Genomic DNA, 288358 nt, shown 5'->3' with positions numbered 1-288358 from the left:
GAGCTCCTGGAGAGGTTATAGCTGATGCACAATGTCCTGCTGCAGAAGCTAATCACAAGAACGTAAGAGATGGAAAATAGTCCTAGAAGCACAGTTATAAAACAAGAAAAAGCCTATACTGTGAACAGCCAGTATCTTTAAGTACCTGCACTGTTATAATAAACTAGAAGGGGCTGAAAAATGTCCCAAGATGTAGCAAAAATCTCTGATTAGAGAGAAAAATCAATGTAAAGATACAGTTCAAGCTTAAGTAATAGGTGCATGTAACCTTGAGTAATCTTAAGAGAAATGGCTTTGGTAGGTCTTTGCTTTGTTTTACAGGGCAATCCTCTGAAAAACAACCTGAAAAGAAGCAGCAAGACACAGTGATAGAATTGTTAGTTTCAGCAAAACAATGAATCCAGGAACCAGAATAGAATAACACTAAAGGAAGATGACATAGATGAGTATCGTAGGATACTCGTACCTGTTTGATAACTGAGCTTAACAGCTGTGTATGTGTTTCTAGAAGTTTACCTATATAACGCATGATCCTAAAGAAGGTGTAAACACATTCCTTTTACAGGAAAGGAGGAGAAGATGATGGTAAAAACCTATGCATAAATATAATAACAGCTTATTTAAAATAAGGTGTAAAGTTTGTCTATTTATTATAGAGAAGACCTGGAGAGACAGAGGAATGAAAAAAAGGTGACTGAGTATTTTGGAAGCTTCTTTGAAGGAAAATATTCCAGTTTTTGGACAAAGATAACTGCTAACAATCTATTGTTATCTATTACCTTTTAATAGGTAACACAGAAACCTCAGCATCCTATTGCACTCTTATAGATACTGATCTATGTACATTATGTGTGCACATATGTATTCATATTCATGAGCATCACTTCATGTATTTACGGAAGATGCTGCACAATGGTGGGAGAGATTGCTTGCTGGCAAACTCACACAAACCCTCCTATGGGCCTAACCGCAAGGCCTTCAATATCTCTGCTACCCTCTTCAACATGTCATTAGTAAGACTAACAAGGGATTGGTAAAACAATCAACAAATGAGTAAAATAGGTAAACAATCATAGAAAGGTTATTAATCATTAATGTTATGAACAACTGGATACCATCCAGTCATGAGCCTATTGTATGTTTAAAAAAATGTTCTCCTCAGAATAGTGCCCTTAACACTGCAGGGCTGCTACATGTGAAAATACATCCAATTATAAGGCTGTTTATACTAATTGTGCTAAGAATTGTCTAACTTTAGGTAGCTGCATGTAGCGTACCTCCTGCTGACTACAACACCCTGTGGGGAGACTGATGCATCTGCTCCAGAACCCCTGCAAGGGGAGAGCAGATGTTGCTACAGCATGGCCCTACCAGCGATAGGTCTGGCACTGCGCCTGAGCCATGACATGGGGACAACTGCTGTGCTCACAGGAGGTTTGAGACATTGCTGTATAATCATACATATTACACTCAATGACCTAGTGTGTCTGTCACGCAGTCCTTACATGGGCCCCTAATTTTCTAAACAGCATTCTGTGATCCAGAGGATATTTTGAAAATGAAATATAATCATTGATAAAAACTGAAAAGCAGCATGATGTTGTAGAAATACAAGTGCTACATCAGAGTCAACATATCATCCAGACCACAAGGCAAGTAGCTAATGTAACTACTGCCTGGTGGTGGGACATCTTTGATGGCTTTAGTTCCAATGCCACTGCTATTTTACACCTATTCTTGCACCCAGTACTTCTTCTACTTATCATTACCTCTGTATTAATACTTGTGGTAGCTGTTTGGTATATGAGAGTCTTTCTAATAGCCAAAAGTCTTACCAATGTAACCTGCAAATTACAGTTTATTTAGAATATATCAGCTATGTGTGGATTGAGCGTATTGATCCTAACCAGAAGGCTATTGTATGTTGAGGAGTTAGTGAGCTGCACAACAGTTGACCAAAGTAGGCATAGGTCCATGCTGTGCACTTCACTTGACCACTGGATGAACTTAGTCAACTGTGACAGCAAAACCTGTATGTCTCTCCCACCTGGCACCTGGCGATTACACCACCTGCATGTCTTCACTTATTGTGAAGTGAAGCAGCATGTTTTCATAGAACATCCTTTTGTTTGACAGTAGACATGAGGAATAGCGCTGTTTACTTCTAAGAACATCCTTTAAAAGCTCTGAAGACCATAATGCTGGCAAACCTCACCATGGGTGAGAACTGTGCAGTGTGTCCTGCCCTGACTAGAATACTGCCCGATGCTGTACAACTCAGGGTTCCCAGCATCTGGGGGGACATAAGGTTGTCTATGATATCTCCTTTTTCCTTCTCACGTTATCTCCAGTAAATGGAATTTTAATCAATATCTTACATAGTCTGAGTGCCTTTCTTACTGGGATTCCCTAACAAACTTGCACCAGTGCCTTATACATGCATAGTTTGCTTTCATGTTCTTGTCATCCTATCAGTTGTTGCCCACCCCATGTTGCCAAGAGGGAGCTGCGTGGATTCACACACAAATGAGGAAAGAGGCACTAGCATAGGAGAGGCACTTTTTGGCAAAGTTCCCTTTTAACCATTCAGGGTTTCTGTGGGGGCTCAGTGAACTTAGCACTGAAATGAGAGTTACAACCAGTTTGGGGGGGGGTTGTTTCTTTGTTTTTTAAAGTCATCTCTCTAGCAGACAAGTTCTTCAGAAACAGACAACAGTCAGGTTGGCTTACAACTTTCAGAGCCTCTCGAGCTTTCCCTTCCATTAGAGCAAGTGTCACTGGCTCACTTGCAGCATAAGCCCCTTTGCAAGTATTTTAATCAGGCATAAAGAATGCTTCATGTCTCCCTTCTCTGTGCTCTTTAATGCGTCATTATAACCTGAAGCAGTTCGAAAGACAAAACACTGATGATCAGTTCTCCCTGATGGATCGATTTGTGATCAGAACTCATTATCCTCTCTCAGTTACAGTGCAGATACTCAAGACAGGTTTGGTGTTCTCATTAGCTGTCCTTAAATCATTTATGCAGAAACTCACAGACGCAGCAACACTGCAGCCTGTCTTAGAGAGACAAGTGTTTTACTGAAAAAAAACTGGAGACCTCTGGTGCTCAGTTTCTCTAAACTCACACAGTCAGGTGATACAAGCCTCAATCAATCACTACCCTAAGGAAGATCTCCCAAGAAGGCTCTCCTCCAGCCTGTCTCTCTCTCTCTCTCTTTTTTTTTTTTAATCAGCTTTCATTTCTTACTAACTGAAGCATTGGCTTAATAAGAAAAGTTGATTTAGATATTTTGGCCTGCACAGCATCTACAGGTTACCCCCACATTTACAAAAATCTGAGGCCAGAAGTTGTCATGGTATTTCTATGATCCTGCAGTTGCACTGCTTTCTGTGGTTAGGCCTACAGTTATCAGGTCTGTATTTCTGACAGAAGTACTTACTCCTGTCTTTCGTCACTGCGGTTAGCAAATGTATTGCCTGTTACTCACAGAATACCCAATACAAGATATCTGAGTCACTGAAAGGCCTGAATTTATGAAAAATGCCTTATGCTAAACTTTTGGTCAGTTCAGATCTGGTCATTCCCACTTGTCTCTGTATATGACCATAGCACGCACAAAAGTGGATGGAAAGAAGAAGAAACTTTGAATTGTTCTGCAAGCCCCAGTGGTACTGATACGTGCTCTGTGCATCCCACCACTATACGCACAGACATCTGCTTCTCTCACATTAGTTTCACAGATCATGAGTTAGTTTGTGCTTCACGATGTAATTTTGAAAACTAAAGGGGGGGGGGGGGAACACCTTTTCCCTCTCCCAGTTTGACTTCTAAAAATGACAGTACCAGACCTACTGCACAGGAAGGTGCTTTTCCTATCCACAGTTATAAACTTAAAATTCTGCATTTAAAAGCCAGTTGTAACTTCCTATTTCACTACAAAGTCAGATGATTAAGCCTGAAAGTTACCAAAAAATTTTTGCAAAGCATAAGCGAAGCACAAAACAGCAACATGGAATTCAAGTAAGAAATACGGGAACGTACTTTAGAATATTTTATTCAATAAAAATATCAGACATTATCTGGCTCAAATCAGAAAAACAAAAAAAAACACAGCAGGCATGGCATATAAAAAAGTTTTATGGTTGCCATGCTGTAAGACCACTTGTCTGTAGCAAGCTATTTGTCTATAGCTTCAGAAACAAAATACAGCAGGATATAATCAGTTTTTGGGCAATACCCTCACCTATTATTATGGAAACAATGCTATCTTGTCTTACTTTCCTGAATGCATCATCATGCTGAAATTGCTTTTAGGCATAACTAAATTTGGTGCAACCCCACATCTTTTATATATGGCTTCATAAGCCATGGCAGGAGAGATTTAAGACACACCTGTATCAAGGATACAACAGGCCCGAGCACCCTCTCTTTTGTAACAAATAGGGAACACGGCCATAGCTTATCCAACTGTGGGAGCAGGGTCTGACAGTGTGACCTTGCCAGTATTTTCGGAGTGCTGGCTGCAAGCCCGTGCCCAGGTAGCAGACCCAGAGTAGTAACACTTACAGATAAGGTAAAGGGCCTACTTACCTAGCGTTGTGTCCAAGTTACACCCACACTTCAAAGGCAAGAAACAAGACTAGAGACAAGCATAGGTGACCCACTTCCTTGAACGACAATAAAACAATGCTTCCGTACACAGCATTACGTGATACCAGGCTGATCAATTCTGCACACTCAATTCTGAAGTTACGGTGCCCACACAACTGGTTGGTTTTGTTGCAGTTCTATATACAATCTAAAGATGGCATTGCCTATGAGTCTGTCATGGGTAGCTGCAGTGAGATGTTACACAAATCCATATGTGTTCAAGTTACTGTGACCGCCATGTAGTAGTTTGGAACTCCAAAGGAGGTCCCTGTTTTTCTTCCACAACCTTACAGATGTAACTTGCTGATAACATAACTCATGTTTTATTAGTACAATCTAGTAAGCTGCCATATATTCAGTGATCCTAGCACAAGTTGCTCTACAAAATAATGGTTCATTAAAGGGTATCATATACAATGCTTTGACAACTATTTGTTATTAATATCTATCAAATTATGGTGATATCACTGGCACTTTATAACTAAATTTGTTTGGTAACAACATTAGTCCAAGTAAAACACAGCTTGACAAAATGCAGATACTGCTAGAAGGAGACTATCCTCTTTTCAAGACCAATTCATCTACTTCAAAGATTATGAGAGAAATAAAAGAACACAAGTTTAAAGAAAACAATTGCAATCACCAACATAAAACAAGTTACTCAATTGAGTTATCAGCTTGCCAGAAAAAGTAATAAGAAAAATTTTGTAATAATGGAACGGAGATCAAATCACTCAGGTGAGAAGCACCAAGTTATAAGAACAGCTATAAAAAAGTTGGTTCTGTGACATGAGAAGAATTAGAGAATACCAACGAAATTACCTGACAGTAATTTTTAAGTTAATAAATATACCTTTTCACAAAACAACTAAATTGAGCTCAGTGCAACTGAGTAGGCAGACACCCAAAACAAAAAAGGTCCAAAAAGCAGCAAGACAGCTTCATGGAAGAATGGTCTCTTGCAAATGAATATATATATGTATATACACACGTATACATATTAATTAGGAAATCAGAGACCACTAGAATGGGAGTGCTTAGAAGACTGCTAAATCACACCACCTTCAATCTTCAAAATAAAACTTTACTAGACTCATTAATAATACACCTTGTCAAAGGTTAGTTCTTAATCATGAGCTCTACTTATCATAAGACATACAAAACTGTTATTCATTAACAGTTATATCCTAAAGTAACTGCGAGCACACAACACCACAAAGCTGATGTCACATGGCTGGCACCTAATGGCTATTGCGCTTGATGGTTCACAGTCTTTGAAGGTGAAGATGGCAAGCCTCAAGAGCTGTCCAGAAGCAAAGTGGATTATCTTTTCTTCCCCAGTTTTCCTGGCTATTCCTGGTGTTTTCATGTATCATGGCCCCCCTGTTCAAGAAGGCACAGACTCCTCCCTCCTTCAACAGCATGAGGTCCAGAGTGGTTTTCAATTGTAGTGTCACGAAGGCAGTCATATCTCCACGCTCATTTAGAAGAGTTAGGCTGTTCGCTGTGGTGTTAGCCAGTATTTCTACTTGATCAGTCAGTTGCGCTAATCGCTCCTGGGTTTTAGCTGACACAATTCCCCAGCCAAAATACCCCTCTAGTCTCCAGAGCAAGCACTCCCGAACCTTTTCTCTGTGTGATAGGTCCTGCCATAGAGTTGACCTTTTAACTCGTCCCCACTTTTGAGAGGAAGGGAGGCCTGGGTATTATGACTTAGGACAAAGCAATGGGATAGCTAATGAGCATTGTACCCCAACAAGCACAGCAGGGAGCAGGGTATATAGCATGCAATCCAAGCACGCCCTAACAACTCCCCTTGGGGCTGGCACAGTTGCCTTTTCGCATTCAGCTACAAAGGTCCTCTTCCCATCTGCAGGATAAAAATCATATCTAAAGAGTTTCTCAGTGAAATTAGGTGCTGAGTTGTTGGCACAAAGACAACCTTGCATTAGCGCGCACCATAAGGGGGGAAAGGTCATGAGCGGATGGAATGAGGCATTACAGGGCAATGGGAGTGCATACTTCCATCCAGGTTTTTTTGAGGGGGGTTGCGAGAGTGTTTGGGTCCTCTCCAAGCACGCTCCCATAACAATCCTCTTCCTCCCCACTGACATGATCTTGGGCAAAGGGAGAATTTAGTCTGTTTTCCCTCTCCTAGTGTCCGCCAAGTTCCATCCTGACAGTACATCAGACACTCATGTCCCTTGACTTTGGGGTGTACCACACACCATGGGGCAGGTTCTTCCAACCATTCCCATTTCAATGGGTGATCTTCCTGACTCCATTGGTCAAGAGCACAAGGGAGCCCCTATGGGAGGGTAGTGCATGGGATGGTGGTCTTCTGTCCCTGTGCAGTACCATGCGGGTACACTTCCTGGTCAGTGCAGGTTTTACCTTTTAGGCACGAAAGTATTGAGGGCCAGCTATAATTGTGCCACAGTGGGTCCCTGGCTTCCAAGCAGAAGACAAATGACCCTCCTTTAGCCCAGTTATTATTTAAGTCCTCCTCTAGATTTGGGAAGCAGAGGCAGATGGGCAGCAGGTTCCCCTCAGTCGATCCCAGGTTGTTTAAACAAGCTGTGATCGAGGAGGTATTAATAAGGTGGCCAAAGAGTTGTATTTATTTTAGGGTTACATTAGATTTGAACCCCTCATTTTCTGGGGGTGCTCCCATACCATCAGTAACAAGTACTAGGGTTATCACTCCTCCCACTACCCTTATCATTTGAAATGAATTCATTTTACACAGGATTCCCTCAGGATGAATTCCACATTTTTCAGGGTAGTACTTCCTCAGTTAGGGGTTAGCAATGTGGGAAAATAATAAGCAGTACTACCAGTTTCAGTCCTGGCAGTAAGATTCATAGTTTCAGGCCTCGCTCACTGATCCCGTGAAAATAAGAATAGTGTGTTGTGGTGGGGTAAGTCGAGATGGGTTACCCCTTAATGACTGGGATATATCCATCTTAAGCTAATATGGTGGTTTGCTCCCGTGCTGTCCAAGGCCTCCCAAGCAAGCAGGCCCCGAGGTTTAGTAAGTGTCATGGGTACAGTACCTATATGCAGGAGTTTGAACATGACAGGTTGTCCTGGTTGTAAGGCTATGGGGTACGCCTTGGGAGGTGATGGTTGTGAACCATAGGGTGCAGTGGGCATAAAGGCTTGTGTTACTGGGCTCCTGTAACGACCTTGCCTGTTATTCAAATGGCAGACTGTTTCCCATAACCGTTTTCCCTAATTTGATCGATGTACTTCCAACACACATTTGAACAGGCCATGAGCTCGCTCTATCAGATCATTGGCCTGTGGGTAATGAGGTGCATGGAGTGTGTCCATTGGATCCCGTGCTCCTTTGCCCCATTCTATAGTATTGTGGCAGTAAAATGACTACCGTTGTCACTTTGAATGTTCTCAGGCATTGGTAAGCTCGAGAACCATCCCAAAAGTCCCTTCACTGTGTTTTCCCCATTTGCAGAGGAGCTTGGGTATACCTCTAGTAAGCCAGAGATGACTTCTACTCTGGTTAGGATACATTTCCACCCCATGGCTGTAAGAGGTAGCGGCCCCATGTAATCAATTTGCCAGGTGGACCACAGGGACTTCCCTGTTTTCCAGGGCAGCACTGGTTGGAGAGCTGCACTTCCTTCTTTCAATCTTAATCTACATTGCGGACACTCTGTGATTATTTGTTCTGCTGGGGTCTCCCAAATGCCCAGGTACTACCATCTGGGAGTAACCATTGTCTGCCATTCAATACATCAAATCCCAAGACATCGTCCCCACTCTTGGTGACAGCCAACTGGCACAGGGTTGCTCACTTCTCATTGGGGAGGCATAGATAAGCTCTTGCTACCGGGCACACCTTGCTTTCACTGCTGCATCCGAGTAGTTGGATTTGGTGCCTCCCCACAGTGACTCCTGCCTTCTTTGCTGCCACTGGGCAGAGGGCAGACATCTGAGCCCCTTGTCAATAAGGAATTTGGTTGGGATTTGATGAGTCCCTAACGGAAGGTAGATGTGGGGTCCTTCCACAGGGTCCCACTGGAAGGCCTCTATTCTCCAGACAGGGAGGCCCAATACCCGTTCAGGACCCACTAGTTTTTTGCTTCTACAGCCTTTAGCTCCTCCCAGAGAAGGGGTTATTTGTGCACAGAGATGCAGCGGGAGTAGTGCCCTCCTGTTTCCTTTCACCTTTATCTAATCTTGTTTCCTGCCCTGCAGGAGACACATGCCAAAAGGCGACTATTAGATTAGCAATTGTCCCTGTCATCTGCCCGTGTAAAGCAGCTCTAGGCATACCTAACGGCAGCGCTGTGTGCCACAGCTGATTTCTTCTTTCCCTTTCTGCTTGTGGGGTGGACTTCCCTTCCCCCTGAACTGTGGTTCTGACCACTTTCCTTATCTGGCAAGGAGGGCTGGAATGGTAGCATGGGCTCATCCCATCCCATTTCCCATCCATGGGTGACCACTCAGTGTAAGAGGTCAGCCCACATGGGTATGGGGAGGGGTTGTTACTGCTGCTGAGGGTCCTGGATTGTCCTATTACACTGTCAGGTGTGCTCTATCTCCTCCCCACTGTCGAATTAAGTACGCCTTCAAGGTATGAGGCGATCCTCCTATCAATGGCTTTAAGTACGCCAAGTCCACTGGGTAGGATATAGGCAAGTGGCCTAACCGTCCCCACTACCCAATCACTTGTAGACAGGCGGCCTCATTTACTACCTCAGTCAATCCCATTAAGGTGTGGTTGGGGATCACTAACGGCTCCCCCCGCTCATGGGGATCAATTCCTCCTACCCAAAAGGCAGCCTGAGAAGTCAGAGAATGAAGGTGACCCCCTGACAGAGCAGGGTTGTCAGAAGGGCCTTCTGTGAGGAAAACTCCTAGCCCCCAGAATCCTTCTGCCTCTGTCCTGTCCAACACTATCCTATCTCCTCCCAGTTTGTTTATTCTTACTACTCACTCTGTCTCCATTTCTCCAGGTTTCCAATAGAATTTTTCCTGGAGACTTGCTAGCTGCAAGGGGTCAGACAGGGTGGTACAAGTAGCCTCCCGCTGGTTGCCTCCTTGGGGTTCCAGAGTGATGTCATGTTTTACTATGGGGGCTATCCTTTTTTATCAACAGATCATCTTCTGTATCTCCTTCCCCATTCTCTGCTGAGGGAGGGGGAGGGGAGAGGGGTTGATCATTATCTGGATCAAACCAGATGCCCCCATCCCAAGTTTCTGGGTTGGTGAGCACTCAGCGTATTCTGACAGGGTCAAAAGCTTTAGACTGCCTTGCTAGCATCACCTCAAACTTCTCTTCTACTGCCCTCCTTATATCTTGTTCAACCTTCAGTTGTTCTCTGGTGTGATTGTTTCCTATCTGCAGTAGCAGATATCGTTGGTTTGGGGCCTGCAGTTCATTTTGGAGGGTAGCTAGTTCTTTATCTCGCTGTTCCCTGTAAGCATAAGCTGCCTCCAAACAAGCCCCCAGCATTTTTAGAATTACACCTTTATTTCAGCCGTCCTCCTACCCCTAGCTAAGTCTAGTTGCCTTTCCAAGTCCCCCCAATCATACCAATGATTGCGAACCCATTCGGGTGAGAACTTGGGGGATTCCTCTGCTCTGTGCCTCCATAAGTAGGTTGCTATGAGGTCATTAGCCATCATCCTGCTGACTACACCAAACTGTCGCAGGGTCGGGGGGTGTTAACCCTGGGTTTATTGCAAAAAAGTTTATTGAAGATGACTATACAGTGTAGTCATAGCAAACGAATCTTATTGCACATTTGTTATTGCCTGAGCCTCAGTCTCTTACCACAGAATCACAGAATCACTGAGGTTGGAAGGGACCTCTGGAGATCATCTAGTCCAACCCCCCCTGCTCAAGCAGGGTCACCTAGAGCACATTGCACAGGATTGCATCCAGGCGCGTTTTGAATATCTCCAGAGAAGGAGACTCCACCACCTCTCTGGGCAACCTGTTCCAGTGCTCTGTCACCCTCACAGTGAAAAAGTTTTTCCTCATGTTAAGATGGAAGTGTCTGTGTTTCAGTTTGTGCCCATTGCCTCGCGTCCTGTCGCTCGGCACCACTGAAAAGAGTCTGGTCCCATCCTCTCGACACCCTCCCTTCAGATACTTGTACACGTTGATAAGATCTCCTCTCAGCCTTCTCTTCTCCAAGCTAAACAGGCCAAGCTCTCTCAGCCTTTCCTCATAAGAGAGATGCTCCAGTCCCCTAATCATCTTTGTGGCCCTTCGCTGGACTTGCTCCAGTAGTGCCACATCCCTCTTGTACTGGGGAGCCCAGAACTGGACGCAGTACTCCAGATGTGGCCTCACCAGGGCTGAGTAGAGGGGGAGAATCACCTCCCTCGACCTGCTGGCAACACTCTTCCTGATGCACCCCAGCATACCATTGGCCTTCTTGGCCACAAGGGCACATTGCTGCCTCATGGTCAACCTCGTGTCCACCAGCACTCCCAGGTCCTTCTTGGCAGAGCTGCTTTCCAGCAGGTCAACCCCCAACCTGTACTGGTGCATGGGGTTATTCCTCCCCAGTTGCAGGACCCTGCACTTCCCTTTGTTGAACTTCATGAGGTTCCTCTCTGCCCACCTCTCCAGCCTGTCCAGGTCTCTCTGAATGGCAGCACAGCCCTCTGGTGTATCAGCCACTCCTCCCAGTTTTGTATCATCAGCAAACTTGCTGAGGGTGCACTCTGTGCCTTCATCCAGGTCATTGATGAAGAAGTTGAACAAGACTGGACCCAGTACTGACCCCTGGGGGACACCGCTAGCTACAGGCCTCCAACTACACTCTGTGCCACTGATCACAACTCTCTGAGCTCTGCCATTCAGCCAGTTCTCAATCCACCTCACTGTCCACTCATCTAACCCACACTTCCTGAGCTTCCCTATGAGGATGCTATGGGAGACAGTGTCAAAAGCCTTGCTGAAGTCTAGGTAGACAACATCCACTGCTCTCCCCTCATCTACCCAGCCAGTCATTCCATCATAGAAGGCTATCAGATTGGTTAGGCATGATTTCCCCTTGGTGAAGCCATGCTGACTACTCCTGATCACCTTCTTTTCCTCCACATGCTTGGAGATGGCTTCCAGGATGAGCTGCTCCATCACCTTTCCAGGGATGCAGGTGAGGCTGACTGGCCTGTAGTTCCCTGGGTCCTCCTTCTTGCCCTTTTTGAAGACTGGGGTGACACTGGCTTTCTTCCAGTCCTCGGGCACCTCTCCTGTTCTCCATGACCTTTCAAAGATGATGGAGAGTGGCTTAGCAATAATGTCCGCCAGCTCCCTCAGCACTCGTGGGTGCATCCCATCAGGGCCCATGGATTTGTGGGTGTCAAGTTTGCTTAAATGATCTCTAACCCGATCCTCCTCCACCAAGGGAAAGTCTTCCTCTCTCCAGACTTTCTCTCTTGCCTCCAGGGTCTGGGGTTCCTGAGGGCTGGCCTGAGCAGTAAAGACTGAAGCAAAGAAGGCATTCAGTAACTCTGCCTTCTCTGCATCCTTCGTCACCAGGGCACCCACCCCATTCAGCAAAGGGCCCACATTTTCCCTAGTCTTCCTCTTGCTGCTGATGTATTTGAAGAAGCCCTTCTTGCTGTCCTTGACATCTCTCGCCAGATTTAATTCCAAACGGGCCTTAGCCTTCCTCGTTGCATCCCTGCATACTCTGACAACGTTCCTATATTCCTCCCAAGTGGCCTGTCCCCCTTTCCACTTTCTGTATACTTCCTTCTTCTGGTTGAGTTTTGCCAGGAGCTCCTTGCTCATCCATGCAGGTCTCCTGCCTCCTTTTCTTGACTTCCTACTCATAGGGATGCACCGCTCTTGAGCCTGGAGGAAGTGATGTTTGAATATTAACCAGCTCTCTTGAACACTCCTTCCTTCTAGGGCCCTAACCCATGGGATTCCTCCAAGTAGGTCCCTGAAGAGGCCAAAGTTTGCTCTCCTGAAGTCCAGGGTTGCGATCCTTCTTAGTGCCCTGCTGCCTCCTTGCAGGATCCTGAACTCCACCATCTCATGGTCACTGCAGCCAAGGCTGCCCCCAACCTTCACATCTTCAACCAGTCCTTCTTTGTTTGTTAGTACGAGGTCCAGCAGCACACCTCTCCTTGTTGGCTCCTCCACCACCTGTGTCAAGAAGTTGTCACCAATGCTCTGCAGGAACCTCCAGGACTGTTTGTGCCTAGCTGTGTTGTCTTTCCAGCAGATATCGGGGTGGTTGAAGTCCCCCATGGGAACCAGGGCCTGGGATCGTGAGGCTACTTCCAGCTGTCTGTAGAAGGCCTCATCGACTTCCTCATCCTGATCAGGTGGCCTGTAGTAAACACCCACAACAGTGTCACCTCTGTTAGCCTGCCCTTTGATCCTTACCCATAAGCTCTCGACTCGCTCTTCATCCACCCCTAGGCACAGCTCAATACATTCCAGTTGCTCTCTCACCTAAAGAGCAACTCCACCACCTCGCTTTCCTGGCCTGTCTTTCCTAAAAAGCACGTAGCCATCCATGACAGCACTCCAGTCATGCGAGCTATCCCACCATGTCTCTGTAATGGCAATGAGATCATGGCCCTGCGACCGCACACAGATCTCTAGTTCTTCCTGTTTGTTCCCCAAGCTGCGTGCATTGGTGTACAGGCATTTCAGGGAGGTGATCGAGCATGCAGGTTTCCCAAGAGGGGTAAAAGAGGGTCCTCCATAGCCACATCCCATGCACGCTTCCCTGGCTGCATTCACCTGCTGGAGGCATCCTGACTTGAGCAGTCTTTTGCCAACTACCCTGTCACTATAACTCTCCCCTTCCCCCATCATACCTAGTTTAAAGCCCTCCTTACCAGGTTGGCCAACCTGTTGGCAAAGACCCGCGTGCCCCGCCTCGTGAGGTGGATCCCATCTCTCGCCATCAGTTGTCGATCTTCAAACAGGGTCCCATGGTCATAGAAACCAAAACCCTGTTGCCAACACCAGCGGCGCAGCCAGTCGTTAACCTGGAAAGTCCGTCTCCTCCTCCTCTCATCCATCCCCCTCACTGGCAGGATTGAGGAGAAGATGACCTGGGCTCCCAGACCCTTGACCACCGTCCCCAGAGCTGTGAAATCCTGCTTGATGGTCTCCAGTTTGCCCTTGGTGTCATTGGCGCCCACATGAAAGAGCAGCAGTGGGTAATAGTCCGAAGCGTGGACAAGCCTTGGCAGTCTTTGCATGACATCTCTCACACGAGCCCCCGGCAGGCCACAAACCTCTCTAGACAAGAGGTCAGGTCGGCAGATAGATGCCTCCGTCCCCTGCAGCAGGGAGTCCCCCACAACAATCACCCGCCGCTTTTTCCGGGTGTTCCGGCAGGGCACAGGGTCTGTTGTCCCAGGTACTTCCCTGGCAGCCATGCCCATCTCCTCCTCATCCTGGAGGGCACTGAACCTGTTCTTCAGCTTCAGGTCTTCAGGAGGAGTAGGAGCCTTTCTCCTCCCACGAGCAGTGACCAGTTTCCAGCCTTCTTCTGTGATGTTATGATGTACCGTTTCACACGGCACAGAGCCCTCTGGCAACTCCACTGCTGCAGGGGGTTGGGACTCCTGGAGCTGTACAGTCTCCGAGAATACCCTATCTCCTGCTCTGCTTCTCGGAAGCTGCGCAGCCTACTGACCTCCTCCCGTAACTCCCTTACCTGATGACACAACTCGTCAACAGCAGCACACCTCCTGCAGGAGAGCTGGCTGCCAGCCCAGGCCTCCCGGAGAGGCCCCAAGCACTCCCTGCAGCCTGAGACCTGTAGAGCTGCATCTACTGTCAGAGGGTCGGTCTAGGTCCAAGCCTCTGACACAGCAACTCCAACAGCCGCTGGGGAACGCGCTGTGCGGCGTGTCACGACCATACTTGAGGAAGTGTACACCACAGGGAACAGAAACAAAGGTCCCTTCGCATGTCCCTTCGCGCGCCCTTCTGCGCGAACTGCTGCGTCTGTTCGCTGCCTCTGTTCGCTGCGCTCTGGGAGCTGCGCTCTAGGCCTGGCTCTTATATAGGCCTCTCCCTAGCACTGACTCACAGGGTGCTTGACCACCCAATCAAGGGCCACCGGGATCAAAGGCCCCAACCCCCTCTGGTCAGGGGCAACCCAGAGAGCTCGTTAGCAGCAGCCACTCCTAGCTGGAGCTTTTCCCACGAACTTTTCCCAGGAGAAGTCAAGGCCTCCTGCAGTTGTCCTTGCCTAGCTTCCCCTTTCCTGTTCACAGCGATCACCTTCTAGGTCCTCGGGGGTCCTCAGAAAGCCCACAACTTCCACAAGATCCTCAAGTTCTAGTCAGAGCCCAACCACTGCTGCGCAAACTGCTGCGTCTGTTCGCTGCCTCTGTTAGCTGCGCATCACAGTTCTCTGCTAGACTAATGGTGGTCCTTCCAAAACCAAGCTAGTTAGTTACAGACATGATACGTGACACCAGAGTAGCAATCACTTTCCAGCATTATCAAGCCATATCAATACAGTCCATGATGTTACAGCTTTCTGTGGTGAAGTCCTAGGACACTGGCGGTCATTCTAGATGCACAAAACAATAAAACTATTCCATGCTATGCTTCAAAGTTGCCTATATCCACTAGCATAAGGAAGAAAATACAGCATACATTATCTCCTCTCAGTCTCACTAGTGTTTCCATCATGCTGATACCCTTGCACCCCTGTTCCTTAAAGGTCTAACAGTATCTCTCTGAGCAGCTGCCTCACATGATAAACAATTCTGCCATTTTCAGCCTGAACTCCAACTGATCTGCAAATTCCAAACAGTCTAAAACCACAAAAATAACTAGTACTCTGCATATATAGCCTTTCAAGAACAAGCCATTCTTGTTGAAAAACATGTATCTCCAAGTAAGTTCTACTATCACTTTTTTTAAAACAGCAGAACTAGATTGGATGGTGGTACCTAAATATGGAAAACCTAAGAACAGTATGTGATTCAGTAATGTTGCCTAAGGCCATGAAGAGTGAAACAAGATAATGAGGCAAAAGATCACAGTAACTATTGATTCCTAAAAGGTAATAAAAAAATAAAAATAAAAGAATAAAAAAAAACAACCAGACACTTCCAAAGCCAGTTTGTTGTCACCAGCCACAAGTCAAGAGGATATTAGGACGTGCAGTGAAGACTCAGGAAATAATGTCCTTCATCCTACATGTTGCCATAGGAGGAAATTAACATAAAGGCGGCAGGAGGCCACAGACCTATGGTGCAGGAACTGTTGTGCCAAGACAGGATAGTAACTGAAATGCCAACCCAGAACAAATATTTACCATTTCTGTAGCAAGACTGGGAAGTAAACAAACTGTTGATTTAGGATAAACGTAGCTGCATTTACCATTTGGACAAAATGCCAAAAACATAACAGTTGAGAGCTGCATGACAAGGAAGGGAACATCAAGTAAACTGGTCACCCCGCAATCAGTTTCTGTGATTCACCAGGGAACACTGACAACCAGTCTGAATGGAGCAAGCACATATAGAAGATGGCAGGTCACAGAAAGTAAGGGGATAAAAAGCTCGCAAACTGTGAAGCGGGACCAGCAGTAGAGGATCAGCAACAAAGAGCCCACCATCTGAAAACTGACTGCTACGGAGGCAAACATCCTTCTCCAGACTACCTCAATACACAAGATGGGACATCTCTTGGACCCCCCATGCTGTGAGCATTGACTTAAGGGTCAAAGGAGGGGTACTGCAGACCTTAACTGATCCTTAACTTATTTATTCTGGGCATGCTTTTATAGTCCACCCTTGGCAAATGGCCTGAATAACTACACCTGGTAAGATAAGAATACCAGCGCACATAGCTTTGGGGAATACCCCTCAATGACCCAGGAGGAACAGCCACCAGTAGACCAACTGCTTTTCCTGAGCATTTAAGCTTCTGCCTTATCAGTGAACTTGGATGAAGTATACTATGCATTGGACCCTGATGTGAAGTTTGGTCAGCACAACCCCATACTTACCACTGTGACAGTCAACATAGATGTGACTCTACAGTTAAATACTATCTGTAGCCCCGTTACAGCTATGCCAGAGAAGCAATGCTCCCATGTACCTACTGGGGGAGGGCACATTTGAGACACATGTGCTGCAAGTGTGCAAGTTACTCTTGTTGTGTAAGTAGTGTTTGGTTTAGAACTATTGTTTTATTGATTTCAGTTAACAGGTGCTTGAATCAGGCAAGGGTTCATCTATTTCCCTGGCATAACCATACCCATGCTAATCAATCAGCTGTCACAGAACACCACGATGAAATTCAGTGTGCAGAAGGCATCAAAGGTATCATCAGCCATAAATTGATGCTTGAGTCCCAGTGCCATGGCTGCCCTGTGACAGGTTGATGGAGAATGCAGGTAGCAACAAGGCTGCTGCAGATGAGTCCAGCCTGACCTAAGCTTGCTCTGCTATGTTTTTAGCTGGCCAAATAAGATCTGTCTTGGACCTGGAAGTAATTGAACATGGCATCATACCCAAGGCTATATGCTTTGCTGACAGTGGTGGATATGTACCCTTTTAGATATGTATTTTGCATATGGAAATTTAAATTACAGTTTTATTCTGTGTTCCCACTCTTTCATAATTTTAATTCAAGTCAAACACTAAAGCTTAAAAACAAAAAATCAAAACCTCAGTGCAAAGTAAGAATCGGCATCTTTCTGGGTTTATGTACGTAAACTGTTAACCTGAATTACAGCTGAAGAAGACTGTCTCCGTGCACTATGTTTTCCTCAAATGACTTATTTTCTTGCAGGCAGGATGGACATACTCACTAACTGTCTAGCTTCTTCACTGCATATCCTCTGTCAGGAAAAATAACCTCTTCATTAAACACAGATTTATTTCTGGCTTTTATGCATAACATTTTTTCTATTTATAGTCTTCAAAGTACCTCCCTAGGAGCAATTTTTTTTTTTTTTTTTTTAATTGATTGAAGCCAGGCACATTAGAATTGTCAGTGGTGACAACTAATTCAGACTGTTCATCTATGGACAACAGTGATTCAAGGCCCAAAATCTGACAAAAACAAGAATGTGTGCCTTGGAAAGTGGAGATATGACCAGGGCCAAACGCATTATACCAGTTGCAAAGAGTGGGTGTTACGTGGCCTCTGCTAAAACAAGAAACAACAAAAGCTAACCAAATAAGACTGATAAAACTGCAAAATTAATACAATTTGTACAGTGTGATAAAGTATTGTTTGTAAGATATCAGTACAAAGCACAATGTCTTTCTTGACCATATAACAAACTAACAATTGAGCAAAGTTTTGATTTCCTAAGTATGAAGTCAGAGACAAGAAATGCATTACAAAGTCTTCGCATATCAAAAGTGAGTCACGCTTATATCAGCTTAATTAGGTTTCGACTACACTCTCACAGAAGCCAAAGCAATATACAATAAATCTTCAATTATGACTCAAGAAATAAAGGGAAATGAGGTTTCAAGGAAGTGCCCCAAAACTCTCTGCTTTCAATAACTACCACGTAATCCCCAAGGGTGACTAAGGGAACAATAATTCAAAAAGAATATAAGAAGGCATCATATTTGAAGGGTAACGTAAGTGATACTGAATCAAATGCTTAGCCTTGAAGTACAAGATATAGCTCAGAAAAATCATGATGCCTGCCTACATTTTGCAAGATTTGAAAGTCAGTTTTGTAAGTTTGCCCCAAATTAACTTTATCTGATGCTTGAAAGCAGCTTATTCTAGCAAAACTGATTACAAAGGCAAGATACTTCATATGACTGAAGACCAAGTTATTTACATTTACTACTTCCAAAGAAGCAAAGAGACATACAGAAAAAAATTTTGGACACATCCAAACTTGTCTGAAGTTGTAGGTCTCAAAGGCTGTAGTTTGTTTCCCGCCAGACCACAAGCACCTCCAAGAGGTGCTACTGTCAAATGCCATGAAAGGGAGAGAAATCAGACTGGATTTTCAGATTTGCTAGCAACGCATCTATTCAAAGTGGAGTCTGCAAGGACTTCAGCTATAGAAGTCCTGAGTGCTTACAGCTAAGTCAGATTTGTCTCAAGTTGGGAGCATGTACACAAACACACACAAAATGATCATCTATGATGAGTTTAGTTGCATCATTTTCTTACCATGCCATGGTAACTGTAGAGGAACCAGGAGAGAAACCTAATTCTCTGGGAAACATCCAGTTTTAGCCCTACAAACACCCATTCCACACCTCTTCTTCCTGGTTCAGTCGTTTGATATCTCACAATTTCTGAATAGAACAGGACATTCCCATTTCAAAGTGAAACTACAGAGAAGATTCAAAAGGCACAAAAAACTAACCTTATATGAAACACTACCAGGAAACAGAGATATACTCCCCCATCTTCAGAAAAACTGTCTAATCAAGGAGTTACTTAAGTGTCACATCTTTTATTTTCTAGAAAAATACAGACTGTATTTTGAGGTCAATCACAAATTCACAAACAAAAATTAATTTGAAGGCAAAACTGCTAACCCTGTGACAATAGCAAAAAATAAAATAAAATAAAATAATCACAAGGGAAAGATCATTAACACTTGGATGTCTGCTACTTGAGTAAGTAGAAGTTGCAGATGCTTTACCTGTCCTCTTCAGATCTCCACATAACCTCATTTTACAGATACAAAGCAATAAGTGACAGAAACTGTTCAAGTTCTTCAGCAGTTGCATTTATTTTGTCAGTGAAAGAAGAGTCCACACTTCTGTAAAGTTCTAAACCACATTCTATTACAATGGCTTGTAGAAACGCCCAGCCTAATCCAAACAGGATCTTCAAAATTAACAACCCATGGCCACCTATTTTTCCCACCACACTAAAGCAATTTATCCAAAGATCTATTAGCAAACATACACAGTAAGGATAACAAATACATATAGATAAAAAGCAAAGTATGAAAAAAAAAAAAAGTTCAGACTCAACTGATCCTCCCTAAATAACATTGCTGCAATGTTATTCCAGGAGGACATCACTTCTCAATTCTAAAACCTAGGTCATTATGACTTTAAAGTCCAACAAAATTAATGCTTCCTACATTTAAGCACACACCAGTCTGGATTTTTATTGTTCGCCAAGAATAAATATTCCTCCTCATCATGGCTCTTATTATAAACAGACGATCCTGCTGTACCTCTGGGCTGAGTCTTTGGCACAAGCCAGCCCACAGAACTGGAAGCAGGAGGAGCATCTCCATCTGTCATACAAACCAGGTAGACAGCAGGGTTTCCAGCTGAGATTTGTACCACAGCAGACCACAATGGCAAAAACTCACTGCTGAGCCACCCCTCCAATCTGACCTTGCTGGTGGCAAAGCTTAAGTGGTTACCTACCAGTGGGCACAGCTAGGCAGCAAGGAGGCAACATGGTCTGTGTGTCTGATTGCAACAGCAATCCCGTTTCATCTGTCCCGTTGCCCTTCCAGCAAGGCAGGATGCACCAGAGCTTTACAAAACCACTTCACCTTCCATAGGAGGAGTGCTAATTCAGTGCAGACAGTGCTCAGAAAACCTAAGAAAATCCAACATCTCAATTTGAAAAAAAAAAAGCTTTATAAGCCTCATCCTCCACTCAAAATATGTCCAAGCTGTTTGGATCAAAAATGACTTAGAAGTTACTTAACACAACAGACTAACCCTACAAGCATATGCAATAAAAAGAAAAAAAAAAACTTACTCTAGCATTAATCTGAGCAGAAGACTTCCAAGCTCCATATGCCTTGCCAAACCAAAAAAGAAAAATTACTAGAACAAAAAAGCTAATAGAAGGTGCATGCCTCAATATTTATGAATGGTAGCAGATTAAACAAATTCAATTTCCTTTTTTTGGGCATATTACTTCACACATGGCAGAAGCAGTCATCACAACTTCATAGAGCTGAAGGTACCTCACCCACTACTTGATCAAAAGAAAATGTATAAAGATTGGGTTCAAGACTTTTCCTTTGGCTCTGGCCCACCTTTCACATTCAGCAACTCTTCAGCTATTTTAGGATTGTTCTGCAAGTCAAAGCTCTTCTCTTTCATTCCATAGCTACAGCAGAAAGAAACTTTTTTCTGCTTTGACAGAAGATTTTTCTCTTTTGCTGACCATTCCCAGATTCACCTCAACACAGGATATTAACCCACTCTTTCATCTTACATGCAGTATAAAGGAAAGCAGTATAACTGAGATATTCATAATAGTTATAAAATATTCTCTTATTCAATATTAAAAGTTTTCTTTAATTGAACCAAAACTCTAAGTACCAAACAAATGTATTTCAACACCAGCCATCCTGACCTGAATTGTTTTCCACCTCTCTAGAACTGGGAACACGGTGTTCAGCAAAACATGAGCTCCCAAGAACTGAAGGACCAAAGTTTGGCTGCCGGACAATACAACTTTGCTCTCATTTCTACTGGCGGAATTCACAACAGCCATTCAGAGTTAACTGAAAACACTGAAACTGAATTCAGTATGCTTGGCATATAGCATGATAGAAAGATTACAGCAGCTTAGCAGGACTACAACTGTGATACAAGATGGTCTGAATAAACCAAGTTCCTCTGTCTAGCAGTATGTATGTGACTAAAGGAAAGTACATGCACCTTGAGAATTCTCATTTTCTTCTTTTTTTCATTGTATTTTAGACCTTACAAAAGCCCAGCACATAGGCGTTTTCTTGCCAGAAGAATTCTCAATAGTTATGTAGAAGGTAATTTGCTAGAAATTTCCTACATCTTCAAATTGATATGTTACAGTAACTTTAAGCATACGAAGACTAGTCACTTGTCTTTGCAAACTCCCATCCCACTATTTCCAACAGTGTATTCCTATCTCACCTTCTCCCATTGGCTTTGCTATCCCAAAGCCATCGGCTGCCTCAGATGTGCATTTCAAAAAGTTATTGGTAAGCTTGTTTTAGTTTTACTCTGGAGGACTTTGCACTAGATCAGGCTCCTCCTCCCAGGAGCCTCTTGTTTTCTGTTATCTCTTCCACTCACCAGGACTCGTAATCTGACTCTATTCAGTATTATCCAGCCATATTCTTGAGTCAGTTTATTAGCCCTTTTTTCAGAAATTTGAATGCTCTTCATGCTCATAGGTCTGCAGGGCCAGAATCTAGTACAGTAGGAAGAGTGCTCAGAACAAATAGGGCCTCTTTGGAACAGATGAAGAAATAGGATTGAGATTTTTCAGTTCAAGCAATCCATTAAAACAAAACCCATTAAAACCCTCCTCTTCAGAGCATCTCATTAGCCAAGCCCACCTTTCATGTGCCAAGATTTATTTTCCATACTCTTAGGGGGAAAGTAGACAATTGGGTAAAGAAATATGGTATTCATTATTTTTTGTATGAACCAGTTTGTTTCCTTTTCCCAAATAAAAACTGCTTTAAGAGCTTTATTAGTGATTAGCCTTCAACTCCCTATTCACTTAAGTCAAAAGAAAAGGAAAAAGACTTCCTGTTAAGAGACCCTAGTTTTTCAAGCTAATAGCTGCTTTGTTGTATAGCCCAAGGCCCAAGTTTCTCTGTTAAGCATTTTAACAGAAGAACAATATAATAACATTACTAGAATTTTAGCATTTTTTGTCTCAATTACTACAAGCTGATTTTCATCAGAGACTATTTCTAGAACATTTAAAAGGGCAAATCATGACTTTTGGAGAAGAGCTGCAGAGCTGATCTAAACATTTCTTGAACTGACAGAACACATTTGCTAGCCATGCTAGTAACTAAATGGCCAATATAAAACCTACTGGTCATCTCCTAACACTACTGCACTTCTTCCCTATAAGCTTTCTCGCTTCGGGAAAGGCTGAGAAAATTAAGTATTACTCTGGCTCAATGGGAAATAGAAGACCGATGGAGAGAGATAACTCAACCTGCAAGACTGTTTGCACTAAATATGCTCTTACCAGCAAAGTAGTGAACTTCCTAGAATATAATCAGTAACATGACACAGCAATAGCTAAATAAAGCAGTTGATTGACTAGGCAAACAACAGTGCATTTACAATGCAATAGATATCCTCTATAATGAGAATTTAACTTATCTTAAAGAACTTTCAGCTACAGCAATATACTTGTTTAAAAAGTTATCCATAGAAATGCAAACTGTTGAACCAAGGAGTCAGCATTTGACAGCCCTCAGCAAAACCATCCGATATGAGACTTAACCACTGGCACTCATCATTCTGTGATTATGTTTGACTCTTCCATATAATTTTTACTAGTAAAATGAGGTAAAACATTAAAACCTACACTGGAAGAAACTTATACTGTTGTCGCGGTCCGCGGGAGTAGCGGGAAAGAATCAGACGCAGTCACAGAATGCAGATTCAACTCCAACTTTATTCAGCAATTTGCCCATCTTATATATGTTTGTGCAGTCATGGCATGCAGGCACGCGGCGCCTTGGCCACTTTGATTGGTTAGCTGCTATGAAGCACGCGGCGTTCGCTATAATATGATTGGTGGCCCTTAAGGAGCTCAACATCCTGTTTCTACTTTCTGGTTCCTTCTTTTAAGCTTGCTCAAGCAGCCTTTTAACCGCAATCGTCCTTTAGTGACCTTCAAAGCCTCCTTGAGCAATCTTTATAATTCTTCATACAGATTATTATTCTGAAGCACTGCAAGAGCCCCAACACCTCCCCCTCTTTTTTCAAATAATAGATCAACCATTCTTTGCACCCGAGCTAGAATGCACTGCAATATGCATGGCCCACAAATCAATAGGAGCATACCTATGACACCTATGGTAATCAGCTGTTTCAGTCCCGCTGCCAGCCAGGGCCCGATCCCCAGCCCCCAAAGCCATCCGTCAATCCCAAGGCCATTCTCCTGCTTTAGTTCATGTAGCCCATTCTGAATATTTCTTATACGCTCATGGATTGATTGCGAATGGTCTGTGAGGTTTAGACAGCACATTCCTTCAAACTCTTCACACCCATGACTGTGAGCTAAGAGTAAGAAGTCTATGGCGGCCCTATTCTGTAGCACAGCGTGGTTTACGCTCAGCACATCATGGGACATATCATCTAACACTCGCGATGTGATATTTAACTCATTTTTGGTCCAACAGGCCAGTTGCTCCGCCAATTTCATCGCCTTAAGCCCAGCGGCTCCTGGCAGTAGCGTGGCAGTCACCAGCTGCCAGAAGTCTGACCAAAATACGGGGTCGCCAACCCCGCTACATGTTAGCTCATGCATGCTCCTTTTAGCCCGCCTTCTCCTAGCCCAGTTCTGCAGCTGGGTGATATTGGGGTGGAATAAGCTCAACCGCCCCAGATAGCATGGACCCCCTTTCAGGATGCGCGGTACTCCATTCCATGCTCTATCCCCACAAATCAAGAACACCCCAGGCGGCAGCGCCTTTGGTGTGGTGTGGTTTGTCGCATTGCAGTTTGTGTATAGCTGTGCGTGGACGCTGTTTTCGGTTATGGCAGATTTCAAAGTTGCCCATTCTGACGAGGGCAGATTGAGCTTGTCTGTTGGGGGGAGGAAGCTGACATACCCGCCAGTACCGTTTTCTGAGGTGTTGGCCGTCATACAGCCGAAGAGATCCAACTCCTCAGGGTCTGACACTAGGGTCTCATTCAGGGCCAGGATAATGCGACACTGCCACCCCCCATCCCGCTGCGCCTGCTCCAGTCCCGGCCCCAGGGTCTGATTGACAGCCGTGAAATTCAGGACCGTCTTATATCAACGAATGCCGCGAATTCCTCTGGCTTCCAGGCGGGGACGCCGATTAGGCATGTTCTAAAGGGGTCGCCCACCTTACCCATGGACAGGCAAAACGAGGTCTGGCTGGTCCTATTGGCAATCGTAAGCCACACATTCTCTCTCGGGTTGCCTTTTGGGCCGGTGCCGGTCGGTCTTCTCTGTGGGCAATTTCTTTTCCAATGGCCAGCCTGGCCGCAGGTATAGCAGTTTCTGGTCCCCCGGTCACCTCCTCCCTGCGTGGGAGCTTGCTTCAGGGCAACGGCCAATGCAGTAGCGTGGATTTTTGCCTTTTGTTTTTCCATTTCCATGGGCGCTCGGGAGCAGATTTCCACCATTTTAAGTAGCGAGGCCCCCGGTGCCAGTGTGGCGAGCAGTTTTTTACATGTCGAATTAGCATTCTGGGTGGCAATCTCCTTGACCATGATCGTCTTCATATCCGGAGGCACGCTCGGGGCCGCATCAACGGCCTCTTTGAGTTTGTCCACAAATTGCAGAAACGGTTGATCCTCCGCCTGTCTTATTGATAGGTAAGGTGGGTTGGCCTTCCCCACCTGAGGCAAGGCGGCTAGTGCCTCCAAAGCAGCATTCTTCGATTGTATTAGAATTCTGGGGTGTAGCGCTGCCTGACGACCGGGGTCCCTATAGGCTCCGCTGCCCATTAGCATGTCGAGGGATGCCGCACGCAACGGGTCATCTGCTGGAAGGTCCAGGTTTGATATTTGATGTTGCTCGAGCAGCTCTTGCCACTTGTTCAGGAAAACCAGCAGTGACGTTGGCCCCAATATCAGCTCGGCAAGGGCACGAATATCGCCTGGTACCAAATTCTGATACTTTACCAGGGCTCTCAATTGAGCTTGGACCTGGTGGTTGTTCACTCCGTACTGCATCACCAACTGCTGCAGCTTGGTTACCACGTGCCAATCCAGGGGTTCCCACCTCGACTGGCCTTGACCTGTGGTAATCACCGGGGCTGCAATAGGGAAAAACTGCATGTCCCCAACCATTTCGGCATTCTGAATTATCCCTCGCCACCTTTTTGCCATGTCAAACTCAGGGTCCCTAGGTGGCAGGGCCTTCTCCGGCGTTTTTGGCGTGCGGTCTATGATCTCCCGGTACTCTTTAAGGTGGGTTTCCCCTCCGCTTCCAAGTGCTGCTCCGCCTGCTCGAGTGACCGTATTCCATTGAGCACATTAGAGATCACCCAGGCCCTGGGGATAGCCTTTGGGTTCTTCCTGAAAGTATCATTGGGTGCATCGAAACACTGCCACTCGACTGCCTTCAGGCCGTCCACGATGGCCTGATGCGCCCTTTTATACGCGTCTTTTACATGGGCCGCCTTTGATCCTTTGTCCAACCTCCTCATTTCCTCCAGCAGTTCACCCAACTGCTTCGAGTACTCGGTTAAGTCAATCTGGTCTCCCTTTGGCAGCGGCACAGTGGCTGGATCCACTTCCATGGGCGGAGCAGATGGCTCAGGGGGGGCGGATTTGGGTCCGGCTGAAGCATCAGCAACGTCCCCCTCGGCGTAGGGCGGTAGGTCATCATACCTGGTTCCCCAGGCCTCCTGCTCTATTCTGGAGAGGGGTGCCGCGACCGGGGTCGTTTGCGTGTGGGACGGGGAAGGTTCATCTATCACCACCCACTCCCCCGAGGACGGCGCCTCAGAGGCGGGTACCGCGTGCTCTCTCTCCTCCTCCGCCTCCTCCTGTGCGTGCGCCCCCGACGCGGCTTCCTCATTCAATGCCCTTCGAATTGCCGTGACCGTCTGGGCTTCCCCATGCAGTTGTTCTATCATGAGCCGCACCTCTCGATATGTTTTTGCCAGATGCCTGGCCTCCTTTCCTCTGTTCTGGACAGACTCCCACAGTTCTCTTCCGACCTCCCTCCAGGCCTCTATGCTGAAAACCTGGCTGGATTCCTGCAGCAAGCCGCGCCGCCGGCTCCACCATAACAAGTCCACCAACGCTTGTCGCTCCACTTTCCGTTCCGTCTTTGCAGCTACTTGTAGTAGCTTTTCTATTGTTGCCCTTTCTACCGCTGATACAGCGTTCCCCATACCGCCTGCTGCCTCTCAAGGGCACCTGACTCACCGGTCAGAAGAGATGCGTAGCTACGACTTTTCCTTTTCTCCCGTCTTTCTTCGGACGGCCAGGCTCGTTTTCTTTCCCCAGGGGCGAGCCTGCCAGGCAGTCCCTACTCCCGTCACTCGGACTCTTAGCAAAGCTGGCTTCTCCTTCTCGGCATCACGTCGGGGTCACCAGATGTCGCGGTCCGCGGGAGTAGCAGGAAAGAATCAGATGCAGTCACAGAATGCAGATTCAGCTCCAACTTTATTCAGCAATTTGCCCATCTTATATATGTTTGTGCAGTCATGGCATGCAGGCACGCGGTGCCTTGGCCACTTTGATTGGTTAGCTGCTATGAAGCACGCGGCGTTCGCTATAATATGATTGGTGGCCCTTAAGGAGCTCAACATCCTGTTTCTACTTTCTGGTTCCTTCTTTTAAGCTTGCTCAAGCAGCCTTTTAACCGCAATCGTCCTTTAGTGACCTTCAAAGCCTCCTTGAGCAACCTTTATAATTCTTCATACAGATTATTATTCTGAAGCACTGCAAGAGCCCCAACATACTGTACCATAGCATTGATTGCTTTTCCATTATCCTAATTTATTCCTGGTATCTCAGGTGAACTTATACACATTACATACTAGTCTCCAGGAGATTTATCCCTACATAGATTTTGTTCTATTTCAAGATAAGGATGTGACTTTTTGCAACCAAAGCAAATGGCAATAAACTTAAAATAGAATAACATGTTTGCCAAGTTTGGTCTACCCGGCAAGCATGTTACAGAAAGAAGCTCTCTCTACTAACACTTATTCTTGTTTCAGGACAAAGTTATTCTGTCTTCAACTCTGATACCTCATTCATTTTTAGGAAATCCATACTTTCTCAGCCTTCAGAAACAGCCCCTTATTTTGAATACTAAACAGCAAGTGAAGGAAAATTTTCAGGTTCATCATTCAACATACTGTGAGGCCCTCAAATGTACTAGAATCATGCTTTTATTGAAAGAAATTAAGCTCAGTTTATATAAGTTTTAATAAGACTCAGACTAAAAATATAGAAAAATTAAGCTGCTGCTGCTGCTGCTACTACTACTACTATTAAAATGCACAGGAAATCACAACTATCAAGACAAGATCAAACTAAGCCAGTTTCAGTACAAGAGTGAAGTTTGGTTACCATTTTTAAGTGAATTTTAAGATGTCAGCATTTCTAATCAAGCAGTTTAAATGGCTTAAACAGACATTTCATATTACCATAAATATCATCTGATATCTGAACTGTAACTGGAGAACCAGTTATGAAGCTGCATACTTACAATTCAGTTCTTATGGCACAACTAACCGTTTATTCTGGCTATTTTAATCTCTTCCCTAAAAGCATTGTGAAATAGTCTAAAGGTATGGTTTGATGAGAGAAGGCCTACCCTATCCCATCCAAGCCATCTCATCTGCATGCTCCACCTATTTTTCTTTATGCTAGTCTGCTGTTACCTGACCATCTGTTGAGCTAATTTGGCTCACTAAACCAACAAAAAACCCACTTAGCATGGCAGGGCAATAGTTTACAAGGGAACAGTGACTCACTGGAGGTTCAGATAAGGCCCATTCGCACCTGCCCCCGTGCTAGCACTGGGAAGTCTGGACAAAGAAAAAGGAAGACTGGATTGACTTACTTCAGCAGCAAGCTCTTAGAACTGCTCAACTGTATTATCAAAACCAGACACTAAGAAAAACTCCACATAAGCAACAAATGATTAAGTCCTCGAGGATTTTAAAATATAAGTTATTTGTTGAATGTGACAATATTTAAGACTAGTTGAATACAGAGAAAGTTTCATTCTGGGTAGATGCTGAAAACCATCAGTTTCATTCTTAATTGTTTTTGTAACTGGACAGTGTCCCAAAGTTAAAAAAATTAAAAACACAATTAGATGCTTTGGGTAATAAGGATTTGTAAAGTTTTCAGATTTGGAAGGTTTTAAATTCAGAATATGTTTCACTTATGAACAGTGAAGCTGCACTAACACAACTATTCTCACTTATGAGTTTTATGGTACATTGAGAAAGAAACTAAATGCAGAGTACAGCATTTGTTTTGCTGCATCTTTTCTCTCTCTCATCAGTAAATGCTGCGATATCTCCTTCATGCTGTCAATATTATGCTCTGAGATATCAATCTCCCACCAAGTAATCAGTTGATTCTAAGATTCTAAACAGCAAGGATGTCTGGCCTCATCACCAGTCCTTGCAGCTTGCAAAGACATTGCCCCGGTCTTTGGACTGCAAGTGTGTCATCATCTTTTGAATCTCCAGCAAATTGGATCATTCTAGGCGAATATCCTCTCTACCTGTATCCACTTGGAGACTTCTTTTCAAGAAGATTTTTTTTCTCTACTACAAAGATACAGGATCACTAACACAGTCCGAAACCCAAGACCACACTAGTGACAAGCAACATATCAGTACTATGGTAGTAATGTGGTTTCAAATGATAAACATATCCAATATGCATGCACCAACAAGATAGCATTTACTCACGTTGGGTAGCTCACAATCCCTGTCTACTGCACCATTGTGTCTCCGCCTTTACCTCTGTGCCTCTCCCTGGAGCATGGCTGTGCTTCCTGCATATCTCCTTTGTTTTAGCAGAAGACAGAAAACAGAAGCAGACAATGCTCTGTTTCCTGGTGAGAAGAGGCAAGGAGGCAAAAGGGTTTCCTGGGACTGCATATAATGAGAATTGCTATGAAAGCAGTTCCTGCTTCACAAGGGAAGGGGGCTTGCATATGAAAGGTAAGAGGGCTTTCCCAAACCCACATCACCTTCACTTGCCCCATCCACTCTAAGAACAAAGCCTCAGAGATCAGTCTGGCTCCTAGTCAGATATAACTGGCTAGAACATAGAAAATTGTAATAGAGACATTAAGACTGGCGTGACTGGAGAATGAATGGGAATGTCTGGGTGGGGAAGCACCAGAACAAACAAATAGCAGCAGAAGGGCCACAGATTGGCATGTGCTGACAGCACCTTGATTAGCAGGTTATCAAGATCCCAGTACATCTAAATGCAGTTTCTCAGGACAGCCAGGTAAGAAGATAAAAGACAGTGAGTAAATCTTAATGACTGCCAGAGGTAGGACAGGATGGACAAACTAATCACTGTCAGCTCCCAAGGGCTCAAAAAGGCGCACACAGAACCAGCACACAGCTGTCAACCTAAGAGCAACCCAGAAGATGTAAGAAATTTAGCATTAGACAACTCAGTACAAGATCTTATTGAAGGGGAAGGAGATATTTATTTACAAGAAAAAAAAACCCTAAGTTGATTCTGCTCCTTTGCACTTGTACTTTCATAGATTTCATCCACTCACACTCTCAGACCCACGTACACACAAGCACCAAGATATGTGTGTCCCAGTAGTCTGACCAAGGTTATCTGCGTGAAACACAGGACAAGAAAAGCAGGGTAGCAAGTCCTTGTCATGTCCACAGATTCTGTCTATGCTATGGTCTCATCAGAGTGCAGGCCTTCTGGTCTGCATAAACATAAGCTGCACATTCCCCCATTTTACTGCTGGAAACAGTGTCCTGGAAATGGCGTTCCTTCATTATCAGTGCAGGCCATTCTTCTAACCCTTGAACTACTATTTCTTCTGCTGCTTTCTCACACATTTCCATTTATATTTCATTCATGTCAATCTTAACATTTCCGTTACAAATCTCTACGACATAATGAGGACTGAACAGCTGGGCACTTTGTTCTCCATGTCACCACCACGAATCCTGACCAGATCTCCTGGATGCATATATCTTAGTGCCTGAAAGCTGGACAGACCACTTGGATGTGCCTTAGTGCCTGTGAGTATGACAGCATGACTGAAAACGGTTTTAAGAAATGCTTTCTGGCCCTAGAAGGTCTCACTGAGCTTTGGAGAACAAGGAGTCAATGCAAGTAAAGAGTCCTCAGTTCTCAATCACAGTTACCTCAATCCCTTATCCAACAGGAGAAGATATTTTCCTAGGGAAAGATTCAGATAGCATTGCTCTCCACTACACCATAACAAAAGGCTGCGTGATCTTACCTAAGATTGTAGCCAGACCTTCATTTTGCAAGGAGTAGGTAGAAGTTTATGGTATTTTGCCCCTGCTCGCATGCTGCAATTGAACAGGTAACTTCAAGAGACACAATAAACCACAGGTTATTTATTAAATATTAATGATAATAAAAAAGGGGACAAGCAAAAGTGGAAATAGGCAACCAGGGAAAGGTGCTTATCCACTTTTAGTTTTGGGAGGGCTGCAGCTGTGGTATAAAAAGTATCATATCAGCTCTGTCCAGTCTTCTAACTGGTTATTTGCCACCCTGACTGAACAGCCTTATTGGCAGAGCACTCCACAAATGTTCCAGAAAAAGTTGGCTAAGTTAAACTAAAGTTCCTCAAATGCTTCATCTGGATTCAGGAGGGCATGGCATCTGTCCATAGACAAAACTGGGGGCACGTGCCTAAAATTGTATTGACAGTCTGGAAAAAAAAAATCACTGCAACAACCACCTAAAGAAAACTGCCGATTTACCAACAAAATACTGAAAATGTCAAACAAAGTTTACTGCAGCACAGAAAACAACAATTCTGCGATAAGCATACTGTTTAGGTTATTAAAAACAAACAACTTTGAAGATTAAGTCAGCACGCTTTTGCAAACACCATAGCGGAACATGACAGCATCTTGTTCATTAAGGTTGTCCAGCGTGGTGTTATGCCCAAGGACTCTCTGGATGTTCACTAACATAAGGGTGACTGTTAAAGAGCAAGGACTCCAGGTGTAGCATGACCACAAGTAATAAGCATTTTATACTTACTCTAGATTGCAGTCTCTCAGCTTAATTCACTATAGCCAGGCATCACATATTATGCTACATGCACTTCAGGTTCGCAACTGCCTTGCTGCCTCACAAGTTCCAACCCCTCGATGCCCTTCAGTCACAGAGGAATCAGGGTATGGGCATCCCTCTCACACTGGGTGGGGAGTCCTGTGGTCAGGCTGGCTATCCAGAGCGGGGTCCACCCCCGCACAAGGTGGCCTTGAGCTTTTAGAGCTTCCCTGCTGTTCTATCCTGGTAACAGTAGTTTAAACCAATCACAAGCCTAAGGGTCTTTCATCCAATCATGCCTCATTGTTTCCTAGCAGTTTTCCATTTTCCACTCCTTAACACTTTTGCTACATAGTTCTGCAGTGTGGTACCTCAGGCCATAAACACCCTCCACATGATTGCCAGCTGGTGGTGAACACCCCCACATGATTGCCAGCTGGTGGTGGACACACCAGCACATTCTGCTGTGATAGGCGCTGTGCTATCCTTGAGGTCCTTGCCTGCAGGCCCATGACATTAAGTCAAGGACCTTTTCAGTTCAAAGGGAATAAGAAGTAACAGGCAAAGCAATAAACAAAGCACACAGAGACACAAACCTGATAAGCAAGCCATAACAGAGACACTAACAAAAACCAAATACTCTTCAGCCACTAACTGATGGGCTGTTAAGAAACCACAAGCATAGTTTTGAAGAGGGTCAACCTGGACTTTGTAACTGATAAGAAGGGGAAACAAGATGAATGTGAGTATTGGGGGGGGTCACACCTATGGAACTATGCAAAACTTAAGGAATGCTATGGGAGGGATCAAAGGTGGAAAAAAGGGGGAGGAACAAGGGCAGGGGGAAATAGAGAGGAAGAAGGATAAAAGGGGCCAGTCACATGTAAGCAGGGCCTGGTCAGTACACTTGTCTAAGCCCCGCACCTGATCACCACAGCCTATCCTATCTTCCTATTAAATCCTTTCTTAAATATCTTTCTGCATAATTTCATTTTTTAGCCCATGTGTGAGTGCTACAAGGTCTAAGTGCCAGCAACTGGGGAAGGGGCCACAGGCCGCTGGGCTCATAGATCTATGTCAGTAACTGGTCTAAGGACCAGTAATTGGAGGGATAACAGTGTTTTTATATTTTTCCCTAGTTAATTTAACCCGATCTGCATAGGTGTGCATGTGTAATTTGCTAGCAAATTTCAAGCTGGACAAGCTAGCGAGTAGGAGGAAAACTTGCATCTGGGAAGGCTCAAAGCCCGAGACAGGCATGGGTAAGAGCACCCAGGGTCCAGGCATGGATATTAGGCAGGCTGAGCACCTATGCTAATATTAGACAGATCCATGAGTTTAGGGGTGTTGCAAGACAAGTGGGTCTCATCTGATTGCATGCATCTGTTTGCTAGTGAACATCAAGCTGGACTAGTCAGTGACTAGGAAGAGACCTGTGTACTGGGTAAGAGGGCCCAGGATCCAGATGGGGATATTAGAGAGACCGAGGACCCATGCTAATATTCAAGGGATCCATCAATGTGGATATGCTGGTGAATCTTGCAACTGAGGGGTTGTGTGTTTCATGTGAATTCTGGTAGTGTTGTATGTGGGCATTGTTAAAGGCAGTGCTCTGATTGTTTCTATCTATGTGGGTGGCTGTGTTAGTAGCATGTAAGCACGCATGCGTGGCTTTGGGATACATGCTCAGCCTCGTTACCAGCCAAACCTGCAAGTGGGAAAGCTGCAGTCACATCCATGTGCCTGGAACAGAGGCCTCCAGGTCTCAGGGCTGGACTCCAGCAGCCAGGAAAAGGGAATCCACACGTCCTTCACTGGAGGTGGCAACTTTCTAATATACCTTAATGCAATACTTCTATCTGGACAGGGATAAAGTGTGGATTATTTTATTTCCATTTTACTTAAGATCTGGATATCTCCATAACATTGTACTGCCATTTATTCAGAAGTAGTCAGTGAAGTCCCAGGCTCAGTCTTACACCCTGTTATTGTCTGACAGCTATTCTTAGTGAGGATGAAAGTCCAGAAGAGATGCTTAACCAAATTCAGCTGGTTTACTAACAACACAGACCAGTAGCAAAGTGAATGATCCAACTCTCTTGTACTTCTACAGCTCTTGTTTACACAAAGTATGCGCGTAAAATGATAACTGTAAATATAAAAAAAAATTGTCTTGGTCAAATTTCTCCAGCTTACATTGAATACAACATTTACAAGCCTATAGTGGATAACTTTCATGGGCACCTTGTATTCTACAGACCTTGGTGTATTATGCCACATTGAATTTTGTCATCAGTTTTGTCCTCACTCTTCCAACTGTTTTATCTACCTGCTACAAGAAACACTATTTTAGTACAACCTGAGGAATTAAAATTATATAACTCAATTTAAATACTTATTCAGAGGTAATACAAAAATGAAAAAAGTACTCCTTGACATTTGGTAATGGACCTGATCTGCAGTCCTAGTGCTATACAATTACACCTTGTAACACAGTCTCAAGAATCATGAGCCAGCAGAAATTATGGTCACAGCTCGAAGAAAGGCAGGAAAGAAGCCATTCTTCTCACCATAAATGAGATGATATAGATGAACACTATAGCACATATCAAGAATCAGAAGAACTCTATACAGAAAGATCTGAATTTGTCACAAGCAGCACCTAAATCAAGCTCAGAGAGACTACTCTGAAAAATAAAGTTAGTTTTCCTGTAAGTACCATGCACTTCTGAGATTTGGAAGGGCCATGCCTCATAATCAGTTTTGGAGCTCTAGTTCTCTGCTCATTAGTGAGACACCAAGACTACAGGAGGTGTCACTGTTCAGTAAGGGCTCAAAAGAAGTCTCCAACATTGTATTTGATTGCTTGATGGTATCAACTGAGCATTTATTGCTTATGCTGCGCAGTGGAAATATTACATTCAGCCTGGACTAACAGCTGCTAGCATGAGAAAAGCCTTTTCAATACAAACTCCCAGAGACGATTTTCAGGGAAAAAGCATTAGTGACGTGGATCATATTCACCATACAAATTAATATCTCCTAATATTCTATTCAGAAATCTACAGCTGAAATGTTTTGTAATACTAGCATCAGACGGTACTTCAAATGTGAATAATCTTGTCTCCGTAGCATAGTTCACATATGCTAACAGGTATTTATTTCAAGTCTATACATCTATAGCTCATGCTTTTTCTAGTTGTATTACTATGATGGAATATGACAGCTAATGATAAAGTAGATCGCAAAAGTGCTCTTTTCTGGATGGAATGACTTTTAGAAAATGCCTACATGCCCATGCTACAGCTGCAGATCTCTGCTTATAATCACACTTCATGGAAGCAACTATGAAATGCACTTCAAACTGAAGATGTTCCAACTGTCCTCCAAGTTTCAAGGTACAATGAAATGTCTTACACCTTCAGTAACAGTGGTTACTTCCTGCTAAGGTATTGCTTTCAAATCATTCCACACCTAATGACTACTAATTGGAGAACAGCTTGAAGTCTATGTATGGGATGCTGAAGTGCAAACTTTAAGAAGTTAATTGAATTTGTCATGCAGAACAATAGTAACCTTTCCAAAATGCATACTAGAAGAGTTCTTCTGGCATATTTGCATTTTATGGAGAACATTTATACAAACAATGGGGCATGTTACTAGCTTCAGAATTGCAGGAGTACTTAAAAAAAAAAAAAAGTATATCTGTGATAATGACTTTTTCTCTACTGATTTCTTAAGTTTGCTGTATACCATAATTTACATTAAGGAGACTCTTTGTTCTCCTTGAGGTGCCTCCAAATTTAAAGTCCTCACATTTTTGGTTGCCCTTTGCAGTTTCAAACTGTTGAGACCTTGTGACGTGTGTTTAAGAAGTAACACAAATAAAAGTCAGATAGATCCTGACAGTGCCTAGTGATCAAATGTATGAGAAGCAAAATTCCGTTCCCTGTCAGTAACAGGAAAGGACTGGAGTCATTTGAAAACCTGCAGCTGTAACAGTTCTAAGCTTAGCTCAGAAGCACTTTTTCCCCAAGTTGCAAATAGAGGTTGAGAAGCTTGCATTTCCCCCAGTCACCATTTTTTTTCCCCCTCAGATGCAGTGATGCAACTGCTTGCGGTGCTTCAGTGTGAACCAGACTATGGATATTAATATGGGTTTTTTGTTTGTTTTTTTTAAGATCACTTGCTTCAGCAATATTGTTAGAACATGTCCCTTCAGACAGCTGTGATAACATCACCTAGAAGAGGAGGAACTTGCTGGTCTTTGCTCCTAGAAGGGGTATGTCATTAAGCTAAAACTGCTACTTTAGGGAAGTATCTACAACCTGTAGCAACAGTATCATTAGACAGCCTCCTATGCCACTGATTGCTGATGATGCATCAGAAAGTCTCCAGGCAGATTTTGAAGTCCATTTTGCTGTCAAGGAACAGCCTCCTTTAACTGATGTCCAATATCAGCTCATGAAGGCAAAGTCAGTAGCAATCAGCTAACACTAACAACCATAATATATATTTTCACCATCTTTCCTTCTCATTTTTTTCTTCCTTGGGAGTTACCAGCAGGCTCTACAGTTTCACATTAACCCTCATAGTCAGGCTTAACAAAGCATGAGCTACTACAGGAATTAAGATAGCTAACTAATACCTTCTGGAATTGGACCTTCTCTCTTCATTGACTCTGCTCTTTCTATGCTGTTTTCTATCTTCTCTCCTCATCCCTTTTTTGACCCTTAAATTAGGGTGGGTGGGGGGGTTAATCTTCCTGTACCCACTTGTTTTTTTATTAGTCATCAACAAAGAGAAGGAAGGCTCAGCATCAAACCAGCAGGTCAATGATTGTGTTGATTATGACTAGGAGAGCCCAGGAACACTCTGTGACAAAGTCATACATCTCCAGTCCACTGATACATTGCTTGTGGCTGCAGCAAATGAAACAGTGCAAACTCAGCACATAGAGGGCTTATGAAATTACAGCCCTTGTTTGCAGGCTGCAGCCAAAAACCAACAGCCCCAAGTGGTGGCTCAGAAGACCTTAGTAAGCAGCTCAGTGGGTCCATTAATGGACAAAAGGCCTGGCAAGAAGGACTGCCTAGGGAGCACACATTCTCATCTGGCTCTGTCACCTCTGATAGAACAGAGGTGTGATGGTGACTGGCCTAACACAACAAGCCTTGCTATTACATTTTCATCACCCTTCCTCATGGAAAAGACAAAATAAGCTGGGAAATACAGCTTTGTATTGTATTTGCTTTTTAAAAACTGAGATATAAAGATAACCAAGTACCTGAACATACCTAGCTACAGAAACTATCTAAAGTACATAGCTATCTGGCAACTTTATAAGTGATATGGGTTCATGGGCTTTTGAGAGGTCAGTGTTTGAAGGACCCTCTCCTGCAGATAAGAAAGGAGTATTTCACTGATCTACAATTATTTTGGTTGAAGAGTGGTGGGAAGGAAGGAGTGAAAAAGCATTGATGCTTTAAGTATTAAATGGAACCCAAGTGAAAAAAAAAAAGTTCATCTAGAAAGTTGGCAGACCAATGAACTGAAGAAACAGTTTTAGCTATTATTAAGCAGAAAAGGAAAATAATGCATAATGTATTTCACATGAAGTGTGCTATAGTGTTTTTTCTAACAAAAACATCAGAGATAGTATACTAGCTTTTGAAAAAATACCTATAGGTTTGCTGTTCAAGCATGAATATGCCCATTAAAAACAGCTTCTACCCTTTAACTATGAAGTACCATCCAACTCATTTCAGTGAGCCACATGAATACAATGAATTAACAGTTTCTGATAAATAGCTTCAGAATCATCTTTGCACATTCTCTAGGGCTTCATTTTATTACTCAGAGAAAGCTTTAAACTGGGGCAACTATCATAAGGATTTTTGTGTGTGTGTGTGTGTGTGTGTGAATAGTAATATAAAAATGATCATCAAGACAGCTTTGCTTTCTCCTCCCGGAAAAAAAAAAACTATTTAAACATTCTGGGACACTGACTGGTCACTTTAAGAAAATCAGGTGATAAAAGCCCATCTAAAGAGCTTTTATTATTAATGACAAGATCCAGTCTTCCCACAGTTCTCAGATGCAAGGGCTAGAAAACACTTACCAGGAGTCATGATGAGCTGGTTTTGTTTTGTTTTAAATCATCCCAGGAGGCTAGTTAGGAGTGGGGAAAGGCCTGACATTACCACAGAGCTCTTCGAAAGAGTTGAGTCAACCTCACAAGGATTTCTAGGAAAAACAACCTCCAGCATTCCTATGGGCTTCTGAAACTCACATGATGCTGAGAACATCTATAGGCATTTTAGTTGATGCCTTTCGTTTTCACTGGTATCAAGAGCTTTCCAGTAACATGAGAAAGTTTATGAAGCCTTTTGGTTTCAGGGATGCTTGACTTTTTCATATTTCTATTATATGCTTTGCAAACAGAATAAATTAGATGATTCTTTCAGTTTCACTTGAGTGAGATTCCCACACTATCCAAAGCACAGATAGCAACGCATACTTCTTGGGGCCAGCAGGGGCAGGGGACACACATCTTTTGCTCTATAGACAGGTTTGTCACTTCAACAACACTACTCAGCTGCAGGTGTCCCTCTTCAACAAGGCAGAGTATCAGGTCGTTATGGCACAGCCCCGATGCCTACCTGAAAGGCTTAAGCAAAATCACAAGCAAGCAGAGGGCTGCATCAGGGAGCTAAACCCATGGGACTAGGAACATCTGGTTTCCCACACACAACCCACAGGCCAAAAGTTACAGCTTCAGATTTTTTTTTTTTTTTAAATGGGAGTATATCTTTCAGTCTTGTCTCCCAGGTGGAGCCCCAACCGCGATGAGGAAAGTCGCTAACATGAACCCCTGCTTAAGGTGACAGAGGGAAGGGGGGGGCCGGCTCGGGAGGCAAACGGTTTGGCAGCAAAGTCAGTCCGCAGATTTTATTGTGCCTGCTCAGCCAGCAGCAAGGCATTTAATTGTTTTTAATTGGTTCTGCGAGACAAGCGGTGAATTATTCCCCGGCCACCCGGCGTTACGGAGCCCGAACCAGCTCCGCTTGGACTACCGCGCAGCGCCGCACCAAGAACTCACCAGCTAGTCAAACTAGTTTTTTTTTTTTCTTTTTTCCTCCGCCAGCTCCGCACAACGAGCCCGCCGGGGGAAGGGGGCGGCCCCCACAACGCCCCCAGGAAGGCAGCGGCGCGGCGGCCCCGCACAGCGCCGCCCGCGGCTCCCCCCAGCCCCTCGTCCGCAGCGGCGCGGCGCGGCCCTCCCCTCCACACACCGCGGCTTTCGGGGGCGCCGGCCCGGCCTCGCCGCCCCCACCACGGGAGTGGGGGGGGGCGGCCGGGCCCCAGCGCGGCCCCCCCCCGGCCCGGGCGCCCCGCCACTTACCGGCGGGCCGGCAGCTCCGCCGCATCCCGTCCCCGCTCGGCGGCGCTGGGCGACGGCGGCCCCGCGCTCCCAGGGGTGCCCGCCCCCAGCCCGGCCCAGCGGCGACGCCCCCGGGGTTATCGCCCCCGCGGCGGGCGGTGCAGCCCCCCCTGCCCGCCCCCGCGCCGGTACCTCAGCCCGCAGAGGCGGGGCCGGCGGCCGTTGGCGCCCCCGGGCCGCGCGCGCCGCGAGGCGGAAGGACGCCGCGCGCGTCGGCACTGCCGCTACCGCCGGCGGCGGAGGGCAGCGGGGCGGCCGCCAAGCCCCGCCCCTGGGCGGAGCCCTCGCGCGACCGCCCCCGCCCCCACGGCGGGGCGCGGTGCGGCGCGGCCGGGGCGGGGCCGCCATCTTCTGCTGGCGGCGGGGCCCGCGGGGGCCGCGGACTCGCCGGAGCGGGTCGAGGGGGCCGCGGCGCTCGGGGGCCGTCCGGGAACGGCAGTTGGGGCCGCCGGGGCCGGCGCCCGTTCGCGCACCCAGACGTGAAAAGTGTTAGGAAGTTCGGGCGCCGAAGCCGCTCGACGGCTGCGATCTTTTGCCTCGGTATCTGGTTTCACCCCTTGTGAGCCTTCGGCGGGGTGGCTGAGTCACATGCCGTCCTTTTGTTTTCTCTATCTAGGTATTTGCTGGCTCCAGGCGAGTTCATTTACCTTCGCCTCATCTTATCTTACGGCTTCGTGTTCTTGCTATCTGGTTACTGAATGAAACCGTGCGTGGGTGCTGTGATCTAGGCGAACTGCTGACCCTGGCTAACAACACATGCCATTCCCGCTTCATTCAAAACAATCGCAGCATTTCTGTTGCAAATTTCTGCATGCAAGAGGAAAACCAAGGATCAGACCGATGCCAGGGGAAATGGGACTGTTTCACCAAGACAGGACAATAACCAGATTCCCAGCACAATACAAAGACATTTAGCGTTTCCTGTGGTGAGACAAAGACTAACCAAATTGCTAATTCAGCACATTTAGTTGATTGCTGATTTAACATCTGCAAGGCAGTAGGGTAAGCAACGTAACAACGGAGCAGTTAAGAAAGCTGTAGGATGATGGTCCAGTGACCAGTTATCTCAGATTATCTTTGGGCCAGTTATACAATAAGATTCACCAGGGTATGAGCAATTAGCCTAAGGGATATAAGGAAATACAAAGGGCCACCAAAACTAAAAGGGGTAAAAAAGCTACTTGGGTACTGTGAGGTTGGACCAGCGTTGAAGACCTCAGTGTCTGAAAATCAATTGCTACAGAGGCAAACATTCTTCTCCAGGCCACCCCAACATGCCAGGCAGGTTCTGTGAGCCTAAGATTTAATGTGAGAGGGGAAGAACAATGAGGAAAAAGTAATTAGAGGAGGGTTGTTTATTTGAGAGGAGTCTGGGCAGAGACGAGGAGGTGCAGGGGTGGTGAAAAGATAGGTTCATGAAAAGAGGAAATGGGGAATACCATATAAATCAAGTAAAGAACACAGAAGGGTGGGAGTTTCTGACAGTAGGGGTGTGGATGCCTACAGATGGTGGTGTTCAAAAATGGAGGTACCATGAAGTAAACACATCTAGTTCTTCGTTTCAGTTTCAGCTCTGTCCTGGGATCTCATGCTCAATCTCAGTCTGTGGCAATTTCTGTTCGAGCGTCTCAGCCCATCTAGATGTCCAGATTCCATTATAATTACTTTAGATTACTCTGATTTTCAGTGAATTGGAGTCTGAATAACCTTTCCAAGTCAGGTTAGTATCATTTTTAATCCCTGTATAGGTCATTTCCTTCCAACAGAAAACCTCCATCAGCAGCAGTGTTGTTCCCAGCATCTTGAAACACAATATCAATGACCTATTGCACAGATTTCCCATAATCCTCAGAGTAGTGGAGGCAGATGCACTCATTATTTCCATAGTCGTTATCAATGATAAGAGAAAAATCCATCTTTACCGAAAGAAACAGGGTTCCTCTTGTGAATGGAGATCCTGTCAAACTGTATCAATTTTTCCGTATTACCCAGGTCTGTGTCCGGGCCTGGGGGCACTGACAGCTCTCCCTGTTCCTGCCCACCCCCCAGGCCTCCCCTGCCCCCAGGCCCCATTTCAGCCCAGCCCTGGGCCATCAGTTGCTGCCCCACAACTTCGCAGCAGTGCCGGCTCCAGCCCCAGCATGGCCCTGCCCCTGCCCAGCCATGGGCCCTTCCAACCCTGACCCTGACCCCTGGGCCACTGCCTGGCCCAGCCTCAGCCCAGCCCTCTCTCTCTGGCGGTGCCTAATGCCTGGGGCCAGGGCTGCACCCAGCTGCCCCCGATGCCCTCCTCCCTCGTGGGGCAGTGGGATGGGCCCTGGCCATGAGGCCCGACCCTGTCACTACCAGGAGCCCCCCCAACACCAGCCTGACAGCCTCTTCCTGTTCTTCTCTTGTTTCTAACTTAAGCCATGTCCAGTCACCTACAAAGAAAGATTTTATTTCATCCTCCCTTTTATGACAGTACAGCCAGAAATGATGAAAGCAAGGCAAGCAACATGCATTTTTCAATGATATCCATAGGGTTGGAATGGATTACTGACTCTTCTGTGCTCTCTGTGGGATATAAAATGGCCAAGTATTCTTAGTAGTCCATACCCATTTCAACAAATAGTCCTTTCCATTTAGCCTGCAAATTGTGTTCTTTAGTCAACAACTTCAAATACAAAATGAAGTCCCCTGCCTCTCCGTACATACGTATTCAAAGGGGTACCTTTGCTTCTCTCATTCCTACTCTTTCAATCTCTTGCTTTATTTTCTCTTGTATCTCTGACCATTCCCGATGTGTCTCAGTTACCCAAGCTAGAATATCTCCCTCTGAAGTAGCTTCTTGGTGAAAGTAAGGGCATAATGAAGAGCATCTTCATTCCAGACAGGGCTTGGAAGGACTAAATGCCAGATGCCAGTCAACTGGAGCTTCTTAAAACTGTCAAGAACAAAGATGACTGGTCTTTTCAGTCCTTGTGGCTATTATTCACCATCTTTCATAATGCCTTTGTGACAGTTCTGTTCTCATGTACCACTTGTTCAGTCAGGATGACTGATTCAGCGCTTGCAACTTTTTTTTCATCCTCAGTCCTTGAAGCATAGTAATGGTCACTTCCCCCTTGAAGCAAGATCCTCTAGCCAAGTTAACAACTTCTGGAGTCATACATGCAAGGTATGTTCCCAGATATCATGTAACACATTATGACATATCTTTATTAATTCCTCTTTCTTTTTTCCCCTTTCCTGTTTTTTTCATCTCAATGTTTCCCTTGTGCACTGATATTTGCCATTACTGGTTGTGCTCAGGCTGGTAACTTCTTTAACAGCTATATCCACCATTATTCCATTCAGCTTCCTGATTGGGTTCCTCTGGTGAACATTTACATACCTAATCTATAAATGGTTCCCAGAGTGACTTATCCAGTTACAAATCTCTTTACGCCCATCCTTATTTAAAGTAATCTTCCCATCTCCTGACTTCTACTGCCTTTTGGCTCAATTAAATAACCAAAATCATATTCCCTACATGCAGGAATCTAAATCACAAGTCACCCAGCCTTTTACCATCTCAGGACCTCTAAGATCACTTGCAGTTCTGCATGCTGGGATGGTCTGCTTGGCGGTGTTCTTACAATTTTGTCCCCATGTGTTTTCAGGACTGCGCATCCCATGCACCATATTCCACTTACATGCTTTGAACTTCCAACATTGAACCAAATTTTGCTTGTGCTGAAATTGTGCATAAATGCTTCAAAACTTTCTACAATCTCACACATAGGGTATTTTTCAGCAGTGGTTGGGCATTCGTGTTTTGGTTCCTCATTACTAAGGGCATAGTTTTGTAATGTGAAGAGAATCAGAAACAGATTTAAACACATACCAGTAACATGCCATAATTAGATATTAAGAACAAGTGGTTGAAAAAAGTATTATATGCATATATTATTTCAAGCCGTTAAAGTATAAAATGAATTTTCAGGGACCCTAGAACAAGAAAGTTTGTATGATCTAGTCATTGACCCTAGAACAGGACCATATTGGAATGTGCTGAGACTATTAGGATGCTACATCCAGACAAAACTATCAGGATACTATGTCTTAAAGAATGTTAAACTACGTCAAAAAAAACATTAGCTATGCTATCAAGCAGTTGTATCTTGATAGATTTAACATTCATGGAGTCACAAATGTAAATGCTATGTGGAAACTATATCTTGATTGTGTAGCCTTGTAGCTCAGTGGAAATGGTGTTGCCATTGCTGGTAACAGGCCAGAGGCTTTGATTTAGTTTTGCAGTGCCTTGAGACAGGGATTTGTCAAGGCTAGCTTTGTTTGGGCTTGTCTTGGCCTGCCTGGGGCTTTGTCTTAGCTCGTTTAGCTGTAACAGCAGTTGCCTAACAATCAGGTGAATATTACCTAACTTGTTTTAACTTTTTTTAACTTTGTGCAACTGTGTACAGTAGTATATTATAGCAGTTTTGATGACTCCTCTGTAACTATAGTTAGTAACAACAAATAGTTATTCTGTGCAGAGTGAACTATCTATGACCCTAGAGTACTAACTTAGTGTAGAGGAGTACAAGCGTAGGATGATAGCAGAGGCCTTGAAAGCACAGGCACCTGGTGATACCGGAGGCCCAGGGTTATAAACATATTACTAGTGGTCAATTACTGGTCACTAAAGGAATGCAACCTTGGGAGGTGGGTGAAACTGGTTTTAAGGATAACAAAGAGAACAAAGAGCAAGTATCCGACATAATATAAAATATACCATGTATACTGAATTTAGTTATAGCAAGGAATTGTGAAGCAATAATGAAAGAGCACGATACAGCACGTTAGAAAACATATAAAAATAAACCCAAGCACAAACACTAGAGCAAAGAAGAAAAAACCCCCACCATCAACATCAAATCCTCCCAGTGGAGAATATGGCACACTGATGACTCACCGTAATTCTTCTTTTTGAGGAAAACTGTTAATCTTAGGAGCCAGAGAGGTGGTGGAAGAGTGAGCATAACACCAGACAAAAGGGGTAGATACTAGAAAGTTTATGCACAGCAATGTTAACTGTATAATTAGTGTAGCTTTTCTTGTAATAATTAGGTAAATAGGACTATTAATGTTAGTACCATTGTAACTGGACTAATAATAATGCTTTGATCAAACTGTTAAGTCTTTAATTACACTAACAATAAATTGCTTGTGCTGATAAAGTGTGTTTCTTCTGTCCACAAAAACTGCACATCTTGTAGCGCAATATTAAAGAAAAACAGGAACCATCTGTGATTGAGACATTGTATAAGGGGCAGGTAACTTGACCATGTATAGAATCTATTGAAGATGCCTGTAACTGATATCATAACTGGAAACATCTTTAGACTGTGTATGTAAGACTGAAACAAAACCCCCCAAAATGATGACTAGCTGTGCAGGCACCCTTGCCTCAGAATCAAGTATCTACACAGATCACTGATACATAGATCACTGATATTCTGCTGCACTACCTATTTCAGTTTCATCTTATTCTTAAAATGAAATATACCACTGATGGTTGTATTTGGTCTGATTACCTCTGCTTGAAGCTCATTGTAGTGTGGATGCAGCAGTGGGTGAAGAGATCAGGTTTTGTTTAAAATTTCAGAGATATTTGATGGTTCAGGCAATACAAGTCTTAAAAACTATTTCCTGCCAATGATCCTGATGATCTATACCTTAAAGGGGATTTTAGGACTCTGACAATACATACCTCAAATTTTCATTCTGTCCAAACAGCTGCCAAACATTCCCAAACACAGGCTGAATCATCTGATTCTAGTGCTGAGTGCTGGATTTGTAGGTGGGATCAGCTTGCCTTTTTGATGTTTTTTGTGACAAGACTTTTGCCAGTGCTGCTGACAGGTGGCTAAAAAGGATGTCCCAAATCTGGCATTTTTAGCCTTGAAGCCTGAAAAGTTGCCAGTTTTAATTGTCTTAGGGCCTCTTCCTGCTTTGGATCCCAATTCCACTCACTTTCCTTCTCTAGCAACTGTGTTAGTGTCACTGAAATCGCCTTTTGGTAACATTAGCAGATGTGCTATTTCTCTATATGTAAAAGTATGCTCGTGTAAGTTGCTGGTGCAATTCTCCCAATACCATCCCTAGCAACCACTTATAGGGGCTGGCATTTCAGACAAAGTTTTCAGTTTTCTTTTCTTTGTTTGACATTCCTGATGTTACAATTAAATTTCCAAGCATCTAACACTAGTCTGCACTAACTTGGCTTTACTTCAGATAATTTTGAATTTCCTCTGTTTGATCACTTCTAACACCCTCCTAGTTCTTGTTCATGTTTTTTGCTTTGAATCTCCTGTAACTAGAACATCATCTATACTTGAGCTATAAGCACAGCCAAAATAGCTCCAACTCTGTTAAAGCCTTATCGTAGCCTACTTGGCTAGCACAGGTCTGTGCCCTAGCACAGGCTCATGATAGATGCCCTCAACAGGCTCCAATGTGAAGCATAGTTTTAAACTTTTGTCTACTGATAGTTGCAATTGTAGAGAATATTTTGGTGATATATAGAATTTCTGTGTATGTCATTTGTAGTGGTCAGCTCGGAATACTATTGTACAGGAAGTTAGTGATTCACATAATGACTAATCCAGGTGTATGCTTCTGTATCATGAATACCATGACCTCTACTTAACCCTAACAGATGTGCATTTAATCACTGTCCATTTAATCAACGTCTATTTAATCATAAGCATATGTGTAGTGTATTGTTTTGTCCACTTGAAATATTACATTACTTTTATCACCAATTGTATGTACTTATCCCAGGAACTGCAGGTTTATTAATGTGATAAGGATATTAGGGTGTATAGGGACTCTTCAAAGTTAAGTCCACTCTTCAAAGCTAAATTTTGTGCGTGTTTGCTACAGGCCACCTGATCAGGAAGAAGAGGTGAATGAGGCCTTCTACAGACAGCTGGAAGTAACTTCACATTTGCAGGCCCTGGTCCTCATGGGGTACTTTAACCACCCCGCTATCTGCTGGAGGGGCAACACAGCAAGGCACAAGCAATCCAGGAGGTTCCTGGAGAGCATAAACCACAACTTCCTGATACGGGTGATGGAGGAGCCAACAAGGATAGGTGCTCTGCTGGACCTCATGCTTATGAACAAGGAGGGGCTGGTTGGAGACGTGAAGACTGGGGGCAACCTTGGCTGCAGTTGACCATGAGATGGTGGAGTTCAGGATCCTGAGAGGAAGGAGCGGGGCTAAAGCAGAATCACAACCCTAGACTTCAGGAGAGCAGACTTTGGCCTCTTCAGGGACCTACTTGGAAGAATCCTATGGGATAGGGCCCTAGAAGGAAGAAGGGTCCAAGAAAGCTGGTTGATATTCAAGGATCACTTCCTCCAAGCTCAAGAATTGTCCATCCCAATGAGCAAGAAGTCAAGCAAAGGAGGCAGGAGACCTGTATGGATTAACAAGGAGCTTCTGGCAAAACTCAAACATAAGAGGGAAGTATACAGAAGGGGGAAGCAGGGACAAGTAACCTGGGAGAATATAGGGACATTGTCTGAGTATGCAGGGATAGGGCTAGGAAGGCCAAGGCCCATTTGGAGTTTAATCTGGTGAGGGATGTCAAGGACAACAAGAAGGGCTTCTTTAAATACATCGGTAATAAAAGGAAGAGTAGGGGAAATGTGATCCCGCTACTGAATGTGGCAGGGGCCCTGGTGACAAAGGATACAGAAAAGGCGGAGATACTGAATGCCTTCTTTGTCTCAGTCTTTACTGGTAGGACCAGCCGTCAGAAATCCCAGGCCCTGGAGACCAGGGAGAACATCTGGAGAAAGGAAGACTTTCCCTTGGTGGAGGAGGAGGTCAGGGATCACTTAAGCAAACTGGACACCCACAGGTCCATGGGCCCTGATGGGATACACCATCAGTACTGAGGTACTGAGGGAGCTGGCTGTTGTCATTGCAAGGCCACTCTCCATCATCTTTGAAAGGTCATGGTGATTGGGAGAGGTGCTGGAGAACTGGAGGAAAGCAAATGTCACTCCAGTCTTCAAAAAGGGCAAGAAGGAGGATCCAGGGAACTACAGGCCAGTCAGCCCCACGTCAATCCCTGGAAAGGTGGTGGAGCAGCTAATCCTGGATACCATTTCCAAGTATATGAAGGATAAGAAGGTGATGAGGAGTAGTCAGCATGGATTCACAAGGGGAAATCATGCTTAACCAACCTGATAGCCTTCTGTGATGGGATGACTGGCTGGGTAGATGAGGGGAGAGCAGTGTATGTTGTCTACCTTGACTTCAGTAAGGCTTTTGATGCTGTCCCCTATAACATCCTCATAAGAAAGTTGATAAAGTACAGACTAGATGAGCAGACAGTGAGGTGGATTGAGAACTGACTGAATGGCAGAGCTCAAAGGGTTGTGATCAGCAGTGCAAAGGCTAGCTGGAGGCCTGTAGCTAGCAGTGTACATCAGGGGTTGATACTGGGTCCAATCCTGTTCAACTTTTCTATCACTGACCTGGATGAAGACACAGAGTGCACCCTCAGCAAGTTTGCTGAGGATGCAAAGCTGAGAGGAGTGGCAGATACACCAGAGGACTGTGTTGCCATTCAGAGAGACCTCGACAGGCTGGAGAGATGGGCAGAGAGGAACCTCATGAACTTCAACAAGGGGAAGTGCAGGGTTCTGCACCTAGGGAGGAATAACCCCCGGCACCAGTACAGGCTGGGGGTTGACCTGCTGGAAAGCAGCTCTGCAGAGAAGGACCTGAGGGTCCTGGTGGACACGAGGTTGACCATGTGCCCTTGTGGCCAAGAAGGCAAATGGAATCCTGAGTTGCATTAGGAAGAGCATTGCCAGCAGGTGGAGGGAGGTGATCCTCTCCCTCTACTCAGCCCTGGTGAGGCCACATCTGGAGTGCTGTGTCCAGTTCTGGGCTCCCCTGTACAAGAGAGACATGGCACTACTGGAGCAAGTCCAGTGGAGGGCTACAAAGATGATGAAGGGACTGGAGCATCTCTCATATGAGGAAAGGCTGAGAGAGCTGGGCCTGTTCAGCCTGGAGAAGAGAAAACTGAGGGGGGATCTGATCAATATGTGTGTGTAAGTGTGTGAAAGGAGAGTATAAAGGGGATAGTGCTAGACTCTTTTCAGTGGTGCCCAGCGATAGGACAAAAGGCAACAGGCACAAAACTGAAACACAAGAAGTTCCATCTGAACATGAGGAAAAACTTTTTTACTGTGAGGGTGACTGAGCACTGGAACAGGTTGCCCAGAGAGGCTGTGGAGTCTCCATCCTTGGAGATGTTCAAAATCCAACTGGACATGGTCCTGGGCAACCTGCTGTAGGTGACCCTTTTTGAGCAGGGGTGTTGGACTAGATGATCTCCGGAGGTCCCTTCCAACCTCAACCATTCTGTGATTCTGTGATTCTACAATCCAGACCTGATCGCTACCAGTGACTGAAGAATCTGCATTGTGAGCAAGGCTCTATAAGAGTGCAGGTGAACAGAGGGCTGGTGAATCTCAGCATAGATGGGATCTGTGCAGCATGCCATGCCCTGATCAGAGATCTGTCCAATGCTATATCTTCTCAGGGTTTCCAGCATCAGAAAGGACATAAGATTTTATAACTTGCTATCACTTTTTCTGGGATATTGATAAAATAATTATTTTTTATGAGAGTGTTTGTGTTTTTTTGGGGGATCCAGAAAGAACCAGCACTTCTTGGTGCAAAACAGCCATTAGCTTGTTAAAAGGAAACTGCTTTGATGTGAAAATCTTGATATGAAGCTAGGATGAGTTGATGTGAAAGTAGGATGGTATGGTCTTGCCAGATAAGACTAATTACGCAGTAGCCATGTGTGAGGAAGCAAAAGGGAGTTAATGCATAGAGGGCAAAGCATTAACATAAAAGAAGGTAATCCCTTAAGAGAGATAAGAAAGAGAAGAACCAATTGTCAAGAAACTACCCTTTCCTCTCAAGAGATCAGTGTCTGGCCAGTGACAGGATCAGGTTTTTAACCACAACTTGCAGACTTACCAGCTGCTTCTTACAATTCAGTTACCTTCTGTGCAATAGGAGTTAAATGCACTTGCAGGTCCATAATCTGATCTTGTGTTCCCTGGTTCAGTACCTGCAGCATGCAATTAATATGTTGTTGCACTTCTTATTTAACTGTTCTTTCTCTGAGAGTAATCACATGCTCTTTTCCTCTAACAGGACCTGTGCTTTTGGATGGTGTGCCATAGAATTTTTAAGCAAATGCTATTTGCTTGTTTTCACTTGTTTTCTGTAAAGTACTATATTTATCAAAACTTGTCTCAGTGTCAATCAAGGCTGTACTGTCTGGTCCCACTTTATCACTCCAAGGCCTAGGCCTCTGCTCTTGAATTATCTTCCAGATAAAGGATGGGTACTCCAGCACATAACTTCTATTTTCTTTTCTTTACTTTTAAATGTATTTATTATCAGCCAGTACCTACACAGCAACTGATCTGCCAGGACCTATCATTTTCCTTATCCAAATAAGCCACCCTTCAGACTGTGTTGCTACTAATATAACAAAATGAGAAAGGGTAGGTGATTTTTGTTTTAAACAATACCAATTTCACTCATACACATTCTCTTTTACTCTCATACTCCCCAAACACTAAGACTTGTCTAGCAGGTCTGGCCAGGATTAGTTGTGTATGTCCAGGAGGACAGGGGATACTAGCTATTGAGTGCTCCTCATGTCTCCTGGATTCCTCTTGATTGGGGGAAATGGGCTATTTTTTTTATGTGCCTTTCACACTTCAGAGTACTTTGGGAGTTGACAGTCATTGTGATCTTTTGTCTTTCCATCTTGTCCCACTTGTTCCTGAGTTAACTGCTGATTTACTCCTCTTTTTGTCTCCTTCTCTGGGCATATTATGGCTCCAGTCCTGTTCTTTATCTTCCCTCCATTCTCTTGCCTTCAGTTTGTCCTTAGGTTTCCTGGTCTACCCATTGATGTGCTAGGATCTTCATGACTTTCTGGTCTCTGTGCCATCAACACAGTTCATTCTTTTAACGCTTCTGTTTCTGTAGGTGCTCTCAGACATATATGTACATTTACATTCATACCAACCTTAATGCTTCTATTACAAATCACTACACCAATAGGTCCAACCACTATATCAAAACTGGCTTTTTTCTCTGTCTAAATTGACAATCATTCTAAGTGGTTCATATCTTTTTTCTTTTTCAATGAATGGATCCAACTGGTTTCCTTTTACAGTAAAGTGGTAATTGCAGAAAGCTTTCCATTAACTAACGCACCTCAGATTCTCTGCCAACTAAGGTAGCAGTTAATGGAACAAAAATCACTACCAGACCATATAGATGGGGAAAGTGATTGTTATTTAGCTTAAGAAATAAACTGACTCTGCTCACTCACATTCTCACCATCAAAAGTATCTGCACGTGTGTGTCCAAGTAGTCTGGCCAGGATTACTTGTGCGTGATATGTAGGGCAAGGGATGCTGAATCTTCTCTACACATCCCATGATCCTCTTCACTGGTGAAAGCAAACTGCTTTTGGATGTGCCTTATATACCCTTTAGGTGTTGATAGTTGCTGTGATCTTTTGTCATAGTGTTGCGTTTCACTGCTTGTGAGTCTTAGGCAATATTGCTGAGTCACATGCTGTCCTTTTGTTTTCCCTATCTAGGTATTTTCTGGTTCCCAGACAGTTCGTTTATCTTGCTGTCATCTTATCTCAAAGCTTCATTTTCTTGCTATCTGGCTATTGAATGAAACCATGCATAGATTGCACTGTGATTCAGGTGAACTGCTGACATGATGTTACTTGGTAACAACACAAGCCATTACTTTAGTCGTTGTTATACTGGTTCTTCTGATGTTTTCACATGCCCATGCACATTTTCATTCCCACTTCATTCAGAACAACCTGAGTATTTCTGTTGCAAATGTCTGCATAAGTTCCAAATAAAAGTATTGAGTTCAACTGCAGAATTAGGGTTTCAAGTTGCCTTCTTCTTGTATATAATCAATCACTAATATAATTTATACAGATAAATTGATAGCTTCGTTTGTCTGTTCCATGGTCAAACAAGTTCTAGCTGGAGTCACTGTAGGAAAGCCATTCCCATCTCTTACGTCGGACTGTTACAATTCTTTTGAATCCTTCTGTTGAGTACACAGACCACCACAAGGTCTCATATAACTAGATCATCCATTTATCAAAAAGCTTAACTGTAAGTGCATTAATAGTACACTATTATATGGCCAAAGAAAATCACTCACCAGTCTCTGAGTATGTAGTACTTGTCCCTGTCAGGATATGAGCATCCCCTTTTACCGAGGGGTTTGCATACCTGTAGTCCAGCTATTTCTTTGGTATGTCCTCTCCAATTACCCACTAGTGTGTTTGCTTTTTATAGAGGTAGATGAGGGTGGCTCAGTCCATAATATCTCTTGCTTCCGTGATGTCCACGTGGAAGGTTTGTGTAGTTTTATGCTGACTCTTTCAGCCGGTTGCCCAGAATATCCTTCCTCTTTGTTCAGGAATGCCAGGTTTCCTGTTTGTCTGTTTGTACCAGGTGGTGGAGGAAGCAAGAGTTTCTTGCCCTCGCTGACTCAACTGTCTGTACGGCAGACACATTTTTAACCTGAGGTGAGCGAATGGCCATGCTGACATTTCTCATCTATTATGCTTTCCAGTTATTCTGTATCTTTTTAATATGAATTCTTTCAGTCTAGGGTAATTTACACTCTCATAAAGCTTGCTAAAGCATATTCAAACATTCATGGATCTATCAACCTAGCATCATATAATGACATAATGGTTGAAGTTTATCAAATACCCTAAAAGCAGGCCTGCAGTTTTCTTGGCTCATGTCTCTGAAGAACATACATGTCACGCACAAATTTGCAGGAAACTTAAAAACTTACAAAAAGTTTCTAAACAAGAGTGAAAACAAGCTCTGGACTATCAATCATAACAGTCCAAGTCACCATTTGTTCAACTCCTTTCTTGGTTTTCCATAATTTTGACATGTAAGAGCCTCAGTTACATTATAGTCTGATGGAAATACTTTGTCCCAAAACTAGGCTGGTAATGCCTTGCCTATGGCTAGAGATAAATTGAGAGAGAATTTATAGATCTGCCCCTTTTCTGTGTACAAACCCTTTTTAACATACTTGATTCTTACCTAAATGCTGAACAGCATACTGCCTTATATTTGTCAGTCTGCACCCAAGTTTATCTGCAGGTTGATCTGTCAAGAGAACAGTCTGCAGTCTTCTGGAGTACCACAGCTCTCAGAAAGGGTGCCTTTGCTGCTTAGTCATCAATTTGAATAGCCTAAACTTGGCCAAGGCATGTTTAGAGGCTCTGCTTTTAGGATCTGTGGTAATTTAAATGTTGTTAAAATTTTCCTTAGGGTTTCTGTAATGGTTTTATTTGATTTCTCTATGTTCCCATTGCCTTAGGGATAATCTCGTGCCATGGAAGTGTTTTATACCCTGCAATTTACGTCAGATGTACTCATTCTTCCATGAAGCATGATTGAATTTTATGGTATTTAAAGTGCCTCCTCTGGAAATCAGGTTTTCTGTGAGATACAGGCAGAAGGCTGCACGCTAACCCTTTTCTAGGAGAGTCTCAGTCAAGTTGTTTAATGACACAATGTCCAAAAAGACAAGTAAATAATTATTTTTTCTTGCCATAGTTCCCAGGGACCCTGCATAATTGACGTGAATGTCATGGCAATGACCACGATTCTGGTGTTGAAAAAGAATCTATGTTCTGCTTTGGTTTATTACAGCTGTGGCTCACCTGACTAATCAAGCTTTGGGGCACTGAACTAGTTTCATTTTTCCTGAGAACAGATATTTATTGCTTGTCAGGGGGATTTTCAGGATTATCAGATTAAAACCTGCCTGCAGTACAGAATGCTGTATGACCTAACACAGCTAGCTTCCTGCTTTATATGGGCAGGACCATTGCTTCTGCAAATTTCCTGCACTTCTGTGGGGTTTTAAAACAATCGCTTATGTGCATACGTTAGCACATTTATGCACATATAGCACATTTATGATAAGTTCTTTCATATTGTTTGACTAATCTTATGATGTTTGTCACAGGCAAGTTTAACCACAAAGCGTCTACTTTAACCACATAAACGAAACGAATTACAACAGTTATAAACCATTTAGGCACAAAGCCCTGAGCAGATGAGCAAGTGGTGATGGGGGGGAAGGAAATGGCAGGATGTTTTATATCTTTCAACATGCAGAAGAGGTTTGCATGAGAGATGCCTTGTTCTGGAATCATAGGAATATGTGTTGGTCGTAGCCCAAAAGCAACCTCTGGACTGTAGAGCAACTCCTTTCTCTTCCAAACATGAGGTTATATGAAGTTATTTATCTCTTGCCTCAGGCACTAAGCAATATGGGATTTTCATGTTAACATAAATGTCTGTTTAGAAACACCATGAACACTTGCATATAATATCAACATAAAGACACAATTTATATGATTCTTTAACATTAGTTATCCATCAAATGGGGATTGATACCTCTACAGCTATACTAGAATTACACATGAAATTTCCAAGTATGGACTGGCATTTGCACATAACCCTCTTTCTGGCCATAGCTGAAGCAGTAAAAAGTGTTTTTTTGTCCTCTGTGGCTCACTAGAATACAATCTTTATGAGTACAAACCTAGATGATGCAGTCCACATCTAAGGCTTGATTAGACTGGGTGTCCAAGCTAAGAAGTTTCCTCTCCCAGCTCTTTGTCAACAACTGGAAATGACTGCTTCTGCAGACCTGCTGGATCATCTGTGCTTGTGATTACTGTCTAGCCCTTTTGAGTTAAAATGAGCCTCATTTTTTCAATCATTGGTACACTTTGTACTGGCTCCCCACTGAACACAGAGTTTGATTCAGGGTCATTGCCCTGACTTTCAAACTCCTAAACTGGATGGGCTTCCTGCTTTGCAACCATCTCCTCCCACACCAGCTGGATTTTGCTGTGAAAATGTGACCTTTCCCAAGTGCAATAGACAGAAGACTATAGAAGAGGAAATTTTCTCATGAATGTCACTAGGCAAATGTTTTTCCACTGAATAAAAGCCAAATTCAGGAACCTCTTGCTTCCACATTTTCCCAGGAAAGTCCCCTCATTTTCACAAATATATTGATTTCTTAACAGCAGCAAAAATCCTACACTCGCTCACATTTGAATATTATCATTCTTCTAATTTCCTAGACATTTCAGGAAAGTGTCTTTCTTGCAAGGCACATTTCTTTTGCAGCACAGTCCTGGCCCTTTGATGTGCATTTCAGCTGTCTCAGCTCTGTGCCAGAGGGGCCAGGCCTATAGAAGCTGCAGAAAATACTCCACCAGTGCAATAGATAGGCTCTGAGTCCTCCAAAGTCGATGGGATCTTGACATCTGACAGCGCCTCTAAGGACGAACATTTAAAAGTATGAAAGCTATTTTTCCCCCTTTCTCTAGAAAGTTGTCTTTAAAAAGTAGAGCAAAACAAGACACAAAAGCCTTGCTTTCATTTGAACATGCTAACATCTATTAGCAAAAACATTAAAATCTAGTGTGGGAAGTTGCTTTAATATAGAGGAACATACGCCAGCAAAGATTACATGCCCAACCTAAGTTAGCTATCTAGTGTCCCTCGGTTCCCAGTGGATCTGAAAGAGGAGGTGCAAGGGTGGGGATGGCACCACAGAGATGGGAGAGGGGATGAGGAATGAGAACCACCCCTATTCTAGCAGTTTATTTGCTTGTGAAACCACAGCCTGAGGGTAAAGTTGCAGGGTAGGATAGAGCTGAGACAGTCTAATGGCTCATCATCACTGACGTGCAGGTCTTGCTGGCTGTGTGGGTCTTCCTACTCTTTCACAGTAATACAGGATTGTCAATAGACCTGCACCAGGTAATGCATGCTTCAAAATGCAAGGGAACCTAAATACACCAGACTATTGCCATGCATTGGCTACATGGATCAGGCTATAGATAAGTATTTAAGCAGCAAATAAAGAACCGAGAGACTATGAAAATCCTGACAACACTATTCTGGAGACATACCTCATTGAAGGGGAAATGAACACACCTACAAAATCCTTGGATGGGAATATTTGTATTGATTATCTGCTGAAGAAAGGGAGAGCTCTGAGGATTCAGTGGGACAGCTCTGCGTCTGAGGTGGCATGTATTACTGAGCTCATTTTCTAGGACGCCAGAGATAGCCGTGGTGCTGGCTGTAATGTTTAAAGAGTGAATAGCTCTTCTTTTGCCGGAATGTGAGCAGCTCATTAAAGGCTATCTAACTCAATTCATCCTTTAATAAGTTATCTCAAAGCACAGAGTAAAAAAAAAAAAAAAAACAAGATACGGAGGCAAGGTCACACAGTGAAGTTATGATTCCCTTGTATCTCATGAGAACAAACTAATAAAATCCCAAAGTTTTTCTGGATACATATTATCACTGAAGATAGCTGGGGAGGCACTGCCATCAAAATATTACAAATCAGTATAGGAGTAGCAGGACATTTTGGCCATGCTGCAAAGAACATTTAACTGAGCTGGAAACAGGCTAACAATTTAAACATAGAATAACTAGTCAATTTTTCCATGCTAAACTCTGTTTATCCATCTATCCTTCCATTTAAAGCATTTGTTCACTGTAAACCAGTGTCACACATTCCCAGAATGCTTGGCACTTTAGTTAAAACGTGTACATATAAAGAGTATTCTCACAGTCCTTCACTATCTCACGTAACTAATAAGCAAATTTTCTAACAGTTATACAGTCATGTTCTCTACACCAAATGAAGAACCTCTCCCAAAGATGCACTGTATGTTCCTGTAGCAAAATAAGCATAAAAGGCAGATGAAGAGAACTTTCTTTCTCAAGTCAAACTTCTGAAACACAAAAAAAGCGGTGACATGTTTTAAGAGTAAAATCTATGGATTTAGAGAGGTTCATGCCCATAGATAAATAGTAACAACAAGTTAAGCCATCTGTGTAAGACCATAAAGACATTTAGGCAAGCCATCTCAAACCCCTAAAAATCCAACCAAAACACAAGTGGGTCTCTTTGTCTTTAGAACACGACTCGGTAGGCAGGATTTCTGCTCAACAGTATTTTGCTTGTACTTTCAGTTTAAGTCACCTGCGTCACAATTGCAACTGGAAGTCTTTTGTGGGCCATTAATTCCTTCAAGATCTTATCTTTTGTATGCATCGCTATACACATGCGCACACTCACACATACATAAACTTAACAGCATTCGTTGAAGAGTATATCATCAGTTTCCTAACATCACAGAAGGTGCTATTTAATCAAGATGACAACATCTACAATGGTTAATCAAACAAGATGTTACAAAGCTGTTTGCCTCTTATGGGATACTTCCTGGATTACTACGACAATGCAAAGCCACCAGTTGTAGACTCATTTGAAATGAGGCCTTACTACAATGACTTTTGGAAACAAAAGTTATATCGACTTTACATAACCCATAAAAAAGAGTTTGGAGGTTTCTTATATAAGGTTTTGTTCATACCTTTGGTTACTGGCCAAGTTCCCATACAAAGAATACAATTTTACTTCTAGAACTGCAGGGACATGAACCCAGGTCCCTCTAACCACAGAGCCTTCACTCTTCACTAAATGTAGCTTACCGCATGTTCATTTTGAAACTTGCTTTTAAAACATAGTCAGCAACAAACTGAACCTCCCAAAGTATTTAGAACTTCAGGAATGAATCAGACAGGGAAGTGGAAGAAGCTGCATTTCAATCCACACGGTAAGAGGAAAGTATTTTCAACTGAGGAGGAAACATTTCCAAGTAAACATCAGATTGGGGAGGGAAGAAGGAAGGAAATGAATTCCTCCCATCTAATTCCTCAGCCAAGAGGACTGACATCTTAGGGGTCACTTGAAGGGTAAAGAGACTTTCAGCTCCATTTTTTTGATTACAAAGAAACTCTCCCATGGCTGCTTGCTGAACTGAATGCATTGAGTTCACTAGTTTTACATTAGGAAAGAAACAGTGTAATACTAGTTTGGAAGTTTACAGCAAACAAAACTAAGACTGAATAGCTAAGGAGATTAATTCACACAGCACAAACAAAATATTATAGAAATGGTTGTTGTTGCCTGATGCAGATTACATGGCTGTTCTACTAGATTTGACGCTATTTAATTTTGAAATAGAAGAAGAATAGAAGACAGAGCCATTAGTTTCTGTTGAATGTTTAACCCTCTGCCTTTTCAACTCTGCTGAGGTGCCTAGTTGGTCCTCCTGACCTGTGTTTTTTGTTTCAGGCAGATCTTGCCTTTGCCTAGCAAGCAAGAACACTAGGTTTGCACACTCTGGAGTGAACGTACCCTGATGTCTCAACTCCTCTGTAAGAACAGGTTCAAGCCCTGCTGTTCTTCACAAAAAAAAAATGAGGAAGTCTTCACTGGAAGTCAGTGGACAGCTTCTTTCTCTGGAAAATGAGATGATAGTCTTTTTCTTTTTTTTCTTTTTTTTTCCCAGGTGCCACCATGAACATCATGGATGTTCATTGACATGGATATCAGCCCTCTGGAAACTTTTTGATCATTTGCAGAATCTTTCTGCTACTTAGGTTATCTGAATGATGTGCTCGAGTACCTCCAACCCCCATGTGCTTTAACCACTTTCTGAAACAGGCTACAACCCACAGGAAGGCACATGCCAGGCGCACCTCACCTGTGGTCTGCTGTGACTAGGTATTCCAAAGATATTCCTTCTCCTTTCTGGGAAGAAGACTCAGTTCAGAAAGTGGTCTCTGGAAATTCCCTAAAAATGCAGTTTCTCATCACATCTTACAGGGGGCAGATGTAAATGATTATAGCGAGACCCACCTCAGTGCAGCCTACTGCAAATGCTCTGACATCTCTGTACAAGAAGGCAGAAGATACTGGCAGATGTTTGGAGGCCATGTGGGAGGTGTGCCCCTGCTCTGAGAAGTGAAACTGCCTCAGGTACACATCTAGTGTGGCAGCCTCACAGACAAGCAGCCTACCTGTGAAACAGTTTAACGTACCCCTCCTCCAAGGAGGGATGCAATCACCATACAGGAATGGGCAGATGGACATAGCACCAGGGAGGCTAAGGTTCCTGGTACCAGCATGTTTTTGCACAAAGATCCCTACAGATGTCAAGGGACTGTCATAAAAGTGCCGAGTCTCCCTTTGCTACATGAGGTCTGAGGGGCCTTCCCGTGCAGAAGGCGGGTAAGGAGCATGTCTGAAGAGCTGTGATCACTTACCCAAACATTACTTCTTAAACCCAGCTAGCTGTGTCTCTGGGTCTGCTTGTGCCATGCAGTTAATCTTTTTCTTCAAGATGATGTGAGCTTACATCATGTCATAATTTGATCCCATCCAGGTACCTTCAAGTTTCAGGCTGCAAAACTACACAGTGAGCTGGCACTGTCATTGTTCAATCTTTCCCTTGTTCCTCCATTTTCCAGCTACCCATATCTTATCACCAGTTTTAAGGAGAAACAATCTGTATAGCTTCAATGAACTGTCTTAATACACCACAAAGGTACAGCAGCTGGCTACAATGTGGAACTTGTTTTTTTTAAAAAAAAAAGCAAAAGACTTTTAACAAAATTTTTTTGCGTTTTCATCAGCAAAACTCATTCTTGTTTAGTACTTCTGAAGGAAAAGGCTGGATGACCAGGCTGGAGAATGTCTGAATAAAAGCGATTGTAAAGGCCAGCAACAGGGTTCTGGAGGGTTTAGCATGGCCTGACCATAACAGTTTTGTTTGAAAAGCCAGACAGAAAGGCCATGTTCAAAGAGTGGGGAGGGAGAAGGAGTATTTGTATTTGCTGGACATTTGCAGCTGTCTTTGTAAGCTAGATAATAAACAGTGGGCTATAAGGTTGCCAGAAGCTGAGAGGGGAGTGCTATTCAGGAAAGAAAAAAAAAGCCAACAACAACATAGCAAATAGGGAGTGTCTTTTCAAGTTCATTTATTCTGTCATAAGCATAACATAATTGCCTGCAATCATCCTGCATTAAATAGTTTGTTAGGACTTTTTTCGAGACCTGTTTTTCACAGGCAGCCAGTAAAACACTGTTGGTTGCGTCCCCCAAGAATCCCTCACTTGCTGTTTACAGTCTTACTTCTTCCCTCAGCTTTTCCAGAAACAACAAAACAACGTAGGATGCGGCAGTAGCAAGAATCCTCAGGGGAAGCAGAAGTGTACAGGGAATTTGACAGCGAGTGATCTCCACGTGGAAGTCATCTGGCCAGGACGTGCCTCTCTACCACCCTGTTCCTGCCTGGGGACCAGCTGGATCTGTTTTCCAATGCAGAATAAATAAATATTCTCATATCATTAGTGCTTTCTCAACAGTAAATAAGTTGTACTTTTCTTGTTTTGTGCAATACTGTTCCCTTAAAACTCCATTGCATTATATATATGCACACACCTATGTACAAGTTTAATACAAAATTTTCTGCCGAGATCCTTCCCAACTAAAAAGCACTGGAGATAGCATTGCAGTAAACAATATACCCATCCAGGCAGATATGCACAAAAGCCCTTTACATTGTGTAGAAACTGAGAAAGTTATCAGCATCTTGGATAGAAACAGCATGCACAGAGACCACACATGAAGTGATCCAGTGCAACTGTTAACAAATGCATTCTGGCATCAGGGAAAACAACCCAAATTTCTGGTGAGCCTTTGAAGAGGCTCAGAGAGGAAACTTGGATGCTGACATTTTCCTTTGCCATAGGGACCTAAACTACAGATCTCTTTCCTTTCAGAAAGCAAAGTGGATGCATTTCTTGACACTGCAAGGACTTAGCATGAGCTCTAACCTCCTCATAGCTTTTCCCTTATTGCGAGCTGGTGGCATAATCTTGGAAAATATGGCCTTAGACTCCTTTAGGTTAAGGGAAAGAAGAGTACAGAGACTTCAATCTGTTAAAGTAGATGGTTAGTAATATTTCTTTTACTATTCTCAGATGCAAAGTGACTGCTACAAATAAGTATATTATCCTAGAATGGGAGGCTTATCAAAAAGGAATAAAATGGTAAACCCTTTTGAATAGGAACAAAAATCAGAGGTTTGTCTGTGATACTAAGGATGGAGCTGAATAAATTGTTTAGATATGGTCATTAGAGAAAAATAAGTTAACCCTGTAGTCTGTACTAACTTTTTTATGGACAGGTGATTACAAAGAGTGCCCCTGAAAGAACAGAAACTCCTTCACAAAAGTAGGTCAAATTGAAAGCAATTAACCTCAGGTCTTTTTTGCCTGAATGACTGATTGCATTTCAAAGTAAAGTGTTATTGAAAACCCCACCATTATTCAGAAAATTCTCACCAGGCACTTAACAGTCATAGCAAAGTCACATTCTCCACATTCCCTGCAATTTACCTCAATCAGTGGTTTTCTTTTTCTTCTGATTAGAACTGTTAAAGGTCAGATAGGCCAGAAAGGCTGAAGTTAGCTCACTTTTGCGTTTATGTTCCTCTTTATCTCTTCTCTCAAGACCTTTGTAAAATGTGAAGTGAGAAAAAAGTGTGGAAGGCTCACAAACATTTTTTTTAATCTTGCTTACTTTACTACAGAGAATAGCTCTAGATCTGGTGGAAAAACAAAGCACATCCTTGAGGATGTTTTCAACTGTAGATCGAACTTGATTCATTTGGGTGCTGCAGCACAATAGGCTCTAAGCTCTACGCAGGGTCTTTCCATCAAATGCACTCATCCTTTACCAAGGCAATTACTTTGGGCTCTGTATTGGGGTCAGTATAAGACCTTAAACAATATTGAATCCGGCCAGCTCATTGAAAATAAGCATGTTTTCATGCCCATTGCTTGGAAGTCCTTTCCACTCTTTCTTCCCCACAGTGAGTTACGTCAAGGCGCTCCTGAACCAGCTGATGACAAAGTCAAAAGTTACTGCAAAAGCAGCATAGGGAACATAGCTAACCTTAGTTCTTCATGCGCTTCTGAGTTTCCTTTTGAACTTCTGAGATCTCCATCCAGAGGCTCATGATGCTTTAGGTATAGTTTCCACAACTGTGTGTATGTGAGTACTTTTGGATCTGGTCATACACACAGTTTGGGCCAATTTCACTACATCATTTTCTACAAAAGAATATGTTAAACCACCTCAGACATATTTTATCAAGATATAATTAATCCTACAGAAGGGAAAAGGACCTGATAATTCCTAGAGACCCTTTACTGAAAAGATATGCAGCGAACACTCCCATCATTGCTAGCACTTGCACAGCTTGATGACTGAGAGTAGGAACTCCAGATATAGCTTCAACGTTGCTTGTGTAGGTGCAGTACGTGCAAAGGCCTGATCAGGAAAGGGTTGTGTCTTTCAGTTCCTCTTAAACGGATTTAGTCGAGTTAATACTTCCTCACTGCCTTTCACTCAAACATTTTAACCTGCTTTTTAAAGGACATCCATTTGAAATGCAGCTGTTATAGGTAAACGTGACGAATCGTAACGACCACTCTAACTGGGTTGCATTAATTCCAATTTAATAAAATAATTGAGCAAGTCACAAGTAAGCAAAACAGCGCTGAGCGGCCGGGGAGTCTCTGCTCCACCAACGGCGCGCAAAATTCCCCTGCTCACAGTCTCCTTATATGCGGCTCTAGTTCCGGGTATACGTGGCACTTCCTGTAACTTCTGCAGTTGCGCCGACTGTTGCTAGGGGGTCTTCTTCAGCCCTCTGGTGGTCGTGGGGATGAAGGCTGGAGTCTTCCTCGGCGTTGTGAGTGATGACCTTCAGGTCGTGTGCACACATTTCACAATACGGTTGTGCAATACCGCCATATTAGGTAATCTAAACTAACATTGCAGTTTCCCTAGCTCAGTGGAATCACCTCGGGTGGGGGACATGTTCTCATTACAGGATGTTGTAGTTTAGCCCGTACTTAGCGCCTAGTTTCATCGTAAAATCACTTCCCAAGTTGATGTAACAAATTAGCACATATCACACAGCTGTTTAAAAAAATAGTATTTACAGTCATTTCAAATACAATATTCCAGCAGTTTTTCTCTCCACACTGTCATGATTTCCTGTTATTACTGAAAATCCTTTTTCCTGGTGTATGTCCGTGTCTGATGAAAGTTACTCTTCAAGAAAGGGCTCAGGATCACACTGATTTGTCTCCGTCATTCTATCAATTAACTTTATACTCTAGCAAAAATTAAGGATCATGTTACAATGGCTCGTGTGATAAGAGGCAAGTGCAAGGTGGAGGAAACTTGCCACATAAACGGGTGCAATCTTTCCCTCTACTTCAAATAGAAGCAGACAAGGAGAACATGCTCTCAAAGTGTCCTACAGTCTGCAATGAGTCAGGATCCTGCAAAATAATATGCAGATATTAATGCTTCAAAAATGATACATGTAGCTTTAGTGCAAAGCACTTTCAAAACACAACATAAACTAATGCAAGGCCCTAGTTTCTACCAATCAGAGGGGGTTCATTGGTTTAATGCTGCAGCAGCTAATACAAAGATACAACCGAGGAAGCTCTAGAAAACAATCTTTTACTGTGTTGTCCTCACATAAGTTATGATATATTCTCACATGGGTATAATATATTGCACATACCATGAAGTTATCTGGATAGCTGCATTACTGGTGTAGATGACATGGTTATTGAAGAAAGAGGTTTGTTGCACTTAAAATCTTGTTATGTGCAAAAGGAAATACATCTTATATGTAAAGTCAAGAATATATTGTTAGTCTAATTAAATTATAACAGTCCAATCAAAATGCAAGTCATTATTAATATTAGTCTAGTTGCAATGATACTCATATTCATAGTCCAAATTTTCTAATTAATATAGAATAAGTCTCACTACGAATACCAATAAAGCTCTTACACAAAAGCTTCCTAGTATCGATCCCTTTTTTTCGGTGTTATGCTCACTTCCACTACCCCTCTGGCTCCTAATGTCACTAGCTTCAGCCTGGGAGCGGGTTATGGCAGATTGTCAGGCTCCCATGCCCTTCACTGCAAGGAGTATGATGTTGACAGTGGACAAGAGGTCTGACCAGAGGAGGAGGATTTTGAAGGTTTCTTCCTCCTCGAGTTCATTTGGCGCATTTTCTAACATGCACCTTGATCTTTCGCCTTGGTATGCAACTCCATGTTGGATGGATACTTGCTCCTTTGTCTTCTTTGTCCTCCCTAAAGCCGGTTTTGCTCAGCTCCCAAGTTTTCATTCCTTTAGCTATCAGTAGTTGGCCACCGGTGAATGGTTTATAGCTCCATTCTGTGTCCCCCCCCTTTCAAGACCTCTGTTATCATGCCGTGCCTGTACTCCTCTACTCTACAGGATTGCGCTAGGATCATAAATAGTTCATTCCATACAGAATAACTACTTGTTACTACTGTCTGTTAAAAAAAAAAAAAACAAACTGTGGTTATACTGCATGATCATACAAAGTTAAACAAAAATTAAACAAATTGGGCAATGGCCAACTGGTCATTAGAAAACTGTTGTTACAGCCAAAAAAGCTGAAAGAAATCTCCAAGCAAGCCATGACAAGACCTGAGACCTGCATGGCTACCTTAATACAAAGCCTGTCTCCTGTTGCTTGTGAAGGCAACTCCATATTTACTGGGCTACAAAGCTATAGATTCATGCATCAAATAACCTACAGTGACTTCCACTGACACAGAATCAGAATGACAGCAGCACAAACTATTATTTGTGATCAAGCTCACTTAATGAAGGAATATTTAATTAAAAGTTACACCAAGCACTGCTTCCCTCTAGCACCTAGTCTTCACCCTGTTCCAAAGACAAATGTTGCTAGTTCTAAAGGGCCTTTTTGATCCCTGCATCCTAAATAATCTTGAGCAATTGATAGCCAAAGAGATACTGTAGTTCCAAAAACTTATTTCACCATATGCACTTGTGAGAAATCCCTACAAAAACAATAGTAGAAGCTAGAAGCTTGTAGTAACAGTTGCTTTGAATGAAGTGCATTGCAAAGGGCTGTCAAATACTAAAAATAAAAAAAAAAAAAATCACAAAAAAAGTCAAGTCATTCTTTTCTCTGTTTCTTAAATAATCATGGGTGTCCTGCACCAGAGTTAGAGTAGCACTGTGCTCTCAGGAATCTCAGTGCTGTTGGGTCACTGGCCAGGAAATTCCAATACTGATCTTACTTCAGCAGGAACAACTGGAGGTTTGTTATACTGGCAAACACTTGGCCAGCTTCAAGATATTAACACATCTGTCCCAACAAGATATTAACCCTTTATGCCTCTGGCAAGAACACCACAAACTGTGTGGCCTTGACCAACACAAACTATGTGCTTTGCTCTTCTTTTATACGTTGATCAAACATTGTTTATTATCTTCCACCGAATTTTGGAGAATCTGTTACCTTGTACCAGCAATTCATACGGATCTGTGTTTTGACATTGCACCCTTATCATCCAGGCAAAGAGCGATCCTTCTGCCTAATATGCCTGCCTCCCATCTCACTTCATGACAGGACCATGCATGGTATAAGCTGTACCTGCACAGCTCCTGTGGGGTCCAAGACACACTGGCCTGTGTCCTGGCAGTGCCTTTCTGCATGCAGTAGATGTGCTGAACAATGCTCTTATGAGCTGATACTGTTCACAGAAGATTTCATTCAAAAGTGTGAATTAAAAATTTTTCAGCTATGAAGAAGGTCACATGAACTGACAGCCTTGCCTGACTTTAAAATCTCTGAGAGACCACTAATAGATCTCTAATACCTCTCCTCAAATGGGACCAAAAATGCTTCTGTTTGCTTTTGGAAAGCTTTAGAAGTAGGCTGAAACCAGTAGGCTAAACCAGATTAAGTGGTGCTGACTCACATTCTGTCTACATTAGCAGATAAGTCAATGCAATAGGAACAAACAATAAGGTGGTCTTGAGGCTCTTCACATCCTTGTTCTCTTTGGTTCAGGAGGTTTGCTTCAAATTTGCCACTACATAGGGTTCAAAACTTTTGAAAAGGAAACCTGAAAACAATCAAATATAAATATATACCAATAACATTGCTGTAAATAGATGTTAATAACAAATAGATTAAGAGTCATTTAAAAACATATATATATGTATATAGCTTTTACCATTGTTGTGTGTGTTTTACCATGTGTTGTGTTTTACCATATGGCTGTGTAATATGAATATCCAGGAACCCTGTGAAATCTGGGAACTCTAAACTAAGAATGTATACAAGACAAAGAATGTGGTAGGGTTATCTTGAACCACACCTGGAAAAACATCACACAGATGCCACATCCTGAAAGAATCTTAGTCTGCATCTGAAGTAAATAAACCGTGTTATCTTGATTAGCAAATACACATGCAGACTGTTAACTACCTTGACGGGTGGTCTACAGATAAACAGGATACAAGTTAAAGAGAAAAGCAGACACTGTGGGAAAATCAGCCATTCTCAGAGCAGAGATGAAATCACCCCTAGACTGCCTCTGTGAAACTCTAAAAACACCACTCAGTTTCCCGTCTCCTTCAGCACTGGGTATGCAGAAACTGATCCCTCCGGTATCCTGATCGGTACGGCTACATATGTAAGTATTGTCCTATTATCGTTGGAAGGGAAATGCATTACTAATATTTGGTTTCATGTTCTGCTGTTCGTGCTTGGTTGGGCTGGTTATGAAGTTCAGGTGCAACACTTCGCTTCCTGCACTGCAGATCCTCTCAAGGAAGCAGCACGGTGTCCTTCCATCTCATAGAGGTGAGGTTGACACATCAATGCCTATATATTGACCATGTAATTCTTACACGCAACATACTATCTCCTTTTTGTCCACCTTCTCTCACATTATGTTCATATTTGGTGTGATCCTTCCCCTTTTAGTTACACAACCATCAGTTTCTCTAACCCACAACTATTTTCCTGGGTCAGGGGTTGCAACTTTTAAACAAAAAGTGATATTTTGATGGGTATGATATGTATCCCTTTGTTACTTCCCCTCTGAGAACTGGTGACACTAGCCTTTATTTCCCTTTTATCATTCTGGATTTTCAGCACTTGTGCCCTTGATCTATAGAGACAAGTTCCCTCTTCTTGGTTATTCCAGACTGAGAAGCATGCACTAACCCATAGCAGAGTTCTGAATTTCTGCATAACCATTTTGGTTGTTTAGTATCACTCTTCCCATGTGTCACAGGCCTGCAAGCAAGAGTGGGCCTCTTGCGTAGCACAGCCTTTATTATAGCAGGATGCAGTGGTGTGCCCTACCAGTCAGCAATCACCTGGGGTGTCTGGTGCCTGAGGCACCACACTGCAGCATTGTGTGAAAGTATAGTGATAAGAGATGAGATGACACTGCAGAAACCCTCAACTCTGGTAGTACTGCCTGGGAATATAATGATAAGAAATAAAAGCAAAACAATCATAAGGGAACATCGGAGCCTGGTTGGGTAAAAAGACAGTCAGGCTTGCGCTTGGTTTAAACTGCTGCTTTTGTGGGGAACTATAAAAGATTAACACCACCCTACACAGTCGGGTGGACCCTGCTCCAGACAGCTGTACTGAACTCAGGACTTCCCACCCAATGAGGAGGGGATGCCTGCACCCCAATTCCTCCGTGACTGATAGGACACCAAGGGGTCTGAATTTCATAAGACAGCAACTTAACTGCGAACCTGAAGCATGCGTAGAATAATATTTAGTGCCTGGCTATAGCGAATTAGGCTGAGAGATTAATCTAAGAGTGAGTAATAAATGCTTATTTGCTTGGGGCTGTGTCTCACCTAGAGTCCTTGCTCTTTTACCATCCCTCTTAAGTTAGTGAACATTCAAAAGAAGCCTTGGAGCAGCACCACCTTGGTGCAACACCACAGACAGGATGGAAACACTACTCACTGTTGGCTCCAAAAGGTAACAAAAAGGCATATCCAAACCCTGCCCATGATCACCAACCTCAGAAGAACCCTGGAGAAATGAGGAGGATTTGACAGCTGGCATTGCTTGTCCTCCCTGTCATTGCAAGAGACCTTGGACCCAGCATCTGGACACATGCATCGTGGTGCCTGGCTGCTGGTCAGACGGCTCAGGCACCCCTGCCCTGGGGCATGACCGCTGGGCAGACTCCTTGGCCACCACTCATTCTGGTGCTTGTCACTGCGAGAGTGAAACCTGTTTTGTTTCAGTTTTTATTTTATATAAAGTCACCTTCCCCTCCTATAAGGTCTTGCAAGGATATTTGCTACCTTGTTCATACAGTTTTGCACAAGTATTTCCTACATAGTAAAGTCTTTTGAAGTCAACCCAATCTTTTTACTGTCTTCAACTTAATTGGCTTTGGAGGAGCCCTTTCCCATCCTGATGACACTACCATTATTCCTACAATGTTAGTTTTAGCATATTTCTTGTGTCATCATTGCACTTTCTCCAACATTATCTTAGTAGCACTCCAGCCTAAATGCAACTTTCATGTCTAATATTCAGGTAAAAACCTGAAATTAGGGAAGAAAGCAACATCCGTTATACCAGACAAAGGAGAAGCAAGAGCACAAATCCTATTTCCTTTTTTTGGAATGTACATCATCTTTAACATATTATACAAAACACACAAATGTTAGAGCAGCCATACCACTTTTCCATGACTTACCATGCTTCTCAAGTATTTGTAATGATTTAATCTCTGACAAGGCTGATTAACAGACACCGAATTGCTACTCTGACCTTTTCCTCCGACATCCCATTGTGAGATGATCTCGTATCAAAGACTATTTGTTTCCTTGGTATTCAAGATACCAATACATTGACTTTAAGCTTTTTTAGCCTTTTCTTAAGAGTTTGAAATGGGCAAGGAAAACATGCTACTCTGCTGCACCATATCAGTGTGCCACAGTGACATCGCAAATGTACCTGTGTTGGTTTCTCTTGAGGATCGAGAAGGAATAGAGGTATAGCAGTCTATAAAATGTCCATAATAGTTCTACCTTCACATATCTGTATTTCTGATATGCTCTTTTGACCACGCTTTATGCTAGCCCAGTGTTATATATCCTTAAATATTTTTGACTGTGTTGTCCTTTGCTGTATTTACGCTAAACTGCATGAAACAGCATGTTCTCAGAAAGCCTTTCTGTTCGTGTTTGTATGTATAATGGAAATAGGCTACTAATGGAACTGAACTGCTCTTGGGATTGCTCTACTTTCTTGACTCCTATCATAAAGGGTTGGGACCTGAACAGTGATTTGCAGTGCATGCCAAGAGAAGACAACTGCAGGCAAAAAAACCCACCTGAATATAAATCTTTATAGACAGGTCTGCAAGGCTAAGATAAAAGAAGAAGATATAAAAGTAGTTTTGGAGTGCAGAATAAGATCTGAGAAAAGTGTTTGCAGTCTGAAGCAGTATAATGGAAGTGTCTACATTTTGTCAGTAGTTGCAAGATGTCTATATACAACATCAGCTAAGCTTGTTCCAGTCAACGGCTTTTGTTACCATTCCATTCTCTTAATGGTGATACATGGCTGTTTGTTTCACTACGCATTATAACTTCAATCAATAACTAATATAATTAGAGCATTTTAGACAAGGGATCTCTTTCCTGGAGACCAACTCATACCTGAGATGACTTTGATCAAACTGCAAAACTTACTCTTTAGCCCCAGAGCAGTCAAAACACTTCTTTCTGTGTATGCAACATCTGGTTAAAAGTAAATAAGTCAGTAAATAAGTAAATTAAATGAGTAGTCTTCTATGAATTCATCTAATATGCTCTGTATCTTTCTTCATTTACCTGTTGATGAAGGTATAATCTTAATTAAAATATTTTTATATCAGTTGCTGTTAAATGCTCATTTTTCCAATACCTTAAACTCTCTTGGTTCCCAGGTCAACAGAGCTAAGAATGTGCCTTCTAGATTAAAAGCATGTCCAGACCAAACTGGAGGAAGAGACAGCAAGGGCTCTCAGAGAGCAAAACAATGAAGGAAGAATGTCAGGCCTCAATTTAAGCAAAAGGAGCACTCTCATGGGCACTTCAATTGTGGCTGCCAAGGCAAGATTTTCAAAATTCCTGTCACTGGTTCCAAAAGGGAGATTATGAACATGCTTGTCATGTGGGTTCCGTACACACACACACACCCCCGCCACCCGGACATGCTTGGCAGAGTGATGCCAATCTCTCATAATTTACTGGAGCAGAGGATAGATTAGTAGGTAGACTGGTTTAATCATCTGGGACTAGGTTTTATATAATCATTGGTTGTTAAGTTTTACTATTATTATTTTTTCCCCTGGGAAAACAATATATGTGTGAGAAACTGAATCCTGGAAAGATTTGAACCTTCTGTACACAAGAAATGATGAGATCAAGACTGTTACAAGAGCACGTGTTGGATCTGTGTATTCCATTAAAAGGCTAGATTTGAACACGATTCTTAGAATCCTGTTTTAGGGCAGTAAAAGAAGTAAGCTCTGTCAAATATGTGCTTGAGAGTTTTGCAGAGGGCTGTTAAGGAGAGGAATCTAAAAGATGTTTTATAGTGGCAAAGGTTTGGATACCTAAGACATTAGTTTACCTAGTCTATATTAAGCTATTAAAAACAGATCTGCTGGCAAGCACTACAAGACCAGCCCTCTTATTTTCACCTTGTCCACTTCACTGCAGCGACTGGGATGCTATCTTACATCCATATAAAGCAGAAGGCTCAAAGATACAAGTATATGAAGGGTTAACAGAAAAACAAAACAAACAAACAAACCAACCCCACAGTCATTCATGCTATGATAACAGTAAGCCCCAGCTACTCAGTGGTAAATGTTAGTACAGCTACCTAGAAAGCAGAATGGGTATGAAAAGCACTGATGTATTGCTTTAAACATAATTGTGAGTAGAGTGAAAAACAAACCAAAAACTGAGTCACACGTCTTATGTTTCTTTTCTTTTAAGAGAGTAACCATGGGGTAGAGCAATCTGGAAGGAAGAGGAGATTATTCTTAATTTCACAGTAGAATAAAGAAAATGTTCAAATTGTATTACTGCTAAAATTCCATCAGTTCTAATGTTTAATTGCAGTGACTATTTTTACTATAGTTTCCTTAATACTTTCACATATGAATGCTTGATAATACCCACTGAATACACTGGGGGGGGGTGGAGAGAAGGGCATTATTTCCTTGTCCCTTAAAATTTTCTTTTTCTTAGATGCTCAAAATAAATAAATAATAGTCTACATTTCCTTTTTATTCTCAGGATAGATGTTCTACGGGAAGGACAGCTCCATTTACATCTTAGATAACTAATATCACGACCTACCAGTTTTTACACAAAAAGGTCTGCTTGTTGACTGAACCAGAAGATCTGAAGTTGGAAGATAAAGGGGGTTGTGTCTCTTAGGTTCCTCAAATGACTGCGCTGCTGTGCTGCTACACCAGGAGCTGTATTGTATCATGGGACCAAAAGATGACTCTGAAAGACAGAGGCAAGGACGCTGTAAGACTTTGTCATATATGTATATATGTGTATGTATGTATATAGTGAAAATATAAGCTACTTCCTTCCTTTCTGTCTATAAAAGCAGAAGCGAGTACTGTAAGCATAAATCACCATAGTCCCAATACCATCACTGTGGAAGCCTGATACCCAGTAGATAATATCAACTAAAAAGCTCTGCAGGGAAAGCAGGTCAAGGCAGCAAGGAAGGAGAATGTTGTTCCGGCCCATTCACTTTAAAAGGCTGATGTTTAATATTTCTGCCTTGTCAGCAACGTCTTCACCCTGTGCCTGCTGGACCATCACCCTTGGTGCCTGGGTGACCTCCCTGGGTGGGACAGCTGTCCCCACTGCTCTGTGGCAGGAGAACCTGCTGCAGTACCACCGGGGCACTGCTCTGGGCATAGAAGCCACCTGAATGGAGCAGGTTTTGGGGACTCCTTGATCTCCCCAGGCCAAGGTTGAATTTGTATTTTTGTGTTGTTAACGTATAAGGAGACATCCACTAGCCAAGTCCAAAAGGAAACAGGGCAAGAAAAGGTATCCTGTAAGTTTATACTCACCCTTATGAGTTCTTGCTTTTGAATGATGAAAAGATGTATATCACATACAGCTATACATCCTATCAGTGGAACTGTCTGATTAAAAAATATGACATTATCATTTACCCTTGACTTCTATTTTGTACAGCAGGTGCCATCTGTTACCAGCGTTTACTCCTGATGCTTTACATGACTTGTCAGTTATTACTGTTTGATTGGTATAAGCACAAGGGATCAGATAATGAGGCCCAACCACTTCCTGAAATTCAGCATTTAAAGAGAAAGACTTATCCATTACACACCTAGCAAACCCTTTTGCACTAGCTACATTTTCATTCTGTTCCAACCAGTGATCTCAGTTCTGCTCAGACCTATGTTCCCCACATTTGAAGCAACTGGGAAATTGCACAGATTCCAGTGCATCATCGCAAACCTTACCCACCTTCTTAAAAATCTAATTTCAGATATTAGCAAACAAGCATGAGACAGGGAGAAAACAGACACCAAGAAGAACATAGACCTTGTCTACCTGTGCGTTCTGCAATGTTCTGTCGTAAACCATAAGTATAAAGATCTTGGGGCATGTGTTGTCAGCCAGTAGTATTAAACGAGAAAGAGGCAGGCATGTTCCTGGGGTCCTGCACTTAGAAATGGGGAGAGGGTACTGAAGAAAAGTCATTTTCTATTAATCTGTCTGTGCAGTTTTATTATTAGCTGTTTGAAGCTACACAGAAAAGCAGAAGAGAAGAGGGGTGCCAGTTGTACAACCTTTCTTTCTCACACAATGTTATCTGAATTATTAATTGAGCTCGCGAATTTTTACTTTGGAAGGAATTTTAATGGTTAAAACTTAGGACCAGATGACCTATCTTTGGAGTTGCCAAGAATGGGACAGGGGAGGAACTCCTAATCAGTGTTTGGCAATGATGTTCGTCCTTCAAGCTAGGAACATCTTGGAAATACGAATATATCTAGTCAGTCAGCAAAAACCCAGTAACTAGCTCTAACCTAAAGTGAACTACCCTCATTATAATACTAAAAATCACACCCACTAGGTTGAAGACCCCTAATTGTGGGGAGACCCTTTCCCACTGGGCATGTGTAAGTGAGAATTGCAGTGTAAGCAATATGCAAATAATTTAACAACTCATATAATAGGGGCGGAACAAGAGGCAGCTTCTGGTTGAGAAAAATTGTATAAATAGAATGACAAAGAAATACTTAGTGTGCTAGCTTTGTGGATTTACCACCTAGCACCCGACTTTGCGCAACATCAAAATAAAAACAGTATCTCAACTCTGTGTGTAGATTGACTTATCGCACACCAGGTAACGAATCCCCGATTTGGGACAACAACAGCAGAAACAGTGTGATCAAATGAAGTCCTTCTCAGACAGAGAAAGAGACTGAGCCCAGAAAAAAAAATCCATCCCTGATCTTACAGGGAATTCAGTACATAGGACACTAGCTCCCAGCCCTAAATTACTTCAGTTGCTCCTATAGTAAAGTTCAGACACAATCAATAAAACTCATAGATCTTCCTCACGCTGTCAGAGGCCAGCTGTTTGATTCAAGGTGACCCAGGAACTATGGAACATGACTGAAAAATGGCTCCCCACTTTTAAGCCATTTTTACTATATGTAATAACTGTTAAAAAGCAATTAAAAGACTTACAAGTAAGAGAGTAATTCAAAAACCCAATAAACTCTGCTCTGCAATTCAGTTATTATAGTTCCATCAATTAATCTTGCAAAACTTAATTCAGCAATGGAGAATAACTATTTTAATGGGTGAATGAAATGTATTTAACTTCACCTATTACTTTTATTGTGCTCATAATAAGTATCAGGTAAATCCACTTAAGTGAGAACTGGCCAGCAAGTCAGGTCCACTTTCTAAACTGTTAAACATATTTGAAGATTTCCCATTGCTGCAGGGTAAATTAGAGAATATTTGAGTGCACTATATTTGTTTTCTCATAATTTAAGACTAAATGCAATACTTTCTCTAAGTTTTAAACACAAAACAGTGTGTCTAAATAGGTAAAGTGGCCTTGTATGTGAGAAAACTAGGCAACAGGTAATATAGCAAAGTGTGAGAGAGTCTATGGATGTGTTCTGAGTCATAGACTAGACTCTTCTGAAAAGAGTTTTGCAAAAAATCTATTCTAAAGTAACCAAAATTGACCACAAAAACAAAATGGAAAAAGGTAAGCTACATTTAGTACTTAACTTTTTTTTTCTGCAAAAGAGGAAGACACTTGAAACAGATTCTTTTCATTCCAGTTTCACTACTGTATAACTATGTACTTACATGAAGTTGTGCCTGATTTAAGCTAAAATAAATTAGACTAATTCTTATAGATCTCATAAGTGTAAATTATTCTTGAAACGAGGACACCAGCAGGATTAGGAAGAGACTGGGAATTTGAATAAAAATATCCATATTTATGTTAAAGTAAACATTTGTAAGTGATGATAAACCTTTGAGCTCTGCTGAGAAACCATCAATTGTCAGAGAAAGATAGGGAAAATATTTCCATTCAGGGCAAATTATCTGTGAATTGTTGCAAAGAGATTTCTTCCAACCTTCCTCTGTAACAATGAAAACTGACCTGCTGTCAGAGACAAGATCTTGATTAGATGGACAATTGCTTTAGCCAGTTGCTAAACGGAATAAGTACTCTGGAAACTGAGAAAGGATTTCTTTTCTTTTGAAAAGCACTGAGATGACAAGGAACAGTTAACAGTTTAGAGAAAGACAGAAAGTTTAATCACCTTGATATGATAGCAACCTTAGAGGTTATGGTCATGTTTCAGGAATAATGGCAATATCTATTAGCGAGAAAAAGGTAACTGGGGATAACAACAGGTTACTAAATGCCAGGTCACTGAAAGAAGACCAGCAGCTTGAAGAGGTGCTATAGCATGGAGTGCTGTTATGCTTGTAAAGCTGTCAAGGAACAGCAGCTGAGGGCATGATTATGATGTTAAATTTAGATAGTTTAAGATGACAAAACTGATGAAACAAAAACCAAAACAGTAATTCAGTAAAATATTATTGCTATTTCAGTTGAGAGCTGTGTCGTCAAATTCAATACTGTCAAACGTATACTCAGATAGAACTGCATAGTAACTAAGGACTTCTTTACTTTGTATATTTGGTATTCTTACACATTCATAATCCAACAGTAAACTGTCAAATATTGGGAGATTTTTGCCATATCTTACATTTTTCTGAAGACTATGCTCAGAATTTTACCTCTTCATTAAAGAAAAATAAAATTTATACCAAATTCTCAAATTTACCTAAAACCACAACTGAAAAGTAATAAAACATCACTCCTGAGCATTTTAGTAGTATTAGAGCATCCTTTGCATTCCCAGTTGCTAAGCAATGTTAAGTAGATGAGGGAAAAGTCTTTTAAAGCATCAGTTTATGGAGCCAACAATACTTTTACCTCTGAAACCATAAAAGCCAAAATACGAACAGTGATCACTTGTCTCTTTCCAAGCCTTCCTAAGTTTGCATATGTCTCTTCCAGACCCTCAAGCTTCCCAGCGCTCGCAACATCCACAGTGGGACTAAATGCACATGTTTAAAGTCCAAAGAATCACATTCTCAGAGTGACTATTTCTGTACATGGCCTTAAAAGCAGATTGGACCACTATCTCAGATCTTATACATGTCTGAAGTGAGGTGAAATAAATCCTTTCCATGTATCTGGCAAACCTGGAATTTATGGCATCAAAGATTAACACAGGTTGGAAGTGTTACATTATATTGATTAGAATAGGCTATACTTGGTAAATGAAGCATGAAAATGTAATCACAGGTGGTGGGTAGAATAAATGAAACATGTATTCTAGCAGGAAGAATAGAATGTCAAGAAGTGTTTGGCAGAAGTAGCTTAGTTACTTCCAATCAACATAGTTGCTAAGAAATTCATAAATGTCAAGTAGGAAAAACAAATATCTAACTTAGCAACCATGTTGATTGTATTGAAATAGTATTATATAACCAAACACTATAAATATTAACCAAGTTAAACGGGGATTTGGGATTCTCAGCTTTGGACATTAGTCCCTGAGACCCCGGGGCCCTGAATAAAGCACCGCATATAACTGCTTTCGTAGTTATGTGTTTCTTTACGGGCAACAGAAGGGGTCTTAGAAGATCAGGTCAGAACCTCTCTTGTTTCCATTTACGTCCACATGGAAGTCCACAGAACGTAATCCAGAAGACTGCCAAGGAACTTCAGAGAAGTATTTTTAGAGCATGGGGAAGCTAGAGACAAGTAAAGGTGTGAAGTTAGAGAAGAGTGAAATGGCATTTGTCCATGATCTATTTTAAAATGCTCAGAAGATCAAGATGACCAACCTCAATTAATTTATTAATTCAAACGCTAAGCAGTTCTCAAGACAGATAACATCAGTCCAAGAGGAATGACCCAGCAGTTGTAGCTATCCAAGGAAGTCAATCGACATATTAGTACTACAATTAATATTGTGATTAAAGTGATTAATATCACTTTGGCATATTAATAGTTTATGGTCCCTTGTCCCTCAACTGATTTGTCACTCTGAATGTTAACCCAAAAGCCACACAATTCACAAGTCCTTTGTAATTTTATAATGGGAGCAAAGCACCATCAGTTCTTGTCACATGGCAGGGGGTGGGGGAGGGGAAAACACAACAGTCTCTGAGGACTTAGGGGTCCATGATCAGTCAAAAAGCATCTCTTCTCCAGAGCTCTGTCCTCAAGCATCTGGCATCTGTTATTTCTTTCCCTGAGATATATGCTACTCTGATGTCTTCTGTAGGATAAGATACATGGTTGTTGACCAGTATCTCCCAACTGCTTTTCCTACAGCAAACGTACTAATGAAATACTCCATAGAAATTGTTTCTGCCAGGTTTTTATTTTGCTTTAAAACAGAATATTCCAGAAACTCAAAGCTTAGAAATGTATTAAGTTACTTGTATTAAAGCCTGGCACAAAAATGTTACTTTTGTCTGGCATGAATATGCAAGATGATCCATCTTTTCCTGTCTTTATGGTAAGTTTTCTTCCTCAGCAAGAAAAGTATTACAAGCTTGCCAATTTCATAGAAACACAAATCAGCCAGAAGTAGGTTTGGTGCTTATACAATTTAATCGAAGTACACAACAGGAGGGGCTAACAGGATTTTGAAGAGGAGGACAAGGACATGATATTCACAGACAGGCTGGCAGTCTCATAGCATTAAGCTTAAGCTAAGCAGAAGAAATACTGCTATGGCAAAGCAGAGAGAACAGGGGAGTGGAGACACAAAAGCAATGACTCCTGATTGATGCTGTCCTCAGGGAAGCAGTGAAGTTACAGATCATGTTTCTCTCCTTCCCACCTGCATCCATCCATCTTGGTCAGCCAGCAGAACACTTGCCTGCAATAGCCCTGAAATCACTGGTAGACTCCAGTGTTTGATAAGAATTTGGTTTATTTTAATCAAGTAAACTTAAAAAAAAATTAAAGAACAGAACTTCATTTGCAAGAATTTTCAAACAGTATCACCTTTGACAGAGTTTTCCAAATGAGGCACAAAGAGCAGAACTAAGAAATGATTTGTTACAAAGTCTTTGGTTGCAAGGGAGTTACTTTATCAAAAGCAAGTTCTCAAATTTCTCTCTTCAACAATGCTCTTCCATGTTGCTTTATAATTATATTTCTTTGTAAGAGACTTGCATTGTTCCAGTTATTCTCCCCTTCCTTCACATATCCATATGCTTTGCATACCCTTCAGATTTTAATTCATTTGAGAGTCTTGGTACTATATAAGCTATCCAATCATCCTTGACTCCTTCTTGTGCAGCTCCTAGCAGCAACCTGGTATGTCCTTTTCCCAGGAGCTGTTTATCTTGTATATGGTCTGAGCAGCATTCTCCTGCTCATCTGTTTTGCAGGAGTTAAAGACTACCCAGAAGAATTACATATGCCTCCCAGAAGTTTTCATAACTGTTACCTCTTCTGCTCACCATTCACAAACACCTGAGCAGCAGGGCATCTCAGTCAGCCAAAATTAACCACTTCAAAAACCAACCACAAGCACTTACATATTGTGCCTACACTGGCAAAATTAGGAAGCTCCCACGGACATGTCTAAGGCACAAGACTTCAGTTGTTTATTATTCAGCACTGGGAGCATATGCTCACCTGTGGCCAAGCCACTTCCTACTAACAGGAGAAACAGCACATCATGGAGCTGGCCTCATACTGGTCTGGGGAATGCAACACGAAACCCCAAGATTCCCACCACAGCCTGGAGGAAAAGCTATACATGCCACCACAGCCTGAAGCCTTCACTGAACACCAGAAGTCTTTTAAAGCTCACAGAAATTCACCTTCACCTCCATGTCACCCCTTCTCACCTCTAGCATCCTATTTACACTGTTTTGTTTCAAATTTGCTCTCTTTTTACAACATGCACAAATAAGTTGTCATTCTCACTGTGTAATGAGAATAAATAAAAGTCTTAAAGCAATACAGCCTTATTTTTTCCCCCACACCTTATTATAATTCACGAGATTTGAGTGGTTGTATAGATCAACTCCCAGCAAAAGAGTTAAGATAAACCTGAAAATCTGCAATGCAGACCACTCATGAGGGGATAGATGTCCTCTTACATATCATAATTTCAGAGGATACCATCATTTGCTGAATACAAAACAATCAATTGGCAAGTGAATCAGCAGGTGCTCACGGTCATGGAAATCAAAGTCATATTACTTATTCATATCTAGACAAAGGAATTAAGCATTACTAGCTATTTTTGTGAGTAAAGCTAAGGTAGGCATTCAAGAAAGGCAAAACTTCATTTTCATGAGGAGGGTCTACAGCACATCAGAGATCAGAAAACACCTGTAAAATAACAAAAACCAGATGAACAGTTGGAAAATGTCTGTTAAAGAGGAGACAAAGGGGGCCATAAATGTTGATTGGATCATTATGAGAGATTAAGCAAAAGGCAACTTGTGTGGGGAATGTCTGCGCAACACAAAACTGCAGAAAGGAGGCAGGGCACAGCAAGTCCCCCTGCCAAGTAGCACAGGGAGAAAAAGGTGAAAATAAAGTGAGAGAAAAGAGCTACTTCAAGAGCCCCAACTTCACTTACTCTGAAAAGATTTTGCCACAGTGACACCCCTCACTGCAACAACATGGCTCATCAGCTCTGCTCAACAAAGCCTTCACTCACTCCTTTTTGTAGTCCTGCCCTAGACCCAACTCAGTGCCCACTTCTGGGCTGTGGTCTTGGTCTTGCCTTGCTGCCCTTCACCACACCAGTCTCATCTCCTTGGCTCCCTGAGCCACTCCAGCCCTAGCTTCATACCTGAACTCTATCTGCAGTCCAAGGTTAGGCAGCTCATCACCGAGAGGTGTCCTACTGTCTCCTATGTAATAGTTAAAGACTATAAAATTTTGGCCTAAAACCCTTCTGCACAGAGCTACTTTACCTAAGTAAACTTGTAGAGTAAGTATGGACTTTACTCATCATCTAATACCCATTGCTTAAAATTCACAATATACATACTTAGCAATACTACCAAATAACCACAACTTTCAAAACTGCAGGCTTCCACATCTACCTACAAAAGGCTTAAAATTCCACAGGAGCTTCAACCCTGGTGACATTATATTGAGTCTTCAAAGCAGATGTTATTTACTCACCAATGTGATGACACTTTTTGCCAGCATATTGAGTCTCACAAGCAGAATCCTCCAGCCACCCCATGCAGCAACCTCTCAAACTTCAAGTCCTTATCTTAAGGACTAAAGCCTCTAGCATATATCTCTGATACTTGCCAATTAGCAGCAAACTGCACCATTCCTGACTCTGAGCTTCTGGCTCTGGGTATCAAAGGGACTTCAAACTGGATCTTGCCAGTCCTATGCAAGACAGATCAAGTTTGCTAGCAAGCCTTGCTTTGCTGCTTTTGATCTTCCAGGAACCTCCTGTTGTCTATCAACACCTATCCATTTCCTAAAGGCTCGTTCCACTAACAATTTGCAGCTGCTCAGACTGTAGCTGAATAGCTTCTTTTCTGTGATGCAAGTAGCCATTAACCATGGTAATAGAGAGCAGGCACAATCCTGAGTAATGCAGTGATCAGTTATTCAGACCAATTTCCACATTAATCAAATAAAATCACACAGAACACACAGCCTGCCTTCAACACTGTTATGTTCCACCCCAAATTTCATATCATCACATTTTCCTTCTCCATATTTCCTCCCCGTAGGAACTAAAGAGGTGGCAGTATGCTCTTTGATAAAATTGTGCCTACTTTGTCTCCCCACATTATACCATTTCTGAAATTGCTGGAGAGAAATAGCAGGAAACAACATGTTTTTTAGTTCACTCACCACAGAATTCACTGTATCTCAGCATTGCTTGTGCCCTCCTAAGCAAATTGTACATCAATTTCAGTTGTGAAAGGGGGGCATACAGGCCATATTCCCCTTACCTGTCTGTTATCTGTGATTTGGACCTGCAATCAACCAAACCAGAAGACTGATGCATTAGGACCTTAAGATGATCCCTTGAAAGAATCAAAGCAGGATGTCAGGTCTGATTTCTTACTGGCACACATCAGTCTGCTTCCAAATGATGGTGGAGTCCACAGGTCAGCCAACATGAATTATACTGGCTAACAAACAGCACGAGATACTGTGGCCTGAGAGAAACACTGTGCTCGTTAGCATGGAAGAAGAGTCATATAGTTCATACAGCCTAATGAACCAGACAGCAGGAGGAGTTAATGACTGTTGGATGAAGAATCCTTCTGGTGTTAGAGATAAGGCACATGCGGCACCTCTTAACTGTTTGTAATGGGAATCAGGGTAAGCCAATCTAACAGAGCTCCCTCAGCAACAGATGCTCAAGAATTAATTGCTTGTTTATTTATGGTACATATTGCTGCCTTATTCTTAGTTTATGGAAATGTTCAGAAACTGAGATGATTTAGTTTTTTATGAAACATATTATTTAACTATTGTAAGCTATTAATACAGGGAAAAAAAACTAAACTCAATATGAGACCTTCAGAAGGGGAAGGTGATTTTATTTTAAACAAAAGTGATTTCACTCATACTCTCACAGATTTCATTCACTCATTCTCTCATATTTGCAAGCACCAAAGATGTGGGTGTCAAAGTGGCTTCACGAGGATCACCCATGTGTGACAGAGAAGAGACAGACAATGGCCACCAAATGCTCTTACTGTCTCTTGGGATCCTCTTGACTGACTATGGTGGATAAGTTTTGGTTGTTTTTTAGGACAGGTCTTGTAGGAGTCAGCAGTAATACTGGTGTGATCTTTTTCCTTGGAATCTTGCTTCCTTCCACGTGCTTAGATCTTCGACAAAGTTGCTGTCCTTTGTCTTTGTTTTGCCATTTTGTGTATCTTCAGGCCAATTGTCTAGGCTACATCTTCCTGTTAGTCTAACAGAAAGAAAAACGTCACATATAGTGTGCTGTAACCTTGTTGCCATCCCCATGCTGTCAGACTGCAGGTCTACTGTTGAAAAGTCATCTGTGCTGTGGTCATGTTGGAGTACAGGTCTTCTGGGCATGATAAAAACAGCACACTCCTCGGTGCTCCTCTACTGTTTCTTCTGGTGCTTTCACGTACATAAATTTCAAATTGCAATTCATTCATACTAATCTTAATATTTTTATTACAAATCTCTACATTAACAAGTCATAGCTATAAACCTTGTACGTATGTTTAGCTTGCATAAAGCAGATATAAAATGGAGTATCTACCAAAATCCATATGCCCTGTCATTATTTTAGTGATAAATATCTATTACTCTAGTGAACTAAACTCAAACAGGCATTTATTTTTGCAGTTAAATGTTAGTTCTGTATCATGGTATATTGCAATAAAGAAGCAAGTATTTTGGAAAGGATTTGACATTTTTAGATTGCCTTAGACTGCATATCACATGACATTTTCTGGACAAGAAGTGCAAAGGCTAATGGTCAGGCTAAGAAAATGTCTGAAATGTCTGAACCCCGCTGGGAGCTCCATATAAGCCAGAGTCAACAGAGGGCACTCTGAATCGATAAAAGGAGCTGGGAACCATGAGCCTGAGCTTTTGGTAAAAAGATCATTATATCTCAGTGCTACCATTGTAATAATGGTGAGAGAGTGGCCAGAGAACTGTAAACACTGTTTTTCTTTTTTTAAAGGGAAAAGGTTTTACTGGCATTCTCTTTCTTTGAAATCTCTTCATAGCTGAGTGGTACCTCTCTTGAAGCCTAAGTCATAAATATTGATTCAGCAGATGTAGTGTAATCAGAACAAATGTGATTTTATCTGGACCGGAGATGGTAGGGCAAAGAAGATATTAGAAGTGACAATGGATAGAATTATGAGACTGACACTTAGAGGTACTGAGAGTAGGTTCACAGTAAGTAATTAGGCATAGACTGACCTGTATCTATTTTATGTTATAAAAATAAAACTAAACTGCCTACTTCAACTCTTCCTTTAAGCACTGTCTTATAATGATATTTCTAAGGATAGTGAGGACTGCCTTACAGAATCATCAAGCCAACAGAGCCACAGCATGTGACATGCATTAACAAGAACTGTGATGAACTGTGCATGGGAAGCATTATAAATGTTATTTTCACAATGAAATTATGCAGTGTAGACCACCCTGCTTAACCTCAAAGCACACAACTGAACATGTTAACTGAACATGGTGCACCAATCTGAAGAACTCGGTGTGGTTTTATATGAGATAGTCAACGAAAAATCCAAACTTCTATGGGAAATTAGAAATTCCTTCACATATGCTACAGACTGAAAGACACTACCTAACAGAAGTGCTGTAATATGTAGCTAGTGAGCAATCACAACCTCTGTAGTACAACAAAACAGAAACAATTCTGAAGGTTTGAAGTTGAGTGTGACAAAGGAACACAATGCAATCTGCAGTGTAATAAAAGTCTGCCAGTTGTAAATAAATAATCAGTTGAAAATTACTTCGGAATATCCAGATGCATCTTATTTGCTACAAGGCTGTTCAGGCAGATGGGCTTATCTGTGTATCTTATTCTGAGACAGGAAAAGATTTCATCCTTACAGTGAAGTTATTCAAGGCACCCTGTGCATAATGCACTAGCTATGTCTGAAGCCTGTAGTTTCCCACACAGAGACGTCATTATATCAATCACTGTGAAGCTCTACAGCTGTGCTGGTGTGACTAGAGCACACCTCTCAACACACCACAGCTGCTTCACAGGTTCACAAGAGGGAACTGAAACTGAAGCTGTTTTAAGAATCCAGATCATTGCTGTAATCTTGCTGTCTTTCTCACCTTTACTGTCCTACTCTAAGTGCTGGATACCCTTGCCAGAGGTCTGCAGCGTAATGTAAAACATCTGCATTAGAAATCATTGCTGTTTGCTTTCTGCTTCTCCTCACTGTGGAAACACTGCAAGAAAGCAGGTGCCTGAGTGGGATGACAAAACCATGGGGATTTGTTGTGTGTTTCTAATTATTATTGGGAGCCAGAGACTCAGCTGCTGCCACCGCAGTTTTGAAGCTGTGCCATCTCTTAAAAAGATGGTCATAGGACAGGGAGAAAGGAATCATGGGCTATTTAGTAAGTGGCTCCTGCATAAAGATGGGAAGGCTTCCCAATAACTCCCCGAGTGCACGTTCAGTCCTTGCTACAGCAGCCACTCCGCAGTGCCCGACAAACAGCAGCACAAGTGACCGCGGGTACATGCACAACACCACGAGCAACTGGTCTGGGTGGTGAATTCCACCGTCATGTGAAAGTGAATTGTAGGTGAGAACAGATACAGACAGCTGCACGTGGATGTCAAAAATTTGTTTATCAAGTTAAAATTGAAACTCTGAAAGATGGCACACATCTGTTACTACATCTAAACATGTCTGAACTCAAACATGAAATTACTTTTAAATAATACTTTTGCAGGGAAGGCAGAGTCTCCCCTGCTGCTTCTTAGGTCTTTGGCAACCTGTAAAGTAGACAAGATAGTTGATATAGTAGCTTTGTACAGAATCATTTGTTTCGAGAAAGGAAAAGCAAACAGAATTTACAATTGTTTACTAAGGTACACATGACTCCTTGCTAGAGTTATCCAGAGAACATATTTTGGGAAACACCCTCTGGTATCTTCCTCATCACAGAGCATGTACTTTCAAAATCATCGAAAATAAAGTCCTCCCTGACAGAATCCCATCATCCCATATTCTTAAGAGAACCAAGTCATGATGCTGTGTCACTCAATGGAGAAAAACTGCTGTCGTAAAAGAGTTGAAATTATAAATTTTTTCTACTGATATTTATAATCATCTGTCAACCTCTTTTCTCACAATTCAGTGACCTCCTGGCTCCTTACGTACTAGCCACAGCTCTGAAGTGCAAGTGAAGTAAGATTTATGATTAGTCACTTCAACATAGGCCCATCTGGTGCTGTAACTGAAAGGGAATCAAATTCATTTAAGTAAACCATTTTGATCAACGTAACAGTAACGGTGGCATAATTAGATAGATATTAATAACAAGCAGTAGCAAAAGCATTACGTGCATATATTCTTTTAACGAACCATTGTTTTGTAGAACACATTTTTAATGGTTCTAGGACAGGAATGTGTGCACGACCTATTCAGTGACCCTAGAACAAGAATGTATACTATGCATGAGTAGAATGTGCTATGGCTGTCAGGAGGCCACATCTGGAAAACATTAGTTATGTTATCAGAAAACTGTATCTTGAAAGATATTGAAGAAAACCAGGAGCTGCCTGTTGGAAAATCAGCCAATTGCTGTACAAGAGTTGCATATCCTTCACATGCATGTAATTGTATACATATATAGGTTGTTACCTATTGAAGCAGAACCATCTTTAGACCGTTTGCAAGGCTGCAACAAAATTAACAAGCTGTGTGGGTGCCATTGTTTCAGAATCAGGTATGCAGAATCCATCACTGGTAATCTTTAATGCTACATTTGTAAGTTTATCTTATCATTACTAAAAAAAAACAAACCACAAATGCCTCTGTAGGATCTAGTATCCTGCTCTTTAGGCCTCATTGCAGTGTGGATTATGCAGCGTGGATGGCAACACTGGATTATGACACTTTGGGACTATTGTCTAGTTTCACAAAGCAAGTAAACGTTCTCTTATAGCTATAGTTCTGATCTCTTCAGTTTTACCTAAGAAATTCTTTCAGACTGAGGGATTTTACACCCAGATGTCAGCACAGGCTGCCAATCAGATCAATTCACAATGATATTATGGTATACCTTTAAAGAAGTTTCTGGTATTGTTCTGTAGGAGGAATTCAAAAACAGCAGGAGGTCATGGACCCACGGCATGGGAAGCATTGTGCCAAGATGGGATGGTAACCAGATTGTCAACCCAGCACAAACACATTTAGAATTGTTCAGAATTGTGATGAGACAGTGACTGAACTGTTGATTTAGCATAAATGTATTCAGCATTTGGCAAGCTATACAGTAAATAAAGGAGTAACATAACAGTTAAGTGGGCTGCATGATAAGCTCTAACGAGTTCTGTCAGCTGTCCTTGATCAAAGGTGCTTGGAGATTTTGTTCCAGCTGACCCCTGGTTAGGGAGGGTCAAGCACCCTTTGAGCCAGTGCTCGGGAGAGGCCTATATAGGAGCTGGGCCCAGAGTGCAGTGGACAGGCACAGCAGCTGGTGCAAGAAGATGCACAGAAGGGACTGGCAACTTTTCTCAGAACAGCATGTGCTTTCCCCAGCAGTGGTAGGCAGCACCATGGGGCACAGTTTCCATTAGCCTTTGAGGTAGTTTTCTCTGTAATATCAAATGCTTCAGCCCAGATGGAGCTCCAGAAGTAGAATCTGGGGCTGCAGGGGTCCCTGGGGCCCTTTGCTGGGGCAGTGGGAGATGATCTTTTAGTCTGCAGAAGATGTGTGATTGTTGAAGATCTGTGTCAAGCTCAGGAATGGTCCATCCTGGTGAGCAGAATATCCTGCAAAGGTGGCAGGAGGTGGCAAGGAGCTCCTGACTAAACTCAAATATAAAATTGAAGCATACAAGAGGTGCAAGCAGGAACGGGTGATCTAGGAGGAGTATAAAGACACTGTCTGAGCATTTGAGGGTAGGGCTAGGAAAACCAAAGACCATTTGGAGATGAATCTAGTAGGAGATGTGAAGAGCAATAAAAAAGGGTTTCTACAGGTATATCGGCTGCAAAAGAAAATCTAGGTAAAAGGTGGACCTGCTGCTGAATGGAGCAGGGGCTCTGGTGATAAAGGACATGGAAAATGTTGAAGTACTGAGTGCTGCCTTCTCCTTGGTCTTTACTGGTAAGATCTGGCTTCAGGAACCCCAGGCCGAAGTGAAGTCTGGAGCAAGTAAGACTTGCCCTCAATTGGAGGAGCATCAGATTAGGGAACACCTAGGCCAAACAAACAGGTCTGTGGAACCTGATGGGGTGCACCCATAAGAGTTGAGGGAGCTGGCCAATGTCACTGGGAGGCCATTCTTGGTTGTCTTTTGAAAGATCATGGTGATCGAGAGATGTTCCTGAGGACTAGAGGAAAACAAATGTCATCCTTATCTTCAAGAAGGAACCAGGGAACTATAGGATGGTCAGCCTCACCTTGATCGCTGGGAAGGTGATGGAGCAGATAATCCTGGAAGCCATTTCCAATCACATAAAGGACAAGAAGGTGATTGGGAGCAGTCAGCATGCATTTGTTCTATGATGAGATGACTGGCTTGGTGATGAGGGGAGAGCAGTGGATGCTGTCTATCTTTGCTTCAGCAAGGCTTGCAGCACTGTTATCCATAACTTCCTCAGGCAAGCTGATGAAGTATGGGCTAGATAAGTGGACAGTTAAGTGAACTGGAAACTGGTTCAACTCACTGGCTCAGAGGGTTGTGATCAGTGACATGAAGTCCAGCTGGAGGCCAGTCACTAGTGGTGTCCCTCAGGGGTTGATACTAGCTCCAGTACTGTTGAACATCTTCATTAATGACCTGGATAATGGGGCAGGGTGCACCCTCAGCAAGTTTGCTGATGATACAAAACTGAGGAGTGGCTGATACACCAGAGGGTTGTGCTGCTATTCAGAGGGACCTCAATAGCTGGAGAAATGGGCAGAGAAGAACCTTGCGAAGTTCAACAAGGGAAAGTGCAGGGTCCTGCACCTGGGGAGGAATAACCCCGTACACCAGGACAGGCTGGGGGTTGACAAGCTGCAAAGGAGCATTGCAGAAAAGGCCCTGGGGGTTTTGTGGGACAAGAAGTTGACTGTGAGCCAAAAACATGCCCTTGTGGCAAAGAAGGCCAATAGCATCATGGACTGCATTAGGCAGAATGTTGCTGGAAGGTCAGGGGAGGTGATCCTTCACCTCTGCTCAGCACTGGTGAGGCCACATCTGAGAGTACTGTGTCCAGTTCTGGGCTCTCCAGCACAAGAGAGACATGGAGCTACTGAGCGAGTCCAGTGAAGGACTATTAAAATGATTAAGGCACTGGAGCATCTCTCTTACAAGGAGAGGCTGAGAGACCTGGGACTGCTTGGTCTGCAAAAGAGGCTTGTCAATGTGTGTAAATACTTGATGGGAGGGAGTACAGAAGATGGAACCAGACTCTTCTCACTAGCACCCAGGGACAGGGCAAGAGACAATGGGCATAAATTGCATTTTAAAATGGAATTTCTTGTATTTCAACTTTTATTTTATTTTTCTCTGTGAGGGTGATTGAGTACTGGAACAGGTGCCCAAAGAGATGGTGGAGTGCCCATCCCTGGAGATAGTCAAAAGCTGACTGGACATGGTCCTGGACAACCTACTCTAGCTGACCTTCCTTTCAACAGGAAGACTGGACCAGAAGATCTCCAGAGGTTCCTTCAACCCTCAACTTTCTGTGATTCTGTGTTTTCAAGCTCTTCCTGAATTGCCAGTTACAGTCTGATGTTTTACTGCTGCATTTTCTCATCACGTTTAGTAGGTGCCTGCAGGAGAGCAGCATGTAACTGCTCCCTGAGGCAACCTGGTGCCAGTTCTAGCGTGATGTACAGCCCTGGTGGGTGAGGTTTTGCAGTTCATGAGCTATTTCAGAAGCAACTTGACCATGTGAGGTGATCAGCTGAAGGCTGTAAGCAGGCTAGTAATTGCTTCCAACGCACAAGCTGGGGAGTAGTAAAACCCCATCAGCACAACCCAGCCTTGTTTCAACCCCACGCACCTGAAGAATTTGCTGGTACCACACAGTGACAGCACTGGAGCGGGAACACGTAGCCAGGGCAGGGGTGCTTTAACCTGGTCATTAGTTCCCCCTATCCAGGCAGAAATGTAAGAAGTGGGAGAGGGAGGAGAAAAGAAATTATAACGGGAAAGACCCTGCAGGCTGTAGTCTCTGCAGGTTACTGGCGATGAGGAAAAGGCAGCGTTGTTTCACTGGTGCAGATCTACTGAAGCCGCAGTTTCTGTGCCAGAAAGAGGATAAAACAACTGCGCCCCGCTGCCCCCGACCTACCGGGAGCCTTCGTCTCCGGGACCGCTATGGAAGAGGGGGGGAGACAGACCCTTTTGTGAGGGTTTTCCCGGTGTTTCAGCCCGCTCCCTCCGCTTCCCGCCAAACGCCCGCGGCGGGAGCGGCGCTGCGCGGCGGCAGCGCCCGGACTACAGCTCCCATGATGCCTCCGGCCCGAGGAGCCGCCGCCATTTCGCCGCTGCCCCGCCACCCCGCCGCAGCCGCCCGGGCCGCGGCGGCGCCGCGCTCCCCGCTTCCCCGCTGCCGCCATGAGTCGCCTCAGCGGCGGTTGGGACGGCGCCGGCGGCGAGGTCCGGCTCCTCCTGGACCTGTGAGTGCCGCCCCGCACGTCCTCCGCCGCCCCTTCCCCTCCCACGGCGGCGCTGGGGCCTTGAGCAACGCTGCAGCGCCGAGGCGGGCCTGGGTTTGGCGGAGGTGGCCGGGAGGGGCAGGCGGCAGGGCTGGGTAGGCGCCACGGGGAGCGGTGGGTGACAGGGTCTCGCGTGAGGGTGGCAGGAGTAACGGTTTGGCAGATGACGGGGCTGGGTAGGTGCGACAGGGCGAGGTAGGTGGCAGGGTCTGACAAGGTTTGGCGGGTGACAGAGTCTGATGGGGTGAGAGGGTTTGTCAGCTGTTTCACAGGAGTGGCAGCGTAGGTGGCAGGGTTCAGTAGAGTGACAGGGTTTGGCAGGGTGGGTGATGTGAGTGAGTTTGTTAAGTGATGGGGTTCAGCGGGTGATTGAGGGGACGGGGCTTGGCAAGGGTGACAGGGTTTGACAGGGGTGACAGGGTTTTGCAGGGTTTGGTAGGTGGCAGTGTTTGGCAGATGTTTGACAGGAGTGACAGGGCTTGACAAAGGTGACAGGGTAGGTGGCAGGGTTTGGCAAGGGTGGCAGGGTTTGATAGGTGACAGGTTTTTGTGTGGTGACAGCGTTTGGCAGGTGTTTGACAGGAGTGACAGAGTAGGTGGCAGGGTTTGGCAGGGGTGACAGGCCTTGGCAAGGGTGGCAGGGGTTGGTAGGTGACAGGGTTTTGTGAGGTGACAGTGTTTGGCAGGTGTTTGACAGGAGTGACAGGGTTAGGCAGGTGGGGGACAGGGTGGTCCCTGACAAATCTGGATGCGGAGGAGTGATTGCGGGCCTCTGTTTTTTTTCTGGCTCTAGTGAAGCCACTCACTGATATTTTGCTTTGAGTTTTTCATGATGTCAAATTATGTTTGTGTCTAGGAGGAAGTTACAGACAGCACAGGGATAAAATCCTGGGTTTTCTGTGTGAAAAGCGTGGAAGAGATTTGCTTTCGCAGTGAAGAAAAGTAGCTCGCAAACAGTGCAGTTAGACCTTGACTTTTACTCTTCTTTTGAAGAAAAAAATAACTGCTAATTTTTAAAAAGGGGTTATGTGCTTCCATGCTGTAAATCTTCCTTCCTTCCATGTTTAAACCTGTGCTACACTTCAGGTTATGGAAGTAAAAATACTAATGTTCTACAGAGAGTTTTTAATCAGTATGAATTTAATTTGCCATGATTTGGTGGCATTCTGGTTCTAGACAAGGTTCTGTAGCAAAAAAGTTAATCTTTAGGGACACCAAAGCCATGGTTATTTAGCCAGGCTGCAGCTGACCCCTGCCCCAGCCATTTGTGCTGGCATTGTCATTTCAGTGACTTTGCAGTTTTAGTCAGGTGAATTTTCATTCAGCTCAGTTGCCCAATACAGCTCAGTGTGCAAATCTGTGAATTTTAGAGCCAGCATGAGGGAGGCACAATAAAAAGTGGTTGGGGAGGCGAGGAGGATGGAACTAGCCTTTTCAACTTCAGTCTCGACTTTATATGCAGTTGGAGTGCTTTGTAATGATAGCTGAATGTGCTAATAGAAATTAATTTAAAGGGTTCTGTTTAGATAATAACTTAGTGCTTTTGCAAAGCTAGAAGAGTACCCATACTTTTCTGTTTTACATGATTAATCTGTTAAAATAATGTTTAAGACCTGTATTACACTACATGCACATGATCTCTTAATTAGCCTTAGATATTAGAGCTAGTAATTTTTCCTTACATGTACTGTGGAGCTTGATACTATCAACATTTTCTACTTTTGGTTGGTTACTTACCTTTTTTATACTACTTTATTAGTTCTGTTGCAGCAATTTTCTTTATTAGTCTTTATATCAGTAAGACTAATACTTGAAACTAATAATTACTTATACATTTTAAGAAATGCATGTAATTCTAGTGTACTATTTCTTGTCTCATACTAATCAACTGATGGTCATTATTTATGTCAAGCTGCACTTCAAGCTTCTTGCTTGTGCCCTTAGGCCTTTTACTTAACTAGCAACACTTACAGCCAAAACTAAAAACCGAAACAAATGAACTAGTGTGTGATGGAGTAGTCCTATTAATAAGGTCATTATTTTTAAGATCTCCAAAGCTAACAGAAGGTGCATTTACAAAGGTGTTTGTGCTGCTTGTTGGTATCTGTAAGGGCCTTTCCCTCACCCCAAAAGAGAAATTGACACTCCAAAACTCACATGCACAAGAGCATCCCACTGGAAATATTTAGAAACTTCCTTCCTTTTTTTGGTGAGGTTATGTCCTATATCAGCTTCTGTTTTCAGAAGTTACTGTTCCCAACAGGACAAATGACCTAGTTACACATGCACACCCTGCTGATGCAATTTTAAGGCCAGTATACTAAGGTAAGCCAAAACTGCAATTGGTTTACATAATTATGCTTGGTTGAAAATTGACAGCGTAGGAGGTGGAAGGTCTGCCGTGTAGGGAAGATGCCTGGCAACAACAGCAACACTTGCTGGAGCAGTGGTGAAGACATCTGGGGCAGGTAACAACTTTAGCTGTCATGCTTTTAGGAGGCTGCTGTTACAAGTCTGTCAGAGCCCTAGGCAGGAGTTTTAAGCTGACTTGTTAATGCCAGAGATGAGCTGGGAACCAAGAGAGTTTTGGCCCCCAAAGATGAGACACTCAGAGCAACACAAATGAATGAACAAATTTAAAGATGTTTTGACTGAGATTGTAACTACATGGTAAAGAAGTTTCTGCACATGTAAGTTGTAATGAATGAATGTAGTTAGATATTGCTAAGGTTTGATTGTTCAGTATGTCATTGGTAACTCCTGTGTAACTGACATCATTAACAGGAGGCCAGCCTGTTACAGACTAAGGCTAACCTAGCCTGTCAGTGCTTTTGAAAACTAAGGTGTTAAGGAAGAAATCAGAACACCTGCAAACAGGTACTTCTGCATGAGCAAAAACTGAGGACAGAAAGAGAGTTTCAGTTTCAGAGGAGAGCTCCCTTTTATGGTCTTGCTGCAAATATAAATTAACCAGTCCTAAAGGATGCAGGAAGATGTATCTGTTTTGTTATTTGCCATTAAGCCTGTTTTAGTATCTGCTCTTCTGGTTCATTTCTTCTGACATGTCCCACTTCTAACATCTGTTCTGCTATTCTATTTCATGTGATATAACTTAGTATAAGCTGTACTTCAGTGTAAGTTAGGCTATTTTAGCACAATTACTTACACAGATCTAGTCTCTGTAATATAGATTAGAAATATATATATATATATATGTAGGCCCTGAAGGTTAAAGGTCATAGGCCTCTTCTACTCTATACCCTTGACATTTTTGGAACTCTTGAATATGCCATTTGACACTAAATAGACGGGTCTGAAATACGAACAGGTGGTGTAGCAAGTCTGATATATGAACTGGGAAGAAATCAGTTGGGAGTTTGGGGAAAAGAAATGATCTTTTGTCAGGTTATTACAGGAGTAAAGTATTACTTAGTTTTCCCTGCCCATGAAAAACAGAATTGATCATTTCTTTCAGTGAGGTGGACTGTCTGTTAGTCTGTCTGCCAGGTGAATACATATGAGTAATATTTTTGTATTCTGTTTATTTACCAGTCTTAATTGTTTCTGTATGTATCCAGATCATACAAAAGCGTAGGTGCCAACTACAGTAGAGGGAGTTACTGTGTGGTTACAGTAGCAGCTCTGAAGGTGGGTTCATGGAAAAATGCTGATTATACAAAAGCAAAAGGTTTTGTGGGACTATAATGTTTTCTTTCAAAATTTTGGACTGGATTTAAAAAGAAAGGTTGGGACAGGGATGTTTATTATTTATACCTTGGAAATATAATTCAGGCAGCTATGATCTGTAGACATTAGAACCTCCAGAGATAATTCAGAGCACTCCACTGCTTATATTGACTCCCATGTTAGGTTTCTAAGCAACGGGGGTGGGAGGTATCTTTCCTCCCCCTTTTCAACTCCCTCAGTTTTAGCTTTGCTGTGCTGTAATACTTTTTAAAGTCTTGGCATTTCCTAGAAGACAAAAATGCTGTCTTTTCAGTTACCTCTGGATCTTGGTTAGATTCACCCTGATTTATGTTCCTTGCTTGCATAGGGACTTTGGTTTTTTGTAATAAAATCTGCTCTCAGAAGTTGCAGTTCCTTCTTTAAGGACCAGCAGTTGCCCTTTAGTGTATGGATGGGTGGTGATTGCTCTGAAGGTCAGTACACTCAAGATGCTTAGAAGCTGTATAGAAGCTTGTCCAGTAGTTACCTTTGGTGTTTCAATGAGCCTGTGACTGTAACTTAAAATTGTAGAGGTAGGGGCATTAACATTTTCTGTATTCTATGATACATTAAAGTACCTTAGGAATTTAAAAAGATAGGGCTGAGTGATTACTGTCCCTCTATAGTACTCAGTTGTACTGAGCTGCTTGACCTAAGTCCTGTGTGTTTGAGATTTCTCATGCAACAGTATCTCGGGATGTGAATTTTGAGTAAAACAAGTTTGAGTATCTGGAAAAGTCAACAAATATCTCAAAATGGGGAAACAATTTTGACCCTGGAGACAAAAGGTGCCCAGAGAGCAATATGTTTATGACGTACAGAAAAAGCAGGTGAAACAGTGTATGTTGGCATTATTGTTGGTTCAAAATCTACAGCCCAGTATGATAACCAGGCTTCTTCCTTCAGTTTGATGAATTATTCTGAGGAATAAACATTATGGGGGAGGGAGGAGCCTAAAATATTGGTATTAAAAGCAAGAATGGCTGCACTGAGTCAAACCAACCAGTATTGCTGTTTGCAACAGGATTTCAACTAGCTATTCCTCTGTGTGAGACCTTCCTTCTCATCCCAGGGCAGCTTAGTTCCTTCAGCAACCATTGTTGTTGGGTCTTGCTGAATGCCTTGTAGAAATCCAAATAGATCGTATTAATCTGAGCTGTGTTGTTCAGGCTTTGTTGGTTCCCGTTACAAAGTTTGTTCGCTTTCCCCCAATATGTTGTATTTTCCATATGTTCACTAATTCTATTCTTTACCTAGTTTGCTTGGTAAGACCCACAGGCTTGTTGATCTGTGATTCACTGGACCCCACTAAGAGACTGAAGAATTTCTATCTCAGGTGCCAGTCCTCTGCTATCAGATCTAGTTTTAAGCACAAGGTTACACAGAACCTTTCATATTAAGAGTGTTAAAGACTACACTGTAAACAAAATATTGCGTCTGAAAACATCTCCTAAACGTTTTTGCTTAACTGAGGTGAAAGAGAAGTGTCCCTTCTCTGGAACCAGCTCCCTAACTGAAGATTTTTGCTGTCTACCAACTGGAGACTCAGCTGGTGAAAGGGCTCCTTTTAGTGCTCACAAATGAACCACAAGCAGAGCTGTTTTGGTGAGCTGGATTGGTGATCAGAGTGAATGTGGCTGATTTTTTGCCTACGGTTGATTGGGGAATGTGTGCACAAAAGATCAGTTGATCGACCTGAAAGGGCAATAACTGAGCTGGTGGTAGCATGGAACAGCTGGAACTGGTAAGATCTGGAAGCAGCAATTCCAGCAATGCAGAAGATGACATCTTCTTATGGCTTGGTTGTTCTGGTTCTACTATGTAATGCCTTTTTTTGACTGTTCTGTAACTTTCCTTTATTTCAGATGCCTTCAATGTTTGACAAAGAACCTTTCCAGATACATTGCGGATATTAAGTCATTGCCACCCAACATAAAGGATAAACTGATTAAATTAATGAGTAGACAAGGGCAAATAACCGATTCAAATATTGGTGAGGTAAGAACCAATTCAGAACTACTCTCTCTGTGCTAGTTTAATACAAAAAGATGAGCTAAACTAAAACTCTGTATATGAGTCAACAGATAAATTCAGGGTTGCTTACACTGTCCACATCTTTACAGTTTATTCTTTTATGTATTTCTAAGCTCCATAATACGAATAGTCCTGTATTAGAAATAATAAGACTGTGCTTTTAGTGACAAGTAAATTAAAAACATACTCCAGTTGGTGATAACTGACTTCTGTTTAATCAGCTGACATATCATCCCTTTTCAGTCTGGGAAACTAGACTATTGCAGACCAGCCTCTGTTCTTGAGTGTAAGATATTGTGCAATTTGTAAGGGGCTCAAGGCAATATCAGATTGTACTACAGGTTACATTATCAGTTTCTGGTAACTTGTCTGACACACAATAAACAGTATACTGCAGAACTATGGCTATAGTAATGGCATTTGGAATTGTTTTTATTATTATTATTTTATAATTTATATTTAATCATATTAATTATAATTTGTAGTATAAATATAAATTATATGAAATAATTTCATATTATTATTGGAGATATTTAATATCCAGGTGGTGTCTGGACAGGTTGTTGATTTTTGGTTGTTTTTAAATGCTTCCAAAAAAAATCTTTCTGCACTGTGGAAATTTGTTTCTCTATTCAGTGCTGATGACAGAGAAGCTGACTTCCAGCAACAACAGCGGATTGCACCCCCAGATATGCTTCTGTTTCCTCTGATGGTGACAGAAGAATAGTGTGTTTCAAGAACCAGTGGATAATGGAAAGCTTTTAGAAACTTGTTAGATTTCTATTATGCTCTATGGACTTTAAATACATCATCTCAGTACAGTTTATTTAAATTTTGATTCTTTTGAATATGATGATGCTAGGGCTAGAAATTGATCAATCCAAATTCTCTCACCCTTCTTGCTCACTGACGGCTGCCAGTATTTCAGAATGAAACTGGTTTTAATGACTCTTTAGCTGAAAATTGAGGGGCACAACTATGTTGGAATCTATCTCCTGTTATCTTGTTTAGTCTCAAGGGAGGCATGAGAATTGAGGAAAGCTAAGGTTGGCCTTGGTGGAACAGGGGAAATGAATGACTCCCTGTTCATTCCTGCTTTGATCTATAATTCAGAACAGGCAAATAGTACCAGTTTCTCAGAGACGTAATAGTGAAGTTACTTCTGATTCTGCATCTAGCATTATTGTGGAAAACTTTATCTTCAATACGCTCCATTTTTTTAATTGTAAAAATAAGTGTTTATGTAAAAATCAGAATCGTTGTATTCATTTATCTTATTTTGACAAGTTTAAGTTGACACAATTTGTTTTTAGCTATTTTTGCAATAGTAAGCCTTCCTAAACATCCTGAGAACTCTATATAAACAAAAACGTGATTGTGTATGTATAAACGCACAAAAACTATTAAGTTAGACTATTAGGTTAATTATCTTTAGTCTGGAAAGAAACTAGAGAGTTTAAGTTATAATCTTTTCCTCGGGTTCTCTACAAATCTCATCTTTCCTTGTGTTCATTCAGCAGTTGATCCGTGCCTTCTCTTGGAGCCTGTTTTCCAGCTAATACTTAGATATTCTTTCTTGTATGTTTTTCCTTTCTCTGTTTTCTTCACACTTTCTGCAATTCTGACCTTAGCTATCATCACTTTTGTTGAGCATATTATACCTTAAATTTTGGTGCTAACAATTTTTGGCTTTGTCTCATTTGCTTTTTTTTAACTGATAGTCACCTTTTAGATTTTGAATACATTTCTCTGCACCGTTTCACTCTACAGTTTTCCCATTCTTTCATCTTGCTGGTGTTCTTCTTGTTGGTCAGTGTAGCAGAAATGGCATATGTTGTTTAGCTCTTCTCATTATTCCTTGCCCACATCATGTCCACATTTGCAACACGCCTCTATTTGTCTTCCATATAGATAATGGATTTTTTTGTCTTTATTACCGCTTCTGTCCTGCCTTTGTCTTTCACAGTCTCCACAGTATTACTGCTGGATCTATTTTCTTCCCAGGTTTTTATGCTATGCTATCTCATTGGCTTTTGTGCTCATACTTTCCTTGCTGTTGTCCCACCTTTTGCATAAAGTTTAAATTTCTACAAGTCAAAATCCTGTTCATTGGCTTGTATAAATAAGCTTCTATTTAATCTCTTACCTCCCTTTTCTTGCCCAGATTTGTGTTACCATCCATTTTTTTCTTTACTATGCTTTTTTCCAATAGTAGCCTTCCGTGACATGTATGCTAAACTCCTTATTCAAATTCACTTTTACCATAAAGATCTATAAAGCCTTTCAGCATTTGTCCACAAACTATAAACCTGTACTTTCATCTCTTGTACTCTACATACAAACAATCCTTATTCTATCTTAAATTCCACCTTCTTTGAGACATTAGAGTTTTATATAAGTATTCAGTGAATATGAATCTCTGAAGGGTGACAGAAAACAAACCTTTAAGTAATAATTTAGTCATTGAAAAATCATTGGCTGGGGAAGCTTAATGCTCAAATTACACTAAATGGACAGTACTCTTATAGCACTGTTGCTTGTCATGTAGATTTCCTTGCATCTAAAGCTGTCCCCCCACCCCATTTTGCAGTCCTAATTTCTCCTAAGGTTTCTCATGTGGCTTCAAAATTGGCAGCTTGCTCACTTTTGTTGTGCCCTAGGCAATCAGCAGTTGTGAAAGAAAGCCAGCAGTCAGGGAAAGTGTCTTCAATAAGTTTAGATGGTCACTTTGGCTTCAAGTAGGTCATCTTTGGTTTTGGATGTATTGTTTTCTTCGATATGAATTCAGAAGTGTCAATGAAGTAAGACTTGGATGTTATTCTTTTGAAAATTGCTCACAAGTATAATATGGGATATATCGGTGGTTTTATGGGATAAAGGAGCATGTTTGAGGCTTTTAGCTTTGACAGCTTTTTTTCTCCCAAATGATATCTGACATATCACTCATTTTGTCAAAAGATTGCAATTATAATCTACTAGAAGTTGTTGCTTTTTTCAGAAGGCTTATTTGGCTCTATCAGTAGAGATTTTAGCATCTTGTGTATTTGCGTAAGAGAAGAACAATATCCTGTAATATCTGTGTTGTAACTGTTTAGAGTGGTGAACCTGAAAAAGGAATAGGCTTTTAACAAGCCTCTCAACCATGCTGTTATCTTTGCTTGTGTATGGAAATTTATCATAAACAATTACCTGTGTGAGGTAAGGGAGGGAATGACAGGCTGAAGAGAGATATTTGGGTAATAATCTGCTCCAACATTTGGTCTGATGTTTGGCCTATTGGTCTGAAGGGCAGGTCAGCAAAGGTATGTGATCATTTTCATGCAGTGACACTTGGACTGGAGAGAGGGGGGCTATAAGTATTTTTTAATCAAAAGTAGCAAGAGGGGGCTATAAGTGGTTTTTATAAAAAGTAGCAAGAGACCTTAAAAGTGAAATTAGAGGTAAGGTGTGGGGCCTTCCATTGCTTTGGCTCTTAATTTCATAAAAGCTTTCTTGGGGAAGATTGCGTAAGAACTCTAACCTATGGTATTATGGGAGTGAAAGTGCCCATTTTATGAGGATTGGATACCTCTTCATGGTATGATAATGAGATTGCTTGTTTATGAGAGAAAGAGCGTGTGTGTGTTTTGTGTGTAGGTAAGAAAAATACTCTGGGGTAAAATATTTTTCAGATTTTACCTGTATCTGTCAAGCAGATTTAAATTTTGACCAAACATAGTCAGTATTTACACTTCAGACTTCTGCCATCATAGTTGTGCTAGTAGGTTTGAGAGTATGAGCCTTGGTAAACATATCTGTGCTGGCAGAAACATCAGTGTTAACTGCACCACCAGAGTAGTATTTCCACTGACTAAATTTGTGACTCTGGTAATAGCTGATTTTTACTGAAGAGGTTACAAAGTACAGCTTTGCTCTTATAATTGCATCCAAACTAGGATTGCTTTGGCAAGGTAGTATATCAGTATGCTGTAGTGTTAATGTGCTTCTATTTTAGATGTGATCACAGAAACTGAACAACATTTATGCTGTAGGAGATGAACTGCTTCTGCAAATATAGCATATTAGCTTTAGAGATTTTAGTTGCCAGGTCTGGTGACTCCATCCTCTAGTGAATATTTTTAAGTTCTATGTAATGTCTAATGTAACAACTATTTCAGATTAAAATATGCATGTTTCCTGACATAGCAGTGTTGACTGAAATACTAGGTTTTTATTACAGGTATTGCACCCTGCTGTAGAGTCTCTAGACCTCCGAGACTGTGATATTTCAGATAATGCATTGTTACAGCTTTATAACTGCAAGCAATTGAAAAAAATCAACTTAAATTCTTGCAAAGAAAACAGATTGGGAATCACTTCAGAAGGTATGTTATCTGTGCACAGATAACCGGGATCTTATTTATGTTTTATTTTTCTTGTAAGATTGGAGTAAATTGCAAAAATATGTAGGGTAAATATTGTTTTAAAAAAATCCCCAATGCCACACCGGTATATTGCTGAAACGACTTATAATTAGTCAATTATAAAAGTAGAGCACTGATTATCTTACGAAAGAAAGAAAGCTATCGGGTTACTCTCAGGTTAGGTTTCTGGTAAAACTGGTACACTTGATCATATTTTCTACTTCATCTTCTTAATTATTCCTTGCTCAAAATTGGTTCCAGAGCCTTGCCAGTACCACTGGGGCTCAAGTTTCTGGCTTGGGGTTTCCTAGATCACTTTTTTCCCCTCTGTTATTTAAATATATTTATTAATCTGCAAGCATCCCCTGACTTGAAAGACTTCCTTGCTTTAGGACTTTCATAACCTCTGTTGTAAAGTTGTATCAGGAGCTATTGGCTTAAGAGCATTAAGCTTATTGAGCTTTATTTCCCATTTAAGTTTTGTTGTGTCTTTTCATTGCACTTATCCCTTCACTCCATCATTAACTCATCCTCATTGAAAACTGAGGCAAAATATTAATTTAGTTTGGAGTTAATATATACCTTATTTTAGATCAGCCTTGGTCTGTATCTTTTTTTTTATGTTACCACTGCACAGTGATATATTTTTACTTATGTATTTGATGTAACCTTTTGCTAGTTGATTTCTGGAAAATTTCACCTCACCCTTATGCTTTTTCACTCCTAAGACATAGATTGCAATGTTCTTCCCTCCATGCCTTCATCTATCCACTGATTTCTAACATGGTTCATAAGGAACCAGCTAAGCCTAGAGCTCTTTTTGTATATTTTTCCTCTATTTGGATACAGATTCCTGATTACTTTGCAAGTAAAAATGGAAAGTCTAGTTCTTCTTTACTGGCCAGTTCCTACTTGCCAATCCAGCTTCACTGACTTTCCTGCTGAGGCCCTTTTAAACTGAGAATCTACGTTACGAAGCCCCTACTTTTAATTTAAGCGGAATCAATTCTTAATCACACATCTTAATTACATACACACACAAAACCAGGAAAAAAAAATTAAATTGGTGCTACCTCTTACTAGCTCAGTGACAGTTTCTTCTGGCAGGGAGGAGAAGCTGTTGGCTACCATATCTAGGAATATCTGAGCCCTATCATTACTAGTAAACACTTACTCTGTAGGTTGCTTGTGGGACATTTATTCTCCTGAAATATAATATACAGTAGTATTTATTGCTTCATCTAAATTAATTTCTCAGTACTGTCTTTCCGAAGTGGTTTTGACCCAAGCAAGTATTCTTTGCAGTTCTTACACAGTAACATATTTTATCATATTCAACTTTTTATTTCCATCTTTCCAGAAAGTGATGTAATATTCTGTACTGTTGGATTTATCATGTTTCCTTAATCCCTGCAATAAATCCTTTCACAACTTACATCTGTAGTTCATGTTCTCTTATTTTATTGGCTACCTCCTGACACTTCTGTGCAAATATTTCAGTTGTTACTAACTGTCAGGGCTCTGAGGGCACCAGTAGACCTTAATGGCCCTGACCAGCCTCAGCTGGGACCCGCAACCCACAGCTCCTGCCCATGGACTCAGGAGCTCCATTTAAGCTCAGGCCTGGGCAGTCCTGGCCTGGCGTGAGCTACGTCATAGACGTGTCTGGTCCCACTCCTACTTCTGAAATATTGTTTTGGTTTTTTGGATTGACCTTGGACCTCGCATGTTGCCTTGCTTTTGCCTGGTGATCACTGGACCATCGTGGGACCTGGTGCTAGTGCCAGTCTGCTCAGCTTGCCTAGTTCAGGTACTGTGAGACTATGGCAGGTCAGTGAGGGCACTGCCTGGCCTGCCTTGTGGCCACCCTAGGCCCCTGGCTCACCTTCCCTTATGGAAGCTCTTCTCTTGCTGCTCCCTGACACTAACCACACCTTCATCCCTTGCTGGTTAGGTATAGTCTGCTTACTAATTGTAGTGCCACACTGAGTATTTTTCTTATCAGACTTGATTCTCATTTTGTCTTCCTATCCGTTGGTACTCCCATATACACTACTAAACCTTGTTTACCTGAAATGAATGACTGTGTATATGAAAACCTGGTGAAAGTGGAGAGGATTGGAATAAGTTAATGCAATAATTTTACAGTGTAAAGCTTTTTTTTTCTTTGCTTTTTTTTTTGCTGACCATTCCCAGATGCTCTTTCCCTGGTCACTTGGGCAGAGTCTGTTTTAAGGAAGATTGCTTTTCTGATGAACGTGTCGCAGTGCTCAAACATTCCAGGCCCTACAGCAGGCGTATTCCTTCAGGAGCCAGCAAAATATCACTTCAGTTTCCCTGAGACAGTGCTGCTTTCTGCGTCTGCCACCAATCTAGCATAGTTATCCTTGATTTGTCCCAGTAAAGAATTTGTAGTTTCATTCATCTCAGCTTGACCAGCGGATTTCTCCCTTTAGAGTTGTCTTCTGCTTCAGATCCATGTTTTAGGTCCCTGCCTCATTATACATTGCGTGCCTTTCTATTTTACAGATTTGTTTTGGTGACCACCTTCTCAGTGCTTCTTGGCAAGGACTTTCCATGCACATAGAGCTGCCAAAGGGTGTTTTTTTTTTTTTTTTAATATTATTGTGTCTGTCCTTTCCATTCTGCTTTCTCTAGAAAATTATCCACTGTTCTTTTACTGCCTTTTCTCCTTTCTTACTCTTCCTCAGGTTCCCCCATCTCTGCCTATCCTATTGTCCTCTTTCTCTTCTGGGACAGTTCCCTCTGCCCTCATCCTCACTGTCCCAGGATGTTGTTCCATATTCTGTTTCTGTAAGTTTCACAAGCCCATTTTCTAGCACAGCATAATATTCCTTCACTTGATTTCTCATCCGCTAGCTAATCTTTCCCTGACTTGCCCTTATGATCACGTGCTTCTGTGAATCATGTTGCACCTATTGTCTGCATAATCTTATTGACCAGATGCCTGAAATACTTCAGTTGTATGAATGAACGTCCTTCTTGGAAGGATCTGCCAGATCTTCAAAACCATGATGCAACTCCAGCATTCCAGAGGCATCTCAAGCCAGTGTCTGTGTTTTTTTCATGCACTCATTGAGATGATACTTCATGTATATAGATTCCCTCAGGTATTCCTCTACTCTAAGGAACGGAATTCAGCACTTAGAAACCTTTATCACCTCCAGCATTCTTCAGTAGTGCCATTTTCCAGGCCTCCATTTCTGTTTGGTATTGTGTGATTTTCTTTTTCTCGCCATTGAATTAAACCAGCCACAAAATGATTTCCTCTTACAGAATTCCACTGGCTTGGCACAAAATGAAAACTGAGCAGTCAGTGACCAGAGCATAGCATATTGGATTCAGCATGGTGGTTAGTTTAAAAAAAAAAAAAAAAAAAAAAAAAAAAAAAAGGTTAATTCTTTAATTGGTCTATTTCTTTGACAGGTGTCATAGCTCTGGCTTTATCCTGTCCTTACTTGCGTGAAGCGTCTTTTAAAAGGTGCTGCGATATAACTGACAGTGGAGTTCTTGCTCTTGCGCTCAACTGCCAGTTCCTACAAATAGTGAACTTAGGCAGCTGTTTGGGCATCATGGATGCATCCTTGCAGGCACTAGGAGAGAACTGCAAATTTCTTCACAGTGTGGACTTTTCATCTACTCAGGTAAGCAGGGTGGCAATGGGCTAACTGACTTTTATTTATTTATTAAGACTAGCATAATAAAATTGAGAGAGGATCTTTTTAGCTGTATTTTTGACAAGCTTTTAGGATCCGGAACCACAGTTCATTTCTGGTTTCCTCCTCTCGGGGAAGAGAGAGGTTATATTTTGCATCTTGATAATAAGTATTTTAGTATTACAGTATTTCTTGTTGATCAAAGATAAATCTGTTTCATTAGAGTCTATCTATTAATGGAAGTGTTTTTTCGGTGTGTTTTATTTAGTTTTATTTTCTTCAAGTTGTAAAATGTTACTAAATATTTCATATAAAGAAAGTGGAATCTTGAACAAATTATCTGCTTGTGGTTAGGACAAACTGACCTGAATAATAAAAATAAAGGATGTCAAACAATGTAAGTCCGTAGAAGAAGTAAACACGACTTAACTAGTTCTAGTTCCAGAGTGACTATGCTTTTTGGATGGTCTGTCGTTGTCATGTTATGGAGTCAAAAGGGAAAGAATGATACTAAAAATGTTAGAAAGGACAGAGGCTTTAACACCAGTTGGTATTTAGTATGAGTAGAGGGGGGGCATCAGCTGTAATAGCAATATTACAACAGACTTCATAACTGCAGTAAGATAATGAAGTTGAGGAAGGGAATTCTTGCGATAGTGAAGTATAGCATTCAGTTGACTCTGGTGGTAAAAGATCATTTTGTGTTGAGTATGAGCCAAGCATAGAACGTTCATAACAAAGTGTCAGATTTGAAAAACACATAACAGGTTCTATATTTTAAATGCTGTTGTTCCCCTTTCAGTTTTTCCAGAAGTAGGGAATCAAAAGTCATTTCAATTTTTTATTTGCCAATTTTTTAATGTATTCAAACTACTTCATGACTTTTTTGTTCTCTTCCCTCTCTCTCCTCTTCCTGTGTCTGAAATATATAAATTTCCTATTATCTGTTTTAGCTGAGTTGAGAACTTCTTGAATAATTAAATGTTTCGGTGTCTTTTATTCCTTTCTGATAATCAGTCATGTGATGACAGTATACTAAAATTCATAATTCTGTTTGGCTAAAATAAATGGAAAAGTGTATTAGATGTCAATGAGATAAGTTTACAATATATCCCTGTGACATTGACCATGCAGACTGAAACTGTAGGTGCTCATGCCTGTAGAGATTGCAAGGCCTAACCATGTGCTTGTGTTTGAGGGCCATGATGCATGTTAAAAATATCAAGAGGAACTTTCAAACCTGTGTGGAGTAAAGTAAATGAGGAAATCAGAAGTAAATGAACATGCAAAGAAGGGCACAGCTCGCTAACAGGAACAAGAAAACAGATGTAAGTGAAACTAGAAAGGGGCTAAACACCAAGAGATGATGAAGCCAGTTTTAAAATAGGATCATGGGCTGAATCCAGAGAGATGAAATGCAGTTAAGTGGAAGGCATAAGGAGTGATGCAAAATAAATGGAAGCAGGGCAGGGAGAAGGAAAGGGAAGGACTGAACTGAGAAAGAGGTATAACCTTGGGAGCTTGGCTGAAGAACTCTGCTCCATTGGCCCAGGACTGTATAAGAAATCCATTTATGCTTGAGTGTATATGTAGTATGCTTATATATCAATATGCTTATGTTACCACTCTGAGGGACACGTTCTTAGGTAAGTCCTGTGCCTACTGCTGTACTTTTAGTCTGTTCCATGTACCTGTAAATCCTGACAATGTTGGAGGTGGAAACCCAGGTTCAAGAGTCCAAGTTGCTGCACTGATTAAACAGTACGTTTCCTCTTTAATATCCATTGACTCAGTATATGGCAAATAATTGTAGGAAGAATGTAGCCTAAATGGGCTGTGCAAGCTACAACAGTTATTTTATGTAGGGTGTGGGGCAATTTAGTGCTCTGCAAAATGTGTTAGCAAAAACAGGAGGGTTGTGCTTTAGCCACTATCTGTCCAGACACACTTCTTATGTAGAACAGAGCTAGGCTGCTTGTGCGGTTAACTGCTGGTACCTGGGTATGTAAGCCTTTGCTAGATACACATAGAGTTTGATCACAGCTTGTCTGTGCCAAGAAGCTGATGAATTTTTGGCTTGATACTAATTACAGGTGGTTTATACGAATAAGAATGTATCCCTTAATGAAGATGGGCAGATGTGGCATTGCAGAGAATGCAAATAGATACTTGACAGTGTAGGAAACAATGCTGCAACACCATAATAACAGTATGGCAGTGCTTAATGTGTGCCCTTAGGAAAAAGGGAGGTGATTTTGTTTTAATACAAAACTGCTTTCACTTACCTATGCTCTCATAGCCTTATGCTCACAAGTGTCAAGACATTGGTATCTAGGTGGCCTGTCCAGTGTTCAGGCACCAACCAGGCAGTCTGGTCCAGGTTTGTTTTGCTGACATGGAGGGTGAGGGACATAGGGTATATCAAACTGTCATCACATCACTTGGGTTCTTCCTAGGTTGGTGACCATGCACTGGTTTTGGATATGCCTTTTTTATACCCTTTAGGAACTGACAGTGATTAATCTCTCCATTCTGTCCCATCTATGAGAGTTACTGTAAGTTACTCCTTTACTGCCCTTTGTCTCATGCCTGGGTACCCTGAGGAGTAGATGCGCTGGCCTCTTGTTGAGCTGCTAATCTAGGTATCGTCAATAGCTGCCATTCTCATGGCTCTTCTGCCTCCACACCCAGACATTCCCATTTATTCTCCTTTCACTCCAATCTTACCCTTTCTATTACACTTCTGTACAGTAGACTTGTGATAGAAGGCCAGTAGCCAGTAGGATAATTTGTGCAATGGAAATAATCATATTGTTAAAGAGAAATGGAGTTTGTGGTGTATGGATTCTAGCTGTCAAATTTTGCTGAGTATCCCTGTGTGTTTGCTAAGTACAACCAGCATTATGTTTGACATCTAATATAAGGTCTATGAAAGAACCTGTGTGATGGATTTGATATCCAAGCCAGCTTTTGAAGTGGGGAGGAGGCTTAATGAATTTGATTCCTGGAAGAGGAAGGATTATAAATAAACAAGTGTCTGACTGTGGCCAATGGGTAAGCAATTATGCTTGCAATGCCATTAGTGGGTAGAGTCCTTAGAGAGCTATGAATGGCCAATGAAACATGTCAGTTCCTTGACATGATGTGGGGATGAAAAGAAGTCCAAAGAATCTGTCCCAAAGTCAAAAAATTATTTAAATGATTGCATTTAGAAGAACATTAATAATTTAAGCTTAGAGTCAGCAGTGTACTAAATATTTGTATTATGCTTTTGTTTTTTTAAGAAACTTAACAGACAAAAATTAGGTTTTACTTGATGATAGAGTGCCTGTTAAAGATAATGCTGTATTCAAAGCTCAGGGATTAAGTTGCAAAGAAGCAAGGGTCATGTTGGACTTTCAAGGAGTACATAGACATAGACAGTATTCCTCTAATACTGAACCTGTGTCCAAGGGAAATGTCCTCCTTTATCATCTGATCACTAGTAGTGAAGTGCACAAATATGGCACACAGATATGCCCGTTTTTTCCCACTTAGTCCCAAACAAATAAAATCAGCTTCAGCCTAATTTTTGCTAGTGGTGTTTACCTGAATCAGCTTGTTCTTTAAACCCTGCAGTTAGAGTGTACTATCAGAAGTGAAAAGCCCTACTGCTTCTAAAATTTCTTCACCTGTGACCACTTTCTCTAATCCTGCATTCCCTGGCATCACTTCCAGACCTGCTAGAGTAAAATTATAAAGCTATAGAAGAAGACTATAGAGCTTCCTAAGGCCTGCTGAAAGGTCTAAAACCAGTCTGTCAGCAGTTCCATATCTCTTCTGGGTTTCTTTATGCATGTATATTGCTTCCTCTTTGGAGGAGGAGTGCTCTGCCTGCACAGCATTCAGCACAACAGGGCCTTGGAGCATGGCTGACCCTGTAGACTTCTGTGTGACTCAGAGAGAGACCAGACTCAGTGGAGAAGGAGACCTGGCATGGAACATCCACCAGGAATTAGTTTGGATGATAGCATTTCTCAAACCTGCCAGAAAGGAGAGTTCTTCAATTATTTTAATAAAATAACGTAAACTTGGTCACATCTTGGTTTCTTTATCGTGTTTGTAAAATGGAAAATCTGTAAAAATATAGACTAGAAGAAAATGCATCTTCTCTGCAGTCTTCCCCTAGGAAGGGTAGAAATCTGTGCTTTCTCTGTCCTGCCTCAGCTACAAGTGTCTGTTAGCTTTTCTCCAAAGTTATCTTCACTAACAACTTTATGTTCACTTGGGATTCTTTTTCAGAGACAGAGACAAAGTTCCAATGCTGAATAATATATAATAAATAACGAGCTCAATTTGTTTGACTAAGAGCTTCCTAGAGGTAACTTAAATCTCTTAAGAAGGTTGAGTTGGGTTTTTTTTCCTCCCCCGGGTCTTATCTCTGCGAAGAATTTTCAACGGCTTTCCCACTGTTGGGCCTAGAGTGAGTACAACTTCTCTTGTTTATCAGCAGCGGAAGCACAAGTTGAGGACCATGGCCAACATTTTTATCAGTGGAGCACCAACCTTATATAAATTATATCATGGTTTATGCATAGGTGTATTTTGGCAAGGCTAGTGGTGAGAGAGACCCTAAATGCTTTCAAAATACATGCAGCATTAACACTTTATCTGGCTAAAATATGTTGCAGGAAATCTTTATCCCATTTCCTACATGCTTTTCTGCCAAAACATGTTAGTGTGTATCAAAACATACAGTTCCCGAACAACTTAGATTAGACTCATGCTTTCTCATTTCCTCTTCTTCCCATCCCAAATTAGCAAAGTAGAGGAGCTTATTCTTCTCTCAAAACTATGGAAGAGAGCATCATCATGAATGCTAATTCTTAAAATGAAAAAATAGAATGGAAAAGCTCTTTAAAAGTTGTCAGCTCTCAAAAAAGGCACTGTCTCAATGTCATCTGTAAGGCTAAGCTACAGAACAGTATTTTTAGATGATGTAAGCTGTGTGGCAAGAGAGTACTTGAATTACCACTTTTAATATCATATTTTCGTCCTTTAGGCACTGTGGATAAGATTTTGCAAACCCTTATGTGGTTGCAGGCAGGAAAAACATAAACATTTATCCCACAATTACCAGAGGCTGCAGAATAGATGTTAAGAGTAGCAGTCTCTATTCTTTCTCTGTATTACAGATGAGGAATTGGAGAACGTCTAGGTGGGTGGACTGTGCTTAGGCAACAGGTGACGTTGATAGATCAATGGAAGTACAATCCATTGCAATACTTCTGTGAAATGAGGTCTTGCCTGTACTTAGGCAAGTGGCTAAATGCTATTATTTAGTCTTGTATCTGAGAATTTTTCTGGTGGCATAATTCTTATAGCTCCATTATGCAAAATGTATCTCTTCCTAAAAAGTTCTGTCTTATCCTTTTGGCCAGATCCTCTAGGTTAAATTAGTTTTAACTCTGTCTGATGTATTTTCATTTGAGTACAAATGTGCTTAATGTTGTAGGGTTTCTATGCCTGTTCAATTTCTGCATCACACCAGCCTCACTTTCCCCAGAGTATTATTTCTCCAGGGCCATACTCTGTGTCTGAGCAAAGATAAATACTGCAGATCTCTCTAAAAGCTAATTGTATGTATATTACAGGAATTTAAGAAGACAGAATTAGCTTTGGTATGTGAGTGGGGAAAAAAATTCAAAAGGCTTGTTTAAATGGAAATCAATACAATCAGGAATAGCCTGACTCTAGGCACCCTGTATTGGTCTTGTTCTTTGTTTATGCAAAAACTCCATTTGTGTGTTGTATAATCAGTGTTTTAAAAGATGATGGCTATGTCTTGTTCAGGTTTTTCTCTACTTTGTCTAGGTTAATTTAGAGGACAGACTGTATACATTCTTCTAAAGTCTTAAATTGATCATAAGTTGTCTGAAGAAGTGCATTCTGCTTGTTCACAACTAATGGAGCTGATCTAATTGCTCACTGCCACTGAAAAGGAGAGATCTCGTTGTCTGTTTCTTTGGTCTTTGCTCTCTTCTCCTCCACTCTGCCATATGGTCCTGCCTCTGCTGTGCACTCTCTGGCAGCTAAGAAACCTCTCTGAATCAGTTAAACTCACTAATCAAGAAAAAACTTTTCTATAAGAACTGAGGTCGTAAGCAGGTTGCATTTTATTGGACAGAGCAAAATGGGAAACAAATAAACACCTTCCTCGTGTTGGTGGAGGCTTTGGCCCTGTGTCACGTAAATCTGGCACGTTTCCCAACTCTTTCCAGGAACCAGTCCGGGAAGGAAGATTATTAGTTACTGAAAAAACAAACATAGAGCAAGGTTAATACTCTGCATATGACTAGGGGCTTAATGTCTAGACAGTTTTGAAATCCTTTATTAGGGTTGTTGTTGTTGTTGTTCTGTTTTCCTATTTTACTCATTTTTTTTTCCATAGCCAAGGCCAGTTGTTTTTTCACTCCACACAAGTAGTGACACCCTATTCTGAAAAGTGTCAATAGATGTATATATTTGGCCTTTCTTGCCTTTCTGAGGAAAGGGAAGTCCTTTGTATCTCTCCTGTCTCTTACAGGTAATCATTGCTTCATGGCTGTCTATGGCCACTTTGATAAGCTTTTTAGTGCCAGTGTGCTACGACTAGTTCTGTAAGACTTCTTGTTTGGGGGAATTTTGGCATGTACAACTGGTTTGCTTCAAGATGAGTAGAAGTAAGACTACACATATGAGACTCCTGTGATTAATTTTCTACCCAAGACACAAGCACAGCTCTGGCAGTCCTGAAAACAGGAGGAGAACTCATCCAGGTAGAGCACAAGCGCTTTAAATCATATCAATTAGAAATGCCTGTGCCCTCACCATTGTAGTGCCCCCACTGTTAAATTAGACAGTGAAGCTTCAGAAATAGTAGCTACACAGCTGGAGTTACCCCAATAGAAAGCTTGGCTGGATCACATGGCAATGAAATGCAGCAGTGTTTAGTAGACTGAAAAAACATACTTGGATAACCTTTACAAGCTTAGTTGGGAGGAAAATATTGTAATGTTAAATGTAGTCAGTGACTGTGGGGAGAGAATAAATTAATATAAAAATCTTTCCCAAATAGTTTTAAAAAAATTGACTTTTAATACATTGTACGAATAACAAAAATGAATAACAAAATTGTTTTTTTCTAGGTAACAGATGATGGTGTTATAGCACTAGTGAGTGGAACATGTTCAAAGAATTTAAAGGTAACTTATCTAACCTAATACAAAGAAATGTGAAAAGCAAATATTTCATTTTTAATTATTATTTCTAAGGGTGTTTTTTATTGAGGTAAGCCTTTATATTTGTGTACGTGTTTGCCCTGATTTTGGTCATGAATTGAATATTTTCCGTCTCTGTAGCAGTGCCCCAGACCAGCTTTTTGAGAACTGCAGTCTCTTTTCAAGATGAGTTTTCTTTTACTGAATGTAGCATGCGCATTTTAACTTGTTTTGTTTTAGAAAAGTGTATGACATGCAAATAGTTGCTTTTCCATTGATTTGTTTTGAGTTATTTCTTGATTCTATTGAGCTTTTGGGCACAATCTGTAATGTGGAGAATTTCATGGATTTAAGAAATTAGTTAGCAACTCTACATAGGTAAATATCTAACTCATTAAAGCAACTGTGAAAATGAAGTCCTCTTTGCAGAAAGATTCTCTAGACACTTAGTGATAAAATGATGGAGAAGAGGCATCCCAGAGCCCCATAAATGATCTACTTTTCTAAATAGAAAATTAAGATGGGAAACAAGTCATACTCTTGCTGTTTTACAGCAGAAAAAAAACCAGCAAAACAAAATAGGAAATCTTGTTCAACTGACAGTATTAATAACCTGAAAAAAATAGTACTGTTCTTGTTTTATGTGAAGGGTGAACAGTTAGGTATGTGCGTGTGGAGGGTTTTGTTTGTTTGTTTGTTTTTTCCAGCTGATGTTTCTCTGTTTTGGACAACTTGTTTAGTCTTTAAGTCTTGTGGTAGAGATGAAAATGCCATTTTTCAGAACATGGCAGTGAGAGAAATTCTTTTTATACTAGAAATAACTTGAAAATATCTTTGTCCTTTAGCTTGTTACAGCGTTAGCCATAACAAAACATTGGCTGAAGGTTTTCTAAACAACACTGAGAATATGCAGAAAGTCTTCATTATCAACTTTCTCATAGCCAGTCTACAAATATGAAACAATGTGTATCACTGTAATTTGGATTAGGTCATTCTCAAAAGCTTTTAGTGCATGTTTCTTAAAATACAAAGATTTCTTCACAGAATTTTATTGTAATAAGTTTTGATTACACCATTGACTAGACTGGGGTTCTATAAACATTTAGAGGGTCTTGAACTATTTTTGAGCAATGTTGGTGTAATTACTTTGACAGTATTCTCTTCCCTCTTGTATATTATCACTGTCCATGTTTTGCAGAAGATTATATTCTTGCATGTAAGCCCTTTTTCTTCAAGCCACAGAAATTAAGTTCCATGTATTATTTTTAATGAAAATGTCCAGCTTACAAAATGTGGCCTATGATGCTTCCTGGTTGCATTGCTATAGATACCATTTCTTTGAAGGTGCACAAGTATCTTTTTGTGCTGTGGGTGGATGCCTGTGGAAGCAGTGCTATGTCAGAAAGAGCAACTTGGGTAGCTGCCATAAGACCTGTTTCATGTATAAGGGTTCAAGAAAGGTGCCTGGTGAACACGTTGTCCAGAAGCAACTAGGAATTCCAGGGACAGGAAAAAATGCCTCTAATGCACTGCAGAAGGGAAGAGGCAGACACAAAGTATTGGAAAATAGAGCAAAAGAGTACAAGGCAGTCCCTTAGACCTTTAGGGCCTAAAAACTTCTCGGTGGAGAAGACTGCTTCATGGCAAACTTTAAACCTATTGACAATAGGCTTGCTTATCTTAGTTACGTTTTGTAATAACTGAAATATTTCATGGCCTTCGTGAGTCTATGACTTTTGGGAGGGTGGCAAAGAGAAGCAATTATGGGTAAAGAAAGTAAAAGACAGTAGGAATTTGTTTGGAAGAGAAAAGATTTTGAAATGAAGAGTGTCTGATTGTTATGATTACTATCAAGAAGAGGTACAGTGGGATCATAAATATGACTAACTGAAAATTCTTAGTTTATCTAATAAAATGATTTACATCTGCTAGAGCTTGAGAGCTCCTTTTATCAGTTGTCTTATCCCTCTTTAATTTCTGTTTAACTTATATGAGGATCATTTAAAAAGTGACCAAGTGTGCAGCCTGTGCAAATGAAGTTGTATAAAAAATAGACTTTCTTATATCTTGCCATACAATGTTAGAATGTTAAAATGTTGGCTTTGATTTTAGAGGAACTAGTAGAAAATTTCAGTCATGCCACTTGCTTGATTGGCTTCCCTGCCTGCAAGACTGTGATCATACGAGCCTGATGACATTTTTAAAAGTCCTTCAGGATGGAAGTTGTATAGAAGGCAATAAGTTGAGTAGTAGTATGGATGAACTAAAAGCTATACGTATATCAGCTTTTTGTATTTCTTGCTTCGTGAATAAAGTTCTTGTTTTCTGTGTCATCATGCTATATACTACATTTATTACAAAAGGTCCCTTTTGTTCATGTGCTCTTTAAAGATCCTTGGAGTTCATCATTTGAAAAGACACTCTTTCACAGTAAAACAATTCTTATTCCTTTACCCTGGGCTTCTCAAAGTATATTTTCCCAGATCTCACGTTCCATTAACTTTGCTATTCTCTTTCTGCATTTTTTGTATGTTATATATATATTGATATAGGAGCCAGTTTAGAAAGTGCCCATTCAACACCAAAAAAAAATATTTGTTAAAGCATACAGATGCACACTACCAGGGAGAAGAAAGATGAGTGTGGGTGTGGGTGACTGACTAAGAATGAGGGGATCAGCGTCTAGTACTATGTGATGCTGGAAAAAACATTTTCTTCCTCTTTCCCATCCAAAAAAGAAAGATGATAATCCTTCCTTTTTTCGGTCCTCTGTTTTTTCTTGCATTGAGACAGCTGATAGAGGCAAGGAGTATTGGGGGGGGGGGGGAGAAGCGCTATTTTTTTTTTTAAACCTGGATAAATGCTTGCCTTCTCAAATCACGTGTGACTACACTTAAATTCCTCTTCGAAAGCTGGAATTTTCTTCTGTGAACATTATATTGAAATAAGCATGAGTTTTCTTCTGCAGACAAAACTAGCCACTGTAGGAATTACATCTGCATGTAAATCTTCAAGTCATTAGCCATTTGGAAAACCACATCTGATCAGCAGAGAAAGGACTATAGTATCAGAGCATACAAATTTTAAAATCTTATACATTGTTAGGTGATGTAGAAATTTCGCTTAGCTATAGATTCCAAAGACAAGCTTCCCAAGTCAGCAACCACTCTCAAAAAAAATTTTTGAGGGCCCTTATTAAAAGTATGTTGTACTGCTTCTCAAGGTCTGTTTATAAAATTTAAGTAGCAAAGTTTTTTTTTTTTTTAATTAAACAAAATTCTTGATCACAGAGAGCTGTTGACTTTATTCTCTCTTTACTACATGCAACGTGTACTAGTTATGCAACTTCACAAAAATTAAGAGGAGAGCAGGTATTAGTCTAGTCTTGGAAGGGATCTTAGACTTCTTTTAGGAACTATATAAATGTGTATTAGGAACTACTTCTGACAGAGACTCACGAGTCCTGCCTTTTCTGGGAAGCTCCAGACTTCAATTGCGTTCTGTCCTCTTGTTCAAGAAATTACTGGGAGTGTGCGTGACGCAGGAAAAATGATAGGACTCAAACTCTGTAAAATGTCTTTGAGGAGTTTTTTTCACTTGTTTTGGATGTTTGTTTCTAGCTTAGCTTTCTTTATGAAGAATCAACTCTAAAAATATAAATTTCCTATCTTGTTTTTCCTGAGGGTATCTGTACAGGACCACAGATGGGGTCAATGCTCTGAGGAGTAGTAGGTCATAATTTCTTCTGGGGGAAATCTCTGAAGTAAGTAGTAATAATGGTTGGGAAAATGAAGTGGTACCTCCAAAACTGCATGCTCTCACAGGCTTTTGTTTTTACTATTTTTCATAATAGGAGATCCACATGGAACGGTGTGTGAATCTGACCGATGTTGCTGTGGAAGCAGTTCTCACTTGTTGTCCGAAGATACACATTTTTCTGTTCCATGGATGCCCATTGATAACAGGTGAGTCAAATCACTTCTGACTGCATCTTCTTGCTGTCTGAAAAATAAGTTATGTTTTGTAAATACTCCCATACAAATAATAAATGATTAGATAATGTAATCATTATACACTGGGTTTTTTTTCAAAACAAGATGAGCTTTGCCTTGAAACCTGACAACCTTCAAAGAGGTTTCTTTCTCTCTCAAAATGTTGATGTAGACCCAAAATTGATGAGGAGACTTCATGAAGAGGTTTAAGCATATTAATCACCCACTGTGTTCCAAAAATATGGAACAGCTTCCATTCAAGAAACAGTGGAATAGACTAGGACTGATCAGCCTGAAAGAAAACAACTTAAGAGGGTTTATGATAGAGATCTAAAAAACAGTGAATGGTATGGAGGAAAGGATACTGAACAGTATTTTTTTTCTATAAAAGAATGAGGAATATCAAATAAAATTAGTAGGAACTGGATTTAGAAAAAGGAAGAACTCTTCATGTAGCGGATGACAAACCTGGGGAACTCATTGCTGAAGGATGTCATCCATGCTAAAACTATACAGCAGCTCATAGACTGTGCCAGTACTTGGAAGAGAAATTTTTGGAAGGTTAAATACATGGAAACTATGTCCAGCTTAGGAAATTCCCCTCAGCTGAAAGTAACTGGAGAATGCAAGGGATCTGGGGAAGGTGTCTTGCATGTTCTGTTCTTACTCTTCCCAGGGCACCTACTCATGATCCTTGTTTTTATTGGTCATTTTCTTAGCCACAGGGAAGTCCATTCTCAATCAATCCTCAGTCTTCTCAAAGAAGGAAGAGCCAAAGGCGGCAGCGGAAAAAAAGCAGATGAGTTTGGGAGGAAATGAATGAAAAAAGGAGGGTGAGGGTCACTCAGAATATAAAAGAAATGATGTCAAGGACTGTGGCCTCTAACTTGAGCACAAGCAGTGGTCACAAGGGCCGTGCTGACTATTCATTTATTAAGCAGAAAATAACCAATAGGAACAAACAGTAGTTGAGAGTATAGTGGTTTAAAATTGTAATGGGACTAGAAATAGTCAGGAGGAAGCAGATGTTTCCATTACTTCAGATCACTGTTTTAGCACAGTGCCACATTGCTCAACATTGTCAAATGCAGTGTTACCACAAGGTCTTCATCATGCGTATCTCAAGTAATGTTGATACCAGTGGTTAACGTATAGCCCCACATTTCCCTTGCAATGAAACATCAAACTTATGCCTGACTGGTATACAAAAGTGAAGCCCACAAGACTGTTGAAGAAAAAATCCATCACTCGTGACTACATAAATCTGAACTAGAACAGACAGAACTGACCACCAGGATCCCACTTCTCCTAGTGAAGAAGACCACATTTAACCAGTGATGTGTGTTGGCTCAGTTAATTCAGTGTGGGGGCATATTAAGCATCAGCTGTAAGATAGGCCAATTGAGACAGAGGAAGGTTTCAGTGACCATGGAGTTGAGATGGCTGCACAGATGGCCGTTCTTGATGCACTCCTTAGCTGAAGCCCGCAGGCTGAGTCAGGATCTGCTCAAGCTTGACCAGGCTTTCTGCAGCTGCGTACAGTCCCTGGAGGGATCCCACAGAGCAAGTGTCAAAACCAGATGCCCACAGGGAACCTGTGAGGTGTCTGTGGTGCACCCTGTTAAATACCTTCTCCTTTTTGAGGGCGGGAAGGGAGATGACCCATTGCCCCCTGGTAGAGGTCTCTGGCCAGATAAAAAGTTGTCAGAGGTTCTGAGGTCCAGAAGTTTATGCAGAGAGACTGGGACAAATGCCGCTGTTGTGGTCAGGGAATAGTTTTTCCTCGGCATTTCTCCCATACCCCAGTTTTCCTGCCATTTTTTTGCTATGATACTGGGGTCTAGGGAGGGGATCCAGGGAGAGGTAGCTTTTAGAAGAGTTCCAGCTCTTCAGGCAGCACTACAAGAGAGGTCAGATTGGGGGTAGGTGTAGAAAGGAGCAGGGAAGAGACTGAGGGAGGAAAGTGCATGCTGTGTGTGGGAACCTGCTCATAAAGGAAGAGGGAGAAGGAGGGAAGAAAAGCACCTGTGTGCCTCTCTTTTTTTCCTTTTTTTTTCATTCTCTCCTTTTTTTTTCCTCCTCTATTTTTCTTAACTAAGGAGGAGTGGAAGGAGGATAGAGGAGCAATAGGAGTTGGGAGGGGACTTCTTCCACTCCTTCTGAGCAGCTGTTTGTGGGTCTGCAGTTAGCTATTGTGCAGTCTGGGGCAGAAGGAGCAGGGAAGGTCCTGCTGCACCTAAAGGCATTGGATGTAGCAGTGACCACGGAGCCATTGGGTCTTGAAGTCGTGGGGGGTGCAGTCAGGTGTGCAAGGGGAGGCCTCCATGGTGACAGTGATTCTTATTCTTTTTTCTTCTCTTCCTTCTGGAAAGGGGAGAAGTTGGAGCTGGAGGATTAGGGAAAGAGCTTCAGCACAGGAGCTGCTCCTTGAGCTGTGCCCAGAACTGCCTGCCTGCTGACTTGCAGGAAGCTGCCAGAGCCCCCCTTCTCTACCTGCTGGCTCCTGTTGGAGGCAGGATACCAAGGAGGATGGACTCTGGTTGTTTTTATGCACCATATAAAAGTGGTATTGTGTTTGAAGGGATTTACAACCTAGTGAACCTGTACTGCTGCTCCAAACTGTATTTGTCACTAACATAAAGTGTCATTGCAGTGTCATTAACAGAGATTGACTGCGGATCCACGAGCAGATCAGCTTTCTCTGACTGTTCTGACTTTGCCATGTCTTTCATTCTCAGTTTTCCAAATACATGATATAGTTGCTCATTTTTGCTTGTTTGATAACTGACTTTATAGAGATTGATAAATATATTCATTATATGAAACTAGATTTTTGACTTTCACATCAAAACGAACTACAAGAAGTCCAAGGAAATCAGAGAAAAAACAGGCTATAAGTATTATATACTGCTGTGCATGCTCAAGAGAGCTGAATTACAACTGCTTTGGGAACCACAACTTTGTCTTTCCTGAGCCTTACATGATTAAAACAGCTGTTTTTTAAAATTTGCATTAATGCAATGGCCATGCATTTATTGAAACTGATATCAAGAGAAGCTGCTTAACCAGGTATGAATAAGCAAACCTGATTTATGATGCAGTGGTAATCAATGTTGATCCAATTTGCCTCTTCTCTGAGAAAGATGGGGAAAAAAGTTTTTTCAGGGAAATGAACTCAATCTTATCCTTTTGATTTAGAAAAATACCCATATGCAAGGAAGTGTTTAAGCTTAAGGGTTTTTTTGGTTTTGGGTTTTTTTTTCCTTTATTAAGGCCAGACGTGACTTACATTTTTTTTTAGTTGTTGCTTAGTGTGTTTTTATTTCCTTTTATAAGATTAAATTTCTATTTTGAAAATAAGACCATGAGATTATTTTCCCAGCGTTTTAGCTGTGAGTGTGGGAATGTCACTTTTTTCTTTGTGGGCACATCACCTGGACAACATGATCCCAATGAGTGCTAATTTGAAGATGTTTAACCATCAGAGAGTGGTGATCTCTGGTCTTTTTGTGCTCTGTATTTAAAAGCAGATGACCTGCAAAAAATTGATGATCTATTGTTAGTAGTCCAAAGAAGTTATTTACTGTTTTAGGTTTTAATACAATCTTCTTGCCCATCTTTATGTATCATTCCCATTCCCATCCTTATGTTCTGTGGCTTTTTTCCTTTGCTTCAAGTTTTTCGTCTTTGTCATTAAGGCTACTAATAGTGCCATACCCTTTTTGTCCTCTTTCTTTGTTTTCCTCACTCTTTTCTACATCTTGCCAGATTATCAGTTGTACTAGCATTATCTTTGAGTTTAACTGCTTTTTTGTGACCATCCCAATGCTTTCTTCAAAGGCTGTCCTATATATTAGTGTTGTCTAGTTAACTCACATTTCCTCTTCTTTAAACCTCTGAAAGATGTTCTGCTTCTATGATACCTACTAAATGTAGGCTAGCTAGAAAGGAACAACCTGAATAGAAGTTAATCATAGTTGAGTGTATTCATGAAATTCTAAAAGGAAGAAGAGACATTACTCTCCCAACATCGGCCTTGGTTTTTTACGTTGGGTTAGGTGATGGTACTTTACAATTATGTGATTGAAAAAGGAACTGAATGGTTTTGAATTATTTCATTTATACCTAAAGTGTGACCTTCTAATGGTAAGCTAAGCATAAATACAGATATATTTGAATTCTTTTGTTGTTTACCTAATTTCTGTATACCACCTATATATACCTACATCTCTCTCTCTATATATGTATATATTCTGAATGAATAACAAGAAATTCCTTGTTTCTTTTCCAGATCGTTCCCGAGATGTTTTAGAGCAGCTAATTGTATCGAACAAAATCAAGCAAGTGACATGGACTGTTTACTGATTACTTTTTGTTTGTGTATATATGAGTGTGAGGTTTACAGATGAGAGAGCTGTTTCAGGAAACAGCCACCTCTGGAAGATAGCTGCCCTGAGGGTGACTTTTGTACCACCAGATGGTTTCACTCCTTGTTCCTGCCAGAGGTCTCTGTCACCATTCCAGTCCTCGCTCTGTGAGTCAGGGCTTCGTAGTGTCTCTGCTTAAAGCCTGGTCTTTCTTTGCATCACTGATCATATTGCATTAAGAAGAAAGTTAAATTATAATTAATATTACTGTATCATCTCTCAGCCTCCTTGAAGGATCAGATTAGGCTATTACTTAACATCTTACTCTTAGCTACTTACACAAACACACTTTAATAAGTCCCTGTCCTGAGTTTATAATCTGAGAGGGTAGTCGCCATTAAAAATACCAAGCCCAAACATAGTATTAACATTTATGCAGAAGTGTCTGTAAAGTTAGGGCTTAAATCTGAAAAAACTGAGCAGGCAAAACTAATAAATGGAGGTGGCATTACCAGCAATGCAAGTATATTTTAAGTAGTAACAGGTAGTCTCCTTTCACAATGTACTTTGCTGGGTCTGGAGGAAAAACAGTAGATACATTTATTTATGGTGTTACTGATGCTGCAGGTTTCTTTTTTTATTTACCATTAAATACTTACTGGATTTTTACAGTTCAAAAAGTACAGTCTGTGAACATAAAAACATAAAATTGTCTTGAAATTATTGTAGTCATTTAAGGAATTTCAGTAATCATGACCAATAACAGAATCCTGTATATTGGCAAATACTCATTTGCTTTGGCTTTTGCCTGTATTCCTATGTAAAAATCTTCAGCGGGAACAAAATGCTGCTCCTCATAAGCATAGCTGAGAGTGAAACAGGACCAGACATAGGCTCTGAGCGCATGAATCTCAGGATGGTGTTCAGCAGAGTATGCGTTCTGCTGTATGCAGTTCATTACATCTACAGTGGCCTACAGAAATTGAAAATATATCTATTTATGTATCTATTTATGTACTGTTCAATTGTAGTTATATTTAAAAGCAATGTTCAGTTTTTGAAGTGTAGACAAGTTTATTACATGATGTAGCAGGGGTCTCATCACAAATATAAGTCATACTCAGTGGGTCTGTTGAAGCAAGAAACGTCTAGTGAGTCTTATGATTTCTACATTAAACTTAAAAATGCTAATCATTTTAGTGTTACACGGGGTGGGGGGTAGCATGCTATGTTGATACTCTGCATCTGGAACTAGCAGGACTTAGATAGGGAGGTCTTACATGGATCTGGTGACACTTAGAAACCCGCGAGTTTAAACAACCATTAGGAATGTGTTTACTTTATAATCCAGCACTGTCACAGGCCACACTCACTTTAGGTGTTATAGAAATAAAACAGTCTTCTAATCTATTTAAAGTTCATGTCAAACTGCATGGAAGATAGTAATATATATATATATATGTTTCATCCAGTAATATTAAAGGATATTATAAAGTCTGACAACAATCTCTGTTCTTCTATTGGTTTTATGGGTTAGGGAAGAGCAAATTCTATTTAGTAAAAGTGCTAATGCATAGTCATTTTCAAACTCAGGTGCCTAAATTCCTAACTCTGGGTCCATGCAGTACTATGGCTCAGTGCAGAGGACTGCGTTCCCATGATAGCTATAGGTATAACTGCATCAGCACAAACCAGACCTGTAGACAGAAGTTGTTGGGTTTGCTACATTAGCGTACATAGCAACTAGCACCTAAAGGCTGTAATTGCAGCAAATTGTTGGACCAGATAAAGGCCTAAGAACCTAAATGTATACTTAGTTTTAACCATCCAGGTTTGAAAACTGGTTTTATTCCTTTTTTATTATTATTTTTTTTGTCTAAAGACTATTTGCATTGTTTCCATATTGGTCCCTGTAGTTCAGTAGGTAGCAGCACTGACATGCTCAGTAATCTTGTCAACACATAAAGCTAGCTGTCCTTGCTGCAGTAAGTGTGCTGCAAAAAGAGTAAGTAGACTTATAAGATAACTGAGGTTGGAAGGGGCCTCAGAAGGTCTCTAGTCTATCTTCCTACCCAAAGTAGGGCCAGCTCTGAGCTCAGACCAGGTTGACCATAGCTTTATCCAGTTGGATCTTGAAAAACTGAAGAGGGGACAGCTGCAAACAACCTCTCTCTGCAACCTGTTCCACTGCTTGACTGTTCTTACAGTGAAAAATTTCTTCCTTATATCTAGTCTGAACCTCTTCTGTTTCAGTTTATGACCCTCATCTCTTCTTCCTACCATGCACTGCTGGGTAAAGCCTGGCTCCATCTTCCTGATAACCTCCTTGTAGGTATGGGCAGGCTGCTGCTATGTTCCCCTGAAGCCCTCTCTTCTAGAGGCTGACCAAGCCCAGCTCCTTCAGCCTATCTTTGTAGGGCACATGACCATAATATGGAGCAGTAATAGTTGTCAGATTGCCATTTCAAATGCTATATCCAGAAAGAAAATTACAAATTGAGATAAAGTAGCTAAACGCGGAAGATCACCAGAGTTTCTAACAGCAAAGGAACCTTAAAAAAAATCCTATTTGTGGGATAGTGTTACTTCTAGTCTCACAGGCTAACCTGACCTTTTTTCCCGTTGTTACTGGAACTCTGGCTTTGTTATGGTGATGGCAAATACAGTTTACATTTTTTTCCTTAAAAATGTATGCAGATGTACTGTGTTCTCCTGTCAGCCCTTTCTAAATGTATAACTTTGTGGTGTATCTTCACATTGTGCTTAAAAGCCTATACAACACAGAGGTGAATGAGAATGCTGTATTCTTAGGTTTGGAAGTTTAACATATATCACTTTAAATCCTTCACTTCCAGAGGTTGAGTCTGCTCTCTCATGGGTTTGGTACTAGCATAACTCCACTGGATTTTTTTTTTTGATTCAGGTTAAACCAGAGTCAGTTTCAACAAATGTTTACAAGTACTGTTGGAAGTGGGAGAAGAACATCATGTATACCCTTATCATTTCATATTCTATATTGTATTTGGATGTTGTTACCTTTGTAAATTGTTGAGTGAGAATATTCATGTATTGTTTTGAATATTAAATTTTGTCTCTGACTGGTTTGGATATTTTAAAATCTTATTAAATTATATATTCATGGCCACCTACATCAGCATGAGGTCATAATCCTCCCACCTCTTAAACACCATGGTTTTCTGAGTGACTGTCACAAACTTTTTCACATCTTGAAGCTTCTGCTATATCACCTGGTATTTGGATAGTTGTAGATGCAGTGTGTTTCATCCTTCAGTTAATAGTTCTTCATCTCTGCTTGTTCAATAATAATTTACTGCAAAGGTGCTAGTTATTGCAAGACTGCTCTGAAAACTTTGGTTTCTTCATTGAGTTGATGAATACACAGACTCTTACCTGTGGATCAAGGGTTTTTTTTATGCTGCAGATGTTTTTTTCTTCACAGTCATAGGTGAGGATGATTCTGGAGATTGTTGTTCAGTATCTCCTCAGGAGGAGAAGAGAAAAATAATTATACCTAATTTTTCTCTCATTCCCTGTTCAGAAGCATAATGAAAAGAAAGATTTCTTCATCCTGCACCAGGTCCCCATCATGATAGGTTGCCATTTTTTCCCTGCAAAGTTAGGGAGTGTATATCCTTTGAATGTCCTTTCTAAATGCTAAAGTTACCCTGAAGCTATTACTACTTAGTCATTCCAGTTGTTAGTAACTTTTACTTTGGCCAGAGTCAAGAAGCATGTTTTAGAATTATGCATGGCTCCTAAATGATCGCTCTGGGGCTTAAAGGAAGAGTTGACTTTATTTTAGAGGGGAAGGAGGTGACCCAAATTAGTTACATTCAGAAGAGATATCCAGGTAAAGAAAGAGCAAGGCACTTTGATTTAAGTATAATATGAGCGAATAATCTAGCAGAGAGAGTTTTATGAAGGACAGCAATAATTTTCTCTGGAAATAAACTGCAGAAGTCTGAGAAGGGAGTGTAATTATCTTTCAGCCACCATCCTCCTCTGTCCCCACAGCTGTATAATGGAAGTCTAAAATATTTCACAATACCATCAAAGAGTGAGACTAATACATTAACATACATGAAAGACATCAAGCATGCAAACTCTTGAGCATAATTTATCTTTGGATTGGCACTTCAGTGCAGGCCCATTCGAATAAAGTTTGCCTGTAATTCTTACCTCAAATGGAGCCAAAGCCTTGACAAGTGTAACTGAAATCAGTACAGGAGAGGATCTACAGAGGATCTACTAATTTACAGTGCATCAACAGATCTGTGCCATGTTTAAGTCCCATTTTCATTTTATACACTTAAAAAAAGCCAACCAAATGAGATCAAATTCATTATAAAGTCAGCTTTAACAGCCTTCTAAGCTATTTGAGGGCTGATAACTCCAGACGATACTTGATGTTAATCCATTGTTTTCTTGTCTAGTAGATTCAGGAAGTGAATATTCTACAACTTTGTGCAATTGACTGTGAATTCTGTGTCTTAAAAACTCATGCCTGCCAGGGTCACCAATCAGCACTTTAGTTTGCCGTATCCTGATGCATTTCCTCAGCCAGTGATGAAGACCATCAGCAAGTTGTTCATCATAAAACATGTCCCCTAGAACAATGAGGTCCCAGTTGCCCACCTCTGAATTAATGATGTTCTTAATGGTGATGGGAAAGGGATTCAGATGGTTCAGTTCACAGTTTAAGATCATTGCCATTCCTGCAACTGAAGAAAAGTAAATGAAAGTTAAGTTTTAGGATTCTGCCTTTCAGCTTCATTACAAATTTCAAATACTTTGACACAACTTTCAATTTCATCTCTTATTTTTGTTTATCCTATCTAGTGGCTTCCACAGCTTTCATTATGCATCAAAATCTAGCATAAAATGGTGAAATTTTATCCTCATCACACCATGCATGGGGAAGAGCTATCCCATATTGGAAACCAATGGCACTCCTGGCTCAAACTGGAATATCCAACTACCTTATCTGTGGATACACTTCCTCCTTAATCAATGAGTAATTAAATTATAAATAAACAATGCATAAGTCATTTAAGGGAAAATAAAATCTGGGAAAAAAATAGCAAAATGTAGGCCCTAACATATGAACCTGCAGCAAAATGCTATGCTCAAGTCCTAGAGAGAAACCAATTTATCCACTTGCTCTTGGAACTCTCTTCCAAACCAGCTGTGATGATGTGTAAGAAACATTTGATAGACACTTTGCTGTTTATTCATTCTAAAGAGCTGCTCACGTGGAGATACACTTTGCGTAAGGAAGCCTGGTACAACCCGGCTTCTAATACTGGCAAAATCCATTAATCTTTTTAGCATTCTAAATTAGCATATTTGGAAACCAAATTTCTCCCAAATAGGTCAAATAAAAGTTAATGCTAAATGTGCTTTAAAAAATAATAAAGATCTTTGCAGAGATTAAAAAAAACCAAGGTCTTACTAGGGTCAATGTCGTTAGCAAGGACTTGGGATGCACCACTCATCACAGCAGCTATTGCTGTTGCTCCACATCCACTTCCAAGATCCAAAACTGATCGCCCTTTAACAACACATGGATTATCTAAAATGTACCTGAATTTAAAAGGAAAACTGTTAAAGCTATAAACAGGTTTATGCAGATTTCTTAGCTTTGTATTACACTGCATGAGTGTTCACATCATACATGTAATGAACCATGATATTCTAGAAGATACTATTATTCTACATAAGCTGCTGGCACATAGCTCCTTGTTTGCTCATATAAAAATCAAAAAAACTATCTTTCTCCCTTCCTCTTCCCCCACAAGAAAAAATCTAACCAAGTAAACAACGTTTGATTTCAGTCAGCTCATTCTCTGACAGGTGAGCTTATGTAATAAATGGACACAAACTGCAACATGACTAAGATGCTTGGTATCAAAACCAGGAAATGGAAAATTGTTGATATGGATTTGTAGAAATTGCAAGGAACCAACCTGAAGAAACATGAAGATGGATTTGCAGTAAATATTCCACCCTCAAAAGACAAGGCCTCCCCATGCCCTACAATACTGCTTATACAACTATTTGGAAGATGATTTTCTCCTGTTTCTTTTTCTGAGTCATGCACTTACATATGCAAATACTTCTAGTCTGCTTAATGTTGTTCCTGAGTAGCAACAAGAAAATGAGAATATAGCAATGGTGAGCAGAAAGAATATCTTGACTTAGTCACTGATACCCACCAAGAGGAATCAGCAAGCAAAGCCCCTAGGCTGGAAATGCAGAGGAAGAACTGACACAAGGCAAGCAGTAGTTATTAAATACTATGGGTCGTATTGCCATTATTGAGTGTTCAGAACTTAACCAAGGGCCTAGAAATTCAGTCTTTTGTAAGGGTGCAAAGCCTTAGGTGACATAAATTACTGTAAATTGCCGTTATGTCTGTTAAAATAGAAACATGAAAGGATTTTACATTTGTGTCATCTCCTAGCATGGAAGATGATGGCTGACTGTTGACACAGTCACAGGCTGCTGGTAAGCACACCTTTCACAGATGTTCTAATGTAGAGAACTGTAATAGAAACATTAAGATTGGTGTAAATGGTGAATGAATGTGAATGTCCAGGCACAGAAGCACCAGAAGGAATGGCAGAAGTAGGCCTAGTAAGAATGTCAGGTGTTGCTGGCACCTAGATCCCAGCACATCTATATACAGCTTCCCAGGAAACGCAGACTGAGAAAGAAAAGAAGATACCCTACCCTCAGACTAAAACAAAGGTGCAAGGCAATAAGAGATAATGGCAGGGAGGCAAAGACCAGGACTGAAGCTATAAAATACCCAGATTAGGAAACTAGGAGACATGATGAGGACTTGACATCCCATGCCTCTCATCCTCTGTGTCATCACAAGGAATCTTGACTGGACTGTGTGCATGGACACACAGAGCTTGATGCTTGTGAGTATGTGGCTATGAGATGAGTGAATGAGACATGTTTAGTTTTATTAAAAATCTTCTTCTCCTCTAAGGTCTGGCATTGGGCTTTACTACACTGTTATGTTGCAGCATTATTTGCTACTCTTAGGATGTACAGAGATGTTCTCTGATTCTGAGGGCACCTTGGAAGGGCATTTGTGCAGAGGCTTAGCAGCTCAGCTGTCTGGCAACACTCCTCCTGTGGGTTTTGGTCCTTTGAGGACAACCCCCAGTTTGCAAACAGGTTGGAGGGCAGAGATGGGACCTCCATGGAAAGTGCCCTGCTTCTTCTTTCCATAGGAAGGGGCTGTACTTGCATTTGCAATGACTTTCCTGCAGTAATGTGTTTAGAGAGAGATCTGACCTAATACTGTTAAGTGCCCTGTTTCCAGCTGAGTGGTTCCCAAGTTACCTCTAATGGCAACTTAGAACAGCTGGAACCTACTGTCTACCCTGGCACGGACAGAGTACATTATGCTGATGTTGGAGACTGGTGTCAGACATCCTGGGTTAACAAGGTGTTGTAGGTTACTCTGTGAGAAATAGTCTGAAATAGTAAACTTCTGATGCTGTGGAAATGCCAATTGTGAAATAAGCATAGCTACAGAAGCAGCATGTTTTCATGCGCCTTTTATTTTCTTTTTCTTTTTACTTTTCCAGGTTATGCAAGTAATTTCTGACATTCCCATCTTATCGAAACAAGTGCATAAATGGTAGTCAATCAATGAGTGTTGCTACCCAACTACCTGGGCATATGAATCATATGATAATAAAATGTATAGATTACCTTACCTAATTTAATTATATGATGTTTAAGAGCACTCTAATTCATCTAAATGGCAGGCTAATCAACTTGCAATTTGGAACTATAAGACTCTTTCCTGGTTGAAAAAGCTTTCCTGTTTCTGCTTTCTTGCAGAACAGTAGTTCAGATCTTCCCCTTTTATCTGTGTGGGGGTGACTGACAGTTTGTTCTTTTCTGTAACAATTAGGAATTTTATCTGCTGTTCAAAGTGAGAGGTCTGATTTTACAGGATAAAGGAACTCCAGCTAGTTCCTTGGAAGCAGGAATATCAAACACATTTTGACAGTAAGTGGCCAGAATCAAAATGCAGGTTCTTATGTGACTAGAAAACAAGGACGATTCTTTAAATACTCATTTACTGTAGGTCTGTGAGCACTGAAACAATAGGGCTGCTGAAATCCTAAATGAGGAGACTGATTCAGGCTAACCAGCACTACAAAGTGCATCAGCATAAGCCTACTTTTCTCAGCAGAACCAGACATACATCCACACACCTGTTTGTATCCTACAAAAAAAAAAAACCCTTGTGTTATCACAAAAATGGAAATTTTCCTTTTTGGATTGACAATGAATGATATAATTAAACAGCTTGCTTGGTTTTGATGGCAACTGCATGGCTTTCCCACAGATCCAAATTCAGCCCTGTTGTCAACACATGCAGCTCCATTGAAGACAACAGGTTTCAGCTGATTTAAGAGCTGTAAGTTACTCGACATATGGCAGATGCTGAAACTTCACTGCCAGCCAGCAGAGATTGCTGCTCTACTGTGTAAGTTCTGACATGCTTGCCAGCAGTGGACCATACTTATCAACTTTGGTCTGTGCTGCATACCTGGACAGGGCTTGACCTCCTGGCCAGTAAATTGCCCAGAATGGGTCCCCATAAGGCCACAGGTCAAGTTTTTTGTGCCAGAACCTGCAGCGAGGGGTGAGGAGGCGCAGTTGTATCTCTGGCGTGAGGTTCCCGCTGCTGGTGATCTCCGTGTTCTCCTCCAGAAATGCTCTCATCTCAGGGTCCACAGACTTGCCAGCACTCCAGTGGCAGCAGCGTTTCCAACCCAGAGAAGGGCTTCCCTTCCTGCTCCTCCAAGCTTTGGCAAAGGCATTCTGCCTGCCCAAGAAGAGGAACAGTTTCCAGTCATGAAAAGCCATGTCTCCACCAAGGATAACTGCTCCCGAGAACAGCTTGTAGCACAGATTATCTGAGGCAGGTGATGAGGGAGAAAGCTTGAAGCAAACTCACAGGATGTTGTTTTTCATAGTAATGGGTGACAACTCCTGAAAGGAGAACAAGGTTATGGAAGTGACATTTCAGTGACTTCAAGGCTATGCACCACCAGGGCTTTAGGAAGAGGAGGTTGACATGCCCTTGTACAATCATGAAAGGGTGCTTTGCCCCTGCAGTAGGGAGCCTTTGGACACATCCAGTGAGAAACAACTGCTGAGTGGGAGAGCTGACAGAGCTAAAAATTAAACATGCAGCTTTTAACATTTCCCTCCCTCTGCCTTGCAGATATACATAGAGCAGGCTACTCCCATATAAGGTTTTTCCATCAAATCCTTAGCTTTTACAGTAGGGCTCTGGTATTGCAGGAACTATGGACACAGCAAAGGTTGTCAGGAGATTTTGGGGGAGGAATACTTACAGGTTTTATAATAGTGATGAGTCTTTTATATTTTAAAGCATCTTTTTATATTGAAGGTTAGCAAACAGTTAAAGGATTTCCTCAAACGACTTTCCTTTCTCCTTCAAATTTGTCAGGGTGCCTGCTCCAAAATGACAAAACCTGGTCTAAATTGGAATACTCTAATTTGTTGCATTTCAGTCTATACTTTAAAGGATCAGATAGTCTTACAGTATAGTAGTCTCATGTGGATGCTCTCCTGTAGAAGAAAGTAGGCCTCCATCTACTGCTCCCTCTCAGATAGTTTCTCAAGTTCCCAGAGGTAAACATGCCCCAAGCTGTCTAAAGCAACAGAAAGTGAATCCAACACATTCCAGAAAACTGAGTCTTTAGAAGTTGAGGCATTAAGACTGGATGAGTTCAGACTCAAAGGCCTTCTGATGCCACTCAAGGCCAGTTTTAAAGTCACAAGTGGTAAAGAAAAGAGAATGGGAAGCTGATGTGCCAGAGTTTAGACTCACTTATGAAAAAAACAACAGACAGCCACTACACTCAGATGAGAGACAAACGAAGAAGAGCAAGCTTTACCATGCTCTTCTCATCCACCATCTCCTGAAGTCTCTGGGTCTTTCTTATACTAAACCTGATAGCATCTTTACCCAGGGGTGGCCAGGAAAGAGAAAAACCAACTTTCTGCATCCCTGCTCAGATCTCCTTTATCCATTCCTTCCTCTTTCATTGTCTTTTCTTTCTTCTCTTGCTCTCCAATTTCTTTTCAGTAATTTGGATTTAAGGGCTTCAAGGCACAGCTCTTGAACCTCACCCAGAGCTGATGACTAGGGAAGCAATTAAAATCTGTGCTTTAAATAGTACTCTGGCATAAGTTTTCCAGGTTTTGGGACATTCAACAAGACAGGGGGAAGGACCTTTGTTTCCACAATAGCAAGACTACAAGAAAAAACAGACATGAGACAAACTGTACTCTCTTGGCTATTGTTTCCTCTATTCTGCAGAGGTTTTCAAGAAAAAGCAGAATGATGCATAAAGAAAACCAGCTTTAGCCCATTCCAGCCAATTTTTTCACAATGCAAGAGCTGTGACAAGTTTCACCATCTCGAATAGTATAGATTGTCCTTACAAAAACTACACAGATAAAAGGATGACAGCAAAAAATATTATTAAAATAAAGCCTTCTTTAACACTTCATAATTGATATGATTTGATTTTTTATTTTCTTTATCCATATCATTATTAAAAGTTAATGTGACTTTAGTGGCATTTTTGCATGTGCTGGCTTCTGCTTCAGGTGCCGATTTTAATTGATTGCTTACTAGAATGGTAAGTTGTGAATTAAACTCCTGCGATGCTTTGCTATTTAGGCCAACAGTCCAGCCAAACCTCTGTGAACTTCCACTTACTTGACTGTTTGATTAAATCATTAGCTAAAGGCTTTGTGTTTTTATTAAAAATATGTGACTGAATATTTTGCATTTTGCCACATTTGAGAAGGCCATACAGCAGAGTCCCTGTAATTGATGAATGCAATTAATGAACGCCTCCCTTCCTGAAAGCAGAACTACATAATCTGCTTAAGGAAAATGTGAAGTTAACTGCCGTCAGGGGTATAAATCTTGTCAGGTAATGCCGTATTCTGTCCTGTCCCCCCCCCCCCCCCGAATTGCTGCAAATCAGCAGGGGTAAAATTTTGGTAGCATGTATTTTGTGTTGCCTGTCACGATAGTCTTTCATAGCCTTAAATCAGCAAAACTGATGAGTTGGCTGATTAACAGACTGATATGTTGGGTTTCTGCCTTTAAATTCGTCTTCTGCAGAGAACGTACCAGCCTAGAGCTCTGTACCGAAAAACTGAATTTAACCACTTAGCGCAGAAAGGTGTCAGGGTAGATGTTGTTACATTTGACATCCTTGGCCTCCCCATTTTATTGGAATTGAAATCCAGGGGAAAAGAGAACATTTTTCTTGGAGAACCAGAAAAAAAAAGAAAAAAGAAAAGAAAAGAAAAAAGAAAAGAAAAGAAAAAAGAAAAGAAAAGAAAAAAGAAAAGAAAAGAAAAAAGAAAAGAAAAGAAAAAAGAAAAGAAAAGAAAAAAGAAAAGAAAAGAAAAAGCAATTCGTGGGGCAACTTAAGCTTTTGGAAAGAGCAGCAGGGGCCTTTCTTTCACGCTGTGATGCCGGGGTACGACACCAAGGCCCGAGCAGGGCCCGAGGCTGCCAGCTGAAGGGAGGGTGCAAATCAGACCCTTCGACACACTTTCGGGGCCTTAAGTAACCTGCTCGCGCCCAGGGGATGAACCACCGGAAAAATTACCCTTTTCATTCAAAAATTCCCAGCTTTTTCTCTCCAGGATGGCATCCCCGCCCTTCCCCCCTCCCCGGGGAAGGCCGGCGCCGGCCCCGGGAGGCCGCGGCGAGCCCCAACGGCCCGCCGCGAGACCTGGCCCCTCATGGCGGCGCCGGCCCCAACGGCCGCAACGGCCCACCTAGCCGCCATGGCCGCCCGCGCCGCACCGCCCCCCGCCGGGGCGGGACCGCGGCTGGGGCCGGGGCCGGCCCACACCTACCTGCTCCCGGCCGCCGCCGCGTCGCCGCCCCCCGGTGTGCGCAGGCCGCGCCGAGCAGAGCCGAGCCGAGCCAGGCCGGGCCGGGCTGAGCCGGGCTCTCCTGCCTCCTCCTTCCCTTAAAGCGGCAGCGCCCGGGCGGCTTCGCCTCCGCAGGCTTCTCTGGTGCTCGGGGTCGTTTTCTTAGCGAAAAGCCGGTGCGCCCCGTTCCTGCCTCTCCCGGTTGAATTCGGCCGTGTCCGGGTGCCGCGCCGGCCCGGGCCCCGCGGCAGATACGGAAAACGGAAGGCAGATCTTTCTCTCTTCCTTCCCGCATCAGATCAGGACCACCACCAAATGGGCTGAGCGCGGCCCGAGCAAGGTTTCCCGGGCTTTTCGTAACAGCGACGGCCTGGGAAGGTGCTGACCACTGAAAGACCCACCAGACAGTGCCAGTGCCGGGTCTGTCTGTCAAGCGGGCCAAACCTCTATTTCCCTTCCCGTTTGTTTCTGTTGCTCTAAACAGCCCTTCATTTCTCTCCTCCCCAATCTCTCTCTTCAATATGGACATTTCGGGGGGGAGGCTTTCCCTTAAAACGCTATGTTGTTGTTAGTCACTCATACAGCTCTACTGTAGCTAAGCGCCTGCTAACTTACAGGTTGTGTTTTTTTTTCTCCAGCATTTCTCTGAGGCAGGAAAGTGCGTTTTCATCGTTGTGGAAATGGGGACAGGAGCCAGGCGGTGACCGAGAGACTTGCCCATGGCCAGACAAGGAACCGAACCTCGCTGTGTCTCCCTGCCTTGCCCAGCCACCGTCCCTGCTGCCGCAGGAGGATGGATGGGGACGCAGGGATGTGGGCTCCCCTCCCTTTCTCCTGGATCCAAGTGCAGGGCCAAGCCCCTGCTGGCAGTGCAGCCTGGCCAGACCAGGGGCCAAAGGTGATTTCTGGTTTCCCTGCTGGGTGTTTCTGTGCTGCAGTCCCATGGGTTCCCCTGAGCACCCTTCCCTGTGGCGACTGACTTTGCTGTGTTGATTAGCTGGTCCTGCAGGGGGATTGGAGAGACCCCCGAGGCTCTCTGGTGGCACCCACTGGGTCTCTGCCCTCTCTCCCAGCCCCATCTGCTGGGATTTAGGGAATAGAAATAGTTTCTGACAACACAAGCAACAAATTTGGTTTTCTGTAGCTTCCCTCTGGCACTAAGTATCCCAGCTTTCACACACTGGCTTTTGAAAAGGCCCTTGTGCACTGCCTGAGGTGATGAGTATAAATTCTGCACCTCTTCGGGTGCCAGTATTTTAAAAATAAATCTGATGATTACACAGCCTAAGCCTGGATCTGCCCAAATCGCTTAGGCTATGAGGCCATCTAGTGATCTTCTGGCTTAGTACAATTAAAATGCACTCTCCAGCATGTGAAAGCTGCTTACAAAGCAGGACCTTTCATTTAAACGTGGATGATCCCACGTATCCTGAGAGAAGATGGCCCCTCCATACTGGGCTGCAGAGAGGTCTGGATGGAGGCAGAGCACCAGAGGAGGCGAGCACCAGCCAGAAGCTGGTGTTCCCTCACCACATGAAGGGGCATGAGGTCCACTGACATGTTAAGCTATAGGGATGCTTACATGTCTTTTACACTTGCCTTTTCTATACCTGTAGAGCAAAGCAGAATATACCTTCAGTCTTTTTAGAATTGATCCCAAAAGTGGATATCAAAGTGTGGACCATTGTGGGTTGGGCTCAGGAAGGACACTACTTCTTGGAGCCCTTAGAGAAAACCATGGAGTTTCAAAACTCTTGAGTCTTTCAGCAGCTCTAGCTGGTTCTCTCCAAGCAAGGAAACACTGAAAGCACTCATGATACCAAAAACTGCACATAAAATGCACAGTTCAGGACTGAAGTTTTTGTGCTTTTTAGATACCCACATCTATGCTAGGAATAAAGAAAACATTAAGGTGACAGAAGAACCATTACCAACATCAGCTCAGGATGCCAGGCCGATGTAAGATGTGCTACTGGCTTTAGGAATACTGACAGGTGATGATACAGCTCGATCACACACATTTTATTTTATGCCTGAAAAGAGACCTGCAGAATAATACTGATGCTATTTGAGGATTCTCAGAGAAATTTGAAATGAAAGTTTTTTTCACTTTGATCTTCAGTTTCTTTGATTTGGCATTTGAACAAGTAACTTCTCAGGTCTAGTTTTTGTGAACTCCTGATATATGGTGTTATTCAGTAGCTATTTGAACCTCAGTGAAGTCACTACCATCTAACACAGACCAACACCACACTGAGGCAGTTAAAAAAAATCTTCCCTAGCTCATTCCAGCCCAGGGACTGCTTCGCTGAAAAAGGAGGAGTGAAGTGCTTGTTTTCCAGTAATATTGGCTGAGGTGTTAAAAACAGAGATTCACTCTTTCTGATTTAACTACAAATGGTTAATTAGTATTTTACGGACTCCTAGTATGACATAAAAAAGTTATGATACCAATGATAACTGTCAACTCTCACACAAAAGTCCAGGTAAATCACTTAGACTTTCAGGTTATGCTTTGTGATTATTATTTCAGGAAAGGTTTCAAAGCTAGTCCCCTGTGAGAAAAATGTTTCATTTGCACAGGCTTTTGCTTTAACTTGTATGGTAACATCTTGAGAGTCTCTGCTGATCAAATGTATGATGTAATTGGCAGCCAACTACACTCAGATAACATGGATTTTGTCTATCATGGAGGAGTGCTAAACTTTCAAAATGCAACTGTAGAGTAGCACACAGGGGACTCGTGTGTCCAGGGTAATTACTAGATTACTGACTGATGATCCAACTGTCCAGGTCTCTGGGGAAATCTAGTTTGAGCTAATTAACAACAAAGAAATGGAACTGCACAAGGAAAGAAGAAAAAAAAAAGGAAAGGAAAAACAGAGAGAGAAGCTACCTTTGCATTAATTAGCCAATGACTTATAATTCATAGTAGACACAAAGGTTAAACAGAAAGGAAGAAAGGCCTGCAGTTCAACTGACAGATGACAATGCCAGTTCATTCCTTCTAGCTTTTAAAACTGAAGCTCCAGTCCCCTTTTCCAGATTTCTTTTTGCAAGGCCAACTGCCACAGCTTGTTGCATCAAAAGCACCTCAGTTGAAAGTCACTAAAGGGAAGAGGGATGCATCCGGAGTGGTGTTGATTGGTAAAAAGGATCCCAACAACTCAGTATTGACAGTCAGTGGTTTTGCACATCAGGATCAATTTGTGGCTAGCCAGAGGCTGCAGAAGCAAGACATTATCAAAATGTAACTGGCACATTAGCTGGTAGCTAAGGCAAAATTGAAGATGAGTGCTCTGGCCAGGTAAAAGAGAGAAAATTCAATTATTCTGTTGTGCCTTCAGCTACAAAATCCACACCTACACATTTCAGAATCACTGTACATCTTTTACATTTGAGGAATAAATATCCTGACAAAACAAATCACACATTACATACAGTATGCCCTGAAAGCATTAAGTGTGTTTTGCATAGGTTTACTTTTCCCTGCTGCTTGGCCAGCTGCATCAGGTTAGGGGCAAGAATGAGCAACAGCCAGCAGAGATGAAGGTGCTGGGTATGCTCCAGCGGCAGGTGGGAGCAGGGGAACTGCAAGGTGCTGCTCACCGCTAGGTGACGTGAGCAGAAGCCACATTAATCTGACCCTTGTTCCAATGTAGCCTCAGTCCTCCTGAGGTGAACAGTTCCCACAAGGGTCCCAGGGGTGAGGCCAAGGAAGTGAAGGCTCTCATCTCTGAAATCGTCCTGGACACATTTCGTCCTTGTCCACACGTGCAGCTAAACCACACTTGGCCTCAGCTGGCTGCTCATGTTCACACACAGGCAGATGTGGGGGCATTTGTGTTGCACAGACGAAGCCTTGGGAGACACAAAGACTCAGATGCTTCATGCTTCTCTTCATATTCACTTCTTTTCAGAGAAAATAGTTTCTTGCTGATACAGCCGTGTACTACTCCAGATTTGGTTAACTGCTCAAGCAAAGGTATTGTTATATTAAAACTAGAAGATACTTATTTTCAAGAGCATGTGAGCCCTGTTTTTGAACAGCTGAAGTCTCCTTGGAGTACTGGGTCTTTGACTCCCATATGTGTCTTAAAATAATGAAACTTGGACTCCTAAATTAAAGGTCCCACTACTATTTTGTGACAATCTGCTAGCATAAATTGAACCTCACTAGGAAGGGAAATTAGGCAGAAAACAGTCAGTCCAACCCAATGAACATATCTGTAGCTAATGAACATGTCCAGAGCTGTGTTGTATGAAAACAAGTGCTAAATATCTTCTGGTGGTTGTAGTTGTACAGCAAGAAGATTGCAGCACAGGCAGCAACTAATAGGAAGCAGTGACAACATTGGCACAGCCACGTCCAGGTGATACAGCTACCTGTATTGGTACACCAAAAGAGGTGCTGGAGGTGGATAGTTAGCAGTCGGTTTTGTTTGCAGCTCTCTTCACTCTTCCACAGACTAAGCTCTTCCTGTTGTACTTTTTATACCGTTGTGATGTTACTGTGGTCACATGTAAAAGCTTTCTGTATGCCAGGCTCCCCTGTGGAGGGTCAGGGATCTGGGGACACAGCAGCCTGTGGGAAGATGTTGTAGCGGCGAGGGGTTACAGATCAAGGTAGCTGGATCCCTGTGCAGGTTTTTTGGGTATCCCCAGGGCCTGGGCCAGCTCTGGAGCCAGCCCGAGGTGGGACAGAGCTGCTGAGGGAAGAAGGAGGGCCTGTAACTAGAGCTAAGCAATGGATATGTCTGGTGTTATATGCCTTTGGTCCACATCCCCTCCACGCATGATGTTCCAAGGATGACCTACAAATCTCATGACTTCAGTATATTTATTAGACCTTAGCTTCTCCCAGACCAGGCAGAAACATTGCCAAACAACTGAGCTAAACCAACATTTTGTCTGGAGCAGCAGAACATAACCCCAGCTCAGGGGCCCTAATCCAGTGCTTCCCAAGCATAACTCTTGCCAGGTAGGCTGTTTTCACTAGTGTGTTTAAACCCTATTGCTAATTCTTTCTCACTTCTCCAGACAGTACAATTGCTCCAGTTTGCTCCAGAAATAAAGCCTGAAGCTATAGCACATTTGGTTATGAGAGTTTAAGGATCGTGCTAAGAGCTGTTGGCACCAGGGATAAGGTGAGCAGATCAAGTTTCTGAGGAGCCACATTAGTTCACAACAGCAGATTGATTTTATAATTCACCAGTGCCAGAGAGCTATGTAGAATTTTTTAGTTTCTCTTAGGTGCTTAGAGCCTGGCCTAGTTAGACATTACCTGACCTCTTCTTTTGACCTTCCTCATGGTAGCCTGCCAAATGTTTGGATCCTCACAGGGGTCTTGGGACAGAGGAAAGGATGGGGATCTGAGTCAAATGCAAGACTAACAGGTGGTACTTATTCACTGGAGAGGTCCTAGGGGCAACTGTTTGTCTAGGACTTGGTACAACACACTTCCTCTTTGTGCTGGTGTTTGCTATTGCATCTCTGGAGAGTTACAGGATCCTTAGGAAACTTAGTTATGAGTCAGGGTCATGCTATGTCAGGACCTCTGCTCTTCACTGTTTTGCATTAGTATCCAGAGGATGTGGAAAACAAGTGATACAACTGCAAGGATGCCCAGAGGAATGGAAATAATAGTTCCCCTGCAACTCCAGGCAGCTCATTCACATGATGAATAGTATGGAGTTTAATTTCAGTGTAAACAAGCACAGAAGAGCTACTATTTATGCACATGAAGGCATGGGAAGGTCAAAAGAGGCTTGAGAAAGACTCAGTCTTTGGCCCTGCTATCAATTTTCAGCTCTATCCAACAAAATGTTAGTTCCACTGGCTATACCATCCTTATTTAGTCATGCAGGCATATCTTCCAAAAGGTATTTGGCACCCCTCTTCTTAGGACATAGGCCACTGTGTTATTGTATCAGCAGGTCTCACATACATACACAACCAGGTCTGTGAAGATTGCTCACAGAACAGGTTAAACTGACATTAACCCACATGTGATTTCTTTATGTGTTTCAGGCTTCTTCTGTGCATTGGCGATACACTGCAACTTCTTTCCCCTTGGCTGAGGACACGGTACAGATACACGAGTGGCTTGGTGGGAGCTGGCTTGGTCCCAGCAGAGCCTGTTATCTCAGCACTGTCAGCAGGGCTGAGCAATTTGCATGCAGAGCCAGTTGGATGTCCCCTTGTCACAGTCCCCAGAGTTCCTAATAATGAACACAGCATAAGAGACCCCCAGCTTTGCTCCATGAGGAGTCATCTCACATCTAGGAGTTTTTATCAGCTCAGGCATCAGGTTTCATGGAAGGGGCTGTGTCCAGATCTGAGCTGAGCATGGAAGCAGCATTGCTGTGATCATGTAGCACAGCTCCTGGACTCAGCTGCCTTGAGCTTGCTCTGTGGGGAACCAGGATAGGTGTGTCCACACCTGCAGGGAGCTTAATCCTCAGCCTGAATAAATGGCCCAAAGATAATGGAGCAGACAGGCTGTTATTTTCCAGACAGGAAACTAAATACTTCAGTGGGTGAGGTGTTGAGTTAGCACATCCCAGAGGTACATGCTGGGTGTCAGGGCCCTGAGGGCACTAACAGACCTTAACGGCCTTGACCAGCCTCACCTGGGGACTCCCCCACCCTGCCCAAACCCAGGAGCCCATTTCAGCCCAGTCTGGGGCCATTGGTCCCTGCCCCATGACACTGTAGTGGTGCTGGTCTCCAGCTCTGCCATGGACCATTCCCAACCCAACCCAACCTAACCCAAAGGTCTGGGCCTGCCCAGTCCAGCCCCGCCCCATCCCTGTGGTGATGCCCAGGACTGGGGCTGCCCAGCTCCCTTGTGGGTGGTGTGATGGGCTCTGGCTGTGAGGCTCAGCCCTGCCACCATGGGGAACCCCTGCCAGTACCAGTCCTTGGAAGCTGCTGGCCCATGCAATGCCCTGCAGGTGGTTAGAGCGCATGCCACTGATGCACTGTGTGAGCTCCTTCTTCATCCACCACCACTGCCCTTTGGTGGGAACTAGCAGCTGGATGGAGTCAGCTGGACTTGCTGAGAAAGACTTGGAGTGGGTGGACACAGCAACAGGGCTGGGCATCGAAGACTGAGCTGCTGCCCATTCGCCTTCATCCCTAGCAGGTAGGGCTGAGCACCAGCAAGCTCGTGGCTTTGGCTTCAGGTGGGAAGAAGCTTTACTGGAATTACCCAGTACTACCTGCGTTTAAGCCTGCATGGAGGCACTGAGGTTGAAGTTTGCCACATCAGACAGTGTGAAATGCTCTCACCCCCAAAGGATGTGTTTGTGAGGAACTGGCTTGGAATTGCTCAGCATGGATCCTGGCTTAAATAAGCTGTGGCTTCTCGTTTGCAAGGAAGCAAGTAACATGGTCCTCAAGTACAAGCCAACCACTTTGATCTCTATCCCTCTGTTAGATCTGACCTGGAGCTAATTTCCAATATTCCTAAACTAAAGCATGAATGCAGTAAGCCAATACAGAAAACCTACAATCTAGCTGTCATCAGTAGTAAGAATCCTAAGCAGCAAGTATGTCAGGGCAATTCTTTGGTTGATCTGGCATGAAGAATGAGTGGCAAAGAGATGTGGCTGAACAACAGCATATAAATGTTTAGGCTTCTGCTAAAAAAACACTGCCTGTAATAGGGAAACTGAAATAGGCCCTTTAATGCTTTGATTTGCAAGAATTGCTTTTAGATTCATAAATTAACATCACTGAAATGATCAGAGCCTTTTATATATATATATATATATGTATACACACACACACACGCACACGCACGCACGCATGGGCAAAGCAGCAGTCCTTGCTAAATGGTGAAAACAATTCATTGTGCATATCATTCCAGGAAATACTTTTCATCTGTCCTTGATCTCATGTTGTATATTGGCTATGGATTTGAAGGATTTGGATTTCTTTAGCATGCCCTTGGGCTTTCAAGTGTGCTAGGATGCATTGTAATGTAGATGTGGGGTGTCTGGCACTTCTTACTGAGTAGGGCTTCAAAGAGAAGCTGGGAAATTGAAATCGGGGAAGTTGAAATCAGACTCTAATTATGCTTGTACAGAGGCCAAAGGCATTTTGACAGAGAGCTTGCATGCTGTTCATGGGCAGATTTTGTCCAGAGTGCATGAAAACATAAGGCTGGTTCACGTTTCCACTGGTGTCAGCAGATGTGGGACTGGACTGGTTTTGGGGGACAGAGACAAAGGAAAACAATGTTTTTGGCTAGGCTTTGAACACAATGCTTTTACTCAGGTACATGTGGCAGCTTGAGTGCATCTTCTCCAAAAGCTTACCCTGTGCCAGTGATCAGCTAACCAGGAACACAGACCAGCGGCACAGCTACGGCTGAACTCCCTGCTATTGCAGATGATATTGCTATAGATATATATAATCCAAATAGCTGCACAGAAGCTACTCCTCCTGGCTTTCCCCTTGCCTCAGTATGTACCGATAAAGCTCTAGTGGGTTTTTTTTGGTTTTGTTTGTTTATTTGTTTTTGTTTTGTTTTAAAAAGTGGGGACAGGGCCCTTTTCTCAGGCTTTATGTAGGCAGAAATTCACGTGGGTGCGTTATTTTGCAAGACTCCTTTACCTCCTTAGGTCTTTCCCAAGCAAACAGACTCTAAGGTAACTGGGGTCCTAGTGCCTTGAAACCAGAAGAATAAGATTTTAGAGGTGGGGAAACAAACACCTTCAGCAGAATGCACACCCTTAGATCAAAACTTGCAGTCAACTTCAAAATGAAGAATAGCCAGAGGTTTACTGTCCAGATCAAAATACTTGCCACATCTCAGGCCTGATGTGAAAGGTGTCTGTCAGCACACTAACGTGTTGGGGCACGTGGGCTGGGAGGACTCAGCGCTGGGACTGCCGCATGTGTAGAGGTGCATCTGCCTCGCGGTGCAACTCTGGCAGGGCCAGCTTTGGGAACAATAGTGCTTTGTTCCTGACAGATGTTTGGGGAAGCGGAGACGCAGCATTTGCTTTATTTTCCTAGGAGCGGTTGAAGAACAGGGAGTGTGCTGACCTGGTTTCCAGGAGGCTGATGCTTCTGAAAGCTGAGCTACAAGTGACTTGGCCAAGGTCATACAGCAAGTGAGTGATGCTGTCAGAGATGGATGGAAATCTCTGTATGGGTGGTTTTGCTTGATGCTCACAGCACAATGCCCCCATTAGTATGTGACATACTAGTGATTTATCCAAGCAGCTGATTAGGTTTTATCTCGGTAGCAACTGGAACAGGCTGCACACCTTCTACAACCGAGCAGAAGGTGTACCTTGCTCTGAGCAGAGTATGGTCTTTGACCTCCACGTCTTGGCAGTGAATCAGATCACATGGCTGCATGTGATCCTATTCCTGACCTTAGAGGGGGGAAAGGGAAAGCCCACATAAATGGTTGCTTGGCAGGAGAAGGTGTGTCTTAGAAGCTCATATAAAATCAAAGACAGAAGTGGAGTGAAATGAGATGGGGATTTTCACCCTTCTGTGTCTCTGAACGTGTGCAAGGGAAAGGACAGGGTGGCTGCAGGACAGCCATTGGGAAACTGGGCACGGCAATTGCTGGGCTCACCTGGAAGTTGTTTCTGAGGTGGTGTTTGAAGTCCACGTGCCCTGCCTGCCTGGGATATTTTTGCCCCTGCTCCTTTGGGATGTGAACCCCTGGGGGTGCCACTCAGGGCTGGGGAGAGGGGTGAAAGGTGGGTGCTCAGGAGAGGAGGTGCCCCTTCAGCAGAGGGCCCAGTCGTGTGCTCTAAAGCCTGGCTTTCAGTACAGAGACCGCATGAAGGAAAACAGGCAACCAGTTTCCATCCTTGCCTACATTGTAGGGTCACTCAGCTATTAGTCTAGAGCCTGGTGGCTGTGGGAAAGCCCACAAAAGACTGTTTGCTGCTGTGGTTCATGCGTGTCTGAGAAGAACAGCAGTGTCTCAGTCCTCATCCAAAAGCTGAAACATCCATCCTGTGTGCCACAATCGCAATACAGACCCTGAGAGCCAAAATACCCTAACATTTCACCCCTTCCGAGGGGGTGGTCCTGCTCCCAGCCATGTGCTCACTGTCTTTCCTTGCATCCACACTAGACCCTGCAGTGAGCCAGTTCAGCTCGCTAAACTAGCAGGAACTGTTCATTTGGGGGCAGAGGAAGGGCCATCAGTTTTCTGAAGGTGAACTGGGGCCATTCACCGAGGAGGCAGACCAGGCTGCAGTTTTGCTGTGAAGGGAGCAGCAGGAATGCAGGGCTGGTAGTGGAAGGCAATGGGAAAGAAGGTGCTGTTAGATCACTGCAATTGCATTGTGAAACCTCTCCCCAAAGATCCTCTTTGAGAGCAGATAAGAGTGGAGTGTGTCTATATGTGTCTGCAATGTAATTGCATGCCTATGATGGATGTACATAAAATTAATAAAATCCAATGAGCTATAATAGAGAAATAGAGATTTTATATCTAAATTTTAGAGCACAGGAGCTTCAGAGATCCTATGACAGAGATGCAGGAAAGTAGTCATCTTTTACTTTATTATCTATAATGCTGCTCTATGAATAATTATTGCACAATGTGACAGAGGAAAGCCATGTGCTTTTATTCAAGCTTAATCTTTATAGATATGAGACCAGTATAGAAGAAGAGCTACTTGCTTTAATAGTATTATAATTTGATTTAATATTAAAATATGTGTCTGCAGTATCTGCTTTCTAAGTAACAATGAATTGTGCTGGAGGAAATGTTCTTTGCTTTATGTCTTATGGCTAGTGATCTGGTTTGTTTGGTTTTAAACCCTAAGGCAGCCAATACCTTTCCAACACTTTAAGTAGCTTTCTTGCATAAGCAGCTGCTCAGAGAATAAAAAGTGCTTTCTTCATGAACCTTGCTAGAAACTCTTGTGCTGTTGTTGTTTCTTTCCCCCTTCTGCTTCATGCTTTTCTCTGCACAGAATGACTTAAAGACTTTCAGTCTTAAAGTCCATCCTTATAAGCTGCCTGTTGCTTTCAGCTAACTATTCACACTTAGCTTCTTCTGAAGTAGCTCACAGCACTTTGAACTGCTCAGCTGAAAGTAAGCCAAAAGTAGAAAATTGTTATCCTGAGTGTTATGCACATTCACTTGTCATCTTACTTGTTTTGCCTCTGTTCCACCCTGCAGGATCTCATGACTACATAGATATCAGAGCAAAATAAGAGAGACTTTCAATGGAAAATCAATGTGGCTTGGCAGCTGGTAAAAGTTCTACAGGAAAGTGTAGAGCTGTGTTAAGGACTTGAGTAGTCCATCACCAGCAGCACAATTTCCAATTCATTGAAGAACTCTGAAGAAAATAAAATGTGAAGCAGCAGAGTCACGGCAAGGAGAAGCGATGTAACCTTTAAACAGCAGGATTTTTCCACCTCTCTGAAACATCAGGCATTGGCTCCTTGCAGAAGTAGGACAAAGAGCTTGACATACCTGTAGTCTGATCTTTTATGGCAGATCCTAAGGGCAGGGGGGACTGACACGCTTGCTAGCATTTGACCCAGTTTAACAGATTTTGAAAAACAAAGACTTGCTGTGAGATTAAGCAGAGGGAAAGCTGAAACAACTTAATACCGCAGAAAAATATTCACTATAACTGAAGACGCAACTACCCAGGGAAGAAGAAACCCACCAAGCCAAAAAATCTTCCTCTGCTGTGTCACACAGATGAAAATCCAGCTGGTGATAGGACAAAACTATTGCCACAGGAGAGTAGATTAAAGTGGAAAGGTCCCATGGCAGATCTGGTGTACAGTATAAAGTTGGGGTTTTTTGTGCTTGTCCCACTCTGCTGTTCTCAATCCTGCCATATCCCTGTTCCTAGGAGGGTTCCTAGCAGGAAGAAGTGTCAGAACAGTGGGAGCTTCCTACTGCTTTGAACCCTGCTGTCCAGGGGACAAACCTAGTAACTCTATTACTACTGTTAATATGCTTTGAATGGGGGACATCCATCACCTCTTGTGGAGCTTTGTTGCACTTTTGTGGTGAAAGGAAAAAATACTCACAATCTCGCTCTGATGCTACCTCTGATCATACCAGATGTGCCTCACAGCACAATCCTACCACTCACTGCTTCCTTCCAGGCCAAAGAAATGCTTTTCCATGGTATTTGGCTGGCCAGGAAATATGTGCAGCAGCTTATGCTGCTTTGGGGCCTCATCTTCATTATCTTCTCACTCTGCAAGAAATTCCACATCCCCTTCATGGACCCACCTGTGGCTGCTGTGAAATTTCAACAGTAGGTAGAGCAGAACCATTCGGTCTGCCTCTGGAGCCGGGCAGCTCCTTTACAGATGGGGGCACCTCTGCAGGGTGTGTGTAGATCATGAAAAAGAAGACAAAAATGCCTAGATCCTGGAAAAGACAAGTAGCATAAAAAAATCTGTGGTATGGAGAAAAAGGAAGTGTGGATGTTGAGGGAACACCTCAGTGCTGGCATGGTATATGTGGAGATGCTGTTCTTTGCTCGACTTGATGTGGAAAGAATCCAAGGTATGAACAAGAGGACTGGGTGGGCTCTTGCCCTGGCAGCACAACGTGCTGCTGGGAGCTGTAAAGCAATAAAAGGCAGCTGGCACCACTCGTCTGGGCACGCTTGGTGCAGTCACAGGTAAAGGCAGTGGCTCCCTGTTGCTTTTCCCTGTGAGCAGTTGTTTATATCTGGATGGAGGAAGGAGATGGCTTGCAACACTCAGTTATGTTGTTATCCACTTATGGCATAACTATAAATGAAGAGGGAAAGAAGTCAAATGAAAAATTAGTTGTAAATGGAGTATCCAGTCTCCCTCCTGGAGTGGAGTAAGGTATTGCCGCTGGGCAAAAAGATAAGGTTCTTGTTGTGATTAAGATCCTGCAAATCAAGGTCTGAATTTTTTTATTACACTTGACATTGTCATCCAGTGAGCCAACTGTCAGCTTACTTTCATTGGTAAAATCTCCTAAAAGTTACCAATGCCTTGAGATAAGAGACAGGGAGTAGGGGCACAACTGAAAAACAGAAACTACCCAAGGGCAACATGCTGTGTCTAAAGCTAGGCCAGCTTGGAGGGAAAAGCTGAAACTTAGATGGAGAAAAATCCAGTCTCAGGGACAACGTAACTTAGCAGAGCCCACACACGCTTGGCACAAGCGAAGGGAGGAGTGGCTGATACACCAGAGGGCTGTGCTGCCATTCAGAGGGACCTCAACAGGCTGGAGAGATGGGCAGAGAGGAACCTCATGAAGTTCAACAAAGGCAAGTGCAGGGTCCTGCACCTAAGGAGGAATAACCCCATGCACCAGTACAGGCTGGGGGCTGATCTGCTGGAAAGCAGCTCTGCTGAGAAGGACCTGGGGGTCCTGGTGGACAAGAAGTTGGCCAGGAGCCAGCAGTGTGCCCTTGTGGTCAAGAAGGCCAATGGTATCCTGGGGTGCATCAGGAAGAGCATTGCCAGCAGGTTGAGGGAGGTGATCCAACCTCAACCTTTCTGTGATTCTATGAAGTCTGCTGGCACTGCAAAGGAGCTGGGTGGCCTTGCTGGGATGATGTTAGGCCCAAAGATCTATCTTATCAGAAGAAGAAATCACTACCCACATGAAACTCCTGGAGAAGTGTCTGTGGGAGCTGTGTGTACAAAAGCGGGGGTGATGGTTTAACTTTACAGGTGCTCCAGGAAGAAATGTGAGTTTATTAGATTTTTAAACCTGCAATTTCATGTGTTGTGCTTCAGGCTCATGTTTAATGCTATATTTATTACTGATCTTGTTGAGATTGAAATATCTGTGCATTAAACTGTTTATCCAAACAAACAAACAAAAAACCCACTGTCCTGCACAGAAGAAAGCTAGAACAAAGCAATAGAGAACCACACTCTATCCAAGAAAAAAGATCAGGACTGTTGTCTTAAATTTTGGGTTACTTTTAGAGGGTCCTATCTCAGGCATCCTTCAGGGAGACTGATGCAGCCTGTATTTTGGATTTCCAGCTTTCTGGAGACACCCAAGCAATCCTGCCTCCAATGGAGAAGCCTACAATAAGAGAATGAGATGGTGCTTCTCCACAGTAAGAGCAATTAGTTTTGAATGAGAGTCAGAGATTGACTTTACTCTAGTAATCTGACCTAGAGCTGAATGAACCCATAAATATAAGTTAATAAACAAACCAAACTAAATAAAGTAACCCATCTCTCAGTGCAAAGTCGAGAAAATAACCAGTCTCTCAGCAAACTCCTGCTTGGATTTAGCAAAGTTCAGCTTGTTATGCCGCAACCTGCAGAACTGGTGATCATGATAGAGGACTCGTGTTCTTTTTTCCTTGGTATTTGTACAGGGGAAATTGGTTCAGTTCTCATCTGCTTTCTGCAGAGCACTACAGAAAGCTGAGAAGTAAAATGATGTTTAGGAGGGCATATAGCTTGTTAATTCAAAGGGAAGAGGAGAGAGAGATGCAATTCTGGGCTGCCTACAAGTAGGAAGGAACAGTTCTTCCACATACCTCCCTATAATGAACAGCTGAAATACCAAGTCTTTGCAGGCACCTCATTATCTATGGGGGCTTCTTGAATAAGGACAAACACAAATCATAGCAGGCATAAGTGTGGCTCGCATTGCTAAGAGATAACTGAAAGAGGTCAAAATCCACAGTAAGCAAAGGATGAGACTGAAATTATTACATACTGCATGGACCAAGACTAGCAAGCAGATGAAAACAGAAGGCTGAAACTGCATATTAAATTCTGCAAACATCCTCTGTAAAATATGGAGATGGTAGAACCATCATCTAACAAAAGCAGGGGTCTGATCAGTTTGGCTAAGAAGTCTCAGGACTTCAAAATAATCACATCTGCCCCTTTAAAAGTAGGTGCCACTCCCAGGTAGATCTGCTAGTACTTTGGCTTCGAGTGATAATAATGGGGAGGGTTTATAGAAACGGGGATAAAAGAATACTGGCGCCTTCCCGGACATGGCAGAACGGTTATTCAGTGTTTAGGGAACTGTGAGTGAAGAAACATTTTAGATTTTGCTCTGAAGCAGAGTGCATGCAACAAAGAAATAGTTCCCCTTCTAGTTCTCCGTAGCGTAAATTACGTGGTAGGATTCAAATCAACCACGGGTCACCGGCGGAGTCAGTCCCCCGTCAGCCCCCTCCCCGCCCCCAACCGCTAGCAGGAGCCTCGCTGGGTTTTTTTGTTTCGACAGGCGCTGCAAGAGCAACGCGGTTTCTCCCTGCGCGATACCCGCAGAAAAGGCTAAATGTGGGCAGCGCGCTGATCCCCTTCGGCGCCTTCTGGCTTTTGTGTTCCAGGCGGTCCTTCGCGACCGCCAAGTGGAAACGTACCTTTTGTTTTGTTTTTAAATATTTAAATTAAAGCTGCCCTCCCATAGCCACGGCTTGGCCGGGGGGGGGGGGGGCTTGTAACACAGCCGCGCGCATCTCGCCGAGCGCCGCGCACGCAGCGCGGGGCCGCGGCGGGCAGAGCGCGGCGCGCAGGGCTTTAAACGCCCCGCGGGGGCGGCGGCGCCCCCCCCCCCGCTGCGCTGCGCTGCGCTGCGCTGACGGCGGCGGCGCTGCCCGCCCGGTGCCGCCTGCGCTCCGCCGGCTGGGGGCGGCGCGCCGAGAGCCGGCCGCGGGCGCGCCCCCGCCGCCGCGCAGAGCCGCGCGGAGCCGCGCCGCGCTGCCGCAGGGAGCCGCCGCCGGGATGAGCGGGAGCGGCGCCCCCGGGCCCGGCGCGGCGCCCTGCCGCTTCGCCCACTACTTCGTGCTCTGCGGCATCGACGCCGAGAGCGGGCTGGAGCCCGACGAGCTGGCAGGTGAGCGGCGCGGAGAGGAGCGGCGCGGAGCGGAGGCCTCGGCCGCCCCCGCTGCCCGCGGGACCCGCTGCCGCAAAATATCCGCTCCCCCGGGGCGGCGGGGAGGGAGGCAGCCGCTCTCCAAAAGGAGCCCTCGCTCCCCCCCCGGGAGCATCCCTCCCTCCTTGGGAGGCGCCGCTGCCCCCCGGTGCAACGGGGATGCCGGCGGCGCGGCGCGGCGGCCCCGCTGGGTCCCGTGGGGTGGGATCGGCTCGGTGGGGGAAGGCTGCGGAGGGTCGCGGGGTTAAAAGGAGCCCAAACGACCGAGCTTTGTGCCGGAGCAGCTATGGTTTTTTACTCCTTCCCTATTTGTGCTGGAAGTGGGGGGGGGAGGGTCTGGAAGAGCTGCATAAATTAATGGCATCGCATCTTTAATTATGTCATGTTTTTCCACATCTTATGTCTGTTCAGAAGTGCTCTTCCAGCACCTTCCCCCCTCTTTTTTTTTTTTTTCTTTTTCCCACAGTATCCTCCAACAGAATTGTTACTGTAGGGTCTTGGAGATGCTCACTCATTTTCCAGAATGCTTATTTTTTTTGAGGGCTTGTGACTGGATTTGAGCTGATTATGTTTGGAAAGTCAGCGTTCTTCCCTAAATGTCAATTGTGTTTGTCTAAAAGGAAGTGTTTAAGTCAGTTTTTACATGCAAAATTAGATTGGCTATAAGCTTAGCATAATTTAATTGAGTAAAAGCTAAGCGTTTTGTCTGAGTTGTGAGTTTGAAACCACTTAAGCCCATATGTTTGACTGTTTGTACGTGTTCACGCTGAAGGCAGCTGAGGTGTATGTGAATAATGCTGAGCCTGGGTGTAGCTGTCACTGGGGGAACCTCTGCCTGATGATGGGATCCCAGCAAGGTCTCTGCTAGTATTGCGTCAAGAAGTGTGCCATCTTCTCATTATGTAAGGGAAGGACTTTGTGATCTGCATTGCTGATCAAGTAGAGCTGTGTACTCTGGCTGAAGTTCGTGTTTTTGTCTGCTGTAAAAGTGGTAGATATCTGAGGTTCCAAGGAGCTTTATCTTAGCGTAAGGTACCTAAATCTCTTCCTGGAAAGAGCATTGTCTTTGCACCAAGCACACGTTTGTGGTTGTCTGGGATCTCAATTTTGAGGCATTAGCCAAACATGCTTTAAAGTCTGCCTTTTCACAGATACTAGTGACTGTATCTTTATGTTTCGGTTATGCTACTTTTAATAGAAAAACTCCTGGCTCATGAGCTATCTCACAGCTGATGGCATACAGCATTTCTGATTTGCATAATATGACCTACTGGGGCTTTAGCGACTTAAACTTTGAGTCATCTCAAACTTTTCTTTCTGAAAATAAACTATTTTTAAAACAGTGTTGGCTAGCAGGCTGTGCCTTCATTGATGACTACCTTCACTTTAAAATTTGTTGTTTGCTCTCTTCTTCTCTCTTTCACAGTAAGATGAATAGGGGTGTTCTTGAGGAGCGTTTTTCAAGGATAGACCGAAAGTAGTGGGTTTGTATAACATACTGGCTCTGTTAGAGGTCTCATCTCTTTATGGTAACTTACTCGGATCAGCTGAATAGTTCCAGCAACCTTTATTGGATTTAAAAGCTGAAGGAAGCCTCTCTTTTCAAAATGAAACGCTTTTCAGTAAAAGAAAGACATTTTGACACATTGAAGGTATTCCCATGTACAAAACTGAGTGCAAGTGTGAATACTTCCAAAGAGAGTTTACCAGAAGCAGTTATTTCTAAAATAAGTGAGGCTTCACTTTGGATGTTTTTTTCCCCTTGATAGGGAATAAAAAGTAGAAATGGCTTTATAGCTGGCTTAAACTAGGTAAGGTCCAGCAGTAAGGTTTGAGCATGTGAAAATTGCTGGGGAGGCATTCTCAATACCTGGGAGGTTTGGGATATCACAGAGGAAGAACTGGAATAATAGAAATATGATGGGACTTCATATTACCACTGAGCAATGTTATATTTTTAGGGACTCATGACAAGAGCTTTCTGCTATCAGCTGGGAGCTCAGCAGCTGGAAACATTAGAGAAGAACAGGGAGTGCTGTGAGTTGCAAGTACAACGCAACCATGGAAAATTTAACCCTGGTTCTAGATGTAACGGAGAAAATATTTCTGCTAGAGCTTGGGGAGTATTAATGCCTCTGTAGACAGCACTTGTGAGATCTCATCTCAAATTCTGCATTGTAGGTTTCAAAAACTGAGCTACCAGAATTGAATTCATAACTGGAATAGGTAGGGAGGAAGATGCTCAAGGGAACAGAAGGGCTATTGTGTCGCAGGAAACCCACAAATGAAGGCTATTTATTTCTAAAAATGCTTTCACAATGCTTTCAAGAGAGAAATGATCTTCTTATTCCAATATTGAATTATGTAGCTGTCCCAGCATCTTACGATCCTTGTGTTTAAAGAGGTTGTTGAGGTAAGTCATGGCTTCAAATGAAAAGTTGCCATGGTTTAAGCTGCCACATAGAGCAGCCTAATTTAGCAAAAAGTAATTAAGAACCTGCTTAACTCTAAACGTGTGAGTCTCTTAGCAACCCCTGTACACGGAGTACCTTGCTTAAGTGGGATTTGAATAAACTGAAGCGAGCTGGGACTGAGTACTGAGTGTGCAAGTTGGAAAGGAGAGGAAGGCAGGTCTTCTGCCCTGTGGCCCCCGCTGCGAATGCAGGAGCAGAAGTTGCAAAATCTTGCAGGATTTTGCGTTTCCAGCTGGAGTCGCTTGTGCCCAGCTGAGGCATGGACACCTTGCAGGGGCGCGTGGCCGGCCACGGAGCTGCCTGGCTGCCGGGTGAGTTGGCTCCCGTGGCTCCCTGACCCGCTCCAGTCCCCAGGCCAGCCTGCAGGCGAGGGCTGCCAGCACGAGGTGCTTTAAGCCCCGTTGTCTTTGCATGCAAACCTTTTGCAGTACTGTAAGGCATCTGGCGTGAAGTAAAAGGTTGCGATGACGCTATTGGAAGCAGTGCAAATAACTACCTTTTTGAGGCTTTTTAATTCTTATTGTAGGGTTATTAGGTTTGATCAGTAACAAACTAAGGTTTTTAAAGTTTTATAAGGTCTTGACCTGCTTTTAGGGAAGAGTGACTTGCTTTACAGTTCTTGTTCCTGCAGATGCTGAGTGCTTAAAATAGACTTGGGAGATTAGAATTTTCCACCATGCAAATTACTTAATTTTATTTTGTATGCTATTTTCTAGTACAGATTTTCCTAATTTTTATTACATAGGAAACTAAAAAGTGTCTATTTACCTAGTGCTCAAGTTGGTAGCGTATCCAGGTATGCAGCTAAGTACTGTATGGATTATAATGCCATAATATATAGTACCTGTGGTGCTACCACAAAGCTCTTGGTCAAAGATGGAAGAAAAAGTCTCCTTTCTGTGGACTGGAGGGAGAAAAGGAAAAAATATTTAAGAGTTACTGGGCGCTTAGTATTTGAAGAACTCAAAGAAGAGCAGTTCACTTACTGTGAAATGCATCTTGAAAAGCATGGTAATTTCAGTATTGGTTTCTGTCCCTTGGTGAACCCCACTAAAATAGGGTGAAGGAAACTTTTCTCTCATGTTAAGGGCTGACAAAAAATATATTTCAGTTCATTTAAATCTTCGTGCCTACTTCTTTCAGGTAAAAACTAAAGCCCTTTTGAGACTGTCAGCCTTGAAATTGCATGGGCTGGAATGATATCATTACAGTAAATATTTAACACTGCCTTAAACAAAAAGACCTAATAGTTAATTACATTGGTTTTATTACATATTTTGTGATACTGTATGAACTTCGTAAGTGTGTGTGGAAGGCACAAGATTTATTTGGCTGTAGCTACTTTTTCATTTTACTTTGATAGCATATTACGTTTCGTAATATCTTGTTAGAGTGTCACAAAGTACAGCTTAGAAAAATCCAGAACATGTATGAGTCAATTGAAAAGAAAAGTAAACTTATTAAAATAGAGAAAGTAATTTGGTGTTCTGGAGGAAAGTAGGGAGAGAATTACGGATGGGTATTTTGGTTACAAGTGGAAGAACTGGCCTGAACTCAGCAGAGGGGACTGTTTCCAGGATGGTTTGGAGGAAGAGGGAATATTATTCAAGGTGAGCATGCTGTAAGTCAGCACTGGAGCTTGGGCCTGAAGGACTATATTGGATGATGCCTTCTGCACTTTGAAACGTGAATATTGCTGTAGTTGTATTAGCCCTCTCTCTGTGCAAAAATGAAGTGTTTTATAGCTTTTCCAAGTGCTCTATATGTTTTCCGTAAACCTTAAAATATTACCTTAATACTGTGCTCATAATGAGAAGTTCTAGTTTTTATATCTCCTCTAGGAACACATTTTGCACTGTCTAGTTTTGGCTGCTACATAAAGGTTGACACTATCTCATTGCTCTGGTTCAGCTTATACACTGAAGCTTTAGAAAGCTTTGCTAATCTTCAGACTTACTATTTTTTTGCTAATATGACCAGCAAAGCAGTTGCTGAGAGTGCTTACCGGTCATGCTTATTGGAAGTGTTGAGTGTCACGGGGGAAATAAACACTTCTGCCTCTTGCTGTTTCCCTGTAAATAAATATGTACTAGTAATTAATTTTCCCCTATCAAGGAAACACTGCTACTGTTCATGATAATGCTGAAAAACAAGCAGTCCGTGTTGCAGTCTGACTGTTTGTGCTTCTTGTCTAGTGGGCTCTTGTTTTTTAGAAAGCCAAACAATTTTTTAGTTCTTGAGTGTGTACTTGGCACCTGAGTGCTCACTCATCGCAGTCGCATTCGATCGAGAGCTGTGGCTAGTTGCTAACTTCCTGCATGCCAAATCACACTGGAGCACTAGGATTCGTACTGAAGAGAAAAACTTGGTGGCATTATTACAGCCATGCAACTTCTTGTATACATGATTTTTCCCAAAAATAAGTGTTTTGGTTTTTTTTTCTGATTTGCTGGAAATGTGCTAATAAATTTCCTTTGACCAAGGAATGTCTAAATAGTTGCAGTTCCTGTTCATGACTGACTTGATTGCCTCAAATGGAAAAACAGGCTATAAAGTTTTGCTTTTTAGTTTCTGAAGTACAGTCCAAAGTGATGTGAACCATTTGCAGAGGGACTGTCCAGGTTAAGTAACCCAGATACAGATGAGAGCGGGATGGGCGGAGGAGAAGGTGGCTGATGCTCTACAGCTTGCCAAAACTTAATTTGCGCCTTAGAAGTAGTTGTAGTAGGTTACTTAGGATTTTTGATCATTATATGGCTTCTGGAAGGGGTGGGACTCGTATTTCCCTCCACACCTTCTCTCCCCTTAGCTAAGAGGAGATGCTCATATGCAACACTAAGTCTTCAGGATTTATGGCTGGAAGGAGGAAGTTTCATCAATGAGGGATTGAATGGAGTGTCTGGTTTGTTGAAATAACTGTTTTTCGTAATATAAATATACAAGGAAATATTGGAAATACATTTCTGAAAACTTTCTGTTGGAAATTAAGCTGGGTTAATATTTTGTAAGTGTGAAAACAAATCTTTTGATTTTGATCTGCGTAAGTAAAATGTTGCTGTTCTAGTTCAAGGGAATATGGAGATAACCCCTACTTCTATGTGAACTTGACTCACTGCTGAAACAGGAATAATATTTCTGCTCTCTTGTACAGCTTTAAACATGGTGGCATGGACAATTGCCATAATGGCTTATTATTAAACACTTTTTTTTGCTACAGGGAAAAAAGAGAATTACAGTGTAATACCACACATTGATTTTTATAGTTTTCTGAATTATAGGTTAAAGACTTTTGCTTCTGTAGAGGAAAACTCCTGCAGCCAAAGGAAACAGTGTTCTTTATACAGAGTTGTCAATATTATTGACAAATACAGTATCCAGCTACAATAACTTTTAATAAGGAACGACTTTCTTGTTTAGCTGGATAACGGATTGCTTGTGGAATTGCTAATGGCTATGACATATTAATAAGCTTTAATACTAGCACTTTCATTCTCTACCTTTGTGTGTGTCAGAGATCCTGGATTCAAATGCTCCCCATGCCCCAACATGACTATTCTGTTATGTGTTTGCCTTCATCCAAGTTTTTATATTGTATTCTTTTGAAAATAAGGCATTGATTAAGTTGGGGAAATGTTGTTATTAGTATTGATATCACTGAATCACTAATGCTAAACCAAAGAAAATTTCATATAGTCTGCCAGTTAAGCTGCTGTTTAAACTCCCACTTAGAAAGACCAATCTTTCTGTGCTCTCAGAAGGCTGTTTTGCTGTCGGCATCTGCTGCGGTAGTACAAAAGCAGAGAGCACCTAGAAGAGCGTGTGCCAGTGTAGGTGACTTCTCAATTCAAATTCTAGTGACTCGTCTCTTAATATCAGGGTGTGTGACTTCTTCCCTTTGCATAATGTAAGCCGCAGTCGTAATGAAAGTGCTTGCAGGCAAAGCATTTGAGCTCTGAATGAACTTGCTCCAAGAGCTTAGCTCCGTGCCAGCTTGCAGCCAGCTGGCACTGGGTGGTGTTTGCATCCTCAGGACCCTGGCCCCGGGGCTGGAAGCAGATGGCCTGGAGGCTGAAGGATGGGAGAGCCTAAGTGAGGTGAAGAGCACTGAGAAGCAAAACATGCAGGACAAACATCCTGAAGACTGCAGCAGTGCCAAAAGCTTGCTTGCTTGCGATCAGACCTCATCAGATAAGTGTTGGTAAGGGAAGTAAGAGGAATTGTGTTTTGAAGCCCACACTGAAAGTGAAGAGGTCTGTTGCCAGCAGAGAGACAGTCATATTGTCTACTGCCTTGGTGGAGCTCCTCATGTGTCTGGGGGACAGGAGTGGCGTCCAAGAGGAAGAGGTGGCTGCTGCTCTGAACATGAGGCCTGGTAGAGCAGAAGTAAATTTGTCAGAATTGTGAAAAGCAGTGTGTGGCTGCAGTATTGATCTCTCTGCTTAGCTGTTTGCCCGAGAAGCTTTCCTGTCCTTGCCCAGGAATGACGGACCAGTGCTGCAGGAGCAGTGCCAGTGCCCGGAGCTCTCATACGTGAGTACGGAGCTTGCAATGGATGTGCCTCCAAAATGCACTGCCTCAGAAAAGGTCGAGGTGCTTGCAAGCCACCAATGCAAAGAGGTGGTGGCTCTCTTGCCTTTCTTTTTCACCTGTTTGTCATGAATTAATCAAGTAGTCCTCAGTGTCAGCTAGTTTGCCAGCATGTTTCACAGATGCACAGGTTGCAAAGCCTCCAAGTAGTCCGAGCTGGCATGCTGCTCCCTGCTGCAGTTGCTGATACAGTGTGATGAGTGTTGGAGTGAACGAGAAGGTATTGAGAAATGCGAATGAAGGAAAAAATAAATAGCACATGCGCTTTGGTTCAGCTAATGCTCTGACTTAACAAGCTTTAGCAGTGGTGCTTGGCCATTACTATTTTAGCTCACATGTGACCCTTTGCATACATGGGAAGAAGATTACAAATAATTTTTTCAGCCATATCTTGTGTGCATGGGGAGGAACTGTAGCACCTCAAAATACATAAAGCTTCATGTAATGAAAAGCATTTTTTTCTTCCTTTTTTTTTTTCTTCCTTTTTCCATAGAGCTTGTGGGTGTTAATGAAAAGAAAATTTGAAGTTCATTTTATCTGCCTCTTGACCAGAAAATAGCAAAAATACTTATGGTAGGAAAAATTACATGGAGGAAAAATGCGGTTAGGAAACAGTGGGCCTTCAGCTGTGGTATTTTGGTCACATTAGCCATATGGATAATTTCAAAAGTAATTAGGGAAGAAATGACGATGGGTCATAATGGTGATGTGTCATCACAATAAAAGGCACTAGGGAGATAACTAATGTGTGACAAATTCCTGAGGTGTCAGATACTGGGATGGTTGGAAGAAGCTTTTGTTATATTACCAGGATGAAAACGTAAGTGACTTCACTTGTGTTCCTTGCTTGGAGTGAATGATGGTTTCACTCAGCTGTCTGATTGTTGCATCTAAAGTGAAAACCTTCTCATTAGGGTATCCTAAACGGTTGGTTGGAAATGTGAAGCCATGCTCCTTCAAAGTGTCGGGATTTGTCTCTTCCTCTTCCCTCTGCATACCAAACAACTGAGTTAGTGTGAAATGGTTGTCTTGTTAGTGAGCATGCTGTGAACTTCTATTTTATATCTCCTTTACTATGGAACGGTTGTCTTATGTCAAATCCAGAAAAACTAACTTCAAAACAGATACCTAAAGAGTGAAATGGAAAACATATTCCCTTGCTAATATTTACTCTGTGTAGAGTAGGCTGAAGGGTTTTGCTAGAGCTCAGTGACCTGCTTTGAGTGATGGCGCAAAAATTAACTCTTAGCGGAATATAATATTGGGGGGGAGGGGTTGTTTAGTTCTGGTGGATCTATAAAGAAAACTTGCTTGCTGGCTAGAGGGCAACCTTCAAAATTTCATATAAAAATGTCATCATTCTTGTTTTGTGTTCAAATTCAATGTTTAAATATGTCACTCTTGGAGAATGAACTTTTTTCCCTTAGAGCATGAACTTGGCTTTGCTTTACAGTTGTATTCATCAGATTGCAATGACTTTGGGAGCTAGCAAATCTTGTGGGTTTTTTTTGTTTGTGTGTTTTGTTTTTTTTTTTAAACAAGCTATATATCAAATAGCTTCAAAGTACATTTTATTTCTATGTGAGCGGTAGGCTGCACAGCATGGAGGCTGGAATCCTCTCTCCACCCTCTTGTTGGTATTCCCTTGTCGTGTTAAAGACGAAGATGTGGAAGGGTAAGGGGGCTTAATCCGAAACACCATTCTGTGTTAGCAATGATGGGATTAAAGAAAAGCAAAGCTAAACTGTCACGGGTGTGTAGTGGCTGCTGCTTTTCATGGTTGACTGAAATTATTTATATAAATTTGCATTTTTTTGTAGTATGTATATAAATTTGTGCTTATTTCCATGCATAGCTATTTTCCAATACAAACTGATTGGCAATGCAATGGCATGGAACATAATGCAATGTTACCTATGTTAGCAACTATAGTTACAAGGAAAAAGCAAGTGTCATTGTGGATACTTCTTGGATTGGGCTGCCCAGGTAGTTTAAAAAAAAAAAAAAAAGTGCTTGCAGTGTCTTGTGCCTGAAGACAAGAGGGCTGAGCTGTTCATAATGAAATCATGAAAGCAAGCACTGGCTTAACAGGTAACCTGTCAATGAAATATTGGTCAAATGGGCCAAGCAGTCTGCATTTAACTGACTGAGACTGTAGATACAGCTGGAGCCTGCTGGAATAGGAGGATGCTGCCACTGTCCAAATACATATTGCTTGTACTAATTTTGGCTATCTAACAGGATCTGGAGGCCAGGTTCATTACCCTGTAGGTGCCCTGAAGGGTCGTGCCAAACCCGCACCTCTCTTGCCTCTTGTCCATGTTGCTATTGAGGTGGATTGAATTGGGTGATGTAAAAACCTCCTGCTCCCCCAACAGACTCTCTGGAGAAAGACAAGAGCTTTTATTTATTTATTTTTAAAATTCAAACTATGATGTGAGCAAAGAATGCAATATATAATTGAGTAAATATTTGGCTTTTCATTGCTGAGGGAGGGGAGGATTTGCTGATTACTTATTTATTCATACAATAGTGGGTTTTTTCCATCCGTATTCCTGCTTAGTATTCTTCTTTGCTCTATGCCATGCAATACTTTGACATGAATTTAAAACTAACAACAGTTTTGTGCTTAAACAGCTCTATTAACATAGACTTTGTCTAACCTGTGGTGCTGGCTGATGTAAGAGAGATGAAAAGCTGCTTCAATCTCTAGGAAGGGACCCTTTTGTAGTCTGGATGATGTACTTTCTCATTTTGTTTCTTCTTCCAGTATATCAGTCTATAAATACACCAGACCAAGTATTTGGGGCAGAACCCTCACACTCTGTATTTAAAAAAAACAAAAAAAACCCTGAATTTTTACATAATAGATGAAGGTGAAATGGTTGAGCATGATTCAGTGCTTAAAAATTCTCAGGTGCTTTGTAACACTGCTGAGAATGTATGTATGCTCTGTCACAGAGCTGTGTATAGTGTGCTCTGCTATATGCTTTGCTTTGTAAATACTTCACGAATGTCAAGGCTGGGAAGAATGGTACTAAAGTGTCTTTAATGCACCACTTTGCAGGTTGTCAACCTTGGTCTCTAATGACTACTGTTATGAATCTATTAAGGGAGAATATTTATCTCTAGAAATCAGGATAGCAGCTATTCAGCACAGATGGATCACGTATTTAGCCTTTTCCCAAGATGACGCTACTCTGAATAGGTTTGTCTGACTAGTATTTGCAGATACGTTGACTTTCTCTGGCTTTACTGAGTGTGATAGCAGATGTTGTTTGACGCTCTTAATTCAAGCAAAGATGTGTAGTCTAAAGTTTCTATCTTAAACTGAGGAATGACTAAGGACTAAAGAATCCCAATGTGAGGAATGTTATTAAGTAATAGTTTTTTCTTGTAAAAATATGAACATCTGCAGCTGTAGTGCTGCAGTGGGACAACTGTAGCTGCAATCTTATGTCATGCGTGTAAACAGAAAAGGTGTGGGGGGGTAGTTTGGTGGTTGGTATCAACTTTAGCAATAGTAGATGCAGTTAATAACTTCATATAGTTTCTGTAGTTGTCTTGTGTTTTCTTTCTTCTTGGAGCTGCCCACCGGGTTGTGAGGTGGAAGGGGAAAGAGTCCTGTTGCCAGTTGTTCAGTCTAACACCCTGTTTAAAAAACCCAACAATGACAAAACCCCCTATAGCTCCCTATGGGCTGAGCTTCCCATGAAAAACCAGCCGGAATGAGCTGGGCCCCCTCGGCTGTGCTTTGTCCCGGGTGGCAGGTGAGAAGGGGCTGAGGTCCCGGCGCTGGTGCCCTGGCTGTGACCCGGGTCTTGGGTGATTAGCCGAGCTCTCGCGCCTTCGTCAGGAATACGAATGAGCAAATGTCCCATCCCGCAGCCTGACACAGCTGCGCTGCCCCTTGGCAGCCCCAAGGCACCCCAAGGTGTGTCCGCCCACGAGCGGGGAGAAAAGGCACCGATCTGGGTCTTTCCTAGAGCTATAAATGAATTGTTCAGAGTGACGGGCACAATGGAGTGTCCAAGATGTACCATATGTGATAGCGGTTAAGATCTGAAAACTACTTGTGACTCAGAAATCTTTCTTGGGTTTCGGTTATTGGTTAATATTTTTGTCACCACTTTGTGACAGTGACTTCTGTATGCCTCCGAGCCTTCGCTTGTGGTGTGCTGCACAGCTGAAAAGGGAAGTTTAGGCTGAACAGGAGCCCAGCTGTTGTTAATATTGCAGTATTGTCGCACTCAAAACTAAGGTTTTTGTGATTGATAATGTAATCGCTCTAGACCTGTTTCCTTTTTTAAAAAAGTAGAAAAGAAAAAAGAAAACCTGTATTTCACTGACTTTTGAACCCATAGGCCAACTTCATTCTCATGTGCCAGAAGTAGAATCTAAAAGATGTGGGATTTTTTTTGTTCATTTTGTAAAGTTCCTCTAGCTAGAACAGAGATCCCAATTAACCTCCCAGTAATACAAAGTCTGCAGAAAAAAGAGCGCCTCGTTGGAAAAGCAAAGAAGGGCCGTCCGCGTGGGGACAGCGGCGGGCTGATTGGCAGCTGCATAGCTCGCGTGCAAGCAGAGCGCATGTTGCCCCTCACGCATCTGCTAGTTCAGGGGATGAAAGTTAACTGGAGGTATTGAGGGGGAAGGAGGAGAGATCAGAGCCAACAGGCTGGTGGGAACAAAAGGTGCTAAAGATGACAGGACTCAAGTTGCTGTGCCGGTGTGCTGTTGTATAACCCCTAGCGCTCTTCACCCAGATCTGTGAAAACACACTACTGTGTTTAGTGCCGTCTTAGTCTTTCCCTCACCATCCCAATCCCGAATGAAGAGTATACATTAGGGGAGCAATATTGCTGTAGTGTCTAAGGTGTGTTAACAGGTGGTGGGAGCAAAGCTAAACTCGGGGACAAATGGCAATGCAAGGAGAGTCCCCTGCTGGATCCAAGCCCTACCTCCGATTCCGTGAACGGATGTAGGAGCGTGGCTGTGCCAGTGCTATTGCAGTCAGAAGCAAAGGCGAGTGCATCTCTTTGATGAAAGACTTGTGTCTGTGGAAAAGCCCTCCCCCCCCCCCCAAACGTGGTAGGAGATATAAATAGCAGAATGTGTTTCAGAGGTTTTCTGTACCTTCTCTCTTTCTGCTTCCTAATCTTCCTCTTCTCCACACTTAAAAACAAGCCAGCTCTTCCTCATGCCTAACTGTTGTTTTAAAAAGCTATTCTGACCTTGCCAATAATAAAGTTTTAAGACTGCTTATGTGTCATTAGCACTTTAATGCACTGGAATGCAATTCTTGATTCTTAAAAATATTAAGGGCATTGTTAGAAGTTTGGAGCGAGTTACTCCAGCAAAAGGCACTGCGAGACATATGGCCAATGGCTCTGTGTTAGTGAGTCACCTTGCCTGAAGGAAGACCTCGCTGTGCCGTGGTGCGGTGGGTAGCTGCCAGTCTGCGCCCGAGGAGTCTGCTCGCCCCACAGTGGCATCGCTCCCTGTTTCCAGCCGACTTTAATAGATGAGCGCAGCAGTGCGCTCTTGCGTGACCGAAACTGTGCTGCGCGGCCGGCGGGGAAAGCTTTAAAAATGCATCTGTGTTCCTGCAACTGGACAGGCCGATGGGGCCTGGGAAGTGGTGTGTGATTTCCCTGCCCCCCCCCCCCCCAAAAAAAAGCAGCCCAACATGTTTCACTGAGGCTATTTCTACCAATTCAGAGACGTTGTTTACCATTCTTAACTTGTGCCTGCTACATGTCTCCTGAAAATATCTTGTCATTGAGGATGTTGCTACCAGGCCAGCGAATACCAGAGTGGAGGAAAGGGCCTCCCGCGCGCTGGGGGAGCAGCCTGGCCTGGCCAGCCCCTCGCGTCCCTCCCCTCCACCCGCCCCTGCAGCGCTCAGCGCTTTGCCACGGGAAGACGTTGTGGGTGTGACGGATGGACTCTGGGTGAGTCGCTGCTGGACTCTGCTGAGTCTCTAATGCGTTAGAGCTGTGATCCCGAAAGGGGCCTGATGCGTGGTCAGCGGAGCCAGCTCCTCCTTTGGAGTGGATTCAATTAACCACGTCGTAGAAGCCTGTAGAGGTCTCTGCGTGTTGATGATTATTCATGGCCTGCAAAGTTTGGAAATTATTCTAACCTTCAGAGAAACCATTTGAGGAGGCTGCTTAGCTTTTGCAGGGTTGGTCATCTTTTATTTTTCCTTTCCAAATGTGTTTAATAAAAATGAGATTCTAGCTGAATTTAACTCAGTTCTCCCATCCTGGACTTAAATTCTGCTTTTCCTTTCTTGCAGTGGCTTACTACTAAACGTTTTGTTAATCTGTTTAAACTCTACTCCTTAAAAATGTATTATCTGATTTATTTTGTGTGAGGTCATCTGTTTCACAATATTGTTTAAAATGGAAACCAAATCCTCCTTGCCTACAGCTGCAGTGTTAAAAAGAGCATCATTGTCATGTGATGAGCATGGCTGTCAAAACACTTTGGGCAAAGTGGGTAACATGAACAGTTCTTGTATGTTAAATATTTATAGAAGAAAATGCAAACTCCGAGGAACGCTGCCAGCAGGCAGTCTTACTGCTTAAATACATTGTTGTGGTGGTAATGACGTGGATCTTCATACCGTACCTTTAGGAAGAGTATAACAAGTTGTTTCTACTTGTGCATGGTCTTAACGGTGTGCCTTTTCTTTGTGTCAAAACATATGAAAAGAAACTGGAAGTTTAAGACTTCAGAAGAAAAATGGTGGTTTTACATAAGCAAATTGCCAGCCAGCTGCCCCAGAAAGGGTCTGCTTTCTTTGCTCACCAGCCTTCTGCTAGAATAGCCATAGTAAAAACTCAACACAAACGGTCTCTTGCATGTCTAGCCTCGAAGTCCGGCACATCTTTCTTTCAGGTCCTCTGGTGCGAACAAGGGATGAACTGCAAGCAGAAAGATACCAAGGAAAAAAACCATGTAATTAAATCTGGTGTTGTGGTATAATAAATCTTTGTTGTATTCTTTAGCCTTCTAGACATCTTCCAAGCAATACACAATGGCTGTGATTAATATGACTATTGTACTGCCTTAAATAATACAGTTGAGCTGTCAGATAGGTGACATAATGTAGCCGTAAAGAGCATCAGCTTTGTGTGTTTGATCTCAACACTTTGAATTTCAGCATCATTGTTGCCATGTCCTTGAGAGATTGTTTTATGTTTAAGGATATGAGTAAAGGGAGGCAGAGGGCAATTTCTATATGAGTGTGAAAAATCCAGCTAATATGTTCCTCTGAGGACAAAGACTTTTTTGGTTGTATTTTGTTCTTAAATAGCGAGATGAAAGCCGTTGGTTCATACATAAGTTGGACCCAATGTTATTTAGAGAGATTTCCTTTGGCAAATGTGTTCCTTGGTGGGAGGTGCCTGCTGATGCTACCGGTGATGGGTATTTCCTTTTGTGCATCAAGCTGTAACACAGGCACTCAGTGAGGAAAAGGCTTGTCTCTCCTTTCCCCGCCATCACCCCATCCCTCACCTCGGCAGCAGGCTTCAGTGTCGCTTCCTTCCTTGACAGAAGGCAGCAGCTCTTTGATAGGAGTTCCTGTCTCTCCATGTGTTTCTTTCCACTGCCTGGACTTGGCTGGCATAGAAGAGGCAGGAGAGAAAACGTGTGTGGCTTTCTTTTTCCTCCCTCCCTCCCTCCCTCCCCCCTGCAGTTACCTGTACAGAGCTTTCCCCATTTCTGTGCTGCGTATCCACACAGCTCTTCTGCAGAGAGGGAGGGCTGAGAAACTACAAAGCACGCCGGACCTAATTATTCATCTAATACAAGGGCCCTGCTTTCCTGTGCTGGATACTTGCTCTCAGCTGTGTGGGTACTTTTGAGTGACAGAGCCTGCTAACTTCAAAGCTGTTGCACAGAGCTGCACAAATGCTTTAAAACAGCATCCGTCCTTCTTAAAGCAGCCTGGCCCCCACGGGCAGGTTTGGCACTGTTCACAAGTGAGGGGTCAACAGAGGCTCTCCCCTGTGTCATTACTTTTGTGGGGGTGGGGGAAAGAGATTGGAAATCTCTCACCCTTTGCTATTAAGTCTGACTCATTTTGTTGGATTTAGCGTTGTGGTAGAAAGAAACATAATGGATTTGTTAGGGTCAGTGCTTCACAATGTGATGGTTGACTTTGATGGGCAATAGGGCCTAGTTTGCCACTCCAGACAAAGGATTTGTAGGTCTTGCAGGCTGCCATCTGTTTCTAAAAGCAAGTTTTTTTGGTGGGGAAGTGATGCAGTTTGCATGCAGAAAAAGTTAGGTTTTGCTTGAAAACTGCTGAGCCTTTGTATTTGAGCTTTTAATTTCAAAGCTAAGCACAGTTTATTAATAGCAGGTCTCCCCCCCCCAACAAGCTGGACATCCAAATCTCATTAGTGATGGGCTGACATCTTCTAAAATGCTTGTATTCACCCCTAAATTGTTCTATTCTTATATCCACACCCCACCCAAGCTATCTGAAATGTAGTGGCAGATTGCATTCAAGTCGTTTGCATGTATCTTAATACATACATATTTAAGGAATAGATTGGGAAAGAAACAACTTTCAGCAGTCATTTGACATTCTTTTCATTTATGCTGAAGCTTTGGCTTACGCTCTCCTAAAACCAACAAAAACAAGTGTTCATATGCTGCCTTATTAATCCAAACTGGAAAGTTTTACTTTCCTGCCGTGATTTTTATTGCATAGAGTCTCTTAAAACAGTTAGCCTACCTGCATGGCTTAAACATGCTGATGAGTACAATCTATTTATGTACCATGTGTTAACCTGACTTGTTAATTGGTTGTTTCTATGTATAACTACCGGAGGTAGCACAGCGCTGCACAATCCAGGTCTGGAGGGCAGGAAAACATCCTACTGCAGGACCTAACTGCAGAGGCTTTGCTCGTTATTTTTGCTTTTTTCTTTGCAGCCAGAGAAGAACGTGACTGGCAGCACTGATAGAGGTCCTGGCTCGCAGTCCCATCCTGCTCATTTATTTAGTCAGTTGTTCCCCTGATGCAACTGTGTGGCCAGGGTTGGCTTTTGTGCCCACTCCTCTACAGTGCTGCCAGGGCACTTTGGGACAGAGCGGATCGGCTGCAGCAGCGCTGGAGCCTCGCTTTAACTGCAGCTTCATCAGAGCATGGCTACATGCTCTGGCCAAATAAGGGGGGGTGAGGCAGGGCAGCGTCTTCTCCCCCCGGGCTAGCAGCAGAAGAAAGGTCCCCTGTTCCTCCCTCTGAATTAGATGAATAGGACTTTCCCCTTCTGTTTGTTGGCAGATGCTCTTATGCGTCAGCACGCTTTTATCCTGAAGTGCCAGCTCCTGTGCTCTGCATGCTGCTTCTCTGCAAAAGGGACAATGCCTATAAGTGCGGGTGGAGTGAGGGACCCTGCCCATCCTGTGCCCTGGGGAGAGGGCAGCTGGGGCGGCGGAGATTGCCCCTTCACTGGGCATGAGACAGGGGGCTGACTTTGGGCCCCTGGGTAATAGTTGGCTTAGCATGGAGGGAAACCCTGAAAAAGGGCAATAAATGTGGGAAGGGTTGATCCAGTCCTCCTTAATGATCTTCTGCTTTTTTTTTTTTTTTTTTTTTTTTTTTTTTTTTTTTTTTTTTAAAGAAAGTTGTTGTGGATGAATGGCTAGTGTGGCTACTGCAGTTGTGCAGGTATATACATGCATCTCTGAATATGGGGCTGGAAGTGCAATGCTTATCTTGTTGTGGCGATTGAGTTAATATGCCACTGATGAATGCAACATTGTTAAGACTGGTGGCAGCCAAAAGAAACTGGCACCTTCCACTCAGCCCCAAACACAAAAGCCAGTGCATCTTGCCAGAAATGCCTGCTTCTGTAGCAATCCTGGGCATGCCAACATCCTCCTGCAAAACAATATTTGCCACCTACAGTTTTGCTGTGTTGCCAGCCATTAGCAGAAAGCTGGCAAGCTACGTGGAGACTTTTATTCCCTTTGCCAATCAAAGTGTCTTATTTTTGGCCATTCCTTGAATTACTTTTTCTCTAGACTCGCAACCTGCCCCCCACAGGTAGCACAGCACTCTAGGTGGGCCCAGGAATGCAGGTTTGAGGCTTGCCTGCTGTTCCTGGGGCTCTAGCCCAGGTCCTGCAACCTGCGGAGATGTGCGCGGAGACGTTTCAGCCTTCGGTGGCCACCGGCTTCTGGCCAGATGGGAAAAAATGCTGTCGGTTGGTGAGCAGCAGAACAAGCTCTCATTCCCTATCCTGGCTTTTCTCAAAGCTCTGTGTTTGAGCCTCTAGTGCTGCTTAGGCAAGGAGGGCTTCTTTTGTGCAGAGAGATGATGAATGCAGGAGGATTTCTGAGGGCATTAAATGAATAAAATGAGTGCCTTTGATGTAATGGCCTGGTTGTATACCATGCTCTCTTGCCACTGGAGGTGACAGCCTGCCTCTTTACCAAACTCTTCTAAGTCTATTAATAATGGCTTCTGCAGAGCAGCCCATGGCCACTTTTGGAAATTGTGAATAGTATGGTTTTACTAAGGACAGTTCTTTCCTGTTCCTAGCCTCCGTGATCTTTTTCCAAGAGTGGGATACTTCAGGTTTCATCTTGAGAGATGAAGACAGCTTCTGTACTCCTTGGCGATCCCATCTTCAAACATGTCAAGATAGTGTTTGTTGGAGAGGAGTCTAAAGCCAGTGGGCAGCACCTATGATGAGAAAAGCTTATTTTCAGTAGAAATTTCAGGCTCCAAGGACCTGAAATCTTCAAAATCTAAAGGGCACAACGTACCTGGAAACACTCCAAATAAATTAAATACTAAGGCTCAGAGAAATGGTGTTCCTGGTCAATGCCCAACTCTTAAAGACCAGAGCTCCTATGAAGTGAGCGATCTGATCACAGGCCACTTCTGCTGATGTGGGCTATTAGTTACTTTACCTAGCCAACTTGTGGAGTTTAAATATCTTTTCACGGGATGACTTACCAGGCCCTGCCACATAATCCAGGCATCTCAGGATAAAAGATGCTTGTGGTTTTCTTTGGAGATATGTATTGGTCAGGTATATGCCTTTTCAGGCCATTGCCTTCATAAGAAAGTCAGCTGAGCCATCTCTCTCTCTCCTTTCAAGCAGCAGAAAATATTCCTGTCTCCTTTCAGGTGCAAGGGTGCCATGGTGTCGAGTCCAAGTCACCTGTGTGGGGGTCTTGGAAATATGCCTGAGGAAACAGAAGATAACTGCCAAGTCCACCCATTTTGTGCAGTTTCACTTTTAAGTACCACAGTTGAGAATTGCTTGGTCTCTTCCACTGAAATACTCTGTGATGTAACAAGCTCCACAGAAGTGTCTTCATTCAGTTTTAATCCGTTCTTCTTAAATTAGAGGGTTTTGTTTAAGGAAGATCTTCAGAATGGGATGCAGTAGTCGATGATGATGCATCAAGTACCTGGTGATTGTTTTATCGCTATGTTTTAAATGAGTGTTTCATTTAAGAAGCCAACATGCTGTTTATCATCCATTTGTGGTCTCTGGGCTTTTGGCTGTGTGTGTGTATATATATATCTATATATCTATATCCTGCTGCTTAGGAGCCATCGAACTTGTTGCGGTACTAGCTATATGATCCTCTGTATCTTTACTTTTGTCTTTTTTGTGTGTCTTTTGCTTCTCATGAGTCTTTGGAAAAAAAAAAGAAGCTAAAGTAATTAAGAGTAATAAGGACAAAAAAAGTGGAAACATCACTCTTATAAAGAGCAGTCAATTTAGGTGACTTATCCAAAGGATCTTTGCCCCTGTCAAGGTAGAACTTCTCTGCTGTAATTAACTGAATTTGCCAAATTGGAACAAGCCCTGGCATAGCAGTTTCAACCCCTGCTTTTGCTAGTCAGCAGCATTCAAACCTGCGGAGAGGTGAAGAAAAATGCTGAGCAAATGCTGTGCAAGCTGGAGAATCAGCACTGGAATGCCTTCTTGACCTCATGGTGATAGTGGGTCACTTCCTTCTGAGTCAGTTTGGGACATTTGGGCATGTGTCCAACACACAAAACCGAACTGTTTACCGCATGCAGCGTGGGTTGCCACTGCAGGAGTTTTGTTCCTTGCAGTGGTTTGTGTTTGCACTCAGTGCTTTGGCCCTGCCGTCCAGCTGGGTGCCTGCGCTCTTCTGAAGAGTACTGCAAATTTGACTCAAGGATTTGATTTGATCCTCCTTTATGGGGAAGGAAGACTGAGATTACTTAGGAGCTGGGAGATGAATCCAAGAGTTTTCATATCCAGTTTCATAGGAGAGTTATTTGCATCTGCAAGGATAAGTGTATAGTTGGGGATTCGAAATCATGAATTTCCATCCTGACTTGCTGTTGACTGTAGGTCCCGAGGAGCTTTACCTTCTGTCTTTCCTGCAGTCTACTGAAACAAAAAAAGGTGCCATTTGTATAGGACATTAAAAGTGTTAGCTATGAAAGGCTGCAGTTATTTACGTGTACAGTAGGATTTCTTTTTTTTTTTCCCCCTCTTAGTGCTGCGTGGTTTCAGCATTCCAAGTGGGGTGATGGGGGACTAATGTCCTACAAAACTGGTTATTGTTTTAATGGGGAAGAGGAGGAGCTCTGTGCAAATGAATGCCTTTCACTTGAGTTCATTTGGAGCAGTGGATGTAGGAGCTGCTGCTTTTGCTTGATAAACTTGATAAACCTAATCTGCTGTAACAGTGATTTCAATTGAAGGAAGATAAATTGAGGTGGAGAAGGAAATTTAAGGGCACAGACTCAAGCCTGAACAGGAAGCTGTTTTAATAACCTTGTAAAATGCATGTTGCTTTTACTGAAGGTTAATGCCAACTCTTTAAAAATTTTTAAGGTAAAAAGGCAGAGACTTCAAGTTGTTTAGGTGTATTTGAATGTGTTTGAGATGTCTCTGAGAGGTAAGCTAAATCTCAAGCAACAGAGTAGGATGGATTATCTAACTTCCTTGTGGAAATAGGCAAGCTCTCTGCTGGCTCACTGCTTGTGCTCTCAGTCCTAGATTTTGGATTTTCTGTTTGCTCTATCCAAAATACTGATTAGTCAGATGTGCTGACATAAAGGAGGAATTTAACATGGCCACATGAAGAGTGATGGCATATCTGTGGGCATGGGTGTGCCTGTGTGGGGGTGTGAGGTTCCTGTCCTGGGTTAAAGGAGACTGTGTATGTGCTTCTGTTGGACCCAGAAGAAATGGCTTGTAAAGTGCCATGAATAGTATTTTGGGTATGAAGAATAAGAGGCAATGTACACCAGTCTCCTGCTAACTAAAGGTTGTCTTCTGGGTTTATCTTTGTTTGATGCACCACCTTAAAAAGGCCCAGATACAAAGCCTGGGGTTAAAAAGCACCCTGCAAAAACTAGAACAGAGACTGCTGTTTGCAAAAATGAACTGGCAGAAATTCTTTAAAAAAAGAAAGTCTGTAGCCTAAGAAATAGGCAAAACGAATAAGAGAGACCTGATAATTTTGCAAGGTTGTGAAGGAAAAGATTGCTAAACAGAAGAATGAGGGAATATACTTGGTGACACTGAGATTTGAATAGTATTACACCACTATTAAAAAACCTTACAGCAGAGATCAGCTATGTCTGGGGGTCTGAGGATGGCAATAGTAATTTTTCCCCACATCAGTGGGGACATGTGTGCGTGACCTGGTGACATTTTCCCCCAAGGTGGCGAGACGCCCTCTCCTCGGCTGGGAGATGTTCGGTGAAGCTGCCGGTGCCTGTGGCTGCTCCCCGGTGGTCTTTGCAGGTCCCTGCCGCCCACCACGACTCCAGGGACCCTACATAACCCAGGCTGCAGGCTCTCGGCTCTGTGCCCTTTCCCCTCACTAGCCTCCCTTCATAATTTAGAGGAGTTTTCAGGTGGTCTTGAATTGGGGGGGGGGGGGAGGGAGGGAGAGAGAGAGAGAAACGTTATAGCCAAGAGAGAAAGCTGCAAGGAGAATCACAGGAACTGAGTGGCTTCTTGTGTGCGGTGTTTCTGCACCAGATCTGGGAATTAAATAGCTATAATAATCTCTCGCAGAGGATGTTCAGTGAGTAACTAAGAGCAAAGCAGCCTGCTGCTGGCGCCAGGGTCCTCATGGATGAAGCTTGTGAAATGGCTTCTCTTAAAGTACGTGACAACTGATCCTAGTGCTTGATCAAGGCTCTCTTAAACATGTCACTCCACCGGGATCGGTACTCTAAATCTCTGTAAACTTTTCACTTACATTAAGAATAGAAATCTTAACACCCGCTTCCCTCTCTCTGTCCCTCAGTTTACTAACAAAGTTTGTGGAAACATGAAACAAGAAATCTATCTTTTTTGGGGGGAGGGGGGTGTTTATGGTACATCAAGATAGCATTCTTAACTTCCTGAAGACTCCAACTTCCATATTTCCAACTCTGTGATGTAAGAAGTAAAAAGACAAGTAGAGGATTGCTCTTGATAAGTGTTTCTGAGAGGATTTGTTGAGGCAGGTGAAGTACATGGATTACCCCGTATATTCATACTACAAGCTGAACTAATATTAAACCTCTGACAGCCCAAATCAGAGTATTCCTTAAATGGATACAGCATTGGCATTTTCCTGAGATGTGGCTTTGGCAGACTCGTTTACCACAAACTTCTTCAGAAGGCTGTGTTTTTGTCATGAAAGCACAAGCTCCATTTCATCCATGTTCACCAAAAAGCTTAGTGGTCTTGGTGCTAGCAGACAGTGTGTTATCAGCCAGCATGTCGCTGGAGGCTGTGTCCTCTGTCCCTACTTTGCAGGTACCAAATCGTTCTGCAAAATGGTGGGTGGGTTCTGGAATAGCTGCAGGCTGCAAAAACTGTCCTGCTGTTGTAGTGGTGTCTGAGGACTGAGTTATCGATTTCAGTACACTGGTGACAGCTACTGCGGTAGCAAAGCCATGGTCTGGGGAAGACAAAGTTATAACCATAACTGGAGGTGTGTGACTTGACCAGGACTGGTCAGTCTGATTACACTTTACACAAAAAAGATTTATTTAACTGACCTATAGAGCTACAAATCTAGTTGGTGGGAGCACAGAATGGTTTTTGACAGTCTTCAAAGAGTTAAGTTCACATATTGATGAATGAACTTCTTTCAAAAACAGTTTTCAAAACAAGTTTTCTTACTCTTCAACTTTTTTCTTTTTTTGACTCTTATATTGGAGTACTAACAAAAAGGAATGGGTTATTTGAGGACCTGGATAAACTTTCTTTGCAAGAGGGGAGTGTGGAGACTGTTGCTGCAGCAGAAGTAGATGCCCTTCAGAAGAGTCCTCCCCTCTGCAAGCACATCTTTCTTCACAGTACTTAGATCAGAACCTGCACAATGGGCAAAAGAGTAGACAACTCATTTATTTATTTATTTTATTGCCTTTTCTCAGGCACTTACCTTGCTATATCTGCAAGGAAATGTAGTTTCCTGTTCAAAACAGCTATTCAAGGTAAGATGACCAATGGTAGTTGTTGCCATATGTTATATTACTGGGCTAAGCTTAGTTGGCAGGCTGAATTAAAAAGTAGGTTGTCTCATTTGAGCAGTCCCACGTGTTGGTTAAGTAGCTTGAGCCGTAAATGCTGTTCCATGCTGCATACCAATATCAGACTTGAGTGCTGAAGGGTCAGCTTAATGCCTTAAAAGACCTTCCCATTACCCAGTAACTCACATACGGCAATTCCTGTGCTGGTCAGATTATTTTCCATCTTGTCTAATAGCTGGTACTAGCTGTTGCTGTGGCATATGATTCACGGGCAATTTTTATAAAATAACTCTCTCTAGGGGGCAAATCTTCATGGTTACCCTTAAGAGAGGTTAACTTACATAGTGAAATACTAGGGATTTTGTGTGTGTGTGTGTGTGTGTGTGTGTGTGTGTGCATGCATGTGCCTGCTTCTGCTGGGCCCTATGTGCTATGGATGGCCTGAGAGATATGGGCAATGGGCAGTCAGCTTTTCATCCTCTACCAATATCAAAAGGAGTTTTTTTTTCTGCTGTCTCCTATGTATCCAGAATTATTCTTTGCATGAAGATCCCCAGCTTGTCAAATAATGCAGGTGAAACCTATATAACACTATTCAGTTGATTATTGAATGGAATTTGTCCTCATCACTGTATTAAATTTGTATTGCAACCTTTAACCTTGCTTTTTAAGTGGCTTTGATGCTGCTTAGTTGGCTGAGTGGGGTTTCCTAGCTTGTTGAGACACAAAGATATTTTTGGAAGTGGGAGAGAGGTTGATGTAGCTATTCGGATTGGTTCATTGAGGCTGCCAGATCGACTTTCTGAAGACTGTACAAGTGTAGGCAAAATTGGCATCTTTGAAAAATATACTTAATGCTCTGTCACATAGTATTAGAAAACTCTTCATGATCGGGAAGGTGCTGGACCCCTCCAGTTGTCTAAGGAACTGCAGGAGCAGTGTGTGCATTGCCCTGGAAATGGCACCAATGTTCCCTGCTGTTGTGGAAACCTGTCCCAAATGGTACAGCAGTCTCTCAGTGTGTGATTACTCATGCTCAACAAACTGCAGTCCTTCACACTGAGTGTAGGATACGAAGAAATAAAATATAAAGCAGACTGAAGTTCAGCATAATCATTGCATTAATCAAAACTGAGCTACTGTTTAGTACAAACAGTTGAAAAGGAGTAACGGACTCATCAGTATGGTTTTCATTAATTTGCAAATGATTCCATCAGTACTTTGCTCTTTGTATTAATTTTATCCAGTTCACTTGTTATGTAGCTGTTATTTCTCACCAGAGTGTTATAGGCAAACACGACCAATTGGTTTGCATAAAATCTACTTTAATGGAATAATTGAGCAAGTTACAAGTAAGCAAAACAGCGCTGGGCGGCCGGGGGAATCTCCTGCTCCACCAACGGCGCGCGCAATCCCCCCCTCACAGTCTCCTTATATGCAATTCCAGCTCCAGGTATATGTGGCACTTCCTGTAACTTCTGCGGTTGCGCCGGCTGTTGCTAGGGGTCTTCTTCAGCCCTCTGCATTGTGAGTGGTGACCCTCAGGTCACGCATATATTTTACAACTTTCGAAGTCGTGCTATATTTCACAGTTGTGTGACATCGCCATCACCATATTAGGCTATCTAAACTAACATTGCCGCTTCGCTAGCTCAACTCCCTTATCTCAGGCAGGGTACATGCCCCCACCACAGGATGTAGGATGTTCCCACAGATGTTCCCAAGGCTGTTTCTTACTTTGATGTAACCAATTAGCACACATCACAGTCCAGGATGTTTCAAGGCTGTTTCTCAATTTGATGTAACAAATTAGCACATATCACAATCCCCCCTTTTTGTTTTGGTCCCTTCTAATTTGTTCATCAAATCGAGCAACAACCTCCTGTGCCAGGGAGAGCATAGGGTTATGCTTACTCTCATCTTCATTTAGTTGTTCATATTGACTTCTTATCAACAGTAGGTGGGCAGCTTCGAGTCTGCTTTTTGCTAAGTTAATTATTTTATTTACTATACACGGTCCAAAGGTCAACACTAGTACTAGTAAAGCCAATGGGCCCGCGATGGTAGACAATAAGGTTGTTAGCCAGGGGGAATGACTGAACCATGATTCATACCACCCTTGCTGGGCTTCTCTTTCCTTTTTACGTTTTTCAAGGCCTTCTCTCAATTTCGCCATAGTATCCCTGACAACTCCTGTATGATCCGCGTAAAAACAACATTCTTCTCCTAGGGCTGCACACAATCCTCCCTGTTGCAAAAATAAGAGGTCCATCCCTCTTCTGTTCTGTAAAACTACTTCTGATAGCGATGTCAACGATTTTTCTAAGGCTGTAATGGATTTTTCTATTCGTTCTAAGTCCTCATCCACTGCTGCTCGTAGGGTGCTAAGGCTCTGCTGCTGCACTACTAAGGAGGAGATTCCAGTTCCCGCTCCTACTGCCCCTAGGCCCAGTAAGGTGGCTATGGTAATTGCGGTGATTGGTTCTCTCTTTACTCGGACCAGGTGAGGGTTGTCCCAATGGTCGTACATCACATTTTCTGGGTGGTACAAGATCCTGGGAACTACCTCTATTTGTATACAATACTCTTGGGACTCACCAAGTACCCTTAGGGAGACACAGGGAGTTAGGCCCGTTTTTGAACATATCCACCTAGCTCCTTGGGTGGGAATAATCCATCCAATTTTGGAGGTGTAGGTTTGCAGTGTCACAGACCCACACAGCTTTCTCTTTGATTTTGGTATTTTACCAATACACATTCCCATTCCCGTAACTTGCTCCATGGTCAACCCCTTCTTCTTATCTTCCCATTGACACTGGGAGCCGGGATTATTGCTCACAGTATATGTCATATTTAGTCCTATTGCTTCATAAAAAGGGGGTCTTATGTCGTAGCATAACCAGCAATGGGTGGTTATACTAGGGGTTGTAGCATTTAATACTTTGTAAGTTGCCTGTATAATCTTCCACAGAGGATTGTCTACCCCCTCTGTGGCTTTACTTTCCGAGATTACAACAGTATCTTTTGGGGTGGGGTGGCTCATAGGACTACTTGTCAAATTCATTATCGCAGCCGTTGGTTTGATTCTTAATTTTGCTCCTTTAACGACTAGATTCGGCCCTATTGCTTGAGGAGCAGGTTGCTCACTTTCTTTCTTTATGAAAATTAATCCACCTCTATCAGTTCCGGATTCCCAGAACCGGACTCCCCAGGTCTTTCCCAAAAACCATCCCGGATCCTCCGGACGGGTGATGTTTATCACTAAATGTTTACAAGTTCCTGGGGGGGTATAGTGGGGATTTCCCCGATACCCCAGCTGGAAATCCTCTTTGGGGGGGGTACACCCAGAAGGCCCCCATTTTACTGATAAAAACTTATCTGACCCTGCTCCTGGAGTCCAATCCGAGGCTATAGTTTCACATCCCCAATAAGCACAATAATAAGAGTTTGGGTAGTTACAATATCCTCGCCCAGGATTAGAACTAGGACAAAAGTAAAACGGTTTCCCGAACTCTCTTCGACTCGAACATGGCTCAATGGGTGCCAATTCACACAAGGTAGGTGTGAATGTAGGGCTCCCGGGTACACTTTGCACTTGGATCACTTTTTGATCTTCCCATCTCATTAATGACCATTTAAAGGGTTGGTGTACATTATGTTCCCCTTGGATTCGTCTTCCTAATAAGCCCAGCACAATCATCTTCCAGAGGAGTAGTGGACCCATGGCTTGGTCAACGGATATTTTACGAACCCTTAATGCCTTGGAGGGGCGGTCCGTGATGCCAAGTGTCTCTGGGACTTTAAAGAGTCTGGGTCTTACAATTTTGGGTATTCCTGCTTAGGAGGTGGCTTATCGGCCTCGATCCCCACAAGTTCTATACGTCTCTGCCTCCCCTGCCTACTCTTTTGCTTCAGAGCAGCAGGGTGTACCGTCTTCTCGGCAGCAGCCGTATTCTTCAGGGGAACCTCCTGTATGAGCCTTTTTGATTTTTAAAGGCTTCCCAGTTCCCAAGAGTGACACTCAACATACGGTGCGGTCCGCCTATAATTGGTGTTTTCAATTTTAGCCTTATGTGATCGGGGTGGTTGGCATGGGTACAACCTTTCTCTGGTTGTACTCCTTTTAACAAAGGCTTCCCACCATTCTACCGATCTTTTCTTAAGATCTTTTAATGTCCAATAAGTCAATTTTGTCGTAACAAAGGCGGCAAATGCCGCTAGGGAGATACCCGTACTAACAATGAGTCCACTACTTCCCTTTACAAACCCTACATGCATAACACACAAAGGGATAACAAATACAATGTGGAGTTATAACAAATACTATGTTAGGTTTTACAAAATGTGGTCTCACTTATCGAGGTTTCCAGGTTTCTTCTTAAAGGTTACTTTTAAATTGTCTGGGTTTCCAAAGGCTTCCCACGATGATTCTGAAATCGGTCCTTTAATTCTGCTAGCATGTGTCCATCCTCGCTCTGCGGTACGAATAGCAGTGTCTGTGGTAAGCAAAACAAGGAAAGGTCCCTCCCAGCGGGGAGTCAAGGATGAGTCTTTCCAGGTTTTAATTAAAACCTTGTCTCCAGGGTTAACTCGGTGAATAGCTACATCTAGTGGAGGTCTCTGTACTATTAGTCCTTTCTTTATCAATTCCTGTCTTCTCTTCATAAGCTCTGTAATATATTTCTGTAATAATCTCTCTTCTACTTTAGGATGTTCTTTTGGTATTTCTAAATCGTATGGCATCCCATATAACATTTCAAAAGGGGAGACTCCTGTGTCAGTTCTGGGCTGAGTTCGTATATTCAACAAGGCTAAGGGTAAACACTTGATCCAATTCATCTGGGTTTCCATCATTAGCTTTGTTAACTGTTTTTTTATTTCCCCATTCATCCTTTCTACCTTTCCTGAACTTTGAGGATGCCAGGGAGTGTGATACTCCCACTTGATTCCTAAAGGATCTAATGTTTCTTTAATGACCTTGGATGTAAAATGTGGCCCCCTGTCTGAGTCTATGACCAATACATTCCCATACCGGGGTATGATATTTTCTAATAATATCTTGGTTACCGATTTCGCAGTTGCTCGGGCTACGGGAAAAGCTTCTACAAAGTAAGTTAAATGATCTACTATAACTAATAGGTATTTATACCTGCCCACTTTTGGGAGTTCTGTAAAGTCAACCTGTATTTTCTCAAATGGTCTCCTGGCTATAGATCGTCCCCCTGGGACCTTTTCTCTGAGGTGCTGCTTGTTAACCTTCTGACAGGTCAAACATTCTCCCACTAGTCTTTTTGCTATGTCATATATTCCAATGCACATATATTTAGTTCCAAACTGGTCTACTAATGCTTGCACTCCCCAATGAGTCTGTCGGTGGAATTCTTTCATGATTCTCCAAGCTACGCCTTTGGATACTATTTCTCTATCATCGGGCAGTACCCATTTACCTTCTTTTTCTAGGGCTCCTATCTGTCGTAATTTATCTATTTCCTGTTTAGTAAAACTCATCCTGGTATCTAGTTTATCTTGGCCCTCTTTTCCTTCAGACAATAGGTGTAAAGCTGCTTTTTTTGCTTCTTCATCTGCTAGATTATTTCCCCTTATGTGGTAAAATGTGCCTTTTTGATGGCCCCTAACATGTACTACTGCGATTCTCCGAGGTCCCCTCAGAGCTTCTAAAGTTTTTCTGATTAATTTTTCGTGCACTAAATTCTTCCCTTGTGAATTAATCAGTCCCCTTTCTTCCCATATTTTCCCAAATGTGTGTACTACTCCATAAGCATATTTAGAGTCGGTGTATATAGTCCCTATTTTGCCCTTTAAAATTTCTAAGGCTCTAAAAACTGCATACAATTCACAAGCCTGGGCCGACCAAGTTTTGTCTAGGGGCCCTGATTCTATTAACTCTAGAGACTTCCCATCTACAATAGCATACCCTGATCTGCGTTTCCCTTCAACTACGCGAGAGGATCCGTCCACAAAGAATTTAGTCCCCTCTGGTAACTCTTCTTCTTCTAAATCTTCTCTTATTTTAGTTTGGTATTCTATTAGACGCATGCAATCATGTCTTAATTGACCACTGGGTTCCCCATACAGGAACTGGGCTGGATTCTGCAAGCTTGTAGTCTCAATTTCCAACTTTGGAGAATGGATTAAAATGCCCTCGTATTTTAATAGTCTGGCATCGGTTATCCATTTTTCGGCTTTTTGTTGTAATACTCCTCGTATATTATGAGGGGTATATATTTTTAATTCTCCTCCAAAGGTTATCTTTTTAGCCTCTTCTACTAATAAGGCTGTAGCTACAATGGCTTGTAGGCAAGTGGGCCATCCCCGGCTGACGGGGTCTAGCAATTTTGAAAAATACCCTATAGGTTTCTTTTTCCCTGCCCATTCCTGTGTTAGGACTCCAAAGGCTGTTCCTTCCTGTGTATTAATAAACATGTAGAATGGTCTCTTAATATCTGGTAAACTCAAAACAGGTGCATTCACCAAGTCAGCCTTCAATTCTTCAAGGCTTTGATTATCGGTTTGAGTCCATTTTATTAGCCCATCTACTATTAGTTTTTTATATAAAAATTTTACTTTATTGCTATAATTTTCAATCCACTGTCTGCAATACCCTAATAACCCCAGCAATTGTCGGACCTGTCTTTTGCTCTTCGGGGGTCTTATTGACAGTATACCATTTACCCTTTCAGGGTCCAATTTTTTTGTGCCCTTGCTAAGCCAATGTCCCAAATACTTCACCTCTTCTTCCGTAAATTGCAACTTTGATTTCGATACTTTCAATCCCTTTAAACTTAGGAAATTTAACAACTTAATACTCTCACATCTAACTTCCTCCTGTGTTTTTCCTGCTAAAAGCAAATCATCCACATATTGTGTTAAAGTAATTTGAGGATTAGTTTCGTAAGTACTTAGAACCTGCTCCAGGGCTTGCCCAAACAAATTAGGGGATTCTGTAAACCCTTGTGGTAAAACAGTCCATCGGAGTTGTTGTTTCCTATGGGTATCTGGGTCTTCCCACTCGAAGGCAAAAAAGTCTCTACATTCTTCTTTAAGGGGGCATGCCCAAAATGCATCTTTCAGGTCTATAACCGTATACCATTTAGCCTCAGGTGACAGCTGACTAAGTATGGTATAGGGGTTAGCTACAATTGGGAACCTGGTAATTGTTCTTTTGTTTATTTCTCTTAAATCTTGTACCAATCTATAAGTACCGTCTGGTTTCTTTACGGGCAGTATAGGGGTATTATAGGGAGACATACAAGGCTCCAGTAACCTTTGATTTATTAGCCTCTGGATTACTGGTTGGAGTCCTTGCCTCCCTTCCTGTGACATTGGATATTGCTTGACTCTAACAGGGATTTCTGGATTCCGTATACTCACTTCAAAGGGAGCAATATCTAGTTTTCCTACTGATTCTGGGGTATACCAAACTTCAGGGTTGATTTTGGCCTCATCTTCAATAGTAAGGGTGCATAATTTTATAACTAATTCTTGATTCTCTACTTCTAAATTGACTCCTAATTCAACCATCATATCTCGGCCCAGTAAATTATATTCAGCTTCGGGAACTAATAAAAAGGATCCAACACTTAATCGAGAGTCTGATTCTATTTCCACATTTTTAATTACTGGGACCTTAAAGGGTTCTCCCTTAGCTCCTATCACTTGTAATTTCTCTGGGGATGGTTTACACCCCCAGGGTACCGTTTGGACAGTAGATCTTTCTGCCCCAGAATCCACAAGGAATTCTACTTCTTGTCGCTGGGGACCTAATTTCAATTTTATCAAGGGCTCAGTTCCTTTATGAGTCCCCAGCAAATAGAGCCCCTGACCCCCCTAATCTTCTTGGAACATTTGCTCATCCTGCATTCGCTTCCTACAATTCCTCTTCAGATGCCCTTTTTTCTGGCAATAAAAACACTCCACCTGCCTCAAGTCCCTCGTCACAACTTCTCTGGGTTGTCCTTCTTGGTGAAGTGGCTTTCTTTTAGGTCTGTTATACGACCTAGGGGGTTGTGCCTGGATTCCTCTCTGCCCTTCTCGGACTGCTGCCATCAGAATCTTTGCCTGCCGCCGATGGGTTTCCTCTTCCCTCCGCACATGCACTTTCTGAGCTTCCCTCAGCAATTCGTCCAGCCCCCTATCTTGCCAATCATCTAACTTCTCTAGCTTTCTTCTAATATCTGGAAAGGCCTTTGCTACAAACTGTGTTTTCAATAGAGCCTGTCCCACAGGGGTACTGGGGTCTACCCCGGAATAAAGTTGCAAATTTTTCCTAAGTCTCTCGAGCCACTCTGTTGGTGTCTCATCCTTCTTTTGTTGTTCCATGAAGGCCTTATTAATATTTTGCCCCCTGGGAACAGATTCCCTGATTCCCTGAACTATTATGGCTCTCAGATCGGACATATGTGTCCGATGCTCAGCATTCTGATTGTCCCAGTCCGGCCGTTGGGTGGGCCATTTAATATCTGCAGCAGGACCTTGTTGGTGTTGTTGATCCCAAATCCGCATCCCAGCCCTACGGATCATTTCCCTTTCTTCCGCTGTAAATAATATGCTTAAGATGGATTGTAATTCCTCCCATGTATAAAGGCTTGGACCTAAAAACTGATCTAATTTCTCAGCCACCCCTAAAGGGTCTTCTAATAAATTCCCCATTTCTTTCTTAAAATCCCGTACGTCCCCTGAACTCAGGGGCATAGACACAAATCCCATCCCCGGCTGCGGTCCTCCCATGGGGAGTTCTCGCAAGGGGTACAGCTGATCAGGTCGCCCACCTCCCCTCGTTTGACTCCTCGTGACCCTTCGGGTTTCTTCTGGGGAACTAGGAGGGTTTAGATCCCAGTCTGGGGTCGTCGGAGAGGGGCTATGAGGAGGGGCTGGTGTTGGGTTTTGAGCCGGAGCTGAGGGAATATAGGGGGGAGGAGAAACGGGAAGTTCCTCCAGTGTTTTGCTTTTCTTCCTCGAACCCTTCTCTTTCAAGGTAAATATCATGGTCCGAGTATCTGGTCTTATCCATAAACTAGCATACTCACTTTCTTCTAAACTAAAGGGCTCCTTTGAATTCACATATATATTTAGAGCCTGACATTTCCAATTTTCAAAAGACCCGTATACTGGCCAATAAAGGTGGTCTCCTCTAATCTGCTTCCCACCCCATACTTGCATACAGTAATGTACCATTTTTTCTCGACTTTTGCCTTTTCTGGAGGGCCAATCGTTCCAATACTTAATCATTAATCCTAAAGGGCTATCGAGCGGTATATCTGGTAACTGTACCGTAGAGCCCTCTATGGGATCAGAAGACTTGCTCTTTTTCTGTCCCATCTTCCGGAGCACCCACCCCAGTCACTCTCTTTCTTTCCGCAGGGGACCGCACTCACACCACCCGAGTCTTTAACTGCTAGGACGGTTGTCCCTTCGCAGCGGGCGGCCCAGTCGGCCGACGGGTGCCCCGTTTCGGTCCCCTGTTACACAATCACCCTCCTGGAGGGTCCGCACTCACTCCGTCCCCTGGGGACGTCTCACTCAAACGTACTCCGGGTATCCCACCCCAACCGAACGGAACCGCATACATATACTCACTCAGTCCTGAGTCTTCGTTCGGGTCTTCGTGCACAAAGTTTACGGGGTACTGCAGTTCTTTTGCTTACTTGTCCGATTTAGGGTTCGGAAATACAGGTTGTGGTAGGGGAACTACCCACTCAGGGGCCATCCGAAGACGGGATGGGGCGCCTCCCCTGAGTCAGAGTCCCGAAACCAGGGAAGCCTGTATCCGAGTCACGGCACCAAATTGTTATAGGCAAACACGACCAATTGGTTTGCATAAAATCTACTTTAATGGAATAATTGAGCAAGTTACAAGTAAGCAAAACAGCGCTGGGCGGCCGGGGGAATCTCCTGCTCCACCAACGGCGCGCGCAATCCCCCCCTCACAGTCTCCTTATATGCAATTCCAGCTCCAGGTATATGTGGCACTTCCTGTAACTTCTGCGGTTGCGCCGGCTGTTGCTAGGGGTCTTCTTCAGCCCTCTGCATTGTGAGTGGTGACCCTCAGGTCACGCATATATTTTACAACTTTCGAAGTCGTGCTATATTTCACAGTTGTGTGACATCGCCATCACCATATTAGGCTATCTAAACTAACATTGCCGCTTCGCTAGCTCAACTCCCTTATCTCAGGCAGGGTACATGCCCCCACCACAGGATGTAGGATGTTCCCACAGATGTTCCCAAGGCTGTTTCTTACTTTGATGTAACCAATTAGCACACATCACAGTCCAGGATGTTTCAAGGCTGTTTCTCAATTTGATGTAACAAATTAGCACATATCACAAGAGGGTCTCAGCCCCTCATTGGAGGCAACTTTCTATGGTAAGACTAGCTTATCAGCATGTTTGCTTACCGTAGGTTTGCCAGTGAAGTCTACAGATGGTTGTTTACAGGCCTTAGGTTTAGGCTTGCCTATAGAAAATAACTGTGAGAGCCACCAGAATCCCTCTAGGAGGAGAAAAGTGAAAAGAAAACCTTTTTTCATACGTGTTTTTACGTTGGCTGAGGATTTAACAGGACTGAACCTCTGAGGCACCTGGGAACTCCTGAGAAAGGATATATGGGCATCCCTTCCCAAAACCTGCGCGTGGGCTGCCATATTGCAACTGCACACGCTTTCCTGCTCTTCCCTTCTCCTCCTTCCTTTTTGGACAGTATCTTTGAGTTGTCCAGGGGGAGTGATGATATTAAAACCTTGTTGTCTGATGCAAATTGATGGACAGCACCTGTGGGGTCAAGTAAGGAGACTTCTATCTTGCTAAATTCTTCTGACAAGGGGAATGTTAAGTACTTTGTCTATTCTAAGAAAACTTAAGGTTGTACTGTTTAATGTTGCTGACCACCCTAAAGAAAAGATTTCCCTTTGAAAGTTGTAAGAGCACATGGTGTAGGTAGAACTGGATGTTGGGTTGCTTCTGAGTAGCTTCTCCTGGACTAGTCATTATTCATGATGAGATAAAATATCCTTATGATATAAAACATGTTAAGGTGATGTCTCCTCTTAATGTGATCGTGTGGTTTGTGATCCAAGGTCCTATCACAGCTTTTGTTTTTAAGGACAAACCTTTCAGTTCTACTGCAAGGCTGCTAGCAGCTACAATGGACTGTCTAGAGAAGTGCGTTCTCCTAGGACAAAGTACAGTCACTGGTTTGCTGTGTTTTGGAGAATTTCTGTACCTGGATTAATTAAAAAAAAAAGGGGGGGTGGTTTACAGACTGTATAAACAATTTGATACAGCATGAAATATTCCTGTTCTGGACTCAAAGAAAACCAAGCAATGCACCCTGCCCAAGCCTTAGGTATTTTTGCGGTTAGCTAGTTAATGTAGCACACTGAAATATTAAAGTTGAACCTAAAATCTCGATTTAAAATATGCATTTTAAAATTTAATTAAAACAAGCATGGTGTAGATACCTTATTAAAATATCAGAGTTTCATGTTCAATATGTGAGTTCAAGCAGGAGTAATTATCCTGAAATACAGATGCAAACATGATTGTCTCTCCCCGCCCCCCAACAATAATAGAGAAGAAGCCATCAGAAAGTGAAGTATGACATTAACAGTGCCAGTTACAGAAACTGCATGGATTTAAGTCACTAAGCTCATATCCAGAAAATGACTTGCCCTGGGAAGTAAAAAGCAATTGTTCACTGCCTTCTGCTTAATGGGTCCGTAAATCTCTGTGACCCAATGAAAACTACAGAGCCCAAGAGAATATCTGATTCTGTAACCCAGTTAGCAGGCTCAGCTTAAGAGGGAGGAAGTCCCTGTCCCTGCTCCCAGGGTCTGTCTCTGTATTTTATCCAGCTGAGGACTGGTCAGATATTTCATGTTACAAAATGGAGCTGGAACCCAGAAGTCCTCCCTGTCAGATGAGGGGTCTCACCAGGGAACTACGGGGTCACTCTCCCCTTATGGGTGTTGTCTGTGGCCATTTAACGTGCTTTGTAAAATTGGTAGTGCCTATATCTGATCTTACAAACTGATCCCTTTTATATGTATATATTTAAAAAACAAACAAAAAAAAGGGAGAGCGCAAGGTCTCTAGCTGGTCGTAGAGATGAATATTCCAAAGCAGTGCAGAGCCTCAGGCTTTTCAGGTGCAGGCTTTTCTCACTTCAGTAGTTGCCTTGGTGTAAATTATAAATTCAGTAGTGTCAAATAGCAGTATTATTGGACTGCCTTAAGTAGCTTGCGACTGCGAGGGAGGGCAGAAATGAACAGTATTCTGCTAAGAGGAAGTTGCTGGCCAAACATCTGGAAAACCCCACAATTATCCCTTTGTAAGCCACCTTTGGTAAGGTAGCTATGGGAACCCTCTTTCAGAAAGAGGTAATTAAATATTTTTCATCATCATACTTTTCAAGTTAGTTTTCATGGCTTTCATTCTCCCCTTCCTTTCTTCTGTGTGCAAGCACTTTTTTCTTGGAAGTTTGGGAACTTAAATGCTAGAGTGTGCTTTTTTTTTTTTTTTAAATCAAAAGAATCAGTGCATATTAAAGCCTGTCTTCATTCAAAGAAAGATTTCTACCATTCTGATATTTAAAACTTCTTTTGCCTGTGAAATTAGCAACAGTTTTGCTAAGCTGTTTCAAGCAAGTACTTCTTGCTTCCTTTCCCCCATATCCTCCCCATCCTCCAGGTGGATTTTTAACAGAAGAAAGACCGAAACCCTCTATGAAGCATCACTAGCCTAGCATGCAATCTGGTGGAGCTTGTGGAGACTTTAATATTGTAATTAACTCACAGATGTTTAACATGAAAATTTAATATGCGAACCCGAATGCATCGTCATTTACCATCTGTAAATAAAACAAGTACAGGGCTTTGCAATAATAATGAAACTCATCAGTCAAAATGAATGTGAAAATCTGAAACAGAAAAGTCAGAGATCCTTTCATAGAACTGTTAGCAAAGTAAATCAGCTCATTAGTTATGCAGTTGCTTAGAGCAACAGGAATATAGGAAATAGAAAATGTCAGTTCCTCTCTTGAAATAATGCCCAAATTGCCTAAAAGCACAGATAAGTGGTGTCTATTTCTAGGCAGTATAAACCTTGTCGGTGGGCCATGTGTAGTCTCCTGCTGCCAACAGCGCAGCAGTCAGTGGTGCTGGTTCAGGGTTAGATGTGCAGAGCTGGAAGTGGTGAGGGCCTGCGTTTGCTTCAATTTCTCTAATGACGCAAAGATGGTAATGCTGAAGCTCTCGTGGCAGCTCTGAGGCTGTTGAAGGTGACTGACATAAAAGGACTTTGTCTTTTCCAAGTTACTTGTCTCATCAGGGATACCTTTGCTGGGAGCTGTGGGGTCCTGAGCTCTCCTGAAAATCTACAAGCAAAAAACAGTGATCTGTGGTGAGAAAGCCTCAGGGTTAGTTAAAGTGCATGCGAATACGACAAACTAGACAGTGTGTTTGAGCAATAGAAACTGATATTGAATAAGCGGACCAGTGAAATTGTAATGATTAAAGTTGTAAGAAAAAATAGGGGATGTGTTTGATCTTTGCTAAATACTTGACAGGTGATCCTAGGGCAGGTTTGGGAGTACAGTATTCATCTGGTCTTTCTTCTTCCCCAGCCGTAGCCTGCAGAGCTGTGACGTGGATGAGAAATGGAGGAGATCATAGCTGCTTTAAGGACAGTAAATGCTGTTCCCTAAAACAAATGTATTTAGATGGTTACTGAAGCTTCATGCTATATCCTGCTTGATCTCTGATACTACCTCACAGAGATCCTGTAATTCTTGTAACCACTTCAAATTTTTCAATGTTTCTTCTGTATTAAGATAGTAAATTGTACAGATGACTACCAAAAGATTATGTAGGTATTCTTTAGTTTACATATATTTTTATAAAATCAGAAATAATTGCTTAAAAGTTATGTTTGTTTATTCGTAAAAATGGGGAAACTGTGCTTTTCTGTTACACGTAGGCCTCTCCCTTGTGGCTGAGGTTACATGAATGTTTCCACCTTTCTTGTGTGGTTGGTTATTGCAGTACAATGTTTTAAAAAGCTACCACTGGATAATTGAACTTGTCTTTAAATACACTTTGAGATGAGTCTTATTGCTAATGTGTCAAAGGCAACAGAAGCTTTAGTTATTTAATTTTGTTGAGAAGTGCGTAATTCCATAGATACAGTGTGTCTAGGTACACAGTTCTGATCCATATATATATATATATATATATATGTATATATATATTTAAAAAAGAGATTTTAAAACTTCTTTCTCCTAAGTGCTCCCTCTGACATGCATAGTCTACTTGAGCTATGTGTTTGGTTGGCTATCCCAAACCAACATGCTTTCTCTTCAGTTATTCCTGTGGCTAGATTTCTTTTAAGATAGAAGGATGATGTGTGCTTTTTCATAGTTCTTTAAAGCAGGATAATGATCCAGAACTGAATAATATCCTATGTTGAAGGATTAAGTAAAATATGGGTTATTCAATTTATTGGTTGCATGACCAATTGTAGTGAAGTTGCTGTATTACTGAGGACTTTCACTAGTCATTCAGTCTTTTTGCTGTTCTGTTAAACAAAATGACAACTAAGGAAACATATGGTTTCAGTTTTTAGTGACACAGCATGTTAAGCAGTTTGGGATTTGTGTTCTTAACCTGTTTATTGAGCCTGATTTTGGTAACCTCTGTCAGTAGGGTTTGTTTGCTCTAGGGCTGCATGTGTCAGGCTTCCCCTTGCCAATTTACTTGCGGGGCACTGTGGCTGTTTACTCCACAGATGTCTGTCTCCTACAATACAGTCATACAGTTCCCATTCAAATTGAGCTTTTTTTTTCTTTTCTTTTTTTGAGCTGTTTGAATGTTTTTAATATTCTAGCCCACTGCAGTCTCATAACTTAACCTACCAGCTGAAGTGAAGGCTTTTAAATGAGACCCTTCACTGCTGTTTCTATGGTTACACTGGAATAGAAACCTGCTAAATACAAGGCAGAAGGGCACAGAAAATGTTCTAGTGGCAGTTGCTATCGTTATTGCAACTTCAATTTCCAATTTATTCTTTCATTTTCTTTGCAATATTTTCTCTTTAAGCGGAAGCATATATTCTGAGGGTTAGTGGCTGCTGTGATTAGAAAACAGTGGTTGCTAAAAGATGGAGAGGAACCCCCCAGAAACAGCTTTTTGTTTTGCTTGCAAGTGGATTTTTTTTTTTCCTTTTATCAGAGTCAACTTAAATTGCAGAACACTTTTTATGTGCGATTCTAATAGATAGTTATAGGTGACTTGCATGCAAACTACAAACCTCCTTCAATGTATGTGTTCCTGTCAGACAGCAGAGGTAATAAGTGGTATGTTAACTGCTGTTGTGAGGAAATAATACATATTTAAAGCAAACACCCAGCAGTTCTCTGAGCGCTGGAACTAATGGGGCCTGGGTCTCCTGCGGTTTTGCCTTGTGCATGATTGATTTTTGCTGTGTACGAATGAGCATGAGCCTTTTCTTGCAGCCGGGCTGTTTTGCAGCGTTGCCTCGTGCTGCGTCTCTCTCCACCCTCCCGGCAGCCGGGGGAGACTGGAGCGGCCCCTCTCCTGCTCTCCAGGTGTCCATCCCAAGCAGACTCTCCCCTTTCCTCTGCATGATTTCGGCTGGGCAGCAGGTTCAGGAGCTGCCCGTTATCTCACTAACGCTGGTGAAAGTGACCAGTTTCCACTGGAAAGCAAGGCGAGCAGTAGCTGAGTGCAGGCATGCTCCTTCCTTGGACCTTGACCTCTTGGCGCTCGTGATCACTGTTTAAAAGCATTGCCCTTGCTAAAAACATGCTCAAGCCTTGTAGTATAACAGCGGTCTGAAATCTGCTTTCGTAGTGCAAAAAGCTCTGGGGTAATAAGGCATCTGTATGCATAACACTTGAGGACACACAAAACAGAAGAATGGTTATTTTAGCAATTTTCTGGATGTTTGAGTGTGGGGTGGGTTTTTTTGTTTGTTTTTTTGTTTTGTTTTTAGATTATTGAAAGGGGCAGTTATGAGGTTGTCACAAAAGAGGAGCAAAGATCAGATCATTAATCGCATAATGCGAGCTTTCCTTCTGTTCATTAGTAGTACAGTTGGTGACTCAAGTCACATGCATTTTGTAAGAGTTGTCAAACAAAAGGAAAAACAGAATACAGAAATATGGAGCTGTGACAGAGATGGTTTGGGAGGGACAGAAGGGAAGGTGGCAGCCCTACAAATTGACCTGAGGTCAGTAGGGTTAGAAATGGCAATAAACCATTGGGGATGGAGAAGGGGCGGCAGCAAAGCAACAAACTGTGGCAGCGTATGTGCATTTCCAATCATGCTTTGGGGTGAGTTAGCTGCTCTCAGTGGCGGACTCTGCCCTTGGGTCAGCAGCTGAGCTCTGGCTCATGACAGTACCTGATGCCTGTGCTTGGAGGCTCCTTGGGGTCCTGGTGCTCTCACCTGCTGTCCACCTGCTGTCGGGAGCCTTCCTGATGAGCACTGGTCGTGCAAGAGTGGCCTGTCGCGCACAGCCTGCCCCCTCCTCTTCACTATTGAGCTTCCCCCAGGATATCCAGGGGATGGTGGGTTTGGCACAGAGGCAATGCCCTAGTGCCCTCGTGTCTAGGTTATCCATCCTGGAGAAGGGGGAGTGTCTCAGGTCTGTTGCGTGGCTCAAGATCTTCTCTGTTGTAAATCAGCTTATGGTAAATATACATTTTAAAAAAATCGCAGACCTGAAATGTGGACAACAAAGTTGCAAAGTCGAGGAAAAATAAGTGAACAGGAACGAAAAGAGACTAGGTGTATTATTATTATTATTATTATTTTTTATTATTATTTATTTATTTATTTATTTTTTACCCTCCTGGATTTTCTGGATTGCCTTCTTCCAGCCAGCCAACTGCCTGCCTGCCTGCCTCTGCTCTGGAGACCCTGATGCCCTTCTAACACCCCCAATGACTTTGCCAGTACCAAGTCAGGTATTTGCTGATCTGGCACTTGGCTAAGCCTTGTGTGCCAATGAGGCAATGTTAGAATCACTAGTATTTTCCATAGGAACCTTACAAATGCGTATGGGGTATAGCCAGCTAATCACACCCTACACGGCAGCATAACTGCGATCAGTGTATGCAGCATGTTACGAAGTTTCGTTTGAGACCTGCAGTGATGGTAGCCAGTCACTTGGGGTGATGACGGATTTGAAGGTGACTTGTGCAACCTAGTCGCAGGGAATACCTTAGTGAAGTGATTAACAGAAACTCATTTCGCTGCCTGTTCTCCACGGGATGGTGGAACAACAAACGTGCCGCTTGTCCTGCGTCAGAGCTGAGATTTCTGCTAAGCGTCTTCCGTAATAATGTTTTAGCAGAGATGAATTTCCAGCAGTGGTGCAGCAAATAACTCTGTCACAGTAAATTTACTGAACTATTTAGTGATGGCTACTGACTACTAAAAGAGTTGGTCTTTCTTCCCATTCTGCTGCTGTTAGGAAAGCGAAATTACTGTTCCAGAAACTAGGGGTTTTTTTGATGTTCATCTTAATGTGCTTAAAATCTCCTTCAGTCTTTGATATGCTTATCTTTTTATAAACAAAATAAGTTTTGGAAGTGAAGCTGGAGACTTCAGAGATACTGTCAATGGCATAAATTCTGAATTTAAAATTAGTTATATTTCTGTTTTGTTAGTACGTAGACATATTCAGGTTCACTTTGTATTCCCCCCACTGTTGTGTCCATAGCTGCCTTTTAACAATGTTTTCTCTTTCTTACCATCATCAGTAGGACTGACTTTCTTTTCCCTTTTTGTAAAAGCTGTCTATTGAATGAAATAGCTGTTGAGAGAGAAATCTGTTTTCATTGGGACCTGAGGCCAATTTATTCATAGCCACATCATTCTGCACTGAGTTGCCCAAATCTTCGACAATGACTTTAAATGCAAGGTTCCTTTGTTCTACATCTAGCTGTTGTGAACAGGAGTGAGAAGTATCAATTTCTTCCATTTTCTTACTGGGAAAGACTTAAGCCTAAGATTAACCAGCAACGAGTTCACCTAAATTTCTTATTTTGGAAGCATTTCCATGCGAGTTCCTTGCTGGGATGATGAACTAGCAGCTAGTAGCCTCGGGAACCTTGTTGTAATATTGAGGCCTCTGTCTTGCAAAGTGTGACTTGCCTTCTTGTTTTGTAGGTAGCCAGATATTTGGAATATACTGTTTATTGTCAAAGCTGCCAAAATCCTTTTGATAAGGACTTTATTTGTTAAAATGGAAAAAGATTACCTTTTTAGTCAAGGTGCTCTGGTTGTCCAAAGACTCGACACCATACCAGTGTGAAAAGGAGGGACAGCTTTTTCAAAAGGAGTAGGATTTAAGAAAATAAATTGATTAATAAAACTTCATGTTTGACTCATTTATGTTTGAGGTATGTAAAGCAGTTGTTCTCTAGCCACTAATAAGAAAGCTTAACTGATGCATTTCCATTCCACTCTTTCAAAGACAGTTTCCTTTCCCCACCTCACTCCTCCTTCCTGTGATCTCAGATGAGATTAACAAAGAGACGAATTTTTTCTTTCCTTGCTCTTTCCGCTGTTTAAGAACCTCTGGGACCCAAATCAGGACTGTTAACGGGGGGGGGGGGAGGGGGGAAGCTTTATTAATGGACTTTGTAATTAAGGTGGCATATCCCTCTGGAGTGTGGTAAGTGACAGATGAAGTAAGCCTATAAACTGAAGGAATATCTTTCTTTAGCTTCCTTTAGTCTCTGGGCTCTCCTTGCTGGCTAGACACATCACGTGTCAAGGTACCTCTGGAGCCTGTTGCACAGCTTTCTGGATTGCAGCCCCTGCTCTTGGGAGTTATCGAAGGGCTGTTTAGGAGGTCCCGTGTGTGGGAATCGAGCAGGGAGCACAGTCCAGGAGTGTCTATGTGCTGACTGCAAATTTTGTGATTCTTCTTGCATATCTCCTCCCACGGGCTAATAGTGCATTTCCTTTCTGCAGAATAAGCCATCTTCAGCTGATACCACCTTTTCTGAGAGGTGGGAGAAGGAAATTTAAACCCAATCTCTACCCCACTCCAATGAGCACAAAAATGTAGTTGAACACAGACCTTTCATGCCTGAAAGTAAGTGTTTTACCTTTAAGCTATGTTAAAGCTGACCCTAGGGATTTTCTTGGAAAGTAGCTATAACTGCATTTTGTGAGGATGCTGTGCTCATAAAACACATGAAGCTTGCTTGCTGGATCAAGCCATGCAGGGACTTAAAAACTAGGCAAAGTGATGCCTGAACTCAAGCTGAGCTTGGGCAGGATCCATGTTGCTGGCTGCTCAGGCTGGAACTGGGATGGGAAGGAGCATCCTGCAGAAATGGAGGTGCTTGAGGAGTTTTCAGACCAAAGGAGAAGTTACCTAATGAGTCCATAAACCCCCAATCAGTGACCAGCAAACTCTGCAAGTGCCAGAAGACAGACTTCATATATATATATACACACAAGAAAAATCTTATGGTGCCTGAATCCACTTCTTGATATGGGTTTAAAGTTTTTCAAAGGCTGGAGAACTCAGCAATATGACTCTTTCATTAAATTCATTTTGTAAGAGCCTGAGTAATACTGGCTTTGCTAAAGATAACTTTGTGAAAGCAATTCACATACAAGTGTTGACTCTGCGTGTGATGCCTCAGGGAATATGATGGATGCTGTAATTCATGTCAAGATGTCTTTGCATCATTCTGAAAACTGAGATGATGCTTCAAACCCAATCAATGGATGACTCTTAAGCTGTAAACCTTCCAAACAATATCCTCTGCATTTTAAAAACAAACATTATAGCTGATACAAGTACGTAGGTGTTACTGACAGCATGCTGACAAAGGCATCTTATTCTAGAAACTTTGGTAGCTTTATAGATGCTCTTTGGAGCAACTCTGAAGTTGGTGAGTATCTTTTGCACGTGGAGAGCAAGACCATACTAGCCCAAGATGCTCCCAAGGGAGTGGGGAGAAGGAAGAGTGTGTTTAAGCAATGACAGAAGTTTTCCTTCAGACTACTGTTGTACATGAACAAACAAGATAAGGCATCCCCTTAACTTTTTGCTATTTGGGCAACTTTTGAAGCTAAGCATAGTGTAATTTTAGCCAAAACAGAGGAAAGGTGAATGAGGAAGATAAGCACCTTGTTGAAAAATAGCTTGGTTTCTTCTCTTCTTTTCAGATTGAATCTTTCTCAACTTTCTTGTTCTTCCTTTCCCTATTTCCCCATCTCTAAACCAAAAGCAGCAGTCATCTAAATGAGCCTTTACTTACACTGCTTCTCTCAATCTTGGCGCATCCTAATTTTAGTGTTCCATGGACTTAACAGCATACTGTCAGTCTTACTGTTTTTACCCCTAAAGACCGCCTGTCCCCAAATATACACCCGAGTGACTTTAAAAAGCATGTTGGATTTTCCTCTGGCAACAAGCTGGAGATGCCTATGTGCTTGATAAGATACTTATATATTATGGTACTGAGCAGCAGTATAAAGCTTAATTTAGTTGGATAAATATAGATTGATTACAGTCTTTTGGCATCGTTCAGAATAGGAGGAAAAAGAAGTAGTGGGAACAGAGCCTGCCACTGATTTGAGAGAACTAGGGCTGAAGGCTTCTCTGTTCCTAGAGCTGGAGGGAAAGGGAGAGAAGGTGAAAAATATGCTCAAAGTCAACTATACACTGCCACTCTGGCTCTGAAAATTGAGGGCATTTCCCCTCCTCCTCCTCCCCCCCCCCCCCTTTTTAAAACAGCTGCCTGGGGTGGGTGCACTTTGCAGAAGGCTTGTGCTTGCCCTGTGCCTTACTTGAGTCTAAGCAAGGTGGCCTGATGAAGCCACGTCTCTCACCTTCGGACTAGGTTGGCGTAGCTGCCTTTTAGGATTTGCTCTGCCCTTCTGTCTCATGCTGGGCTAATTTAGCCTCATCTTGGTAAACAAGAAACGGTTTTCATTCAACAGATTTGAGCTGGAGTGACTGCAGCTGTCGTCTGGCCTGTGCGCAAACCAATTTTGTTCATTCCCTTGCCTGGCAGGAAGCCTGCACCAGAATTGTGTCGGGACTAATCAGCATTACACCAATGTCAGGACGGCTGCGGAAAGCTGCCCTGTAGCAAGGCAAGAGCAACAAGGCTGTTCAGGAGGGATTAGCATAAGCACTGCCTGCGATGCAGCTGTGCGAGAAAAGGCACAGAAGCTGTATGGAGTATTTTTCTCAGGCCTTGTTGCTGTGAAAGTCCCTAGCCAACTGCAAAGAGGGGCTCCACAGTGAGCGTCACACTGAGAAACTGGAATGATTTGCTGCACATGACCATAAGTACAAAAGCAAGAGAAGGTGCAAAATCCCTGAAGCTGTGTCCTTGTATGCCTGTATCCAGGAAATACAGGTGGTGTTTCTAAACATGCTGTGCTTTATTCTCCTGGAGAAGCAAGGCAGGGGGGAATAAGTTCGGTGTGTGGTCTTTGGTCAAAAGATGATGCTAGTGATGCTGCTGCTGCTCTTGTATGCTGTACAATAATAGATTTGTTAGTAAGACTGGGAGTTCGGAATATTTCTGGTGGAAGACCTGAGACTTTGCAAAGGGTGATTTGCAGTTCTAATTGCTTAAAGTCTTTGTTTTCTTGCGTGGTATTTACACTGCAGGTTCATGAATGCACTCTGGTTTGTACTAAAAGCATTAAATAAGATAGATCCTAACTTCTGGTTTTTATTCTGGAGATGCTGAAATGTCGAGGTCTTATTCTGCTCCCCCTCCCTATAGCTATTGAATAGTCTTTGCAATTCTTCCTTTTGAAAGTGATTTCTGTTTCTCTCAGTCCTGAGTGACATGATTTTACTTTGAAGTCACGCCTGCTTTTAAGAGGAGGTTGGACCAGATGGTTTCCAGAGGTCCTTTCAAACCTAATTACGCTGATACCCTGAACCTTGATCACCCTGCATAGTTTACTTTGAGCATATCTGTTCACAGATGCACATTTTTGTTAATGTTATATCTAAAACTCTCTAACTTCACCTCAAAATCTGTTAGGGCTCTGTCTGTTTGTGTAGTAGATCAGTGTCAGTCATCCCTTCTGACTGTAACTAATAACTACATATAACTGATACGTTCTTATATTGCCCAAAGTGGGCACAGCTATACTGTAGATGCCTTCTAGCCCTCCTAAACTTCTAGGTAACTCTGTGCCTGTATAGCATTACACTTATGTTAAAACAGTTTTCGAGTACCAAGCTAGGCGTGTGTGAACTTTTGAACCTTGTCCGTGCCAAATGTTAAGCTTGTTGTCATGAGTTGGGAAGCTCATTTAGGCAGAGCAAGCAGACCTTCTGGTCTAAGATGCCCCAATTAATTATGAGCCACACAAGAAATACTCCTTCTTAGGGAAAAATCATCATCAACAAACCTGTCTCAGATAAGTGTTTGGAGACCGAGGAGCAGAGCAGCTTTCTGAGCACTATTGTCATGAGGAAAATCCTGCAGGTCTTGGTGAAGAAGCTCCTGAAGCACCTGGTCCTATCCTTAGTCGTGTGTGAGCTAGCACGGATGGGGATTTTGGGAAGATCCGTGCCTTGTGTTTCTTTTGGACATGAGTGAGCGTGCAAGATGTAGTGCTGCATTACCAAAGCTTGTTTAAAGCCTGAACTCTCTGCTGAGGTCTCTGGGGTGACATCTGACAGCACCGTGCGTTTGGCTGCATGCAGGGCCACTAATGAGACACAACAGTAGCTGCTGCCAACTGAGTTTTCTGAAACACAGCTTTCCTAAAGGGAGGTGAAGTGGGATGGAAGGTACTTTTAAGCAAGAGTAAAAGGTAAAACCCCCACATTTTGAGAAGTTTGGTGTCTACTAGACACTCAGAAATGACCAGCCTTTCAAAGGAGCCTGTGGTGTGGTCCCTGGAGTGGTTACTGAAATGTTTGGTCCCAGCTATGAACGCGTGGAAAATACATACAAACCTCTCAAACTCTGATATCTCTGATTCCTTTGCCAGGTGGCTGGTCATGGTTGAGAGGAGACCAGGCTCGTGTGGGAGCTCTGCCTATGCCGCAAGGGATAGTGCAGGCCCTGGGGGGCGGTGGGGAGGCCTGGTCTCCCTTTGCTCTGCCTACCTGTGCAGAGCTAACCTGCTCGGTGGGTGCAGAACGTGCCTCCTTTCAGGTTGCCTTTTTTTTTTCCCCTAGTCATCTTCTAGCAACGTCTTACCTGCCATGTTCATGCTAATAATGTTTCATGTTTTTCCCCCTGACAAAAGCAATGGAAAATAGCAGTTTAAGAGAGGGAGGGCCAGTAACAGAAACTAGATTCGCTGTAACCTGAACCCCCCCACAATTTTTTTTTTCCAAAGCCTTGCAGACTGGTATTTTTTTCTAAACAATTTATAAATTTTTCAGAGCCTCTCTTTTGGTCTACAGATCTTCAAAAATGAGTTATCCAAATGCAGTGTTACACTTGGATTCTGGGGGGCTGCTTCTTGTGCTTAACCATATGCAGTGTCTTGCTCTGCTGATGGCCAGTATCCTCCAAGTGGTTACCTTGATGCTGGCAGCTCTTGCCATTTCTGACGTGGGCATGCCCTTGTTCTTTTTAATTCAGGCCATTTGACAAGTTTGAGGCACCTTCCTGTGGGAGCGCAGATGGCAGCTAAATGGGTGCTGGAACTGTTTCCCTCCTAGCTTGGTGGTGACAAACCGGCTTCCAGGAGAGAGCGGCGAGGTTGTCTCCGCAAACCTGTTTCAACAGATCTCTTGCCCCTAACAAATGTGGAAGAGATTCAATGTGCCCTGTGACTGCTAGTGCTGTGGTCTGAAGTTTCACCTGCTTCCTCATGCTGTCTTACTTGAAGGTTTTTGGCTGGGCCTTCTCTCCTGTTCGGGTTTATTGTTTTCTCAATTTGTAATGCTGTTCTGGAGATGGCACATCTTGTGTTAGGTAAATCCCTTCTTGGGTTTGTGGGTTTTCTGTTTTTCTTTCTTTGCCTTGTACAAGGCTCCAAATGTCATAATTGTCTATTAAAAGGGACTTTTTGGCATTTGGTGACCTTTTGAAGTTGTGAGAAGATGGGGGAGGAAACAAGAAGCAGCACTTTTAAGAGAGCAAAAGGTCTGCCGCAGAGGCTAGAAAGGCTTGTTGATCTCCTAGAGTTCAGGCTGTGAAGAAGGCGCTAGATAAAACACGGCTGAAGTCCTGGTTGGAGATCCCTTCTTCACGAGTGTAAAAGGGATCACCCAGAGCTGACTCCCGAACTTGTCCTGGAGGAGTGGGACTGTTCTGCAGTGCATGGCTACCTCTTCTGTCTCAAAGTATCCATGAGAAGTGGAGAGCTGCCCTGGTTGTCAGGGAATTAGTTATTCATCATCTCTCTGAGAGGAAGGGCTATTCAGGAAAACTTGGCCTGGTGCAGCTTGCTTCTTCACCTTAATTTGAGCTCCTCACATGGATCTCTTGTATGTGTTGAGCTCACACAGAGCAGGGATTTAAAGAAAGGAACGAGGTGGAATTGAAATGTCTGGAAACACAGCAACTTGCAAGTTAAAGTGATTTGACTTGCATATTTTGCTTTTTGAATAATTTTTTTTTCAATAATGTTGTCAAACTTTTCTGCTTAAAATTATATATTCTAAAATAAAGAATACACATACGCTCATTTATTTTTCTTCCTGTAGTGCACTACTGTTGTTATTGCCTACCTTTCCTTGTGCTCTTCATGAGATAAGTAATCTGGTGCTTAGAAGTTCATTTTGTAGATGTGCAGAAACTGAACCTGTTTTTTGGTTTTTGAAGTGTTCTGTTTTTTTCAGACTTGAATGTATTCCCTTGTTCTGTAGGTAGTGCCAGCATGCACAGTCCCCCTTCCACCTGCTCATTCCCACCCTGCGACAGTTTTTGTGCAGGTATGGTGAACTGGATCAAGAAACTAGCCCAGCTGGGGAGTGGAAAACATGCTATACTCTCTGTTCTTGGTCCTCCCATTCCTTCCCCAGATATCCTTCAGCTGGATCAGTTCACCAGTGTAGTTCCCCATTAGAAATACCTGAGCTGGCAAAATGAAAGATTTGGTGTGGGGCTGAGAATAAGGAGAGGTGAGAGGAGGAGCTGGGAGCTTCTCGCGGTGCCTGGAGCATTGCTGAGGCTGCTTGGCGTCGTTGACTAGCAGTGACTGAGTGAAAACCTGGGAATTGCTTGAGGCTGAGGCAACACATGCTCTCTTGAAGTTGTACAATGCTAGGAAATAATTCACTGCAGTGTTTCCTTTGTAGCCACTGCGATTAAAGCTGGAGAGAAACTTGTGCAATTTCCTCCCCCTTTTTTCTGCTCCTTACAGGTGTAGACTGTTCTTAGAAGAACAGTTGTAGAAATTGCCCGTTGGGTGTCTTTGCAGTAGCTTTGTATTGTTTTGTGACTGGAAGACACTTCTACTGTAGTTTGCTCACTGAACTAGGACTGGATAGGGTACGATCTTTATCCAAAGAGCAGATTTCCAAAATTTTAGGTAAAAGGAAGGTTAGGGAAAGAAGAAAAAATGACCTTCTGTCAGGACAGAACATGTATTGAAATATGTGCTTATGCTTCTACAGGTTGACACAAGGTTGTGATTATATGTGTTTTCAAAGCAAAAATTGAAAAGGCTTAGGAAGCATGAGTTATTTTAGACAATGTTGGTTGCATGGATTCTTAGACATGCCCTGACAGTTCAGGGAGCAATTTTATCATTTGCCTAAGAAAGTGCAAATCTCTATCGCAGAGTCAGCCTGGATAGCTACTGCAGAGTCTAAGCATTTTATCATCTGGGTAGTGCATGGCTGAGCAACCAAACTTTGATCCAAACTGCAGAAGGAGCTATACCTATACAGGGCTTGGGTTTTGCTGTGGTTAAGTCGGCTGCTCTAGCTCTATCACTGCACACTGTGGCAAGACCCATCGTCTTTTTAGGCATGGACGAAGCAGTGAGACTTGTGGGAAGCTGATATAGGATAGTGCCACGGTAAGATTTTTTACAAGGGCATCCTCCACCCTCACTGCAAAGCAGAAGGTGTTGCCAGCCTGGACGAAACCAAGCTCAGCGCTAACCTGCAACCTGAGCCAGCTTGGTCCATGAGGTAGTGGGAGAGGTGAGCGGATGTGGCACCACCTGGATAAACATGCCAAAGACGGACAGTTCAGATCTCAGCGGCATGTGGCAGCAGGATGCTCCCTAATCTCTGGGGAGGGGTTAACCAGCAGCAGCACCAGAACTGGAGCAGTGCTAATTTTATAGCTTACTTAAAATAACTGGTTGCTCAAGCTGTCTATAAATCAATATGCTGAGGACACAAAATACAGATTTGGATTCAAGTTCAGTGTGTATTAAAATAAATCATGTTCAGGCTGTCGTATTGGTTTAGAAACAGCATAAGCCTGGCTGAAATCAAAGCCCAGGATGAAGTCCTACTTTAACAAGCAGCCTTTTTCAGAGGCAGAAGTGTATTTTTGTAGCTTAAGTGTTTTTGTTGAAAAATAAGCTGTGTGGGAAGTTCAAATGTTTTTGTAATTCTGTTGTGACCCTTGAATTTGTTGCTGTAAGATCTGTGTAAGTGCTCAGATTCCTTTAATCTGGTGTACATACATACTCTTGATTTTTAAGAGGGAATTCTGTTCCCCACATGCATTGCCTATTTCTGTGAAGACTTTGAGACTAGCCCTGTTGGACTGCTTTTCTGTCTATGGGTGAAGCCTTTGAAATATTCATTGTAGTCTGTGGTAATCTAATATCAGTGAGTCACCTTACAGTCCTTTTCAAGAAGGTATTTTTTTCAGTGAAGTAATAAAACTAGAGGCTTTGTTATATGCAAATATCCAGTAATACTTGTGCTCAGCTGTGCTTTGCTTAGCTTATTGCTAAGTAGACTCACAGCAGTGTAATTGCCAAGATTTGCATCATTCGTTGTCACAAACATTTATAGTTTGGGTCTTTCCTTTTGTATGTGTTGGAGGCTTTTCTCCTCCTAAGAGGAGAAAATTCCTACATAAGTATCCAAAAAAAAAAAAGTAAATTTGTTTCCTTAAGGTAAATATTTGATCCAGTATACACAAGCCTGTTAACCTTTGCATTGAGGAGGTATCCATCAGGGACTCTTTTGGTGTATTTGTGTGTTACGTAATAAATCACCAAAAACCTATCAAAGCCAGAAGAGATATGGAAATGCTTGCATCACTTTAATCTCGCATGTGTGTATCCTGTTTGATTTGAAATGGGAGTTCTAATCCTAGGGGAGCGCTGCAGGAACGCGTGACGCTACCATGGCATTATGAGGAATTATGCGCCAGCTGGTGTCCAGGTTTTCGGACCATATCTGCTGTTGCTTAGGCAGTTCAGTTAGACGGGAAGAGCCCCAGCTGCAGGGAGCAGCTTTTGAACCTGTTGCAGAGCGCTCCTGCCACTCATTTCTTCCTGGGAGAGCCAGAGCATGCACGCATATACAGTTGTGAATACATGTATATGTACTCTTTCTTACAGAGAATAATACTCTTTAGTTGGTAGGCTTACATATTACAGGGAATATTAGTGGCTGGACTGTTGAGCCTTGTCTCTTTGTACCATAAACAACTCTCTCTAGTCTTGATTGAAGGAATAACGACTTCTTCCTCCTTGCAAAATGGTTATACTCTTAATTGTTTTTATAACTGCATGCTCAGATTTAGCTGTCCCACTCTGTTATCCCCACAAGTGCTACCTTTGCTTTCAGAGTCATGTTGCTAGAGCCATACACTTTTGTAACTCCTTTTCTGTGTGCCTTTCCCTGTGCTTATGAGACACCTTCCACACCTTGGTATGCTCAGGGACCCTGGGTGCTAAAGTGTGTTCAGCTATGATGCAGTCTGACTAATCCAGCCTTGATCTGCTCAATATGAAATATTTAGCTTTTAATATATGCTGAAACAGTTATTGAACTCTCCAGAACAGCACAGCATGACTTACTCCATTATATGAAGCGTTCCATTTAATTCTGCAAAATTCCCCTTTATGTGAGAGACATGTAAAAATATTATTACTCCTATTATTTTTGCATGAGATGTTTGTGCTGTGGCCAGATGGGCTGTTATAAATGCTTTGTTTTTGAATTAGCTTCTCTACAGTCGGTGACAACTCACACTTATTTAAAAATGAGAGCAGCAATTACATACCTTCTACCTATGTATTTCAGTGTGCCAGTCAACCTGGGATCCAGGCACTAAAAGATTAGTGATAAAGAGGAAACATTTGCTTAAATGCCAGGTAATTTTAGGGCTATTTAGAACTCTGTTCTGTGCTGCTCCCATCTCTACTGGCAGGGCACTAAAATAACAGGCAAAATATACAGCTGAGGTGCAAGTGAACTTCTCTCTTACACTCTCCTCTTTGTGCCTCTCTCCAGTTCCTCCTCCAGAGTCCAGCTGACTCTGTGCAAACCTGTTTTAGACCAGGAAGTGTTCCCTGTTCCTTTTAGTGGCTCTCCATGGTCCTTTTACTTCTAAGGTCTAAAACCTCCCAAAAATGTGTCTGGTTGTTGCATGGTGTCTACTGCTCTGCAGTGGAATTTACAATGGGGTGGCTGTGGAAATTTGAGGGTAGAAGGGGCAAAATGCTGTTTTTCAGAGTAGAGCTTTGGCAGAGGAAAGACTGGTAGGGGATAGAGCCATCTGCAGGGACCCATTTGTCTGTTTGGGTTGGACTTTGCCTTCACCTCTGAAGAGATCTTACTGGTGAAAGTGGAAGGCATATCCTCAGCTGGGTTGCTGGAAGAGCAGGCAACCCTGAAATATACTGGAGAGGGAATTTGGTAGAAGCCTTAAAGTGGGATTTGGGGGGGGGGGGGGCAGGATTTTTGGCTAGTAAAGTCCTTACACAACTGCTTCTGCTCCCAGGTCTCTATGAGGATGTGTGGGACAGGGAAAGGAAGGACCTGATGTGCAGTGGCATTTGTGAGCTGAACCTAGAGACAGTTATTTTTCTGTCTCTAGCCTTCCCAATGAAGATCCAGCTTTACAAAGAAGCTTTGGCACCTAATACTCCCCAGCGCAATAAGGGAAGCCAAAGGATTTGTTTCTGGGCTCCCCTTTGTAGGGATGTGAACTAAATCTAGAGGCATGGTAGAAATGTTGTTGTGCTCAGAGTTTTCCATCTGGAGTACAGTTTGGATCCAGAAATGAAATTAGCGGTATGGATCCCTGCCTTTGGATTTGAATCCTGACACTTTATTGTGGTATGGTGACTGAGCCCTGGTTTAAGCCTTCTGTATTTTCACTAGACTTGGACTCTGGCCACAAAACAGTCAGCAGTTATAAAGCATAAATCTGATTGTTTATGCTGTGTTGGAAATATGCACAGTTCTGCTGCGATAAAAAAAAACCAAAAAACTGTATCTAACTAGTCATGGTTTACTTAAGGCATAGAGAATATTTTTCATGTGGCTTAGGTGTGCAATTACTGTGTGCTCATAACTTTTCAATGGCCCCTTGTGCAAATTCACTGGCAGCAGCCTGATCTTCAAGTAGTTTCTTAATGCGAGTGGTTTTGACCAGTACACGGAGGTTACTGCAGAGATGCTGGTGGCAGAAGAGGCATTTGAACTGAAGAGTTAGAAGAACTGGTCTTCCTTTCGATGTAATGATACTTGTTCCTCCTAACATATTGTTTTAATGTTTTTAATTGTCAAAACTCCATTGCTGTTTTTTCAAGAGCTAAGAGGAAATGTCTCATCCAGCATGTTGTATAAATCTTTTGTTCTTTGAGTAGCAATTCTGCCCACATGAGAAGCTTTTACAGAGAGATTTTTTTCTCCAAATACTGTAGTCCAGTTGGGTTCAAGCATCTGAGAGCATCCTCCAAACCAAAATGGTTTCTTGGGTGGTTCTGACCTAGCGGCATGGCAGCTGCGTGGGCCGCAGTCCTCGCTGCCCTCTCCACTTGCCATAACTCAGAGTCTGGCCTGCGGGCACTTGTGACTTCTCAGGATATGGAAAGTTTTTTGGCTTTTCTTTTTCTAAAAAGACACAGTTATTGAGAACTGGCAGAAGACCGGCTCTTGGAGACTGACACAAGGACAATCATTTATTGGCAGAGGCTTGAACGGCAGTTTCTCAATAACCCTTGAACAATGTCTGTTTGTGCCCCACAAGGGCATGTTTCTATTTCATGCCAACGAAGGAGCTTTCTTGATTGCAAGATGCGAAGTTCTTTCTCTGCCGGACCCATCAAAAACGTATATAACAAAGCTTTCGTAATGCTTAGCAGGTGCAGCCTTTGACAGGCAAGCGTTGCCTTGCTGTAATCTTCTCCAAAAGGGTATGAAAAAGCGTGACTCGGTACAGCACGGAGCTAATTCTGCGTCCACCCTCTCTAAATCCGCCTCTCACCCCACTGATGGGATCAGGTGTCCGAAGGGCTCGGACGTGGGCAGGCTGTGCAGGGAGGGTGGCGAGGCCGTCGCTGCCCCAGGTGGGAGGGCCACTGGTGGACTGGGGCTTTTGCCATCTGAAGCAAAAAGTCGTGTCGTGTCATTCCCCCCCCCCCCCCCGAAACTGGGGATAGCTTCCCTCTCATCACTACAGTCTGTATATCTGGAGAGTGCTAATGTATGTAAAAGACAGCATTTTGCAGGCTGGGTTCAAAGTGGCCAATTAAAAAAAAAAAAAAAAGTCTTTTGGATCCTTTTTGTGGCTCAGAACATCAAGTGACAGCTCGAGACACAAATTACATCAGAAAACAAGGACTTTCTTTAAAACAGAAATATGTGTTGTCCAACGTAACAGTGCTAAGACCTCAAGCTTGTGTGACAGGTACAAAAGCAAGCCCCCCCAAAAGCAAAATCTAAAATCAGGCATATCTGACTACTTGAGCTGTAGGATGGGCATCTCTGTGCTCTGTTTATGTCAACGTTGATTAGCATTGGAAAAGATCCAGGACAAATTAAGCTTCTTTCTCTTCTTGTACTGATTTGCCAGCCCTGCTAAAATACAGTGGTAGAAGGTGTTACCAGTGAAGTTATTCACGCTCTGCTGTTGTATCAACACAACTTTTGGAAACTGCTCTTAACTTCAAGCAACAAAACACCTGAAACTTGCCCTCCTGATGAGTAAGGGGGGTCAAATATTGGTGTGTGATGTGTAGAGTGAAGTGGCTTAAAAAAATCTGTCTGAATACAGCCCAACTTAAAACATATCTGAACATACTGCAACTATAAAAAACTTGTTGTTCTTGTACTAAAAAAGCCCCAAAGCAAAATTTACTGAAAAGTTCCCCTTCTCTTCCCACATTTTTGCACACAAATCTAACCAGTAATGGCATGGGGATTTTAGGATGACAAGATTTTTCTTTTCTTTTTTCTTCTCTTTTTTTTCCTGTTGTCATCTCCAAAAATACCAACTGTAATAAAGCAGATTGTGAGACAGCTTTTGTTACCTGTGCCCTGGTGGAACAGAGGACAAAATCTGTTTTAAGCTTTTTATATACATATATATACACACATATATATAAAACTGCTCTGTGTGTGTGTGTGTGTGTTTTCACAACCAATCTGAGAATGTCATTGTGTTTTAACACAGAAATCTGTTATGTTTGAACTTGATCCTGCCCTTGTAAATGAGTAGAAAGAGCAAACATCGGAGGAGTTTGAGTTGGGTACTTCATTCTGTATTCAATCCATGGAGGGGGTTAAACTTGTGAAACTAGGAGGGGAAATGGCTGTTACACTGAGCATGAAGCCTCCTAAACTTGGTGGCAGATGTGGTGGCCTCTAAAACACCCTTTCTTTCTTAGCAGGTCAGCCTGAGCCTGCAGGCAGGTGCCTCTGTTGACTCCCAAGCCCAGCTCCTCTCGCAGGAGAGGCTTTGGCCTCCCTTTGCTTACGGAGCTGGGCTGGCACCTTACGTGGTGCCACTGGTGGAGGTGGCACACGCACCCTGCAATGGTGACCACCCTTGCTCGGCAAGCGAAACCTGACCTCCGTGGGAGACTTCCATATGAGCCTCCAGGTCTTCTCCTTTCCTGCCCCAGACTTGTTTCTGACAGGGCAGGTTGATTTCTGGTGCCAAATGGGCGCCTAAAACCCCCCCAGGACTTGCTTTGGGAGGTCTACTCAGAGCACGCCTGGTGCCCGCAGGATTAGGACTACTGCTGCCATCGGCTTGGATTGCACCTTTTTTTTAATGCAGCTGGTGGAAGAAAAGGTGAAGCTGGGCTTTCCTTAGCAGCCTAGCCATTAGTGCATTTCTTGAAGTTGAGGCTTGGATCCAGTCCTGTCCTCACCATGCATGGAAGATGCAAACTCGTATTTCCTGCTTTGTAGGCAACAGGCTAATCTGAGAAGCCTTCTCCTTGAAGATGTGGTCTGTTATGTGATAAAGAATGCGAAACTAATGGAGCCAGATTTAACACAGGCATTTAGGCTATTGGCTTCGGAGCCAGGGAGGAGTCTCAAGTTTTAGCTTGTCCTTGCTTAGATCAATGTGTATATGAGTTAAAAGGGACTTAGGGTAGGTTAAATTTTCAGAGCTCAGGACACATTTTTCATTCATGTGAGTACCATCATTAATGTTATTCTGGGAACTGAGAGGTGGATGTGAAACCCTTCGGTTTCATATGGTCACATACATTACACGCTTACTATGTAAGTTCTCTAACCAAAAGGTTAACAGGCAATTTAAAAATAATGAAGCTTAAATTAAATTAATTTCAAATTATTGCTCAGATTGTTTTCTAGATTGGTGCAAATGCTTATTCATTCTATAACACGTATCCAAAATGAACACCAGTTTTGCATATAAAAGTGCAATAAGGAAATAAACATTGCCCTTACTTTATATATAAACAGGACAGACCAAAGATCTTTGGGACATGCTCTCCATATAATGCAAATTGGTGGCTCAGGAGTGCATGCTTGGAAAACCAGGTTGGCAACATGAAAGTCATGAGTGAATTCCATGCGTCTTTGTTTCTAGAGAAAACAAAGGCCTGAGAAATAGATAACAACTTTCTTCCCTATATTTATAAGTATAGGTTCAGTTTTACATCTGCTTCACAGTTTTCTGCTAATCAATTCAAGCCTTTGGGTCAGACTCCAAGGTGTGACTGCTGTGCCTCTCTACCTGTTTAGTAACATCCCCCCCCCCCAAAAAAAAAAAAAGCAACCCTGAAACCCCCATAACTTAAGCCATGACTTTTTAATATGAGAATGACCAGATTATGATGCAGTTTTAAACAAAGCGAAGTGTGTAATTCATGCTTGTTTTCTCATGTAGCGGGATGTCTTTGTTGATCTGTTGGCGTCTGGGAGCGTAGCTATTTTAAGAAGCTGACAGCGTTGGTACTGTATAATGTTACTCTGTAGGCAGATAGTTGGTATTTTAATCAAGGTCAGAAGGAAGGGATGATGGGCAAACTAAGTCACTCATGTTAGTTTTTTGCCTTTTCTCTTTACTTAGACTTATGCAGTAACTCTTTTACATGATCAAATCTCCTTTTAAAAAGGATTATAGAAATATTAAGCCTTTTCTGAGTGCAATTATTTTGTGGCAATAGCTATTGCGTTTCCCTACAGTGTCTATGTGTAAAGGACTAGACTGGACAGTCATGTTTGTAGCTCTGCACTTCGCCTCTGTTGTTAGTGAGCATCTGCCATTTGACTTCTTGTGCAGGGATTTCCATAACTTCTGTGGCTACTTAGCTGTGTGATTGTTATAAACAGCCAAAATACTGGAGCGGGTAGCAAAACCAAAGAGCCTGCCTGGCATGTCTGACTGTCCCAGCCAGACTCTGTTCCCGAGCTGTTAAATCTCTGCTGTTCACTGCTTGCTCGTAGTGCAGAGGTGGTGGCTAGGTGTGGGGAAGCTCGGTGCCTTAATTCCCTTTGAATGACAATTTCGAAAAGGACTTTTGGGGAGAGCTGTGCTGACAGTGTGTCAGAGAGGCTTGTAAAGGCACTGTGGTTATTTGGTGGTTAACAAGAGCGGTTACCAGCTTTGGCTAACAGCTTTTAACCAGAAGGATTGGGAGTCCTGATTGTGGCCAAAACATGACTCTGTGTCAAAAGTTAGATAAGCTTTTTGTATTCTTTTGGACTGAGAGTCTAAACAAATGCTCTGGCAATCTGTTCCCACAACAGCTGTAGACGATTGCTTGTTTTGTTCCCTTTGCATTAATATTTATGCAACTTTTAAATTCAAGCAACTCAAAGAATGAAATGGAATAGCTTGACACCTGGAGTAGAAAACCATCGTCCTGCAGATTTGAATATGAGTTGTTTTCATGTCTCTCCTAAAGGAACAAGAAAATTATTATCCCAAAGCACAAATTCTAATCTAAAAATAGTTATTGAAAGTATTTCTCTGTGCCTTCTGCAGAGGGCTACTTTTCCAGAAAATATGTGCTTGACAGAGTTCTCTGGGTCCTCCAAACTGGTGCCTTGATTATAACAGCTCAAATAGAAGGGTAGTAGTGGAAACCTGCTGTGAATTTATACCTAGAAACTGAATCACCAGAAAGGTCTATGATATTGCAGCTTTAATATATGCTTCAGGTTTGTAAAATAAACTTAACTCAGGGATGACTGTAATGCCTTTATGTAGCATAAGACTGGGACGACTTCTTTTTTGACCTGTGGTGTCTTTGAAAACACTTTTGTTTTTCTGCAGGAGCTGGGGTAGCTGTTATGGGAAGACTGTTCATCTGAGTTATAAACATAGAGCTTATCTATTTGAGTCTTTGCCTAAAAACACCCTATTAAGAGACAGAAATGATGAATGTAACTATTAGGTAACTTTAAAAAGTCCTGAAAATGGCAACTAATACAGTATTGAAAGTGTAGCAACATGGCTAACAGTATTATACTAAAGAAAACCTCCTAGTTTTAGTCTGACATCAGTTAAATATTTTTTTTCTCTGAGTTTCACAGGCTCTGGAATGGCTTAAACATGAACCAAGCTGTCTTTTGCAATAGGGAAACTTTGTGGCAGCATGCTGTTTGAAGTACTTAGAATTTAATCTTGTTACTAATTTTGACAGGTATTTCCACAGTGTCTGTCAATGTCTTTCGCTTTATACTAATAGAGTCACTGAAGTTTTTATTTATCCCATGAATTTACCTGTTGCCAATAGGGGGGGAAGAGATGTTTCAAAGGGGAATGTGTTTGTTTCACATTTTTCCCCTCCCCCAGTACATTTGTGTATCTTTTCATTTTGTTCATACTTGCTTTTTTTTTTTTTTTTTTATCTCTGTTATGTTATGTAGTCTTGTACAAATGGCTAGAAGCAGATCTCCATGGCAAGAGCTCAGAAGCTACAAACAAAGCCGCAGGTAAACAGGGGTGTTCAGGACAAGACAATCACCAGACCCTCTGTGTCTCTCTCTTTTTCATCCTCCAATTTCCCTTGAATCAAATTAAGGATCAGATTTAAAAACTGCACCTTTTCATTCTTTTACTTAGTTTGAATCAAAATCTGGTAAATTTTATTCTTCTCCCTGAAGCTCTCTTGGCAGATGTGTTTCCCGTCCAAAGAAATGCCTCTAGCAGTGCCGGATATATTGATGGATATATGATATGCTGGATCTTGTGTGTGCTTGATAAAGCCAAAAGACATCTTGCATGAGGTTATATTAGAGGATACTTATTCCACCTAGGCTTATTTAGGTAGATTTGTAGACAGAGGTGATACTAGAAGGTTCATCTCCACCAGTTCCTGCTAGAGACTCATTCAGACTCGGTTCCTGAAACCTAAAGGAAGCATGTTTTAAATTTTGGATACAAATAACAACATTAGTGAGGTCTCCATACACACAAATAAGAAGCAAAACAGCACAGACATATTGATAGGGCACACAACCCACTATGAATTCCTGCTTAAATCTGATCCATCAAATCTTTTAAACATTGAAATGCAAGAGTTTCACTAGATAGTTTAAACCCTGCCCACCCCCTCGGTCCTGTCCCCTCCTCCACTCCCAAATCTCCCCCACAAAAAAACTCAACCGTCTTACAGACCAAGGTTTCCTGCTGAATAAACTCCAGTCTTAAAATTTTGGAAGGAAAACTGTTTTGTCTGCCTTGTCCCTGTCCTCCCCTTCATACCACTTCCCTCCTCCACTGTAAGATTATGGGAACACGTGGTAGGAAATACTGCCTTTGAATTAACGTCCTTGAATACTGACTCGTGACCCACTGGTCCCTCCATGTAATGTTGAAGCACAGAGGAAAAGCAGGAGAGCCCTGTTTCTGCACTACTCAGAGTCATGAGCCCGTGAACCCGGCAAGGAGCAGCTTAGGTGCCCTCCAGCCAAGCATTATTTTTCCTGTTCCCGTGGTGTTTTCTCACTTCCACGTTGTATACTGCTCGCCACTGCTGCGGGGTCATGCCGATACCCAGGAAGCTTCACAAAGTGCAGTTGGCAGTGGAACACCATGGCTGGATGTGCTGAACATTTTTAATTAGAAATAGCTATCAAAGAAACTGTTGCCATGATGTACAGTACTGTGCATATTCATGTTCCCAGTAGGTTCCTCTAAAGGAATAAAAGATATTTTTATTTCTGTGGCACAGGCATTCCTGTCGATGTTCCAGAACTTGTAAGGGGCTACAGATAGTTCACATTCCCTGGGCCAGAGGGTGTGGGGAAAGGATGCCTTTGCCTATTTAGTACATATTTTCATGTGCCTCTGAAGCTGTGATAAATAAAATATGCCTGCCTAAATCTTAGAATTTCTAAACTTTAAAATATGATCACTCACATGAAAACAATCATGACTGACAGTCTCACAACTCTAGCTGCCTTTCCCAAGTAATGTTAGCTTTTACCCAAAATAGAAATGATGTTTATTTTCTAGTTTTGAGAGTTCTTTCTCCTTTGAAATGAAATTAGCACAGTTTTGCTTGATCTACCATCCATTATTTCAACATTTGCTTTAAAATAGGAATTAAATTGCCCTTTAAAAATGAGTGCCTTTAAGGGAAGATGCAAGTTGTTTAAAAGTATCATTACATAGGATGTAGTATCCAACTGAAATGAAACTTAAATCTGACATATTTTCCACTATTTTAAAAAATACTTGGTGATATTTTTTAGTATTCTGAAAGTTAAAGAAGTCTATTCAAAATTAAACTTCTAATTTACTTCTGAGCCGCAGCTTACCTCACGAGATAGGCTGTTTACATGAATGGGTATCATGCATCAAATATGATGTTACTGTCTGTATTCGTAGTGCTGTTCTCTGGCCATTAATATTTTAAAATATGGATTCAATTCACATTTGATACTTGCTTCATTTTTAATGTGCTTTGCTAATTCTGTTTTGCGAGTTAGCAAGCAAACACTTAAAAGTGTATAGTAGATTCAATCAAAATTCACTGTTTGCCTAAAATATGAGCGAAATAAATGTTATTTGTCACATGTGACTCAGCAGCTCACAGCCAGCAGTGCTGAGGGTTGATAATGTAAAGTACACTTCCAGTATGGATGCCTTTCCTCATGTTTGCCAAGAAGGTTTTGCTTGCTGTGGGGCTCTCTTCCAGCTGCTTGTCAGTGTGGATCTGGGTGTCACGTGCCGAGTCTCTCATCTCCTTGCAGTGGCAGTTGTGGTGTTTTCTGGTAGTTTGGCTAAATGACGACATTTCACCCTGACATGCAGGTTGCCTTCTGTTATATCTTTGTATTGTTTCTTATCTAAATTGCACAACCTCTTAAAAGCTTACCATGCCTGGCTTTCCAGAGCAGCCTTGGGGGGGGGGTGCAGTGCTCTGTCCTTCCAAACTAATGACTGATTGATTCACTCCAGTGTGGTTTCTTGGCTCTTCTCTTTTGTCCTATGATTATTTGTTGAGAAAACTGTATTTTTTTGTGTGTGTGTGTGTGTTTGTGTGTGTGTGTGTGTGTGTGGCTTTTTAAAAAAAAAACAAAAAAAACCCGCAAAAAACCAAAAAAACAACACTGTAGTAATAAAATGCAAACCCTGCAGAGACTCTGCAAAGGTAAGTTATTTGTGCCACTTACTTTCCTGGATCATATGAACTCCATGTTGTCACTTTACTAGGACATTGTTAGTGCTGTCTTTGGAAAAGCCAGATTTCTTAAAGCCAGATTTGTTTCATAAACAATGCTTTTTAGACATCTCTGACATCTAAATGACTGTACAAGTATTTGTAGTAGCATACAAATTATTAATCATGTCCAAAAGCTGATTGAAACCCTAATTTTTTTCCTGATTAGCATGGCTTATTGGCAAATGTGCCTTGTTTTTTCCTAGTTGTTCAAGATTATGCTAGATGTTTTGTCTGTCGAATTGGTGGAGGGTGTTATTAGGGAAAAGGAGATGACGCCAGTCAAAAAAAAAAATCATTCAGGTATTTCTGGTGATGTAATACTAAGTCTAATTTGGAAATAGAAGTGGAAGGTACAGCTGTGTCTGGTGGGGTTAGTAAGTGGGCCACCTACTTCCTATGAAGAAGCCTTCCAGGATTGATCTGCCTGTTTTTATGAGCAGTCCCAATGTGCTTCTGGAGCCTGGCAGTGCTGCTTTGGTGTCAGAGGACTGCTTAAATGCAAGATAGCATCTGGCCCTATGCAACAGTTACTCTTCCTTTCTCCCTCTTCACCTCCACCGCAAATTGAGACTGTCCAAAAGGAAGAGTACGGGGCTCCTTGCGAAGGGGGTCTGCTCTCTGCCCCAGGATGGCATGTGGAGTTAGTGTAAAACTCCCGTTGGATGGAATAAGCCAAGTTGAAACTGTTTTGCCCCGTGGGAGAGCGCTAAGAGGACCTACAACAGGCAGGGTGTTCCTCTCATCCTCGCCTCTCCCCTGCTCGCACAAGTCCTGCGCTTACAGCGTTGCTGTGGACTCGTGTTTTGCTGTATCAGAAGTGTCCCGAGTGTGCCATTCCCGCATTTCGGGCATGCTCAAGCTGGCATGTTAAAGGTACCACAGGAGCACAGCAGCACCAGCAGTTCTTGCTGCGCTTTAACAGATCTGTGGGCTCTTGCGAGCCAGAGCACGGTGGTGCCTGGCTGCCTTTTGTGGTGCCGGTGCAGCACGGTGATGGTTGAGCTTGTTCTGCACCCCAAGGTTCCCAGTGAGAGACCTCATCAAAGGCAACTGAAGCTTATGGTTGAGCTCGAAGCTTAGAGAAATCGTTCCCCACCAGATGCTACAGCCATGGGCCCTCCTCCTGGGGTTGGTGTTGCAGGAGGGCTGCCCAAACCCTGCCAGCTCTGTACGTGGGGCAGCCCACAGCAGACCTCCCCCGGCCCAAAGGGAGAGTGGCCGGGCTCCCCTTGCTGACAGCATGCTGCTGGTGTGAGCCCCCAGCAAGGTGGCAGCAGCCTCTTTCTCCTGCTGGAAACTCGGAGAGGCTTTCCCTGTCCTCCATGCTTCCACATCTGACCTGTTTTATTTTTCTTTTTTCTTCTTTTCTTTTTTTTTCTCCTGCTTGACTCTGGGTCAGTTTTCATCTGAGCAAGGAGTGCTCAAGGGAAATGGAAAACACCATGCACAAGTCTCAAGCACCTTCAAGTAAAGAGAGGCATATGCTCATTTCTCTTACCTGTGGACTGCTTTGCAGGCCTTGGATACAAGGTGCTTTGGAAATCTTGTGCTCAGGCGCAGGTGCTAGGGTATCTCAGTAGTTAATTACTGTCAGATAAAACCTCTCAAATGAGTACCTCTATATGCCATTGCTTCTAGCAAAGCAGCGTTGTTGGGACGAAGACAGCTCTGATAGTGATAAAGAAATGTCATATGCAGCCTTAAACATTATAGCAGTAGGAAGCTTTTCAGTTACTGCTAGATTAAAAAAAAAAAATTGCAGGTTAGTGGTTCTGCTAGATGGACAGAGTGTCACAGTTGTTACTTCCTTTGGCAGTGGCTGGGGAAGCAGCAGCAGTGCTGGGATGTCTGTGTGAGCAGGGAGCTGAAAAGGCCGTGCAAGTAAAGCAGCTTCTTCTGGCCTATCTTTGCAACTTGTATGCTTTTGCTTTTTTCCCCTCCCACATGCTTTCAAGCCTGTCTTGAAAAATCATGGCTTTCAGTCAAAAGTGCTCAGTTCATGCTGCTCTCCCTAAGTCTTCCACGTGTAAAGCGTCAGTTAACTCACTGTAGTGGAGGAGATGCAAAGCCTGCTGCCTGGAGGTGTGAAGTTTCTTTAACTTAATAAGGCTTTGGGAACAGATTCCCTCTGCCTTTACTTCTGATAATGAGGGGTAAACTGTCAGACTGAATTGATGTCTTATAGTCTGTCTTTTGAATGACATGTAAATGCCAGTGCCTTGGCCCAAAGAAATGGCAAAGTCAGACTGCGGCAAAGTGGCAAACTTAGCTAAATGTATTTTTTCTGGATTTTCCCCCTTTCCCCCTCAAGTACCTTTCCACAAAAACCCAGACAATTGTCAGCTGAAATTCTGATGGGAGAAACCACAAGCCTGATTTCTGCAAAGGGGAAGTTGCAGCAATTCTGTTCTTCATTTTCTTAAGAGTAAGGGGATGACAACATGATCTTCATTTGACGGGGGTAGCCCGGTGCTGAATAGGTGGACTGCACTGTTTGAGCAAAATACAAATGCATGACAAGACTGCAGTTAAGTGGAAGTGAATCACTTGAGAAATGTAGCTGTCTTAAGGAAGCATTGATATTGAGATATATATACATATATATTTTTTCCCCTTGTCCAATCTTGCATACCAGTATAGGATTTAACTCTGGTTCCTATACTGTTTCCACAATATCTCTTTTAGAGAAAGAGCTGGGAAAAGTGATTTTGGAATTGAGTCTTTTATCAGAAAAATGTATCTGTTTCTTAATTGCATGACTCACTTCTAAACAGAGAGATACAGCTGCATAAAACTTTGTTTTTTGCTAAAAATTTTTAACACATTGATCTCTTTGGGGCCTGCAAGTGAGCACAAGTGCTAGAAAGAGTAAATGACATCATTAATATGTATTGCTGCTAGGACTCCTATTTACTAGATGATTAATCGATTCAGTTGTTGACTATCATCTCTATGGCCTATTTATCAAGTAAAAGGTGTTTTTACAACACCTGTGTAATGCGGATAGGAAAATTGCCCCCTGAAGAGTCTGCGAAGGGCTGGACCTGTGAGCTGTAGTGGTGTTAGTGTCGCTAAACCTCACAAGCTGCCCAGTTAGCTTCAATCAGGTTACTGCAATGACGTTTTTCAGTCATGGAAAGGCAAACCCTTACAGAAAGTTGGACTCCAGCAGTCGCATTCTGTTAGCTATGGAGAACTTATGGAAGTCTTCTAGATATTCTTTGAAGTTGCAGTAAAAGCAACCAAATACATTTACCATCAAATATCTGCGTTTCTGCTAATTCACAGGCAGGTATGGCAAAGGTATATGAAGAGGGTTGAAGATCCAATTAAGAAATAACCTCATGCCTGCCTACTTGATTATGCAAGCACATTAATTACTGTTTAATGCTAAGAATTAAGAATGTTGCCAAGTATGTTTAAGTGCCTACCTGGAGGGAGCATTTCTGCTGGCTTTGCTTGTTGAGATTTTTATCTTGTAGAACTTGATACCTCAACAAAGAACTTCTAGACAAAAATAAGAGTTGTTTTCTACTGCTATGTTCTGTAACAAAGTAATATTCCCTGTTTTTGTGTACTTCAGTCAACTTAGTAAGAGAGCATGAAAAGGATCTTCATCTTGTACTCTAGACTGCCATGGAAGCTAGTGCCAACTCTTGTCCAAGTGGAAAAATGTGGTGAGCTAATCAGCTAAACCATGAGATGTCTTTTAGTTTGATCCAGTTTAACTGATACCTTCAGTTTTCATTGACGTTTCTACGATGTGTATGCTTTTGCTGGATTTTTGGGTTGCCTTGAGCAGAAGCAGGCTGGATTCCCTTGCCAGTGCTCCTCACATTTTAACATTTGCATTTGTTCCTGCCCCAGGAAATATGCCTGTAGCATTGCATCACCTTGGACTTTTTCCTCTCAGGTACAAAATATCCTTGTAAAAGCTTATTTGTTTTCCCCTCCCCCCCCCCCAAATATCCACCAAAATTAAACAAAACATACACAGTGCTAGAAAAAAATAATGCAGCAAAAATATTAGGTGGATGACTGATTGAGCATGTGTATAGTAAAAATGAGCATGTGTCTAAATAGTGTGTTTAAAAATGAGCTATTGCATAAAAGCACCTGTATCCTTAAAATCACAAATACATCTTTGGAAGGAAAAGGTTTCAAACTTGTTCTTCAAACGTGTTTGGTGTTGGGGGAGCGTCCCTCTGCCTGGCTCCCGAGGGTGGCCGGCGGGCACAGCAGCTTTCACAGCACGGGAAGTGCAGCGCCATCAGAGCTGACTCGCAGACCTCGAGGAACTTCCCGCTGCTGACACGCGGGCTCGCAGGAGGGAGTGATGGCGTAAGCCCCCGCTTCCTCTTCCCGGCCAAGCGGGTGGCTGGTGTTGGCGGTGAGGTCGATGCAAGAAATTCCTGAACTTTGCCTCTTGTTCCTCCACCCGTTCCTGTTGTACTGATACCGCTTTTATGGCAGTGGCCCTATAAGCAGGGTCAGGGAAGACGCCTGCCTTTTTTAGAGGCGGGGAAGAGAATCCACCTCTGGAGATGCTGACCTGGCTCTCTAAACTGACAGCATTTTAAAGAGTTTCTATGCATTTATTATTCTGGTACGTGTCCTTTTTCCCCCTCAATCTGAAAAAAAAATAAAAATCCCTGTAGTGAGGAACTTTATAGTGCAGTATCTCATATAGTAAACAGTTCCCAAAGCTTTGCCAGGAGTTGGGCATTTCAGCTGTGTTTTTCTTTGTTACCCTGTGGTAGGCTGCAGATCTCAGCTCTGCAAGGCAAGGACTGAGAAGCATTGCTTTAAGAAGCCGTTTGTGCAGTTATTTCCTTAGAGTAATGCTGATTCATAGCTTTCCTGTATAAAAAAAAAATGTATATTAGCTCACGGTGAGCCAAATGACTGTGTAGACTGTGCTCCTCAAGGAGCAAAGGGCATGTGCCAAATGGTTGGGGCCTCAGAAAGCGTCGGGTAACTCCTGAGCTACTGATTTTGCAACATCATTTAGGAGGCTATTAGCTGTGCAAATGTTGGATTGTGACATGCATTTCAGCAAGCACAGATTACATTTCCACAGTCCACTTTGCCTTCAGAGAAGGGCAGAGGGACATTAGTAAACTCATAGTTTTTATTTTCCTTGCAAGAATGGTGGGTTGCCTTTAGAGCTTGCCAAATAGTTGAATTTTTTTCATCCAAAATAACCTTCCATTAAAAAAAATTGAAATCTTGGTCTATTTTTAGGTATAAAGAGAAATCAAAATATTTCTATTTTAAAGAAAAGAGACCAAATTCTATTTCATGGCTTTTTAATTTTTTTTCTTTAAGTATCTAAGTAACACTGGGAAGTCTCAAAGCAAGCCTTTCAGTGCCAAGTAAGTTTTGTTGAAAACATTTAACAGTTTGAACTTAAGGTTTTCATCCCATTCTTGTCTCCCAGGTGAGAAGGGAACAGAACAGCAGATGATAGTTCAAGACCCACTTGTGGTCTTTAAAGTAAGAAGCCCAAAATTAGTAAACTAATACCTTGATCAGGAATCAGTGCTGGAAAAAATTGTAGTATATGGTAGTGTAATTAATAGATTTTAAGACTTTCTTATTTTGATTACTATGTTGCATACTGTAGACTTTTCAACGGTGGAAACTCTGCTAACAATATCACCTTGAAATACATTATTTGTGCGCTGATAACTAGATGCTTTTCTGCTTGAAGTCTTATTTCAGTCTTCCTCTTTGCACTTTCTGGAATCTCTATGTGTGGCAAAAGTCTGTCCTTGAAATTTGACATGGAAGAAATACATGTTTAATGCAGGACTTGCGATATAAAAAACATTTATAGTGAAGCCTTGAATAATTTGTAATAGCTGAGAAGTGCTCATACCTTTTATGACCATCAGACAATTTCTTGGGCACTTAAGGGAAAGTGCTCATTCAGTATTTAAGGTCAAGCTATCTCTGGGTATTCAAACTGTAGGGAAAAATGGAGATTCAGATGACTCCAGGGTCTTTTCCCATAAACTTGCGCATTAATTTTTCTCTTACCAAAAAATTTCCATGCGGTAAATACTAAGTTGGAAGTTATGTTGCAACTGTGGTAAGATTTTTGTGGGAAGGAGGGAAAGATTTGACTGAATGTGCATCTTTGACATTTCTCTTTTGAAAGCAGTACAAGCGTTGGTAGTAAAAAGGTCCTTGGGATTTCGCGTAGCCGTTCGCTAGTGAAACAAAACTGCGCAGGCCAGCTCCCGCTGCAGCCTCGCTGCTGTGGCAAGTCACCACTTCTTCCTTTGTTGCAGGAGAGAACTTCGACCAGAGCCCCTTGAGAAGAACTTTCAAGTCCAAAGTTTTGGCTCATTATCCGCAGAACATAGAGTGGAACCCCTTCGATCAGGATGCCGTCAACATGGTAGGTGGAGAAGTCCTGCTATCGAGCTGTTTCCCGGCAGCTTCCGCTCTGAAACGGTTCCTGGGTTGTTTACCTCCGTGCTCGGTGGTTTAATTCTGTTGGGACTAAATGCACCCGCTAAGCATGCCAACTGAAACGCCATGGAGGAAGAGGTATCGTAAATATACAGAAATACTTAGGGGCAAAACAAAGGTTATATACTGTACTTCTCTCATTAGCTCTAATTAAATCTAGTGTGTGATGAAACAAGTCCCAGCGGCTGGGTGAGAAGGAGGAGTAGTCACCTCACATACACATCAGCAGGTTTAAAGGAGATTTACTGAGAAATTTTTAAGACACTAATATCCATGAGAAATTTCTGAGGACCAAAGCTCTTGATGCTACATATATAAAGGGAGAGGGGGATCTTTGCTCAAAAGCTGGAACTTGCCGAAACTACAGCTTTTGTGAGGTGCTCATTTTTAATGGCACCTCTGCACCAATGCATGCATTTTCTGTACATCTCTTTCCTATCAGCAAAGTTTGAGATGAATTTGTTTGTGTGGCTAAAGTCCCATGAATAGGGCAATAGGAGAGAACAGAATTTCTGGTGTTTTATATGTTTGCAGGAAGAATTAAAAGACCAAGGATCCACTGGAAATTTTCCCAAAGAGCTGATATTCAAGGATGTTTGCAAAAATCACCAAAGTCCTTGTTAAGAACATATGCTGACAAGAACAACCAATTACTGTCGTATGAGATAAGCTTCCCAGTACAGAAAATGCTTTGTTTTATAATTATGCCATCCTGCATCTGTCATTATGTTTTAGAAGTAAGTAGATGTAATAATAACATTAAAGCAGTGTTACCAATGCCAGCTGTTTTAGAAACTGTGCATTGGATCTAACTCAAAATTGGACTTTTAGGGAACCCCTTCTCCCCAGTCTAGTTTAGACTTGTCACATCTGAGGAGAGTAGGATTAAATATTAGCTATTTCAGAATAGAACTAGCCTGAGCATTTGTGGAAATATTAATTCCAGATAATCCCCTGGCCCTCACCCTTCTGGAGAGATGAGGAGCTAAGGAGTGGTTGCTTTGGGCCAAGCTGCCACCGCTACCACAGTAAAATAGCTATTGTAAATACAGTCCGAATTACATTTAGTTCATGTTTTCAAACTGTTCTCTGCAATTGTGAAGGTCTAGAAATCTCCAAATAAGATCTCAGTTTTCTTTTTTTTTTTTTTTTGGTGTGTGTGCCAAATTGTGCCAAAAATTTAGCATGAAAACACAAGCTAGTAGTAGCAGTGACACTGGGAGTTGATACCGTGGTATTGCAGTCATGCCTAGAAAGGCAGAGATGCCCCTGATGCCAGTATTAGTCCCCCGCCTGCTGATGGTTGGAGATTTTGCACGCTCTGCTTCCAAATGTGCACTGGTAGAAATGGTGCGATATTGGATTAGGTCTCCATGTTACTTTGGATATACAGAAGGCACGAAGGAATTGGAACGATGCTTGATAGACACAGCTAAGGTGGTAATAACTCAGCTACTTAGTGGTGAGACAGTTTGTTTTTTTTTCTGCATTGGTGATGCTGAGAAGAGGAGAAGCGAGTGAGGGTGGGTGGCAGGAATACGGCAGCAAGCAGTAATAGCTAGAATTGCTGCATTAGTTGTACCTCACATTACCTTTGAAAATGTCTAGTATTCATGAAGTGTGATCATATTATCATACAAGAATGGAATACTGAAAACCAACAGGAGACCTATTAAAACAAAATAATTGGGCTGAACTGCATTCAGATGAAATCATATAGCTGAAGAGCACATCTTTCATTTGCAATGTGTCTGGGAAAAAAAGGCATTTACTAACAGCGGCAGCGCTTAATAGTCTTTTAAATTATCTTTTGGAAAACTTTTTTTATTGTTTTGATCCAAAGCATCATTTAAAGTAATACCCACCTCCCACAGAATACCCACAGAATCCTTTGAGGCAATTATTGGCCTTTCTGATCTCTCCTTGCTGTATTAGTTCTGCCTGCATGTTTTATGTGAGTTTTCCAGAAGCAGTTTTCCTCAGAGAAGAAAATGCATAAATCCTTGAAGGTTAACTTGTGAGAATTCTGGCTTTTCTAGATGCCTGAGGAATTTCAATTGCCTTTTGAAGCCGTTCTATCACTTAAAAAAAATACCCCTGAAGTCCTGAGAAATCACTCTGCCTACCAGTCATGTTTTATCTCCCTTTCAAAGTAGTATAGAGTTCTATTTTATAAAGAAATACTTATTTTTTTTCTCACTGCTTTCTGTGATTATCCCTGCCAAATGTCACATGCTATTTTCTGCAGCCATTCTGTGGCAGCCATGTGATAAACCAAACTGAGGCTCTCGTTACAGAGGAAAGTGAAATTTTTAAGAAATAACTCCTATTTTAGTCCTCTAGTTCAGCAAGGTACATAAATATTTGCATATATTTCTGGAGTCCGAGGCAGTATTGTTCAGAGTTCAAAAAAATCATGTACCCAAATAAAAGAATTAAAAGGTACCCAGTGTCATTTTGGAAGAGCAGGTTTTAATATGAACTGAAGTATCTCTCTCCACCCTCTCACCCAAGGCACAGTTTAGATGTGGAATTTGCTGACGTAGCATGTTTCGAACTTGAAAAATACACATGGATTAAAATGGGAAGTAGAGGATCTAATGGAGATTAGGGGAACCTGGTGATGCTGTGATCCAGAGGGAACCTTTGAGGAACATCTGAAACCAATGGTGGCCCTGCTTCTGCACTGAGGGAAGGGGCATCTTCTGCTCTTCGCTTCTAGAAACAGGGTGCTGAGCAGTCTGTATCTTCTTGTCTTGCTTTGTGCAGCTGCTTTTGCTTTGACAAACCCTTGTTATTTATGGGCCTTGCTTCAAGTAGAATTTAATCCCACTTTTTCCTGCTGATAGAGATGCTTAAATATTCCTGTGGATAAGTGCTGTGAAAAACAAGACCGTGTCCTTTGTCCAGTCATCTTGGATTGTTTTGTCTGTTTCTACAGAGATGCAATAAAGATGACTGACTCTCTTCTCACTAGCTAGCTTGTCAGCTAGCTTTAGCAGCGCGCAAAGCTTTCAATCCCACTAGTGCATCCCAAGCTGCTTTTCTCCAACGCTCTCCTGGGATGTATGTAGCAAGCACAGATGAGGTGGAAAGTGATTGATGTTCCAGACACTAAGATGAAGTTTTTATGCATTAAGTCTACTGCATGGTTGAAGCTTTCTGTGTGGCTTGAAAATGAGCATTGGCCCTTTCCTTTCAGTCTCTGTATGAAGCTTGCTGCTTAAGTGACTCTTGGTCATTCTCCCCTTCCTCAGTGCCGTCCTGTCTTGTTTCTCTCTCTGCCTTTCCTTTGTCCTGTTCTAGGTCTGATAACAATGGCAGTCTCTTTGTCAAGCTTGGCAGAAACTTAAAATGTTGAAATTCTGCATATGCTAGGCTGTGGCTGAAAGTTAATAGATGGGTGTTCTTGTGTATGTGTGTGGAATGAGTATACAAAGGAGGAGGGAATAACTTTTAAGGCTTGGAGGAGATCTGTCTAATACAGCCTTCTGAAATTGTCTCAGTTGGTCTGAATTTCCTTGATGCTTATTTGCTCTTGATTATTCCAGTGCATATAATTTGCTTATCCAGGTATTTGTCTGTAAAACGAAGAAAATATAATCTCTGACTGATAGTGTTGCAGTTAAAACCTATGATTTCAGACTGATCAGATTTGATAAGGCACTATCAAAAGCTTGCATTCTAGAAATAAACTTTTATTTAATAAGTCTGCCAAAAATGAGGTGGAGAGACACTTACTGTACAGAATAAATTTAAATAAAGTGTGAAACAAGGATTTTCTATTTCTGCTTTGTTGGACAATTTCAACACAGCCTTAACCATGACATTGCTGCTAATGCCTCAATAATAAAAACTATAAACCTTTTGAGTGAAAATGTGGCTGCTGTTCAAAAATGGCTCAAGCTACAATTTCATGGCTTATGTCAGCAAAGCCTGTCAATTGAATTAAATCCTTCTACCAACTACAGGCCTTATTGCCCTATCCATTAACTTTTAGAGCAACAGGTAAGAGTCAGCTTAGATAACTTAGGGGCTTACTAGTGTGTTGTGAATTGTAGAGTCTGGACCACAAAAGCTGCATGTTTTGGTATGATGTTTAAATAAATGAGACAGAGCCTATTTGGTAATGAAAATAATTTTACAAAGCTCTGAAGGTAACACCACAAAGTTGGCTCCTAGTGCTCACCTTTTGGAACAGCAGGAACTCTTGGAAGTCCCTTTCTCTCTTTTTTTCCTTTTTTTTCCCTCCCTTTCCTTTGCTTCAGTTGGAAGTTTTAATGCTTGGCTTATAGACATACTGATTTGGTCAGAATATGATGAGTTTCATGCTGACACACATCCAAACATGTTTTGCTGGATATTAGTTATTTTTTATTAGACAGCTGATAGACTTCCTGAGGACTATCTGGAAAAATGCCTCAAGTTATCCCTAGGGGTATGTTTCAGAGAAATGCTTCAGTGTAATAGAATTACTGCAAAATATTTTGCTGACTGTTAAATCAAAAACTAGGCTTACGTAGATTATTTTTTCTATTCTTTTTGCTGCTGATCTAAGCTATTTTATAACACTTAATAAAAGAAAGTAAAGGTAATGGCTGCCTGTCAGTTGTTTTACTTTCTTTTAAGAAAATTAGGGATGATTGAGCAATTTCATTTCAAGAATTGCGCATAATTTGAATTTAGTGGTATAAGATGCTCCCTTGACACACTGAGTTTAGAGTACAGTGAGCACAATATATGCTGCTGAGGAAAAAAAGCTGAATATTTTTATATGATGCTTAAATAAATGAGACAGAGCCTATTTGACAGTGAAAACAATTTTACAAAGCAATGAAGGTAAGTTCACAATGACTTATCAGATGGGTGATTTTCGGAGGATGTTTTCCTGGTCATGACACTCTCTTCTTTAAAGTTGCACCAGTTCTAAGCTGTTCGTTCTTGGGCTTATTTTTGGGGGGACTGTGATTAACAGTGTTATGTTGCAGAGGGAAAAGAATGCGTCTGTAAAGCAAAAGTAATGACAAAAAATTATCTGAGCAACAATTTTAATCTCTTTCTTCTCCTCTTCCCTTAGCTGTGCATGCCCAAAGGGCTGTCCTTCAGAACGCAGGCAGATAACAGAGACCCGCAGCTCCACTCATTCATCATCACCCGAGAAGACGGCTCTCGTACGTATGGATTTGTGCTCACTTTCTACGAGGAGGTCACAAGCAAGCAAATCTGCACAGCCATGCAAACGCTCTATCAGATGCACAATGCCGAGCAGTACAGCAGTGTGTGTGCCTCGTCCTCGTGCAGCATGGACTCTCTCGCTAGCAGCATCGACGAGGGAGACGCCACTTCCCTCGCCAAGCTCCAGCGGTACAACTCCTATGACATTAGCAGAGACACGCTATATGTATCCAAATGCATATGCCTCATCACTCCTCTGCCCTTTATGCAAGCCTGCAAGAAGTTCCTGATCCAGCTCTACAAGGCAGTTACCTCCCAGCAGCCGCCACCTCTGCCCCTGGAGAGCTACATCCACAACATTCTGTACGAGGTGCCCCTGCCGCCCCCGGGCAGGTCGCTGAAGTTTTACGGGGTTTATGAGCCCATCATTTGCCAGAGGCCTGGTCCCAACGAGCTCCCGCTGTCTGACTACCCGCTGCGGGAGGTCTTTGAGCTGCTGGGACTGGAGAACCTCGTCCAGGTTTTCACCTGCGTTCTCCTGGAGATGCAGATCCTGCTGTACTCCCAAGGTGGGCCTTCTGCCGGTGGCTCACGCTTCTCACCCTACCAGGCAGTTTCTAGACAGCTGCCGTGGCAGGAGCTTCAGTAAAGCTGTTGATTTTTTTCAGTGGGTTTGTGAATAATAATGTAATGAAAATAATAATGTAATGAAAAAATGAAAGAGAAATGAATCTGTCCTAATGAAAGCACTAAATAATTGTTTCCTCCAGGCAGTCTAGGTGTCACTTGTTTAATTATGCATCATAGTTATCACTTGTGACAGCTAGCAATAGAATTCCCTTAATTATCATCCTTACGTTGCCCTTGATCATACTGCAAGACAGCATGAAACTAATTCTATCTTCTGCAAGAAATACCAGCATGAAGTAATAGATCTTGCAGAAAATATTCTTGCTACTTTCTTTTTTAACTTTCAGTAGCATATTGAAGTTCAGGGAGAATTTCTTTTTCTTGTATGATGGGATCAATTTTGGTTAAAGCGATGACTTTTTTATCGCTTGAAGGCCAGAGTTTTCAATGCTGGGCTGAAATTGAGCAGAGATAAGGCATCCCTCTTTAGTCTGACTTGAGATATGGAGAACTTTTCTCACATGGGTGCTGGTACATTTTATTTTATTTTATTTATTTATTTATTTAGAGAAGATTGCAGTTAGCAAAGACTAGCTGCATTGGCAGAAGTAGTTTGTACAGAACTGGTCCATACTGAAATATGCTAGCAAGCTTTTAAAAATCTGGTTTGTACCTTTTCTCTTCTGATTATGTTTTTCTGTAATAGTACAAATACTCTGTTACAAGTTTGGGGTATCTGGAGTTTGTGCTGGGCATGCTTTGAGATTTAACCCTCCCATTACTATTTCTTTCATGTTGATGGTGGTTGCGAAACTGGCCCTTGTGGTATTTAGGAGCCGAAAGGCGCATGTTGCAGCTGTTGCAATACAACGCACCAGAGAGCCTAAGCAAGTCAAGCTCCAGTTTCATATGGACATTCAGGGGTTTGCCCAGGTTTTTCGGAGGTTCCTTGAAGTCTCCCTGGATGCTCTCCAAATTATATGGGTTCCTAAATATTTTCTGTGATGCTAACCCCAAAACTACTAAAACATGCCCTGGGTAAAAACTTAGGGAGCTTTCATCAGATTAAAATGAGCAATAGAAAGCCAGGAGTTATGCACGTTTTAAGAAACACAAGAAAAGATGCTGAATACCCTGACTTCTCAAGAGATGTGGTTCAAGCAACATCTCAAATGTCAGACAGCTTGAGGAGAGGAAAAAGAGGATGGGAAGTCACCTAAAACAAGTACAGATAGTGAACCTCAGGCTCAAAAGCGAGTGTTTGGGTTTGTCATATAAAAAGAAAAGTGTGTGTAGTAATAATACTAATGAATAAAAGACTGAGAATGTAAAAATGTTCAGGGAGGTGGATGGAGGGTAGCTCTTCTGAAAGTGACTGAATTCAAAGAATTGTCTGTTCTTTGTAGAGCGCTTCTCCACACAGACTGGGGCGATTGGCTTTCAAGAACCAAAAATGAAAGGCTTTGCCTGTTCTCAGTTTGAAGTGTGAGCAGAAATCCTGCTGTTGCTTTGACTAGGCTGGTTTTCCACTCCCTTCTGCGTGTGCGCGTGCGCACGCACTTCCCTCTTTCTTTCTCGGTTTGATTTTTTCCTGCCTTTGCCACTTGATGCTGGGGTTAAACATTAAGCAGCAATGCTGTCAGAATGCCTCACCATCCACACCAGCCATTCCCACCCTGGTCCTTGGTTGCAGACTTGCTGAAAACTGGAAGTGTTTTGTAAGCTAGTAGCATTAGCGAAAAAATCCTGCTTGTTGGATTACTTCTTAGTAATACCCTGGGCAGATGGAAAGCAACCTTGAGATGCACTACTTTTGTAAGAGACCTTGAAAAGGATACAAAGTATCCACTTTCAAAGTGCCACTGGAAGTTAAATAAATGTGGTTTTCTTCCAATTATTGGCTATAATTTAAGAGACTAGTTGTTTTCATTTTCATTTTGTATTTTTTTAAAAAGGAAAATGTGATAGTGAGAATTAATCCCCTCTATCCCCCAAAATTCTGGTTCTTTTTTTTCCTTCCCCTTCTATTGAGGAATCTAGATATATCCTTGACATGACCTTTACTTCACTATCTAATTTAGACGCATCTTGATGGAGCATGAAGAAAAACATACATTTAGGTGTATCGGGGAAATACTGTAATTATGTAAATAGCATCGTAATGCTCATTCCCAAAAGTGAAGACTGCAAAGTGGAGGTCAAGTGCAAAGCTTCAGTATTGGCATATCCTGACAGCTGAGTGCTTGTTTAATTGTGCCCTTTTTTTAAATGTCATTTTTGTGATGCCTGAAAGAGAAGACAAAACAGCTTTTTTCCTGTTTAATATGTAACTAGCTAGATACCACTGAAACCTCTTCTCTGAGCTCTGAGGTCCACCAGGGAGAAACACTTTCTTAACCTCTTTCAAGGAAAAAGCTGTATGGAAGTTTTTGGCTTGAATAACTCTCGCTCCAAAGTAATGAATGAGAGTGATCCTGCAAGTTTGTCCATTCTTCCCTTTCCAGTGTGAAGAGGATGGATTAGCTGTGACTTTTTCCAGCATGGTCCAGCCTTGCTGCAACCTTCCCAACTCAGCCAGAGATTAGAGACTGTCTTGGGTCCACCGGGTGCAATTTCAAGCAAGCAGCATTATTACGTCCGAGTCAGAGTTCACTGAAATGCTACAATTGCTACTCGAAAAATAAGAGTACTGCACCAAAGCCTGCTTCAGTTCACTGAATGACTTCAGTCAGAGAGCTGCTAATAACATATGTGGGGGGAAAATAATGACATTTTTCATGGTTCTCCTAGCCTATTTGTAAGGAAACTTTTCATTCAAGCTTGCCAAAAACAAATTTCCTTTTTTTTTTTTTTTTGATAAGGTTTTTTTAGAAAGTTGAATGAAAATAATATAAATTATTATGCAACCTTGACCGTGCAATGAACCTGCTGGCTGCTGAGAACCTTAAATTTCCTCTCTGAACATCTGTCCATTAAAGACAGATTAAGTTTTGAGTCCAGGAAGGAGCAGGAGGAATACGAAAACTGCAGACGTGTATCAGCTGGCCAACCAGCTTTCGCTCCTAGCTTTGTAGAAAAGCACAGCTAGCAGGCAGCCGGCAGCAGGGATGGCAGTCGAGCAGAGGTGCACCTGGTTGCCCACAGGGTCGGTGACAGCTGCGGCGCAGGGCTGGGAGGAAGGTTACACTGAGACGGGACTGGCTTTTCCCTAGTGAGTTAGGAGCTGCTGATGACAAAGTTTGTTTTTACCCATGTAGCTGTGGTGTGATGTTTCCAGCAGCCTGCGCAAAGGCATCCGACTGCCTGAGGAGGTGAAGGTGTGCGGTGACTCTACCCAGCACGCCTTGGACTAATGCCTGGCACGGTATGAGGGTGTCTGGCACAGCTCTGCGGCAGGACAGGACCAATTGGTAGCTATTTCTGTCACAGCTGCTACAGCCAGCTTCTGTAGTTAGTTGCTACGTTTGCAGTGTTTTATGGGTGAGCTGTATCCCATCCATCGCTGGGGCAGCTGGAGGGATTGGAGCGGACTGTGATTTTGCTTTGCAGCTGTGGCTGTCAAGCAGGGGGGTGGAGAGATTAATGCAAAAGAAGGATGAGCTCATTTTTTTTGAGCTACTCTGCTCCCAAACTTTTTGGACTGCAGGCAACTACCTTAATCCTCAATTTGTCTCAGGCTTGTGGTTGAAACCTTAAAGCAGTCTGGTGCTGCATAGCTCTTACTGTGGCTTTGGAAACCCCAATTTGGGAACTGCCGGTGTAGATAATTGTGTCCTTCTAGTGCAAAAGTCGCTGTGACCAGACAATTTCAGTGCGAAGATGTGAAACAGCTGGGTTGCTTGGGAATGGGAAACTGCACTGTGGCAATGCTAGGGCAAAACACAGGGAGTAAGGAGAGGATAGCTTGATAACTAGCAAGGACCTGTGCTTGCTCCTTAAATGACAAGACTCAAAAAATAAGTCTTTACTTTTATTGGAGACAACGTGGAGTTCCAGGGAGCTGGTTAAAAAATGATTTTTTGGTAGGTAGGTGTAATAGACTGCTGTAAGCGCTGACGTGGGCCTGCAGAGGTGATGAAAGAAGTAATACCTGAAACGGAATTCCTCTGGCCTCAGGTTACAGCTTCCTGAGAATACTTTTAATTCGTGCCAAATGTTAAGAATGGGCCTCTAAAAATCAAGGAGAGGGAGCAATTGTGTCCTCCCCCCACCCCTTCTCTCCCCACACACACTTCTTTAGGGTGCATTTGGATTGCAGCCTTTCAAACTTCATCTTGTAAAAATTAGCGCTTGGATTATGATGTATTCCTATGCCTTTCAGAGGAAGGGCGTAAGGATCACAAGACTCTCAATAAAATAGAAAAAGCTGTTGCAGAGAGTCATACTTGTTACCACTGAACAAGACACTGCAGCACACATCTAACACATTGTGTAAGCTTGTGACTTACAGACTTTCCTTTATGTTGTAGTTTTATTATTGCTTATTCAATCTCTAGAAATTAATACTTTTTCAAGAGCTTTTTATTTTATTGAGAGCATAGATTTCCCATGTGACTGTAGAGATGTAATAATACTGTGAATGTCCAGGCTTCCAACAGTTTCCAAGTTAATAACATTGTGTGATAGCTGCTGCAGTTTCCCAAGGATCAGCAGCAAAATGCTACTGGCACGAGATGTCTGCTGGAGAAAGATGAATTAAATTGTGGGCTCTGCAGAAACCTTGTCAATCCGTTTTGTATGTCTGCCTTTCTAGGAATTTAAACATGAGAGAATATGTGTGGATGAGCCAAAGATAAACTTCTTACAGCTTAGGCTGTTTCTACTCATTAAAATTTTGAGTATTTCCCAAGCTGTTTTTCAAAGGGCTTGAGTAATTGCTCCTTAAAGATTGAAATATTCTTTGCATTATTTTTAATCCTAGGAATTATAATACAAATGACTATGCATATATAGTTGTGGCCTAGAAAAAGTTGGTAGCTGGAAGATCTTACTTTTGCAGTGTCTGTTAGGGGGAGGTGTTTTTTTTTTTTAACAAAATGTATGCTTGCTGTGTTTGCCTGTTAAAACATTTTTACACCAAACAGCTATGTAGAAAATCTTTATTCTCCACCACTCATTATTTAAATAGCTGCACTCCAAACTTGTATTTATAAAAATGTTTTGGAACCTATTACAGAACTAAGACTAGACAAGTTATGTGGGGACAAAATGTTTGTATGCTGTGACAGGGACCAGTGTTTAAAGCCTCAGTGGTGCCACAGCCATAGGAGACTGCAGTGCTTGCTCTCTTGGAAAGGAGACAAGTAATTGGATAGAATAATTGAAGAATCAAGTATCCTCTTGGTTTTCAACTTAAGTGAAAAAGCAAAGCCAGTTTTCATTTTAATATTCTTTGTTTTGTTAGATGAGTCAATATGGCCTGGAAAATCGAGTTTTTAAAGCAGTTGAAACCAAATAATGTATTGATGCAAACTCCTGTTTGAATCAATAATGAAGTATAGAAGAAGATTGGCAGCTGCTTTTATAACTCCACATGCGCAAACACACACTCCATCACCTCTTCACTTTTTTTTATTGTATCTTACGTTTTTTCCATTAGAAAAACATCTTTAACTTTTGAGAGCAGGAAAAAGGTAAAATAGGCCTTTACCTTTCCAAGCATGGCAAATGCCAAGTAAATGCGAAGGTAGTCGAAAGTGGTCCTGAACAAAGGCATTGCCTGACAACATTGCGTTTATTTCAGGAAGGATGTGTGGTGTGGGGCAGCTTTTTTTTTTTTTTTTTCCCCTCCCCCCCCCCCCTTTTCCTTTTATGCCTGGAATAACGGTAGGAACAGTAGCTAATTTGGTGCACAGTTTATAGCAAGGATGGAGGCTGTGTCCTTCCCGTCATCCTGCTCGGCGCAGAGTGACAGCCACCACTGCCGGGAGGGGAGGCTCTGCCGGCCCCATCCACTGGAGGGGAGATCAAGAAGCTACCTGAGCTGTCAGAGCACATCTTCACGCCCCAGATCTTGTCCTACTGCCTTTTTGTGAGCTTGTCGCAGACTTTTGCCCTGCTCTCAGAGACTTAACCATGTCAGGAATGGGAGCTAATTCAAGTTTTCCTGTGAATTTGTTCTTAGGGTGGCTCTTAGTCATAAATTAATTTATGCTGAACCACTGATGGCAGGCTGTGACACACACAAATCATGTAAATGGAAATTTACAGAAGTGGAAGTGATTTTTTTCCATTAAGTGTTTGCCAAAGAGGGGAAAAATGGCAAGAATTGGCCTCAGCAATTGCTGGCCTCAGAACGTTTTCCCTCAGGGCAGAGCTGACCCGCGGTTTGAGAGGCTAATTCCTAGTTCAGGCAATTAGATGCACACTTGTCTTGATCATGCCGTTAGCTTAAAAAAATATGTGTATTCAGGTTTGCATAAATTGCTGCTCTGCTTTTATCTAGTAATTGATGTGCCATGTCCCTGGCTGGTAAATCCACTCTCCTCCCTGGGGTGGGAGGCGCTGAGCTGCTGCGTGGTGTGTCCCCACGGCGGTGCGCTGCTTACAGCTCCCTCTCACTGGCCTGTGACAGTTCCCCCAAAGCAGTGCTGGTACAAGGTGACTTCAATGGAGAATAAATGTTTCCTGAAGCAAACGCGCGTTTTCTTGAACATCTCCATCCCAGCTGGTGAAAATCGCCTGGTCTGACTTGTCAGTCATCACAGCTGCCAGGATCTAAAGCAAATACAGCCTGGAAGTTTCCAGGGCCCTTTGAAGTCTGTAAGAGATGTACACATTGCTCCCATGGATCTATTGAAATCTGATTTTTAAAATTTTGCTTTCATAAACAATTTTTGTCCTGGAAATAAATTTCAGATTTCCTTTTGGGTGTGCAATGTATAACCATTACACATCAGCAGGTACCAAGCCACTGGACAGGTCTCATAATCATTGCTGGGGTGGTTGTGCACCTTTTTTACTTATGCTCAGAGTACAAAGCAAAATATTAATTTTAATTTTCCAGTTTTCCCAATATACCTAGCTCAACAAATCCATATCTTATTAAAGAAAACAGCTGTTGAGCAGCACTTGCTTATAATACTTTGACTCAAAATGTAGCGTACAGAAAGGCTTTTAGTTGCAAGAATGTTTTAATGCTGATTGAAGTGTTTCCCTTTGAACAAGTAGCTCTTATTTATTAAGGTCCGTTGATTTTTTGTTTGTTTGTTTGTTTTTATTTTAAACTAAACTTATTTAGAGTTTTATTCCTTTTGATCAGGCACTGTCTGTGAATATGTTCTAAGTATCTTCCAGGACGCATCTTTGAACATGTGGTTTTACAAAGTTGATGTTATAATTTATGCATGTTCAAAAAGCAATGGAGAAAATGAAGTGGTGTCCAGGTAACCCATCTTTTCAAGTACTTCCAAGTACTTGCAAACTGCATATAAAACAGTGTTTTGAAAGGAAAAGAAAGAGGAAGCATGGCCCACTTTTAAAGCATCGTACTGGATTTAAAAGATCCAGGTTCAGACTCCAGCTCTGCTGTAGACTTTCTATGTTACCTTTGGTACATTACTGGAACAGATGATTGAAAAACTGCCAGATTGATCTTTATCGGAAAGACCAATGTATTGAAACTGAAATAACAGTGTACTGTTTACAGGAAGACCATAGTTTCTGGTTTGAATGAGTGTGTGTGCTCTTTCCTGCACATGCAATATACTCAAAAATCCTGTGGTTGGTCATTTGCTGAGAAGGTCCCAGGTGAGGCTCTCTTCTGTTTGACTATGACTATAGATTTGAACCCATTTTTGGGAGCAGCACCTGAACTAGGCAGGTGTTGGCTGTCCTGAGCAGAGATAACATGGATATCTTCTTTCTCTTCTCAGAAGAACTTGATTTCTCTTTGCTGTGGTATGGGAAGGATTTGGAGATGTCAGACTTCTCTGTATAACAAAAAAAGCAATTTTTCCTTTGGGCTTCATGAATTACTTAACATCTTGGAGCTTCTGTTTCCAATCTGTAAAATAAAAGGAGAGGGATTTTTTTATTTTTATTATTGTCTTTGTCTTACACGTTTGGACTGCAAGCTCTTTGGGATAGCAGCATTTCTGTATGCACAGCATCTGTTGTAATATCACGCTGATTGGTTATGGTCCTGTTACTGTATTACGAGGAATCAACATCAGGACCAAATATTTGCCAAATATTGTCCTCTTTCAGAAGAACATTTATAGTGAGTTGATGTTCAAATGCTAAACTGTTTCCATCTCCAGCACAAAATAGTCATTCGTAATTCTGTAGGAATCATCAAGGTTTTGCATTTTGGGCCTATGCTGCACCTTGTGAGCCCTGTGAATATTTCTGGAACTTTGTAAAGGGTGCCTGAAACGCAGTGCTCATACAGCAGATCGGTCGGCGTGCGTGGAGCGGGTCAGCCCTGCTGCCGCTTTCCCAGTGTGGGGCAGTGAGAGGCAGGGACTTGCCTAGAGGCACCCAGCAGGCACTGCCAGAGCCAGGGATGGGTCCAGAGCACTTCAGTTCAACTCCGCTGCTCCAGCGCAAAGGTTAAGTGTGAAAGAGAGATCAGTGCCAAGTTCAGCTAAGCTGCTGTTAGGAGGCAGCAGTTGCTATAGGAGCCACTTTGCCGCAGGATTGTCTGCCTTGAGCAGTTTTTCTTGGAAAATGCCCTGTATATAAATTAAAGATTTAACTTGCTGGAGGCTCAGTGCTTGCTGGTGTCGCCTACCCTGAAGAACATATCCCAAGAAGGCAGGCGAGGGAAGCAGGTATAACAGCCAAGCAAAATAAATACTGTGGTAGATGCTAGCATCACTCTGGGACTGGGGATAAATGCAAACTGAAGGGGAGAGAGGGGTACAGCAATGGAAATAAGAGAGGAGGAGCAATTGGCTGGAAAGGCAGATCCAGGGTAAGAAAAACTTAAAGCCCGTCTGCACACTGCAGAGAAACACGGCTGGTGTCTGGGGCATTCAGGAAGTCTCCAGGTCTCCTGGGTCCTTCCTCTGCTGCTGCAGGCTGCGTGGCAAGGAGGAGGGGAGGCACTGCCACAGGCATAGGTCTCCGCTGTATGCCAGAACGTAAGTTTTGCTTATTTCTGTACTCGGGGTGATTTCGCACAGATGAGGTGTTTGCTCTGGGGGCGGCAGCTGCTGCTGCTCACTGTGGGCTGTCGATTTGTTCGTGCTTTTAGAGCTGTCCAGAGCAAGCTTGGTGGCATCACTGGGTCTTTCTCTGTGGTCAGTGTTGCATGCGCAGCATGAGGTGGGTGAGCCCTGGGAAGAGGAAGGCATTTATTTCACGTTTATTTATTTGATGGAATTGCCTTGATTTGAGCCTTTTGTCATTGTGAGTTTGTGACTTTTCATGGATAACACCCAGAGAATATTCTTACTTTTCATACCTTTTCCAGATGTTTTTTGCTGTCAGACAGATGGGAAATGGGACTGTTGTGTGCATTCTCTGCTCAACAAAAAAGCCTTTCTCAAAGCACACTTCCTAAACTGGTGAATACTATCTAACTAGCTGTTCTAGCTCTAAAGGTTGGAGTAAGATGAGAGACTGGTTTTCCCACCTGGGCTGTTATTCGTAAAATCTAACAGTCAAAACTTGACTTAGAGTTGGAGAATATTATTGAACGCTAATAGTGATGGTGGGATAGGATCTGGAAATTCTCTCCCCCTTGACAGAACCACACGCTGTCTATGCAGACACTGATTTTTGCTTCCGCTTTCATTCTTTTCCTCCTTCCTTCCTTTTTTTTTCTTTTTTTTTTTCCTCCTCTCCCTCCCATTTATTTCTCTTTGTTTTGGGGAAGTGGATTGATCTCTTGTTTCCAGGTTGTGCTCAGTAGCCATGTAAGCCTCCCTCAAATGCCGATGGGTACAAGAATCTGTCTGTTAAAAAGGACTTTGTTCCTTACAGGGAAATTTAAGAAGAAGAGATGTCTAACCTTGTACAGGCTTGACAATAAACACAAAGTAACTAGAATTTCTTACTTTGTTAAAGAAATATCAAAAGAACCATTTCCAGGTTTTACTTTTCTGGAGAACTCTGGGGACTTCCTCCTCTTCACCAAAAGAAGAGAAGGACATGAGTGGTTTTTATCTCTGCTCATCACTAATAAGCGTTCCCAAATGGTAACAGTTAGCCTAATAGTATGGTCATCTCTTTTCTTTTTTTTTCGTATTGTTTTAAATTATTTTCCTCCCAGTAAATTGATTACAAAACTTGTACTGGTGTAAGCGTTAAATCTTATCAATAGAACCAAAAAAAGTGAGCTCACATTTCCGGTGTTGAATGCCCTTATCAAAAAGACATTTGCAATCTTTTTGCAAAGATCTGTCATTTCACATGACCATGAGATCAGAATAGACTTTGAAATTGTCTTGTACATACTAACACATACTTTTGATACTTGATTTTTTTAATTTCCAGAACTCACAGAATTATAAAATTTTTACATAATATCATAATTTCTGAGATCCCTAAGCTTCACCAGTAGGTGTTGAATGTTGATTTTGCATAAATGCTCCTCAACAAGATAGACCAATGGATGTGTATAATTATGTATTGTTTCATGGGGAGAGATTCATAAATAGTTGATCTTTGGTGTAAAATTAGTAGCTAGGAATGGTTTTGAGAAGTAACCTTGAGACTAGCTTGTATATATGAAAAACACTTTTAAGATTGAATGACTAGCTATTAGTAAGACAAGATGAAAAATGTTTTTGTCCTGGCAGCTGACCTTCCGTAGATCAGTGCTGGTTTTCTGCAGAGAGGTGCTAGCAAGAAGGAGAAAGGTTATGCAATTTGTTGTTTTAATTTGCATACTTATTCAAGTGCATCTTCCCAGTGACCCCCTGAAAGCAGTGCAGTCTCAGATGACAGCGCTTTCGCTGTCGCTGATGTCTGCCAGAGTATCAGGCTGCCTGGTTCAGGAAGGGGGAAGAGCCAGGCTGAGCTCCTGTCTGTACAAAAGCAGTCTGTGAGCTAGAGAAAAGACTTCTTGCGTGACTCAAAACCCGCATGTTCGTATGTATATCTTTAATTTCATAGAGCAGCGAGGAGGGACTGGAAGAGGCGGGAAATGCCCCAGGTATTAGCAGAGATCTTGAGTCTGGCTTTTGTGACAATGAAAACTTTTTGCTTGCTCAAGCCAAAGCTCTTGAGGTTTGTCCGTCATTGATGAGAACTTCTGTTTCTGTGTACTGTCACAGTGGAAACGTCCCGTCTGCCACTCCTCTAGCAAATTACTGATTAAGTACCTGTGCACTGAAGGGGAACAGAATAACTCTTTGTGAATAGTAAAGAACGGCTTTCACAAGTAGCTAAGCCCCAGAGTGGGAATCAGAACTGGCTTCAGCTCTTGTCTGTGCAATATATCTTGCACAATTTCAAAGTCATTTAAAAATATTTGCACTTCAGTTTTCCTATCTCTAGCCACTACCGTTAATGAGGCATGCTGCTGCTTCACGATAAGTCAGGATTCCTAAGGAATTATGTTTTAAGTACTTTTGTGTTCTTAGAAACTGTGGGGAAGTTGTTTTTTCTTGATACACAGGCTGCTTATAATATGAAGCAGAAGCAATTATCTGGTTTCACATTCATTAACAGCTTGCAAGACCCAGTGGTCGTTACCTGCTTGCTGATGGATTGTCTGCAAGCTGAGATTTGTCATAAGGATGACCATCCCTTTAATAGCAATGTGTGATTTTTTTACCATGTTCTTAAATACGGATTGCCTCATTTATACTAAAAAATAGGCAGTGGTGTTACATTGTGCGAGCTGAATATTTGAGAAATACTTTGCTCTTATTCAGCTCTAAAATATACTTCTGGCTCAGTTGGATCTAATTAAATTTTAATTTAAAAGAAAATGCACAATGCCTTTACTTAAACCAGAAGCAGTATAAAGCAATAAATAAATGGACTAAATACAAATTAGGGGAAATACTGTGATATAGGCATTCTAGCTGTACAGAATATTTTTATGAAAACTGAATTTTATTTTATTTTTTTATTTTACTTAAACGTGCTTTTGTACACTTAGGGACTAGACACTTCTGCTAATATGCAAGCAAGATGTCTCTCCTAGAAAAATAATACTCAGAAGTAGTAGCAAGTGGAGTAGAGATAGACAGATAGGATCAAGCGAGAAAGTTTATTCCTTTCTCCTCCTTTTCCCTTGTAAAAATATACACTTCTTATAGAGTCAGATTTTTATTATCCTGTACTGCAGAGAGAACTTTTGGTATCCTTTTAATAAATGAACTTAATGACAGAAGAGATCTAGATAAGATATGAATATTTATGTTCAGCAAGTTCTTCCTGGGGGTAATGACTTTTGGTGAATTAAATAATGTTTAGGCTTCTAAATATTGCAGTACTGTCTTATTTTCGAAAGAACATCTTACCATATAAACATTCTTTCTGACTTTTTTGTCACGGATGTCCTTCTAAACCAGATCTCAAATGTGAAACCCAGAAAGATCCCTCAGTGTCTTTCCCTCTCCGTTTAGATTACCAGCGACTAATGACGGTAGCAGAAGGGATCACTACGCTCCTGTTCCCGTTTCAGTGGCAGCATGTGTACGTCCCCATCCTTCCTGCTTCTCTCCTGCACTTTCTGGACGCTCCGGTGCCCTACCTCATGGGCCTGCAGTCCAAGGAGGGAACCGACCGCTCCAAGCTGGAGCTCCCCCAGGAGGTAGGTCCCACCTGTGGTGCTCAGGTTTTGCTCTTCCTGCTCTAAAGTACAGGTGTTACTAATATTTATGTGAATCCCTGCTGGAAAGTGCTGTGTCCTGTGTTACGAAGCTTCCCTGGCACTGATAAGTCTGTCTGCAGAGAAGCTCTAGACCACAGTGTTTTCCAGCAGGAGGGAGGGAGGGGGAGACATCCCTGCAGCATTTCTGGGTGTGTTTCTGGATTTAGTGAGTGCTGCTAATTATGTTGACTTCTAAATGCTTCCTCCTGTGTCATTAAAGTTTCTCTGCTTTCTTTCCATCACACACTTCACCATGTTTTGTTATTCTTTGTTGGTATCAGAGTCCTATTAGCAGAGGACTAAAGAGCATTTCATTTGGGGATGGTCTTTAAGAAAACTGGACTTCAGGTATACTTGCTGGGTGGTTTGAATTAGTCTCTGTCCCCACCTCACCAGCGGGAAGGGTGCCTTGTCCTGTTCATCCCTACCTGTGGATGAACCCATGTGCTCCTGACTGCGTCTGTGCAGCAGCCTGGCCTCAGACAAGCTCGAGATGCATTCATACTGCGACTGTGAACTGCTTTGAAGCAAACACACGCATACATACTTTTGAAATATTGACTCAGTGATGGTCTTTCGGACCGAAAATCTCATCTTCTCCTATGCAATGGGAAGTGAAAACTTCCTCTCACATTGCCTTATCTACTACTTTTTCCTCAGAGGGGGAAAAAAATAGAACTCCTCCTAATCTAGGTGTTGAGATCACTGGTGGTAGAGAAGGAAACAGAGATTTTTCTACTTGAAATTTGACCAAGATGATTAAAACTGCTTCTCATTTTAACCTGGTCACTGAAGACTAAAATCACTGATTAGACTCCTTACTGTGAAGTCTTTGGGATATTGCTAGCCTGCTCTGTGTTCAAGGTGGTGACAGTGCTTTAGAGCCTGTTCTCGAGCATGTTGCACATTAAAATGTGGGTTTCCTCTTAAAATCCATGGAAACCCCAAGAATAACTGCAGCGACTGTAGCTCTGCTGTGCCAGGCTCTGTGCCAAAACTTCTTCCAAGCCTTCAGAATAGGTGCTCCTACCAGAGATCAGCAGTGAGGAGCCAAGTTGAGAAGGCTGTTTCTGTGCGAATTCATACTTGGAAGTGGAGAAATAAACACAGAGGGCAAGGATAACTTGGTTTTTAGTAGAGATCTATTTTAGGTGTTAGGCAGAGGTGACTGATCCTTAGCCCTGGTGGCATGTAACAGAGCAAATAGTCTTAACTCTTGGATGCAATGGCCCAATCATGTGAAATTTGTACTGGCTTAGAAATGAAATTGGTATCTAGCTATGCTTTTCAGTAACTATACTAATGTTACATAATTACTGTGGGTTTTTTTTAAGTTATTAGTCATATCCTTCTACTTAGCTGATTAAGCTGTCATTTTCCTTAAATTAAAATTTTAATGTGATGGGGTTTTGCTGGAATAACAAATTAAATATCCCTAGTGAGAGAAGAGTAATAGTGGAAGAAGAAACTGTTACAATGTTTAACAAATGAGTAAAAAAATCAACTCAGCATTTATGAAAATTACAGTTCAGGTAACTGTATGAGAGAGCAAGAAAGGGTATTGAACAGGGAGGATCTAGAATATCAGATTTCTATAGACAATAAAAAATAGAAAATCCTTTACCATGCGAGCAGTGATGAAGCACTGTTCACTTTAGCGTTCCTTTATTGTTCAGGCCAGGGGTGAGCTTTTCAAGCTCTTGGTCTAAATATAAACCATTTGTATGTTAGAGATAAAAATTCTAACAACTGGCCACCATGCTGTCTTAAGGTTACTAATCGCTTTGCATTAACTTTAATCATCAGATGTTTTTGAAGAGAGAAGTGAGACCAATTCCCTGAGGGTTTTCTGAATTGAAATCTCATTTTTCAAATTTTCTAAATGATGTGCAGAGCTGAAATTAAAAAAGCCTTTGAAATGAAATATTGATAGATAAGAAGACAGTCCCTGAGCTAAACTACTGTACCAATGCATACCATGACTCTTTAATATATGTTAAAGTAAAGCAAATTGTTTTGTATGAATAAATGATTTTATTTGTATGCTTCAAATTTATTATGGAAAAGCAAGCTGAAGGGACACTTTTACTTTGCCAAATGAATCCTAATACTCTATAAAGTATCTGTGTGAAATGTGATTAATGTTAAACACATCCCTGAAATGTCCAAAATCTTATAACCACGTTTGCTGTGGGAATATATTGCCCTGCTTAAAGTTAACCTTTTCAGAAAAGGAGGAAAAGTCCTTTCTGTTCGTGCAGTCTGAAGCTGTCTGCAGCGTTCTGTTAGAAGCGAAGTGCTGTGAAAGTGCTGTCGAGGAATTGGAGTAATGGCAGAGCCAGCTCAGCAAAGACCTGCTGCCCTGCGGGTATCCGCATCTCCTGCTCGGCAGCTTTATGCCAGGGTAAAACCCTTCAGAGCCTGGTATCTTGGGAATCTGACCTGGTTTAGGATTTTATTCAGCACAGTGCTCTCAGCCAGTGAATTTCAGATGTAAGCTGCAGTTCAGAAGATCAGTTACTGGTGTTCATTCTGCTGTTATTCCTGAGGGTGCATTTGCAATGTAATTAATATATATGCAAGGCTCTTCCCTCCCACCATGGACACGTTCCTAGTAAAAGTATCTTCTCTGCTAGATTCATGCCACCATTTGGGTTTAATATTATGACTGAGATTCATTTACATGTGTAGAAAAGCTGTCTAGGAGCACTCTGTTTAAATCTCAGGCAGAGGAATTTCCAAGAGTAGCAGCTTCCTTGGAAGCAGAGTGGAGAGAAGAAAATAGGATTTGGCCTCCAACGGGCAAACTATACTCAGACATGATCCCAAAGGATTTGCATGGGACCATTTTTTGTGGCTTTGCTCCCAGTAGCATCATCTTCCTCACTGAATATCTTGTTCCTTGGTAGCACCGCTACAGAGGTTTCTTGCAGCTGAGTCAGCTCCTGGTAAAGTAAACAGCCTTGAGATGCAGTGATTCACACAGCTAGTGTTTGCATGAGCTGAGAAGTGGTGCTGTGCATCCTTCTTGCAGGTGCATCCGTGGCTGTTCCAGGAGGGGATATCCAGTCTTTGTAGCATGAAGTGTAGGATCTGAAAGTCCTGGGAGAATGGTGGAAAGAGGCTGATTGTTGAGGGGGGGGGAAGAGGGGTTGGATTTTTTTTGTTTTGTTTTGTTTTTTTTTAAATCGTTGCTATTCAGTTGGCCCCCAGCTTTACCAAAGTCATGCGCTGGACTACATAGCTAACGGTCTCTTGCAAAGGTGTGCTATGATGCTGCTGCCTGGAAACATCCTGGGAAAGTATGGGTTACTTAGGAGAGGAATGAGTTCAGTGCCAAGTGTCCATTTTGAAAAATTTTTCTTTGTATTTCAGGCAAACTTGTGCTTTGTGGATATTGATAACCATTTCATAGAACTGCCAGAAGAATTCCCCCAGTTCCCCAACAAACTGGAATTCATCCAGGAAATCTCTGAGGTTCTCCTCCAGTTTGGGATCCCCCCAGAAGGTAACCTGCACTGCAGTGAAAGTGCCACCAAACTCAAGAACCTGGTTCTCAATGACTTGGTGAATGACAAAAAGAACGGGAACATCCCCAGCAATGCCATCAACATGTACGAGCTGCTAAAAGGCAACGAAACAATCGCCCGCCTACAAGCTCTAGCCAAGAGAACAGGCGTGACGGTGGAAAAAATGACCATCACAGCTCCCCTTGCGGAAAAAGAAAGGGATGTGAAGCTGCAGTGTGAGGAGGTGGAGCTGCGGGACTACAAACTGAACGTGCAGCTTCGTGAGGTTTTCGCCAACCGCTTCACACAAATGTTTGCAGACTACGAGGCTTTTGTCATTCAAGCTGCACCCGATATGGAATCCTGGCTGACAAACAGGGAACAAATGCAAAACTTTGACAAAGTAAAAATAGCTATGTCTTTTTATTTTATTTACTTTTTTTTTCCTCCATCTCGAGGTGGATGGGGAGGGAATAACTATATCACTCTTTAATCCTCCATTCCTTATCTGCCTCACAGACAGATTTGTCCATTCTGATCACACAGGGCCAGATCTTCTGCCAAAGTAAACTGGTACAGACCCACTGAAATGAAATGGTCAGAGCCATCCTGACTAGCACTGACTGAGTAGAGACACTGCTGAACCGCTGACAGGGTTTTACTTGTGGATTTGGTGGAGACATAGCAATAGAAAGGGACTTTTTTTCTTTCTTCACTGACAAGAGATTCACACATAAGACAAAAAATGGATCCAATTTTTCATGTTTCTTGTTTTCTAATCTCACAATAGAGCTTAGTATTTTGTTAATGTGTAGCATTGCTCTGTAGAAGGCTACCACATCATTATGTGAGAAGCCTACTGTTATGACTCCATTGTAGCATGTACAGAAGAGTGACATGCAAGTTGAGATTAGAAGTGGGGAAATAAATAGTCTGTAAGCCAGCAAAAGGAATGAGAAATGTTCTGAAGCTTGCACAATTATTTTTTCTCAGTGACTTTTCACAGTGCTCCTAACCATCAGCTTTTTTAGATACAAACCCTGCTCTAAGGAGAATGTTCAGGGGATAAGCATTAAGGAACAGGCTAAATATTGATTTCTGTCAGTTTTTGATCAAATAATGCTGCTGTGGCTTTTTTGTTTGATTGTATTCAGGTGTTGAACAGTGTAGCATTCAGAAACGGGGTTGCCTATGCAATCTCTCCTAGCACTTCTACAATAAAGTGGGCTTCTAAGGTTAGGGTTTTCGAAGCTCAGGTAGGTTTAGGCACACCACTCGATTTTTATTTGGAATTTCATGATTAACTGCCCCTCTGCTCTTTTCTAAGAGCAGTAGCTGAAAAGCATTGTATACTCTGATATCTTAATACGTGATCCAGTCCCAACCAAGGATCAGCAGACCAGAGGTCCCAAGAGGTCACACATGGTGGTGGTCTGCCACAGGTCCCACACAGTTGCCTTCCTGCACATAGTAGCTGCTATACTTCTCTGAAAATGCTGGCAGTACATGAACTACTTCCGTATATCCATATTCCCTTTACTCTAGTTGTCACAAAGCCCTCCCTGACCGCTTATTTCTCACCCCCATGACTGAAGAGATGACCCATGAGCCAAATGCCCTTGTAGCTGGCTCCTGCCATCCCCACAAGAGGTGCTTTTGCGGTGGCGAAGCCTTGTCCAAGCCTTGCTGTTAGCTGCTGCGTCTGTTTTCTCCCATAGGAAGACTTTTCATGTTGAAGCAAAGAGGGAATGTGCACTAATTAACTCTTCTGTATTTCAGGCTTCCTTCCTTTCGGACCAACCCGAGCCTTACCTCCCATTCCTCTCTCACTTCATTGAAACACAGATGTTTGCAACCTTCATAGATAATAAGATAATCTCTCAGTGGGAAGAGAAGGACCCTTTTCTGCGAGTTTTTGACTCCCGAATTGAGAAAATAAGGCTATATAATGTAAGGGCCCCTGCACTGCGGACATCCAACTACCAGAAATGCAGCACTTTAAAAGAAGCAGGTATGTTCAGCTGGGCTAATAAAATATTCAAAAGTACAATGTCATCCACAAAGAAATATAGTTTCTCAGTCATCTGAGAGTTGCAGCTGGTGAGGAAGTCCTAGAGTTATCTGATAAGTACTTAGCAGTGACCTCATTTTCCCTAGGTAAAAATCTTCAGTATTCCTTTAAATGCTAAAAATAGAGGGAGCCTTTTGCCCTTCCGTTTGAACTCTCCTAGGCTGATGCCTTTAATAAAACAAACCAAACCACGGAGTTGCGCATTGAGACTTGCTCTTTCTCGTTTCACACAACTCCTGTTATCGTTGCAATGAGAGCTTTCCTTCGCTTTAGTTGTTGGGCCAGCACCACATAGAGGAGCTGAGTCCCTGTGTCTAGTTCACTGACATTGTTTTTCCCTTTCCATAAAAAGAACTTTTTTTGACCTGCACCATTTGGCCAGAGCAGTGGGGGATGCCAGAGACATAATCCTGTATGGGATCTTTAGTAGCTCCAGCAATATAAGTTTGATGTTAATGCGCTGTATGCTGTGTACTGAAGATTCACATTTTTTCAGTATAGTCACAGGGCACATTTTCAAATGATACCCAAGTTTCTTATCGTGAAAGTATTTATTTTATTTCCAAGTAATAGAGTGGAATTATACTCTTGAATTCGAGTTATATATTAATGAACTGAGGTAAATACATTTCTTTTGGATTTTTTTTTTTTAATTCCTTGAGAACATTTTACTTATTACAAATGTGGCAGAAACATGAAAAAAATCCTATATCTGGTTAATTTTTCTATTAAAAACAATTCTAATTTGCAGGTCGACTGTCTATGCAACGCCTAGTTTCAGTAGATATTGTGGCACCGGAACCTCATATTCTGTATTGTGAGAAGCAGCAAACTGATAGTAATGCCTACTTTCCTTCACATTTACCAGTCACACATACATGAATCGAGCACCAATCCAACACTTGTTTGTTTAACCTGCTGTTTTTGGAATCCTTCAAACCTTCTCTCCCCCATACTACCCAGGCCTTTTGGGCTTCCTCCAAAAGAAAGCAATACAAAGCTGCTGAGTTTCTAATGATAATATATGTAGATTTTGACAGTTTCTTTCCCATCACAGTTTTATAAAATAGGTCATGGGCTCTAAGTTGTTCTTAACAAATGGAAAATGAATTTAGCTTCTACATTTTGCATATTTATTCACTACCCGTGATAGGCTGAAAGAATGAGCCTGTCCGTTAATGGATGGGCTATAAAAAGTGGAATAATCAAGTTGTTAATTAAATGCTGATTCCACCATACACCTACTTTCCCCTCTTGTTCACAGCGTATCTGGCTCGGTGTTAAGAAGCTGACAGATTTGTTTTTGGTCAGCTAGAGATTTGAGATGAAATCCTCACGTCACTGAAGTAGGTGACTAAACTCCATTAATCTCAGTGGAGTGGAGATTTCCAGGGGGCCCCTCTCTGTCCCTGCAGTAGCCCTCAGGGCTTCCCAGCTTCTGCTCATCTTCAGTACCCCTCTTGCCCTTCAGGCAAGTTACCTACAGTTACCTATGGCTTTTCAAGGCCTGTCTGTCGAAGAAGGATTTCCCTTCAGAATGCGCTGTCCAGTCATAGCGTATCCAGTTGCAGGGGGAGGATCTCATAGTTGCGAGGTGTTTGCAGAATTCGAGTTTCGCTCCCCACGCATCTGTCCACGGAAACATATCTTGGGCAAAGCGAGATGTCCAGCCCTCGCAGAGCTGCTCCTGTCGCAACTGGCCTAAGAAGTCTCAATTTTGCAGAAAGAGGATTAAAGCCAACCACCTAATTGCAGGGGAAGATTGCACAGCTCTTTAAAAATATTTGTATCCATCTTGACAATAAAATAAAATAAAAACAGGGTTGTCCTTCAGCAATGCATCTTGTCAGCATTAAGCTCCCTTGAATACCTGCTTGTTTAACTGCTAACTTGTTTGTCCCAATACTAATTGTGTTCAGTAAGGAAACTAAAAATGAAGTAACAGTGCAGATGTTTCCTCACTTTTGTAAGTGACAGATTTCAGGCACTAAAATGAATATTTAACTACTTAGCTTTCAGGGATCAGAGCATGACTACTTTTGTTGTTGTAGTGCACGTCTTCAGGTAGCTCGCTAATGCGGTTGTTCACCTGTGAATATAACTTGCAGCCCAATCCATCGAGCAGCGGCTGATGAAGATTGATCACACGGCCATCCACCCACATTTGCTTGATATGAAGATTGGTCAAGGGAAATATGAACAAGGGTTTTTCCCAAAGTTGCAGTCAGATGTCTTAGCCACTGGACCTACCAATAACAAGTAAGCACAGTTTTTATTTTCTGGACTTGAAAATAAGTTTTTCTTATGAAAAAGCCACATCAATGGACAACAATCTTAATTTTTAATGTTTTCTGACTAGTCTAATTAAGCAGCAACTCATTCCAACTATAGCCATAGTTTGAGTGATGCTAGAAGTTGTTAGCTCTGGTTTTGAGAAGATTCCTCAGTAATATCTTCTGTTCATTTTAGTGGTGAGTACTGTGTCTTCTCATGCATATTTTAAGTTTTACCATTGCCATAACAAATTTAAAATGAATTTCTTACTTATTAGCCACTGAATAGAATAATTTGGAAACTCGAGCAAAAATTCAGATTTTGAAGGTAATCCTGGTGTTGAAGCAATCCTCCTGTAGAATGAAATTAACGTTCACTCTGTTCCTTTCTGTTTTTTAACTGTTATTACATGCCCCAAAGATTTTTATAATGCTCTTTCAGTTTCCAAATTAGAATAACCTAGAAGAATAACCCAATAAGGTTGGGTGGAGTATGTGGTTTTGTATTTGGGTTGCTCTTTTGAATCCGAGAAGGTCCTTAGTGTATTTTGGTATGACGGTAGGGGTACCTATAACTGTGAAATCAAGCATATTGTTACATTACTACTTACCTGATCCAAAATGAGAATCTGTAGCAGCTAATGTACATTAGAAAGTAAGTACTGAAAGTCACCTTCCCTCTTTTCTTCCAAGCCCAGGTAAGAGATTTTTTCCCCCCTCAAAAAATGGGAGATTTGCTGTCAATGATTACTTCATGAAAGCACTACCTTGGGCCCCAGCTTCCAGCATTGGTGCAATGTCTAGGTGGAGTGCAGATAAACCTCAGAGCTCCAAAAGCCACAGTTGTCTACATTTTGAAAGCTAGGTCTTGTTTCAGAAAGCAGCCTGCACGCATGCTGCTTGGAGCTCCTCGGGGAGGTGCTCTGAAGGCCCACACAGTCCTATTTATACACCTTCTCAGCCCCCCAATGCTAGCAAGTCCCATTTTAAGAACCTGTTAAGCATAAGACTTGCAAATGCTAACATTCAATGCTTAAGCATACCTAATTTTTAAGGAATTGCAGTTAATTTTTGAGCTGATACTCACAAAAATAAGAGGAGGAATGCATATTTCAGAGTTCCTTTGTTTGCAGTCGTCTTGCAAAATCAGACCAAAACTGAAAGTTTACAGATAATGCTCCCTTGAGAAGCTGGGGGTTTCTTTGACTTCTGGGAGGTTGTGTTTAGCAGTCTGCCTCTTTTCCTCATGGTGAGCTTCAGTTTTACAGCGTCATTAACAGTATGAGCATGCCCGCCTGCTCAAAGTTACTTACATGTTTTGGCTACATTACAAAATCTTAGTGGATCTGTGAATAAACATTATATTCAATACAAGCGTCTTTGTGCCTTTGAGCTGCTTCCTTTAGATTTGGAACTATTCTAAAATGTGGCTTTAACTCCTTGAGTGCTAATTTTGATTTAGGTAGCTGGTTGTGGTCTTCAAATAACAGCATGTTTCAATTTGTAAAAACCAAAATCCCATTACTTACCACAAAGTGATGTCAATGTGACAAATGTCTGGAATTCCTCCACTTGTATATTGCCAAAAAGGTTTGTAATTGGAAAATCTCAAGACCATCTGTTTACATCTTTTTGCTTCCTGGCATTTTATTTGAGCAGCTGAGAAGACTCTTTCTCTCTTAAGACATGTAATTCTGCTGAATTTACACCCACGTTATAAAATAGATAGCCTTTTCATGCTCTCTGCAAATACAGCGTAATTCTTTTGACTGCAAGATCAATTGAGCTACAGCCTTCCATTAATTTGAATTTCTCAGTAGATGCTTCTCGGCTGCATGTTATACTTGCAAACAGGACTGAGCCTTTGCGTATGGGGCCAGGGGAAGAGAAGAGAACATCTCAGCTGCATTCCCAGGCACTTCAGATATAGCAGTTGTGTGCCTTTGTGAGGTTAATGGAAAGGATATTAATATAGTTTAAGATGTAGATCAGAATTATTTGTGAAAACTTCAGTTTATGTAGTAAATTTTGTCCTGAATGTTGCAGGGGGAAAAGAAAATAAAATCATTCCCTTGCTCCAGTCAATTTTTGTTGTGGTGGTTGCACAGTAGCAAGTAAACCAATTCAAAGCTATTTTAATGAAAACCTGTCCTTGCTGGACAGCAATCAGATTTTTACGGCTTCCCTTTTGGGAGAAATAAACTAACAAATCTGTATCTAGAGCTCATAACATTATGCAGCTGTTGCCTTCCTGTATCCAGGCAGAACACCGGAGGTACTTCTCCCACAGTTACTAGGCTGTAATATGTATAACTTTAATATCTAGGTCAGGAATGTAATGCAGAGAACAAAAAAACTTTTTAGTCGTGTTTAGTGCTAAGCCCGGTCTGTGATTTTAGGAAACTGCGTGGCTTAGAGGACTGTAACAGGCAGAAATTCAGTTTGGAGGAGAAGGTACCTGGTCCTTGCTTGTGGGGCACGAGAAGCGGGGACAGGGGCAGGGGAAGGGTTGGCAGTCAGGCTGGATCACCTTCAGCTAAATGCAGGTGGCAGCAAATGTTGATTGCATTACCGTGTATAACTGCTAAGACACTGAAGTGTGTCGTGCAGGTGATAATGAGTTTCACCCGTCAGCTGCAGCCGTGCGTGGCTTTGCCTTGCTCCTGTCACCCTGCTGCCTCCTCCCAGCCCAAGACGCCCTTTCAGAGCCTGGACAAGGGGTGGACCTAGGCTCCTCCCGTCTTAGCGAGTGCTACAGTTCTTGCTTTAACACTCAGCTGCTTGGTCACATGTGGGTCAGGAGTGTAGCTTTCTAAAATTTGCTCCTATTTTGGCCCACTCATTCAGGCTGCAGGTGCACGCTTGGTGTCATTTGGGCTTTTCTTTACCTCCTCCACTGTGGTGGTCAGGAAATGTTGACATGTTCAGCTAAAAAAAACTTTACTGAAACCAACTTTAAACTTAACTTTACTAGAGGAAAAAAAAGGGGGGGAGCGGGAAGAAAAGCAAAGAAAAACAAACCAACCAACCCAAACCCCCCAAAATCCATAAAACTGGAGAACAGGCTCCTAGATATGGAGTTTTCCTAATCATCTTTTTGATCAAAACTGCCAGAGCATGGAAAGACTTTATGTACAGAATACATAGACCTAAACTTAAGCAAAAGATGATAACTATCCAAATATTTCTATAATTATTTTAGCAGCTCTTGGTTACAAGGCAAACCTGGAATATGGGAATATACAGTTTTAAATTGTCTTGAAGTCTTGTCTACACGTGGACATGTGCTTGTTTAGCTATAGATATGTTAATAATAAATAGCAGATGGCCAATTCCCACCCCAGAAAATTTCTCCTCAAAATTTAAAACAAGATCCAAAAATGGATACAGAGATGTTGCAGGGGGTAACAGTGAAGCTCTCTGGCAGTGTAATAGTGAGCTTCCATGGAGTTTGGACTTTTTGCAAGGTGATGCCTTATTGCCATTGAAAAGAGAACGGGGTACCTGGGGTGATGGGTTATCAGGTAATGGGAAGAGCCTGCAGACTGGCTGCGACACCCAGCAGCTACGGCTACGATCTCTAGCACTGTTGCTCCAGTGGACAGTGTTTTAATTGGCAATTCAGACCAGTGAGAGAAAAGAGCGACCCTGCCCAGCTGACAGCAATTAAAAACCCTCCCAAATTCTTCCATATCAGGAAGCAATGCCCTGCTGGCGGGACGCGCTCTGCGCTCATCTCCATTGATACGTCCCCGCTTTGGGGCCCGAGGACGATGCCGTCTCTTCTACCTGCCGGGAAAAACCTGCTGAATCTGCAAGCCGCAGCCCCAGGTTCCTCCGGCTCCAAAAATGGCCTGTCCAGCTTATTATAACCTCATGAAACAGTGACTTCCACAGAAGTCCAGCTGCAAGTTGCTTCGGCATTCTGCCTGTCAGTCTGGAATAGGGCAGCGGTTTCCTGAGTCCCGCTTTCCTTTTTCAAACAGCAGCCCCACAGTGCGGCCTCCTCGTGTTCCTCCCTTCCTTCCCTGCGCGCCTTTCCTGCCAGGCTTTTAAAAACCCTAACGGGGACTTTGCAAACTGATACGTTTGTGATGATTCAGGCAAGGAATCTGAATGGCAACAAGCAAAGCTATGTAAGCGCTTCATGGTTTTTGATGAGCTAATTGTGAAATTATGGTGAATATGCTTACAGTGCAAAATTAAAACAACTAAACAAGCTGTGTTTTGAATCTAATTGATTACCTTGTAACTTAATTTGTACTAAGAAGCTTGATAAATGAGATTAAATACTGCAGAGGAAAACACTGATTGCACATCAAGCATGGGAATATATTAACATTTTGGCAATTTGTAGTGAATGCCTACAGAGTACAACTGAATTGACATTTCTTTCATTGATTTCTTCTGTTTCTTTGAGGGAAGGTTTTGCTTTATTCCACATTTACTAGCTGACTTAAATTATCTTTTTTTTTTCTCTCTCTCTCCCCTTCTCTGTGTTTAGCCCTGTTTTTCGCTCTTCTCTCTCCACCTTCTTTATCTACACTTTGCTTTCCTCCTTGCTTCCTTTCCTGACCAAGGCATTTCCTCTTTCCACCCTGGCCACTTCTCTTTTCCAAGTCCTTTTGCTCATGTTCTGGCTCCTGTGAACTTTGTGCTTTTGCCCATCCTGTGCCCTATGTTCCCTGCAGTAATCCTCAACCAGGGGTGCAGACCAAGTCTTCGAGCACAGACTGCTTTATACGTGGCCTTCTAACCTCAGGGTTTAGCTAAGCCACGTGTTGTTCTTATCCATAAAACCTGTTGCAGAAATATTATCTGCTGCTTTCTCCAGGTATTTGTTCCTGTGCTGTGTTTTGCCGACCTCACCACTGTGTCAGTAGAAGCATTTGCGAAATCATGCTATTAGGAATGTACAAAACTGGTTCATTTTTGTGGCCCAGTTCATGGCATAGCTCCACAGACTTGTGTGGGTGCTGTCCTGGGGCCTCCGTCCCCTCACCCCAAATTGTGAACTGCCCAGGGCTTATATACCCGGTGTTCTGGTTCTCCTAATTTTTAGATAGAGCTACTGCTTGCTTATTCACTAACATTAACAGGGCTAATCTTTTTTAAAGAAAATATCATCTGTGATGTATATAATGCAAAGTGGTATCTTTTTTTTGAGTACCATGATGGAATTCATTCTGGTTTCAACTAAACTAATTTTTGTATTCCTTTGGGAAATGATCCGTATGTCTTGTATTGAGCAATTCATATTATATGTGCTTTTTTTCAATTCCTCCCTTGTTGGGTACTGTTTTAAGACTGGCTGTCTTTAATAATTTTTTTTTTTTAATCAAGCCAAGAAACTGTGCTTTCATGTAGTATAGAAGAGCATCTCTGCATTGCATCTGAATGAGTCAGAAATGAGTCAGCAATGAGCCATCCTCACAAAATACTGATCTTATTTAAACTTTGCAAATAGTAGAAGCTCACCTTTTGTTTGAGTATGAGAATCTGAAACAAGGGGTTACTATACATTAATTTAACCTAATATGGCAAACCATTGACAGGTGCAATGAAAAGATTAACTGTTTCTGTCCAAATACACTCATTTTCAAGAATAAGATTTGCCTGACTTTGATAATATGTGCTTAATAATGGTTTCTGAAGTAGGAACTATGAGCTCAAGTAACTTGGGATCTGAAGTGAGTCTTTTACATGCTGATCCTTTGCTTAACTCTGGTGCAAGGTGGTCAAAGAATATTTTACTCCTTTCAAGTTAAATCATTAAAAATATATATATACAGAATTAAAATTCACAGGAAAAAAAATGTATGTTGAATCCTTACCATGCCCCTTTATTTTATTTATTATGCCGCTCCCACTGTTGAGGAGTGCATAACAGTGTTACTGTCGCAAGGGAGCGTGTGATCTAAGTGCCGCTGGGGACAGCAGTTCCCCAGGACTAAGGGGTGACGCTGGCAGACTGCTTTTGCTGTTCCTTGTGGAGGATGGCAGCTGCAGGTGCCACCCTTTTAGGTCATTTCTTTCCGTATAATTTGACAAGCTAGCCTGTCAGTGCAACATGGCTCTCTGCAAGACGTTTTGCTCTTTTTTTTGTTTTTTATCCACCCTATCAGCAATTTTAAAAGCTTTCCTGCTCGATCCTACAACAGAGAAGAACAAGGCATATTATTCTCTGTTTCAAACTTCATCTTCCTTATCCCGGCGTATTGTGTGCAGAACAGACACGTAATGCGGACCCCTGCCCCGGCAGCCCGGCAGTGACCAGCTAGTGCTGGTCTTGGCTCTGACCTCCCTTCGAATTTGTTCTGTCCGACATGGATTTGACTTTGGAGTCATTGCAGAGTCCTGTGCGAACTGCTTCTGAACTTGAGCAGATTAGGTGGGTGGTTTGTATATTTAGTGTGTGCAGCTGCGTGCGCATTTCAGGGGTTTTCTTGTGGAGGTACAGCACATCTGTGCGCTAATTCAGGAGTATAAAACCCCAGTCAGGTGACTGTTGGCCAACAACTTGCAGCACAACGCTGTTGGCTGGAAAAGATCACGCTCTCTTATGTGCTCTCCTCTGATGGAAGCATACAGATAAGAGGTCTGTTGTCATATTTGCAGACCTAAGTAGCAGCTTGCCTCAGGAGATCATCTATGTAAGGAGGCGCAGGTTCTGTCCTGTGGACAAGTGTCTTTATTGCCTCCTCCCTCTGTCTTTGCTGTCAATATATTCTTGATTTTTTCAAATGATTTTCATGGTGATGGTAATACTAGTTAAATCAGTCTGTGACTGAAGTTGTCTTCTAAATGCACATCTCTTAAGTTCTTGTTCTCTGGCAGCATGTGGCACATACTGCGGTGTATATCCTGCCCTTTACACCTGTGTCTGGTTTGGTTAGACATCGTTTCTTTCTGGCACCGTGGAGCTTTAAACGAGATGGGGGACAAGAAGGGGGGATATATGTATACACATGCTTGCAGTACGGCATGTCCAGCCCTTGGTATGAGGCTGCTGTCTCACTGGGTTGACTTGTGACAGCCCAGCTTTGATGCAGACTTTCTTACCATTTTTATTACCTGGGTTAAACATTGCAGGAAAAGTGTCATCTTTCACAAAGGAACATTATTCCTCCACCTTCTGCAAACCTATGCCTAGCATTAAACAATACTGGATTCACTGTCCACCCTACAGTCTTCAGGCAACACCTGGGCTCGGGGCAGTGCATTGCTCCGCTCCTCCGTGCCGGGCCGCGGTGGCTGGTCCTCCACAGCAGCAGCGGGGCAGCCGGATGCATCCCCCGGCACAGCTCTGCAGCAACCTGTACTGAAGGGGTGGGCAGCTGGTGGGCTTATTTGGAAAGTCCAAGAATAAGGGCTCAAGGCAAGGCCAGATCTGCCTGTGCGAGCACAGCTTTCCTCTCCCCTTTAAAAGCACGAGGGCAGAGGTGTGATGTTTGCCCCAAAAGGAGCAGGCTCGTGGGAAAGGGCTGGGAAAGGGCTCCAGCATCAGTCTCCCAAGTGGGATGCCAGAGATGCGAGGGGAGATGGTGTGGCCGGTGGGAAGGGCATTGCTCCCCGTATTTAAGGCTAGCAATAAACCCTCTCTGTGGTGTTTGGAGCGACTGAAAGGGGAGGAAGAGTAATTTAAAATCTAATCTCTGCTGATGAGGGGGGAGGGAATGGTTATTGTAATGTTTAAATGTTATTTCAGGAAAATTCTATATGGCCCAGAAAAGAAAAGGCTTAAAAAAGATTTAGCTGCTTAATCCTGCCTGTGTGCTGTCGGAGCTTCAGCAGGTGTGATTCGATGTGCCGGCCGAAGGTGCAGACCTCACTGGCTCTCCGGGAGCTGCCCTTCCCCACTGGAGATGGTGGGGAAGAGGGAGCACACAGCTCTCCTCGTGGGTAATTGCTCTGACTAATGAACAACAATCTCTCTTTTTTTTTTCTCCTCCATAAACAGCCAGTAATCTTCACTTTTATATGCCAAAAATGTTCAAATAGTCTTGATTAATAATCCGGGCCTGATCTGTGTACTTTCCCAAATGGAGTACAGGGCTGGAATTAACTGCAAATGCTCTAACGATGGTGCGTTACTTGTAATTATTCTGTGGGTTGTGTTCTGCCTTCACCTTCAAGTGAGGCATGTTCCCTCAAAGCAAGCCGGCAGCAATTCTTAAATCTTCCGGTAACTGCAAAAAGGCAGGTGGGAAGGAATCAAACCTTGGTCTAGAATTCAGAATATGTGATATAAACTGGAGCAGAAAAAAATGGTATAGATCATATAAAATTGATAATTTTAATTTCCAATGTAGTATTAACATTCTATTATGTGATGTGTAGGCATGATAATTTGCAATAAGTAGAAGATATCTGGAGACAGGTAGCTAAAGTTATTTTTACTTCCACTACACTGCCCTTTATCTGAGCTCTTTGAGGGGGCAGTTTTTTCTGCTAAATTTCTACTTGCTGAGATTATCAAAATGTGAAACTCCCCCCACCCCACCCCCTAGTTCATCTCATTAGCTGTTTTTGAAAAATGTGATGACTTACTAAAGTCACGGTCTGTATATTTTAAGAACTTCTGGTGAGGTGCAAAGACGCTTATGTCAGTAATATATTTCTCAGAGAAGGTACAAATGTGTGCTCCTCAGAAACCTATTGGTCTCTCTCATTTAGTTACTAAGAGACTTGGGGTTGCGTTGCTTTAAAAAAAAAAGAAGAAAGAAAAAAAGCAAAATTTCATGTCCTGTGGGATGATGAAGTGCTGAACCATAATTACCTGCAGACCCAGATGCCTGTCTCTTGCTTTGTGCTTGTTTTCTTGATGCTATTTGAAGGCTGGGAAGGGCCTTCAACCATAGAAACTTTAGGTCCCATGTTTTAGGCCTTTTGAGCCAGACAGTTAGCCAAAACATGGTCTTTGGTTTCCTCTCGCAGGCAGAGCCTTGTTCGGGTGCACTGCCCAACACTGGAGCGCCGCACCGGCCGGGCTTCGTGTTCTCGTCCACTTTGGGTTCACTCTTTAACTTGTGAGTGCAGGAGAGAGGCAGGAGTGACTTAATGAAGCAGCTAAAAGGCTATGCACTTAGGGGTTTTTTATTATTATTTATGATTTTTTTTCACTATATTTAACTTGTTTATAAACACAACCACAGTAAGTAATGTCACTTTGAAGATGCAACCTTTGTGGGCATTAAGATGTTTATTTTTAAGGCTTTATGGATTGCTTTATACAATATTTTTTCAGCTTTCTTCTATAAATAATGTATTAATTAATTTATTCCCTGCACCAGTTGAACTTTTTGGTTTCAAGGATTTGACGGAATTTTATGATATTATCAGAAGTCGTACGATCATTTGAGACCATATATTCTTTGGGACAGAGTTATCTTGTGCTGTGTTTTGTCTGTATCTGGCATAAAGGAGCTTGGACACTTGGGAGCATTAAGGTTGCTTCATTTCATATCAGTTTACTAAGTGACTACTTTCAGGTAATAGTTTAAGATGAGAAAAATTGTACTGGTCATAAATGAAGATGTAGCAAAAATGCAATTTTTCTGTGCTATTCAGAAGCCTAATGAGGAGGAAAAAAGATAAGGTGAAGATCAGCAACATGATTAATCCCAGGAGTCTTAATATTATGTCCTTTAGACATAGGTTTACCTAAATTGTAGTACTTACTATCACAATGGCAGAGTTCTCAGGGGTAACTCCAACTATAGGAGTACCAAGAAAACCTCACAAAAGAGAGAAAAACTGTTGGAAGTTGTTACTCGACACACATCATCATATTTTGTTTGTTCATACAGACACCGCTTTTAGCAAACTTTAGCAAAGGCAGCAAATAAAGGCATTGCTGGGTGAATAAATAAAATGATTTACCTAGTAGTGGTTGCACATCCAAAAGTAGGCTGGTGGAAAGGGAGGCTTTGAAAGGAAAACCTGCGGCGTGATCCGCAGCGGATGCTGCCTCATGGAGGGGGGCACATGGGTTCTCACCTGAGATCCCATCAGCCCTGTCATCCCTTTGGCGCAGGTTGGCCTCCCGTCTGCCATGTGGCTTTCCCAGAAGGAAGCGGGCTGCCAGCTAGCATGGGCATTTATTGCAGTGCGCAAGTTCACGCTTTCACCTCTCCCGTTGCAGATGTGTCACGTGTTCTCCTGGCTTTCTCTCCTGATTTTCGCCCTCACGCATGTCTTGTTTCTTGCTGTCTTTCCAGCCGCTGGGCCAGCCGCAGCACGACAGCACAGCGGAGGAAAGACCGCCTGCGGCAGCACTCAGAGCACATCGGGCTGGACAACGACCTGAGGGAGGTAGGTGGCTGCACCACTGGCGGCGCCAGCTCTTACCCAGGAGCCTGCGTTTAGGCAAACGACGCTTTAAAACTTCCAGCAATTTTGTTGCTGCCAGAAGGTTTCCGTGGGTCTCTGTAGCCATTTAAACACTGTGCATCGCGGATGCTTGTACATGCTGTGCAGCTTCAGAGCACACAATATAAATAAAATAGCTGTGTTCCTGTAATAAAAGAGCCCTTTGCCATCAGGAAAATGGCATATTTGCTGATTTAGACCCCAGTCCTGGAACCGCACAAAGAGAGCCGAGCCCTGGCCCTGCATAGGCGCAGCTACAGAACTGGCCGGTGGGAAGGTCTTGGAAAAGTCAAGTATTTGAATAATGTCAGCTGTTTAGAGGCGAATGAGGCAGGGCTCCCTCTTTTTTTAAGGGTTTTTCTTTTTGGCTTTAATGTAGGTTACTGACATAGGTGAGCCTGTTTGAAAGGTTAAGAGTTTGGGACCCTTTTATGCCTAAAGCTTGGAGACTCCCATGCATCCCGTAAATGTCAGTCACGTACTTGCATTTCTTTCCTGTCTTTTCAGTTTCTTGTCCTTCATTAAGTATTTTCTGCCATATTTTTCCATTAATGTCCATGTGCTTCTTACGTATGTCACTAGCAAAAGTACAACATTCATGCTGTTTTGTGGTAAATCTTGCTGAATTATTTTGACCAGTGTCATCATTTTCAGCTAAAAAGAACTTGAACACACAAGCGTACTCTTGAATCACAGCTTCCGACAACATTTCGCGGAAACGCCGCAAAACAGCCTTTGCGAATGTCTGTTGTTATTTTTGTTAACATGACACTGCAAGTGTATCTTAAACTTTGCCTTGTGTGTGTTTCAGCAGAGCCTTTTCGATGCCTTGTCGTGTATTTACTTTCTTCTTCCGGGCTGTGGATCATATGCATGCTTCTTTTGCTTTGTCTCCTCTTTCTTCCTGGCTGTTCGGCCATTGGGGTATCTGCCCCCTCTTAGCCATCGGAGGAGCTTTTGCTTCGCCAGAACTCAATGGCCTTCTGGGAGTGGGATCAGGGGCCACCCCCTCCTGCACGGCCTCCCAAAAAATCCTTCTCTGAGTGCTGCCTGGTATGTTCTGGTTTTTCTTGTCGAAAGCTGCTTTTGAGGTGTTGCCAGCGTAAGGGAGCGCTGCCTTCGGCGCGTCCCGAGCCTCTCCCCTCCTCATGGTGTGCGAGCATGTCCCCATAGAGATCGGAAGTGTGGTTATAATCGGAAAAGTAATGGGAAGTCAGCTCTCAGGCATCCGCGCCGGCCCCCCGGCAAACGGGACAGTTCTGAGACTGACAGATGAGAATTTTGTTTTGTTTCCTTTTTCCCCGTGTTGGTGGCTGGCAATCCAGCCTAGGGCACCAAATCCTGAAAGCATGGCTTTCTGACTGCTGAAGCTGCTAGCGTACAGGTACTGATGAACGGGCGGATAATATTCAGCTGGTTCGCTCATACCACATTCGTTCTTCTGTTGAACTTTTAAGAGTTAACTATATTCATTTTTTCATATAATAACAAGGCATACAATGAATAAAGTAAAGTTATCGATTTTTTGCACTCTTCAGACTATAACCGCACTTTGCATTTTCTGTATCCCTTCCTTTTAAAAAGAAGTATTAGATTTCCTAATTAGTTGTTCCAAGTATTACTTTTTCGCTGTTTTTATTGCTAATTTGTGCACTAAGTTAGATGAAAGTCACTTGCAAGGTTACTTACTGAACAACACGCTTTCATCAGCTGTGATTTTTATTTCTGTATACAGTAGCTTTTCAACTATTTTTAAGTCCTTGCAGTATCAATGAAGTTGTAATTACTTCACTGAGCACTTACTAACTAGTTGAACACAGTTTTCCATGTTGCAATCCTACATTCCTGTCTGACCTGTTGAACTGTTGTTAAGCTGCTCCTGTCCAAATTTTGTAACCAAAAAAGCCAAATGAGTCCAAACATCTCTACACCCCCATTACCACAAAATTGTGAATAATTGCAGTTAACTTCAGCGTGTTTGGATTTTACTTTTGCTAAATAAATGATTTTCTCCCCAAATAGAAAGCTCTAAGAAGGCTGCAGGTGCAGTGTTGTCCATCACTGCACGCTGCTCCTTCCTCAGAAAACCCACCTGAACAGCAGCACTGTGTGCCAGGGGGTCTGATCCATTCCTCTTGGCAAGAAGGGCGCTTTCCCCATAATGTCCCTCCAAAGAGGCAGCATTAATTGGATAAAAGCACACTGGGAAAATCACAGGGCTTGCATGTAAACAGAGAATTCCAACATCCAAATATGAGCACTGTGGTTTTTTGAAGTCTGTTTTACTCAGCAACATTATATTTACTCTTTTTAACGAAAACTTTATAAATAACGTTTGGGCAACTTTTTGATAACCTTCACATTTGCACACCTAAATGTGGCCAGCATCTTAGTTTTGCTGAACATGTAGACCACCTCTTACTGATGTTAGGGGTAGCTGACACTTGCTGAAGGGTTTGGATTTTTTGCTCAACATTCCCTCCCCTGCCCCCCCCTCCAAAAATAAAAAAAGTATTGGAACAGGAAGGTTTAAAAGGCTTAGGTTAGAGTTTGGTTCTTTTTTTATACAGCATGGCCATTTTTTTTTGTCCATGCTTCTCAATTTTCATACTTCTAATTTTTCATACTACTAATTTTTGTCCAAAAAAATCAACCACCACCCCCAGTAAAAACATGAGTGATCCTACATATCAGTTTTGTTTAAAACAAGCTTCACTTGTAATTAAGAGTTGAGATGAAGACAAGTCTGTTTTTTCCCATGTAAACTATCCAGATGAAGTTCCGTTGAAAGGTAACTCATGAAATCTTCCTCCTTCACTAGGTGTAGTTCTGCTTTTTCATATTTCTTTAAAAAGGATTTTTCCATTCATGTACAGTCTGGTCAACAATTAGAAAAATGGCTTTTAATTCTTTTTTTTTTTTTTTTTTGCTAGTGAAAATCAAATAACAATGGAAAGATGCTTTAATTGGTGTTTTGATTTTTATGCTGAGTGAAGGTATCACACTTTTATGCACTTCTTTTGGCTAACTTTGTGCTAGTGGTTAACAGCACAGTTCACTAGCTAACATTGGCAGTTTTGGTACCACACAGGAAAATATCTTGCTTTTCTGCTGTCATAAGAGTATTCCACTTCTCCGACACTTAAGCATCAGACAAATCACAATGTTGTTCCTGGTTTAACAGTAGTTCATTCCTTTTTGCTAGCATTTGCTTGCCTAGGATTAGGATGAGGAGAATCCCTGTGACTTGTAGTATCTAAAATAATTCTCTTTATTTTTAGAAATACATGCAGGAGGCAAGGAGTTTAGGAAAAAATCTAAGGCAGCCCAAACTCTCAGACCTCTCTCCAGCTGTGATTGCGCAGACCAACTGCAAATTTGTGGAAGGGTTACTGAAGGAATGTCGCATGAAGGTACCTTCTCCCCCTCCCCTGTGCTTGCTTTCTTGTTGCTTAAGCTGAATGTAAATCGCTGCAGACTGTGTCCTGAAACTCCTTCACAGCTGGAGCAGCGTTGGTCTGTTGGTATCCCACACTATTACAGCGTAGATACTACTTTGTGTTCTAATTTCCAACTGCTAGAAAATAAAAAATATATATACTATTACTCTTCTGTTTATGCAGTCAAAGTTGATGGAAAGAGTAAAAAGGACAGGAAGGAGAATCAACATGATCAGACATCTCAGGGAGGATTTCCTTTAATTGTTCATATTTAAATGTAGCCTAAACATTGTAGGCTCAAGACCCTCTGACAAAAAGGAAGTGTTCAGCACGTGCAATGGTTGTGCGTGTTGTTAATGCAGAGCAAATGAAGTATCGCCATTCTTACTGTTAAAGAAGTTTTGGTAGCCACAAAAACATAATTTCTATGTGTCTTCATATCAGTTGCAGCTGGTGAAATACTGTATTACCTGTGTTTTAAAGTTTAATAGCTGTAACCTAAGCACGGTGACACTGGGTGAGACTAAAAATGCATCTAGCTCAGTATTCTATCTTTGATACAGGTCGGTAACAGATAAAGATATGAGAATAGGACATTATGGAGTATTAATACAAACTTTTTTTTATTATTCTTTTTAATGTACAGTCTCTGTAGAAAGATTTGCTTTTTCTCTAGCCAGACCGTTAGAGATAATCTCTAGATCACCTTCCCTAAGCATGTATAAGTAAATTCAGTATATAAGTTCTGCCCTTTGCGGAATGACACCCTTAGAAAATTTGGGGGATTTTTTCAGACTAAACGCATGTTGGTAGAGAAGATGGGCCATGAAGCAGTGGAGCTCGGACATGGAGAAGCCAACATAACAGGTCTGGAGGAAAATACGTTAATTGCTAGTCTCTGTGATCTGCTAGAAAGAATCTGGAGCCATGGTCTGCAGGTCAAGCAGGTTGGTAACTGGAAACTTGGGACTTCATATATACAATACTCCTTAGCAAATACTGAATGCCATTTGTACCTTTTAAGCTGCTACTCAGTGGAGTAGTTTCAATATAATGTGAGAGGTATTTCTGGGCTCAGAGAACCTGGTTCATATCATGTGAGTTTTTTGGAGAGGCACCTCACAATGTTGTCAAATAGGTTCTTGATTTCTTCTCTTTCAACCTTCAGAAGGGAGACCTGGGGAGAGGACTGAAAGAAACAAGGCAAGCAGCATGATTGCAAGCTCAGTGGGGCTGTTTTCCCTCTTCCGTAGGTCTCCTGGCCCGAGAGAAAAGGAATGATTCTTGTCATCCAAATTCTGGCCCACAGAAATGCCAGGCCATCCCATTATCTTGCCTTGTTCATTGGGTTTTCTTTTTCCTGATTTGTTTAAACCTACTTACTACATACATATTCAATTTTCAGGGGAAATCGGCTTTGTGGTCCCATTTACTTCAATACCAGGAGAGAGAAGAGAAGCAAGAGCATAGTGCAGAGTCCCCAGGTGGGTACAGTGCTTGGCAATTCCCTCCATGTGGGATCCCATTACACTGAATGAACTTGGGTCTGGTAGGAACAGTGCAACCATGTAAAATCCATGCAGTATTTTCAAGGTATTTGTTTGATAATATCACATTGAATTTTTCAGACCTTTCTTTATCATTATGAAGTTGCCTGGACGTCATTGGAGGCAAATGAACGTACTTATTATCCCTGTCTGGAGAATCGCTTCCTGTCTGTTTGCTCCCTTTCAACTCATACTAAGCGTTAAGTGAGGTGTGAGAAGCAGTGCTTCTGTAGATTATTTCTGGAATAGTTTAAGTCTGGAGCTGTGGCTGAGACAGCTGATATTTTTCCTTTCAGCGATCATGATGTGTCTCGAAACCCTCTGTGAATAAATCCTTCTCTGTACTGGTGGACAGTACAGTTCAGAAGTTGTGTAATTAATCTCTATCCACGGGTCTTCGGCTCTCAGTTTTGCTTTCGTTTGGCCTTTTGCAGTCACTAAACTACCTCCCTGTTGTGAGAGGTCGGTTTTCTGATGACCTTGAGATCTCCCTGCCCAGTGGCTGCTGCTCAACGTTGCAGCAAAAGTCTCTGAACTTAGCAGTTCATCTTCCAAGGGCTGTGCTCCTCCAAGTAGCAGATCCAACTGGGTACTTCTCATTAATGATACTGAACTCCTCATAGCAATAGGTATTTAGTTACAGAGTGCCTTTTGGATTAGGCATTTCACAAAAAACTTAAATACTGAAGTATGTGTTCAGCACATGAGTGGGCCCATCCTGACCCTTGCTAGTTGGCTAACTGAGAACAGCCATTTGGAAGGGGACTGGATGTCAACATTCAGCTTCCTTCAAAATCCTTCAAATCCTACTTCTGGGAACATGTATGATCGGTCCTAAAAAACACATCTGTGGATAAACTAGTCTCACTTATTAAAAGCCTTTTAATGAGCTTCAATGAGTAATGCACTAAGCAATCTGACTGGCAGGCACAAATTCCTGAGAGCAAAATGTGTCATCACAAAGCACTTTGATTCCAATATCAAAGGACAGAAATGCTTGACATTCTTAGCATCTAATATGCTGCTATAGCTTCTTTAAATTTATCATGCCCTTCTCAGCTGTGTTTTCCATAAGAACATGCGATTTAATAAAACTCTTCACTGTATACCTATATCTGTCTACATATATATAATTGAATGTATTGCACATATAAAAAAGGAAGATTTTAAATCTCCAGTTTCAGTGCTGGATTAAGGAAAGAATAATCAGGTAATATCATTTTGTCAGTGTCCATGTTTCCAGGATAGTGTTAATGATAATGCACAAAAACATTGCAGTTCTCAGTAACTGAAGATTTTAGCCTTTATGTAAAACAAACGCATTGCAGACCATTAGTATAATTTCATATTAACTTCATATATTTTCTCCAATACAGTTGCTGTTGGAACAGAAAGAAGAAAGTCTGATACAGGAATTACTCTGCCTACTTTGAGGGTTTCTCTGATACAAGATATGAGGTACATAATTTGATTCCTAAAGCATTAATTGTTGTTTTAATTGGGTAGCATAAGGTAAAGATCCTCACAGGCTTTGGATTTACAAAGACAAAGTACAGTTAAAACATCCTCAGTGTTGCATTCAAATCTACAGAGAGTTACCTTTTTATTTTACAAAACTTCTCATGTATTTACTTGATTTATTTTAGCTAAAAGACAAGGATAATGCACTGTTTTTCTTGGTTCTGTTTTTGTTTACCCCAGGGAGTTTCTTCTAGCAATAAAGTTAACTTCTACAGATAATGCTTTAGCAGATGTGTTGAATTACTTGGTACCCTCTGAATTTGTTTCTTTTTGTTTGCTTTTATTTGAGCAAACAAGTATAGTTGATAGACAAAGCAAAGTACATAAAAATCTGCTAGCAATGTCTGAGCAATGTTCTTCTTTTCAGTTAGTATTCCGTGAGAAATAGTAACACCTGTGCAAATTTGTAAATGTAAATAAATCCTTGAAAAATAGAGCAAGAAAACAATTTGTGGGTTCAAGTGAATTATTATTCCTGAATTTTATGCTTAACATTTTTAGTTTAGGAATGAAATACAAAAAAATGCTAAAAACCATACCCACTTTTTTTTAAGACCCAGCATAATAGTTACTGGATCATCAGTTTATTGCACAGTCAATAGCATGTATTACAGGATCAGCTGAAAGCTGTTAACACTAATAGCACCCATCTTTCAATGTGTCTTGCTGGAAGAGAAACCTAAACCATCTGATTGTTGGGGTGTAGCCGTGAACAGGGTGGGTGGGAAATGGCCCAAGCGCTCTGTACCGCTCACTGAACTCGATGTACAACAGCAGCTACCGGCTAGCTTTGGAGAGCGTTTTATGGAGTTTTGTTTGGAAACCTGGCTGACTGAAGAGTAAGAAGGGTTGGGGACTGATGTGACGGTACCAGACAGTTGTCCTTGAGGGCATCTCCTCGATCAAGCCGCTGCCACATCCAGCCACTGTTTTGACACTTCGCTTGCCATGGCTAAGCATTTCAGCAGGGTTGAAGTGCCACAGAAACAAGGGAAGGAATAACGCAATACTGCTCATCTGTGAAGAGCTGCTAGCAATTTGATGTGTGAGGAAACATGAGCGTCGTTCCTCATAATGCCACTTCCCTCTTCCACATAAAAATAAGGCACAATTAAGAAATTGATAACAATTGATGTGAATTAACCATGTGCGTAATTACCAATTTTTTCAGATGTGAGAGCACACAGATTAGTCAGACTTTCCTGAAAGAAAATGACTTTTCTTCCCACCTGTAGTGTGTAACTAATTTGTTTTATGTAATGTAGTTTAAGCATCTCGCACTCTGTTTTTAAAGAATATGACATGCCATGTAGGGCTAAAACGAGGCGCAAAGGAGGATGGAATAGGAGGGAGAATATATGCAGCGTAGTTAGGAATATAGTGTCAAGAGGTCATTTTGAGCATGTGTCTGTCATCTCAGTCTCTCTCGAGGGGACATGGCAGCTATTTATTGAACTCTAGCCCATGAGGCCAACAGGCCTGTAGAGGGCCAGTTAGGGGAAAGGCTGTAGAAGGATTTGGAGCCGAAGCTTGCATGCCGTGCGAAGGAAGGGAGGCAATTTCTGATGTGGGAGGACGTGCATGCTCCTGGGGGCAGGCATGCTTTTGGGCTTCCAAGCAGTTGCAAGAAAGTCCACTACAAATTTGAACTCTGTCGCTTGAATCACAAGACCGAGTCCACCACTTTTCAGGGGGGAAAAGTACAGAGGCAGAACACTACCTTTGTGGCATCTTGTGTATTTGTGACCGTATGCAAGCGTGTCTGGTCATATCAAATCCCAGACAGATGGTGAGTTGAATTTGTCATATGTAATCCCATGGCATACTTTCCCCTGCTTGGAAGGAACACTGTTTAATGTTTGCTTGCACACACACATATATGCTGAAGTTAGAGGGATGGGTAATAGCTAAATTGCTGGGGTTGTGGTGCTAACTGAACTAATGGCTAAAGGACTAAGTATTGCCTTAAGCATGGCTTGTTTTTGGTGGCTCACGCAAGGTTGTATAAACAAGCTAAAACGCAGGGCTGAATCACAGTCATGCTCCAAATGTGTGATGAGCCTATTCTATATGTCATGTTGTATGTCCTCTGTCTCCTTCGCAAAACCACACGTCTTAGATGTGGTAAGAAAAGCATTTGAGATGTTTATTTTGGTTTTTGCGCGGACAGTCTCTGCACAAGCGTGGTTGGAGGTATGCCCTCTCTCCCCTTGGCGCGGACCTGCCGCAGCACACTCTTCCAGCCTCGGCGGGCTCCTGCTGCAACCTGTTTGGGTCCTGGCCTCCCCTCGGGGCAGCTGGCTGCACTCCCAGCCGCACCGGTGGCGTGCATGCAATGCGCGGGAGCCCCTGTTCCAGCTGGGCCTGCCTTGCAGGTCCTCCCTCTTCAGGCAAGCCCATGCTTGCCGCGCTGGCTCTTGTGCCCGTCGGCAGGTCACCAGTAACAAACCACAACGATCCTGCGGGACCATCCAGTGGAGGGTGCAAGTTGTCCTGGCCCCCCACCTGCAGCGGGCAAGGCAGGTGTGCGCCAGGGCGCTGTGGCTCCCCATCTCCTTTACTGGCCCAGCTTCGTCTCGCCAGCCTGAATACCATAGCGCGTGATAGTGGCAGGAGAGAGCCGGCTGGCCTCAAGGGCTGGCCGTTGGGTCGAGCGTCTGTAACGTGGGGCGCTCTCCCCAGCTCCGCCGCTGCTGCAGCATCCATAGCTGCTGTCGCTATCAGTAGCTTTTCAGCGGGGCTACAGACAGGTTTTTCCTGCAGCTGCATCCCTACCCACAGGAGTGCTACTTAACCTGTTGCAGTGGTAATCAGCTGGGTTTTCAGAGACCTGCTGCCTCCTGCCTGCTGAGCAGCGGTAACCTCCTCTGTCAGCACAGCTATTTGCAAAGGGTATGCCTCGCCATACCCCAGGCTTACATTTGACAGGGAAAATAGATTTTTCTTTATTAGTAATGGGATTAAAAGCTAGTCCCAACCTAGGGAGTTGCATGGAAATTGCTGTTCAGTGCTCTGACAAAAAGAGTTTGCTGTACGGTGGAGAGCATACAGTACTTACACTTAGGTCACTGATAAAAATAGAGCTGTTCTGACTCTCGCAACTGAGAATGAAATAAATTTGAGTTCCTGAATGTTCTGTTAAGCTGCCTTTGCTGACACCAAGACTGAGTACTGAATCTTTTTAACATTTTTGTCAAGCTGCATGGTTGCAGAGCCTTATTTTTCCCAAATGCACAATTTATGTAAATATGGTCTGAACCAGAAACAAGTAAAGATGATGTACAGAGCATGCACAGAATAAGGCTTGGGTCCATCTGTATCTGAATCTGCTCACAGGAAAATAACACAGTCTACTTGCTTTTTATATTAGATGTAATTTAAGCCAAGCACTGCAGGGAGGGGGGAGATCCTGTGCTTTGATCTTCCTATCTCAAAGCCTTTAAATGTCTGAAGAGAGTGTCTCAGCATGATGTAGTTGAGTAAAGTGCACATCCTATTTCTCAAGGACCTCTGATCACATGCCCAGCTGTCTGTGCTGGAAGGTCTAATGCTTGCTGTCGTGCTCTGGGCCAGGAAGGGAGCTGCTTCCCAAAGTGCTTTCCCATGCCAGCAGCAAGTATCCACACAGTGATTCAGCCAGTAGGCATCACTGCTAAAGAGGGGCATCACTGCTGAACTGGCTAATAAAGGGCAAGGACTTGCATGCGTGAGTGTAACGTGCCCTTTTTGCAGTTCACTGAGAAATAGTGCTTCTCATCTGTTCCATCAGAGAGCCATCTGCGTGTCATGTTACAAAAGAGGAAGAAAGTTTCTTTTTAAAAGCTTTTTTTTTTTTTTAGGGGAATTTTGAACTAACCTGAGTTTCGCCACTGGCAGGCTACTATTGCTGCTATTGATTGTTTATTCCTGATGGTGATGCACATAGGTACCTACAGCACAGAGCAGTGTGATACAAACGTCTCAGATGGTATTGGAAAGGCACACCGCTATTTGGAGAATTAGGGTAGATGAGCCTGGGCAGAGAACAGTGCTGGGTGCTGCTGAGCTGCCTCTGGTATCCACCTCACTTGTTCAGAGCTAATGTGTATTTCTGGACAGTGCTAAGTTGTACATTGTAAATCTGCCTTTAAGGCCATAGTCCTGTTATGTTAGAAGCTCTGTAAACAAGAGAGAGTATTTTTCCCAAATAATGCAGAACCTAAATATAACACAAAGCACGCTCTTGGGTGTAACAGACAGATGGGAAAAAGCACGAGACAGTGAGACTATACTAGTCAATGTAAAAAGCATCAGTCACAGCATGGCTTTGTTGGATTTTCTTTGGAGTAAACATAGCCAGATTTCCTAACACTCTGCAGTGCACGGGGGGCCTTAAAGGATGACGTAGGAGTTGGAAGTAAATGGCAACAAAGATCAGTTCAGACTCAGCTGATGAGACTTTGAGCCTGCTACAAAAGTTTAGTTCTGAATTGCCTGTGCACTTAACATGCAAACTGAGTAAAAATTAAGAAATTGCAGCCCTTTCCTTCCCCTGCTGGAAACTGTTACTCATTTTTCTTGCTATTTATTTAACTAAGTGGGGAGTTTTTGGAAGCAGCGTCAATCTGCCATGGCAGTTCTCTTCCTCCTCTAAAGCTCCTTGTGCTCGAGGACTAGAGCTTCTGGCATTCTCCAACCTGAAATATGGGAAGTTTTCAAAAAGATGGGCAAAACCAAAGAAGAAAGCCCCTATGAAACAGTTTTGCTTTCCTACAAACCAAGCATGTGGAGCTTGTGGGCTGCTCAGTGTTAGCTAATCCCTTATGTGAGGGTCTGTTACCTCCCTGAAAAGGGGGGAGATCTTGCTGTAAGTGTTTTCCTTGGATAAAGGAACTAATATTTTAAGGCAGTCTGCACTGTTTCTGCTGGAAGGACTTTGTTTAGACTCCCAGGCCTGTCTGATGTAGGTTGGCTAGGGCCAAGGTAATGTTAAGTGTTTCTGGAATGTGCCTGTGACTTGTTTTTTCTAATAATCCTCTTTTCCTGGAATTTCCCATTGCTGCTGCTGTTGAGGGGTCTGTTAGAGCCAATGAGTTTCTAATCACTCTTGTATTTAGACTTATCTTCAGACTACATTGTGGTTTGAAGAAGCTCTTTAAGATGCCCGTCCTCTGCCCTTGCAGATGTACCTGTTTGTGTTGGCATCTTGAGGGAGCTACTGCAGTGTAACAGGACCTCATAAGGTGGCTGCATTTTTAGCAGTATAGGTAGCATCTGTGGGGACGTCCACCCCAGGCAATGCAGCGATGTGCAGATCTATGCTGCTTGCTTGGACACACCAGCGCAGGGAGGCAAAGCAGCCGAGCAGTCCCACAGGCGTGCACCGTCACGCATCCCAGCTGCAGGCAGCAGCACCTGGAAAGGGCTGCACAGTGCCGTGTCCCCAGGCCAGCTGGGGGCATGTGCCGCCGGGCAGGGCACAGGGGCTGGGAGGGACCTGTCCACGGTTAGGTTGGACTCAAGGCTTCTTCCTAAGCAGTACAATTTTCTTTCTAGGGATCAGCTTCTCCAGAAATTGTTTTCACCCAGGTTTTTGGATTTACCAGTAATTGTGTGAACGTTTATTGCACTTTCTGGGAAGTGGGATTTGGCTCTGACTGCCCTGCAGCAGCTCCTGTCAGGAGACGTTTCCCAACTTGGCTGCTGCATCGTGCTGGATGCTGCCACTTGGAGCATGTAGGATTTTTGTGATGGGTTTATTTCCCCCCATTTCAGGCATGTTCAGAACATGAGTGAGATAAAGACAGATGTGGGGCGAGCCCGAGCCTGGATACGGCTTTCCCTGGAGAAGAAGCTTTTGTCTCAGCACCTGAAGCAGCTGCTTTCCAACCAGGCGCTCGCCAAGTAAGTCAGCTCTTGTTCTCAAAGCTTCACTTTCACGTCTTCAGGTATTTCAGGTACTGTGGTTTCTGTCTGGATGGGATTGAACAGCAGAGCATGGCTGATCAAGGAAGTACTGCCCACCCAGTGGGGCAGAAGTCTGCTAATCTGCCTGGAAAACTAATTGCACGTTGGAGGGAGAAGCGGTTAGGTTTTGGTCAGGTCAGTGCGTTTGATCCAATTCACTTGACAGCCCTTCAATCATTGTATCTTGTGCAAATGAAGCAGCAGGGGCAGAAACGCCCCGTTTCTCCCAGCAGCCCTGCATTAGACTGGCTCAAGCGAATTGCAGGCCCTCATCCTTACTGCAGATGAGCTGGGTTAGAGGCCAATCCTCCCAGTCTCTTAGCTTTCCTACTTTTTCCTCCTTTTGCAAGCACGTGCACACAGGCACTTAAGGCTTGCTGTGGTCTGCCAGCATAGCTGCTTGTGGAGATGTTCCCTGACTTCATCCCCTCACAGCAATCCCTTTAGAAGAAACAAATCCTCTGAAAAGAAAATGTCCAAGCTAAAGCATGCAGCTTGTAGCAGAACTGGCTTTGTGATGAGTTATGTGAATGATTACACCAGAAGCTAACAAATACTCAAATCTGCTAGGAATAGTAGATGAGGTGATGTGATGGCTCTGTGCACTGGTGTCTCAAAACTGAAGGAGTGGAGGGATGGTACCTAGCGTGGTTTGTCACTTTCTTTTTTTTGATGCCTTCTGTTTAGCTTTCTCTGTTGGAGGATGGAGTGGAAGGAAGATCAGGGAATTAGGCAAGCTTATTCCATGGTGGGGATGATAAGGGGAAAGCCTGAATGGGCTTAAATGGGGATGCTGTGTGTTGGCTCAGACCTGCTGTTGTGGGTAGTGCTAGTTTATATCTGTGCTTTGATGCAACATAAACAAAACTGATGCTTTAAAGAGATTAACTCCATAGTTGAGCCAAGGCATCATGGAGCTCAGCATGGTCTGTGAAACACATGCACAGTGTAGAGGGTAATGCTCAGACAGCCAGTCTGACCCGGGCTCAGTGCTCAGCGTGGCACTTGACCTAGCGCGGCCCTGACTCGGCTGTGTCTGTCCTTCAGAGCCATCACGGGACTGTCTGCATCACAGATGTGCCCTGAGGCTTCTGTACATTTAGCATGGCACTTATTTTGATTGGGAAGGCCATTGCGTTTAGACCTACCTACATATCAGATTTCCAGCTACACATAGGCTGGTGTTGCTGCAGATGAATGAAGTTGGGAATAGCCAACAGGGCTGAGGGACTGACTTCTGTGTCCCTGCACTTGCGCAGTCATGTGTGTACATTCCCTCCCCAGACATTTAAAACAAAGTCCAATTAATGTTGTTCTGTGATAGTGGTCCTAGCCTGTGGATGTGGGGAAGCATAATCAGCATCTCTGTCAGGGGTTGCATTTGTTAAATAAAAATGATTAGAAATGGAATTAGCGTAAATAGGTGTATTTTTATTAGCTGCGATGGGTTTCCAGCAGCTTATATTAGCTGAGGATCTCACTTTTCATGCTTCTGGTGAAGACCAACTCCTCATCTGGTATTCCAAGACCTGTTAAGATGTGTGGTGCTTTTTCAGTGAGACAGCAATGTATTTGTTTCTATCAGGAAACTTTACAAGCGTTACGCTTTTCTGCGCTGCGAAGAAGAACGGGAACAGTTTCTGTATCATCTACTGTCGCTCAACGCGGTGGATTACTTCTGCTTCACAAGCGTCTTCACCACAATCAGTGAGTTGGAGAATCAGTTTTACTCCCCTTGAATAAAAATTAGTTGCTGTCATGATGTGTGTGAGAGGATATTGCTGTTGTCTGACTAGCTGAGCCCTTATCTTGAGACCTTGGTTATAGCTGCTGGGATCGTTGGGGCTGGGTGTTGCTCTGGGAAACCAGCTGGAGTTCAAGGTTGTGTGGGAGTGTTGTGGATAGGAGCGGAGGAGAGTAGTCAGCAGAGTGCTGTAGCACTTGGAGTTTTTCTTTCTGAGATGGTCCTCTTTCATCTTTCTTCCAAGAAAGGCCCACTATATCCTAATGCTTCTCTCTGGCCTTCACTGAATGTACATCCTAGCAGCCTGATCTCTGCAAACTAAGAAAGAGATGGAGGTTTTGGAGGATGAAATACAAGGCACTTTGTGCTGCCCTGTATATTTTTCATTTTTTTCTCTCTCATTAAATGGCCAAAAGATTTCCCTCCCTCCTCCTGTCTTATAAGAATGAGAGGAGAGATTGGATCAAAACCTGAACACGAATCTTATTGTCCCTCCAGCGCTGGATGCTGCTGAGAAGGCAGGACCCCATGAGATGACCTAATTTTTTGGACTGACTTTAGTTTTCATTTTCTTATCCACTTACAGTGAAATGAAGCAAGTTATACTTGGTTGTCAGAATAGTCACTCATTCCACTTTTCTCCTCTTAAAAAAAAAAAAAATCCCCTCAGAACTAGCACAGTGCAAGGAGATTTATTTATCCTTGATTACCTTGTTTCTCTGGGGCATCCTGCTTGGCAGCTTTCCCCTGTAGGACAAGTGCTTGGAATTTCGGGATTTTTTCCTGAGTGCAATGTCATCATACAGCACATTTAAAAAAAAAAAAAAAAAAAAAGGCTGGCTTATTTTATCCAAAAGCAGCTTTTTAAACATAAGGAAAAACAGTTTTGTAGTGCTAGCATACAATTTCTCGCAGTCAAATCCAAACTGGGGTGGGAGGCTGTTCTTGTCTCAAGCAGATATAAATGGTGCAGGTTAAAAAAAAAAAAACCTGCAAAACAAAAAGGGGGTGGGAGATGTTCACAGAGACTTCTCAGATTTGAGGCTTTGGTCTGACTATGCCGTTACCAGCCTTGCCAATATTTCTGATTTTCTCAGTTCCCCATATAACCTTCTGTGTGCCCTACTCTCACCATGCAGGGGTGGCTTGACACAGATGAGATTTATTCCCTTAAAAATTTTTTTTTGTTTTTTTTTTTCTCCAATAAACAAGAAGGTCGCCCTTGCTTTGAACGGCTTTCGCTGCAAGGTGAATGCTTGCGCCTGTCGCAAGTCCGCAGCACCACCTTGCGGCACCTGAGCCCGGCACGCTGCACCCTCCTACCCCAGTGCCAGCGCCAAGCTGCAGCCTTGCTTGGGACCTCCTGCCCCGGAAGCCCCCGGTGGCCTGGGGACGGGCTCTTGGGGGCTCTCGCTGCAGCCCCTGCAGAGCTACGAGAGCCGCCGTCTCCTAACGACAGAGATTTAACAAGCAGCTGCATGAAGGCGGCTCCTACAGATTGCTTGCAGAAATTAGTGCATGTGGAAACGACCCAAAAGCGGCACTGCGGACCAGCTTTTTCTGTTTCGTAGCTGGCCGGCTGTCTAGACTGGGAATGCCGCTGTGACCCTCTGCGCGAGGAGAGTGCCTGCCTCCGCAGCAGGGTGCTTTCTTGGTTTGTCTCACCCTTTACGGGCAGTACTGAGCAGGATTTTTACTTATAACGCTACTGAGACATGGAACTCGTCTCCAAGGGAGAAGCATGGTTTATTCTATAAACTGTATTTACTGAAAAAGAATGATCAAGACTAATTTTTTTTTTCTCCTCTTCTGCTCTTAGTGATCCCATATAGGTCAGTGATAATCCCCATCAAAAAATTAAGCAATGCAATAACCACATCAAACCCATGGATTTGTGTTTCGGGAGAACTAGGAGATACAGGCATAATGCAGATTCCTAAAAACCACCTAGAAATGACATTTGAGGTGAGTGCACTCTCATTCCGTTTTACTTCCAATACAGAACATGCTTCCAAATAAATATTTATTTGGTGAGGATTTATTATGTTAAGAACACAACATTTCACATTCTGTCCAGGTTTTCCAGGTTCCAGAACACTTAAAATAAAGCAGGAAAATAGGGCTGCCTGCCCCTCCTGTGGCAGGCGAAAATTCATATGAGCACGTAGCAAGGTCTCCTGCGGGCTCCACTGCTCTCCCTGTCCCAGCCCAAACCTACTCGTCTCACCTCACTAGGCTATTTCCACTTCTCATTCCCTTCCAGGTCTCCTTGCCAGCTATTCTAATTTTCATTTTCTGGGCATATTTCTGACTTCTAATTTCCTTCCTAGTTTCTCTTCCCTTCAGTCTTTCTCCCAACTGACCTCTACCCTGGCCCCTTTTCCAACATTTGGCCAACCCCAAATTTCCTCTCCTCCAGCTCCTTGCTGGAGATTGCTCTCATCCTCCCAACCGGCCAGTCAAGCCCCGTACCCTGCAGCTTTCCAGCTTCAGGTGCAACCCTCTGCAGACCATAGAGCTCCCATCCCTAGCAGGCTCTTTCTTGCTTGCTTGGTGAAGTTTTTTCCTCTTTGCCTTGGACTTCCCACTGCACTCCCACCCCTGGGTTACAAGTCAGCTCCATTCCAGCCCTGGTAAGGAGGGATTACTTAGGAATATTTGCCGCTGAAATTGCATCTACTAAGCATATGCAAACTGATCCAAAGCAACAACAAAATATAAGTGGATTTTGATAGGGATGGATTTGGACAGGATCCAAACACAGGTGGATTTTGACAGGGACAGAGAAGGTATTTTCCTGTTCAAAAGCTACCTCCTGTTTAGATATCAGTATTTTGTAGAAAAGATCTCAAGACTTCTAACAGGCAATATAACAGACATTTTTAAGGACTATGGTAATGCTATTCTGGAATACTCTTTTGGCTGAAGTTTTCCCAAAATATCGACTTGGGTAGCCACCCACTATGGAAAAAGTCAGCCTGAACTGCTTGTTTACCAGTGTTAGAAGCAATGAAAACCAAGGTCTTATAAGGGAAGTGTTTAGGTGATGTTAATAGATGTTACTGCCAGCCCCACCTACAATTACATATTGCGCTGGAATTCAGTCCCTTGTTTTCCTTGTGCCTGTCTCTTGGTGATCTTAAGCTTCTCATATTAGTGATTTTTGTCTTGCCCAACAATAGGCAAATTGATCTTTGACAATAATAAAGGATCTAGGTACTACTTCATAGTGTGGAGTGATTCCATCCTAGCAAAGGTCCGTATCACAGATGCTATTTTGAGAAGCTGTTTGTACTGAAGATTTTTCTTCTACAAAAGCACACCTTTTTATCACCTTAGCTCAGAAACTTGTAATTAACACAGAATTATTCAGGGTGAGTTCTCACAACAAAGAAGATATTTTCTTCACAAGGTTTTAACAGGTTTATTTCAAGGTACTTCTTTTCTCCTGTCTTACCCCAAAACAGCAATTATTCTGTTTTCTCCTTTTTTCCTTTTTTTTTTTTTTTTTTTTTTTAAGTTCTGAGTATTTGGTTGAAAATGCCTGCTATATAAATCAAAGGAACCTGAATAAAAACATAAATTTGAGACCGTCTGTGTGCATGTGGGGAGGGAGGAGAGGGGAGTTGCCTGTTGTTACTTAAATGGAGTAAAAACTGTTATTCATTTCAGTGCCAGAATTTAGGAAAAATGACGACTGTTCAGATTGGTCATGACAACTCAGGGCTATTAGCCAAGTGGCTGGTTGATTGTGTCATGGTCAGAAATGAAATAACGGGACACACGTACAAGTAAGTAACAAGTTTCATCCATGTTCTATTTTTCTTTGAAATTCCCAGCAGTAGCTCAGGTTTACCAAGAAAGCATTTGTCTTCTCCTCAGCTGGGCAGAGCTACAGTGGAAAAGGGTGGGCTGATTTGAGTACCAGAAAGGGTTGGGTTGGTTTACTGCACCCCCAGTTCTCTCATTTCAGAAGCCCTAGTTGAAGCCAAATAATCTGGTAAATATTAGATGAGACTTGAATGTCAGATTTTCCTCATATCGCTCTGAGTTAGGACAGACTCTATGGATACTTTTGAAGTAATTCATGTTTCTATCCAGTAATAAATCTCTTGATTTAAAATAGTGTGGTACAATTGTGCATAAATGAACTCTTTTAAACCCCAAGAGCTGGAATGATAGTTTTGGGGAAAATTTTTGTTTTTTTAAAAAAGGAGCCAATAAATGAAAGCACTTGCATGCCTGAATACTCTAACAAATGTACAGAAATTTGGATTTCAAGAAAACGAGGTTTTGATGACTTCTTAATCTTCTATTATGACTATATACTTGTGTAGAAATGATCTCCTAATTCTTCACTGGTTTTACAAAACATCTGGCTAAGCAGACTTAATTCTTTTCCTAAATGTGGACTTAGAAAATTACCATTCAGAGAGATGGTCTCCAGAGTTTGGAATTGGCCACAGTGTATGACAAAAAGCAGGAGGAAATGGGTACGAGCACTGGTGGTATGTGCATGTGCACCTGAGTTGATCAGGAGTTGATTGACACTGGATGGGGTCAAGAAGTAGAGCAACCACATGTGCAGTTTGGATATTAGATACGAGGATACATTACAGCTTCAGCTGGCTGGGGACTCTGGCCTTTTATTTTTAATCATAATTCTATAAAGGCTCAGTCAGGGTTGCAAATGAAGAATAATGCTAGCAGAAATCCAGATGTGGCCCATTAAATACATGTATAACATTTTCTGTGCCCAGTGCTTTCATACAAGCTTTGCATAATTCTCTTTCCCTAAGGATGAGGGCGAATGTAGTGTTTTCTGGTTTTGCCTTTTTAATAGTGTTGAGGTGAATACTGCCTGCTCAATTCTGGTTTGTGAAAAGTTTTTTGGCTACAGAGTATTTCCTGCCCGTTAGCAGTGTTTATGGGTGATAACTGTCCCTCTAGCTTTGAAATAAAGCTAGAACATGTGTCTGACCGAAGCGCTTGTGCGGACTGGTCTGGCAGGTTTCCATGCGGACGATGGCTGGGGAAGGGAGTCGATGACGGCAGTTTGGAGCGAATACTTATTGGGGAGCTGGTGTCCTCAACCTCTGATGAGGAGCTGGGAAAGCAGTGCCGTACCCCACCCCAGCAGAAGTCTCCTACCACAGCTCGCAGGCTGAGCATCACTTCCCTCGCTGGGAAGAATACGAGTAAGTCCTTCCCTTTTCTCCCAGGCTGGGGCAGTGAGTGACTGCTGAGAAATAGCCCCATTAACAGAACTCTCCACCAGAGCAAGGCTTGGTGGAGCAGGCAGTCGCCACCTGATGGATGAGCTTGCTTCTGCCCCATCTCCATGTCCACAGCTTGCTCCACAATCGTGCATCTTACCCCCCCTGAATTTCCCCATGTGGCAGCCGAGAGAGAATAACCTCTTTCTGCTGGAGCACGGGGATATGAGATGGAGGGGGAGGACAAAGCAGGACTGGCCGTAGCTAATACTACTCAGCTTCATGGGCTCTCTTTGCAGTCAGTGGGGAGACAGCCTCTCTGGAGGACACTTCAGAGCCACAGCCTGATGTGGATGCTCTGAGCTGCCTTTTGGAGGAGCCCTTCTCCAAAGGGAGCCTGGGAGGGATCAGCTTCATGTCCCTAAAGTTATTTTTCACGAGTAACTCCACCTGGCTACAAAAGAGCATGGGGCTGTAAGGGCTGCATGGGGCATTGTCAGCTCAAGCATACAGATGAGCCCAGTATGGATCCTGTTCGTAAATCTATCTAGCTCTGGTAAAATTAGAAATCATGACTGCTAAAATATTAAGCAAGGAAAGATTAGTCTACAAGAGTAATGCAACATTTAAAAATTGTCATGGAATCACTGCATCTCTCTACATATGCAAGTCCATATTAGCTCAAGGCGTAGGGTACCATAGCTACTTGCAGAGCATTTCTTTAGGTCTGAGAAAAGCAAAGCCCTATAATTCAGTTGTCTTTTGAACCACATGAGGATGTATTTTAGACCTGCCAAAGACTGTGGAGGTCATCACATATTCAAATGATACTGAATTACACCATACTTCCAAAATAACAATTGTAGGACAATCTCATGGTAACCTATGTATGTCTGAAAAACTAGAAAGAACTTATAGAAGAGCTATGAAAATGATTTGAGGTCTGGAAGAAGTCTGCTCAAAATGAGAGGAATTAAAAGCTCAGTCTGTTTTATCAGAAAGCAAATGAGGGACTTGAAAACATTCTTCAGGCATCTGCATAGGAAGAGCAATGGTTAAATAAATTAGCAGGTGGAGGCGTAGCATGATTCAGTAGCAACATAAAGCTAAACAAAGTCAGAACAGAAATAGGGCATACGTTTTAACATTGAAGATAACTTGCACTTGGATTCATTCCAAGCATGGAAATATCATCAGCCTATACTCCCTCACACTGCTATGATGACTAGACATGTCCCTAAAATACATTCTTCTTGTGGCTCAATAAAACCTTGTAGGTTCAAGCCAGGAATTCATGGGTGCAAGGCTTTCTGGCCTGTGTCATATAGAAGTGAGTCGAATGATTTGGCTATAACCTTCCAGCCTGTGTCTCTTAGCAAGAGGATTGCTGTGCACTATGTGATGGGCAGGATACAAATAACTGAAATAAAACATTGATCAAGGCAGATCCTTGGGTTGTGCATTTTTAAGTGGGGCAATTTATTTGACTATTCCAAGATTGCTCATCACTTGCTTATAATTAAGGCTTAGGTTTACTCGTGACAAATGATTCCATGAACTCTTCCCTGTCAAAGACACAGACTGTTTCCTGCAGTACAAGCTATGTCATCATGACAATTCAATTAATGTTTTAAAGTTGGTATCTTCTACTACTGTGCTCTCCATCGTTTTACAGAGCCTAATGCAGGACAGATCCAAGAGGGAATTGGAGAAGCTGTGAACAATATTGTGAAACATTTTCACAAACCAGAGAAAGAGGTACTTCCTATTTATCATTACCTGCTTCGTATCTACAATGGATGTAAATATTTTTATAAACAGAAATGGAATTGAAGCACCTGTAGAGACTGTTAACCTTTAGATCTGAAGCTTCTGGCATATGAACAGGGCAAGTTGTGCTTACAGCCTCTCGCTTTCCTGCAGAGAGGGAGCCTTACCATCCTGCTGTGTGGCGAAAATGGTCTGGTTGCAGCACTGGAGCAGGTCTTCCACCATGGATTCAAATCATCTCGCATTTTTCATAAGAATGTCTTCATCTGGGATTTCATAGGTAAGAGGTTATATGGTTTGGAGGAAGAAGGAGAAGAAAGATGAGGGCAAAATGACTACTCATGCACAGACCTCAGGTCCTTATCAGCAAGGCTACCATCTGCTCCTGCCTAGCAGTCGCTCCAGGTTACTTAAAATGAATGAGAAACAAGATGGAAGGTGAGAAATTATAAACTCTTTGTAAAGGATGAATGTGTATCTGTGCAGAAATTTAAGAGCACTTCAAATTCTAGTCATTCACTGAAACATGAGTGCTCAAACAGCTGCTTTTCTGTCAAGAAAGAAGGCAGACTGGAGGGTGCGGCAGGGTAGCTACTGATGTGAGGGGGACAGTTGGGAAAGGGCAGGGAGTGGAAGGCTTAGATTTCTAGCTATTTGGGAGAACTATCCAAATCAATGGTCGGTCTTCCGGTGATACTTATCTGTAGGCCTATGTTGTGGTAATGTAAAACTTACTTATTCTCTTGAAACATGCTCACAAGTTGAGATTCTTAGCCTGAGGGTAAGTTCTCATTCAGAAAAAATGAAAAATCACAGCTGATGGTATCACTTACAATTAAACCATTGACAGATGCTCTTGTGTGGCTCACTGATGTTACACAGCTCTGTTACACATCAGTCAGTCTGCTGGCCACTGCTGTGTAGCAGAGGTGGAGTTTTCCAGCTACTTATTATTTTTAGAATGAGGAAACTGTAAAAACTGTGCAATAGCTTTGGCAGGCTATTTTTTTAAGGGCTCCCTTGTGCAATTCTAAGTTGCAATAAGCTACTTCTAAAAGGCACTTTTTACTCACTGGATTCTGATTTTCTTTCCTACCACAGAAAAAGCTGTTGCTTATTTTGAAACCAGTGACCAGATTGGAGACAATGAGGAGGGCCTTTTGCTTCAGAGATCTTCGTGCAAATCCTTCTGTCATTATGTGACTGCCATCAATACAGCTCCAAGGAACATTGGGAAGGATGGCAAATTCCAAATTCTGGTTTGCCTGGGTACTAGGTAACTAATTATTTTTCATTATATGCATCCTCTTGCATTAAATTAGAAGAATACTTTACACCTTTATTATATAACTTTATTTTTCTCTTTTAAGATATTTTATACCTGTCAGTTATCCAGCTCCTATTTTAGATAGTTTTAACAGTAGACAGAAAATTGTAGCAAAGAAGCAGTAATAATACATACCTAGTGTCTAAACCTCTAAGAATGTTTTTGACTTTTTATAACTTTTAGCTTGACAGTCAGAGGTATGAAATCTGTCTTGAAATTGTACCTTTGAAGTGCAGGCTCTGGGAATTCAGAGTTCCTTTACAAGAGCTGGTGCATTTCTAGATCCTCACTGAATCATTTTGCGTATGAAAATGGGATGTCTGTTACCATTTTGACAAAACTATGCTAGGTGAATCTTTCTTTCTGAATGCTTTCTGTCTTGGGCGGGGGGGGGGGGGGGTTGGGTATATTTGGGGAGAAGGTGGTGTATCTAGAAATAAGTACTGGTTTTAGCTTGTCTGCTGAAACCCAGTTGGAAAACAGTCTTCTGCTTGTTTTTTTTCCTGGGTTTTACTTTCCCTGTTACTGAATTCTTCAAGTTATTTGTCCATTTTTTGCTGATATCTTTCCATCTTCATTCCTGCAGTATGGTCAGTTATTTCCATCGTATTTTGCTAACAAAATTAAGAGTCAGGATTACACAGGAAGCTTTTTTTTGTACTTTTGTACTTTGTACTTTTTTTGTCCTTTGTTCTAAAATAATTCCTTTCGTGCCTTTGCAGGGACCACTTGCTGCCCCAGTGGATCCCATTGCTGGCGGAGTGCCCGCCCATCACGCGGATGTACGAGGAGAACGCCCTCCTGCGGGACCGCATGACTGTCAACTCCCTTATCCGGGTCCTACAGACGTTGCAAGATTTCAACATCATCCTAGAAGGATCGCTCATTAAAGGAGTGGATGTTTAGCACGGCTCTGCTGAGAACTTCCTTATTCCTTTCCTGAGCAAGCGAGCTGCAACCAGAGACCTGCCAGGACTTGAACGCGACGGTAGTGCACCACTGTAAGGCAAAGCTGCCTGCTGGAGCGTGAGCAGGAAGCCCTGTTGATGCCAGATCAGGACTGCCCTCTGAAGCTGTGAAAAGCTAAAATGCAGTATTGTAGTTTATTTGAAACAGAAATTTAGTATAAAATAGAGTATTTTCATGTGTTAGATGTGTGTAAATATGCTATCTTCTTTAAGAAATTATATTGCTCTAAGAAAATTTTCTTAGACTGAATGTTCTTGTTCTGGATATGAGTAGCTTAAGCCCGGGGGAAGGACTGGGGGGAGGGAAGGACCAAGGCAGAAAGTGATGCTGCTACTTGCTTGCAAGGAAGAAGCCAATCAATGTGTAAATACAGCGCAAACTCAGCAGGGCTTTTTTCAGGTATAGCAAATGAGTACAGCAAATATCTGTATGTAGCTGTTGTGATTGTCTCACTCTTGGAAATGTTGTGAGCATATGCTGTTTGCCCTACTGTACATGATCTCCCTTTGGTTTTTTTTGTTTGTTTGTTTGAAGACCCAACCTTTTCCACGCACGGAAGTTGTGAGTCATCATTTTTTTCTGTAAGGTCTTTTGTGTCACTTCTATTGATCTCCAGAAGGGAGACAAGTGTTGAAAGGCTTAAACACTGGAGACGGGAACTGCTGAGCCTCAGAGCCCAGGAGGCTCCTGTTTAAGCTGCGTGGCCGCAGCCGGAAGTGAGGGAATGACAGTGGGCTCCTTGATTTGTCCATCGCCTGCCTACATGTTCTGGTGACCCCTCCTCACATGCCCCCCCCCCCCACCAGTTTGTGTTGTGGATGACTTTTTTTTTTTTTTTCCCCCCCATGTTGAGGAATTTGGTTCGTGAGATGTACCAAATTCTTGCTGTACTTGAGAAGAATCTGTGCTGTAGAGCCACAAACACCGATGTTGCTGTGCTATTGAACTATCTCAGCTGGTTTTGAAACACTGACAGGTTACTAGTCTTCCTCTATCCCACAGAATATGTGTTCCTAGGAAGTATAGGATCTTTGATTACTACTTTTTCTTTTTTTTCTTTTTTATCATCCAGCTACAAAACAAGAATGCAGTAAAAGGATGGAGAAAAAACATCCCAGTTTGGTAGTTTGAGCCTCCTCTCCCACAGTCTTTCCAGTTAATTTGTTAGTAATACAGTGCATTTATATAGATCTAGGTCCTGAAGAGAAACTGGGAAGTGGTGAAATCCTGTACACTAAAAATGAACAGCAGATTCCATTAAAATCAACTTGTGGATACCATGCAGCAAATACAGGGTATATTTTCCTTTCTTGTATATGGGAGTTGAAGGGGTCTGAGGGCATAGTTAGCTTCATTTGTTTTTGCTTTTCAGAGGTTAGATAGGTGTGGTTTTGCTTTCACTTGTTTATTCCCTTTGATCTTGGCCAATTCTTCAGTGGATGTGGACATCTCACTGCTCTAACTGTCAGCTGTGGCTTGCAAAGGCCCTTATCTGGTACTGTAAGTTTATTGCCTTGCACTTTGTTCTCCAATGGCAATAGAAAAGATTTTGGAGTGCTGGGCAATAGTATGTCTCTGTATGCTATGCACATAACGGAGAGAGGGATGAGAACTAAGGCAAAGGAAAGAGGATTAAAATTAGGGTTAGCTTTCTCATTTGCCTGTCTTCCAGCTTCTTCACTTTCCTGTGGTCCTTCTGCTGTACAGTTCTTATAAGAGCACTCATTTTGGTGTCAAGGTTTTGGATCATGTTCCTGGCCAGAACTGCAGGAGCACTGCTGCGGGTGTGCGTTGTGAGTAACTAATGTAAAGGCTGTGAATAGTGTAATGAGTTTGTAGCCAGAGCTCATGGCTGTGTGACCTCTCCCTCACGTGTCCAGAAGTGGAGCTTGAGGTATTAGGTTTTTTGAGTGGCCAGACAAGTCTGCTTAAAGTCAGCAGAAGATGCATGACAAACCTTCATCAGCAATTGAAATGTGTTCCTAGTGCTTTACTTTATCGATAAATTATACATTTAGTACCAGAAAACATATGGCAGCATTATTTGGTAATGACTGCTTAGGATGTTTTGCTTTCTATTACTTACAATTCAGGCATTCTATGTCTAATAACTGCTATACACGATTTCCTCACGCCCAGCCCAGTCTAAGTGACTTTCATTTTACTGAGATAATAACCTCTTCAGTCACTGGATTTCTTTGCAGCAGCATCTGCATCTGCTAGCTGAATGCATTTTCCTTCTTCTCAAAATAAATTTATGACTTAAGCATTCATAACATTCACCCAACATGACACAGTTTAAGTGCAAGCAGGATAAAGTAAAAACATGGGCATCTCTAAAGGTCAAGCACAGATGAATAAATCATACACACAGAAGGCAATAATGTCTTAAAGTCTTTTAAAAGAGTAAGTCAAAAAAGTTAGAGTAAATCAAAACCTGTGAAATTTGAAAATTCAAAATAGAGACTTCCTCCGTTTCAAACTAGATTAAGGAACCTTTAGCACTTAACTTTAACACAACTTCACATCACCTTTTTTAGCAAGTGTCGACTTGTTTGTTTTTGTCAGATTTCACATCATATTAATGATTCAATAAAAATGATGTGTGTAATATTTCTGTGTAGGCAATAAAGCACCCTAAGGTGTGTTGAAAGGGGCACAGCCGAGTACCTCTGATTCGTAGAAGACTAGTTATTTGACAACCTTGGGAGTATGGTTCTTTGTAGTGAATTTCTATTCTTTCATGTATTTTTTTTTTTTGGTAGACTACTTTTGTTTATTGGAAACTGTGAGGTTTTTTTTCTGTGAGGTTTACAGAAATCATTCTATCTGCTAGAATGGTGAGAAACCCATCAGGATTCTTCTAAGCTGACACAGTTTTTACTTCAGTGTTAAAGCACCTTCATTGGTTGAGAAAGGAAATCTTGGAAAAGACCAAAGCTCTCTGCTTTTACAAAGTTTCCTACCCAGTATCTGTTTGCAAATGTTTGAGTTTGCATAGTCCTGTCATGCTAGCATTCAATATAACTTGAAAGAATCAGAGAATCAAATGCCTCACTGTGTACAAAACATGTATTTATAATTCTCTGAAACTAATGAAATTGTACTGTTTAGTGAAAACTCTACTCATGTTTGTTTTGGGCTGGCATGTGTAATTAGATATCATTGCTCAAAACTATCTTTTTAAAATAATTGTGTAAAGGCATGTTTGAGGAAATTCCTTCTTTCAATCAAATGAAGGTGTGCATCTTAAGAGGAAATACTGTATGTTACACTTGAAATGTACAGATGTGCCCTGTATAGCTCACAATGACTCTAAATGTCTCCATTAAATATATTTTGTCTTTGCATTATTACTAACTGAATAAGAACTGGATTATTTTCAAGAAGATGACATTAGTAAAAGTATTGTTATATCAAGCACTTTAACATACATATCACAAACTGACATGTTTTTTTTCAGGTTTTGAAGTACATTGAAATACAGCTTTTCATGCTATGTCCTTTACAAATAAAAACTGTGAGAATAACAGCTTGTGTTGCTTTCTCCTTGCAGAACGGGAACCGAAAGATTCGAGTCACAAACTGAAGAGCTAAGCTAAAGTGGGAGCCTGTGTTTCATAAACGGGACGAGCTGAAAGAACCCTTTCCCGATACCGGCAACTTGCCGCAGCGACGAGGGAGTGCAGGGCCCCCCTCTTAAAATCTCCCTGTCTGCCTCCCCCAATGCAAAAGTCTGACCGCGCTGAGCTTGCCCGACTCCTCATTTTGAAGGCTTAAGTGGAGAGCTTGGCTGAAAGGGAGGACCTGGGAGCACAGCAAGGTGTAGCTCTTAGGCGGGTATTTCCTGGGTAGCCTAGGCTGCTCTCCCGTGACATCTGGAGTGCACAGGGAGGAGAGGGGACAGGGGCTGGGTCTGTTGGCGGCAAAATGGGAAGTGCTGGGATTACCTGCATCTGAGGATCTCTTTCCTCTCTGCAGCTGGTTTGCTCTGATCCTCGAACTTGGGTTAAAAGGCTTGAATGAAACTTTTGCCATCCAGTCTGTTAATTAACATGTGCTATAGTAAGAGAGGTTGGTACAGAAGAGGAGAGATGGGCGCTAGCAACAACAAAAATGCCAAAGATTGATAGTTAAATGGCTGTTCTTAGTAATTAAAGGGTTTTCTGAGTTGGACTGGATTTTCAGAAATTCCCCCCCCCACCCTGTCTCCTTCAGCTCTGGCTTTGCTCAAATTGACAAAAATATGAGGATTTTTGAAAACTGCACATTTAAAATGCATTTACCTGAATGTGTGTCTGCAGCATGTGGGGGGGAGTCATTCAATTTTATTCTTGGTTTTGAAAATGAGAAAAATCTCAGAGGAGGATTGAAAGTTTTAGGGCTTGGGACTCTATGTGGGAAACCTCAAATACATCACTGGATGATGTACGGTTGTCAACAGTGTAATACCACAATTACAGGCTCCCATAAATGTGAATAAAATCAATAGAGCTTGTTGCTGACAGATTTCAAAAGAAGGAGTAACCATGCTTAATTTCCTTACTAAATATATTAGGCTTAAGTATCTAAACTAGACATAGTGGAGTCTGATTGGTCTCCTGAAGACAGTAAATACTTTAAGTAAAGCAGGACTAAACTTGTCCAGATGAGGAAGTACAAATAACTTCCCCTTCAATATACTGTCGTTGATGCAACCTGGGAACACTCCAATGCTTTCTGCAAAGCATACGTAGAAGAAAACTGAGAAAACTTGCACAGGTAGGAGTCAAAATTGCTTGCTGATCTGATTTGTTGCTTTTCCACATTTCAGGTAAGCTTGCTGGAACAAACTGTGCTCCAGAGAGTAGCTACTTCTCTATCTGTCACCCCATCAGCTCAAAAATTGAGGCTCTTGTCAGTGCAGCCAGGGAGCATTTCACTGCAGACATTCATAATTTCCTCCCCTGCTATTCCATCAGACATGTATCATTATAAGTGGATTTGAGCTGAGGGGAGGATGCGAAGAAAACGGGAAAAATCTCTGTATTGGTCTGCTATAAAGTGGCTGGTTATGGTAAACTAACTGCCTAAGCCACTGGCAAGCTGATTTGTCACTGGAAAGCTACCATTCTGCAGGAGGGTTTGACACCTTAATGGGCCCATCTGTATTCTGCTGCAGACCTCGCAGGGCATCTCGGCTCCTCGGGAAGAGCTTACTCTGTCAGAAGACAACACAGTGGCCAGACAAATTACTTTCTCCTTTAACCAAGCCCACCTTTGTCTCAAACAAAAAGAAAAAAACAACCAACCAACAACAACAAAAAAAGCCCTGCCACTTAAATGCAGTACGTTTCCCCAGAAATGTTGCTGTAGTGGTCCTGGTTGCTGTGTGATCGAGTGACAGCTTTGATAGCATTCAGTAATTGATTCAGTGGGAGTCATAAATGTAAAATAATTATGGTTTGTATCAGAGAGGCTCAAGTATTCCCAAGAATTACTCTAACGTAAGTAATCAATATGGTGGTGTTCCTGTTGCTTGTAGTGGATATACAAGACTTGTGCAAGTCTATTTGTCTCATACGAGGGGTAAATGTAGAAGATATCCAGAACTTTAAGTTCTGTCTTTTTGTAGAAAGTAACTGTTCTCTCCTTCGTACAGACCCCTTAGTCCTATATGAGCCTTTCTCTGTATGATCCATTTACTCTTAGGTCTGACAAGAACAGTGAGTTCAAATGAGTGAATCATGGAGTGGTCGATACCCCAAGCCTCAAGTGTTCAAGTCCTGCTGTAGGGTAAGTACTAAACAACCAAACATGGTGAATGAACAATTGAGTTTTATTTACAAAGTGCAATTGGCAGGACTGTGTAGCAGATTTAATTCCTGAAGAGCTCAAATGCTTCTCACAGAGCATCTGTTCTCCCTGTGAGAGGCAGGCATGGAGAATGCAAGAGACAACCCAATGTTCACACCGCATGTTCAGTGCCAGGCTCCCTCCCACTCCCGTGGCTGGCTGATACAAGCCTAGGCTAAAATAAAATTAAACTTCTCCCTTAATAGCAGCCAGATGTTGGGTTTGGTGCTCTGCAGTCCTTGCATTCTCCTGCTCCCAAAGAGAGGTTTTCACAAAGGCTAGTATCAGCCTAGAAAAGCCATTTTTCTTACACTGCCTCTGCAGTACAGAGGGAAAAGTTGGGCTGCTTCAGTAGGCCTTAAGAAGAGAAACCTAACTTGGCTGCTTTTAATTATGTCTAGAGAAGTCCAGCAGAGGCAGCTTGAGGAGGCTAAGCTAACATTAATCTTTATGAATATTCCCCTTAGCACTGTACTCCCATACTGAGTTCATTTCTTCAAAGCCATGGTGGATCTAAGTGATGTATTAGCATGTTCTTTGCACATCAGAAAAATAAGAGTTTACAGGCAGTGAAATGTAAGGGTGGTTAGTGGCTGAGTTAGTGGTATTTTTTTACAATATGTTAACACTTTAGATATGAAGACAAATTCTTTATTCCTCTTACACAGGCACCAGATAGAAACTAGAAAATGTGGCTTCAATTCCTAGGTCTCTCTGACTTCCACTGAGACTTTTAAGCATCTTGCTTACAGGATATCCCATTTTGCAGCCAGAGAGCTGAGGTACAGCATGGGCGGGGCGGCGGGACGACGATTTCATTTTGGCTGCTCTTTGCCTCACCAGTCTAGGCCGTTCAGCTTTTAGATTAGTAACTGCTCATCCAGGGTCCACTGATGTGTGGCCGAGAGAAGTTTTCGGTGCTTCTGTGACATAAGTACCCTGAGGTCTCCTCTGTGGTTAATTCCAGTTGAAAGGCATCTCTAAAACCTGTTGATTTGTGGTATGTGGGCATGTGTAAGTCTGCCTAGCTGTGTATGGTTAGAGAGTTTCCTAATTGTTAGGGCAGAAGAACAAGCTTTCTTCATACAAAGCTGTAATACAGTGATTACGGTTGCTACCTGCAATGAGATTAAGCATTACAAAAATGTATAGAAATACATGCTTGGCCATTGCAGATTCCCTGCCAAAGTGGAGGAAGAGAAAAGAGATGGTATGCAAGAGCAAATCTGCCCAGCTTTTCATCGCTGGTCCAAAGCTTTTCTAGGAGGCACTAACCATCCTTAAGGTCACCTCAGAAACTGTGGCTGCTGGGAGGAGACAAGCTGCCAAGACCAAGAAGCAGTAGTTATGTTCAGGTGGAGGTAACAGGGATGTCCACAAGCTTAGCCTTTCCTGGACTGGTTTTTAAGTCTTTTGAGAACAATATGGAAGACCTCCTTGCTGTGTGTGGCTACATTAGGTTAAGCCTAGCTACTGTCTCCCACCCATAGCATGTCCCTGTTCATCATAAGTCTGAATGGATGATCAACAATACCAGGAAATGAATGGTGGAAGGTATTTCAAGTGCTATAAGAGATCTCCAGTAATGGTCAGAACACACACAATATAATGGAGGTTCATCTTCATTGTTTAAAAAAGAAAAAAAACATGGAATTAACTTCAAATGAGCTGGGATGTCAGCCCAAAGGCTGTGCTCCTGTACTTGTGATAGCTGTGAACTCTTGCATTAAGTCTCCTTAGCCTTTTTCTTCTGAACAGTGCTCTCACCTGAATTAACTTTACCTGTTTTGCATGTGTGCAGCTTTTGAACTGTCATTCCCTGATGAGATAAATGTGATGTGCTCTAGATCAGACTGTGTAATATGAACAGCTTGGAATCAGTGTGGTTATTGGTTTGCCTGAGATTTAACCCTCTTGCAGATGGTCTGTGGCTTCTGACTGTATAAATAGTATGAAGATGGCAGAGAGTGGGTGTGGTGCACAGGACATTTTTTCCTCCCTATATAAAAAGAACTTTTAGGAAAACTGCAGTCAGGGAACTTAAGTGGAAACACCACCCAGTGGCTCTACCCAGCTTTCATGTTCTGAAAGCTGTGGAAAAGGTTTCCATTCATGGTAATGGGAACACAGGGGAACTGAGAAAAAACTTTCAGACCAGAGAAGCTATTTAATTCATCTCTGAATGGACTTTATTACACCAGAATTCAGATGTCAGCATGAATTTGTGCTAGACAGGGATCGTGTGGGTAGCTCTGATGAGTGAGAAACAGGATATCTGTTCCAGGCTTAGTCATTTCTGTTTAACTGGTACAACGTGGAAAAGCGAGGAATGAACAAGTATAGAAGAGCCATGAACTATTCTACCTTCATTTCACATATGTGTCCTAGGAGGTGCCAATACAATTTGGTCCACCATGGCAATCGTATCTTGGCCTTGCTGAAGTTAGTGGAATTTCCTAAAATCAAAGAGTTTAGAAAGACATTCATAAGCACTGTAGTCTACTAATCTATTAGTCTGTGCACAGAAAAGAAGCAGCTCTTGAATGGGAAAGTAGTAAAGTGATTATTGTTGCTGCTTGCAACACTTGATGTTTATTAAGCCAGTCCTACTCTTATGCATTAGAGTTTGCTTCTAGGCGATTTCAGCATTTTGAGCACAATTTGTCATCTCTTGCTCCTCTGTGCTGTGTTTATCTCTGTGAAGGGCCAGGCTTGTGCTAATAGAGATATTCGAGAGCCCTCTGTTCATCTCTTTAGTTACAGATTGACAGTCTGTAAGAGAGTAGTGACAATACGTGGTGTCTGGCAAGCGGGACACTGACTGTAAAGACTTCTGGAGTATTGGCTCTGGGTAGAGTTGTGAACAACATGTTTTGTCTTATCGCTAACTGCAGGATGTACTGGATAGATCCTACACTGGCCAGCATCCCAGAGTATACTTCTGTGGGCAAAAGTGTGAGACCTCATTTTCCACGGTAGAGGATGGAGCTGGCAGCACAAGGAAACAGCAAAGGCATGCCCTTTGTCTCCCTCACACAGCCTGCTCCATGCTTTTAGTTACTTCACTGGCTGGAGCCTGGATGCCCCAGTCCTTTTTATTTGCACTCAGCCAAATGAAGCTTTCTCTTGACGTCGAAAGTTAAATCTGTTTTCGATGGGCCTAGCTCCTGCACGTGGCCAGTGTCACTAAGCATTTATCACAAAATGGTGCCGGGGTGCCAGCAGTCTTCCCAAGAGCTGCTCTCCTATTGCCTTGCCCCAGTCCGGCGCAGCCCAGGGTGCCCATGCTCTCTGCGGTGCCCCTCGTGCAGGGCTAGGCTGAGCTGTTGGGTGAGGGCCCTCCTTGAAGAGCCTCCAGGGATGTCCCCCTTCCCCTCGGACCTTGGTCCTTTCAGGTTTCCTAAGCAGGAGGATGCTGAGCGACTTTTGCTTTTGTGGTGAGAATAGGGGTTAGGAAGGGAAGGAGAAGGAAACTGTAGTTTGCAGCAGTGAGAGGGGGAAGGAATAAGCCTGCAGTTCATTGAAGTGGTTCTTGGCAGGAGGCGTTTCCATCCAAGGACCTCCCCTGACGGCCCCCCAAAGTATTGCTTGCGGGGAATGGCAGGAGGGCTCACGCTCCCTTCCCCCCTCCCAGGTCTAAAGAAACTTTCTGCCTCTGGCTTAAGCAATGAATCACATACGGAAAAAACTGTTGAGGACTCCATGCAGAACACCAACTGTAATGTCTTAATCAATTTCCCCCCCTTTCAAAAAATATTTGCCCTCAAGGGCCTGTCCTATTTTTTTCCCTTGTTTTAGCACTGTTGGCACAGGAGCCATGGATAAGGAGCTGGGAGATGATGGTAGCAGTTCTGTTTGTGTCTGTATAATCACTCATGGCTCTCTTACTCAGCTGATTAAAACCAAAACCCCTCTAGCTACCCCAAAAAATGTAAATAGAGCTTATTAAAACATTGTTCTGTGATATAACCAGCACCCAAGTTACAGAAAGACTGTTATGAAACAGGATTTTGCTTGTGAAGAAGTGGATGGCTGCAAATCAAGCAAATGCCACGCTTTCTTCACAAAAGCATTAAACTGGGGACAAACAGAAGTGTGTCCAATTAAAAATGCATGAAATGCACAAAGACAAACAGCTGGCAGGGACCAAAGCTGTCTGAACACCTTCCTAGTGTGCTTTGCCTATCTCTGCATTTAGCACCGATCTCAGGGTGTGGGATATGCAGCAAGAGCTTTCCAAGGCCATCCTGTTCTTAGCACAAGTAGAAAGGAAGTAAGAAGGCAAAAGCAAGAGAATAAAGTTTTGATGAGACAGAAGCAGTGTTTGTTCTTAAACCTCTGGCTAAACATGCAGTGTGTTCAAGAGCAGATTGGTCGTAATGTAAAATAAAGGGATAAAATGTGAATGTGAAGCTGATAGCAGGGCTGAGTCCAAAATAAGGGCATGCAGCTTCTGTGTCTTCACATTTATATCAAAAACCAAGCATGTTTTGTATAAGCACAGAATGAACCCTTGGGGCAAAACAAGCAAGTGAAGCTTCTTGGTTGCTCCATACACCTGATAAGGATGTTACAGATTATGCCTGATTTAATTCTTCTCAAATTGAGGCAATGTAAGTCTGGCATGAAAGGACTCACTCCAACTTCTGAGTACTCTAATCAGAGTCAGTAAAACCTTTAAAAGTGAGTTTAAAGATAACTAAATGAAGAATTCTGTGGAATTACATGAATATTTAAAGCCAAGTGTATACTTCAGCCTTTGCTGAGCTGAACAGCCTAAGCTGGAGTTTGACAGTTCTAAGTCCCCCGCTCCTGAAATGGAAATCATGGGGAAATGGATAGAGTTTGTTTTGCTTTTATGTAAATCTGTACAGATAAGCATGGTTCACCATAAAAGCTGCATGTTAACTACATTGCTTTATTCTTGTTGGTTCTTAGATTTGCAGTTTTTAACTTCTACTCAGCGTGAATAATGCCAAACTCTCAGATCTGAGGTGTGCTCAAATTTATATTTAAATATTTGCAACTAATCTAGCTGTGCTAGAATAAATTAACCTTTTTGTTCTTTACCAGAATGCAACTCTGGGTGGAAAGTAAGTGTTGGCTGTTCCACACCTCCCAAAGAATCTGCTGGAGTTAAACTATTTTGCATTTGTACGTGGAGCAGTCTTGGCTGATCCCAACAGCTGTCCCACAGGATGAATCCAAACTGAGCTTCCATGCCAAGGAAGGGGAGCAAAACAAATGGGATGACCAAACAGTTACTGAGGATGTAAAATGAAAAATTGTGGGAAGGCAGTGCAGGGTCAAAATAAAAAGTAATAGAAAGAGATCTGAGCAGAAAGTCTCCTCTGGTCTGCAAAGAAATAGACTCTGTAGGCAGCAGCTGAGGGGGCCTGTGAACAAACTAACAAATGGAAGCAATCACCAAAGCACTAGGAATTCACCTCCTCCTCCTCGAGCGTCGTCCTCCAAGGCCTGACGTAGCCCTGGCCCATCTCGGCTAGTGCCAGAAAGAAGCTGATGGTCGTCTCCTGAGATTTGAGAGGGCCACGGATGGGCAGTGTGTGAATGACTGAGGGAAAGCAGAGCGGCTGCTGCTGTGGTGCACTGAGTGCAGACCTCACCTGCCCAGGTGGGAGAGGGGCTGGCAGTCCCCACAACCTGCTCCAGCCTGTTCAAGCATGTGGCTCTGCGGAGGAACTGCCAACTAATGCTGCCAGTAAACTGTTCTGTCAAGCTGAAATAAAACCTTTCCCATCTGATAAAAGGCCCTGCCATCTCGTATTAAGGTGGGATATGCGAGTTGTGTAGTTAATCTCATGGGGTGTCCTGGAGACTAACTGTGTGGATAGTCTTAGGCCAGCCTATGTTGTGGTGCAGAGGTGGCTGGGGAGCTTGTCGAGGGTAGAGGCATACATGTGGACAGCCAGCACTCTCCCAGGACATCCTTAAGATGAAAGGGGCAGGGGGAAATAAGGCTTTTATCTTCAGCACACCCAGAAAGGAATACAAGAGATGTATAAGAGTTGCAGGGGCCACCTGGTTTTGCTGACTGGTGTAGGAGACCTAGTGGTACTGGAAGGCCCCAGCTTTCTAGGGTTTCATGGCAGCTGCTCTGCACCAGGGCCTTGAGAAAGAGGTCTTCACCCAGTGGCTACAACAGACCATCTTCCCAACTCTGATAAAATGCCAGCTGCTCAATAAAGCCTGGAGAGATCCCTCCAGATCAAAGGCTCGGAAGCAAAATGCTGGGCTTGTGGGTTTGGGGCTGTGCAGAAACAGCACAAGAGCTGTAGGAAATCTAGGGAGAGGTCTCCTGCCACCTCTCAGCTCTGAAAGGGGTGGTCAGAAGATGGTGACAGCAGTAGCGCACCACTGATAGGAGAGCGTACTAGCTGCAACTTCCTAGCTGCTTGGTAGGGGTAAGGTTTGAAGAAATCTCCCAGATCTAGAGAGCAAGAGAGAAGGACTTTACTGGGAATCCTCCCCCATGGGATGAATTTTAGCACCAGAGACAAGGGGACTTGATCCAGCGGGTCCCTGGAGGCCCAGCAGCTTAGAAGAGCTGGGGAAGGAGCCCTTGGGGAAGGCAAGGCATAGGCTATAGCATAAGGAACCAGCAACAGCTACAGCTGCCAAAGACACTACCTTGAGGCAAAGGCCTCAAGGGAACCAAGTGGTGCCAGGAGGGCAGGAGAAGCGCTAGAGCTTTCTCCCTCCTGCTGTGCTGGAGTGCGAGTCAAAACCTCAGTGGAGGCAGGTGCAGCCGGAGGAGGAAACCAGAGGCCTGGCTGTGGGGAAGAAGAGTTTGTCATGGCTTTCGGTGCTGCGTTGTGCAGCTGTAGTGCAGTGAGTCACAACTGAGTGCAGCAAAGATCACATAAACATGTTGATAGAGGTGGCTGTGGAGCCACAGCAGCCCCTCCAAGCTGGAGGAGAGGACTGGAGTGAGGACGTACCTTTATATGCTTTTCCCAATGGATGAGCAATGGTGCAGCATGTAAGTGAGCCTGTTTAAAATGCAAAGATAATAGTGGATGTAAAAGTCTGCCTTCATGATAGGTGACTAAGCAGGGATCTCATGTGCTTCAGCTCTTTGGGAATCTGGGGGTGTAACTGCACCTGAAAGGCCAGCCATGAGCTCAGCTCACAGTGAATAGATGTGCGGTCTTAGCCGAAAGGTTACTCTGCCACCAAAGTCAGAGCCCCCCCCCCCCACACACACACTCTGTGTTTGAAATAAGAGCCTGCAGCAGAGCTAGCATCATTTCACAACTGAGCTGACTGTCTTGAGGGCATAGGAAGAAGGATTTCTCATGCAAGGAACTCCCTTTTTCCTCTTACCCGTTTGTTTTCATTCTGCTCACCACAACATGATGCTATCTGTCATGAGGACAATCAATAGCACAGTCCAGATTTGTTCTTAGCCAAAAGGTCAGTGTCCAGACCCTTAGTATAAAAAACTTACGTAAAGTTTCTTTCCTTTAAATGGTGGTCACATACACTATTGTGGAGGGAGGTGCTGCTCTGACACCGGCTACCAGGTGGGAGATGAGAGGAGAATGGAAATCCTTCAGCTGTGAGTTTTTTGGTTTGGGCTTCTGCTATTGGTCTCTCAGGTTGATTCAGCTTCGTGTCATTCATTTTGAATAGGAAGCATTTACCCATGCACAGCACTGAAGTCTCCAACCCAGTAGCAGACAGCCAGCATCAGTGTCTGTGGTACTGACAATGCTAAGCCTACATACCTATTTAAGAGGCCATTTCTGCTCCCTACCTTTTGAATGGTCTGCAGGATTTGTGCAGTAGGTAAATGTGAACCTATATACTCCTATGGTTGGATGCAAATCATTCATAAAGTTTGGAAAAGTTAAAGGTGAGAATAGGTGTGTTAAGACTGATTTGTTCTGAATAGTCTAGGAATTCATCACATTGCATGACCTCAGGTTAAGGTACTTGTCCTGGAGTGGTAAATCCACAGCTACAAACATCCTACTGAGTTAACTGTTTCGCCATCTTGCGAGCAGACCAGAGCCAAAGATATTATCTTACCCCATTGTGAAACCAAGAATCTCACTTTCCGTCTTGTTTTTACTGTTGGAAGCTGGTCCAAAATGTTGCTTTTTGGTCTGAATCCCGCCCTGTCTAGTGCTCGGCATTTGCACTGCAGCCAACAGGAGTTTGTACTCCTGCAGGCTGCTCATGGAGATGATATGCAGCCCAGAAGCAATACCAGGTAATAGCTATCAGCTAGTTTTGCTCTATCACATTCACTTTCTGTCACATCCTAAGCATTTTGTTCTGGTGGATAATATGGGATGTAAAAGCCAGCAAGTTTTATGCTGTTCTTACTAAGCTATAGTCAAACATCTGATACAATCTAGACCAGGTATTTTTCAGCAAGTCAAAGCAGTCTCCAGTTCCTTAGCAGAGAACAACTGGAATGTGATTAGCTTACTCTGCAGCAGAGCCAGTCTGCACCAGTATGAATACTGCTGTATTCCTTCTTCAAAAGCTAATCCCTATTGGCTTTAGACATGTGGTAATGCTGGTCAGGGACACCTCTCACAACCTTATAGTAAGGGGCCATCGCTATGCCAGTTCCAGCTTCCTGATAAGAGATCAGGTTTTTTTGCTGTATGCAGTGGTGCAATTTGCTTTTCTGAGACAAGAGATTCTTCACTCTCCTTCAGAAGCTGTGCATGTTTCCATAGCTCTTTGACAGTTACATGGATTGAATGTGGTTATTCACTTGAAGAATGCTTTGGAAGGTAAGTGTTTTGCTGTAAGATCATTTTGTGGAATATATACTATGCACTTGGTTAGATCCAGTATTTTTTCTGATGTTCCAGGAGTGATGTTACTGTGGGGGTTTTCACTCCTACCTGATAGAGAAACAGTTTTCCAGCAGCAGGTTAATGACTGACCCCAGAATATAGGTGAGTTATAGAAGCGCCCAGCATCAACGGAGAACTGGTAGGGAAGGGAACGTCCATCTTCTTCAAGATGGATGGAACGTTTTCAACTCTAAAGGAGCTGTTACCCTACCACATCAGCCTGAACACTTGGTAGGGCTTCCACACTGGTAATAGTTTGCACTTCAGTGACTTTGCCTAATTTTCTCTGAGGAGTGTAACTAAGATGCTTGAAACCAGCTACTGTCAGTGTTATGGCAAGGAAGAGCCTGTATGTATTTCACACAGACGGGTGACAGTCTCTGCTCCTGTCTGCTTACAAAGGAAAGTGGACTACAGCATGGAACTGTTTTGGAGTCAGTCCCCATGAAGCTGACCCTCTGGCCTGCTGTATCTGGGCCAGCAGGCCTGGCTCTATCCCTAGCCAGATCAGGATCAATCCTGATCTATTCAGGGATAGATAGAAAGGTGCCACTGATTTGAACTGGACTCTAGAGTTTAGCAATTAGGATCTGTCCCCCAGGTCTCCCAGTACACCCACAAAATGCTGTTTTCAGTGCCTCAGTCTGCATCTATGTACAGACACAGAGTAAAGAGCATGCCGGGAGCCTATTTACCACAGCATATAAAAGAGGCTTTAAAGGGCTGCTGCTGCCTTAAAGAATGGCACACACAAAACCCCTCCTGTTTTGCAGGCCTCCTATGAATGGCTACTTATTCCAATTTGCAGCAGGATGTGTTTCATAAGAGGTTAAACTTGGTGCCACTACTCAAGTGCAGCGCGCTTGCACACTTGTACACCCTCACGGCTGGGGCAGAGCCGGGTCTTTGCAGTGCACAGCCATCTCTGCTGGCCGGGCACCAACATGTCCATGCGCATGAGGGTCGCAGTCGAGTCACTGCTCCCACCTGCCTTCCATGTCCAAATGAAAGTGTTGGCCCTTCTGTTTTGGAGCACCTTGAGGCTCTAGAAGAAGAGGAAATGCCAGACCAGCCACACCAGCAGCCTTGTGCCTGGCTGGGATGGTGGCTGGTGCCAGATATCAAAGAGAAAGGGGTGTGAAACCTTGAGCTGGTCTGCTATCCATTGAACAGTTAG

The 288358-nt window shown here is 42.6% G+C and overlaps 3 protein-coding genes and 1 long non-coding RNA gene across 5 annotated transcripts; 2 read left to right on the top strand and 2 right to left on the bottom strand.

The window, feature by feature from the left end:
- The first annotated feature begins 87624 nt into the window (after positions 1-87624).
- On the top strand, positions 87625-120318 carry AMN1 (antagonist of mitotic exit network 1 homolog). 2 transcript variants are annotated; one of them, XM_067307668.1, is made up of 7 exons: positions 87625-87739; positions 93370-93502; positions 97758-97902; positions 101389-101606; positions 108785-108841; positions 112710-112821; positions 117140-120318. In XM_067307668.1, exons 1-7 carry the CDS (start codon positions 87678-87680, stop codon positions 117211-117213), a joined length of 801 nt encoding a protein of 266 aa, XP_067163769.1. In that variant the 5' UTR covers positions 87625-87677; the 3' UTR covers positions 117214-120318. The 2 variants fall into 2 exon arrangements, with proteins under 2 accessions (XP_067163769.1, XP_067163777.1); XM_067307676.1 differs by lacking the exon at positions 117140-120318 and adding an exon at positions 112540-112619 and having other exon boundaries at positions 112710-112781.
- Positions 120319-121011: 693 nt separating this feature from the next.
- On the bottom strand, positions 121012-129492 carry ETFBKMT (electron transfer flavoprotein subunit beta lysine methyltransferase). The gene is made up of 4 exons (XM_067289859.1): positions 129195-129492; positions 125821-126266; positions 122689-122819; positions 121012-121957 (listed from the first exon to the last, which is right to left on the bottom strand). The coding sequence occupies exons 2-4, from the start codon at positions 126138-126140 to the stop codon at positions 121593-121595; spliced, it is 816 nt and encodes a 271-aa protein (XP_067145960.1). The 5' UTR covers positions 126141-126266; positions 129195-129492; the 3' UTR covers positions 121012-121592.
- Positions 129493-144902: 15410 nt separating this feature from the next.
- DENND5B (DENN domain containing 5B) lies at positions 144903-272742 on the top strand. Its single transcript, XM_067307650.1, has 22 exons — positions 144903-145038; positions 202939-203004; positions 212039-212148; positions 217300-217966; positions 230555-230742; positions 234178-234714; positions 236091-236322; positions 238491-238641; positions 248876-248969; positions 252308-252439; positions 253261-253413; positions 253872-253950; positions 255390-255471; positions 261289-261417; positions 263066-263187; positions 265044-265189; positions 266897-267015; positions 268235-268422; positions 270116-270198; positions 270364-270490; positions 271312-271486; positions 272260-272742. Exons 1-22 carry the CDS (start codon positions 144927-144929, stop codon positions 272441-272443), a joined length of 3876 nt encoding a protein of 1291 aa, XP_067163751.1. The 5' UTR covers positions 144903-144926; the 3' UTR covers positions 272444-272742.
- LOC136993611 (uncharacterized) lies at positions 168955-177991 on the bottom strand. Its single transcript, XR_010886004.1, has 2 exons — positions 177244-177991; positions 168955-172316 (listed from the first exon to the last, which is right to left on the bottom strand). It is a non-coding gene; the product is annotated as an uncharacterized lncRNA (long non-coding RNA).
- Positions 272743-288358: the final 15616 nt, after the last annotated feature.

Source organism: Apteryx mantelli, chromosome 1 (genome assembly GCF_036417845.1).
Source record: "Apteryx mantelli isolate bAptMan1 chromosome 1, bAptMan1.hap1, whole genome shotgun sequence".
In the NCBI taxonomy this organism is placed as follows: domain Eukaryota; kingdom Metazoa; phylum Chordata; class Aves; order Apterygiformes; family Apterygidae; genus Apteryx; species Apteryx mantelli.
This window is presented reverse-complemented; position numbering and strand designations above follow the sequence as displayed.

Excerpts from the sequence above, each read along its gene's own strand:
- AMN1 (XM_067307668.1), top strand. The coding sequence starts at position 87,678 with ATGAGTCGCCTCAGCGGCGGTTGGGACGGCGCCGGCGGCGAGGTCCGG. Across the intron at positions 97,903-101,388 it reads ATTGGGAATCACTTCAGAAG|GTGTCATAGCTCTGGCTTTA; the intron begins GTATGTTATCTG and ends TTTCTTTGACAG. Across the intron at positions 112,822-117,139 it reads TGGATGCCCATTGATAACAG|ATCGTTCCCGAGATGTTTTA; the intron begins GTGAGTCAAATC and ends TTTCTTTTCCAG.
- ETFBKMT (XM_067289859.1), bottom strand. The coding sequence starts at position 126,140 with ATGGCTTTTCATGACTGGAAACTGTTCCTCTTCTTGGGCAGGCAGAAT. Across the intron at positions 122,820-125,820 it reads GGAGGTCAAGCCCTGTCCAG|GTACATTTTAGATAATCCAT; the intron begins GTATGCAGCACA and ends TTTTAAATTCAG. Across the intron at positions 121,958-122,688 it reads TGCTAACGACATTGACCCTA|TTGCAGGAATGGCAATGATC; the intron begins GTAAGACCTTGG and ends ACTTTTCTTCAG.
- DENND5B (XM_067307650.1), top strand. The coding sequence starts at position 144,927 with ATGAGCGGGAGCGGCGCCCCCGGGCCCGGCGCGGCGCCCTGCCGCTTC. Across the intron at positions 145,039-202,938 it reads GGAGCCCGACGAGCTGGCAG|TCTTGTACAAATGGCTAGAA; the intron begins GTGAGCGGCGCG and ends TATGTTATGTAG. Across the intron at positions 253,951-255,389 it reads GCATAGTGCAGAGTCCCCAG|TTGCTGTTGGAACAGAAAGA; the intron begins GTGGGTACAGTG and ends TCTCCAATACAG.